The sequence below is a fragment of the Poecile atricapillus genome, chromosome 8 (assembly GCF_030490865.1).
Source record: "Poecile atricapillus isolate bPoeAtr1 chromosome 8, bPoeAtr1.hap1, whole genome shotgun sequence".
In the NCBI taxonomy this organism is placed as follows: domain Eukaryota; kingdom Metazoa; phylum Chordata; class Aves; order Passeriformes; family Paridae; genus Poecile; species Poecile atricapillus.
Genome location: NC_081256.1, coordinates 20,205,454 through 20,449,246, shown reverse-complemented (window position 1 = coordinate 20,449,246; position 243,793 = coordinate 20,205,454). Strand labels below are relative to the sequence as shown.

At 39.8% G+C, this 243,793-nt stretch overlaps 5 protein-coding genes across 5 annotated transcripts; 3 read left to right on the top strand and 2 right to left on the bottom strand.

The window, feature by feature from the left end:
• The first annotated feature begins 3,652 nt into the window (after positions 1–3,652).
• On the top strand, positions 3,653–13,310 carry ACTL6A (actin like 6A). Its single transcript, XM_058844363.1, has 14 exons — positions 3,653–3,858; positions 4,632–4,708; positions 4,903–5,077; positions 5,442–5,542; positions 6,801–6,898; positions 7,582–7,676; positions 7,901–8,007; positions 8,093–8,182; positions 8,381–8,442; positions 8,768–8,882; positions 9,235–9,315; positions 10,252–10,347; positions 11,367–11,453; positions 12,024–13,310. Exons 1-14 carry the CDS (start codon positions 3,834–3,836, stop codon positions 12,102–12,104), a joined length of 1,290 nt encoding a protein of 429 aa, XP_058700346.1. The 5' UTR covers positions 3,653–3,833; the 3' UTR covers positions 12,105–13,310.
• A 1,162-nt stretch (positions 13,311–14,472) lies between these two features.
• On the bottom strand, positions 14,473–18,946 carry MRPL47 (mitochondrial ribosomal protein L47). Its single transcript, XM_058843611.1, has 7 exons — positions 18,460–18,946; positions 17,614–17,759; positions 16,993–17,053; positions 16,228–16,324; positions 15,528–15,658; positions 15,174–15,269; positions 14,473–14,762 (listed from the first exon to the last, which is right to left on the bottom strand). The coding sequence occupies exons 1-7, from the start codon at positions 18,939–18,941 to the stop codon at positions 14,645–14,647; spliced, it is 1,131 nt and encodes a 376-aa protein (XP_058699594.1). The 5' UTR covers positions 18,942–18,946; the 3' UTR covers positions 14,473–14,644.
• Positions 18,947–19,461: 515 nt separating this feature from the next.
• Positions 19,462–23,096, top strand: NDUFB5 (NADH:ubiquinone oxidoreductase subunit B5). The gene is made up of 5 exons (XM_058843432.1): positions 19,462–19,515; positions 20,422–20,488; positions 21,270–21,331; positions 22,324–22,430; positions 22,976–23,096. The coding sequence occupies exons 1-5, from the start codon at positions 19,462–19,464 to the stop codon at positions 23,094–23,096; spliced, it is 411 nt and encodes a 136-aa protein (XP_058699415.1).
• Positions 23,097–25,419: 2,323 nt separating this feature from the next.
• On the top strand, positions 25,420–74,150 carry USP13 (ubiquitin specific peptidase 13). The gene is made up of 21 exons (XM_058843610.1): positions 25,420–25,647; positions 34,140–34,265; positions 38,233–38,293; positions 47,378–47,499; positions 47,899–48,041; positions 48,233–48,417; positions 52,889–52,983; positions 54,575–54,762; positions 56,260–56,331; positions 56,594–56,687; positions 59,887–60,012; positions 61,266–61,419; positions 62,714–62,888; positions 63,254–63,342; positions 63,697–63,819; positions 65,207–65,233; positions 65,940–66,083; positions 67,054–67,220; positions 67,726–67,888; positions 69,459–69,543; positions 70,158–74,150. The coding sequence occupies exons 1-21, from the start codon at positions 25,495–25,497 to the stop codon at positions 70,249–70,251; spliced, it is 2,586 nt and encodes an 861-aa protein (XP_058699593.1). The 5' UTR covers positions 25,420–25,494; the 3' UTR covers positions 70,252–74,150.
• Positions 74,151–82,509: 8,359 nt separating this feature from the next.
• PEX5L (peroxisomal biogenesis factor 5 like) lies at positions 82,510–182,597 on the bottom strand. Its single transcript, XM_058844005.1, has 15 exons — positions 182,531–182,597; positions 118,616–118,681; positions 116,733–116,837; positions 104,693–104,804; positions 102,713–102,922; positions 101,512–101,638; positions 100,908–101,004; positions 94,749–94,844; positions 88,279–88,395; positions 87,218–87,361; positions 86,320–86,390; positions 85,370–85,567; positions 83,859–84,024; positions 83,333–83,490; positions 82,510–82,714 (listed from the first exon to the last, which is right to left on the bottom strand). The coding sequence occupies exons 1-15, from the start codon at positions 182,549–182,551 to the stop codon at positions 82,510–82,512; spliced, it is 1,893 nt and encodes a 630-aa protein (XP_058699988.1). The 5' UTR covers positions 182,552–182,597.
• Between the last annotated feature and the right edge of the window lie 61,196 nt (positions 182,598–243,793).

Genomic DNA, 243,793 nt, shown 5'->3' with positions numbered 1-243,793 from the left:
CAGCTCAAAAGCAACAGGCCATCAGCCACCCCACGGGGAAGTGCAGCTTGTTGAGAAACAAAAAATCATTCTGTTCAGTTTTGGCTTGACATGTACATTACTTTCTACATTGCTTTATGTTACCACAAAGGTGAATGCAATTGCTTGAAAGAATGAAGTCTTAAAAATCTCAAAGCAATAATTAAGAAACTTCTGTTTCTTCAGATTACCAGTGATGGAATTAACCTTTGCTTATGAGCTAGCATCATCATTTGATGTCTTGGTCCATGCCTCACTTTTAAATGAGCCTTCTCTTTATTCCCATGGACAATTTATGCCAGTGTCTTGCTCAAGAGTTACTATATAGTGTCACATACAGTAAATCAGTATGTGATATTCCCATGAAAAGCACGTGGTTTGTACCACAAATTCCTGCCAAGATATTATGGTCATTTGTACCAATATGGGAACCTAGATAAAATACAGTTATTGTTTCTATCCGCCTTGATTTCATAATCCTTGTTTCTGATGAAATTAAGCAAAAATTATTAAAACACCTCCAAATATTTGGGTTCATTATGGAAAGTGATAGCAAAATCACAGATTTCATCTGCTCTTATGCAAACATAGGATGATGTGCAGGAGTTCACTGAAATAATCTGAAATTTGCAACTCTGTAAGTCAGGCTGGACTCTGATGAAAGCAGATGCTTCAAGTCTACTTCTCTTGTGCATGGAACAGTGTAGGGTTATCCACCTGCTGCAAAGCAAAGTCGCTGCAAAACCTTGTCAAACCACAGCAATGATGCTCTACACACTTTCCACTGATGGAAACACCTGGAACAGTACAAGGAAGACAAAAGTAGGACCTAGAGAGTTGTCAGTCTATATTTGCTTCCCCTTATACTCCAGACTTCTTGTGAATTGCATGGATTTGGGTTTGTTCCTTATGGCTATCAAATCCTGAGGCTTCTAGATACCAACATGATTTCAAGGGCATGTTCTTGTGTTGAAGAAATATTGAACAAGACTAAATCAGCAGAATGCTGTGTTGGTTTCTGGCTTTCAGATCAGTCACAAGCAGCTGTTATGCAGACAGCAGGATCTGCCTTAAAGGGTCACTTATCACATGAATATAAGGAATCATCACTGCAAAATAAAGTACAAGAAGGAGCTAAGCTCTGGCATGGTAATTCCAATTCCAATTTCTGAACTGCTTTTCCCATCTGCAATTAATTCCTCCTCCTCCTCAAAGAACTCTGCCTTGAGTATTAGTGCCACATACTGGAAATCATGATAATATACTGACCTGAAAATATTTCGTAACACAAAATGAAGGTGCACTGGCTTTATGATGTATAGTTAACAGCAGGATTTATCTTTCTAATGCTAGTGTCTATATGTTGTAGTTGTATTGTACTAAAAATTATAAAAGAATTTCTTAATTGCGTGATAAAATTATGATGTTTGCTCCTTAAAGAGACAGAGACTCAAACTGTGTGTCAAATTATGTTCCTTGCTCTTGAGAGTTAGTAAATCAAACAATCTCCTTGTACTGTCATAATTGTGCTTAAAAAACCCAACTCAAGTGGTTGCCCCTTGGAAATGTTGGATTTTAGTACTTTTCCTATGTTTTGACACCCTCCTCTTTAAAGGGGGATAGCTGTTCACCAGCCCACTGTTAACTGCAGCATCTTGGGAGCTGCAGTACAAACACACACATTGAGGCTGCTTTTCCACTTCACCAGCATGAAGTTCACTGAGATTTGCAGTGATTTGTTTGATTCTCAACAGCTTTACCAAGCTTATTTATTCAGCTTCCAGAATAAAACTACTGGGTACACCAAATGTCAGTTTTATCTCTCTTCTTACCTCCCTGATTAAATTCAGTGTAAGTAGGGAGGTAGAACAGAAACTTAAGTCACGAGTTAGGAAAAAACCTCAAAGTTTTGTTGGAAGTCCTGAACTCCCTATCCAAGTAATATAAAGTGAGCTCACACCATTAATTTTTGTTTTATGCTGAAAATACAAGAAACATTTCTTTTTATCATTCATAGTCCAATAATTAGGTGCTATTAAGATTGCTCATTATGCTATCCAAAACTTTATAGTCAAATATAAATGCAATAAGTAAAATATTTTATTATGCAGGATGAATTTAATCACTTGAAGATCCTTGCTACAGTATTACAAAAATAAGCTACATATCTTATGTAAAGTTTAAAAGAACACACAACTTCTCATCCCCTCAAAAAAAACCCACCCCACATAAAAATACAAGGTGCACATCAGGAACACTTGCTCTTTAAGCCAATTCCCCTGTTCTCCAGTTAAAAGTTTAGTCTTCTCTAATGCTACCTGCTGGTTAAGCTTGAGGTCTTTTGTTTTCTTTAATTCCTGCAGCTTTATAGTTACCCATCTCTGGCTGCTCTCGCTGAACACCAGGTTTGGCTGAGCGCTCCAATACCAAACAAGGCGATGTGAAATCCTAACTAGAAGTTCAGCTGTGTAAGTGGCAGCTGAACTGCCAGCTCTGCAGACACACCAGCCTCAGGGACCAAAGGCTCTGCCCCAAGCACGAAAGGAACCACGTGAGGCGGGGCTATCAAGATGGCCTTCAAATGCTTTTTATTCTCAGTGGCAGAGCCCAACAGAGCAGTGACAGCAGTGGGGGAATCACAGAATCAGTTAGGTTGGAAAAGATACCTAAGATCATCGAGTCCAACCTGTGCCTGGCACAGTTTGAGGTTATATCCTCTTGTCCTGTCGCTGGTTGCCCCGGAGAAGGGCCTGATCCCACCTGGTTACAGCCTCCTGTCAGGTAGGACTTGGGGAGGGCCCAGGAGCAGCGGCTCCTTTCCACAGTCCCGACGCCTGGGAGTCATCCCACTCCTCATGTGGCAGCAAGCTCACCCTGCGAGCCCTCAGGATTCACAAGCCACTTCCCACTGCAGCTAGCCCAGCAGCCTTCCCCCAAGTCCAGTTCTGGACTCAATACAGGAGGACATGGAGCTCTTGGAGCCGGTCCAGCGGTGGGCAACGAGGATGATTAAGGGTCTGGAGTGCTTCATGAAGAAAAGCTGAGAGAGCAGAGCTTCATCAGCCTCGGGAAGAGCTGGCCTCAACAATGTCTGCAGGGAAGTGTCAGAGAATGGATCAGGCCCTTCTTGAAGGTGCTGAGCAATAGAACAAGAGACAACGGGCAGAAACTGATGTACAGGAAGTTCCACCTGAACATGAGAAAGAACTTTCCTGGGCAACGAACCTTCACTATAACGGATTGTCCATAGAAGATGGGGAGTCGCCCTTAGTGGACATACCCCAGAACCCCCTGGACTTAATTCTGTGCCACGTGCTCTGGGACGACCCTGCTGGTACTGGAAAGTGCGACCAGAGGATCCACTGTGGTCCCTTCCCGCCTGAACCATTCTGTGATTCCCCTCACGGTCCCCACCTCACCTGCCCCTCTCCTCTCATCCCCCGCGTCCTCTGCCCTCGCCCCGTCCCCTCCCGCCGCCGCTCCCCTCACACCGCCCCCCCGCCCTGCACCCCCTCGCCTGCCCGCCCTCCGCGTCCCGCTTCAGGATTGGCTGTCCGCGGAAAGGCCCCGCCTTCCGCCAGCCGCGATTGGCCGCCTCTGCCCGCGCGGCGCTGCCATTGGCGGGCGGGCGACGGTGCTGCGGGTCGGGCCGTGCCGCGGGCGGGGAGCGTGGCCGGGGCGCTTTTGTTGCTGGGTCGGCGGCCAGAGGAGCGGGCGGGGAGCGCGGGGCCCGCAGACACCGGGGCCGGCGGGGAGCGGGGCCGGGCCCAGCGGCGCGGGCACGGCGGACGGCAGGGCCGGGCCCAGTGGCAGCCATGAGCGGCGGCGTGTACGGGGGAGGTGAGTCCGGCGCCGCCCTCCCCTCCCCCGCCCCGCGAGGCGGCGCGTGCAGCCCCGGCGGGCGCTTCCCGCCTCCCTCGGCCCGGCCCGGCGCTGCCGCGGCCCCTCCGTGTCCCACGCGTGAGGAGGAAGAGGCGGCGGGCCTTGTTTATGTCCTTCGCGGCCCCGAGGTGCCTCCTCCGGGGACCGCTCGCACCGCGGCCTTGGGCAGGATCAGCAATACCGGGGTCCGAAGAAGGTCCCCGCACTTTGGGAGCCGGGTGTGGTTCCCCCGAGCCCCTTTGCACACTCCCCGTGACCAGCGTTCGTTTCCGATAGGTTTCATTTAGGATGTGCATAGATCAGCGAGGATTGGGCCCGTAGGGATGGGTGCTTCGTGCTCTGACCCCTTCCCTCACACAGTCGGTGTTTTGAGTCCCACCTTCCTCATTCTCATCACTCCCGGGGCCTCTGGGCTCGCCTGGCTTCGTGTGACTGCGAAATTAGAACTTTTTGAAAGCTTTATCTTACCATCCGTTTAGCTGCGACTACATTTTTACTCTTCTGGTAAAATTCTCTTCCTTATACCAAACGGAGGGATTGCCCCAGTTAAAGCCTGTCTGCAGTTTTCCAATAGCTTTCTGAAAGTGGCAGTTCTGAATAGAGAAGTGTCTCTTTGCTTTTTAAAAGATCCCTTGATTTGCTTGTCTTCCTTTGCCAGTAAAGCAGGGAAAGCTCAGGGTTGCAGAAGAGCATAATAATCGTTCTTTTATCTTTATTAACAATCGTTTCAGATGAAGTTGGGGCTCTGGTTTTTGACATTGGCTCGTACACAGTGAGAGCAGGCTATGCAGGCGAGGACTGCCCAAAGGTGAGAGAATCTGTGCCTCGATGGAAATTCAACATGTATTTATGCCTTAGGTCTTCTTTGTGAGTTACAACCCTTCCGAATACATTGGGGTTTGCTCTGACTGTATTGTATAAAGAAACTTCTGAATTTATGAGAAAAACACCATCTTCCAAAACATTACTAATCTTGTGTACTACTTGCCTCTTGCCTTGCAGGTTGATTTTCCAACAGCCATTGGTGTGGTGCTAGAAAGGGACAATGGCAGCACTCTGATGGAGATAGATGGTGACAAAGGCAAACAAGGGGGCCCGACTTACTACATAGACACTAACGCCCTGAGAGTTCCAAGGGAGCATATGGAAGCCATTTCACCTTTAAAAAATGGAATGAGTATGGTGCTCTGTCTTTTTCTACCTGATTTTAAAATAGCATTGCCAGGCTGCAGGAAGTCATAGTTGTGTTGACAGATGCTATGTACAGCAACAGAGGCCGTAAGAACAGATTCCTGGTTTACAAATGGCATTGGGATGTGATTGGTTTTCACTGTTAGTGGACTTTCAGCATAATTGTTGAAGTCACGGTGATTGTGGAGGAGGAGAATTCTGCAGAGCTGTTAGAGCAGGTGTGTGTCTGCTGAAGACAGCTTTTGACTGAAAAGCTCTGTGCAAAAAAATAAATTGGAAAGCCTTTATATGTTTATGAAATGAAACAAAACTTAGGAGTAACTAATCTGTTTGTCTCAATGTTGTTACAGTTGAAGACTGGGATAGTTTCCAGGCAATTTTGGATCACACTTACAAGATGCATATTAAATCTGAAGCAAGTTTGCATCCTGTCCTTATGTCTGAAGCACCAGTGAGTAAAAGCAGCTGTGCATTTTGATAAGTTTTATTGCTTACTCTGTAAGCATTAGTCCTGGATAAGTCTGATAATGGCTTGTAGGTGACAAGTGCTTAAACTTAGCTACAGAAATGACAATTCTAAAATACTTGGACAGGTTCTGGAAAATGTCTAAAGAACCCTCAATTTGAAATTGTTCATATGAGTTGCATTAGAAAGTATTTACAATATGCTATTGTCTTTCACTTACTGAAAAGAAGCCAAAAGTTAAAAAAAGAAATTTTACCGCCTAGAAAAAAAGGAAAAAGATGTTTGGATGTCTTATATATTAAGTTACACTTAATAAAATGCCATCAAAAATCTTCATTCAGCCTTACAAGTAACATTGTGTGACACAGAATAATATTTATAATGGAGAAGTTTTAATTTTTTTGTCTTTGTTTCTGTAAGTGGTCCTGTAAGGCAGCTGAAGTGGATGAATAAAAATTTCTGGGAAAATCTGGACAAGGTTTCTGTCATTTTAAATGCTCAGCATTTGAAGGGCAGATCTTGAAGTCAGAGTAGAAAAGGTAGACGTGCCATACACAAGTGATGCCTTTCTTTAATAAAACCTTATGAAAAGGATTTTCTTGAATTCCATTATTCCCTTGTGTTGAATCACAGCTTGTGGAGTGTGGATGAATTTGCAACGGCTGTTTGATGTTTGATGGCTCAGTGGGTGTCTGAATAGAGACATTCCCATTGACATTCTCCTTACAAACCTTATCTTACTCTGTTGTTTTGGCTTGGAAAAACCTTCACGTTTCCAGTAATGTGTTGAATATTTGAGATATATCCTGGTTTAATCACAACTACAATAGAACTGTAGAAAGATACTTTGGGAACTGGAAAGTCTGGATTTATTTTTCTTCCCACTGGGCAAGTTCCTTCATGTATCTTTCCCCTTGTAAAAGGCAGGGTGCTTGCTCTAGAGAGTTCTTTGGGAACCCGACACTGGAAGAGCTGTAGAAGTGTAAAGAAATTTATTGTAACACGAAAGGTGTGTAGCACTTTTGGGTGATAGATAAGCATTGATGTATTGTAGTATAAATAGAATTTAAAACGCTCTAAAGAAGTAAATTACTAGAAATCCATTTCTGTAGAATTTTGATATGATTTGAAACTGTGGCTGCAATTTTTCTAACCACTTCTTTATTGTGTTAGCAGTCTATTAGTGTGCAAACACAGCTTCCTTTTGGTCACTTACTTGTGGTTTGGATTTATTATTTTTTAGTGGAATACCAGGGCAAAGCGTGAAAAACTGACTGAATTGATGTTTGAACACTACAACATCCCAGCTTTTTTCTTGTGTAAAACTGCCGTTCTGACAGCGTATCCTTCAAAATGTTTCACTGCATGGCTTTATTTTCCTTCCCCCAGGAAATTATGGTAAACTTCTCCAGGAAATTCCAAGTATACCAGCATCCCTAACTTTCTTAATTTTTTTTCCCCATAAACATCCAGGGAGGAAGTAAACAAATACAGTTTCTGAACTTGAAGGTATTAGAGTTCATTTTTGAAGTTCTTCCAATCTGATTCTGTCCTTGGGGACCAAGTAATTTTTTAATTATGGGTTTTTTTTCCCAGTGTATACTATGGATAAGAATATTACAGACCTGAAACAGTGGTGTCCACACTACTAAATATAGTAATGAGAGCTTGAAGCTTCCATAGCCTTAAGAAGAATATTTGTAATTATTTTAAACTAATAATATGTTTCCAGCTTCGAGTTTAAATGAGTTGGATGTACTTAGAGCTTGCTGCATAGTAATGGCACGAAGTCTCACCCTTGTACATCCAAAGCTTGAGTTAGTTCACAGATGGAAGTTAAATGCTGCTCTCTCTATGAGATTGTGAACTTCACAGAAAGGTGGTAGACACTGGAAAATGACAAATCCCTTGGTAGAGGCAAGGAATAACATGTAGGATACTCATTCCTAGTTATGATCTAATCGTATGGCAGCACTTTTTTCCTAAAGTGAAAATTGCAATGTTTTCCTTAATCATTTGACTAGTTTTGCTAATGGGAGATCTACAGGTCTCATCTTGGATAGTGGAGCAACACACACCACTGCTATTCCAGTGCATGATGGATATGTTCTTCAGCAAGGTATAAACTTTCATGGATAACAGCATTGCAAGATCAAGGTCAAGTTAGCGTGACTTCTGCTTGTACAGTTTTGTTACTGCTTTTACATCTGTGTGCCCCCTTAAAAAGGAAAAAAACCCTAATAGTGTTCACTGACAAATAGTTGGGAGAGTCTAATCATGATCTGGATGCTTTCCAGGTTACATGTTTTGGTTTTTATTTTGGATGCCCTCTTTGCCTTCTAGGTATTGTAAAATCACCACTTGCAGGAGACTTTATCACTATGCAGTGCCGGGAATTGTTTCAGGAAATGAACATAGAGATAATTCCTCCATATATGATTGCTTCAAAGGTGGGAAAGTGGCTTTATTTAGTAACTGTTGTCTTGGGGAGAAGCTTAAATGTTTACCTGATGACTTTGTACCCTATGGCCTCAGGAGGCAGTTCGTGAGGGGTCACCAGCAAATTGGAAGAGAAAAGAGAAGTTGCCCCAGGTCACCAGGTCTTGGCACAACTACATGTGTAATGTAAGTAGGTCATTCCTCCTGCTCTCACCTTTCCTGAGTGTTCCATAAATAAGTTTTGTTTGTATATCAGTATATCAGCGTTTTATCTGTTTCCTCTTGAAGAAAGAGAAATCTTGGAAAAGTTAGTACCAATTCTATCAATTCTATAAAATTGAGGACTAAAATTAATATAAATTCATGTTATTTTTAACTCTACAGTGTGTCATTCAGGACTTCCAGGCTTCTGTTCTCCAAGTATCAGATTCAACCTATGATGAACAGTATGTTACTTTTGCTTTCTTGTAAAATCAGTTACCAGTTATGCATGCGTGGTGCTCAGCCTGTTTGTTGCTGTTGGTTGGTTTTGTTACAGAAGAAGGTTTTCTCTAAAAAGTGATGATTTATGAAAGTAGGAGTACTGCATGTACCCAGACAATAGTTTTTTGTTCAATATTCCAAGATGAGATCATAATAAATATTATTGGAAGTGTAAGTCTTATGAATCACAGTATTCCCATTGGAGCTGTAGTTTATAACACTGCCTAGATAACTTGACATCCTGTTTAGAGAGCACTTTAATGTGTTGCTTTCTGTCTGATGCTCCAGGGTGGCAGCACAGATGCCAACAGTTCATTACGAGTTCCCCAATGGCTACAACTGTGACTTCGGTGCTGAGCGTCTGAAAATTCCTGAGGGATTGTTTGACCCTTCCAATGTAAAGGTAAAACCACTGTGATATCTGTGGTTGGAAGGCTCTGCATGACTAGGCTACCACATGGCTTTCTTTTGCATAACGTTTTCAGTTTTGTGATTTGGATGTATTTGCACTGTGGGGTTCTCTTGGGGGTAGAATTTTCCTGTCTTGAATTATGGCTGGGGAAGGGAAGGAAAGGATGAAACGTTCAAACTGGGTGGTGATGAGCTGACTGGAAAAATAGGGGTCTTTTGTTCCTTCCCTTACAAAATGCTTAGCTCCCTCTCCAGTAATACTTGTAAAATTCAGCTCATTCAGGACTTTTCTATGCCTTGCTCTCTTGAAGCAATGATGTGTAAATTCCTAATTTTCCCTGCAGGGTTTATCTGGTAACACGATGTTGGGTGTGAGCCATGTTGTCACAACAAGCGTTGGAATGTGTGATATAGATATCAGGCCGGTAAGTGTTTTACACATCCAGGCAGGCAGTATTTTAAGGCATAGATATTTTTGTGCTGACACATGTCTTTGGGACTAGAACAGCAACAGTGAAGAAATTTCCTAGGATTTCCTAGGATGATGATAAATATGTTAGAATAATTCTGTAAGTATTGTGTATTTGTATATAGGGATATGTACAATTAGCGTTTTGTCTTGCAAAATGCGAAATCTTAGTGTTTCTACCCATATTGAAAGATCTGAAGTACAGATTTTGTGGCTGGCACTGCATAATTTGGATTGGACTGGCTTCAGATAAGCATTTATATTTGTAACTTTGAGTATTATCTTCAGATTTTTAGGCATCGTTATGTTTAGAACGTACACAGAACTTATAAAGAGTGGAAGGGAGAGAAGAAGTTCTAAAGCAAAACATTATTTTTAAAATTAATGTGATATCTTTCTCAGGTGTCAATTTGATACAGATTGCATGGAAATTCTTTTCAGAAAATTGTTTTTTTGTTAACCAGTGTGTGTGAGGAGGGCTTAGTGGGCTGGGCCATGGTGTGTGTTCACCAACTGCAGCAATACTGAGATAGAAAACTGCTGCAGGGTTTTCTTTTGAGGTTGCATTCAGATGTAAAAAACCCAACAATTTGGGTACAGGGGAGATATGCAGGTTGAGGGTTCTCCATAGTAGAAACTTTCATGAAATCATATGGAACATATGGCTTCAGCCTTCCTTTTGTAATTTAATATTAAGCTGCCTTGCAATATTTGAAAGTGATTAAATAATTAATTGAATTGGGAGAGGTAATACTGTTGGCCTTAAGGGATGTGTTATTGCTGTTGATTATTCATACTCATGCCACCCCTCTCTATTGTGAGAAAGAGCTGTTTTCAGAATGATTTCTGAGGTAAAGCTCCAGGTTTTTGTTTGTTTGTTTTCTATTTTTAGGGTCTCTATGGCAGTGTGATTGTAGCAGGAGGAAACACTCTAATACAGAGTTTCACAGACAGATTGAACAGGGAGCTGTCTCAGAAAACCCCACCGGTAAAACAACTCTTTCCATTACTGCATTGAGTACTTAACATTTTGTTTTTCTGCCACATATGTACACAAGGATATCATGGCTTTGACTTTCTTAGGAGCCTGACAGCTGAATAGATTTCTGCAGGGTTAAGAAGCCTCCCTCCTAAAGAAAAGAAAGAATTCTTGAAGAGTTTTATACAGAACAAATTCCAATATTCCTTGAGTATTTTACTGCTCCGCTCTTGCTTTCAGATTGTGATCCTAACTTCTGTAATTGTCCCCAAGAAACAGCCAGTATTTCTCTTTAAAGATCTCTCTTTAGAAGTGTTGCTGACTAACTTGAGGCACATTCAGACATTCTGCCTGAGGTCACTTCATTGTGGCAATTGTTTTTCCTTAATTCTGCAGACAACCTAAATGACCAGGTTTTGTCTATGAGTAATATATTACATATCTTTTAATCACTTGATGTCAAAGAAAGTATTGACACCTTGCATTTGAGAGTTGATATAAATCATGGTATTTCTTGAATTTTCATATTCAAGCAAAAATGTTCTGCTTGTGACAACTCCAAAATGATGAATGTTAGGAGAAACTGAGAAATGTATTCACTGCTTATAAAGCTGAGGAGGAGCCCATTGAAATTCAAAGATTTTATTGCTGTAAGGCATTTTGAAAGCAAAAGGAATGAATGGGTCCCAAAAAGACTAGATGACTTAAGTCTAGCAGCATAAGTCATTTTAGTCCCAGGGCAGTGCTGGAGATGACACTATACACTGTGATATTATTGCTCTCCACCTGCCCCATTCCTTCCCTTAAGCATTTGCTGCTGGAAGACAAGGTAAAAACCACATTTCCTGTTCCACTGTGGTTGTTTTGAATTGTAAATGCAGGGCAGGTGAGCAGTGTTGCAGATGTACTGAAATGGACCTTCTTCAGCTGCATATTGGTATAGACACCAGGTTCCTTGTGCTGCTTGTCCCTAAGGGTACCAGCTTGCAGTTTGTGTGACGTTTGGTTTTGGTTCCTTTTCTGTGCAGAGCATGCGCCTGAAGTTGATAGCTAACAACACGACTGTGGAGCGGAGGTTCAGCTCGTGGATTGGGGGCTCCATTTTGGCTTCTTTGGTTAGTAAACCTGCCTTACTGTGTAGCACTGCTACCCAGAAATCTGATTCTCCAGAGTGTGCACTGCAGAATCTGTGCTACATAATCATAATCTTAGCTGTCTTCATGGAAAGGGGAGGAGAATCCGTTTTAAAAAGGGGTGTGAGCATTTTCGGTGACAACATATCCTGCCGTGTTCTCCCATTTTTAATGGCAAGATGCAGCCTTGAAATACATGCACTTTCTCTAGACTGTATCTAGAAGACCATGAAAGTAGCAAACCTGTTTCTGCATCATGTTCCTGAGGTTAATTCTACAAGCACTGACATGGTTTGTGGGGATTAGTTTATCATCATGGGAAAGGGAGATTGGAATCAGCATTTGGTGCTGCACTTCCTGTCTTGAGTTTAGTCCCTTAGCAATAAAACTCAAGGAAGAGACAGTTAAGCAGGTCAAGTCATAATACTTCATGTAATGTGAGGACGTGCTTGTTTTCCCTCCTAGGAAGAGCTAAACGTGTTTCAAGTAACCATCATTTGTGTTCTGATATTTTTTTCATTGTGTGTTGCTTTTGTTTGTTTATTTTTGTAGGGTACTTTCCAGCAGATGTGGATTTCTAAACAAGAATATGAAGAAGGAGGGAAACAGTGTGTAGAAAGAAAATGTCCTTAGACCTCTTTACTGTGAAAACTGCTGCCTGCTCGGTGCTCCTTCTGTTTTATAGCTTTAGCATACTCAGGAATGGGATGGACTTTTTTGTAGAAAGTTTATACTGGGTTTTTTGCATAATTCAAGTTCCATTTTAACAAACCTTAGAAATTTTGAGAGACCTAATTGGTACTATAATAGAAAAAGGATGTTTACATCCCTTGTAAAGCAATAATTCATGTAACAAGCATTTTATAATTTTGTATAAATGTCTATTTTCTCTAGTATCTTTTCCTGGGAACAGCTTTACAGGTTAGCTAATAGATAGAGGCATAACCTTGCAAATGCCTGTGCTTATTTATTAATTATTTCTTGTCTAATTTCTTGTCTGCTTTCACATACTAGTCTTCCTTGCTGGTACTTTGGCCTTAAATTGCTCTTATTTTTCTCTTAAAAAATAAAATTTGGTCTTTTATATTTGAGCAAGCTTGTGAGTACTTGCAGAGAAAGTTACTCTGCTGTTTAAAGAGTTGAAAGTTTGTATTCAATGATCTATTTTAGTGTAAACTTTTACTGTCTCACAGAAGTGTTACATTCCATGGAGTGAATGTTATAATAAGCACTGGTTTGCTAATTTTTTTTTATTACGGAGCAGTTTCATTTCAGTAAGCAAGCAATGCTTTCCACCTGATGTCTAAGAATGTATTTAATGCCTTTGTGCTGTTGGTGAGAAGCAAAACCTGTTCAAGACAGGGAAATTGAGACAAAGAATTGCCTCTCCAAGACTGGGAGCAGAGTCAGAAGCTTTCAGTGCGTGGCTCGACCCTGCTGCAGGGAGCTGTAAGTGCTGTGAGCTCATGGCTGGTGTGGCTCCCCCTGTGCCTCCCAGCAGGGTCTGTAAGTGCCTGTGTCTGCAGGGGGAAGGTGCACTCAGGGTCACAGGATCGGGGATGACTTCTTTTTCAGCAGGAATTGGCTGTCAAGACGCAGCTCGATGTTGCTTTTAAGCTTAATTTGCAATGGTGTGATGGTCTGTTTTGGGACACAATGAAGTTTTGCTCCTTATCTCAAAAGCTGTCGAAAACCAAATAGCATTTAACTGATCTAAAAAATATAAACAATACTGCTACATTTTTGTATCCTAAAAGATCTTGTGGGAAAATAATTATGAGGCCTCTATTTGAAAAGTTTCACATTACCTCCAAATAATAAAGTAATTTATCAAACCAATCTGCTTTTGTCTTATCATGAGAATCTTGAGTTGCTTGATCAGATTTTTCAAAGCTACTGACAAACCATAGTTCTTTTGCAAAATGAGGGAAACTGCAAAGCTGTAACAAGTGATCCAAGTCACCAGCTCTTGTCATTGTGGAAGAAAGACTCAGTCCAGTTTCCGTTCAAGTGGAGCACAACTGAACTGCTACCTCAGAATGTACTTGCACTGTGTGGTGGTTTTAAGCTTTCCTTCTCTGGCATGCTTAGATTTTGTTATGCCAAATCAGCTTTTCTCTTCTGTTTCTCGTAAAAGAATTGCAGTACAGTAGTAATATCTTAATATTCCAGCAGCACAGAGAGAGCAAAACACTGCTGGAGGTTTTCTCACCACTGCAAACATTCTGAGTTGTAACAGTGAGAATTTTGTGTGACACAGGAGTAAGTGAAGGGTCCAAATGATGGAGACAGATACAGGAACAGTATGGTCCCTTGCTGGTCCCTTGCAGTGTTTCACCATATTATGCTGCTGAGCACATTTCCTTCCTGAAAGTCTGGTATTTGTGACTTTAATCTAGATTTCTAGACCACATGTGGAGGTTACAAGCTTACATGAAGTGAAAGGTGAAAGTGTTTCCATTAACTGAGCAACAGAAGTACCTACTTCAATTTCATAGAAGACTATTGCAGTCTTCTTTCAAATACTTTGTACTCTGCAAAAAAACGTTGTACAAGTGTTTGAATTTGTCATAGAAATCAAGGTGGGACAACTGTATTAGAAGTATCCATGCTGAGTATTTCATACTTTCTAAGAAGCCAGACTTAAAGCAGTGGAAAAAATTCCTCATAGCAGACTGAAGAGCCCATTTTCTGCATTTATGCAGAAAGCAAATACACCTTGCATAGCTTACCTGTAACTCAAGGATAATATTCAGAAAAATGTATCTGAAAAATAGCAGGAAAAATACTATCAGGGAAAAGGCTCATATGTGAGCTTCAGATGCTTTCACGTTTTTGTCTGGTTTTAATGCACATTTGTTAAACTAAACCAGGTAAATATTACCCCTACACTTACTACTGTCAGCTGGCACTCTGTGGCTGCTCTTCACTGTTCTTAATGTATGTCTCAATCCTGTAACAGTTGGCTCTTCCTGGAAACATGAGCAATGATTTGATTTGAGTTAGGCACCAAAGCTGTTTTTTAATTCCAGATCACAAGTTTAATTAAAGTCAAATGTGGTATTAAAAACAAAAAACGATGGAGACTCTCTGGAATGCTCAGTGGAGTTTGTGGTTCCAGAACATGATTCATGTCCACAGACACTTGACCAACTGCTTGCTCTTGCAGCATGTTACTGGCTCTGGGATTTCACAGCAATGTCAGGGAACTTCTTTTCCAAGATCTTCCGTCTTGTCCTCTCCATGTTCTGCTGCCTTGCCCTTTTCCGTAAGGCTTTTTCAAGTCTGAGTCTGAAACAGAGAAGTTGGTGTGGTTCGTTTCCAGCCAGCTTGTGACCACTTTAATGAGCTCCCCCCACAATCAGATAGAGCCTCTCAGTGATTAACAACTTCAGTATTAATTTGCTTTTGACAAGTAAAAAAGCATGCAAAGTTTTACTTTGCTTGTGAATTCTACAGAGGTTCAGCCTCTGGGAGGATTTTTGATAGGCTGCATTTGAAGTTACTTCTACAGTGCCACTGCATAATCATGTACCTTAGTAACTAAGGTGGGAACAGAAAAAAAGCAAGCTGTAATTTAAAAAAGCCTAATTTTTCAGTCTAGTAGCTGAAAAACAAAAGATTACAGCTATTTTTCCTTTTAAAGTGGAATAGGGCACAAAGAGATCAGAAGATAACTTTCAATGTCAGAATAATCTTTACCTGATGAAGTGATTCACGTGAGGTAAGTAATAAAATCTCTTCTTTTTGTGTTTTTTGTTCAAGTGCCATGGTATTGGCCATTCCTTGTAACTATACCTGTTGGAGACAGATAAAAATTATTACAGAATGTACACACTGTCTTAATTCTAGGATTTTACCAATTTATCTTGTTTTCAAGTACAGTGATAAAGTGGTCTGGGAGATCGCAGCAGACTTTGTATGTGGGTATTTATTTCCAGCTCTTGCTGGCTTGGTTTGTAACTCTTTTGTGCATCCTTCCTTGATTAAACAAGGATTTTCTGGGAGAGAGACACACCACTAGAAAAATTCACAAAAAACATAAGGTTTTCATACCAGAATGTGCGTCCCAAGAAGTCGTGTCTCCACTCGCCAGGGACTGGCTTTTCATGGCCTGTTTGTAAAAGCCTCAAAGCAATTTCTCTTTCCCTGACAACCAGGTCTATATTTTTCATAGACGTTTCTACCTGCAAATGGCAAAAAGTTTCAGGATGCACCAACAAAAAACAATGCTGAAAATGTAAAAGATCTCAAAGACTTAAGACAAAATTTAAAGGGAAAACAAAGGTAAAACATGCTGGAGTTTGATCATGAGTTCTCTATCAGCAGGCCCTGTGTACCAATAAGTAAAGAATGGGTGCTCCAAAAACCTAATTTGAGAGCAGGACAGATATGAAATAACTGACAGTCTGATATTTGATTCAAGACCAGTTGGGTAATGACAGATCCAATGCTGATGCAGAAGTATAGGAAGCTCTAAGGCAGAAGGAAGCAGGAGAAGCAAACAGAAGATTTGCTTATGGTTTGTAGTGGCTGTTGGTTATTTTAGTTTTCACTGGAGTCTGGTCTCAGCCCTAATAATGCTCACTGGACAATGAGAAAGCTGCCTTGACCAAATTGTAACTTGAGCAGTTAGTGTATACACTAAAATCAGGGAAATAATTTTAACAAATGGTCTTTAACCAGTCTACAAACACTTGATCTTTCAGCAATTTTACTTCAGAGTTATAGTTTTTATGTAGTAAGAACAAGTCACCTTTTCTAATCGTTCTGGACTTGGCATAGGCTTGCGCTGTCGTTTGGACTCTTGCTCTAAAGTTAAAAGCATGTTCTTTTCTTTCAGCAGGACATACCTAAAGCAGAAAGCACGGTAATTCAAAAATAACTTCTGGATAGCTAAGCAGTTATTCACTTACTAGCTGTAATCCCAAATCCTGTACCTGCTGGCTCCACATAAAGAATCAAAAGAGGAGACTGAGGGAGATTTAGTCTGGAATAAAGAGGGCTTAAGAGGGAAGAGTTTAATACTAAGCTGTCTTCCCCTACCAGGACAGAGCCAGATTCTTCTTACATGTACACAGGAAAAGGACAAGTCAAAGCAGGGAAAAAGCTGTTCACAGCAGTGATTTAAGTTCAGCCTGAAGTGGCAATGCAACCTTCAGCTTTAGAAACTTCCAAAATCAGAATAAATGAAGACTTGAGCACTCTGATGGAATTAAGTGCCCACCCCACTAGTAAGCACTGACAACCAAGTCTGTCCAACTCAAACAAGCCCCAGAGGGACTGTACCAAACCTGAGCACTCTGAACTAGAAACAACTGTTCCACAGCCACCTGCAGTGCAGCTTCTGTGTCCTGAACAGGGCCAGGACCGAGGCTGTTCCAAGCCCAAAGCTGGCTGGACCCTGCAGAGCTCTGTGGCAGACTAAAGTCACTGGATCATAAATTCACCAGCCATATTTTATTAGAAAGTGCAGAGCTGCTCTGAAAGAAGAGAAGCTTCTTCACTAAAACTTATTTACCAAAGTTTGTGCAAGTCTTCACTACTCTTGCCCCTTAGCTGCTTTATATTCCATGAATCCCCTGTAAAAGATGAAAAAACACCATTAATTTAATGGAGCAAATTCTCCTATTCTGGAGAAAAAAAATGTGCTTCTATTAGGCTGAGCTGATACAACAGTATAAAGACTACTTTTAAAATACTACTGCTTGGACAGCCATCCTTGAGGATATTCAGCTTTGCTTTTAAAAGACAATACAGAAAGGCAATTACACATAGTGTTTATTTGTGTTTGTAAAAGGCTGGGAATATGGGAAGCTGTCATATGAATCTTTACACTGAACTAGTTTTCTTCCACACTACGTATGAAATGTGTATGAATATGTCTTCTGTGATACATGCTCACTTGAGAGCAAGGCAGAGGATTTACAGCAAAACATTTTGCTGCACAATTGCTATTTGCTTTCATAAACACTGAATATACACAGCAAAAATTAACAGGCATAAAGACAGACAAATGAATGTATGTACATACACACAGTAAAATAAGTTTTATGTAGCTATGAAGGCTGCCTATGATGTAAAAAAAACAGGTCAGATTTCAGCTCAAAGATCACTATCAGAAATGCTAAATATAACTCACCAGACTTTACACTTTTTTCCCCCCAGTTTCCTGGATCATCAAAAAACTCCTCCAGACCTCTCCGAGACACAGTTGTGTGCAGAAACTTCACTTGATGGAGGGTCTCAATTTTCGGTAGGTTCTTGTGGTACAGATTCAGTGCTGTCCTGAATAAAAGTTAGAAGGAAAACTATGTATGATAAGAAAAATAATATTCTGCTAAATGAGAATGTTTGTTTCATTAAAAAAGGCACAGGTCCTAGAGACCACAGCCTGCAGGGAAGCAGGGGTTTGGTTAGTCACAAAAATGTCACCTTGGTATTTTCTCCTCCCCCTCATCTCATCTAATTATCAATTTTCTATACTTTGAGATAAATAACAACTAAAAATTAAGGAATAAATTTGAGCTATGCTGTACAAGAATACATCATAGAATCACAAAACTTTTAGCATTGGAAAGGACCTCTGGAGATCATCCTGTCCAACAACCCTAGCAAAGCAGGGTCACCTGGAGAAGGTGACATAGGAACGGAACCAGGTGGGTTTGGGGTGTCTCCAGAGGGAGAATCCTCCACCGTGGCATTAATGGCAAAAGCTGTGGATACGCGGGAAAGCACAAACCCCACCCACGCTGGAAGCACCAGCACAATGACTGCAGGATTCTACAGGCACAGGGAAACGCTTCGCGCTGCCCTTACACGATGCCTGCAGCCACGCACCACCCTGCAGCCCTCAGGCTGGCGGAGCCAGGACTCACGGACACCGGGACACACGGACACCCGCCTCCCGCCAAAGGCTCTCCTTCCGCCCGGGAACCGCGCCCGCCCCTCCATGTCGGAGCCCGCGTCCCCCCGGCGCAGCGCATACCCGGGGAGTCCCGGCCGAGCCCGGGGCAGCCGCAGCGCGGCCGTGAGGCTCCGGCCCAGCGCGGCCATGGCCGCGGCCGCCGCCATCGCGCCGCGCCCTCCCACAGCGCCGGGGGCACGGGGCGGGCGCTGCCCTTCCCCAAGATGGCGCCTGCCCGGCCTCACCCCGGGCTCTCCCGCCGTACATGGAGCGCAGGGAAGGCTCTGCCCTTTTCCAAGATGGTGCCTGCGCGGCTTCACCTCCACTGCGCCGGGGGCACTGGGAAGGCTTTGCCCTTTCCCAAGATGGCGGCTGCCGGCTTCACCCTGCGGCGGGAAGCGGCGCCACCGGCCCCGCCCCGTGCCAGGCCCAGCCATGGCGGCTATGAGCCGGGTGCTGCGGGCGGCCGCGGCCTGGGCGGCGCGGCGGGCGAGCTGCGCCGGCACCACCGGGATCACCGGCACCACCGGGATCACCGGGATCGCCCCCCGCCTCCCCGGCATCCTCGGTACGGCCCCGGCGGGGAGCGGCGGGGCGGGGGCGGTGGGGGCGAGGTGACCTTGCGGAGCGGGACAGAGGTGCTCTCCCGGAGGCCGCGGGAGGACCGGGGACTGAACAGGTGGAGTGTTGTGTCCCCGTTCCTATGAAAAACTACCGGGTTTGGGTAAAAAATGGATGGAAACGGGCGGGAGGCCGACCCTCCTGGCATTCTAATTGTCCCTTTACTTGGCCCTGTATGGTGACATTCACTGTTTCACGTGTTGGTGCTTACAGGTAGACATAGATCTCTGCCTATAGTTAGAAGAAAAACAGCTTCATGCTAACAAAATGCGAAATAACTTCAGGCGAACTGCAGAAAACTTAGTCGCTGTTTTACACTCTGGTTTTTTTGTTTTTTGTTTTCTTCCTTTCCCCACGTATGTTTGACCTTGTCCTGGCATAAGACCCAATGCAGTACAAACCCATAATACTCTGGTTCAATTTTCAGTTCCTGTACGACACAGTGGTGACCATGGGAAGAGAATGTTTATCATCAAGGCAACAAGTTTTTATGATTCTCGATTTCTGCGCTTGTTGGTGAGTTAAAAATCAAATGTATTGCATTCAGTGTAACACATTACTTGCAAATGGTGTAAGAGTGTCTAAAACACAATTTCCTCTGTTTATGCGATAGCGTCTAAAATGTGGCTGGCACTATTTACACAAAAAATAATTTCAGGTCCTTTTTAGGAATTTTTTGGTCATATGCTGTAAAATCAGGGGCAGATGAAGTTCAAAGACTGGCTATACAGCAAAGGCTGTGATAGGTTCTTAAATTACTGCTGTAGTAGCATTCTTAAATTACATGTCTGTGTTTATATATGCATGGCCCACAAATGCTTTCTACTTCATCCTCCTTTTTGAAACATCAGTTACTCTTCTGTAGGGTTTGCCTTCACTTATCTATACCACTAACAACATAGGTGAGATTTAGGAAGCCTGACCTGAGTTTGACCCCTCCAAAGTCAGGTTTTGGAAAAATCCTATTATAAGCAGCAATTTGATACAACTCCCTTCATGTGATAAGGACTCCTTTTATCTGCCTTCCACAGCTACAGAGCCCACAATGGTTGCATTGGTGTTGGATTATTGCTTTGCTCTCAGTGCCTGAGTGCAGCTGAGTGCTGGAGCCAGTCACGCCAAGATGCTGAGGCAGATTTCAGGGAGGTGTTGCTGTTTGCTGCTGCACAGACTGGCCTTGCTGGGAGATGAGAACTGACCTGAACAGGCTCATGGGCTGACACAGCATCACTTCTGTGTGTTCTGGTTCATTAATTAACTCATTACAATCAGCACTGTTTACATACAACTTCCCTCTCCAACCTAGGAACGCAAATCTTAAAGTTATTTGCTGCTGCACCATTTGCAGACATTTTCAGCTCTCATGTAAATTTTATCAGGGTTCTGAGTTTCCCACACTGACTGTTTTTATCCCCTCTACAGAGATTCTATATACTCCTGACGGGAATACCAGTGGCTGTGCTCTTAACATATATCAATGTCTTTATTGGTGAGTGCTTTGTCAGGGCTGAGCAAAGTACAGTCCAAGTTATTAAATGGGAATGAAGCATGCAGGATAGGGAAAAAGGACTCTTTTAGGTCTCTCTCTTTGGAAGACCATGGAGTAGGCCTAACAAATACATGTGATATTGTATAAGTACATAGGAAATGTTCCCAGTATATTTGCTTTAGTTGTTGCTTTTTTTAAAAAAGTTTCTCACGTTTAAAAAAAAATACATTCCCTCTTTTGGCAGTCTTTCAAACATCAGTGAAATTTAGTAACTTGCTTTAACAAGACTGCAACTCTGGCTTTTTATCTAGCAAAGATGCCAGAATTCTGCTTGGCAACACGTGTGTTAAATCTACTGCTGTAATGATATGTAATTAATTTAATAGAGAAATCAAGAAAAGTCCATGCTTTTGCCTCCTGTACGTCAAAGGGCATTTCTGTGGACTTGATCCAAGTTGTTTCTTCTGTATAGCTGCTAATTTTACCCTTTTGGTGTGACACTTAAAATCTGTGAATAGATACTTTGCAGTGTGATGTGTCCTGCAAAAATTGCAAATTCCGTTTTTCTGAGTAGAGCTCGCACTGAAGGGTTTAGTGCTCTCTGTGTGGAATATTGATCTTATCTGAAAGGATATATAAGGTAAAATAAAGGAAAATAATAATAATAATAATAATAATAATAATAATAATAATGGATATATAAGGTAAAATAAAGGAAATATAAGGTAGCTTTGGAAAATAATCAGAGAATTGAATATTTCTCCCCTCCTTTCTTTGTCAGGTGAAGCTGAACTTGCAGAGATTCCTGAAGGTTATGTTCCAGAGCACTGGGAATACTACAAAGTGAGTGTAACATGTAAAAGGGTGGGCGTGTTATGGACAGCCTTTCTCTTGATGATACTTTTGGGAGTAAAACGTATGGAGTATGGTGATGTCTGTCATTGTAGTAAAACTCAAACAGTGCAGTTCTGATTTTGGTAAACTTTTTTGCAGCTTTATGGAGCTTGTAGAAGGCTGTAGGAAATGTTTATTGACATGAGCAGATGCAAATGCTCTGTATGCAGTAAACTGCTGAAGCTGTATGCCAAGAATTTTTCTATAATATTCCTAAATAGTAAGAAAAGTCCAATGCATTTATAGCATGCAGGTTTTGTCTTAATTTTTTTTCTACAATGCCTCAAGAAACTGTAGTTTAAAGTGACGTTTCTTTCTTTTGTGTTGTTTGCCACTATTGTTTTAAAGTCCAATATCACACACACTTTTGGATCTAGAATTGGAGATTTTTATAGTGAAAAAGTCAAGGTTGTATGGTATCAATTTAAATGTATTTTCTTAAAATTAGTCCCCAGCTTCTTGCTGCAAGCAAGCAGGGTTTGTTTCTGATAGGAAGTAATTGAATTCAGCAATATTATTGTGACTGTTTCAACTCATTTAGACTTCTGTTCCTAGTGAAATGCCCTCTATGTGGAAGCAAAATTTTGAAGTGTTGCTGCTTACAGTAAGGTCTGGGGTCCACTTCTGTGATTATTGTGGTAATTTAAGGAACTTTAACAAAAAGAAAATAAATTATATCTTCTGTTAAATTTTAATTTTTCTTCAGAACAGTCATCTGCAGGTTATCTTGGCATTAAGAATTGCAAAAGACATATGACTTTTTAGGGTTTGGATCTTGCAAGTAGTTGTGCATGTTTGTAATTTTACTGTTATGATTTGAATGGCAGCACTCACGGTGTCCATGACATCTTTTCAGGACAGTGGATATACAAAGTGATTCAGTTATGATGACATTTCTACTTGGAAATTGCATAAATAATCTCTGCTGTTATGTTTTGCAGCACCCCATAAGCCGCTGGATAGCTCGGTACATACTTGACCCCCCTGAGAAAAACTATGAGAAGGACATGGCCCTGCTTGATGTGGAAGCAAGGAAAACTGAACTGAGGTATGTTCTCTAGTTGGGGGGTGGGTTAAAAGCCTGATCCATACTGTAGCTGACTCTTTGATTTTGCATGATATACTGAGCTGGATGCTGACATTAAGTGCTTTCATGTATCCCCTGAGTGCTGCCTGCACTGGCTGCTGCCAGAGTGGGCGTCACAGTATCTGTTGTCACTGCCCTCTCAGGATTCAGGTTACCAGAACAATCCAAGGGCAGGGGGTCTTCAAAACACTTGGTATTTATAAAGGTGTAGCTCTGTCTTCCTGAGTCAGCAAATTAAGCTCTTTTTGCCTCTACTAATGCTCACAGCTTAGAGAAGAACCCGTGATAAAACTGCCAGTGTTTTTATTACTCTTTTGTGGAATGAGTTGCAATAAAAAAAAACAAAATAGAAAGATTTAGTAGCTCATGTCGTAGTTGAACCCTTCATATTGTGGTCCTATGTTTTAGCAGTGTTTATAAACGATTAATGCTAAAGTCATTGCTTTGTCAGTTATGCTCAACATCAACCATCTTCATGTTGAGGGTGTCTATTGCCTTTTTTTTAGGATTCTGGAGTTGGAGGCACGCAGACTGATGAGACACCGGGGAGATGGACCTTGGTACCATTATGAAACGCCTGACAAAAATCTTGTTGACAATTCTAATAAATCCACACCTGACAATTAAACAATTTTAGAGCAGTGTGCAAGGTCTCAAATGCATACTGACAAATTGTGACTGCACTATGGAAGAGACATCCTGCTGTTTGCTGATGAAAATGAATAAACAGTTTGTGTTGATTCCAGTATCTTGAAAGAAACTGTGTGGCAGTTAAGCTCACACAGCTATTAAAGTTAATAAGTGAAAATGCTTTATGTCAATTGTCAACAGTCACTCCTTTCCTTCAGAACATATGTACATGAAACAAGTTGGTAATATTAGTTTTCATGTTGTGATTCCTAGGATTTATAGTATTAAGTGAAAGATACAAGAAGCTAAGGGGTTTTTTCATTCTCAGTGCTTTGTGTCAGGTAATTGGTGGGAGATAAACTAAATAAGTACCTTCACACATACCTGCCATGCATTTTCAGAACTGTACAGCTGTTTTACACCACTTTTGGTAACTCTTCAGGGAATACAGAGTTCTCTTATCACCTGGCAGGTTTTTGCCACTAGAGGGATGTGTTTCCTCAGGTTCTAGAGGCCATGGTACTCTTTCTAAATTTCTCAAGAGTGATGGAAAGTGCTTCTTACAATTTGTGGCTGAATTATCTGTCCATATTCAAAATCCTAACTTTTTAAAGGAAAAAAGCCCAAACCCTTTACTAAACTCATATCAACTAGTGATTTGAAACTTGAAACTCTGTTTTTTGGGTTTTTTTTTTACATTAGGCAACACTGCATAGACTATTTTAAGCAAAAACTGCCTTGTTTGTTCTTTCCTGGCATTGCCAAACATTAGAAAGACATTGATTTTCTATCAGTGCTTTGCTCATCCTTTTTGTTAGAATCAATCTTTCAGGTTAGATGGCTTGTATGTCTTATTATGGCTCTCATTGTTTATAAATGCTGAGTTATTCATAAGAGAAGCCATTAAAAAAGCACAAAGTCTCCTCAGGTAAGATAAATCTGTCTGACCCTGTATTAGTGTTTTTTATCCAGCATCCAGTGATGCTCACAAGTCTGATGTAATGTCTGTTTTTCAGTAAGTCTAAAACCACTCCATGGACATCACATTCTGCCCTCAGTGTTTCACATTGTTCCCAACACATCATTTTTCAGTAGTAAAAATTGCTGAGAACAGACTGTGCGACTCTGCTCACCCTCACAGCCTGCTCATAGCTGGGTACAAACATTTTTCAGTTCTTTTGAAATTTTCCCAGAAGCACCTTTTGAAACTTAATTTTGGGGGAAAAGCTAGTTCTAGCAAAGGTCACATCATTTCCTTGGAAGTGATCAGTGGGTCTTTGGATATATTGTGGATGATGGGTGTAAGGCAATTCATCATTTTAAATGGACTGGTAATTTCTTTAACCCTCTTGCTGCCAGGCATATGTAGTAGTTACTAGATAATGCTTGAAAACAATAGCAATATTTTTTTTCTTACAAAGTTCACTCTTATTTCTCATTTCTCTGACATTCTTTCAATGTGAAGAGCAGAGAGAAACACAGCAAAGGTCCAAAAAAGGCATTTTAAGGTAAAGGTAGTGTCCCTGAAGACATGAAATTGGGGGTTGGCTGCTGGCACTGCCACAGGCTTCTCAGACATCCCAGGCTGGGCATTCCCGCCCTGTATCCCCCTACATGGAGCAGCTTCTCTTGGCAGTGGGGACATCCCACCTGTCAGCAGGACCCGGTGGGACTGTGCAGAGCCATGTGAGACATCTGTACCGCCACAATGAGGGGCTGAGAATGAAAATACACAGATTTTTTCACTGTATTTTATACGAACATATATACATATAAAAATATATATACACATATATATACTTATACATTTGTACTTACATACATTTATATGTATATATACATATATACACACACGCATATATATACATACATATATGTGTATATATACATATGCATACATACATGCACACACATATATATGTATACACACATATATATATATATGTATACACACACATATATATGTGTAGTCTTTAGAAGCTTAAAAATAAATAACAGAGCGTACAAAAGAGTATTACCGGTCAGAGGGAAACCTGCCCCGGGCTACCCGGGAGACCGGGGGTGAAGTCTCCGCGCTGCCCCGCGGGGAGCGAAGCTTTGCGGGTGGAACGCGGGGCCTCGGCGGGAATCCCGCCCCGCTGCCCTGCCCCTCGCCCGCCCCCGCCGGGACCCCCGAGTGCCGCCGCCGCAGCTGGTGCCGCTGCCGCTGCCATTGGATTAAAAATAGCATCTTCCCTCCCCCTGCCCTCCCTCGGGCCCGGCTCCCGCCGCCGCCCTGCCCCGGGCCCGGCTGCCCGCCGCCTCCATCGCCCGCGCAGAGCGGCTCGGCAGGGAGGGCGGGCGGCCGGGAGCAGGGAGGGAGGGAGGGCAGCAGGGAGGGAGCGAGGCGAGGAGGATGCAGCGGGCCGCGCTCTTCCGCGGCGGCGATGCGCAGATGGCCGCCGGGGACCTGGGCGAGCTGCTCGTCCCCTACATGCCCACGATCCGGGTGCCCAAGTCAGGGGACCGGGTCTACAAGACGGAATGTGCCTTCTCCTACGACTCGCCCGTGAGTGCAGCGATCCACCCCCGGCTGCCTCCGCGTCCCCGCCCGCCGCGGCCCCTTCCCCTCCCCGCCGCAGCCCCTCGCACCCTCCCCGGGCCGCTGCCTCCCCCTCAGGCTTCAGAGCGCCCCCGATCCCCTCCTGCACCTGCCGCGGCCCCCTCGCCCTCCCGCTGCTCCCCACGGCCGGGGTCGCTCCCCTCACATCGCTGCGGCTCCTCCGCGCCAGCGCCGCTCCTTCCTGCGCTTGTTTGTTTATTTTCCTCCTTCAAGGCGCTCTGAAGTGGTTGCTTGGACACGGGGATTTTGTGGTTTTGGGGAAACTTCCCCTGCTTGCTCTGGTTGTCGGGGTCTGTCTGCTCCACCCGGAGCCCCGCTTTTGCTTTCACACGAAGGTAGTAAAAAAGGGAGAGTAATGGCCTTCTCGCTGGTGTATTTTTGGCGAGCAGATGTCAATTAATTTGCTTTCCTATTGCCTCGGTGCTCATTCTATTCAAAATCTTCAGAGAAAGCTTCCGAGGTAAAGGCTCATCCTGAAAATTAGTGTGAAAGTTCCCCTGAAACACTTTCTCCCCCAGGGTTTCAGTTACATCACTGAACTTCAATGAACTTGTAGTATTTCCCCACTAGCTTGGTTCGTTTGCTGTTAGATGAGTATTTCATGTGCAGTAAACTTTCTGTGCTGTTATTTCTATGGTGTCTTACAAAATATCCCAGCTCCACAGATTGCACGTGTTCCATGGCGGCTTTGGGGCCTGACTCAATTTTTAACTCCACTGCTAATACTGGAAGCCTTCATAAATGGGCAGTGCTTCGTAAGGAACAGGTGCTTAGAAATTAGACTTTTTCAAAAGAGGTTGAAAATTTGATTAAAATTTGCTTCTCAACGGGAAACTGAGGTTTCCCAAAGGTGATTGAGCGCTATATGTTGATGTTAACGTCAGTGGCAGCAATCAGAAGGAAGCTCATTACATTACAGAATATTCATTGAAAGATACATTTCAGACACATTTTTGGAATCCTTTATCCCCTTCTATTTGATAATTCCCCCTCTTTTTGATAATTCTTTTTAATACAGAATATCAGACTTGATTTTAAAGGTGACTCAGCTGTCTGGTGTTCATCATGTCTTGTTGAACAGGGGTTATTTTTACCCACACTCTTCAGATCTCAAGTGTCACCCAGCAGCCCTGACTGTACTGGGAGCTGGGCTGATTAGAACTGCCAAATCGGACTCCACCACAGAGGCGATAATTGCATTACATACTTAAGAAGGTTTTGGCGGGGGAAAATCAATATACCACATTCTTTCCTTCAGATTTCTGCTTGGGTGAACACATGCTTGATGTTTTTAGTAAGACTTTCAGTCTTCTTCAATATTATGGTTTATAAAAAGTTTCTGTTAACAAGTAGGAAGGGATATAAAATACTGCTACAGATTAAAAAACAATCAATCATCACCCCCTGCAACAAGCCTCAGTTGAACACAGCAAAAGCTGTGTTTAGCTAAACAATATGTTTGAAGAAAACATGAAACATTTGAGCCAAACTTAACAGAAACTGTGGATAAAAGTAGCAAAAGGAGTGGGAAGCAGCATGTATGATTTTTTTTTTTTTTTTAACTGAAATTTTTTTCATCCTTTTGACATTATCGGGAAGAGATTTCAGATTTAAGAAAGTGTTGCTCTCCAGTGTAAAAGCTTCTTGTTTAATTGTGTTATGGGCATTCACTGGGCAAAAGGTTTGGCTGAACTTGTGCAGTACTAGTGAAAATAAAAGCAGTCTCAGTTTCTAATGTTTCCCCCAGCTTTTCAGCCCATATCACTCCTCTGCTTAGCTGGGTGAAATATTTGCCTCAGATTTTATTTAAAATTCCCATATAATCTAATAGATACTTGGATATTGTTTGTAGTATAGAGATTCTAAGAGGCATATGTAATGTGTGCTTTCTAGGGTAAAACACTGTCATTTACAAACTGAAAACAGCAAAGCTGTGTTTTTGCAGTTTTTCATTCAGAAGGAAAGTGAAAGTGTCTGATACAGACAGGTTGTTTCTTGGCTAAGAGGAGATGTTTATGTTTTGTAGTAGGTTGATTTTGTGACTTATTTTCTTAGGCTATCGATGTATTACCTAAGGGAGCCTTTTCCTCTTGAGGCACCTGCCCCTTTGTGAAAGAAGATACACTGTTGGCCCTGTTGTAATGTTCAACAATTTTAAAAAACACACTCTTGGTTTTGTTAGCCATGCTAAAATTTCAGATAGCTTTTTTGCTGGAGGAGGTTTTTCCCTTGTAAGAATATTTCCTCACCATCTCATTTTGCCATTTTAAAATATGCTCCTTGTTACAGTTTAACTCCAGCATGTCATGTCATGCCTGGTCATGCAGCAGCTCTACAGTCAAGTGTCTTTAGCTATATTAATTGTTTTCTTTAGCTATATTAATGCTTTTCCTGTAAGGATGTGTTGTGATCTTTAAAATAAACTGAAAACCATCAGACCTGTGAATGTTACAGGGTACAGAGTAATGTTATTATTGTAGAGAAAGATGCTGCAGGAAATTTGCAAGGGCCAAGCTGAGTGGAATGGTCAAAATCAGAGCTTTTCCTGTCAGGGGGTGCCAAAGAAAATGAGGTACTGCGAATGAGTAGTTCCCTCTTCTTCCAGCTGTGCAAAGCTTAACGTGGCAGCGAGACGTGGCTTTTGCAGCCCTGTTGGTCACTCTGTCAGTTGTGACATCTTGTCTGGGTTGGAGTAGTGCATGTTCCAGTAGACACAGGCAGCTTCACTGATTGTTCCCAAAGCTGGTTGAGGTTCCTTTTCCATGAGCTTTAAATCTTCCTTGGATGAAGATGTGAGAACAATGTCACCTTTGTGCTACAGTGAGAGTCATTAGCTGAGAGACTTCAGAAGTGAGAGCTAGAAGTACAAGTGGCTATTTAATGTATTTTTTCCACGTGGATTAACTGTATCATGGTGATCTTGTCAGAAAGGTGGTATTGTTAGAAATATAAACAGATGAGAAATTCATGTCCTTAGATTTGGCCTGCTTCCAATGGAACATACTGGGGTTGGTCCCTGGAAAGCTGGCAGGAACAGGAGGAAAATTTCTTTGCACTTAAGAGACCTAATGACACTTTTTAGTTTTCTTGGCTCATAAGATGAGAAAATATGCCATTTATTATTTACATTTTAATTACTTTTTTGAGATTTTTTGATGTCTTCTTGAAAAACGGTGTTTCTCTGATGAGGGCTGCTACTCCAGTTAGCCATTCCTTTGTACCGGAATTGAGGAGGGAAGGCAGGCTGCCTACAAAACACAAGCCTGGCCTAGTGTTGGGTATTGCTTCCTCCAGGGACTGACCCAGCAGCTATGGGAGCCAACCACTTCCCTGAAACTTGACTGACAAAGTCCTGCACCTCTCATTATTCAGATCTGAGATGCAGTCATGCCTCCTGATGACTTTTTCCACATCTCCAACACTGTGCTGTAGGTTTCTTCTCTCCTATTTTATCCACTGTGACTTCTCTTCCTCTTTTGGTGAATGAGCCTGACTTTGTGTTCAGTAGAATGCAGAAGATACGAAGGTTGTATTAATTAATCTTTTGTTGTACTATTATTTTTTTAGAAGGATAATACTCAGCTTTGGAAATTCCACCTTTTAATGTGATACTGGTCTCAAAAACCTCTGATCATTTATCACAGAATTGCAGAGTCATGGAATGCGCTGAGTTGGGAGAGCCCCACGAGGATCATTGTGTCAACTCCTGGCCTTGCACAGGACACCCCAACAATCCCACCCTGTGCCTGAGAGTATTGTCTAAACACTGCTTCAGTTCTGTCAGGCTTGGTGCTGTGACCACTGCCCTGGGGAGCACTGTGCCAGTGCCCAACCATCCTCTGGGTGAAAAACCTTTCCTTAATATCCAGCCTAAACCTCCCCTGACACAGCTCCATGCCTCAGGTCCTGTTCCCTCAGGTCCTGTCACTAGTTGTGAGAGTGACACATCTGGGGGAGAGACAACAGCTGGAAAAGGGATACAAACTGGAGTATAAAAAGGGCTTATATGTGAGCTATGGATGCTGCACATGGATGTGCTCTGAAACCTTCCCCACGAAGGGCATTGGTGACAGCCCCAGCACAGCTCATGAGCCTGACACGGTGACAGACCAAGCAGGCTGGCTCTGTAGAGTGCAGGACTGTGTTTGTTTGAGCAGCTGAAAGTTTGGCTTTGCCCTGCTGGAAAGAAAACCTTGCTGCTGACAACAGCTTCCTTTGTGAATCGTGCTGACTTCATTTTTGTGGCTCGGGAACTCTGTGATGGTTATGTTGGGACAATTCCCAAAGTCTGAGCTGAGCAGATGCTCTGCTGTTTGTTGTGCAGTTGAGACTGAAATCCTTGAGAGTCTGGAGTGTGTAATGGATATAGGTGATTGTGTTGCATAAAACATTCTAGAAATAAGCACCTCCTGTCTAGTGGTTCCTTTGGTCAATATTCCTTGAGGAAAATCAGAAAGTCACTGAGGCCTGTGTCTATGAGGAGTAGGCTTGGATCTTGTTTCTATTGATGGAATGAGAGCAGCAGAGAAGAAACAAGAGGACTGAACACACCAAGGTGAAGGGAATACTCCAGATGAGGATTCTGGCCTAGCTGCAAAATGACCTCCAGCTAGTGTGGTAGTAAATTGCTTGGTGGTGGGTGATCACCTGAAAAGTCAGAGCAGTGTGGTACTGTTGCTTGATAGGGACCCACCAAACCTGTCACAGGGGCAGGTGATTTGCTGGCTGGAAGTGCACCAGGACATTCAACTGTTTCACATCAGTTAACTCACTGGTCTAGTGAAGTTGGAGAATGGTAACATCAGCAGAAGTTGTGCCTGCAGTGGTTGACACATGAGAAATAACTATGGTGCTTGCGAGAACAACCAGTGTCTGTGTGCATTGTGCATTTCTTTGGGGTGGATTTAAATTTGGATCTTACTAGCCTTTTCCTCGTCATGTGTCACTGACTATCCAGTTATCCAGAGTGGTGATGGACTGGAATATTTTGGGTAGCAGAGAGACCTGAATTCTGAGGTACCCAGAGTGTCAGAGGATAAATGCAGAGATGCAGAATGGACAATGCTGGAATTGTGTTCCAAATGCTGTGGAACCATATAAGTTTTCCTCTCAAGTCTTCCCCCACAGCTTTTCTCTTCTGGAAGCATAGCACTGTTTTTGTGATCAACAGAGCTGTACAGCCAGGGCTCTGCACAAAGCAAAATCCCCACATCTCAGGGGCTGTGGAAGCAGTGCAGGTGGCACTGCTGGGGCTGCAGTACTGGGCTGGAGCTCGGCCGTCAGCCCTGGTGGATCTCAGACACCTCTGCCAGTGGCTCTGCACCTGGATAAACTGACCCCAAACAGTGGTGATGGATGGGTGGAAATTCTCTATTCCTGCTTGCAGGTTAGAAGTACTCCTGACCCAGCCTTAGTTTTGCCATTGTATTTGCTCACTAACTGTGAAGCCTTGATCCTGCCTGTGCGTGTGACTTGTCCAAGACACTGCTTTGGAATTCATATGTGCTGCTCTGGAGTCCACCTGTGATTTATAGGTGGGAGTGAGCAGTAAATCCACCTTGTGGAGTGGAGGTTTGGTTTTTTAGTAGCTGACTGGCCCACACTGCTTTTTTCTTCCCAGGAAACCGTGACAGAATGTACAAAGATAGCACCATAACTGGCACATTTTACTTTATATATGACAGGATGGATGAGCTTTTCATTCTTCATGTTTGGGTGTGCAGTCTTGTGGAGACTCAAGGTGCCATTTTACCCTCTTCTGTGATAACTGTCTTAGCAAAATTTGCCACTGTTCCAGGCGATCTAAAGCAAACACCTGTGCATGAGACACTGTCCCTGAGTCTGCAGCTGTTTGCCATGCCAGGAGATCACCACAGCCCTCGTGTTTGTACAAAGTCACTGTTGTCTGAGCCACCTCAGGAGCTGAAATTGCTAAACCCTAAATTTCCCAGAGGGATCTAAATGGTTCGTGAGGGTTGATAATGGGTTGGGGGTCATCAGTTCAAATCCTGATCAGGTTAGTGGTGTTTGAAAGCTGTTGGTGTCTGGTGCCGCAAACAGTGTGAAATGAAGGGGTGATCTCACACTCTCTGTCCTCACGGGCAGGTGCTTGTGTTTGCTGCTCACCCACCAGCTTCCTTGCTCTGTTTTTGAGTCTGAGAGGGAGCAAGTGGTGCATTTTACCTTTTCTGCCTCCTTCCTTCCTCCAAGCATGAATTGGTGACTAAATAATAAAGAGCAGGTATTTTTCCTTCTTTTAAATACTTTTCTCCCTGGTATGGGCTGTATGTTTCCCTCTCTGAATAAAGCACCTGGCATACCATGACCACCTTAGCAGCAAAGAACAGGAAGAAATACAATGAGGAGCAATCCCATTTCCTTCTGCCTAGAAGGTGAGAAGACTAATCTTCTCTGGAGTGGCCTTCTGGGCAGTGATGAGCAGTGAGCCTGAGCACGTACAAGCTTCTGCTCCAACAGTGCCTTTAGATAGATAAGGGAAGAGAATGTTTATACGTTACTTTTATTTTTACGTTACTTTTTCCTAAACTTCACACTACATGTCTGCTGCATCCTCAAGCAAGAATGAGGGGGAAAAATACCCAGCTAAAGTTCCTGGTTTTGTCTGTCAGGACAAGTTATGCTTTTCTGGTGTAGAATAGCGTCTCCAGTTCTTTAGATAAGCTGCCTTCCTCCAGCATAAACTTTCACACATATCTAAAATGAATGTCAAATACAAAGATTTACATGCCCCAGACAATGTAAAATATCATTCCTTCCAGAACTGTTTGTATGCTCAGCGGGGTTAAATTAACCAGCACAGAGTTTGTCTCAGATCACAGTCAAGTGTTTTTTGTGCACCAGTCAGGGGCCTAATCCTTTACTCAGCCATCTACAAAGGTGTCTGTTTCACACAGGCTTCTGTTTTACTTTGACCTTTGGGCTTTTGAACAGTCTGTCCACTTCTTTCCAAGCTGTGGGAGAGAACATTCTGCCTGTGTTCTCTTGGAGAAACTGTTTTGTTAGTAACCACAACCAACTTACTCAGACTCTACATTTAGCTCCTACACTGAAAGTGTCAGATTGTTGTCATAGGCTGCCTCAGAAACGGTTCAGTGGTCTCTTGGATTCCCTCCAGAAAAAGAGAGAATGATCTCCAAGAAAACAAAACTTCAAACAAAGTTCCTGAGACCCTAGAGTGACAACACTATTTTTTATTTAGTCTGGGTAGCTCTAGGATCCTCTTGTAGAGGACACATCCATGACTTTCTCACAGAAAGAGGTAATGCAGAAGGATTTGGAATGCAGGATAGAAAAGCAGGCAGCAATGTATGTGTCTAGTATGACTTGTTTCTGGAGATAATGATCCTTACTTTCATATATATATTTACATTTTACTTCTGAGGCTCCTGTGAATGAGTGCAGTTCATGTTGTTCTTTGGGGAATTTAACACAAGATGTTCTGTGCTATCCAATAGCACAAACACGCTCACAATAGAAGGAAGGTCACAGAGCTTCTGATAGACTCAATCTTTGCTACGCACCACCTACTCAAAACAATACATGTTAGAGGGCTTGAAAAAATTGATCCAACACCAATGAGCAGATGACCGAAAGTCCTTCTGGCAGTTTAATGTAGGAGAGATCTTAGAGTGGTGCTAAAATTGAACAAGATTCTGGTAGCAGCCAGCATCATCACCCAGTTTTAGGGAGAGCAAAAAGTGATGGCAGGTTATGTTACTGAAATGTCAGCATTTGTGATCAGCACCAGGAGTATATACCTTTATATTCCCTTTGTAATGCCTGTGTCTCCAAGTTCTGTAGTTGCATGAATGGAGAAGATCCCTGATAGATACTGAAGGATGCACACAAAACACTTGCCAAGTTTTTGTTAGCCAGTTTTAAGGGCTGTGAGGTCAGTTGAGATCTTTTATTCTCAGATAAGATTGTGATCAATTGTAGAAGTTGTGACAGAGTCCCTGGACCATCAACTCTGCTGTACTTCTCGTTTGGAATGATGTTCTTGCAATCAAATGCCCACAAGAAATTCTGGTATTTCAAATAAATGCTCATGCTTATTTCTATGCTTTACAAATTTCTGTGCCTGTGAACCTCTGTGGGCTCAGTGCTCAAGTGGAATTTTTCGAGACTAACTTCTAAATTTCCAATTTGGACACTCACTAATGTGGAGTTGCAGGGTAACTCATTTCAAAGAGTTTCTGTAGGCTGTGGGATGATGTGTTATGATATGTGATATGATGGGGAAGTTTCTTAGAGGACTGATAGTGTAAGCACCGTAATATGCTGTGAAAACCATATTTTTAGTGTGTGCCTGATAACAGAAAGGGTCTGCAATTCTTAGGTTTTTTTTCTGTGTGCTGGGTCCTTCCTGTCCTGTTCAGTTCTTTCCCTGCTGTAACTGTTTGTGTCATTCCTTGTAGGACTCAGAAGGAGGTCTCTATGTGTGCATGAACACGTTTCTGGGATTTGGAAGGGAACACATCGAAAGGCATTACCGGAAAACAGGACAGTGTGTCTATCTGCACCTGAAACGACACGTGATAGAGGTGAGACTTGTGGCTTCCCAAGGAACTACCCCAGCAGTTCTCGTATCTCTTGTGCTCATTTGGGTAATGCATTTCTGACACAGACCAAGTTCTGAGTGACTGAAATGCACACGTTCAGATTTGGGGCTGGATATCAAATCCAGGTGCTTGGATCCCAACCAATCCTATAGCTTCAGTTCTGAGATGAATCAAAAGCCCTAAAGACTCAGATCTTAAAGGCAGTTCCTTCCTGACTTCCACAGGTGATTTTCACTTCTCATTTCTATGTATCACATACATATTGTCTGCATGTTAAGTGCACACTGTACATAGCTAAATACTTTTCTGAAACCTGCCTTTCAAGTGTGCAGTTACTGAGTTTGGCTCAGATTTGGCTGGAAGCTACTGAGATCTATTTTTCATATGAGGTTCCATCTCAGGGTGACATGACTACTTTTCATCCTAAGATGCCTGTACAGTTAAACTCTGTCCTGGCCTGGGATCTTAAGCTTAGTTTAAATTCTGTATTCTAGAGACACACACTGCCCCCACTTAGCCTTTCCCACACATGGGTGTGCATATAGAGCCTTGTGTTCACTGCTCTTCCACACAATCACTGCATATCAGCTGTCACAACCTGTGCTTTATAACCTCTGTCTGTGGTTTGTCTGGCGTCTTTAAGACTCTTAATTACTTCTGACCTGAGCTATATGGAAGGCACTGGGTTTGCTTACAGCTCACTCTTCCATAAGCTCTGTCTCTGTTGGCAAGTTAGAGGGCTTAAAATAGCTACATTTGAGTGGGTTAGAATCCTTGTTTCTCATTCTACAGCAGTGCTTCCCCTGGGTGATGAAGGGCTTGAGTTATGTAAAGTGCCCTTACCACTTATCTTATTTCCAGTAGAGGAGTGTTCATATTTTATCAGAATTACAGTGAGGTGGATTGCATGTCTTCCAGGATGAGATGGTAAATGTTGTTTTTTATACTTTAGAGTTGCCTTTCCTTCTAAGGGCAATACCAACATTTTCCTTCACTCTGTTAACTGAGTTTTAGGAATGGTTCTTCTGACTGAATTTTACACTCCTGAAAGATGCTATCTAGAGACAGGTGGGCAGAAATCCTGTCATCTTTCCCTGTGTATAACTTTCTTCCAGTAAGTAAAGGCAAACCGAGGTTAAAATGGGGTCTCAAAAATTCCTTTCCTGATGAAGATTAGGCTGAAGAACTCCGAAATGGAGAAACAAATATCCCAACTGTTGTTTGGTGTTGCAAACCCTTTTGATTGAAGAAGTTCAGTGGTTCCTGTTTTTCTCTGGGTGAATCATGATGTAGCAGAGGGGCTGGCTCTGTGCTAGAAGGTGGAAACACACTGGTTCTCTGGGTCATGTGGTAGGAAACAGGGTTTGACTACACAGGGCAGGTGAATATTGCATCACCTATAAGGCTCATAGCCAGGATTCCTCATACATTAGCTGTGGATTTCTTTTTTTTTTTTTTTTTTTGCCATGACTATTTGCTTCTTAAGTCCTATCCATGTTTTCCTTTGAGCAATGTGAAACATCAAGTGTTTTATGAAGTGCCTGGCACATGCTGCGTTGTGGTTTAGGTTTTAGAAGCCAAGCTTTTGATGGTGTAGGATACAGTAAAGCCAAAGGCATTGGGTATGCTATCTTAAGATTCATATAGTGAGGCTGCTATTCCTGCCCGTGGTTCCCTTGGCATCATCCTTGCAGAATGCACTGCATTGCTGTAGAAATCCGGGGTTGCTTCATAAGATGTTTGGAATAAATGTCAGTTGTGTGTGTTGTCACAATTCAATTAGAAAATAAGGGTCACATCTTCAGCCTGCTGGCTCAAGTAGAGCTGGAGCATCTGCCTGTGGCAGCTCAGCACCAGAGGCATCTGCTGAATCATCAGTGATGGGCACAAGTGCAAGATGTGGAACCACCTCTGGCAAAATTCTTAGCTAAATAAAGGAAATTGATTTTTATTTTTCCTTTTCCACAGAGTCACATTCTTCAGAATATTTAAATCAGCCTCTTTCCTGTAGTGCGGGGCTTTCATACAATTGCCTGGGTGCTATTCATTTCCAGGCAGAGCTTTAGCTTGGTGCTGTAGTGATCCCTTAGTCCTGTTAAAAACACTGGGCAGAGAAGCACTAAGATTTCCTACAGGGATAGGTTTCTGGATGTTATCCAGGGATGGTGGCATAAAAAGTGAGAGACAGCAGAACAAACTGCACTGTCACCTTGTCCGAGGAGCATCACAAATGGAATTTAATGCCGCTGCTGATGCCTTGTGTCACTCCGGTTTGTTGGGTGTGTCACATCTGTTAGAAACAAAAATGGGTTTGTGAATGGAGAATGTTTTCAGTGATTTCTGACAAGGTAAAAAAATACTGACAGGTTATGGGTATTTCAGGAGTATTAAGCATCTTCAATTCTGATGTATTTGTATTTGGAAAAATCAAACTGAAATCACTGTCAGCCTGAGTTAAATATAAACACTCCATGTGATTTCTTTCTCTTTGAAATCTCTAGTCAAGTATCACACTTGGTGATATCAGAATTCAACTGGAACTTCCTAGTATTGGAAAATATTTTGTTTTACTTCTGGAAATATAGTCCTTGGAGAAGGTGTAATTTATTCATAATGTATTTGCAATTGGTTTATGTTGTTTCTTGCTACTGCTTTTAAGAAGATTTAAAATACATTTAAAATAGATTCCTAACTACTTCCTTCCCACTTGTTAAATTCCAGAAGCATTAAAGAAAGAAATGTTCTGCATGTTATTTTCAGTTCATTGAGGAATTTTTATTTTTATTTTAACTGCTGGAGTTGCAACCCTGACTTTTCCCTAGGGCTTTTCTATGTGGATAATGGATTCTGTTCTTGAATGCAGCCAAGGGGGTGTTTGTCAGCATCTGCTCTTTCTAAGAATGGAAAATTTTCCTATGATGTGTAAGACCTCACTGATGATTAAAGCAGTTTGCTTAGGCCAAAGCTTTATTTACATGGTGAAGGGAACCACCCAAAATATGTGACCCTTTTGCCTGGAAGGGGCAGAGGCGAACATGAACTTTCCCTGTAGGCTGACGGGTTCTTGGCTGGTTTCTCTCCACCTGTTGTTTCCCAATATTATTATTTAAAAAAAAAAAAAAAAAAAAAAAGAAGAAAAAGATGCCTAACAACCTTGCCAGTTACACTAACATTGCACACTACATCATGCATCATGTTGGCACCAAATAGCCACAGAGGCTTTTTTGATTTAATTTGATTTAATAGTGCCGCTTAATCAACAGCTTAAGGAGTAAGTGCACTGACCTCAACATTTCCTCAGTTAGTTGTTTTCCCTTGTAGTCTGAGGTATTCTGAACTGGAAGAGTAGTGAAACTTAATCTCATTTGGAAGTTACTCTTTTCTGCTGTGGTGCTTAAATTAAAAAGTACAATCAAATCCCCCGCCAAACAATTGCTTGAGTGTTGTTGAGTTTCTCCCACAATTTCTAATATTTAGAAACCATGGTGGTAATTTGGATTAATGGAAGCAGGGCATTTTTTTCTGGATAGAAGAAAATGAACCGGACTAACAGATCAAAGTGAAGTGGTCCTACTGGAATTAGTTATGAAGGGTTGAATCCTTTATGCAGATAATAGCCTTTTCTTCTCTCTAATTCAGCTTTAGTCATTGAGAAATACTGTTGGGGATCTAGTGAGAAGTGCTGGGTGTCCCTGTCTTGGTGCAGACCAGCTGTTACCTGTGGTGGCTGTGAGACACCCTCTGATGAACAAGCCAAGAGTGAAGGACTCAGGTGGAGGCTCCCTCACTCCCTGGGGATGGTGGGCAGTGCAGAGTCCCAGTGCCAGAGGTGAGCAAAGAGCATTTACGTTCTTGCTCATCAAGGACTGTGATTTGATAGCAGGGGTTAATGCAGATTTGCTGTTGTCTCCCTTGATGGATTTTTAATTGTTTCTTTCTCTCTTTCCAGAAGGTACCAGGAGCATCTGGTGGAGCTTTACCAAAAAGGAGGAATGCTAAGCTATTTTTAGGTATTGTGAGCACCTGCTTTCATGCAGTCCTTTTCTGACCCTATCTGCATGTGGACTTGGGTTCTGCCCACCATTGTGTCTGGCTTTGGGGCTCCTTTTGGGTTTTCCTTTCCTGCTGTTTGTATTGGTTTTCTTTTTAACTTTTGGTTCTAGATTTTGAAGTTTTTTAAGGCAAATAAGTAATTCTGAACAATTTTGCTGCATATTGAGAGATGTGTGTATATGTACATGAAACCTTTTAATGTAAAATAGATCCTCAACTACTCTGAAACAGCCTAGACTTTGAAAGGCACTTCTTTGCTAATTCTGTCCATTCTTTCTCTGTAATTTCCACCAAGCACTCTTTTATTAAAATGTTGACCCGTATTTAATGTTTAGATATATTAGGGCCTCAGTGTGGCTCTGTTCTGCTCAGCAGCTGGTCATAGGAAGGGTTGTTACCATTTTTAAGTTGCTGTACAGGTAAATGATCTTCAGTAATGTTGTGGTCTCTCCAGTAATGAATGCAGCTGCACCTACATCATGAGCATCTCTAATTCTGTTATGTCCACAGTTCTATTCCCTTGCTTCATGGAAAGCAGTTTTCTTACCATGCCTGTATCATCCAAAATCCATTTATTCAGATTACTCAGAAAACCTGAGGGACTCATAAATATGGATGAGGAGAATGTGATGAAAAGCCTGTATTTTCTCTTCTCCCACAGCTTGTGGTATTTCTCCAATTCATCTATTATTTATTGTCTCTGTATTAATAGTGAATAGTGAATTTTTCTTCAGGTAATGAAAAGGTGAAATGTTTTCTTTACAATTGCTAGCTCTTATGGCTAACGAGAAACAATAGAATTAGCTTCTGTTGGAATTGCTTTGATCTGTGGAATGTATCCCTAAGAGGCCTTTGCAGATTGTGATTTATTAAATTGTTGTTGTTAATGTAAGTAAGTCTTGCAAGGAGGGCTGAGAAAGAAAAAAGACTGAAAATGAGCCATAAAAAAGTTAAACTTGTAGGAAGAGACTGTTACATTGCAGATGCTGCCCTAAATGCCATTTACGGCCAGTTTACATTGAAAATCATGATTGTCACTGGATGTTTATAAAATAATTGTTTCAGAAACAAAGCTGGGCAAACCAAACAGTGCAGCAGTGGTTGTCCAGTGTTAGCAAAGCGAGTGTACATATGAAGTACAAAAGCACATTCAAATTTTGTTCTTGCTGGTCTTCTGCATACACCTGAAGGCTCTTGTCACTGAAGTATGCCAGCATGCAGGGTACTGGCAGAGTGTCTCTGATGTGAAATCTCTGTTGAAATCCTCAAATTACACCCCTGTGCATGAGCATTTTGTTCCCTCTGAGTAGGTCTTGAGCAGAAGTTCCAAGGGAGCTCCTGAGGACAGTGCAGTTTTGCTGGGGTGGGTTTAGGACGTGGATCTATCACCATTTAATCCAGCACTTCTGGAATGTAATGCACCTTTGAAAGTGTTTCTCACCTGGTCTGTTGCTCTACTGCAGTCTTTAATGCAGCCCCCGCTGTCTGGGAGTAAACTGGTGTCAGCTCTGCTCTCTTCCTGGAGGTAGTACTTCAATGCTTCCAAATGCTTTGTGTCCACTTCTTGGATCAGCAGATGTTACTGGTTTTGGCCATGCATAAAGCAAAGAACAAAGAATTATTCCTGTCCTTGTTCATAGCTGAGGAAATGAAAGCACAGAGAGGTATTTGATCATTTTGCATGTGGCAGCAGCAAAATTTGGTGTCTTATCTCTTAATGCAACATATTTTTCATTGGTTTAGAGCTGCTGATCTCATCTAAACATGTTGTTTTAATTCTGTCTTTCTCATTGTGACCTTGGGCACCTATCACAGAATGGTTGAGGTTGGGAGGGACCTCTGGAGATCATCAAGTCCAATCCCCTGCTGGAGCAGGTTCATGTAGAACAGGCTGCACACGATCCTACCCAGGCATATTTTTAATATCTCCAGAGAAGGAGACTCCACAAGGTCTCCCAGCAGCCTGTTCCAGTGCTCTGTCACCCTCAAAGAAAGGAAGCTTTTACTCATATTTAGATGTAACTTCCTGCATTTCAGTTTGTGCCTGTTGTGCCTTGTCCTGTCACTGGGCAGTGCTGGGAAGAATCTGGCCCCATCCTCTTGACACCTGCCCTTAAGATATTTGTGTGCACTGAGAAGATCTCCTCTCAGTCTCTTTTCCAGGCTGAACAGGCCCAGCTCATCCCAATAAGAGAGATGCTTCAGTCCCCTAATTATCTTTGTAGCCCTCCAGTGCACCCTCTCCATCAGTTCCTTGTCTTTCTTGGGCTGGGAAGCCCAGAACTGGATGCAATACTCCAGGTGCAGCCCCACCAGGGCAGAGTGGAGGAGGAGGAGGATGATCTCCCTTGATCTGCTGGCCACACTGTTCCTAATGCCCCCAGGACACTGCTGGCCTTCTTAGAGGACACAAGGGCACATTGCTGGCTCATTATCCTGGCTGATACAGCCCAGGTATGTGACCTGCCAACTAGGGTTTGCCCTGGCAGACAAAACCAGACAAGGATCAGTGGCTAACTCCAGCATTCCTGTGTTTCTATGTGTCTGTCTATAATTCCCTGAAGGCCCAGAGATTTAAGCTTTGTGTACAAAGTCAATCCAGTTTGGGCATTTGTTACATTGCTTGTTATAATCCTCTTTGATGTAAAACTATTAAAGATACTAAACCCTTTTCAATCTCCTTAGTATTAGGAAAACATCTTTTGGATGCTCACTGATTACTTTCTAGCACTGCTGCTATCTAGTAAATGCAATAGAAACACAGGCTGCTTGGGCCAGTCACCTGCAATATTTATCTTTCCCTAAACATGGAAAGGTTCACAGCAAGGTGTGTGTGCATGTGCACATGTGCATTAGGTTGTGAGCATGTTTTGGTCTGGTTTTCTTTGGAGAAGGCTGGGGGAGTGTTGGCTGTGAGTGTTCTGTGTAATCAGGAAGCATAACAGCATTGTTGATTGAAATGTATGAACTGCCTTTAATCTGTCTGGTTTAGGTGTTGCTAGACAGTGTAGACATGACAGCTTCAGCTCAGGCTGTGCAATGTTTCAGGGAATTTGAGGTGATATTTAAAGCAGACTGTCTGTCTTACTCAGTGACTTACGTGTGAATAAGAAAAACTCGGTTAATGGGGTGTACTGGGATCATCGTTATGAGCTTCTGGTCAAAAGTGGCAGCAGAATTAGGGGAAAGATTCTTGTGCTGAAGGGATTGGAGGTCCAGTTTTTACCATAGCTACCAGCAGAGTCCTCCTGAACATGTTATACCAGGAGTTATCAGGAGAGTCTTTTCAGCATGTTCTAATTGTGAAGAATTAATGCATTGTAAGTGGTCTGGAAAGGGATTGAAAACTGAAGAAACGGAGTTTGCTGGTTAATTTAAAATTACGTAAGAGATTAAATCTGAAAGTGATTTTTAAGGTGTTGTTGAGAAACTAAATAATAGATGAAGTAGTTGAAAGATGCAAAGAATACAAGAGAGGTGCTTGGACTGTGTGTGCACAGGGATGTGGTCCAAGTTACCTGTTGCTTCTCAGACAGGCGGTTCTGGGAGAGAGATGAGGCAAATGATTCTCTGAAATGTCAGTTCAGTTGTCAGCAGCAGTGGGAGGTTTAAGTGGAAAACCAATAAAGCAACACTTTGTATTTTGTTCTCTATCATTTTGCTTTATAAATAGGAAGTGAACCTCTCTTTTGAATAGTGAAGCTGCATCTCCAGTATCTCCCTCTATTTTTGCCTCCAAAACTAAGTAGCAAACACCATTACCCCTCATCCCCAGCAGACAAAACCCCTTAGGTGGATATTTGAGCTTCTGCATTGAGGGAGGAATCACCCCAGTTTTGCCTGGTTCTGGTGCCCTCTTCCTGAGCATCTGTTGGTCCATGCCAGAGCCTAGACTTTGCTACACAGAGCTGGCAGAGTGACTGCATTAAAACTTGTCCCTAGACAGATGTCCTGTCTCAGATTGGTTACCAGAGCATCATCTGCCAGTGCAGCAAGCTGTGGCAGCTCTGTTTTGAGCAAAGTCAGGGCTAACTCAGACCATCATTTAAAAGTGTTTCGAAGTCCTGACAAACAGCTCTGCCAGCAGATCTGTGATTGCTGCTGAGAAGAGTGTCTGTGACACACAGCACGTCTCAGGAGACCTCGGAAAGGAAAACTTCCACTTGGAGAGTCTGGGAGAACTTGTAAACTTGCTGAGCTTTTCTTGGATGGCACCTCCCTGCTGATGGCAGTGGATGGACTCATGGCTACTATTTCCAAGTGTAAAGACCACTCCTAAGAGTGCCTGTACCACATTTGACCACAGCTTCACTTTGTTCTCCCAGGTTTCATAGGCAGGAGCAGAACCCTGTTTGCAGTAAGGATGTTTTTGGAGGGCTTCTGAAGGGGGATTTTACCATGAGTGGTTAAAGTTTATGTGAGTAAGCAGAAACAGAGTATCCATATCTATAAATGAAAAGTTGTGACATAGGAGAATTTAATCACTTCCTGACATTGTTTTTGCAATTTAGCCCAGTAAAATAGTGCAAAATCCCCAGCAGGAGCAGTAGTACTGATTAGCTGTTGCTTTTTAGCTTTGCTGTGTATGCTTCAATTGAGTATAGGATGGTTAGCAGATACCTTACACTAATACAGTCTTAATAGTTTTCAGGTTTGGGTAGAACTGTGAAAATTAGACTAGGCTAACACAGATTAATTGTGCTGTCAAAACAGTTGTGAATTTGAATTTTCGTGGTTTGGTTTGCTTGCTTAACGTATGACTGTGCCAGAAATGCATGGGATGAGGTCTTACCTAGCAATAGGAACAACATAAAAATGCTTTGGAGATGTAGCAAACAATTTGAATGTTCTTTTACAAGTAGTGAATCAGCCAAATGATCCTTGTAGAAAGTTTTACTTTTCATTTTTCTGCGAAGGAAAACGTTATGACTGGAAAGTAATTAAAAAAAAAAAATTCTTCTGTTTCATAATTCATCTGATGAAGTTAATATTTTGAATGTGCCTGAAAACAAATTGACTGAGTAGCTTACAGTTTTCAAAGTGCTGGTGCTGCAATTCACTATTATTTAAAGGCTTCAGGAAGAAATAAATTGATTAAAGACCCAGGTCTCCACTTCCAAGTCAATACAAATTTGTCCATTGCTTTCAGTCAGAGCAGGATCAATCCCAGATTCTTAAGATGTCTTTCTAGGGTTTCAAAATGAGTTGTAGACTCGCTAGTCAACATCCTCATTCCATTTTCAGGTTTGTATTCCCTTTCACACGCACACAGACACACCCATGTGCGCAGGAAATCCTGCTTGGGGGTCCTGTCTGGAGTCTTTTCTGCCCCCTATTATTAGTGCAGTCAGTTGGTAACTTGTCTAAATCTGATCTGGACACATCCACTCCTTCTCTTCCCCTCTGCTGGGTTGGTTACATTACAGTAGTGTCTCTCCCAGCTGCTGTTTTCAGTCAGCCCAGCAGCAGCACATTCTCACCCTCGCTTGGTGATGCCTTGGGAGGTGCAGTAAATTTACTCTACTGACCACTCGCCCAAAATAACAGCGTCACTTGAGCCTCTGCTTTGAGGTGTCTGCTGCTTTGCTTTGCCTGTCCTCCTGGCCTCCCCAAACAACAACCTGTGGATACTTTGTTTTGGTGGCCGAAGAGCTGAGCTGGGGCTCTCAGGAAGCACCAGAAAGGTGTTACTCCACTGGAAGGGAAACAATGCCCTGTGGATGTTGACCATCAAGCTGTCACTCTGTGGCAGGATTACAGACTGGCTGGTTGTCTTGTGGTTCAGTCTAAGAACTAAGTAAAGCCTTTTATCCTGCCTTCTACTCACAGTGCATCTTGGAAGAACATCCTTGATCAAGAAGCAATTTTGGATGAAGTATAGTGCTTGAAAGTTCATACTTTTCAGTGTCCTTAGTGATAGGGTAATTTTTAATAAAATATTCTCCTTTTGCATGTAGATTTCACCCTATTCCTCTTTCCTGTAGTTACTCTTAATCCTTCCTACAGTTCTGCACTAGGAACTATCTGCAGACTGCACATGATTCCCAGTGGCTTCAGGGTTAAATTCTGTCCACATTTATTGTGGGCTCCATTACCTTCTAAAGTGACAGTCATCTGTTTTTATTATTTCTGCCCTCATGCCTCTGCAGCCTTGCACAGGCCCAGAAAATATAATGCAGGTACAATTTCTTACTAAACTTAACAGCTATGTCTGTCAGCACACACAAGATGTAAAATGAGTGGTTTTTACTAGATGTAAAAATGAGTGGTGATCTGGGTGTTTTCAACTGATATCATTAAGGCATCCCTCTGAGTGTCCCTAAAAGGGATTAGTTTATATGGTCACCTGCTCTGTATGGAGGGATTTCAGTCTGTGACCTTAGAAGTCCATTCCACTTTCATGTCTGGGTCTGGACCCTGAGAAACTGTCTCCAGAGTGATAAGGCAGTGCCTTTTAATTCCTGATCAGAGGGAGTAGGTGTTGGGTGGAAGTGTACCAGTTTTAGGTGGTCACCTTCAAAAGGGGAATTTTAAATCCTCGTGGTGTTTCCCAGGACTGTTAAGAAGCTTCGTGCATCCTTCTTTAAAAGAACAAGTGTGGTGCTGCCATATTGGTGTGTCAGGCAGAAAGAGTCCCATGCTGATGGGACACTGTTTTCTGCTGTTCTGCTGATACGGACGGCATGAAGCCTGAGGAGGTAAAAAGGGTTCCCTTCCCTTCCCTTCCCTGCCTATTGCACACAGGAGGCTGGTGTCCTTAGATGACAGCAGATGATTGCTAATAGGATACTCTGTCTTTCATCCCTGGATCACTGGTTCAGATGCAGGTCAGGGCAGCAGCACTGAAGTCTCTACCGTTTGGCTGCTGTCTGGCTTAGGAGATGAGCTGCAGTGTGTGGCTGAATTCTGAACTCAGGCTGCATATCACTGCTGTTTCTGTAAGGGGAATGCAGGTGCTTTAAGGTAATGTTCATGGCACAAGGCAGTGAGGATCAGCAGGTGTCACACACGTCCCCAGATCCTGCTGTGAGCTGGTGCCAGGTTCCCTCTGGTGGCTGAGGCACTGTGTGACCACAGCTCTGCAAGAGCCTTCACTGCCTCCAAACCTGGCTGAGCACACACTGAGCTTTCATCCTCTCTGAGGAGCCTCTCTCCTATTTAGGTGCTCAGGACTTTTGGCTTTGTTATGCTGGCCACCATCAAATTTCTAGCATTAAGTGAAAATTCCCTGTGATGCATTGCTGTATGCGCCATCAGCTTGGAGATTCAGTTTCCTTGTTCCACAGAGCAGAAGAGCTGTTAAAAACTGCATCTGTGGAGATTCACTCCTGTATCAAACACAGGACTGTGGCACAAACTGAGAAGGAAGCCTGGAGTAAAGTGAGGTCTCTGGTTATCTTTATTATGCAGCAATAAGGGAAGGGATCATTATGGAAATAGCGTGATTTGGGGAATTAATAATGAATTAATACGTTCTCTAAAAATGTCGTGCTTTCAGTATGAGAAAATGTTCTTGCTTTTGTGTCTACGTTGAGCTGATGAGAAAGGGTTTTTTTTGGTTGCTGGTGAGAGAGAGTTCATGTTGCTGGAAGTCACTGACAGTGGGTGTTGTCACCTCAGGGCTGGCTGGTGCAGCAGGTGAGCCAAGAGCTGATGTTCCTCTCAAGAGCTGTTCTTTCCAGGTCAAATTAAAATATATTTTGATACTTGTTTTATCATTTGGGTTGCTCAGTCTGTTACTGCTCACTGGATAAAAAGAGAGCTCAGTTTTCTGAATCTGGCTTCTGTCATCCTCACTTCTCTCCCAAACATAGATTTGAGATTTCAGGCATTCCCTGGGTGCAGTGGTTGCTGCCAATGCTCGTTTAGGATCGAGTGACTCATTAAGCATCTGCTTGTACTAGGGGGGAAATTAAGAGCCAGCTTTGACTACTGCTAACACATCTCTTTTTTTGGTTGAACCTTATTCTGCCAGTGAGTGGTACATCAGAATACAGTGGATCCCACATGTTTGGATGGGAGAAGGATCCAGAAAATCCCATCATTGTCTAGGCAATTCTTGCAGTCAAATCTTGTAAAATTTCTGACACGTGCATGTTTAGTCTTAACTTTTTCATTTGTCCTTGGAAGAGCAGAGCAATATTTTAACTCAGTCTTGTCACTGTGTAATAATTAATTGATAATTATATTTTTTCATGGAGCTGGAGACACAAACACTAGCCATTTAATTCCCAGTATAATCTCCTGCTTCTTTCTGGGTCCACATATTTCTGGTCAAACATTTTAGCTGATGGTGCTTGGTCAAGGCTCATATTTAAGAAAAGAAGTAGTTCGTACACTGGAAGAAAAATGTACACAAACACTGTGGAAGGCTTGATCTTAAAAGGAAAGCTTTAGTAGCTAATGAGTGCTTTTTAAATAGATAGTTGTCCTGGTGAAAGAGGGGAGTTAGTAAGAGAGGGATGTTGTTGGTGTTACTGTACTTGCTGTAGCTATTTAAGACTATGGATGAGACACAGGAATACTTCCAGCCATGGACATCTTTATGGGAGGAAAGGCCACAAGTTCAAGATGGATGGGAGCCACAGCACGTTTCAGCCAGGTCTGTGATCTGGGAGATATGGGGTGCTCTTTTTATTTGTCCTCTGCAAGCTGGGCATGTGCAGTGTGACCTGGTCTCCATGCTTTATAGCATTTCAAGATTGTGGGTAAAATGCACAGCAGTATTGCATCCTGATTTTGTCCAAAAGGAGCAGAATTTTGTTTGCTGCTTTGCAGAATGTGATGTCTGCACTGCTTGCAGAGAGGCCAAACCAACTGTATCTGTAATTGGGGATGGCATTAAGTGGAGATTTTGGTCCTCAGAACATTCTCTTGCAGGATGGTGAGATTTCAGTTTAGGTCAGGATTTCACAAATATTTCTATCCAGAGAAACCACTGGCTGATGCCAGGCAAGCATTGTTTATAGTGGCACCCCCATTACAGTTTTGGAACCTTGATCATGGGACAATCTGCTAACATTCCCCATCCTGTTTTCCAGATCTGGAGATAAGCAGTGATCTCAACAGTGATGACTTTGAATATGAGGATGAAGCAAAACTTGTTATCTTTCCTGATCACTATGAAATCTCATTACCCAACATAGAAGAGCTACCAGCGCTGGTCAGTGAGTGTGTGGGAGTGGTTGTAGGAATTGCCTGCTGTTTCTGTTTTTATCAAGATGGTGCCTTGTTTTATGTGCAGTGCTTGTTTGGACATCAAGATCTTTACCAGCTATAATAGAGTGTCAGTAATTTTTAAAAGTTTCTTAGATTTCCTTCCATCTCCTCTATTCTTTCCCTTATTATGGTGCCAGCTTGTCCGAGGAAAGTTCACATAGTACACATGCTTACTGTCCTGCTAAAATAATGACGACAGTCTAAAAGATTAGATGCATATTTGAGTATATAAATAGTCCTACTGATAAGCAGTTCTGTATGTGGTTAGCAATAGGCTGAATGCCAGGTTCTGTCCAGTCACTGAGTTGTGTGAGGCTTTGACTGACATCCATTTGTCTTCCAGGTGACGATAGCTTGTGATGCACTCCTCAGTGCAAAATCACCCTACAGGAAGCAGGAACCTGACTCCTGGGAAGAAGAGCTGCAGGCATCTAAACATGCTAAAACACTTGTGCAGTTAGACAATGGTGTTAGAATTCCCCCAAGGTGAGGGCAATAAGGTTTGTTCCTTGTAGGCTCTCTAATTCAGTCCAGGGTAACTCAGCTAAAGGCAGGGACTCAACTCATGATTCTGTTGTGTGTCTCTGGGCTGGGTGTGTGAGCTGGTTTGACCTGCCATAATGGGAAATACAGAACTGGCTCCTGCCTTACACATCCCTGCTGTTTCTCCCTCACAGTGGTTGGAAATGCTCCAAGTGTGACCTGCGGGAGAACCTGTGGCTGAACCTGACCGATGGTTCTGTGCTCTGTGGGAAGTGGTTCTTCGATGGCAGCGGGGGCAATGGACATGCCATGGAGCACTACAAGGAGACAGGTTATCCCCTGGCAGTGAAGCTGGGAACCATCACTCCTGATGGAGCAGGTCAGCCACGTGGCATGTTCTGACATGAGGTACCTTCTGTGCATGAGAATGAGAATATCTATTACCAACTGGATTTGTGCTTCTAGTGCAAATGTTTGAGAGTGTGAAAGGAAACTCTGTGAATCTGTGAATGTTGATCAGGGTTGAGGGGAACAATGAACACTCCATTCTGAGAAAGTCCATATCTGTTTTAGATTTTCTATATTTTTGGAGTGTTTGCATAATACTAAGCTTATAACTTAAGAATGGTGTTAGTCTGAAACAACAGAAGCTAGAGAAACAATATTTTTTAGTTCTGCTACATTTCCTAGGGCAAATGGTTCAACTTTCTGTAACAAAGAAACAACAACAGGGTAAATGAGCTTTTTAAATTTAAAAGTCTGTTTGTAACAGCATGTATGGGTTACTTAATCACAGTGGAAACTATTTTTCCTTGTTGAACAAAATGTTGCTGAAACAGTCTAATGAACACTCATCTTCATGGGGCTGCTGTGATGCTCATTTGTAAAATGTGTGATGATCTTGAGAGGGGAAAAAAAGCTGTAGCTGTATCCTTGTTTGCATATTCTCCAAGTGTGATGTTCTGCAGTGTTGCTACGGAGGGGATTATGGTGAGGATTAGATGGAATAAAAACATGAGGAGCTGAAAAAGTCATAAGCAAAGAGATCTTTTGTTGCAGCTGCATGGAGAAGTAAAAATGGAAGAACACATAGCATGATTATATTTTGGCTTTAGTGCTTATGACTACAGAGATGAAAAATTGCTGTTTAGAGCAGCCCCTTTTTTTTAACAAGCATCATTTGAGAGATTTTCTAAGTCCTATTCAGTGTTGAGGAAAGGCGACTGTAGTCAGATTCAACCAGCTGTGCCACAGAAACACTAAGCAAAGACAGTTTTTCTCCCAGATGGAATGTTATTTCCTTGCATGAGCCTGGTCTTGGATAATTTCTATCCAAATCCCTCAGTTTTTGAAGGTGTTTAGGATTTTTCCTGCTGTACGTTTCAACTGTATCTACAAAACAAACAGGATATTCTGTAGTGTTTTTTTTACAGATTTTTTTCTTTTCTTTCCCATCTTTAGCAGCAATACTTGTTTCCTTATGGCTTGTGTCCTTGTGCCTCCCACTGATCAGCTGCTTCCTCTCTTATGTGGCCTTTGGGATAACAAAGGACAGGCTGTCATCCTTCCCTCTGAATGAGAGGCACCAGCTGTTCTTCACAGACCTTTGTTCTTCTGGATGATGTTTACTTGGTTTCCCTATAGAAAAGTCTTCCCTCCCCCAACCTTCCTTGCTCCTTTTCAGCAATTATTTTGTCTCTGATCTATATTTCTGTAGTACTCATAACCCCTCAATGGGGCTAGATGGGTGATAGATGAGCTTCAGGAAAGAGGCTTTGTGGCTGATGGTGACACAAAATCTGTCCCTTTTCTGCTTCCCTAGGTTAAAGGTGAAGAGGTGATGGTACAGGAGTAATAAGAGCCAGTCCCTGTCCTGACATAATTTATTCCTTTTTCACACCATCAGGAAGAGGGAGGAGGTGGTGCCAGTATTCCACTGTACCCTACATGTACTCAGAGGACAGCTCTTTGTCTTGCCCTGAGAAATCTGTGCTGTGTACACTATGAAAGGTTCCTGAGGCATTAGCCCCATTTTGTAGCATTCTGTCAGCAGCCACATCTGGGATCAGGGCAGAAGTTGAACCACGCTTCTCTTCCACTCTTGTACCTGGAGCAGGATGCACCAGGGAGTCAGAAAAGTTCTTTTCCTCAGTAGGCTGAGAGCTGGGCAGACTGTGCTACCTGCTGCCTCTCTTGACAGTGCCACTAGATTTTATTTCCAGTCACTGTGAGGTTGCCTGTTTGGAAGAGATTGAGGCATGGAATTGGGCACTGGCAGTGGGAAACCCCTTGTGATCCATGCTTGAAGGAGCTGCTCTGTGGATGCTAATCTTAGCAGCTGTCAGACAGTTTTGAGGGGATCCTGAGCTACTTCTTTCTTTAGGAACAGTGTTACCATTGCCTGTTACCATCTAAATAGGAAGGAGAGATGTCTGCACAGTCAGAACAGGTGTAAATCTTGAGCTGTGGAAGAAAATGAAGTCAAGTAGCATTGACATTTTAATTTTCTTAAACTAATGTGAATCATAATGACAATTATCAGGAAAAAGTTTTCTACTCAGGAGATGGCTGGGCACTGGAAAAATATCCTCAGGGAAGTGGTCCCAGAACCAAGCCTGAGTTCAAAATGTATTTGGGCAACACTCTCAAGCCCATGGTGGGATTCCTTTTGCATCCTACACAGCGCCAGGAGTTGGACTGGGTGATACTGATGGCTCCCTTCTAACTCAACGTATTCTATGATTTTTTTTCTCTGTTTAATAATATTCAGTGTTGCCTGTCTCAGATATATCTTGTTAGGCTTTTTCCCCCCTTCCACTCTTCCCTTTTCCCCCTTTCTCACTCTAATGAGACCAATATCACATTTGCTGACTTGTCCACATTCCTCATCTACCAGCGGTCTGTATGATTGCACTGAAGACCTGTGTTTGGCAGATCTTCTGTCTTTGATTTTTTTGAAACAAGTGAATTCTGTCTTTTACCATGAACTTAAGCTACACAGCAGGAAGTACTGAAGGTATGGCATGAGCTGGGCTTGAGCAGAACATTGTCTTGTGTTCCACTTCTGCTCTGGGCCAGTAGTCCCAGATGATTTGCTCTCTGCAGTTGTCAGGGCAGAGGGAAAACAATATCAAAAGCTTTCACATTGAAAGCAGTCACCCAAGCTTAGTTGCTGTGTAATCTCACTCCATCAGGTGTTTGAACTTTTCAGGATCTTCTGGCTGTGCTGTGACCTCACCAGAATACTATGGGAATGTTGTGATGCCAAGTGTGTGGATGAACAGTCGTGTCTTCTGGGTGCATTTGCTACCACACAGTGGAATTCCAGCAGATGGGCAGCTACAGCCACGCACATGCCAGCAAGGTCATGGGCACCAATGCTAATGGGGCATCTGATGGCTGATCAGCAGCTGGCAGCACAGCTCAAAGCACAGCTCCCTGCTCAGAGAGGTCTTCCTTAGGGCTGCTTGATGTTAAAAGTCTTTGAGTTCTTGGCTAACCTTCAATCTATGATTTCGGTGCGGGTTTGGTACTAGCAGAGCTCAAGGAGAATTCCTTTTGTTAAAGGGGATGGGCTGAGTCTGAGCCAGGGTCTGCAGCTGCCAGGAGAGGCTGGGGTAAGAACCTTTCAGAAGTGATATTGGTGCTGTGAACAGCCTTTTCTGTGTTCTTGCTATCTCCTGAGTTTGTTTCTCTTCCTTTCTCCTGGCTAAGCTTTCTCTGCCAGCCTAGGTCTGGTCTTGTGGAGCAAGGTCACTGTGAGAAGCTGCTGGGTGTGAAGGAAACTTGCCTGAGGGAAATGCAGAGAGTCTGGCACAGGGGTTCTGGATTTTGGTATGAGGAGACACCAAAGCAGTCATTGACTACAGAGGTGGAGACCTGATCAGAGAAAAGATGGAAGGCCTGTTCAAGTCTCACAAGTGCATGTCTTATCACTTCTAGTCTTGTATGATGCCTGTAGCTTTATTGTTATTTGTTAAAGTAGGTGAAACCTGCTCTGAACTCTGTGTCATTATAGGACTTGTTAGGTAAACTCTACAAAAGAATGCTTTTATTCTTACTCTTTTTGTCCTTCTTTTGGATTTATTAAACTTGGTTTCATATTGAAAATATCATCATTAGACATACTGCTTCCCTTCACAGTCTGAACTGCCATGCCAGAACGTTTATGGGCTTTTACTTAAGGCTATAAAGGCCCATCTTAGAGAACTGAAATCTAAATCTCCCACACATTAAAGCAAGACACCTCCTTTCTCCCTAATCACAAGGTTAGATTAATCTTGGAAGTCCAATCCAGTGGTGTGTAACCAAAAACACCCTCTTTGTTCTAGTAAAGAATGTCTCTGTTCTTCCTGCATCTCTGTGTGAAAGTGGATTTCTTAAACTGTACTAAAAATTAAAATACTATTGTCCATAGAGAGTTGGTGTGATATACTCACAGCTTTAATGAGTCTGTCTGTATCTAGTAGCTCTACAAAAATTCATAATCTCTTGTAGTCATGCTCAAAAAGTGGGCTGGTTACATATCTGAGAACTTGCATGCCCTGTTCCTTGCTTTCCTTACAAATTTCAGGGAGAGGAAATACTATGATCCCTAGAAATGTTTTTAGGTTTTAATACAGTGGAGGCATATAATTTTTTTAGAGGAGAGTGCTTGAGGTGATTGTGTTAAGATATTTACTGAACTGTGAGTTTGTCTGTGCACTTCTCTGCTGGCCAGAGCCAAACTTGGAGAATATGAATGAGGCATTTTGTTTAGGCAGCCCTGTGCTGAGAATGCTATGTTTGTAAACAAAGAGAAAGGGTAACATTTGATACTGAGTCTCACTGGTTTCTCCCTGCTTTTGCAGATGTCTATTCCTTTGATGAAGAGGAGCCGGTTTTAGATCCACATATAGCAAAACATTTGGCACACTTTGGAATTGATATGCTGCAGATGCAAGTGGTAGGAAATCCATCTTTTATTTAGCTTGTTGTTCACTTGGGGGTGGGGGAGAAACAGGAGAAGAATGACACCTGTAGCTTATTTGTGATTCCTTCAGACAGTTATGACAGTATTCAGTTTTGTAAAGTTCAGCTAGCCAATTTGGGGGTTATTGTCTGAGTTCTGAGTAAATCTTTGCTCTCAAATCCAGAAGTTGCTTTCTGAAAGGGGTTTACATTTTTCACTTTCCCTGTGTGATGTACCATTTATCTTCAAGATGAAAAACCTCTTTCAATTAGAGGAGGATGTCTAGAATATTTCATTTCAGTGAGCGAAGGAAAGCCTATTGCACATGTAAACAGATACAATTCATAAGCAAAAAGAAGCTAAGCAATGGATAGGTTTAAAAGTGGCTGAAAGTTCTTTAGGTAAGTTTCAGTTTAGGTTTTGTCAATAAATACATTGGAAAATGAGAAAAATGCATCCTCTCATGTCTAGAAAACAGCATGGTCAAAGGTGTGACATGCTAGAAAGGGACTGGGGAGGAAAGGATTCTCTGTGTCTATATTAGTAAAGAAGTACTTGGAATAATTTGTGTCTTAGTGGATGTTGATTCCAGTTCTCTTTAAATGATGTAAGAAATCAGAATAGGATATGCTTATAAAGGCAGGTGTGGTTTTTGTGGTTGTGTTAGGTTTTTTTTTTTGTTTGTTTGTTTTGTCGGTTTTTGGTTTTATTTTTTTTAACCCAAGCGTATAACCTAGTATCACTAGATGAAGAACATAAAAATGTTAAAAAGGAACAAACCTTCTACTGGTTAAGTGTAGTTCATCGTACAAGTGGTGAGAAAATGATAATAAGTGAAATGATAGAAAAGAGTAAACTGAGTTTCCAAAAGTCTTCATGATACTAATAATACTTTTGGTATACTAATGTCCTTGCCAGGATCATGAATAAAACGTTTCTTTTATCCAAATCATTCTGGAAAGCCTGTTTTACTCAGAAGCCTTGAAAACCTAGTCTTAGCTGTTGCAAAGGTTTCATCCCTGGTCTTTGGTCTGTACAATTCTTTAAGAAGTGATAGAGTAGTGCCAGCAGTAAATGACACTGCAGTGACCTGCACCTACAGGTTGAAGCCTGAGTGTAAAGGGAAGAAACTTCAGTGTCACAAATTATTGGCTTTTCCCATTTAAAAGAAGAGTTCTTGGATGTGCAGCTTTTCATGTGGTTTGTTTGTTATGAGCAGCTTCTACAGCAGCAGCTATTCCTGGCCATTACAAACAGAATAGGAAAACTGAAAAAATGCAGTGTTTGATGCTGAGGCTTGAGGTCACAGGCCTGAGAGAAGTGAAGCTCCCAGCTGAGACTGAGATCACAACTGGGAGCACTTAAGAGCCAGTGGCTGTGCTAAAGAGCTGAGGGTGTATTGGAGGAACAAACTACTGCCCTTCTGACCTTCATCTTCCCCTACATGCAGGAATTACCTCCCCTTGCCCAATGATTTGGCTCTTCATTTCTTGGAGTATAACTCACAAAGTTGTTGGTGATGATGGCAGCAGCATAATTATGGCAGAAGTTAAAGAGACTAAGATGAAAATCTTGTTGCTTTCAGACAGAGAATGGGCTAAGGGATAATGACATAAAGCCAAGAGTCTCAGAATGGGAAGTGATTCAGGAAGCTGGTGTGAAACTCAAGCCCATGTATGGCCCAGGATACACTGGCATGAAGAACCTGGGAAATAGCTGCTACCTCAATGCTGTCATGCAAGCCATTTTCAGCATCCCAGAGTTCCAGCGAGCGTAAGTAGCTCCAAACTAGCTCTTGTAGCTCTTGTCACTAGCTTCTGAATTCACCAATTTGTTGTTTTTCTAAGAAAAATGTTATTTTAATTTTTGTCTCACCTGCAAACAGGTTTCTTTCAGTCAGCTCAGTGGCTGCTTGGAGGATTTAGTGATTGTTTTGGTCTGTTCTGGAAAAGGCTGGAACACAAAACACAATCTGTCATGGAAATAAAAACTTACTGTCTCAACTTCAGTGCTGAGGAATCATATGCCACCTTGTAAATTTGATGTCTCAGTCTCTGTTTTTTATATGCACATGCAGATATCTCTATTTGCCTGGTTATCATCAGTATCACATTAGGGGGCTTGTACTGGCCTGTGCAGTATCACTGCAGGAGTCATTCTGTGCTCCAGTGTGATTTCTGCCAAAAACTGGCACACACATATTGATATTGAGCCATGCTAGTGAAAAACACTGCACCTGCTGCATGTGGGTCTGGCTAAGGAGGGGAGCTACCAGAGGCACATTTTAATTAAAATTAAAAAAAAATAATGCCAAAAACGGTGTAAATGTATTCTTCCACTGAATAATGAAGAGAGTAAAAGGACAAAAGCACAACAGAAAAATATGAAATACTCCTGACTGATCAAAACTGAACACATCACTCCAAGGAGAGAAGCCTTTTTATAAAGGGCTGTGGTTTGAAATAAAATTCAGAGTGACCTTTCCGTCCGAAGCAGCAGTAGTGTGTGTGCTGGAAGTGAAGGTTTTAGATTTTGGAAAGCCTCCCAGGTTTTCATGTTAGAAATTACCTTCTGGAGAAGAAGAGGGAGAAAACTTGTGTTTATTTTCTTTGTTAGCCAGTACAGTCTGTAGATTCATTAAGTGCTAGCTCTTCTGCCTCCTATTGTTGAAAAATATCAAAATGTACTTTATTAGGGAAGATCCTTTTCCCCAGCATGGTGCTGTGAGTTACCTGGAGGACTCAGTGTCATCAAAATAGTGAATCTTTGATGGGAGAGGGACCAGCACCATGGCCCTACCTACCCAGCCTGTTTTTTCCTGTGCTCAAGGGCAGGAATACTCAAGAGAGTGCTGCTGAATGCTTCACTTTCCAACAGTCTGGCTAGAACAATGTTTTCCTCAGTGTTTTCAGAATTGCTTCTCTTGTGAAACTCAATAGAAACATTCTTTTTACATATTTTGGTCCTGATACAAACCTGAATTTACTTGTTTATGTTGGTTGGGAGTAGAGAGTACACTGGTTCTCAACTCAGCTCTGAGGTTTTGACCAACACTATCCTGCAGCTTTTGCAAGATTAAGGAAGAGAATGTAAATTCCAGATGAACAACACAGCCATATTCTTTATAGCTAGCAGCTTCCAAGTAAAACCTCAATGTCCATTTCTTAATTTCTTTATTATTATTTTTGCATGAAAGAAGCACTCATTGGGGATAGATTGAATCATTAAGCTGCACTATTTGAATGTTTCTGCTTTGTTCTTGCTGCCCAGGTATGTGGGAAACCTTCCACGAATATTTGATTATTCTCCTCTTGATCCAACACAAGATTTCAACACTCAGATGTAAGTGACATTTCTCAGTTATTGACTGGGTCAGGTTAAATAGAATCTAAATGATTTAATGGCAGAGCCAAGGAACACCTTTTCATGAGCTCAGAAGTGAGATATGGCACAGGGGGAATGGGAAGATTTGACCACTTAGATGCAGGTAATGATGATTCATCAAGGAGTCAAAAGCAGTAAACTTCATTTCTTTTGCTTGAAATTGCTTCTTTTCTGTTTTTCTCATGTGTTTGTTTCCACCCCACTACTTTCTTCCTTACAGGGCTAAACTGGGGCACGGCCTCCTTTCAGGCCAATACTCTAAGCCACCCATGAAATCTGAGCTCATTGAGCAGGTGATGAAAGAAGAACACAAGGTATTTGCCTGAGTTTGTACAGCCTGGTAACTAGGTAAAAGTGATATCCTGAGAAAAGGGAACAGGTGCTGGGCATTGAGGAACAGGTGTGGATCCAGCATGGATGGGATGTTTAGCAAGGTGGAATGTGCAGATTACTAAGTCAGGGATAAATTAGTCAGGCGCTATTTGTGCAGCGCATCAAAGCAGGCACTGGTTCTGCTGATGAAGGGCTCTGGTGCTCCAGTGATGTTCACAGAACAAATTTGTTCCAGCAAATGTTCACAGAACTTGCAACCAGTGTTTATCTTCTCTGAGGAACAACAACAACAAGAATGTTATGCAGAGAGTCCTGGAAGCAAACTTCTAAACCCTCTTTAAATTTCTGAAAGAAGTCTAAAGTGCTAAAAAATTGTTTCCAGGAAGTGTCTGACAATACTCCACTTGTTTTCAGGAGAAGCTGTCTAGGTAATGCAAGATTAGGTGGTGCTGGAGGCTTTCATGGAGATGGAGGGGCCATGCATAGCACAGGAATAATGCATGCTTCTGCCACAGAGGGATGGTGGTGGTTGCCATAGAAATAGATATTTTCTTCTACCTTCATCTGTCAGTTGTTGATGTAGGAATTTCTCCTGAAATCAGAATGCTGATAAGATTTTGGACAGACAGAGCGTCTGGTGCAGAGTAGTTTGCACGATCTGGAAGTCATGTGTCCCCCAAGTAATTGCTTTGTACAGTGGCAATTCATTGTTTTGGAACAGCAGATGAATCCTGCTTGATTCCCATGAAATAAAGTGCAAGACTAATCAGCACTCCACTGGGACAAAGGAAAAGTGGGACAGATTTCAGCAAACTCCATACATTGAATTGTGTGTACTGACTGGCTTGCCTTCCTAAACACATGCAGGATGTGACTAGAAAATATTGTGCTGGAAGTTCAAGGATCTGAATCCTTGGAATAAAGCTACACCTCCACGTTTAGCTCAGCAGCCACTATTAGATGAGATACTGAGAACTCTTTAATGACAGATGGTACAAAACTTGTCAGGTTGTAGTAGGCATCTACTGACATTTAGCAGTACTTGTGTGCTGTAGTTCAGTTTAATTAAGCTGAAGTTACATGCATAAAGTTACTTCCTTATCAAGCAATTCATAGCATATATTAGGATTTAAAACAGCTTTTACAGCTTTTGTTCCTTGTTGTATTGATGATTTATTTACAGAAAAAGTCAGATATAGATATTTTCTCTATTCCTTCAAGCATGGAATAAAAATCTATGTTTTTTTCAGGTTGAGGATGCCTTTTTTTTGTTGTTTGTGTAACATTTTAGGCCTTAAATGTTTTTAAGCACTTTGTGTCTATAATATCAATTATTCATTTTACTTTATTCCTTTACTTTTTTTTCCCTTTCTACATGCAAAGAAGTTCTCAGTCTTTCCGAGCCTTTGGAACTCATCCAAAGTTTTGGGGAGTTGTTGCCTGTAAAAGCATTCATATGAGATCTGCAGTGGTCCAGCACAATCTATGTTTAGCAAAACTGTTTTGCAACTGTTGATGGGGAAAGTATGCCAGGTATTCTGTAAATATTCGTGGTGGTGTGGAGTTGAAATTTTTCACCACAGAAATTTAGCCTGGAAATGGCAGCATTTTTCTTGGACCCACTTTAGGATTAAAAAGAGACTGAATGACTAAAGAGTCATCAGCCAGGGCTTGATTTTCTGTTTAGAGCTTTAACATTTCTTCTGGGGTTTTTTTTTGTTTCTTTGGAGGTTTTTTTTGTTTGGTTGTTTTTTTGTTTTTTTTTTTTCTTTCCCTTTTATTGTCCTTGAGGTGAGATTGCAAGATTCAATCCTTTTTTTGCAGACTGTCATGCATGGCATGTCTATCTTCTTCCTGCTCAAGTGGCTGAGTACAAAGTGTGTAGGAAGCAAGGCTTGATTCCAAACTCACTGCATTATACAGCAGGGCAAGTGTGCCACATTCTTGCTTCTGGCATAGGAAGAAGCCTGGGATGTTGTCATGTGAGCTGCTTCATGCAATTCTCTCCCCAGTCCTAGTTTTGATGAAAGGCAGTTGAGGATGCTGAAGCAACCCAGGATGCAGAAATCCCTAAAACATCTTGAGACTCTGTTATAAGGCTGAGGGGAGCCTTTAAGGATCATCTTGGCCTGAGGTGGTTGGTGGTGTACTGTCAAAAATTGAAAAAGCATTTAAAAATGAGAATCTGCTTCTGATTTCAGTGGGTCTGGGAATACTGCACCCTGGCAAAACAAAGAAAAAGATTTACTCTTCTAGTGTGCATTTTATATGACCTCCATTTCATGCTACTTTTTCTATTTTTATATTCATATGACAGTGCAAGTATAGTAAGGAGTGAGATTGACTTTTTAACAGCCTCTGAGAACTCCTAAAGGTTATACTTTTACTTGGATTGTCTAGAGAATTATTAAGTTTCATGTATGGTGAGGGAAAATCTGAGTAGTAGATTCTGACCCCTTCAAAAATGTTATTTAAAAGGCATAATAGCTAGTGTTGTATTGATCTGGAATGGTTGGAGAGGTTCTTAAAATGGTGTAAAGGATTAGAAAGTCAAAAACAGGACTATCTTGGAAGCCAGAGATTTTCTAATTTAGGGCAATTTCCTCCTGATGTAACTGAATGCCCAAAGGCAGTAAGTTAGGGTTTTCAACATGACCAACATCTCTGAAAGTTGCAAATTCATGTTTGCTCTTAACAACCCACCTGGGAATGCATGCTGCACACATTAGTTGTTCTCTGCTTGGTTCTGCACAGCTCTCTGGAAAGGTTTTGTCCTGAGGAAAGCTGCCAGCTGATCCACCAAAGTGCTTCAGTGCTCTGGCACAGGGTTCTGAAAGCAACATCAAATGTTATATAACAATGTAGGCTTTCAGCCTTTCTGAAAATGAAAAACCTTTAAAAACCTCCAGTAATCTCTTTAAAATGCCAATTGCCAAAGGACAGGTAGAGTGAGTGCTGTAGGAACTAAGCCATAAAATATATTCTGACTGCCCCACCCCCTACAATCTTGTTTCAGGACCTTTCCCATTTTTATTAAAATGGAAAAATAGGTGAAATGGAAACTATCATTCCTCCAGTGCCAGAAATGGGCTGTAGATAGATTTAGTGCAGTAACTTTGAGATATTTCATCCAGGTTTGAATAAAAATCCCTTTTTAAAATGTTTTTCTCTTTTATTTAGCCTCAACACAATGGGATATCTCCTCGAATGTTCAAGGCTTTTATAAGTAAAGGCCACCCAGAATTTTCCTCTAACAGACAACAAGATGCACAGGAATTTTTCCTACATCTTATAAATCTAGTAGAGGTGAGAAAATCTGAATGGCTTCTTATTTTTCTGGTTATATTAGGCAATGAAGACAAAACTGTTACATGAGTGGTTCATTTTTTAGTTATGTTATCTTTAGCGCTAGATACGTAGAAGGTGGGACTAATTAAAATGTATTTTGTTTTAGAAACATTTGCTTCCTTAATTCTTCCTCTTCTTTACTTCAGACACTTGCATGACCATGAACAGGGCCAGTGGTGCTGCTAACAAATATAAAGAGGTCAAGCATCACTGTACAGGCTATAAGGTTCATAAACATATGTGACCTTTTAAATTGCTGTTCCTGTTGACCATACCAAAGTTTGTAATGGAATATTAATGAATTGGGTATTATGATTATTATTGTAATTGTTCCAAATTCATATAATTGTTGGGAGCAAATTAATTACCCTGTCCAGCTGTTTTACAAATCCCAGCTGTATGTTGTTGAATCATGGGAGGAAGGATTCCCTCACTGGAAGCAGAGTGGCTGTTTGTCAGTTGAATATTTCTGTATAAAGCTTTAGTTCCACCAAGCTCCAGCTCAGTGCTATGTGTAAAGGAATCATACTGTGAATTTTAATGCTATCTTTCTGAAAAGGAATTTACAAATACATGCAGTTTTGATGTAAAGTATTTCTTGTCTCCCCTTCCTCCCTCGTTTTTCCATTTTCCCCAAGAATCGAGGCTATTTATTCATGTGTTCAGTCTCTAGATGAAGTTACATTTGTATGCATAGTATTCCACATCCCTAAATGCATGTACTGATTATAGGGTGGTTAGAAGAGACTTTTCTGTTTCTTGCCTGATAACAGACATTAACATGAACAACAAAGAGGAGGTATATTATTTGCATGACATTCCCATCTGGATAATGAACTACAAGTTGCTTGTTCTGTTTTAGTGCATATTTAGAGTGGTAGGAGCAATTCTGTTTGCTGAGAGGATGCTCCATGTTATTTATCTGAGCCTTCTTTGCTGTGAATTGCCACCTTCCTACCTTCTGACTCAGTCAGGTTCTTGGGGTACATACCCTGCAAGTTCCTGTGCGTAGACAGATGCTGCTGTGGGTGCAGAAATTGTGGGCTTGAGTGGTTTTCTGTGTATGTGCCAGAGCTCTGCACGCAATCCAGTGTGAGCTCATGTCCCAGATCAGCGTCTTGGTGCTTGCCTTAAAACAGCCAGCAGCTTTTGGGTTTTCTGGTCATTTTAATGATGGCCACAGAAGTGATTTGGTGTAATATTCCTTTCAGAGGAACCCTGTGGGTTCGGAAAACCCCAGCGATGTTTTCCGGTTCCTGGTGGAGGAGCGCACGCAGTGCTGCCAGTCCAGGAAGGTGCGCTACACGGAGAGGGTGGACTACATCATGCAGCTACCTGTGGCCATGGAGGCAGCAACAAACAAAGGTAAAGGAGAAAACTGCTTTGTTTGACCCAGGGGTGTGCCACATTGTGCCCAGAGATGCCCACCAGCACTGAATCTCTTTTGTCCTGGACAGTGAAACAGTTTGTGAAAACTTCATTACAAAAAAGGAACCGAACATACTGGTGAATATCTTTTAAAAACACACACAAAAAATCTCCAAACCCAAACAAACAAAAGCCAAAATCTGCTTTCTGTTTTTTAGCAGCAGATTATAAAGTCTGATATGGTAATAGAAAATAGGGGTGTAAGGTAGTTTGTCATCTATAAATCTGAAATACATAATTTGGACATTCTGCGCTTTAGGGGAGGAGGGAAGGAGAATGAAGTGTTGGATGTTAATTTAATAAGCAGGAGTGTTTTTTCTCATGCCTGTGGAAAGCACCCTTGTTTTTCAAGGAGAAAATGGCTGAGGAGGCTTGAAGACCCTCAGATCTTCCTGCTTCAGGAGCAGGAGGGAGGCACTGACAAGTTGTGGCTGCATCTGCAGTCAGTGGTGAAGAGCCTTGCAGAATAATATAATAGATGTGTGCTTGAGGTAGAAATGAAAGGGGCATCACAGGAACACAAAGGGAGATGTGCCTCTGATTTCCTCCATAATCTGAACATTTAAAATATTTTAAAACCAGAAGGTTCTATTTTGATTGTTTGATGAGATCCTATGAAATACCGCAAGGCAGAGAATTCTACCTACTTTTTATCTAACCTAAAACTACTTGCACTGGACAAGAAGTTTAGGAGAACTTTACATTCTTTGTTCATCAGTTTTAGTGATGACTCTGTTGCTTATAAAAGAACATGTTATTTCCAGGTAATGACTCAGGAGACAGATTAGTTTGTGAATTTACCATATGGCGCTTCTCAGCTTGCCAGTGTCAAGACTTTTTCTAGATCATACATAATCCTGGCCTGTCTAAAAAGTCAGATGACACAGATAGACAGCAATAACTTTCCAAGTCAGATTGAGCTTTGGTATAGTGGGTATGTGGCGTTACTGTTCACACAGGATTTTGGCTGTCATGGCAAAGTTTTCATTGCCTGTGTCGTGGTATTTCCAGTTCTATGTTTTCACCATGAACAGGAACCTTAGAGGTGTGGCTGTAAGTGTAGCTCCTGACTCCAGTGCAGACAAAGAGATTTGATGTCTAGTTAAAAGCATGTAAAAATTTTATTGCTAAGTAGGTTTTTGCATTTCTAAGACTTGCAAAAATAAGCCTGATGAGGAACACATAGCCATGACAATGTTCATTAGCTTCTAGTGTTGTGTGTGTTTCTCAGATGAGTTAATCGCCTATGAATTGAAGAGGCGAGAAGCAGAAGCTGCAAGGAGACCTCTGCCAGAGCTGGTCCGTGCCAAGATCCCATTTAGTGCATGTCTGCAGGCCTTTTCTGAACCAAGCAACGTAGAGGATTTCTGGAGCAGTGCCCTTCAAGCAAAATCTGCAGGAGTTAAGTAAGTGTGTGTCTGGCTGCCTGTTAAAAACAGTGGTCTGTGCTTATCTTGCTACCTGAACAGAGAGGAACACACAGTGAGCTCTGGCATCACACTGCTGTTGGGGCTCATCAGTGTGATGTGCAGATCAAGCCTTGCAAGAGAAGTAATGATGAGCTGGGCAGGAAATTAATTGCTCTCAGTGGTCAGACTCCAAGAAGTGATGCAGTCTGGTTGTTGAGAGCTTGAACTTTAAATGCTTGTAGGGTTGGATCCTTTGCATCAACCAGTGATAGCTCATCTCAGTGTGCATGAGGTACTGAGATCTGTGCTGCTGGGGATTCTGTTGCCTGATTTCAATGAATTGTGTTTCTTGTCCTTCCCAGGACTTCCCGTTTTGCTTCCTTTCCTGAGTACTTAGTGGTGCAGATAAAGAAATTCACCTTTGGCCTTGACTGGATACCCAAAAAGCTTGGTATGTGCTTGTTTTATTTACCTTTCTATCTGAGATAATTAATAAGATGTGCACACTACAATGAGAACCTGACTCAAGTCTTAAGTTTTTACTGTGAGGATCCTAATTGAATCTTCTTCCCTTTTACAAAAAAATTTAACCAAGCCGTCAGGTCTGTGGAGATAAAACACAATTTCATGTAATCTGAGCTAGTTAAATTGTGCTTTGGTGTTCCAAATTTCTTGAAGAACTCTTTTCAGAAGGAGAATCCTGTCTGTACCTTGAGTACCAGAGTCCCCTCTCTGAAGGGGTGGGATGCACCATAAGGTTGTTTTGCTGGCTGCAGAAGCTTAGCCTATTTCTCTGCTTTTGTAGATGTTTCTATAGACATGCCAGATTTCCTGGATATCAGTCACCTTCGGGCCAGGGGCCTCCAGCCAGGAGAAGAGGAACTCCCAGACATTGCTCCTCCCATTGTCATTCCTGATGACCCAAGAGGTATTTACTGACTTATTCTCCCCTTTCCTTATAGCACACAGGGATTCTCTTTAATCTGCACTATTTGGAACTATGAACAAAAACCAAGCTCTGTACTTCTGTAATTGAAGACTCTTATACGACCCCACAGCCTTTTTTCTTCCCTACTGGACAACCCTAGTTCTTCCAGATTTTCTGTTTTGGGCATTTATTGTAGAGTCACAGGGTGTTTAAGAGATCTTAAAGATCTAGTTCCAACCCCCTTGCATGGGTAGGGACAACTTTCCCTAGAAGGTTTGATAATTGATGTTGCTGTCCTTGACTCTCCCCAGAGAACCTTCAGTGCATATCCATGAGTCCCTTGGAGTAAAGTCACTGTGCTCTTCCCAGGTCCAGCACAGTACAACAATGCTGAATACACAAAGGACATAATACACAAAGAGAAAAGCTTTCCAGCGTAGACTAAGAATCTAAATTTTATTAATTTTAAAAATGAAAGAATTGTTAGGCCCTAGCAGCTGTGCCTTCATGCACAGTCCTCTTCTCTGGATGTACATGGGCTGCACAGCCCATTAAAAAAAGCTTTGTCTCAAGGAGAAGATGGCAAAGAGCTGGCTATAATGTTTGTGGAGCCAAAAGAAAGAGGAGTGATTAAAATGCTATGCTTTTTTTCTTTTTTTTTTTTAAATACTGTTTCTTTTATGATAAAGTTCAGAAACAAGAATATTAAATATCCTCCTTCTTTATTCCCTGGGCTTCCCTGGGGAATAAAATGGTTTATAGCAAGTAAAATCATGTTTTTACGGTGTGACCTTAGACCCAGGTGGTTGCACTTATTCCCAGATGACTGAAGTTTGAGTGCTTCATTATTTAATACAAAGCCAGTAATGCAACTGCTCTCATGACATGAGTGCCCCCATTTGCTTGGATATTTATAATAATGGTGACATAATACCATTCTGTATGCTTGTGAAAGAAAGCTAGTATCTGAAATTGTGTGCAGAAAAAGGATATGACAAACTTCAATTCTCTAAAGGTTTTAATTCCATTCCTTATCTACATAAGTTCCTCACAAAGGCCTGTACCTTCTTACCCTCTTGCTGAATAGACTGACCTAGTTTTAGTGTAAATGCATGCATGATGGTACTTTATTTTTAAGATTCTTGCTTTGGTCAGCCATCACTGGTTTATAGTGTCAGTGATACTTTGCTCTGAACAGAGTTAGAGAAATATCTCTGCTCTAATTCATGGCAAAAACATCAGGGAAGTAAGGATGAAACTGCCCTGTCTCCATGACATCAAATATTCCAATGAGTTTAAAAACATGGAATTTTTTTACCCATATGGATCTTATTAGCTTTCATATAAGTTCTTTTCCTTGTTTTTTTTTCCCATTGTTAATTTTCAGATCGCATGACGAACCATTTCGTGGAGTGTACGTATCTCATTTTTCTACTGCTTAAAAAATGGTTACGCTTTTGCTCAGCTAGTGGCTTCTCTCTCCTCACAGAGATACATGAAGCCTTGCCCTGCATGCTTCCAAGTAAAAGATGATTTCTGTGCTTGTTCAGTGTTGACTCTCTTTGGGAGTTAGTATAGCCAGAATATGTGCTGCTCCTCTGCCTGCTGCTCCTCTGCCTGCTGCTTCTCAGGAGGATCTTGCAGTTCTGGGGGGTCACAGCTGCTTGATCCTGGCTCCCTTTACCCTCTGGTCTCATATAAAGCTGTCTGACCCTGTCATCCAGAGGCTGTCAGATCTGGCAGCTCTTATTTCTCTAACCTGTAAGATCCTGCCTTTGAGAGGTGCTTGGTTTTGGCTGCCATCTCTATCTGAGCTCAGCACCTGACTTCCTCACCCCTTCAAATCCAGTGCTGAGGTATCTTAAAATAAAGTCCTGTAAGAATTCATCAATATTTAATGATCTGTGTGGGGATCTTTGTCTCTACTGAGACAAAAGTAAGTCCATAACAACTACTGTAATGCTTTGTACAAAGCTGTTTTCTGATGGCTGTGAGTTTATTGAAGTACTAAACCAAATCCAAGCAATATGTACTGTAATATATGGCACTGTGAGTAACAATAAAATATTATACAATGGATGAAATTAGACTTTTATATTTTAGAAGGTCTTTTCTTGTAGCCCTAGATATTGATGAGTCTTCAGTTATGCAGCTGGCAGAGATGGGCTTTCCTTTGGAAGCATGTCGGAAGGCTGTGTACTATACAGGCAACCTGGGTGCTGAAGTTGCTTTCAACTGGATCATTGCACACATGGAAGAACCAGGTCAGTGACTGGAGGGTGTAAGTTAAACTCAGCTCTTGGTTGTGGATTTTGGCAGTCAGCAGAAATTTTATAATGTGTGACAGAGAAACAACGGCCCCCCTTCCCCACCTGGGAAACCTGGAGGTGTGAGTGAATTTTCCCAAGCTGCTCCTGGGATGTGCAGATCTTGACCATTATGTGGTATCCTCTGCCTAGAAGAAGACAACAAACTAAGCTACACCAGAAGTCCTGTCCTCACCACTGGTGTGGGCCAGCTCTGTTTCCACCCTTTGGCTAGGTCCGTGCTGCTAAGGGGGAAGCTGACTTGTGACCAAGTGTAAGTACAAAGAATCCTGTGGTCTGGATGCTTTTCTTCCATATCAGCCTTCTCAAGCTCAGGCTGGAGCATTCATGCCATACTTGGGCTGTCTAGTGATGGACAGGGCTGCTAGATGTTCTTCTCTTCCTCTGTTTCATCCATGCAAAGTTTGCACTCATGATTCAGCACTGAGTGCATCTGAGTACTCCCTTGCCAGGAAGCTCCAGACTTGGTTGAGTTCACGCTTCACCATGAGCTTTTGTGTTGCTTGTGTAAATGGGGAATGAATTTCACTTGGGCTAAGCAGACATTTTCAGATATGGAATCAGTTCATTTTCATCTGTGCACTGGGTTGTCTATTACCCTGATGCCATCATTGCTTCCATACCAATCTTTGCTGCTTTCCTGCAGTTGTTTCACTTCTGCAATGTGAGTTATGCCAGTCTGCTCAGTATGAGCACATGCACCTAGATATTTTGTAATGTGCACATTCATTTTGTTGTTTTTAAGGCTTTCCACCTATCTAAGTCTGAATTTAGATGCCAGTGAAATGAACTTACATTGATTTCAGGACTGCTTTTGAGGTCCTTTGTGTTGTTTGTTTGTGTTTGTTGTTGACTTTCCAGTTAAGTGAGGCAAAAGAAGGAACTGATGAATGTTTGTTTTTTCCAGATTTCGCTGAGCCATTGGTCATACCTGCATTTGGAGAAGTTGCTTCCAGTGGAGCAGCTGCTTTAGGAGCTGTAGGGCTAGATAACCAGCCTCCTGAAGAGATGGTTGCAATTATCATTTCCATGGGATTCCAAAGGAATCTAGCCATTCAGGCACTGAAGGCAACAGTGAGTTTGTGGGTTATTGGTAGCACTGGGGTTTTGTTTCATGCTCTGTGCTTTGTGCATGCGTGTGCTCAGATGCCCTTGAAATGTGTACAGAAATCCAGTCAGTGGATGATGAGCCTGGAAATATCCTGACCAAGTGTGGCATGCCTGACTTCTCTGGAGTGGGGAAGGTACTTTGTGTTTCACTGGGATGGTAAAGTGTGGAAGGCAGTGAGGAAAACTTAGCTGCTTTTACTACCTGTTGAAAAATAACCTGGATGCCTGGAGGCCGTGTGTCTGCAAAATAAGAACCTGGGACAGTGGGTCTTAGCTGTGGGATTATTTCTTTTCCATATGTCAAGCTTTTGCAGAGTGCTTGCTGAATACTATTTTCCAGGGAGGTGGAGGTATCTTACGATTTTTAAGTGGTATAAACATGATCCCTACTCTGTTCAAAGGCTGGTGAGTGGCAGCATGATGTTAGAGAGTGTTTTAAGGGTTGCTCTTTTGATTGTTTGACTGGCAGAACAATAACCTGGAGCGTGCACTGGAGTGGATCTTCAGCCACCCTGACCCTGAGGAAGAAAGTGACCCTGCTTTGGACACAATGGATATGGAGAACAATGCTAATGCCAACATCCTTGCAGAGACAGGGTCTGAGGGACCCAGGATCAAAGATGGCCCTGGAAGTAAGTTCTGCTGCAGCTTAGACCTGGCTGTCATTCTGTTGCATCACACCCACCCCGTTCATAGAGCTCCCTCCTGTTTTGAAAATAGTTATTGTGGGGTTTTTTTGACACAATCCATACAATTTACTTCCAGTCTTGTTTCTGGGGCTGAATCCAGCTCTGTGGTTCACTGAGTTCTGTCGGCTGTGTTTGCTCAGAAAACTCTCCTAGGACTCACTGAATAACCTGAGCCCAAAGTTTCTTGCTACCAAAGCACACAAGTCTCTCCTGGCCTAGGTTTACATTTTGTTCTGTTGCTATGACATAAAAAGACAAAGAAAGGCTAGAATATTTAAATCTTCAAAGGCTGAGTATCCTAAAGACAGCACTGCTGTTACAGACAGAGTTTCTGTCCTCCTGTGGTCTGCTGGGTAATTTGATAATCCCTTCAACCAAGTTCCTTATTCTCAATACCACAGGTATAGTGGGTGTCCTGCATGTTTTGTTTTCTTTTGGTTGAGATTCTCTGTCATACTGCTGCTGAATAAACCACAAGATGGGGCTAATGTACAGCAGGCAAAGTTGAGAAGAACCTCCTGGAGGTGTCACAGCACTGGAGTACAAAAGCTCAGTGGTGGTGCTAAGGATGTCACTGAAAGTTTTTTGAAGGGTCTTTAGTGACCAGTTCTAATAACTGTAGTATGTTGTAAACTTCTACCTCTGATCCTGACTTTAAAGGTCTTAGGAAAAAAAAAATCCAGACAATTTGATTTTTTTTGTCTGTGGTTGCTACTGTTATATTAATATTATAAATATCAACCTTAAGTCTTTTGGAGGCATGGGAAACATTGATTATTGCTAGGTTAAAAAAACCACTGAAGTTGGAATAATTATTTTTTGTGGTACTTAGCCTTTATAGACTGAGTGCCTGAAATCCTGATAACCAACATGATTCTGTAAAATGGCACCAGAAAGCCCTCTACAGCAAAATCCAGGCCCATGTCCTTATGCAATATCCTGAAAGAAGGCACCCTTTTACTTTTAGTGGTAATTCAGGTGAATGGCATGTTTGAGTGGGGATCAAGAACCTATGTTGAGTTCTCCAGAGACTTGAAGCATAAAAATTGTCCTTGTGTTAGAGGAAGAGCTTTCTTTCCTGTCCTCTCTTCCATGGGCTGCTGAAATACAAACTTCTGTGTTTTTTGATTTATAGGAGATCTGTGATCAGATGTATAGACATAGCTAATTTGTGTGCAGAATGAACTCCCTGTTTAGCACCTTCTCTGGTGCTCTCTATGAACTGGGAATGAATCTGCTGTTTTCTTTCCTACTAGGGGCTGTGATCACAGCCCTGCTGCATGTGCACAGGTCTCTGTGGGTTTGATTTGGATTGATGTTTGACAGTGAATCTGAACCACTAGTTAAGCTGGGAACATGCTGCAGTGTTAACAGAAACTGAGTTTGGGAGTGCTGAGTCTGAGTTGGGAGTGCCTAGCTGATTCTCCAGTATTAGAAAGAACATTTCCCCTGGAGTCATATTGCAGTGGTAGCAGTAAAAGGCTTAGGGTGCCATTTATATTTCTTAAAACAGGGTATGAGCTGTTCGGGTTCATCAGCCACATGGGAACATCCACAATGAGTGGCCACTACGTTTGTCACCTCAGAAAGGAAGGAAGGTGAGTGCAGCTGGGAGAGACACATGGGGTGAGCAAATGTTTGATTTGAAGTGTCTGTACAGAGCAGGGCGTGCTCATGGCAGACAACACGGGCTGTTACCATCTGCAGGTTTCTCACCAAAAAAAGGGAAAAATTGTCTCAGATGTGATGAGTCAGTTCTGATCCCACTGAGGCCTGGTTCTCCTGTGCTTGCCATTCCAAATCTCTCTTCAGTTTGGGGCACTGCTTCTGGATCTGCTTTAGTTTATCTGAGCTGTCCCCAGCGTCCTTTTGTTGCCCAGCAATAGAAACCCATGGAGCTATGGGCTGATACTGGTGTTGCTGGTACTGTGGTGCTGATCCTGGCTGTGATTGATATGCTCCCGTTATCTGACATTGGGAATCCCTGATTTTCGTTCATTTGAGCTGTAACTACACGTGCCTCTGCACGTCCCTCCTCCTTTTCAATTCCTGACTCTACCAGCTGGTCTGACTGTTTCTCTAATCCTTTGTTCTGGTTGCAATGCCTAATTTTAGATTTTAAACTCTTTGAGGTTTGGATCCGAGAAGTCCCTGATAAACCTGTGGCATTTTTTATACCCATGGAATGTAATCAATCTTGTTTTCCTTTCAGATGGGTGATCTACAACGACCTTAGAGTCTGTGCCTCAGAACGACCTCCCAAAGACCTGGGCTACATTTATTTTTACCACAGGATACCGAGTTAGGCCTCAAATCTATCACCTGGCCTTAAGAAGCCATAAGCCTTTTTAACATGCCCAAAAAAAAGTGTACAATAAAAATCTAAAAACAACAAAAGACCCCTTAACCCTTGGACTGCCAAAAAGCAAAGGAAAACATGGGATGTTTATAGTGTATTTAAAAACAATCATTTGATGCCGCCTTAAGTGTTAGACGGAAGATTTCTCTTAGGTGCTGTACATGTTTTAAATTTATACACCTTACAGGCCATGTGGATTTCTGGTGGAGTTTGCAGCTAGTGTGTGGAGAATATGGAAGCTTCAGTGTTGAGCAAAAACAGTTCAGCCCAGCTCCTGCCTGTCCTGTCCGAGCATCCTTTGAAGACCACAAACAAATATTTGTGTCTGGTGACTGAGAGCCTGTGTTTTCATCCAGAGTCCAGATCATGCAGAGAAATCATTTGAAGGGAGGGGGTTTGTGGCTGTTCTTCAAAGCAGAATGTCTTATTTCAGAGATTATTTTCAGTGCAATGAGAAAAGTCAGCTGAAGTTATATCTGTTGGAATTCAGTGGTACAGTATTTTGATTTGACTTTTCCATGTCTAAGCCTAAGAGACTAATGGAGACAGGAGCAATCTCCTGTCAGTGCCCTGTACATTTTTTGCCAAAGAGAAAATTTTTATTTTTGCAGACATAGGTTTCTTCATCTTCATTTGAATGTTCATTTTGTAAGTTCTTCCAACAGATTCAAGATTACAGATGGCTAAAAACAGCAGACTTTCTGACTATGAAATTAAATGCACACCCTCAGGAAAGGCAAGGCTGTTATTTAAATTTTGTTTTCTTATGGAGGAGGTAAAGAAGGGTTTGATGTCCCATTATATTTATGTCAGGGAATAGACCACTCTATTCCATCTGAAATCAACTCCCTGGCAAAGTACTCACAGTGCAATCCTGCTTTCTGCTAAAGATTGCTTAAATATTGACTTTCATATCTGAGAGGGGGAAATTACTTACTAAGTTTGCTGATTTATAGATTTACTCCTCTCTCCCTCCCTTAAAAAGCCAAAACAACAAAAAACCAAAAAGAACAAAAAACAACAACAAAAAACGTCCTTGAATTGATATTTTTGCTTTCTTTACACTTGCAAATGCATCAATAATCTGATCTCTTCAACAGACACCTTCTAAAAGGGATTTGATAGCTCTGGCAGGGATGATGGGGTGGGTAGGCAGGGGCTGGCCTTTCTGTCTTTGTTTTTTTTTTTTTGTGTTACTTAAGTGTTTTTCACAGGTGAGAATACATATGTGGGTTTTAAAATTATATTTGAAAACACTCATTCTAGAAAAATTACAATGGTGAGTGCAAAACCTTTCATGATTCTGAAAAAAAAGAAGAAATCCAAAGGTTCAGAGTGTTGGACACTGCTTAGAGGCTGTTGCTGGGGTTGCCTTTTACAATGTTACCAAGCCCTCAAAATAAATTGCAGCAGTCAAAAAAAAAAATTTAAAAAAAGAATCCTTTTTTGCAGAGTACAAGAGAGCCAGAGAAGTGTCATTACATTTTCTCTGCAGTTAGTGCCTGCAAGTTTTAATAGCAAAATTCAGGCAGCTACACACTACAGAAGAGAACTCAAACGTCTGGTTATGAGAAGGGCATTTTAGTTTTTGCAGTGTCTGGGGAAAAATAATTCTCCCTCTGGTCATAAAACCTCACACAGAGCCAAAAAACACTGTTGGTATTTTAATCAGGTTTTGATCTTAAAAGATTATGAGAGAAATTCTGGTACAATAATTCTGTAGAGTGTAAAGGTGTCCAATTGCTGGGAAAGCTCTCTGCACTTAGAGCTCTTATGGACACATTAGTGCAGTGTCCTGGCACATTAATGAGTGGCCCCTGTGAGATTCAGCTGCCTTGTGCTTATTGAGCCACCAGTTCTGGATGAAATAAAAGCTGCCAGTAATTTCTTTCCTTCTTCCAGATTTTGGATATTTGAGGACTTCACCAGAAAGTGACAGGTTTGAAAATGGGATCAGTAAATTATGCAGTGATACATCTTCTATTTAAAGTGAAAGAGCAAAACTTCTGTATATCTGTGTTTTTTTTCATTCTGGCAGTAGAAAAAGGAGAAAAGGCCTTTTTTCCCCCCCTTCCTTTAATTTTTATTTAATTTTATTTTAATTCCCATGTATATTCCAAGAAAGTTCCACACAACAGCTTCCCTCTTGCCTCATGAACTTAAAGGGCTACTTGGAAACTCCCAAGATCTGGTGGCTGCTGCCTTTTTATTTAGAAATGAGTAAATAAAGGCCAGCTGAGTAACTCCCACGTTCATTACCCAACCAGAAGCGTGGCTGGTCTCGTAGGATCAAGGATGGAGCTGGAATCTTGCAAACTATTTGGTGCATCCCAGAACTGTGATATCTGTGGAGCTGCCTGGTCTCAGGAGACACACTTGGAAGGTGATAAACTGGAAATGGTGGTTGAAAGGGGAGGGCCCTTGGCTGGCTGTGGTGAGTGAATTGGAGCAGCTCAGTTTCTGGAGATCTTTTCAATTCAACACTTTCATGTTTTGCTTGCCGAAATGAAAGTTAGTCAGGAGTGCAGTGAGCAGTTTAGGGGAAAGTATTGCATGTTTTCTAAAATTTAGCAGTTAAAAATATGTTAGAAGTTCTTCACTCAAGTGCTTGAGGAATTACTTTCTTCTCTGCCAAAAGAGTGGACTCCCTCCTTTTCTCAAGTGGATGGTTAAGTCATCTCCCTTTTGTGATGGGTTTTGTGTGAAGAACATCATGAACCTGGAGGAGCAGGATGTAAACTCCTGATGACTCAGCCTGATGGGGGAGAGAGGAGTTTTGGTGGGTTTGGGGTTTTTTAAAACTCCATTAGTGCAGAAGCCCCCCTCAAACAGGCTGTACTGAAGGGATGGCTGATCTGCCAGGCTGTGCCTGCTGCAATCTGAACGTGCTGAATCGTGCCAGGGGCACAGCCTGGGCACACTCCTGGTGTCTCTGGGTGCTGGGGGAGCTGCTGGGGGCTTGGTGAGCTAGGAGCTTCTTGACCAAAAAAGAATGGAGAAAGAAATATCACTGTGAGCTGTTTGAGACAATCTAACCTGGGAATCATGGCAAGCCAAGACCTGGCAGTAAATAATGCTCCTGTTTCTCAGACTTAGTTTTACGTTTAGGTTAGGAGATAGGAAGGAAGAAAAACTCAGTAGCTTTTCCTTGATTTCCTCTTCTCTCATTCCTAGCAGCATGCTGGATCCAGTAGACTCTTCATTCTGAGTCACAATCTCCAGTCTCCAAAGTCATGTAGACACAAGCTCCTATTTCATCTTCTGATCTAAAATATAATTAGGATAAAAATTAATTTATTCAGAGCTGTGGTTTTAAAACAAGTGTAGGTGTTTCTGGACTGAAAGCACTTGTAACTCTACTGGGTTCAGTGCCATTACCTCTGACTGACTTAGGTGTAAGTGAAACCAGCATCAGCCCAGTTCTTTGATTCAGGCAGCCTCCTTCAGGTCACAGCACACATTCAAAATGTGGATGCATCCAGAACTCATTAGATTCCTTTAGAAACCTCTCCAACTGATTCCTTTTGTTCTCCATCCTGGCAGTAGCCATTTTTATCCTTTTTTGCTGTTTTCATGCATTGGAATTCTATGCAAAATATGTAACTGGACATTTTATTGTTTTCCCCGTCACCCTTCCTACCTTAATGGCTGAGATTGGTGTCTGATTCCTACTCACTCTTCAGTGGTTTTACTGTTGTATCCTGGAAGTGTCTGTCCTGGTTTACTTTGCACCACAGTTGTTTGCTTGAAGCACTGTTAACTTTCTGGAGAGTATTTGTCTGAGATGAGAAAGGCTGTGAATGACATTGTTGCAACTGTTTTAAATTAAAAAGAAATATTCTCACATCTGGTGTCTGTGTGGATTCTTCTTTGTTCCTGTCTGAAGGGGAATAGACAGAATGTGTTTTGATGCTGCCTCTCACTCTTTGTGGTCACGTTTGGTGTTTTAGTTAAAAAAAACCCTGCATAGAGAACAGAGTGGTTTGTGAGAGTCTTGATTTCCTGTGACTCCTGGCATTTCTGTGGATTTAAAAATAAAAAAAGTAAAATCCCCAAGCCCTGAGTGGATATACAACATGGCAAAAAAATAGAAAAGAGGTTTTAATTTAGATTGGTTTCTTTGTTTTTAACTTTTAGGCCTATTGCTGTTCTTTGATCATAAGAGTTGGCAATGTTTGTGTGAAATAGTGCTGTCCTTTCACCCCAAATTTCTGCTTTATCATGGTCTTTAATTCCTCATATTCAGAAATTTCTTCTGCTGCTCAGTAAAGAAGTCTGTTTTCCTCACATCAAAAGGATTTTACATAGAAATGTGACTTTTGGGACTCTGGTATATGCAATAGGCTGAAAAAGAAGACTGAGGGGTGACAACTTTTTATTAGAACACGGGATCAGCAGCTGGAGGAGAGGTAAGAGGTAAATCTCTACTCAGTGACACTTCTTGACATAGAAGTAGAGGACATGTGACATGTTGAGTGATAAGAAATGTAGAGATGGTTCAGCTTCTGAAATCTAATCTTAGTGGTCTGTTTTGGTTTCTCTTCTATCACAGATGTCCTTTGTGACCATGGCAACTCAAGCCACGCTGTTCACACCACTTGTGGCGACTGGAAGAGGTGGGAGAGTGGCTCCCTGTAGAAGCTAACGAGCTCTTTCAGAATTTCCAGGAATTTCCTGTATAGGATTTGTGCCTGCTAGCTTTTGCAGACTGTTTGTGGGAGGCAGTATTGGATAGCTGACAAGTTACCACCCTCTGCTTCTCCTCACTGAAGTGGGAGGTAGCCCCTTGGTGTCCCCCAGGTGTACTACAAGTTTAACCTGAACAAGGGCAGCTGTGGTGGAAGAGAAATGCTGTAAAATTATTGAAAACAGTTACTGCATGACTGAAAGCTGTTTGGAGAGGGTTATTACATTTTCAGATGTCTTTACCAGTGATTTTTGAGCAGTTTTGTATGTAGATTTGGTACTGATGCTTTTCTCTCACTGTCTTTGGCTCTAGACAACAGTGCTGTGTTCCTGATCTGGGTTCCCTGTGGAGCACATAACCAAAGGATTTTCCTGCTGCTGCTGCTTTGTCAGTGAATTTGAGTAAAAAAAACTAAACTGACCTTAACATTTTCCAGCAAACACACCAGTGTCAAGAGCCCACAGTTAATTTCATCCTAACCTAAGGGTTACTGTGGATTTTGTGTCTGTTCCTTTTTGTTCCTTGGTGGAAGGTTCTGATTAAAGCCATAGGTTTTAGCCATTTGGTTTTTCTGACTTTCTTCTGAGCTTTCCTTCTGCAGGCAAACCATGGCTGTGTCTGCTGTTTGTTTTTCTGGAGCAGCCCAGATGTCCTTGGAGAGAGCCCTGCTTTTCCTTAGCCCTGTGCTGTCACTGTCGCAGCCCTCGTTGCCTGTCAGCTTTTCTGTCCACAGCAGCACACAGGAATTTTTATCCCTCATGTCTGTGCTTATGTTGGTGTCTCACAGCAAAAACACAGAGCAGGAATGACATCATCCTTGTCAGCACTTTCACCTCATCCCATGAAAGACAGAACTGAAAATGCTGAGACCCAACTCTTGCAGCGAGTTACGGGAAATAGCTTGAGCAGTGATTTCAGTCACTGCATGTTTGCTTTGCTCTTCATAAAGGTTGGTTTGTGGTATTATTACTTCTGTTTTAATTATTGCATGGTCTTCAGGAAATATTCTTACCTACTTTTTTCCCATTTTCCTCATACGGGCTGTATGTGCAGAGCCCCCTGGGCCAGGCCTTAGCTGGCACAAATTTCAGTTGTAACTAAAATTGATCAACATGTCAAAATAAAAATCAATTCCTAAAATAGCTCTGACTCGGAGAAACAATTAATTTAGGAAAAATGAGAACATAAGCATTTTCTGGACTAAATTTTTATGCAGAGAAACATGTTCACTTGGTAAACAGTAGGATAGACCTCATTGAAAAAATCCTTTCAGTTGGAGACTTAGATCCCTCCCAGTTTAAGTAATTGAAGTCAAGGTCCTTTTCTAGTTGAAAAAAGATTTTGAAATATTTGAAGCCACGGACAAAGTTTATTTTTAAAACATATTTAAAAATTGCACAGTTATAAATACAGGTAAATAAATACAATTTAATATGTGGAAAAGAACCCAAGGAAGGCATGCTTCCATTACAGTACAAAAATACTACATTAAGTGTGGTGCTCTGCAAATAGTCATCTATGACCTTAATAAATTTAACACATCCAGTATGCACATCATTCGTTTTTGAGGAAATATAGATTATTTTAAACAGCAGTGCAGGGAAACACCAAATTAAAGCATCAGTAAACTATAGGTCTGTGTTTAATATTATACACAGCTGATAATGCACTAAGCATACAGAGGCAGAGTTACCTGTAGTAAGAAACTGACCTTTTACCCCGTATGTTCTTACATTCAGATTCTGAATCTGGGTCAGTAGGAGCCTTTGTGAGGGAATGTAAACATTCAGGTGTCGGGCAGCGCTGCCAAGCCCTGCCCCTGCACTTCCCCACGGGCACCAGGAGCTCTGGAAGAGTGTGCAGCAGCAGGGCTCTTCAGATGGCCCTGGTGAAAGGATCTGCCAACCCTGTAATCACTTCTTTCCTCTACGTTGGCTTAAAAATAAAGCCAAAAGAACTGATGCAAGATTGCAAAGGTTTTCAAACAGTTTACAGCATATAGAAGAAGCCACACAGAATGCCTCTCAAAACTATATCGTTTTATTTTACTCTAGATATGTTATACTCTGATATATAAAATATATTTATAAATTTTTTTTATTTTTCTGAATTTACAATAGCTTACTGATATTAAAAAGGCTATTTAAATTAAAGGTTTAGCCAATGTTGATGGCATTCTGTAAATGTAGAAGGGGAAAAGAGATCAAAGCACATCAAGTCTTGACCATGCAAGCTTGCTCAATGGGCTGTCACGTATTGCAAGCATTTGTAAAGTTACAGCATATTTTAGGAAAATTTAGATTCCTTCTGTCTCTTTACCTTGCCTAATGCCTGTTACTTTGTGGGCTGAGGCTCTGAAACTCCCCATGGATTCTATGACCTGCCTGTTTCTCGTTTTGCCTACGTTTGTTCAAAGTGTCAGTGATCTTTTCATGCATGGCACTCCTGTTTTCTGATTTATTTCACCAGTCCAAAAATTGGTAGAACCATAATGAAGGAATCTGATTCTAGCCTAGGTAAGATTTGAATAGTAGATAATACTGTATTGCATATCCACCATTTTTTTTTTTTTTTTCCACAACGTGCAGTGCATTTTGTCTTACCACTTTTGTGAATACTTGGTATATTATTAACATTTATTACATAAATTCACTGTACAGACTGCTAAGCTGACAACACTGGTGACCAGAAATCACATTTTTTTCAACTGTGCAGGTAATTCATGCGAAAATAACTAATATGTCTCATTGTGCAGATGCATGTTTGGGCAAAAGAGATCTACAACCAATTTATGCTGTGCTCCATTTCTCACTGGCTCCAACAGACAATGATTTAGGCCTCAGGCTTTGGCTGTGCCAGTAAGGACAGCAGTTGTTATTTCTGCCATGGAGGCCCGTGCTCTGTGGATGTTCCTAGGATACCTGGCTCTTCTGTGGTTGACACTAGAGATGGAGATGTGAAAATCCAAACAACCCAGATTCACTGTGAAAGCTGTGCAGATTTAGCTTTTTAATTCTTGAGAGGGTACTAAAACATGTCTGCAAAAGCTGTTATACAGATGTCTGTTATTAATTAAACACTTGGAGCAAACATGAAACCCACAATACAAAGTGAATTCTAAGGATGGGATTTTAAAAGGGCTCTGTGTTTGGTCTAGTCTGTTCCAGATAATATGAACAGCTCAGATTTGAGTCTGGCAGGTGCAAAGGACTCTCAAAGTGTTCCACAGATGATATGAGTCAATAGTTTAAAAATACCCTATGTGTGAGCCTTCTGCATGCATTCTCTAAACCCATGCTCAGGTAGCATTGCTGCATGCTCAGGGTTAACATTGCATAGTGGTTACTGGTTAATGTAGTTGCATGCAATATTGTCCTATGAGGTTTTGTGTCATTTGAACCTCCCCCTCGATATTTTTACAAGTGCTGTGATTTGTCAGATCATAAGAAAATACCACTAGATACAGATATGTTTATGTGTGTGCCTAAAAGTCAAATCAGTTCTTCAAGCTGACATAAACCAGTCTGTGGCCACAAGGCTCCTGTGGTCATTCCAGTTTAAAGAGGTCAGCCAGAAATGAGCCTTTTGCCTTCATGGCAAAGCCTCACTCCCTGAACAAGCCCTGTGATTCCAGTGCCTGTTCAGCACGTGCAGTGGCACCAGAGCCAGCCCTCTCCTGGTGACACCTGCATGTGAGCTGATCATGCAGAGTGCCGAGCACTCTTGTGCAGGCTCCAGGCTTACAGGGTTCAGCAGCTTGATGGATCAGGCTTCTAGGTCATAACTATTCCTAAAGCTTTGCAGAGGACAAGGACAGTCCCAAGCTGGAGTTAGGAAAACGTCTATTTTAATTGCATGAAATATAAAATTGAAAAAAAAAAATAATTCAAAAACTTGGAATCAGTTACCTGGCAGTGATAAATCACCTCTGGAAAAAGAGAGGAGTAACAAGAAAGGGAAACAGGGGTGGGACATGGTGATACACCATTGCAGCACTCTAACTGGGCCTCACCTCATGGATGCTCTACAGCATCCCGAAACATCTGAGTCTCTCCTCTGCTGAAAGCAGTAGTCTGTATGTGAAAATGCTTCCCTAGACCTGAGCAACTTTGTGTTTGTGATACCTTCCTACCCAGGGGAGTGGTGGCCTTGCCCCTGCAGTGTCAGACAGTGATACTCCCCTGGTAGTGCAAGGAATGCTGGTTCCCATCTTCCTTCCTTGCACACCTGGGCAGGGCAGGGATGGCAGAGGCTTTGACTTGGTCGAGCTCCCAGGGAGTGCTGAGAACAGGACCCAGATTTGCTGTCTCTCACTCTCAGGCTCAATCTGCTACTGTTCAGCACCCGCCTTATTTATCCCACCTCATGCTTGGTTAGAAGCACAAGTAGATGAATTTTCCATTCAGGTTGTTAATATGCTGCAGCCTCCTCACATATTTCCTCTTGCTGTTTCAGGCAAATATACAAACTTGTCCTGAATATTTAAGGAACGCCAAGAGGAGGTCAGCTCAAAGCTGTAGCTAATCCTGTCTGCTGCACTGACAGTGCTTGCAGAGGGGGCTAAAGGAGAATGATAAAGCCCAAAATCCTAGGGAAGTGCCCAGAAGCCCCAAGAGTTGCTGGGCCTGACCTATCAGCCAGTCCCCCACACTGACCTGTCCAGAAGTGTGTGAGATGTGCCACTGTCCCCTGTCATCTGCCCTGCTTCAGCCTTTCCCAGTGCCTCTGGCAGTGGCACATGGTTGACTGGCCACAGGCTACCTACAACAGGAGAGAGCAGCTGAGAGAGTCTCCAAGGCCACGCACATCTTTGGACAGGCTTTGTAGCCCATGTCCTGTGCAGCAGAGCTCAGGTGGGCTGGGACCGAGCCTCCCCTGGGAAGGGAGAGTTCAGCCCTGGTGAGTTGTCTCAAGGTTACACACAACTCATGGCAGTCCCATGGGTGTGGACACATCTCAGCAGATAAATGTAGTTTTGAGCAGTGCATCCCAGGATAAATTGAAAGCTACCTACTTAGTCTGTCCTTTCTGGACAGGCTTGGACTTGCATAAGGTTTTCCTAATAATTTCTGTGTTACTCATCCACAGGCAGGAAGAGATGTTTAGTGAACTGCCATGAGAATCAAATATCCCTTGTCATTCTGACTCTGAGAAGTACTTCTTTTTTGTTGTTAATTTCAAAGATATAAAAATAAAATCCCTGAACAGCTAATTCCTCTGGGTAAGCACTGATTATCCTACACCACAGCATAAAGGATATTCTAGAAGAACTTGTGTGATGGCAGGGCATCAAGCAAACTCTAAGCACATATGCCTTTGCTTTACAGCCTCTTCTCAAAGCTGCCTCCCTTCTCTCTTATCACTTCCCAGATTCAATTGCACTGCACCTTCTGCTCTGCCTTATCAATAAAGAGCTGTCATCACACATCGCTGTCAAAGCAAAAGAGCAAACTGTTGTCAGCAGATATGCATACAGCAGCCCACTTAGCTAAAGTGACATTCCCAGGCAGTCCCATCCGTAGAGAAAGCTGCAGGAATCAGTTATGAAACACCTGATAGATAAACAGGAATATATGTGTAAACAATGAATCAATAAAGAACTCTCAAAAAATTTTAGTAGTTTTTTGGCATTTCTCTTCAGTGGGAGAGTGAGGGGCAAGCCTTTTATTTTTCGAATGACAATTATTTTTATTTTACAACCTATAGATGGTGATTAGATGCAGTGATTACACTGTCTTAGATGGAATTTTCCTTTAAGTGGTGGCTCAAAATAACAGACAGCTGCAAGAAACTTTAGGTTTGTACTGGTGAAACTGTCCAACTCCCACAGAGCATCTTTCTCTGTGATCTGTGCAGTTGGATTTCTTTTTTTATCCCTCTGAGCTGGATTTTTCTTCTAATGTTGTTTATAGGAAATGCGCTATTTGTCCCACTTTAATGCATTCCAGTAGCTACTCTGCACATTGAATTCCTGACCACAGATCAACACATCTAATTGCACTTTTTATCTTCCACTATTCAGGAAAAATATTTAAAATACCAGCAACTCAAAATCACCTCCTAAAAATTTCTCTTCCTTCTTTGATTGACGCGTTCATCCTGAGCTAAATATGTTTGATTATAGCAGAATCAATCCATTCATCAGGGACTGGTACTGCCCCAAGCCTGCTCCCCATTCATCCAGCCAGGGAAAATGAAGATAGTGTGTTTATCTACACATTTGTAAGCAGCTACACATACTGGTGTTATCTAAGGATTTTCTCTGGTATCATGGAGGTTGTGGAGACTTTTGCTGCCGTTTGCCATGAAAGCAGGATCAAGTCTTGGGCTCAATCCTACAAGCATTATATAGACCAGTTTCTTTAGGGAAAGTTCTCCCTTGAGCATGGTCTGCAGGCAGTAACTCTGATGAATATTTTTTTTCATTTTCAATGAAGATCTGTAGCTTGTTATGTTCTGAAATGACATTTGCATACAACATGTATGTGCATGCACATGCATGTATATGTGTAGTACCTGATGGATGCATATAATAATCTTTCTAGCTAATGCGGTTTATACTCTATTTGCATTTTTAAACATAAGAATATTGAAAACCCTCTCATTACATTTCAGGAAATGATATTTGGTCCTCTCTGCCAACAAGGCTGTCCTGTACATTCCATTGTTGGTGACTAAAATAAAAGCATAGCACTATGTTACAGGAAGAAAGATTAAAGTGCATAAGTACACAGAAAAGTGCAGACCCTGCCACGAGCTCCATCAGGCTGTCCCAGATCAAGGACAGCTGGTTTCAACAGTAACAATTCCAGAGCAAATTGTCTTTTCTGCTGGCAACACTTGGCTTCCCCAAATGTACCTGGCCTCATCCCACAGCCCTCCACGGACTATGTTCCTCTTGACATTGCACATGGTTTATGAGCCTGCAGAACTGGGCCCAAATTAATCCAGGTACCTTTGGAAGCAAAAAATTGATTGCCAGCTAATAAATGTATTAAAAACAAAACACATCCTTTTTACATGCCTCTACCTTCAGAGCTGTGTTTGAAATGGACCTTGAGAAGATTTTTCATCAAAGAAACCAAAGGATAGGGAATCCCCACTGTGGGGCAAAGTGGTGTCAGCATAGTGCAATGAGCTATTAAGCAGGTTCCTTGGATGCACTGCTTGCCATTCTAATGTGCAATAACCATTATCTAGGTTTCTTCTTAAGATACTTTTCTTTTTACAGCTGTATGCATATAGAGAGATATCGCTTGCATGGGATGAAGATTCTTCAGAAACTGCTATTTCATCTAGTTCAGGGCTTTGTCCAATTAGCCACAGCTCATTTCAACCCTTTGAATTTATTTACACTGTTTTTGTGCTTTTGAACTTTTCCTTTATGAATAATGTCTGAAGGAATTCCCCTACTGATCTACAGTCATGATCTTTTGGAAAATGTGGTCATTTGGGGATGAGTAATAAAAAAGTTCTCTGTTTCCTAACACAATTCAATCAATTTTTGAATCCTTTTTATTACGGCTCTAGATTAAAAGCTCTTAAGAGAATGTCTAGATCACCCACGTTGGCAGCTTGAAATAGTTCTGGCTGGTCCATCATAGACAGAGCAATCCGAAGTGCTGCCCAAATATTGCCTGATAGAGCGGGGTGAGGAACCTGTTGTTGATTTCTGCTTTTCCTTTGCAAACTGAGAGCAGTGAGGAAATTGCTGACAGCCTCTCTGTAGGGAAGAGGAAGAAAAAAAAAAAGAGAAACAAGCAATGGAATTTGCTTAACAACTACAGGCAAATGTTCTAAAGTTCTGTGCCAGGCTTAAATACATAATTTTACTATGTTCATCAGTCCCTTTGTGTTGTTCTTGCTTGATTTTCATCAATCAGGAGGACATGGCTTGGGGTAACACAAAACTCAGTCTACCCAAACATTTGGGAATACTCCCTGTTGCAGCAAAGCTCCCCTTCATCTTCCCTGACTTAACCTGAGAGCTGGGACCCTGGAATATCACCTTTATTCCTGAAGGATGTTTTTGATGGCATGGATTACTTGAAGCAGTTTAACTCGTTTCCCTTTTAAAGACTGGCTCTTACATTTTCTTTTACAAAACTCTTAAGAGCAGGACTACTTTAAGTGCAAGAAGAATCCCACTGATTATAAGAGTACTTGCACTTAAAGCTACAAAAATGCTTTTTAGTCCTTTGCAAAAAGTTATGACAACATTTTGCAATAGCTGAGATTCTGTAGCTACATTCTGATTATTTTTTTCTTAGATACCCCCAGTTTGAAAATGAATTTCGGTAGTTGTGATGCCTGACTTTGTTGGCACATTTTTCATACTCACCTGTATGCCCCTAGGTTGATGCAGCTTATCCCCAGGTTGTATCTGGACCTGATGAAGCCAGGTTGTATTTCCAGAGCTCGTGTGTAGGCCTCCACAGCTTCTTCACTGCGATCCCCATTTGCCAAGGTTGCCCCAAGGCGGTTCCATAATGTATAGTCCTGGTGAGAAAATGAGTTTTCTACTGTAGGTGTCAAGAACCAGGCATAATACCTCATTTTGGCTTGCAAAGGAAAGAGGACTACAGAAAATAACAGTATTGTATCTTAATTGACAAGGAATGTGAGTTTCTGACTCATGATCAAAGGCAACTTTATATATCTAATACCATTAATCAGCTCACAGGTAGGAATTGGACATGCATAAATATCTTTCCAAAGAGGGATGTCTTGTAATTAACATTTCTATTTCGGGTCTTAAAATTTTAATGGCAGAAATGGCATGTCGTTAATAATAGCCTGATCCAGACAGGAAAAAGGAAATGGCCTGTAAAGCTAAATTTTTAAAAATGTAGAAGTATAAAATGTACCTCTGGTCGAACCGTTAAAGCAGCACTAAATGCATCTATTGCTCTGTTAAATTCTCCATTCAGGTGAAAAAGAACCCCAAGTCCTGTCTGCAGGTCAGGGTCTATCATATCACCATTCTGGTGAGCAGCCTCCAGGTACAAATCCTTTACTTCTTCAAGTAATGAGCTGGACAAGGGAAAAAAATAACTTAAAGATCCATCATATGGTCATTTACAAATATTTCAGTGTTGATTGCATAGCCTGAAATTTAAATCTTTGTAGTGGATTTATCAGAAATGTTATACTCCTAAAATTTGTGAATGAGCTTCTTCATCATGGCCAAGGTTTACTTCAGGGTGCTGTTGTAAACCCACGTCTGAAATAAAAAAAGTTCATCTGTGAAATGAGGTCAAAGAACAGCCATGAACCCAAGTGGAGTGACGCAAAGGTTTATTAAAAGTATTCAAATTAGCTAAGTTTCTCAGACATAAAACAGGACTTTACTGGCAAAAATAGTAGTATTTTTAAGAGGAATAGATAAAGGACCTGCCAAGACCCTTGAAGAAAGATGGCAAAACATGAGAAGACTTCTGTGCCCACTGTAGCTTCTAAAAGCCTTTGCACTGACAGCACCAGATGTCAGCAGGGTGAAGCCAAAGTGGAATAACACACTTAGCAATTAAGCAGAACTTGCATATTTTATTTTCGCTCATACGAAATTATCTTGTCAACCCAGGACTTGTAAGTGATGAGGGTAAAACATAAGGCCTGTCTTCAAAATGACAAGCAGTGAGATAGCCTGAGTGGTTTGGTTCTCTAAATCATGTTTATGCCTTTCATGACTTTATTATGCATCTCACAGTCCAGAGGTACTTGTTTAGTGTCCTCATGAAATCATGATGAAGGGCTGCCAAATGATGAATTTTTTGTATTTAAGATGACTGAAGATAAATCAAATGGCTGTGTTGTCTCTTGGTTAGAAGTAGAACAGGTTTTAAACAGGCAGGTTCCACCTCTCAATATTCTCAGTGAACTCAATTTGCACTGCAAAATTGTTCATTCCTGGATTCTACTGGGTTGGGATATGGGAAAACAGTAGGAACAATGAACAGCAGGAAAACCACACACATGTAGAGCTGGATAAAGGCTTGGAATGGATGTGGAAGCAGCTGAAGGATGAGTGTGCAGGATGTGGGAATGCAAAGGCAGGAGCCAGGGACAGAGGAAAGTGATGGGAGTTGAGGAGAAGTATCCTTTTTAGTTGTTTTTTTTTTTTTAGCTTTTTTGGGGTTTTTTTTGGGTTTCTTAACTTCCAGGGATGGTGTAAAAGATAAAGCCTTCAGTCATTAAATCAAATGTTCTCTGTTGGCTTTCCTCTCCTGCTATTAGAGAGACATTAGAGACATTAAAGACAAGTTCTTCCATCATAGGGAACAGGCTGGATTTCTACAGAACAAGGGGACACAGCAGGCACCATCAGTCCTAGGGATATCATTAGTATTTCCACCATGAGGTTTTCCACTGCATTTACCTTTCATCTGCTGTCTTAGACATCCTCCTGGTAAGTGCTGGGGACCCTTTTTTGCTTCTCACTATATACTTGTATTTTGGATTTTGCTTTATCCAGTTCCTCAGGGCTTGATAGGCTTCCTGTTGATGGCCAGTGTTGGTATAACTCACAGCCAGGGCCATCAGAGCTTTCAGGTTGTTTGGCTGCAGTTCCAAGCACCTAGGCAGAAAATAAAAGAATATATTAAGATATTTCTGCAGGCAAGCACAAAGCTTGAATTGTTCCAAAATAATTCATGTAAAGAAAACCACAATCATCGCTGTTGCTCTTCTTGAAAATGGGATGAGCAAGCTCCTAAATCAAGCACCCGCTAATAAGGGACATATAAACAAGATTGAGTATTCTTAGGTGAAACAACTTCATGGTTATCAGTGCTGATGCAACAGAATATTGCTTCAAATGGAAGCATAAAAACCCATTACAGAAAGATAATAATAATAATAATGCTGATATTTTGGAGCTCACATTTCATGTACAACAATTCTGTGATCTTCACATCTCCATCAACCTAAAAATGTTGGCAGTTTAGCATTCAGCAGCTGAAGGGAGCTCACTCCAATTAAGAAAACCTCTTCATTAAAGGACAGACTACAGAAAATATGCCAAGTGGCTGGAATGTAAAAGAGGCACTTCATTTGCATCATGCCTAACTCATATTTATCAGGCCATGTAACTTTTCTTTTGTGCATGCACTTAAATTACTCCATGAAATATTGCACTTATTTAATAAAACAGAAATATTAATTACTAGTCATCCCTCTGAAGTCACTGGGAGTTTCTGTATCTGTGTCAATGCTCTACTCTGCTAAATTAATGCTTCACATTCCAAGACAGGAATGACATTAAATATCCCCAGGTCCTCATTACCCAATGCTCATCAGACCCCAGATTTAGGACTCATCTCCCCCTACCTCTGGAGGGCCACGATGGCTGCCTGCTCATTCTCATTTTCTGCCTGTGTTATACCCAGGAACTGCCAGGCCTGCAAAAATAATAATCATTTAGTTTGTTAAATATATCCAACTGCAGAGTTACAACCATTATCACTGTTAAATGCAGGCGTGAGGAAAAGCAGCAGATATGTCCAGCACTAACCATAGATTTTTCTACAATGTGCACACCAACAGTTCCAATCAATGTAGTTCTGAATATCTTCGGGCCTAATAAATATTTACAGTCAATGAATGCATGGGTATTCTGTCAGTGTATATTTAAATGCTGATTTCTTAAATTTGAGTTACTGTACATTTTAAATTTTGCCACAATTTTATGGAAAATAGAGAAGAAGAAATATTTAGTTGTATATTATATATATTAGGGGTTTCTAGGGAGCTTCTGATTCTCAGCTGTTTTGAAATATGCTGTTTAATTTAATGTAGCAGTAGATTCAAAGAGCCCTAGATACAGTATAAATATTTTTAACATTTCACAGAAAACAGACTTTAAATATAAACTAGTTGAAAATAGCAACATTGAAGAAGTTTATATAACTTAAAAATTTTTTTCAACAATCTTGTTAAATCAGAAATGTTCATCTTTTTTATAGCAGTGTTTACCAGATAGTTTGAAAACATCAGGATATGAAGGGAAGGTTTGAAATATTTCAAACAACTGTGCTTCAAAACCAGTCTCATCCTACGAAGATCTCATTGTTATCTATTTTAAGGCACACATTTATTCACAGCCCTTAGAATCCAATGTTTCAGTCAGCCATGACTGGCAAAGGTTTGAGCCCAGAAATCATTCCATCATTCCATGCAGAAGGGAGTTCCCTTTCCCTTTGCCAGGAAAAGGCACAGCAGCGAATACCTCGGCATCGTTGGGCTCTTGGAGAATTGCAGCCTCCAGGTATAAGATTGTCACAGGCAGGTCACCTTCCTTCATTTTCTTCAGTCCTTCCTCAAAAGCACCAGGCCAGTCTTTGAAGGGATTGTCAGTGTGGAAATAATAACCCTGGAGAAGAGAGATAATGGACCCGTGATGAGTGACAAGTTGCAGGGAATGACAAGTCTAAAAAAATGCAATGACTCACTATTTTCCAGCTGGGTGTAAACAACCTTTGTTCCGTGGAAATGGCATGAGCTCCCCCGTGGAATTTCAATGACAAAAAGTGTAAAAAGTCACATCACTGGACATTTATATTTCTGCTCTATTTTGACTTTAGCTCCATTTTACTGACTGGTACTTGTGCTGGGCTCTCCACCAAAGATAATGTCAACAACCCAAGGTGCCTGAGGAAGAGCAGGACTGAACCTCTGAACCCAGAACACCCAAAGTGATGAGCACACACCAAGGAGCTGACTCCCTGCAGTGCTCATAACCTCATGGCTGCTCAGCTGAAATCCTGAAATCTTCAATTAACCTTCCAGAACAGCGCTGCAAGCACCTGAGTTTATTTTAGTATTCTTTTAAGTTTTGCCTTTTTCTCTTGTTAAGAGTAAACTCTTAAGTTTTTACACTGCAGTGTAAAGGGTGTGTGGTAATATCAGCTGCATAACAGAAATCCAATTAAAATATGGAGTAGAAGGAATGAAGAAAAGGGATGGAATCTCCCTAACTTCTATCCTCAATAGTGCTGGCCCAGGTATTTTTACTTGTTTTTCCTTCAGTGCCTGTCTTCAAAAGTGCCCATAAATCCAGAGCTGCTTTTTGATCTTTTCAGGTGATTTTAGGCTGTGTTCAAGTCTAAACATATTCTCACTGTTCAAGGTCTTCTAATCTGCCCCACCCGCAGGCAATCAAAGAGGATGAGCTCTTTGGGGTAAAATTAGCTTCCTTGTCCACAGAATTTCCTTGGGTTCCCAGGAAGAGCTGAGGCTCATCTCAAATTTCACAGGGGGGATGTACTGCAATAAAAAACTTGGTGTTACCTTCTCAATGGTTGAGATAGTGACTTGCCCTGGTGCTTCCTGGTTCTCTGAAATCCAGTTTCTGCGAGCCATTTCTTCCCATTCTGCTTGCATTTTATCCCAAAACTCTGTGTCAGACTAGAAGAAAAGGAGGAAAAGAGAAAATGAACAACAAAACTTTAAAATGAAGGGTTTTTTTTTTGAAAAAAACCTTTTGTATTTCTTTCTACCAGTGGTCTGAGTGTCACTTTTGTTGAGCAGTATTAGTTCTATTAATAATCACATGGACTGAAATACTACAGCTCCTGTTTAGAATTTCATATAATTAAATTTCATCTCTTATATTGGAAAGCATTTTGTCAACAGAAAACTCTTTATCTCAGAGGCAGCGTATGTCCTGTTTGAAGCAGGATTTGCAGCAGCTTACACTGCATCTTATTGATACTAACAGCCAATTGTTACATAAAATTTGAAGGCAATTAATGGTGCAAGTCCCTGGACAAAGAAAAGAAAGAAAAAAAAGGAAAAAAAAGAAAAAATCAACTAAGTGCATATGCAAAAGAATAACAATAGATAAAACAGTTTAAAGAGAGCAAGCATTGCTTACTTTGTATATTCAGCATAATTTTCAGCTAAGAGAAAGAGAAATGTCAAAGCTTAGAGAGGATGTTTGCATAAGGGATGTAATATAAATTGGACTTTTTGACATAGTGGACAAATCTTAATGCTGCATTGTATACTCTGCTGGTGAGAGGAATCTACAAGAGATTATAAAATCACGCAGTAAGATTAATATTCAGCTCAAAGATGAGGGAAAAATGCACATACAAGGGAAACAGAAATTATGAAAAACAGATGAGATTTAGGACAACGAATGAGATTAGCAACGACCAGAAGGAGAGAACAACTGTGGCTACTAGAAAATGATGCCAAGAAATAGAAATAGAATTAAGGAAGGGGAGAATCCAAATTGAGGTGCTACTTTTTCAGCCTCCACACACCAGTCATGGGACTCTGAAAAGGTGATCTATAGCAGAGTATTTGCAGAGAACTACAAGCCTTTCCAAAATTCTCCAGTTCCTACAAGGACATGGCCAGTGTTTCAGTGAGCTGACAGCACTGGGGGCACAGTTTCTCAGCTTATTTATATCAAAGACAGCAGCACAAATAAATCTATTGTGATTTAGACAGAACCATTTGAGAGCAAGGTGCTGATCAAAATTAATTGGAGGTTTTGTGAACTGGTCTGGATAGTTTTGTGGGAATCTTTGTTACAAGGCTGACAACTTTGGTACAGCTCCACAGCCAGAAGTGGCTGGAAAAATAGAGCTCAGATTGTGATTTCATGGTTTGCTGCAACCCTCCTTAGGTGCTGGGGAAAATGAAAGCATACCATCTTCCATCCAGGAAGAAATTCAGGATTGTTTGAATTCTGTCTTCAATACAGGATGGTCTGAATCGTGCAGATCTGTGAAGGTATCTGCTATTTTCCTCAGTGGAAAAGAAAATAAATTGGGAATCTTTCACCCTTGGAGAGGAGATTTCACTCCAGGTAATAGAAGTGAACTGCCCCTGACCAATCTGTTACACCGCTTCAGGATCTGCTCTCATATGCCAGACTTGAAGAAAATACATTCATATAAAGAGTTGTGAGATTGTACTGAAATGTCCATTTAGGGTTTGAAAAGGCTGGGATGAGTCAGATCACTCCTTCTTTAACTCCTAACTGCTGTGACCAGAGGCAATTGAATCCCTAAAAATATCCTGTTCAACAGATGCCTCCATCAATTGCTTCTCATTCAGCACAAATCTGCACTGCACTGAAATAAAAATTGTGTGAATGTGTTTTAACTAGCAGTAATTTTGAGATTCAGCATGAAATAAAAAAGTGGAAATTTCCCTTTCCTTCAGATTAAAATTAATAAAACTACCAAAAACGAATCAGTAATGGCCTTATTTAGCCAGATTAATTTATAGAAATAATTCTATATATATATGTATGATATTTATATTGGAATTTTTGCTTGCATTTTCCCCCCAAAAATTCCTTATGAATCAATGGTATGGAAACATCAAATCATATTTCTGCAGATAGTAAGCAAGCATATAAGTGGAATTAGATCTTAAATTCTACTGTTCAATTATATATTTATAATTCTCACAGAAATTCACTGTGTTTACACTCCATATAAAAAACCAGTGAATTACTGTGTCCCCAGCTAGCCCTCCTGAATGTCCACCTACAGGGAGTCAAAGGAGGAGGGAAAATTCAATGAGAAGACCAACTTTGTTATAATCTCTGAGTTTATCCTACCCTGCTTGGACCCAGGACCATTTTGCAATGCTAAGGAAAGATTTGCTTGTTTGGGCCAGGCTACAGCATCCTGGGGACATTCAGCACGAGGGGTTCTGGTACAGAAAAGCTGCACTGACAGCCTGGACCAGGCACTGACCCAGTGCTGCAGTACCAGTGTCAACAGCAGAGCAGTGCAAGCTCCTTGAGGAAGAGAATTGTAAATACTACACACATTTAAATATTGTAAATATTACACTCTTTGCTGAAGGCCTAAGTCTATTTCAGCTGCCATTAGTAGCAATTCTTTCATTGGTTTCAGTGGCAGGAGGGTTAAATGAATATTGAGCCTTTCTGAAAACCTGGCTTTGGATCAAGGCTGCTAGATCTATTTTTAACTCTATTTGCTACACCACTGCTGCCAATTAACCTCATTTCAATGTTTTTGCCACCTTAAGGCTGGTGAAGAACTTTGCATGAGCCAAAAGTTTTCAGACCAGTTGAAGACATTTAACACACTCTTAGATCATCTGCAGCAGTTAAGAGGAATGACAACCAGGAAAAATGTTGGTACCATCTGACTGCTTCCAAGCAGAAAATTCTGCATTTTTTCAAAGAGGCTATTTTTACTCTTCGTATTTAAAAATATACTGAAGCAGTTAAACAAATGGGAGGCAAAATATTTCCAGGCTCTCTATTTCCTATGATCCAATGAAAGGGGGCAGGGTATGTATTTATAAATTTACCTATTGTCATAACTTTTAGAATTTTGCCTGTCCTGTATTTCCAAAAATTACTTTACAGTATTCCTAATTGACCAATGCACAATAAAGGTTCTATCATTGTTTTCTGAGTTACTACATCACAATACTCTTTGATGTGAAAGACACAGTGAGTTAAACTTGTGTGCTTAACTAGGTAACATTTCTTTGATATTGTCTTGAAACAAAATCCAAAAAAAATTGCTACATATTAAAGATAAAAAATGTTTATCAAGGCAAAGATTCCCACTGTGTTTTGAAAGAGTATCAAATGAAATGTATCTGAATGACTCAGGCTCCTAGTTGCTAATTTAAAGTATGGTTTTCCCAGTTTTAGGCCCATCCAAGGAAATGTTGTAATAGTGAGACAGGAATATTGCAGGTACAGAAAGGACTCCAACCAGTACTCATGGGAACCATAAAGCTGATGGTCCTGGAATATGTTTTCCTAGGCTAGAACAAATTAATCCCATCTTTTTCCTCCTATTGTCACATAATTTAGCTGTAATGTGCTCTGATGCTTCAAAGCAGTACACTACACAGCAGATGGTTCATGTGACATTGTGTTGTAAATAAAATGATGCTGGGAAGGACAGCTCAAAAATTCTTATGCATAAGCTCACAAAACAGTGTGGCATCTGCAGTTTAATCAGAGAAATATGGGATAAGAAAATAACAAAACAGCTTTTTCCATCTCAGAGACACAAAGTTGGAAATTTTTGCGCCTCCTTGCTTTTATTTTTATTTATTCTTACCCATCACCAGGAGAATGGTGGTTGAGAAAACAATTGTTTTAATGGAATGTAAGTACAGGATGGATTGGAATTCCCATCCTGGCATTTTTTAAAAATTCAAAAGTACTGATTTTTGGTGAAATAGAGCTAATTATTAGAAAGATTGTGTTAAAAAATAGTTCTTACAGCACTTGGAAATTATTGAGACAAAAAATCATGAGGCAAAAATCAAGTACAATTTCCAGAATAACAGAAAAGGTAGTGAGGTCTACAAGTACCCAAACACTGCAGGGGAATCTGGACCCTCTTTAGTAAAAAAGCTATTTTACTCACCACTTTATTCTTAAAAGATTCCCCAATGGCATAGACATCTTTAAACCTTCTTAAGAAAGAATTACCTCACAAATCTTCATTAATCTCAAAGTTTGACATCTTAAAACCATTCCCAAAGCTCTGAAGTGAATACTGGGTGGAGGATAAAGTTTGGTGTCTTCATTTACTGAATTTTTAATTAATTCCTTTTGAACTAGGCCACAAAGAACCTGAGATTTACTTCTTTTTCTTGATCAGTTTTCTGGCTAATCTTTCCACTTGGAGCTTTCCCAGTCGAAGAATATTACAGAAACATCTAAAGCCTAAAAAATGAATTTTTGACCTGTATCTATTCTCTGCCTAACAAAGCACTAATCTTGCTGAGATGGGCCTCAATTTATTTCAATCACTCCAGCTTTCTTACCACTTCATTTTAGCTAGGATGAAAATTCAGCCCTTTTCATATGCAAATGGAAATAACTGCTCTATAAGGTCTTGAAGAATCCTTTCCTTTACATTTTAACTACCTGGCCCAAGGTTCTATTTTAAGCAGAAAGAATAACTTAAGGCTGCCAGCTACATTTGGGGAAACATTTAATTTGATTCTTTTTAATAGCCATTTTTGAGACTACTCTAAAGTATTTTAACAACCTGTCTCTGTTGCCTCAGATTGACCTTTTAGTCTGCAAGACTTTTTATTTTTTTTTACAATATATTCTCCTCCTTACTTTACTCTGCAAAGTAACTCAATAACGTCTTGTAATCTGTTGTTGGACTCAACTCATTTTTCTTTCTGCTGAGTGTCTGGAACTCCCCATCACAGAAGCTGCTGGCAGTTGCAGGAGTACTGACATCATCTGCACCGAGATGTTCAGCATCACGTTCCCTGTGCTGCCTGCACAGGTCACAGCACAGGATCAGCCTGCAGTGCAATTGGGAACATCTGAAGTATTTTAAGCAATGGCAATCTGAAAGCAAGTTCCCCCCTTTCCTGCCAGGAACAAATGTGTATGATGTGAGACATCAAAAACATCTCCTGTGCCTCACCAGCAGTTGCTTATGAAGAATTTATTTGATCTGGAAATAAAAAATGCCTTCCATGCTTAGTTTATGAAAGAGCTAATTTACTGATTGTGTCGATTTTAGCCTTGTGTGCTGAGACCAGATTTTTTCATGTGTGCAATAAAATCCCAAGAAAACATGCTAGAAACCCTGCATCTTACCATAGCATATCATGAAAAGAACCTACAAATCAGATTAGCTACTTCAACAAGAAATTCTCTTTCTAGCTAGAAGCCAGTTTCAGATTTAGGCATAGTTTTGTTTCTCATCAGCCAATATTAATCCAGAATAGTTTGATTGTCAACACTGGAATTAGAATAGCATAAAACTTGAATTACAATAGTATTAAAATACATGTCTAAAATTTAAATCTAAGCTCAAACATCCCTAAAGTGTTCTAGATGGTTTGGAGATTAATGAGCCTGCAGTCCATGCTAAAAATAACCAGTTTTGAGGAACTGGTTTCACAGCTTCATCCTCTGCACCCTAAGAACTCATTTTAGCAGCTGTTACATAATTTAGCCTGAAGCTCTGTCCTTGCTGGAATGGAGCTCTCTTGGCTCTTTGTGGCAATGGGATTTTGAAGGGTTGCCCATGGAACCCCTAAGAAGATAATAATGCTCCAGATCAATGCTTATATCTAATTTTCTGTTGAGTTCTGCTAAAAAACCTGCATTCTACTTTGTGTCTAGACAGGATCAATTTGCACTAGTAGCATAGGACAACACTCAGGAGAGGTTTTAGATGTTGGAAATGTAGAAGTTAGTGAAAAAGAAACCAGAATTGCAATAGGAGAACTATCCAAATGCCTTTATCTTTTCAAACCAAATAGATTTACCAAGAAACAGGAATACTCCTGTGCTCATCATTCTGCCACTAGTTGTAAAAATGTGAAAATGGTGCATTGTTGGTGCTTATGTACAGCTCTGCTTTACACCAGGCAGTTCATCAGTGATTCTGAGCTCTGGTTTCACAGTGGAGGCTTGGTTTGTGTCTGGGCTTAAAGAACTGATGGCACACAATTGCTGGGGACAAATGTTTCCTTCTTTTATTTGTGGTTTGGATTAGCTACATTTATGGGGCATTTACCCATTTGCTCTAGCAAATAAAAATCCAGCCTAAAAACTTGGTTCTAATGATTTTTTATAGCTAAGGGTTTTGGATTTCCTTTATTTTAAAGAGACAAGCTGTGATTTTAAATTAATAGCTCCATGAATTGCATCTTTTCTCTGCTTTAAATAATCCATAATCTCCTCTGCTTGTGCTGCAAGATGAAAAAGAAATCTGTAGAACATCAGCTAAAAATGAAAACAGTAAATGAAATAATACCTCAACAGCTGCCTTTGCTCTTTCAAATTCCTCCTCCAAGGAGTGATTTCTGGAGAGAAGAGGTGTTCCCCAACGCTGCTCCTTACTTGACCGTGCCTAAAAAATAAAAGAGTAAATTAGAAAGGGATGACAGACTCTCTGTCACACTTCTGAGTTATTTCCCTAATTGTCTAGAGCCCCAAATGGCTTTTTTCTTGGGGAAAACTACTTGGTTCCCTGCATGAATTTCTCTGAATTCTCTTACACTGTAGCAGAGACGACTTCTCATGGGAAGCAGAGTAATTTATCTTTTCCAGATTTTTCTTTTCACTCAAGATGTGTGAAAGATAAGAGACATCCGAGAAAAGGCAATGCAAGAGTTGGACTACAAAAGGAGAGAGCTGACTATTTTGGATGAGACTTTTACATTACTTGCTCCTTCTGCATTATGACTGTAGGAATGCATTCCACTGACTAAGATCCAGGAAGAAAACACTTTTTTCCTTGCACATTTTGTTGGTTTTCTTTCAGGTTTTCTTTTGGGATCACATTAGAGAGCCAGGTTTGTCCTGGATTTCACTGGAAGGGCAAATCCTTTTTACAATCAGCACCTCCCTTATGTAACATTGTTCAATCCCACTGGAAGCACATAACAACTTTTTCCCTGTTCTTTTTCTAAAAAAAATATTTTTTTTGTTTATTTTATTTTATTTTTACAAAAAGCACTGTAAAAAACCAAACAATATTTAAGGACGGCAGAAAAGGCACAAAGTGGCCTAATCTTACTAAACAAAGCTCTGACTGCTAATCCCTTCCCTAGTGTTTGTCAAGAGGTTAAACTCATTAGCCACTTGTGTGCCCGTGCTTCCAATTGCATTAATTTCCCTGATTATATTTCTGATGACTGTACTTGTAATATTCAATTTCTGTGAACCACACTGCTAAAAGACTAATTTTGATCATATCAGACTCCTTGGGCTGTCTCTGCAGATGCTGGAATGGGCAATGACATCAGACACGTTTCTGAGCTCTCACATGTCACATGTGACGTATGGACAAACATTTCTCCTGGTTGTACACACATGGCTTCTCTCCCAGGAAGGTGATATTCATTTGCCAAATGAGCTCTAGGCTTTCTGTGTTGTTCCTGAGGCTTTGGTCTCCCAGAGGGTGATGAGTGAAATGCACACTGAGTGGGTGAAACACACAGGCTAAGAAAACAGCGATACAACACAATTTCTGTGAGAAGCACGTGGTGGGCACTGCGCGGGTTCTGTGCTGGCCTCTGGACTTTGCTCTGACAGGAAACTCAGAGTGCGAGGGAATGTCTACCCTGAGGATCTATTGCTTCTGCTTTCACATCTTCTATCTCTAGCCCATGTTTGGAAAATGTTATTTTCCTTTGGTGAGGCCAGGAAAATATTTCAGGTTCTCATTGGAAACAAACCAAAACCCAGTCCTAGACATAAACCAGCTCTTTTCCAGATTAATAGAATTTAGGGCAGAAGAGATAAGTGATTCAGATAATTCATTTGTCTGTATATCACATGGTGGCATTTGTCACTCAACACCCATGGAACCAAAATGATGGTTTTCAGAGAATAAACTAAGGTTGTCTGGAGTAAATATCTTTGAGGAAGCTGCTTGGGTTTAATTTAAAGTTAGCAAGAGACCTTAATGTCATCACTTTGTTTGCAATTTGTTTAACTGCCCTCCTTGTTCCTCTAATTAATTTTAATTCCAGTTTCCCTCTATTACTTCTTACTTTTTCCCATACTTTTTAATACACTATATTTTCTCTGTAGAAAGGTACTGACAATTTTAATCAGGTTTTAGTGATATGAGGACATTTAATGATATAAAAGCATCGCAATATTAAATGTTCTCAATATGAAACATTCAGATTTTAACCTTTTTCTGTCACTTTTACTCTACCACTTAATTTTTTATAGCCATACAGACAAGCAAAGGGAGCACTTTATTCCAGTACCTGTCTTGCTGCTTCTCTGTGCAGAAATCAGGTGATCTCCTGTCTCCCACTAATTATGTTTGCTTCTACACACTGCTCTTCCCCCAGTTCTGCACAGGGAACACTCGTGTTGTTTCAAACTGCCTTCCAGCATAGTGTTGTAAGTGGAGCCTGCATTCTTGCTCTGAAATGTGTGATTTTCCAAGGGACAGTTTTGCAACACATATATTTATACATAATATATTTGTACAGATGCCCTGATCACCAGCTCCTTTTTACATATCCCTTATTTTAATTGTTTTGATTCCACTGTTGCATCATATGGAAATTTTCTGAGGAATTGGCTCGCATGTTTATTTTCAGATCAATAAAACTGAAGAACATTGTTCCTCTTTGGAATCCCAGAACAAATCCCTATGTGATTATAATTCCTAGTAAATAACTACTGCTCCTGAGGCAGGTTGGCCAGTTTTAACAACTGGCTTTATTCACATTGTGTGGTGCCAATTTTACAATCAGAGTATGACATGTTAATTCAAAACCCTTGTAGAATATCACAAATCAACATTTATCAACTCAACCTGTAATCTGATCAAAGAATTAAATTTGTTTTTCTTGACACAGAACTCTGTTGATAGGCTCTAATTGTGCTCCTGGCCTTTTCATTATTTATGATTGGCTCCAGCAAACCATTTGATTACTTCTGCTTTTTACCCTTTTGTTTCCAGTGACTGCCATTCCTTAGGTGAAGGACACTCCTGGAAATGAGGATGTTCAGACTGAGCTGTACTGCAGGAGGGCACAGTGAGCTTCCAGGGGCAGCACAGGGGAGAGGGGGAAGAGGACAAGAAGCACTGAGATCCCCTCCACATGTCAGAGCATACATTGTCCCCACATCATCCCCACAGAAACAGACTTTCTCCTCCACTATGTGAACAGCAGGAGGGGAAAAAAGGTCATTAACAAAAGCCACATAAGCTGCATTTGTGTGCAGACAATGCAGAGTGCTCCTGTGGGTTGTGACACCCAGAAGTGAAGAGCCCATGAGAGCCCCAAACTCGCTGCCTTTTGCCAGTCCAGGGCGAGGGGATGGGAGTGGAGTGGCAGCACAAGACCTGCAGAGCTGCAGCAGGTGTTGGGGTGGCACCCTGCCCTCCCCAGGGGAGCCCCACCGGGGTCAGCCTGTGCCCAAGGCTGGACACTGGGTGCTGTGGTTTGATATTCTCACCTCTCTGCAATGGAGGTGCTGTGGCTGATCATGGCTTCTGTGCTCAGGGACAAACCTTTCCATTCCAACCCCTTCCTGCACTTGTATTCTCCTCATGTGCTGTTGGACCTTAACTGTTGGTGAGAGGCTGAAACTGCAATCTTAACTTTTGATCAAGTCTTCAAATAATGAGCTAAATCTGTCCCCCGCAGCTCCTCATTTTTTTAGAGTAAGCGGCACATCCAAGCAAAGTTAGGGCCATTAGTCTTTCTGTAGCTATTTGGGAGAAGTGAGGAATTAATTTTGAGTTCTAAATATTGTTGTCTCAAACTGGAGATTTATGAGTTTTACAAGATTTTCACTATACCTTTGTCTAAGAGCATTGACATGTTAGAATTAGGTACAGATTTTTAGCATGACAGGGCTTTTGTACACTCTGTGTGAGAAATTAAATCTTTAAAATGCCCAGGAAAATATTTAAAGAGTTAAAACATGAGCAGACTTCATGCATAAACAATTAAACATATTATCTCTCCCTGCAGTTTATAATTTTAAGATTAAAAATAAACCTTCAGAATCCTCCCCTCCTCCCCAAACACTGTAGGATATCTCAATACCAATAAAAGCATAACAAGGAACTTTTCAGAATGGCAGATAAAACAAAGAACAAGGATACTTTGAGAAAATGTGGTTTAAGGGTTTATAATATGTAAAATATAATGTGAGTAAATGATGAGAAGCAAGACAGCCACATCCAGTGACAGCCACCAGTGACCTGACCATTACAGCCTTCAAACACATTTCTCCCTTCGTAGCTCAAAGCTTGTCTTTTGGATTTTGTATTGGCACAAGTGTTGGTAAACAAAGGATTTTGTTAAGAAGATTGTATAATTTTAATGAAAATATGACCTACTTAGCATTTCACTTTGAGGAGCTAAATGTAACGTGTCAAAGATGAGTGATGAGGTGACTGGGAAACTGCTGATGGAAAACTGCAGCAAGTTTGATAAGATGAAATCTTTAGGGTATGGCAGAATGTGTTGCATTTGCAAAGGTTACCCTTAAGTGAGATAGACAAGACCTATAGAGGACAAAGTATGGCAAACATATGCTCTGATAAAAGCCCTAACGTGATTTCTTTTGCAAGCAGATTAAGAACTCGCTCAAGACAGATGAGCCTGTGTGTTGGGAGCTGACAGCTTTGACAGTCCAAGTACGAGCAGGATGAAGCAGGCAGTGAACAAAAACACATTTCCGAGTAACCTACCTAGAACAGGAACACATTGTCACTTCAGGTCATTTCTCTGCATTAATAATTACCAGTTTAACATTTTATTGCTCAAATGGACCACAAGTTCAAGACGAGCAGGTTACGACAAACCAAAACAAAACATAAAATGTACCGAGACAACAGATAAGAGATTTAGTCTCTGCTTTTTTTTTCAAGTTGGCTTATTCAACTTCATGTTTTTTTATTTTGAAATATCAGTCATTTTACAAAACATTATGGAGCCTCGACTAACTGAACTTAGTAAACTGAGTGAAAAGTGTGGATTTTTGCTTCTGCAATTATTCTAGTAGAAGATAAAAGGGAAATGGATCATATAAAGTAGAGATACACTGCATTTGTATTTGCTTTTACAGAAAGCCACAGCATTTAAATCCTGTGACTGTCTACTTGACTTACACACATCTTGGTTGATGTCCTTGGCACAAATGTCCTAGAATTTAGATCTATTGGCTGAGGAGCAGCTTCCTAAAAAGGGTCAGAGGTGCTTCAATATGAGCTGGACAAAGCATGTGAGAACACACCATCCATTTCAAATGGATGCATTGTGTAATAGATCTTTTCCATTACTAAGATGTACTAATCTATTGTAGAGAAAGGGGAGATATCATGCATTACAACTGGTGTGAGGCTTCCAGAGGGGAAAAAATCACCCTGTTTGTAATGTAGAGATGGCAGGGAAGTAAAGGACATGTTTTTTCCTAAGAAAAACCCAAAAATTGATCTGATAACTGGGTTCTGTTTCTACTTTCTCAAAAAAAAAAAAAAAAAAAGGCGTATATTCTCAGGATACACATTTGGCAAGTAGTGTCTCATTTTTCTATTTTCAAATGAGACTATTATTTTTTCATTAATTTCCAGATTTTCTATCTGACAGAAAGTTTTTGAAGTCCAGGCCTAAAAATAGCTGTGGAAGGTGAGAAAATTTTCAACTAAAAGCTAATCCACCAGAAAACTCTCTCTTCCTCCTTCCATTGGCAATGGTTGAAGTGTTTCAGTTAAAAAGTAAGAAGTAGCCAAGAAGGTGTTTGATCTATCACTACAGGGACAAATATTTACATCTGCATTCTGATAGACCAACCTGATCTACTGGAATGCATACATAAACATTTGTACCTGTATGTGCATACATGCATGCAACCCTCAGTAATCATTTCCAACAAGACCTGTCCAAGACACAATACAACAGTGGAATTGGGCAAATCTACAAACCTTTAGCCCAGAGCCCTCCGTATTAGAGTTCCTTTTCCAGCAGGAAAAAGTCCTGTGACCACACTGCTCCCCCACCTGTGGAGATAAACTGCTAATGAACATTGGTGTAATGATGGCTTCACGTTTTCCTTAGCAATTTCCCAGTTCTGGGGATTCCTGCCTGACCAAGAGACCTAAAGGACAGATGTTTAACATGGGCAGGGAACCACCAGAAGCCTGAATTTCAGAACTGGAGGGAGGGGAAAAAAGATGGTGCTGTAAACTGTAGTTTGAAGTTTTTCCCTCTGTACAGGAAGGTCACAGTTCACTGCAGTATTAAATTCTGAATGTTTCAGATGCTGATAGCTAATTTCATAACCTATTCATTTCAGAGGTATGTGAAGATATTTTCCCTGATGATCCTGAAAATATCCCTTGAATAGTTCTCCCAGAGTGTCAGTGGTTTGCCAGTGGGAAGTTCCTCCTTGCCTTTCCATTGTTAATAAATCTACCAAATCCTCTTACCTGTATTGCAGGTGCAAGTTCTAATTCTGATGCTGAATCAGAGTCCAAGGCACTCTTGACATTAGTCAGCTCAGACTGTGATCTGTTTTCTGTGGACCTAGAAATAATGCATTTACACACTCAGCACTAGGACACACTGCCCTAGGTCTTTCAGGTTCACAAGCACACAATGATTAATTATATTATTTCTTTCAGCTGAATTGTTTAACTTGCAGTTATCAAAAGTGCCTGGACCCTTTGTGTTCTCACTCTTCTCTTTCATGGGCAGGGAAACTGAGGCTAGACAAAGACATGAGACTGTGCCTCAGTTGGTGTCTAGAAATCAATCACCACAATAAAGGATTTCACTGCATGTCTCTGCAGAATTCTCACTACATTTATTGTTAATTATTAACACCTGCTACTTTCCACAACATTAAAAATTGCTGACAAAATGGCATTTTATAATGCATTTGCTAACGATACATTGTCCAAAATATGTACTTGAACACATTTAATGCCATCATAACAGGTTTAATAATATGAATTGTTATTAAGCAAGAGTTTCTGTGAATTAAGAAAGCTGAGCTGAAAATAGTTTTTTAGGGAAAGCAAAAAGCTGTACCATAAAATCTCTTTTGATGGAGCTCTGGATGATGATGATGTTCGCTCTGCAGAAGGGTGGACCTTGCTACTCCTGTCTCCATGAAAACTGACATCATCCCATTTCTCTATCTGTGTCTGAATATCAACTGAAAAATAAAGAATAGAAAAATATGAACCTTTTAAAGAAACTACTGCTGAAAATTTTATCTCTTCTGCAGAATGTGTGTTATAAAGAAAATAATGCCATCAAAGCCTATATTTTAGTAAAGGTCCAACATACAGAAATATTGTGCAGCTTTCTAGTTGATATGGTGTGAAAATATTTGGAAATTCACAACATTTTGCTAAATCTGTTAGCATTCATTGTCAGAATGTCAGTGTAACTCTTGACTTAAAATCAGTGATTTGTATGTAATTTAGACAAATTGCAAAAATGAAGCTTCTTTTAGAGACTAAAGTGTAAAAATGACTATGTAGGCAACTGATATTATTCAGTCACATGTCTCACTCACTTTGCAAAGATCAGATGTTCCGTTCCTGTTTGAAGATAAAGGTCTCTAAAAGAATTTCTGTCCTGATGAATGGAAAATTTGCTGCTTTGGTATAAATTACATTTACCTTGCAAATTTCTCAGTTGCACTGCAAGTAATTTAGTTTGGATGGAACTAAATCAAATTCACCTTTTCCAAAGCTTGTCAATAGATCAGACTTGGCAGGATATTGAGCTGTTTTGGGGATTTTTTTTTTTCTGTCTGTATAAATATATCTCTCTTGTCAAGAATGGATTTTTTTCTCTCTTATGCACAGATAAAGCAGTATTTACAAATATAAATGTGCATTTATGACACCTGCAGTTCTGAAAAGAACATCAGTATGGGCTGCCTCTCATTTGTGTCCTTTACCAATTTCTCATCACACCCCTACAGATTTTTCTACCATTTTACACACCCTAAATTCCTTTTTCCAAAGAAATTTCAAAACTTTATTAGCAGACTTTGTGACAACTTAATAGGTATAATGGCAAAGGCAGAATGTAAAATGTGTTCAGAGTGTTTAAGGTTTAAAGTGCTTCAAGTAGTTTATAATGGGGAGCAAAGATTACACTGCTGAAATGTGGTGCAGCAAAAATTCTGGTGTTGTTCATTATTTTGTGATAGGAGCCAGGAGAAACTTGTGCTAAGCAGGGCTATGGAGCACTGATAAAATAGCTACACTCTTACCTAAATCTAGAGAAGACTTGTCTGCAACTCTGACAGCCTGGACTTTCTGCTCAGAATCCACACTGATCAGGTCAGGATTCTCTGTCTTCTTTCTGTGGGCTGAAGCTTTTAAGCCTTCACTTCTTGAAGGATTCTCTGATTTCTTTGCTTTATTTTGGGTTTGTAAGACAGGTTCACTGAGATCCAAGAGATCCAGACCTGTTGATAATACTTAGAGACAAAATGTTAAAATTCAATGTGGTTTTAATTGAAATAGCTCACTTTTTAAGATTTTTTTTTTTTTTTATTTGGGGAAAAAATTACTGATGTGCTTGCATTTGGCTAGAATAAATGTGTATTTCCTGGCTAGAGATGATGACCAGTATATTAAAATATGCCTGGGGATTTCAAGTGCTTAACTGAATGCAGTTTAGTGGATTTGCAAAAAAAGCCTTTCCCTCTGAAAATCTTAAAGATTTGAGGTCTTATGTCTGGGGCCTTCACAGGTGAAGCCCTCTTTTGTCAGGGTTCCCTGCTCAATTGAGCTTTTAATAAGATTTGGTTTAATCTTATGATTTGTTAAGTCCTGGTAGCAGCTGCTTAGGGCAGTGCTGGAGCAGACAGCTCCTGGGGGGACCTGAGTGATAAAGGAATGATGTTTGTTAATAGTTTCTGCTGTTGTTGTTTGTCCCTTTGGCCACAAATACAAAGTCTAATGACATTGCTATTAAGGATTGTATCAGTATGAAAGGAATGTTCAATTTCAGCTCTTCTTTTAAAATTTGCCTAAAGAGTAACATTCACAATTCTTTAGCATGTAAAAGGTAGAAAAACTCCTTCTTTGTCACTGTGTTACAGGGCAGGTGTTTTTGGCAAATGTATTTGTGTTATCTCTTGCAGTGCTTTATCTGTGTTCTTGGAAATCTGAATTTCATCAATCTCCATAAATATATTTTTATTTTATTATTAAATACATCTAATTAACCCCCACATCAATCTGATAGATATTCAAGGCAGGTGTAAAATGTACAGGTGCATTTTAAAACAAACACCATTCTTAAACAACCTGAAATAGTTCTATTCATCCCTGTAATATCTTCAGCTATCTTTTTTAAAGGGAGAAAATCTTACTTACAATATTCATCTAATTCAGTATTTCAGCTTTTGTTACTGGAACTTGCATGCTGCTTTAGACACATTAATTAGATGTCAAGATAATCACTCAGCTGTCAATTATTCATTTAATAATTTACATACATATAAATTTTAATTAAATGGCTTCTAACAAGCCAAGTCCTTTTATGAGGCAGCAAGAGACCACAGCAGAGCTGTGCTGATATTATTGTCTCTCAACTGATCTGCTCAACAGCATCGATTACCTTTGCACAGACACTGAGTAGGAGGGGGTAATTTCTAAAAATACTTCCAAAAGGACAATACACTTCAAACAGAATTCAGTATAATTCAAAAGGTTTTTGGGATTCACTCTTAGTTTTTATTACCTTCTGTACTTCCTCGCTGCAACACAAAGGAGGTAAGAAATATATAATCCTTTCACTAATAAAGTGTATGAACTCAGCCTGGATAAACTCCCCCTTTTTCTCTCTAACATCTCATCCAAGACTTCATTATAAAAACCTCTTTCTAGAATAATGAATATGTTTGATTGAAATGTGGGTTTTCCCACAGGTTAAAATTTTGCAAAACCAAATACAGAGAATTGATTCAAACTCACATGTGCATCCTCTGAGACTTAAACAAATTGCATTAATTTCAGCCCCAAAGATCTGCTAGAAGTGATGTGAATCACATCAGATTTTCCCAAAAATGTAATGAACAAAGTGTTTCTTCTAACAGGTCAGGCAATTATAATTCAATGCCAGCTTGTGATTTTGTGCACACAGTAACAAACCAAAAAATCACTTGACAAAAATGTGCCATAATTAAGCTAAAACTAAAACTATTTTTCTCTACTGAGGGATAGTAAAGAATGTTGTTTACCTGCAGTATTCGATGTTACAGGCCTTGCAACAGCTTCTGGCTTAGTTTCACAGAGAAAGTCATCAATGGAGGGGCTCAGGAGGGGTCTGCTCTCCTGTTGCTCATTCACCAGCTAGCAACAAAGAACCCCAGGTCACAGAGTGTTCTTGGGATGCAGAATTTACAGATAAACATATTCTCACAACATCATGTGCTTTATTTTTAATTGTGAGAGCAAGATATTGCAATTAGACAATGCACAAATAGCACTGGGATTAAAATAATAATAATAAAAAAAAGGTTTAGTTACTATTTTGGGGCAAAATGATATTCCAGTTTAACAAATCACACAAAAAATAAAGCAGCAAGATGATTTTTCCTTAGCAGTTATTGCATACTATTGCTTATAGGGCTAAAGTTACAGGGCCTGATGCAGCTCCCTTCAAATCCAAGGTGAAGTTGCCCTTCTCTATCACCAGGAGGCCAAGCAGGGCTTTGGGTTTTTTTGGAAGTGGCCTTTTTTTTTCCCCAGAGAACTTCCACAATAACATTTCATCTTGCAAATAAGCATTAGCCCATTAAACAATAACCTGCTGAGACAGGAAACACTTTTCTGCCGTACAACAACATGTGCATGACAGTGGATGGAGCCTGGCGAGTGTATGAACTTCCTGCATGAGTTCTGACTGTGGGAAGACTCATAAAACACTTTTTTATTTAGGAAAAGTTTTATGTTTTTAATTGGATGAATGCTTGTTTTTCTGCTACCTGACAGAAATCTCTGTGTTACAAGGAATTTAATGTATCAGGAATTAAAAAGATAAAACTGTACAAGTCTCAGAAATAAAAGTCTCCTCTTTACCTCTGTTTAGAGGATCAAGACCTAAGCTGAGCTGGAAGCATGTCTGATGGTGTGTCCTGCACTTACTTTAGCTTAGTATCTTAATTTCTTTATCTGAAAAAATGTTTTCCCATTGTTGCTTTTGTCTGGACCTCTCTCAGCTTTATTTTATCCTCTCCTTCTTTTTCTTGACCTTCTGTTCTAGCTCTTTTTCCATTGTTGAATTTTCAAAATTTTCTTCCAGATATGTTTGAATTTTTAAATTTAGGACGCTAACATAGACTAAAACTGGCCAAAAAGGGTATTTACTCATCCTCATATTTGTTAAATACTGGCCCTGAGCTACTCCAGCAGTAGGATTATCTCTAAAGTTATTACAGCAAACCAGATTAGACTCACTGCTGTTCTGAACTTGATTTCTGTGTTGCAAAGCTGCAGCAAAATGCTGGAGCTATTGAAATAACAAGCCCACTATTTCGATGGATCAAACCTTTAAGCTGATATCTAGCACTGACTTGATGTGTGTACACAAATGCATCTGCCCAGGTCCTCAGAGTTTTGCACTGAAACCTCAGGTTTTTGCACCAATTTCCATGAGCACCATGGAAGACAGATGAGTGTTTGCCTGCCCAGCTGAGTGCAGCACAACGTGCAAAGGTGGGATCTGAATTTGGAAATCTGGCAGTGATGCTGTCCCAAACTCCAAATATACATGTGCTAAACCAGACTGCAGATGCACCTCAGCAGGGAATTCACCATGAGGGGTTTAACTCTGGATTGCCTGTCCAGGTTGCTGTCTCATTCAATGCACAGAAGGCACCTTCTTCATTTGGTGAGTCTCAACACTTGATTGGAAATTGCCTTTATATCAACTGCACACCTTTGATTTTCATCATCCCCAGTTCTACAAATTTACCTAATGATGATATGTATGACTTAAGTAGATCTAATTTCTCTTTTTATGATTTGGTGACAGTCTTTACTCATGACTATACTGAAAAACATGTGGATGCCTTATGTTAAGAGTTCAGTCTTTTCCAAACTATTTTTAGTAATTTAAAAGTTTATCCCAATATCAGCAAAAATTGCTTGTATATATTTTTCTTTTTGCATTTACATCACATAAAGTCCTAGACCATTTGGAGAGGGACAGGAGGGAAGAAAGACGAGGTTCTGTAGGAATCAGTGTAAATATAAAAACTTCATAGGAAATGCTCTGTTTCTGTATCTATAAAATTATCAATAGGGTACATTATCACAAGATCACAAGATTCAAATGCTCTCATCAAGTTTCCCATTATATTCCATGGAAATTTTCTTCAATAGGAAAGAATGGGGGAAGGATGAAATGAAGATTATGAGAACCAAAGTACCCAAGATCACTCATTGCAGACAGTGAAGAATAGAAAATCTGAAGACCAAATGGAAAGGCAGTTTATTGCCCAAACCTGCTGCAGAGGTCAGAGGATAAACTCTGGGAAGACCAGAAATAATATTAAGAATCAAAGCCATGGAGGGGAAGGAGACAAGACTTAATAAAGATCTGAATTTTACCAAGATCTAACTGAAGTATGAGGTCTAGTATTTTTTTCCTTTTCAAAGATGGCTATCACATCAGAATTTTCTTTATTATGTTCAGTAGATTTATTACATTTTAAAGGAAGACTAAAAGAGTTTTACTTGCTTAGGCTAACAAAATGAAGATTGAGTAGGAATGTAGTTATTCTTCATCTACACATAAAGGAAGAGTCATCAGATGACACTGGAGGAGCAAAATTATTTCAGCTATAGAGAAATATTGGCCTGATAACAGAATGCCAAACTGGGCATGAGAACATCTGGTCTGTGAATTCAAAGAAGTGAGCTATCACAATAGTGAACTGTGTGAACAGTATTTTTTTTCCTTACTGTCGGGGACAAAATGCCCACCTGTTAAAAATGGCTTTTTCCAAGCCTTCTACACTGCTGTTTATGATGTGACTGTGACCCAGAGGATCCTCCCTAGTGCTGTGTCCTCTGCTCCCATGGCTAAGGACTAGAAGCTGTAGGAATGTCTTATTGAGAGGTTTGTTCCTGTGAAAAATAATCTGCTTTCAACTCAAACTTTTTTTGTCAAAACAGATTGCAAAAACATGACCACACCTCCTAATTCTCAATAAACGTAAACTACGTGTGAATAGCAATAGAAAATATTAGAAAAATACTATTTTGATGTGAAGCAGACATTTAATGATGAATTAAGACTTAACAAGTTAGAGTGCCATGAAATTATATTTTTTTCTGTACAGAAGTTGGCAGTGGGGTAGGTTTCTGACAGTACTCTGTAAGAAATGTCATTTTTTAAGCCCTTGGTCTCACACTTGGAATTTTATTTTGCTGCCTCATATACTTTACCAAATTTATCCCTCGCTTAATACTGCTCAAGTTATTAGAGTTATATCAGGCATGAATTTGGAGTAGTGCATAAAAGATTTATGAGATGAAAACTATGATCTATATTAAACCAATAATTTATGGTTCTCAAGCACCTTTCAGGTTGAAAATCACAGAATGTCTTAAAACATTCATGAATCAAGCCTGGCCCCACTGCAGAGCTGAGGAGTTTTATCTCTGTGTTGCAGATGAGGGAAGCAAAGTGAAATTAGGAAAGTCACCCAACATTCCTGGGGGCTGGAGAAGCAGCACTGGGGGCAGGAGCCAGGTGTCTGACCCCACACTGGATTTCTGTGCTCAATATCTGTACACAAGCCAAGTGGTGCAGACTCAGCCTGGGAGAACGGGGGTGTCTCAGTACTGATTTAGCCAGTGGGTGCCATAAATTCTCATAATGTCTCCAGGAACTTAAGTTCTCTCTATAAGATTCACTTTAATTAAAGAAGAAGCCCATGCACTCCTTTAATTGAGGGGTGTGTGAAATCTGTGGAGGCTGATGTTCCCTACTACCAACACATCTGAAGACGCTCATCCATAGGATAAGATATTCCTAAATTCAAATGAGTCTTCTGCGAACAGCACAGCAGAAAAAGGTGGTTTTCATACCCAGTACTGCTGGGTATGTAATTTTTCATTCCAAAAAGCATGTAAGTGGGGCTTTTGGGTGCTTTGGGAGAGGTACTGGGAGAGTCAAAAGTGTCTGGCATCAGCCCCACTGCTTCAAAATATGCAAAGCAAGGATCATTTAGCAGTAATTAAGGTATGGTCCTTCCATCCCATTTTATATCCTCTCTTACTGCATTCCTGATCTTGATCTGTTTGCAGTGCACAAAGCATGCAGGTTTGTTTCTTTGTAAAAGTTTTACTAGGGCATAACATAATGCTAGTCTTTAAGATAAATTATTTAGACTCTAAATTGGGAGGGTTTTCAGTCAGGCATGGGCAGCTAATTAGCACCTATGTTTTGAGCACAGAGTGAACTAGTTCTCTTAAATTAAGTGCCTAAATTCCCTCCATGTTCAATGGGGAGAGATAAATGCCTAGAAAAGCAACTCCAGAGGGAGATCGTTCCTGCCCAATTTAGGCTGTCCCTCAGGAGGCTCTCAAAGGCACCTAGCTTTCCCCCTGGCTATATATGGGATTTATTTTAGAAGGACTGGCTCAAAAGGCATCTAAAATTTAGATGTAGTTTGCTACTGAAGTGAGTTGGATTGAATTTTGGATTGGATCCATTTTGTTTCCTGAGCCTGATTGAATTACTCATGGCACTAATTTAGGAAACCCCAAACTACTACTGGGTAATTCCCTGTATAGTTCAGCAGCAAAGCTGCTCCTGGGCACCAAGAGCTTTTCCTGCACTGCCCACTCAGTGTGCTGAGAGGGTGGTTGGGCTCCACCTGTGACATGAGCTGCTCCAGACACCTCAGAGAGTGGTGATGAACATGTGGCCACAAGCATGGGAGAAGGCAGGAAACATTTAACTCAGGTTTTCTACTGGAAAAAGTTCATATTTGGACTTTGCTCTGAGAAACTTGTCTGCTCTTTGGGTGACACTGGAAAAACAGGTAGAAGAGGCAGATCAATTCCAGCAGCTTATAAGTGTTAGGCAGAGACACCAGCTAATTCCAATCACTAATAATTTTTAGGATATACAGCAATGGTTTCCTGACACACAAGTTCTCTGCACACACCTGGCACCTCATGACCTTTGGTGTCACTCACTGGGATAAGAGGAAACAAATAAATTGATTTCTACTATCTGGCTCTTTCTAAAAACTGATAAATGGGAACCCCAACTAAGAATGCAGGCTATTGTCTTCTAGAGCATAACTGGAAGTATTGGCCTGCCAGTCATGTATATGGATCATTATCTTGGCAGGATAAGAACTGGAAGACCTTTCCTGCTTGCAGAGGGGTGTTTGGAGAGGGAACTCCTGACAAACTCAGTAGTCTCATGATAAAAATTAAATTGCATGAGTTTTGTTTTTCTTCTTTTCTCACTTTTCTAGTATGTTTATAAAGATTTTACAATCAAAATTACTGCTTCACACACCTTATTTACTCTTGTGTAGTAAGTGTGATTACTTGGCTTTTTGCCCCATCTTTGTGCCAGAGTGATACATTAATTTTTCTCTGTCACTCTAATATGAATATATGCACTTTACTATGAATACATGTCCCAGTGAAGCTGAAATGAGAGCCAAATATCTGGTTTTCATCAGAAAAGAGAATCAACTCACATGGCACATGGTATAACTGACTTCCACCTCATGTGAATTGTGGGAAGCTCTAAAACTGAGATGAGTTCATTGTACCCTCTTGCAAAGAGCACCCTGGTGTTGCTGCCTCTCTGAAGACCAGCCCTGCTCACCAGGTGATAACCAATGCTCTGTTGATAGGCAGTAGGAAGTGTGTGGTGTGGCCTGTGAATCAGAGGTGCCAATTTCTTACCTGAAATCACACAAATCAAGTCACCCCCAGGGCTTCACACAATCAGCTGTCAGGGTTTGTGTGAAGTCAGAGAAGCTGTGGGAGGATCGCTGGAGACACTGCATTGGATATTTGAATTCATGTGCCAGCTGTGCTGTTCAAAACCTTTGCTTAAGTTGCATTTCCATAAAGAGCAGTTGCATTTCTGGGTGACAGCTCTGGTTGTGATCTCTGTGTCACAGCAACAGCCCGCCTGTGTTTCTGTGTGCTGCCCTGTATGAATTATGGTGTATTATTGCAAGGTAAAATTAAACATCTCACAGCTCAATATCTCCTTCCCCTTGTTCAACCAGGTCTGGCAAATGGAGGTTTAACATGAGAGCTGTGTCTGACTCCTGCATTTTGGCCTGGCTTGAGCCAAGCACTTAAACATGCTCTGCAAGACTCGAGGTTAAGCACGTGCTTAAGTGTCCGCTGGATCAGAGCCCTGGGGGAAGAGGAGGAAAGGTACTCCTGTCAGATTTTAACTGTGACTTACAGTTTGGTCTGTACCCATACAGAAATGTGATTTATTGTAAATCTGCCTCTTGCATTCATGCCAGCCCCATACACTTCTTTAAGTTAAAGGAAGCTGCTTTCAAAAATGAAGTGCCTCTCCCTCCTGGGTGTTAGAAGATATTATTTATCATTTGGCCATGAGTTTTCTTTGTGGAGTTACCTGGTGATCTCTGTTTGAGCCTCTCCCCTGCCCTATATCATTATCTAGGCTGAAGATTTACAGCAGTGATCAAAGATAATATTTTGTCATCACCATAGATAATTTGAGATCCCTGCTATATTTTTGCATATGGGCTGTAATTACTTGAAAACCACATGGATTTTTTTAATGTCTTCTCTGTGGATTTTTCTTCTCAAACAAAGTTCTGCAGCATATCTGTGAGTTTTGCCATGAATTTGGATGTGTTACTGTGTCTGGTCACAGGAACCAAATCATACGTTCTTGTTGTATGGCCTTTCCCTGTCATGGCATGTCTGGTTGCTTTGGGATGTTTTCAGCAGCTTGGAAAGCTTGGAACTCATAAGCTGTTGTGAATTGCAATTCAGTAGAACAGTTTCACTGGAAAAACAGCAAGTTCAGTGAATCTAGAACTGTAGCACATGGTTTGCAACTCGTTAACAGGACAGTATATTCACACTTGGAGTATTCATGAATGAAGAGCCAAGAAGTTTCTGAAAAATAACTCCTATTAATTAATATAAAAGACAGAGATAAACTTATATGTTATATTATTCACAAAAAAAGTTGTGTCCAATCTTTCTGTCCTTAAGGAATAGTAAGGAATTTCACAATGTATGAAACAATGTGGTTAATTTTTTTTACTTTATTAAAAAAAATTACACCATCAATTCCCACAGTAATGTTAAATTAAAATTGTAATTTTGTGAAAAATGTATTTAATTTATGTGACAGAGAGATCTATATAACTTTAGAAAAGCGGCCAATTTATGGCTTTTAAACATATTGTCAAGGCAATTTTATTGTACTCATGAGAATATTTCTGCTGAAATTATGCATATGGCCCTAAAAGCAATAAATGCTGAGCAATATTTGACTTGGAGGTAAAGAACCAATTATTATTTGTACTGCTAAGCATGCATTTATTCATTTTAGTATTTCTTTCTTTTGCTCTTCGAGTATTTACCCTGTCCTAATAATAGATGAAACAAAGATATCAGTAGGACTTAGGATGTGTCCCCTGATAAACTACTCAAAGCTTTTATAATAAATCAGATTTGAGATGTACAGAAAATACTGCTAATAAATTTATTATGAATTCTTTAAAAAGAATCCAAAAACCAGTATCTCAAGCCTAGTTATCCTAAGACCAGTGAAGAAATTGCCACTGTTCTCAGAAGGCAGATTGGAATGTACAATGAATTCTTGCACTCCACAATTTGATAATGACAATAATCAAAACTGGCATGATTTTTGTGTTTTTTACCTGAATGTATATCACTTAGTTAAAATGGAGTGAATTCTGGTTCAGGTTGGTGTAGAAGAGAAGCTAATTACATCCACTGGAACATCCCACCATTCTGTTATAATCTTATTGAGAAAACATTTATGGAGTGGGCTGGAAGTCAGTGCAAGCCTAATGCTAAGAAGCTTAGAATGAACATGATTGATTCAAATGGGACTGTTAAGTTTATATGGAAAACTGTGATTATGCAATCAAATTCATGTAGTGAGCCCTTGATACACACATCAGAAAATCTACTAACAACATTGGGAGCTGAATATTAGCTGTCTTTAATCTGTTTCCTCTACAAAATTGAATGAAAGCATTCAAAAATCTCCTGTTAGATTAAAAAATCCCCAAACAACCCACCCAAACCCACAGAAAAGCACCAGAGGAAAACAAATGTAAAAAAAAGTCTAACAAAGCAAGCAAGAAAAGAAAGCTAAACCTAAGCAAAAACATACCACCACCACCAAAATAAGTAAAAAAATACATACATAGGCACATAAAAACATACATAGAAGCAAATGAAAATCGAAACACCAAAACAATGGAATTTAGACAGTGGAAATGTTTGAGTATTTTATTCACAAGCCCTTAAGCAAATATAAATGTGCTTAGATCAACTAAGTATTGGCATGCAAATGAAGTTCACTTAAAAAAAATAATAGTTTCTACTCGGAATGCTAACTAGTACCTTATAGACCATAAAATAGCCTTAAGCATCTGGTGGAGTTAATTGGGGTGTAGTAATGAAACATATCTCTTTTTCTGACATGTGCCGTAGCCTGCATTTTTCACAGGGGAGGATGAATTTCAGCATGGTTCTTATAATATAATTCCAGCTTTTAAAATTTCTTATTTCCAATTCAAATTCTAAACCCTAAAGTGTTCTGTGGGTTAACTTTATAAATTATAACTGCTCAGGATCAAAACTCTGCTCTGAGCAGTGTCTGTGTGGGTCCCATAAATTTCAAGAGGCAGCTCCTATATTTTTCAGCTACAAACAGAAGTGGGGAATAGCTTTCAAGATATATTTTGCATTTCTTTTTCTTACTGGTGAAGTTTTCATGAATTCCCATTTCTGTTGTATGTAATTCCAGAGTATATTGGCCACAGTATATTGTCATCCCCTCCTGCAGGTCTTCTTTCTTTCTGTTGTCTTTATAGGGATCCTACCATGAGCAGCTTTCCAACCTGTGTATTCTAATAAGGAATCTAAATTAGAGCTGATGGATCTGTGACAAATAACTCCTGTGGCACTGTGAGATTTCTTTTGTTTTTGCTGGAAAAGTGTTTAAGCATGAACTTTTTTACTGCTCAATAAAGCAGTTAATCATATTTTAAAGTATAAGTCTGGGTCGAAGTATGTGGTTGAATCAGATCCTTTGAAGTTCATTGACCTGTAGTAAATTGGGAATTTCATAGCTGACTGCACAATTAAACTTTGACTTCAGGGCATATTTAGGTTTAAATTTCTCATTAGAAAGTAATTCTGAACCAAGATTTTTTTTTTCTCCTGACAATGCAAAGAAGCTGTGAAGAGGTTAAACAAGAATTTTATTTTGCAATTAAAACCAAATTTATGCGTGATTTTTCTCATTTATTTCTCAACTTCAGGTAGAAGTAATTGGCTCATAGCTTAATATCCAGATAATCTTTGAACCTTCAGCCAACTTTCTAACATGTTTTCTAGGTTCTATTAATATGTAAAAAAATACCTCTTTTTCATTTGTCCCAGTCTCTTATGAATTATCTTTTAAAAGATAAAGGGAGACAGCAACATGGATAGAGTTATAGTCCACAAAATCTCATTAGAACTGAAAGATCACCCTCTTGATGCTTAAAGTATTAAATTTGGCAACTACTGAATCCTTTTTCACACCAGTAAGTGTGAAGAAAGTGACTTTTATGGAAAGTAATTGAGACAGAAAGACAGCATTACAAAAAATAGATACTGAAAGGTCCATTCAATTACCAGGAATACCCCTCTGCTCACTGTAGTACACTCATTACTACTGGAATGGTGACTGAGATTCCCAGTTGCCAAATACTGCCACAGCCCCACAGGAGTCTGTGCTACTTTTTTTGGTTCTTGTTATTTGAAGATTTGCCTCCAGTTTTGATGATATAAAACCATATCTGATGGTATAAAATAATCCGTGAATTGGAAACAATTTAAATTTAATTCATAGTGTTTATTCAAAAAATAGATGTCATATTTTAAAAGCTGGGCTTTGCTAGCAGCATCACAATAAAATGGGACTGTTTATCTGTCTTGTTCTGTGCTGGATAGGTTTTTACCATTTTCCAGAGGAAGAGAGCAAAGAGACATATTTTAAATTACAAATTTAGGGGCCTATGTACATTATCACTATCAAAAAGCAGATTTAGAGACTCTTCTTTGTGTATCAGATTCGAATTATGCTTTCTGTGGAGTCTGTCTCCACAGTCAGACATAATTAATCCTCCATTCATCAAGGATTTTGGAAAAGGGGGATTTCACTTTTTTTTCCTCTCAGAAAAGCCAGTGCTCCTCTGTCTGGGCTTGATCCTTGCAATTCAGTTGCAGGTTTTTTTGCTTAGGTTGGAGCAGCATAGATACTAAATGCATTAAATTTCTCCCTAAGATGTGGACCTGCTCACACTGGGTTTGGTGGTGGTGAGAATTTTGGAAAGACCAGGCGTTATCCTCCTGACCCATCTGGCTTGGGAAATTTACAGTCAATTTGGAACTTGTTCCACCCCGTGAGCAGCAACCACATCCATCTGTTTCATCATGTAAAGAGCAGAGACAGACAGGATGGGGATGGTTGACACAGCAGAGCGTTTTCCTGCGTGGATGGTGGGATGAGGAGTTCACATGGACACACCACAGTGACAGCACCTCAAACCAACACTTCAGCCAGACAATTAGGGGACAAATGACATACACAATGTGGTCGTACAGCTGCACATCACACATACATGATGCAGAGATGGTTATGGAAAATACTCACTTTTTCACTTGATTCTGCTTCCTTTTGGCTTCTGCACCCCTTTGGTGCATAGCAGGGAAGTAGGTATTTGTGTTTAGTGGAAGAAATTACACTGACTAACAGATACAAGCATTTTACTCATAAATTTATCATAGACTATTGCTGAGGAGACTGACAGACAGCCACTACAAATGGTGTGTTAAACATTTAATGAACCCAGGCTGAACTCCTGGCCCTGTTGAAGCCAAGGGAAGTTTTGCATGTCAAGCTTTTTTGGGGTGCAGTGAAGGTTTAGAGGGGGCTGCATTTTATGTGGGTTTCTAATTGTTTGTTAATCGCTTAGTGGAAAATTAGAAATGATGCTTTAAACAGACCGTCTTTTTCCTTTGTGCAATTTCTTCATAGACGTTGGAATTCACCATGAACAAAACCTGGTGTTCAACAGGGGCTGAGGAGGAGGTGCCAGACCTGGTTTCCAAATTAGTAGATGGTATTTCTAGAATGTGTATTAGTGCAGCACATCTGTGATGCTCTGCCTGAGAAGTGTGTGCTGGTGTGTGTGGCTCTTAGAACTTTCTAAAGTACAGTAGCTGTTATCCTAAATCATGAGTGGAATAAAACAGGATTGTGGATTTCATTTAAGGCTCTCACATAAAAACAGCTCCCAGCAATTTCCATTCCTGATGAGCTGGAAGTATTTGTGTGCAGTAAATATCAGCAGTATACTAAATGCACTTGCCTGGGGAACAAATTCATGTATGTGAGCAAAATGAGGGAATCAAATCCGCTCTCGTACGAGAGTGCTGTGATTTACAGTAGGGTTCAGTCACTGTCTATAAGAAACTAATGGAACCACCAAATTCTTGGTGGCTACTCCAAAGTATGTGTAAGGTTTAGTGTGGGGACATATGTCCTTTCTTTGAGTGAAGGTGTAGAAATGAAAGCAATGAGATGTGCAAAGTCACATATTCTGATCCAGACCAGGAGCAGAACCCCAGTGAGAGTTTAGGAATGGGAGCTGAGACATTGGAAATGACGTTACTGTGAACTGGTAGTTTCTTATTTTACATATGCACGGAATGGGAATATTTTATATATGAATTGCAAATGAGTATTTATGGCATGACAATTGATGGCATGATTAGAACCAAGATTTTACGCTAGCTTTAAACAACTTTCACGTAACTGAACTGGGGGGAAAAATGCATTTTTGCTTAAATTTTCACGTCAAAACATCTAAACCCCCAATATTTACCCCAGGCTATTTTCCCCCCTCAGTGAAGCAGCGGGATGCCACTGGCGGGGCTGGGGACTCGCGCAGCGCCCGCGGCCCCCTCAGAGCCCCGCGCTCTGCCCACCTGGGATGCCACAGTGAGGAGGGGCTTTTCTTCTGCAGACTCCTCCCTCGGAATCTCCTTCATCACCATGGCCACAGCCTTATCGGCCGCCCTAGCGCCTTTGCCCTACAACAGCGAAACCAACAATGGCGCCAAGTCAGCAGCGGGCTCCGACCGCCTCCCGCGCGCGCGCTCCCGAGCCGGCCCGGCGGGACGCCGGCCGCGCCCGCGCCTGGAAGCGAAGCTGGGTTGGAAGCAGAACACGCACTGTTTAAAAATAGTAAAAATAATAATAATATAACAAATGGTCCGTCAACCCAATGGTTAAGGAGGCAGTTGGGGTCTAGCCGTGGTCTGGTGGCTCGTTAGAGTTGCCCCAATGAAGTCAACAGGAATCCGGCAGTTTCCTGCTGGGCCGAGGCCTGCTGGAAGTTCCCCTGTGCCAGCCTTCTGCAGGATGGGATCCCCAGAGCAGCAGGGGCTGGAGGATCACCCCGGTGATTTAATTTTAGTTGTCCAAATGTTTATACCCAAAATATCTCTTTGTGGGTTTTTGGATTTTGTTCTTAAAAATAGCACCAAGCGGAGTTTTCAAATAAAGCACAGCTCCTTGTTGTTCACTGAGGCAAACTCTCCCTGAAACTTGAATGTATAATCTGGACCCACAGAGTTTATAGCTCTAGTAACATTTTAAAAGGCAATTTACATCATATAAACAGTCTGGGTTTTTGCTAACAGAACATACGGAGCCAAATTCTGCCATCGTAGACATTGCTACAGCTCTCCCCAAAATTATCATTGTTGTAGAACTTACAGGAAGGATTTTTTTTTTTTTTTTTTTAAACTTCACTTTTCTTAAAATTCTCTTAATACATTCTAAATATTCTGGACAAAGTTAAGATATTTTGATATTATTTAATATACATTAGCCAAACAAAAAGTGTACCAACATTATGTGCCATGCTGTTTGATGCCATTCTTTTTATTTAATGAGGGTTTTTATCATCTTGAATTCATGTGGGTTTCTGTAGCTTGATCTTTGGTCTTATTTTGATCTCTGCCTCTTACAAGTGACAGAGAAGGTTGGAGCTTACACATAAAGCATCACAGCAGAGCTGTGTTATGCCAGTGACCCTGGGCAGGTCCTTATTATTATACTTTAAAAGCTCCCATTGATTTCCATGGAAGTTTTAGCTGTGCAAAGACTGCAGGATCTGGCTCCATAAAAGAAGTATTTTACAACTGGACTTAAATATATTTAAATCCTTAAAAGTCTATTAACAGAAGGGGTTCTTTGTTAAGACATCATATACAAGAATTATCTTCGCTAGCAGTGTCAAGAAAAGCCCCACTCTTGCTTATCCTGAACTGCAGACTGTTTCAGGAGCATTTCATCAATTGCAGGTAAAACCATTATGTACTATTACAGGTTCTAAACTGATTTTATTACTGATCAGGTCAATATTAGATTAGCTTGCTTGTGCAACACATCACAGATACCCTACAGAGAGTTCTTTGCATGCTGCAAGAAATTCTCAGAGCAGAAGTGTCATAAATGATAAGCATGCTGGATTTGTGATGCCTTTGATATCCAAAGAACTGCAAAGTCATTGTAAAATTAAATATATTAAATTCAATGAGAATTACTTTTAATTGGTAAGCATATCAAAGGTTCTGGGCCAATTATGTGTTTGTTCATGATTCATATGACATATTCCAGGTCTATGAAGCTTGTTTCCAGTATGACACATGAGCTATCATTAGCTAGCACTAATAGCATGCTATTGGTCTTTATAAAATGTAGTCCTTTTGTGCTGAGTGCTAGAACAAAATAGTTTATCAGCTAGGAAGGATGCATTGGAAAGCATGCAGTGCTTTTTATTTCTTGCAGAGTAAAAACCCACCAAAGCAAAGGTCAGGTCACTTTTTTGAAGACAGAGCCACTTTTTCTTCAAGGTTTCACCTACTGCCTGAAAAGAGTCATGATACTCGTATTAGTGCCTGCTGTTCATCCTCCACACACGTAACTGCAAAGCCCTGGGAGTGGCTGACACCAAATATAAAATGTCTCAGCAGTTTAAAGTGGCCATGCTACAATGGAGAAAAGCAACCCAAAGGATACCTCTGTGCTATTTTTTTATGAGCAAAACAAGTGGTTTAATGCTACTTTTTTTTAAAAGTTAGGTCTTAAACTTTCCTATGTGTAAGTCAGCTTGACACTTCTGGCTGCTCAGCCTATGATATGTGAAACATTTTGAAACTAGAAGCTGGGAGCAATTTCCTGGATACCAAAGAGAAAGCCAATGCAGTTCAATAGCTTAAATTTTCAGATTCTGACAGAGAAGTACACAGGGGAACAATTCACTGGAAAATACAGTTTTTTATTCTATTGACTAGAAATTAATATTGCTGTCCTATGTAAGGTAGGTAACCTTGAAAATTTTGCTCTCTCTTCCCTGTAGAGACCACTATGGAACCAATTCTTGCCTATGAAGCCATTAGGCTGAAGTATTGGAGATAAATAAAACCAGTTTTCCTATGGTCAGGGTAACCTTGTTACTGTTGTCAACTACAGCTGAAATTAAAATCTGCAGCACATTTATTACAATAACTGTTATAGAATTTTTATTTTTTAAGGTGCTATTTACTTAGCCTCCTTCAATACTAATTGTTGCTTCTTAGCAAGCCAAAGAGTTATATAAATTTACCTGGCACAGCATTTTATTGTTCAAACCCTGTAATTCTGTAACAGCTAATTTTACACTTGCCAGGACTTCAAAATGAACAGTTTGTTGGTAGTGGAGGTTTGCAAGGGAAGTTACTTGCTCATGTAAGCCACAGTTTAACAATTTGGTAAATGAATTTCATCATTCCCTATTGGTTTGCAATATAGAAATGGAAACAATTGTGATGTAGAACATGACAACCCATGTGCAAATCATGACAAATGTGAATTGATGAAGGAAAAAAATGCATGATTTGATTTAATGGAACATACTGCTTAAGAAAAACTGAGAAACGTGTCAGTATTTCAGTATTTGGTACATTAAAAAAATGCTACAGTTCCTTTAGGTAGTATCTCCACACCAAAATAAGGAGTAGAGCTCAGAGTACTCCCCTGATGCGAAATATTTCTAATAGCATTGGGTTCAAAACTTAATAACAATTTCTCCAAGTTTATCCTTTGGGATCAGGTAATGGATAGTAACAGAGATTTCCAGGTGAGTATGCTGATTTAGCAGGATTTTGTAGTGAAATATTTTTTTTCTGTTGCTGTTTCTGAATAGTTCCAAATTCAATTTTGTACAAGGCACACTATTTAGATGTGGTACTTTGTAATGAATATTTAATTAAACTACTGTAAGAGCATATTAATGTAAATTTCTTGGGCAGCATAAAGTTGATTTTTTTTTTTTTTTTTAAATAAGTGATGCTTATAGCTTTGTAACCTTGCTCATCTATGATAAAATCTTAAGTGCTTGGGACCAAGAGATCACCTTCAGCTCCAGATGGGTGGATCAGAATGGACACATGGTCACACTTGAAACATTACTATTTAGTGCAATACTCTATAATCCTGTAATTATTTTCTTCATTACAGTGATTTGCAAATTTGTTCTTGCATATGAAAAGCCAACAGGCAGTGCTTTGTAAATGTTTGACATTTTGACAACAGTATTTAAACTATAATGATTAATTGCAGAAATTCTTTGTTGTCATCTATGCAATAAAAGGATTTTATCTAAAACCATTTCATAATTATAAGTTTGCTTTTGACAAATATTTAAGGTACTTAAATTCACTTTTTAGGAATATTTATAGAATCTGTTCTTGTGAGAAAGTGAGCAGATAGAAATGATCAGATTTTCTTTTTTTTTTTAAATATGTATACATGAAGAAAGTATTCCTTCTTTACATAAACCTGTGAGTTCCATTTATTTTCCAAAGATCCTACAGAGCTGTTTCAGCTTTAATTGACACACTACAATGCATCCCTCTTCACAGAAATCATCTCAACATGGGCATGTTTAAATTTAAGCTTCTGTAAAATAGAAGTTTAAAGACAGTTTTCCTTAAAGGAATTTGATAGAATAAGAAAAAAATTATCTTCAGGGAGTGCAGGTACAGGTATGGCAGGATTTCTGGGCTCATGGGCATCTCCCTTTATAGCTGAGAAGAAACAGAATAACACCTTGCTGCATTTATGAATGTAATGCCAAAAAGTATGGCCAGATGTCCTGACCTTTCTCACTGGGCTATTGAATTGAAGTGTTTGAAAACAAAATAAAAACAAAACTCAGCAGCTCAGGACATCTTGAAGTACCTGTCTGCACTTTAAATATCTTTATTGGTTGGGAGAGCCTTTGTAAAGCAAACTTTATGAAAGGTGCATTAGTGAAAACTTTAAGTTTTAGCAGCTGTTGTCTTCCTGTGCTGCTGAACATGTTGGATTTGGAAGGCTTGGCTGCCCTCCAGATCCCCCAGCAGCTGATGTATTAGAGTACCAGCTAAGCAGCCTATTCCAAATGGCTTTATGCTCCACAAATCTTCCCATTTTGTGCAACTTGAAAATAAAAATGAAGGGAAAAACTTGGCTTTATTTTTTTTAAATTGTGCAGCGCTAAGATTTCTACTTCTCAAAATGAGCACACAGAGCTATACAATGGTACCATGGGAGTTCCAGTGTCCACAATACAACTGTGAGCTCTTGATTTACATACAATCTCTTTATGACTTCAATCTTTCCCCTTCTCAGGCTTTTATGTTCATGTTTTCTGCATATGTCTTTCTTCTCATCTATACTTTTCTGCTTTTTTTCTAGTGGTGTTATATCTTGCGCTTTATATACAATTAAAAATAATGAGGAAATGTATGGTGAGGCAGTTTTATGGACCAATACAAAATGGATATTTAAACAGAAAATTTTGTTTCATCAAAGCTGGTGGTAGTTTTTTATTGCAAGCCTAATGAAGTCAGGTATATATCTGAGATAAATGGGAACACAGTTCCTTTATGCAGTACTCGGTTGACTGTGGTGAGGAAATGTGAACAAGCTCTCAGTCCTGAACTGGAAGCAGCACTGTCAGGGTAGAGCAGCTTTCAGAACCTGAGCTACTACTTTGATACTGTATTTGTATTATTTGGAACCTCTTATCAAACTCTCTGTTAGTGATTATCCACTCTTTCTACCTGTGACCCTCAGTAGTTCATTCTTACAAGGTTATGATGAAATACAGACAGGGTTGGTCACAGACAAGGAAGCAGCTATGAGAAGACTTGCCCAAGAAGTAATTTACAGTAAAGCAGCTAAATCCATATTGGCTGAGTTCACAGTGTTCTACTCCTCTTTTATCCCTTTACCCATTTTTTCATTCTTATGTTGATGGAATAACAGATTTCAGTGTTATTACGGAAAGACTTGACTGCATTCGAGAAAAATGGCAAAGAAAGGGACAAAAGCAGATAAAAGACAATCAGCATAAATATTCACATTTCCCCTCACTGGGCTGTGTCTTATATCTATTTAAAAGTTGATAGGGTGGTTAAATTGCATTCCAGTTTGAGAAGCATTTGCATTGAAATGGCACTGTAAGGTTTTCTGTTTATTGACACATCACGTGTGCTCCCTTGAGAAGCTGTCTCAGTCTGAAGCCTATAGATTCATTCCCAAAGCCAAGTGGGACAATTTCCAAAACATCTCTGGGGGAAGCTCTGCAAGACCCATTTTGCTCTCAAGAACTTGTGCAAAGTTAGTGTACTTAACACACCAGAACACAAATTATGACTGGAAATTAATAAACAATTCTGTCAAACCTAACTCATTCTCTATAAGCTAGTATGATTCCTGCAGGCTGAGAGGAGGAGGAGGATGATGTGAAATAAGGATTTTTCTCACTTGAATCAAAGAGTTTTATTTGGAGTATAATAGGAAGTGCACAGTTTGAGATAACAAGAAGATAACAACACTGTAGTGTTGGAACAATAAAGATGATTTAACTGTAAACAGGAAATCCAGCCAGGAATACAGAGCAGGGCTGGTAAGAAGGAGGTCTGGGACAGAACTAACTACTTAGAGGTTGTTTAAGGTTCTGATCCTTTTACAAATGAGTTATATAATATATCTCCTTGTCATAGAAGGCTTGGATGAGATGCTTTGCAGTCTTTTCTTTCTTTGCAATTTTCATCTTTTAATAAGACCATTGTGAATATGTAGAAACTATTTTTTTAGCACTTATTTGATTGACTTCTTAATAATTTGGAATTGCATCACCAAAGGGATGAGTTCTTTGACTGCACAATGGCATATGACTTCAAAAATCTTAGGAAATAGCTGCAGGATTTCTTTCATCTCTGCTTAGTCTGTGTCAAGGAACTTTGTGAAATTGTTGAGTTTAGCAACTGGCACTTTAAAATTTGTTTGGTATCTTCAGCAGAGAATTAATACTGAAGCATTTTCTCTCCCATAATTTCAGTTCCTTTTTATGTTGACTTCAGTATCATGATCCCCATTGATAGCATACACATAGCAACAGAATTACTTGCTATTATTTGCTATATTGCCATAATGATGCATGTGCTGAATTAGAATAATTTACCTTTTCAAGTGAAATTCCAGGAGATCAGTTCATTTTCAAAATAAAAAATTGTGACTAAAGTGCTGTCTGTTGTTTAAATGTTTACTGCACACCTGATGGATTAAATGATGGATTTTGCTCCCTCATTTCCTCCCAGCACATGATGTATTGCTCTTTGAAGTGGTAGGGGCTCCTCACCTGCTGCTACACAATTTTTACGGTTTTGTTTCATGAAACATTCAGAGAACTCAGACTAGCTCTGCAGTCTGTTTAGGAAAAGCAATGGAACAAACTGAGAAGTGGTAGTATTTTATGTGGAAAAATCAGCAGCTTATCAGTAAGCACAAATATAGTCTTTGTAGGAAATGCAGAATATGAAACATTGCTCTGAGTTAACAGGAACAGGCAAGCTGTTACAAGGCAGCTGTTTCTGAGCTTGTCTTTTAGAAACTCTTTTATAGGTGTAGAAATAAGGTGACCCTCAGTGAAATTAACAGCTGTTCTTCTGTACCCTCAGATAATGGTTTGAGCTACAAAGCTTGAGACAAACATTTAACTTCTTGCATGCTTGTCACAAATGTTTATAGACGTTGAGAATCTTTCTTTTGACAGTTTTGCTTACATCTGCTTTGTCTTTAACTCTGCCACTGTGAGACAGGTTTCTGTACTCCCAGTTGTGCTGTCCTAAGATTCAAAGCACTAATTTATTGACATTAATTTAGCAAAGGCAATATTGACCAGAGCAAAATATGGAGTGAGTCATGGCATAGCTTAAAACTCCTATTTATTTAAAGAAAATAAACCCAGACAAATTCAGCTGTTTCCAGAAGCTGTTGTGCCTTAACTGTAGTATCTTGATATCACTAAATTTTCTCAATAATAAAATGCACATGGATATGGCAACATAGAAGTATTTTGGCCTCATGTGAAAGGTGATATTCAAGTATCTTGAAACAGTCTGCCTTCAATTTCGGAGAAAAAAGTGGGTATCTCTGGGATGAGTTCAGTCTGTGGGTTGGTTCTCTCTTTTATTACATCGTCACTTGGGACAAATGAAAAGGGTATGATGATACTTGATGTGTAAAAGACAATTGGAAATATAACTGTGTCTGGAATATGATGCAAGTTATTTTTAAAAGAATGTTATGCAGGTTCTGCTGTTTAAAAAGTATAATCTGTGCTCTGCCAGCCTGGAACATGGAAATATACATTTTTTTCCTGGTGTTTGCAGATTTTGTTGTTCTTGTTTCAGATATCATTATTAAATCCTGAACTTCACAGTTGTACACCTATGTAGCCAGAAAAGGAATTAGATCCCATTAGCCCCATACTTTTTAGTGCAGACTTTTTTCTAGATTGGGCAGACACTTATCAGACATTTAGAATGAGAAAAAGACAAGCAAAGGAATAAACACAATTTAAAAGATAAAGGAATCTCTGACAGCTAGAAGAAAATATTTGAATGCATAATAATATGATATCCTACAGATACAATTCTGTGAGAGTTTTAAGATCATTTTCAAGTCCTGAAACTGTGGGTTTCTGCACAGAAGGGAACTGGTACTCCTCTAAAGAATATAATGGAGATGTTTATCAAAACTGCTGGAGGGGCATAACAGTTGCCTGTTGTTTCCTTTTGTTTTACATCACCAGATTAAGAGTCCAAATTGATTATTTTCATACTCAAGGTTTTACTCTTTCTTTGGAAGTCCTCAAATAATTCAAATTATGTTGAATGAGGGTGACTGTTCAGATGCCCTGTTATTTTAGAATCAGATAAAATTCTGCATACTGTTTTGAAAAATGAGATACGTATTTAGATAAATGAATTGGTATATGTCTCTTACTCGGTACCTAATCTCAGAACCATTTAAAAATTGTATTAGTTCTTAAATTACTTATTTTGATTGTTCTGGTTTTGTTTATGAAGGATGACAGCTTGGGCACTGAAGATAGTTTGTAATGCATTGTCACCACTATTAACTCTTATTGAAGATTAGGATGAAAATCTCAGGATTTGAGTTCTATAAATATGGGGTAAATATTATGTGATCAAAATTCATGTCCTCAGTTTATTGTTTTCATACAGATTCTTTCATGGTTTGTGTATAACCATACCAGATTTAATTCTGTTTGGGATTTTTCTTTTTCTCTGGCTTGCTTGTTAAACACCTTGCTCAAACGCTATTAAAAAACAATGAAAGTTTTTATAAACATGAAATGCTAAAATATATTTTATCCCAACATAAAAATATATGTGATTCTACCATGTAAAAGGCTAGAAAGATGATTAGGCAGAGAATAAATGGAACAAAAAGGTAACAAAGGGTAGCTGGAAGTTTGTGATTTGGTTTGTTTTGAAGCAGATTGATGTTACTTCCTCATCATCTATGCTGAGACCTGTACATATTAAATAAGGAAAACTTATCATACTGGATGGCAGGTTTGAAAACAACAGATCAGGATAATTTATGATTGAAAAATACTTTTAAGACTTTTTTTCTTAACCTATATGAGTTCTTTCCAGCCGTGGTTCTACATGCTGCCAGGATAAATTTTGCCTTCCAAATACAAATATTTGATTCCCACCATAATATAAACTCTTGATACCCTTTAATTTATTACATGATTTTTTTGCTACAACCTTAAGATTTCAGTCCTTTCTACAGTGAATGGTGTCAAAGTAGAACTCTTTTAGCACTTTGGTCATAAACGGTCTTTATGCTGTATCCTTGACCCAAAATTCATTCTGAGTCTCTTGTGCTGTGTGCTCTTTGCAACAAAGGGTTCAGAATCTGGGTGTACTTACCTCCAGAATAAAACCCTATTTTTAACCTGTATAATAGAGTATATTTACTCCTTTATTTTTATTCCCTAAAAAGAGTAAATTGTCACTTACCAGACAATGGCGATAGTAAATGAGGAACTGGAATTACAGTGTTGCAGCAAAATAACTTCATGTCCCTGACCTAGACACGGCCTCTGCATGCACTTTCAGCTTTGGAATGATCTCATGAGAAGTACCAAAGGATGTTAATGCTGCAAAAGCAGCATTAACAGCATCATATAAAAGCAGCATTAGCAGCATCATATAAACCCATTTAGAGAGGATTATGCTACTGTCCCTTCATTTACACAGTTTGGAAACCTTCAGGGAGAAATTCTTAAAATTGAGGTATTATGATTGTGCTCTTAAAAGATGTTCCTAATTCTCTGACGTGTACTCTTAGTGTGGAGGATGGACTTTTCTACTCTAATATTGCAAATACATTATGAAAACGAAAAAAAAAAAAAAGTAGGTGCATTAGTAATTACTTCTAGACCTAATCATAAGTTCAGCTGTCTTGGAAAACTAAAAGTTCATTCTGAGCAAAGATTCATAGAATGATTTGATTTGGAAGGGGTCTTAAAGACAATTTAGTTCCAATTCCCTGCCCTGGGCAAGAGGCACCTTCTAGATCAGGGTGCTCAGAGTCCCATCTGTCCTGGTCCTCTATCTTTATTGTTTAAGATCATTTATTGGCATAATGGGACACATCAGTTGCATTTGTAATCTGCTCTTTGGTGTGTATTTGCAAGCATTCTATACTCTTTTTTGCTTTGGTGGATTTAATTTCATTTTCATATCAATGACAGTAATTAGAACCTGGCCTGTTCTACAAGGAGCTGAAAGCAACATCTCTATTTCTGATAACCAGCACATCACTGATATCAGATATTCTCCGTACTGTTCTGCTTGAATAAGCATTCACCCTCTCCTACAGATTTTTTTTTACCTATTTATTTTTGCATACTTATATAGTAAAAAGTATCCATTAAAAAAAAAAAGAAAATTATGCACTTATTCACTCACTTTATACACACCTTTTAAATGTGTGCTTTAAGAGTGTATAATGTTTATAAAGTGCAGTGTTTTGCAGTCCTCTTGTGCTTAGGTTGGCAAGTTCCTCATTAAGGAAGCAAGTTCTCTGTTTTTGTTTCTGTAATTCAACAGTATCACCAAATTCAGTTGTTAACTCTCAGTTTGAGGACGTCTGCAGTGTAATTAAAAAGGTGGTGAGTCCACACTTTTTTCAGCAGCTTAGTTTGGCTGGCAGTGTAGCAATTTTGTTTAATAAAAACTCTGTGGGTATCTACAACATGATTTCTGTGACCAAGTAGTAAAAGCAGCTGGTAACAGCAAATGGCTCTTATGGAGAAATTCTTAATTCTCCAAACATCTTAATTAAGATTTCATATGCAAAAAATTTGCTAAATAATCAGTTATATTTTCCAAGAAGCTTCCATTACGATTATTTTCTTGTAAATGATGTAAATGATGTTACTTGTATTTCAAAACTGGGTCCTGGCAGATACAAAACCCCTTGGAGGTACAGTTGCTCCAGTTAATGGATTGTGCCTCTTCAGCTGGGATGTCAAATCTTGCACCAGTCTGTCCTGTGTAGTTAAAGCTAAACTAAATCTCCCCTACACCCCAGGGCACAGTAACCTAGAGCTGGGGAGGTTAAGCAGCCTGACAGTAGCACAATAGCTATTGTCAGAAATACTTCTCCTCAGAGGTTCCATAAAAAAAATAAATCTATCTCAATTGTGCAGTGCAGTCCTATACTCTGCTGGTGTCTCCTTCCACAAGAGCACATTCATTTGCCACAGACCGTTCTTGAACATCAAAATCGATCTTGCTCAAGTGAAGGAGCAGGGATGAGGGACCATCTTCTGAATGGCTTGTAGGCAGCCTCAATAAATGTGCTTTTTATCAGAGAATGATCAGGCTCATAGCTGAGGGAACGGGGTTCAGCAGCTCACTCATGTCTCATTGTACCAAGGACTAGCCCAGGATGGGGCTGACAAACACCTGGAGAGGGGTTGGGTATTTCTGGCACCCCAGGGTGGGTGAGGTGGGTGCTAGCCTGGGTGTAGAGAGTAAATTGTGGAGTTTCAAACATACTTATTTGTATCAAATATGTTTATATATATCTATCTTTCCTTTCTACTCACTGAGCCAGCACAGGGAAAGAAAGAAAGGTCAATTTGTTGTTATAGTGCTGTAGCTAATTCACTATCCTGTTTCTTTTTGTATTTAGGAACAGAGAGTGGCCTTAGATAGCTTCTCTAATGACAGTGCTATGACTGACTGAAATCAGTCCATCAGTCAGCACTCTGGATTTTTTATTTACTGAAACACTCTGCTGCTTCATTTTGCTCTGAAAATCTTGTAAATAAGGAAGTTTTATCCCAAATTCACTCTTTCCCATTAAGCGTGAGACACTTCTTATTAATGAAACCACAGTGAAATAATATGAAAGATGGCATTGTCAAGTCAGATCGTTAAAAATTACTTGAATAAATACACAGGCATATGCTTAGACTGGCAAAGACTAGAAGATTTTTTTCAGCCCAGATAGCACAAGCATAATTGAGGAATAAAAGAAGCTGCCGCAGATGGTGATAGCAGTGAGAGGCCCAGTGACATGTGCTTCAACTCCAAGTTTGCTACAGGGGAGTTACTGAGGTAGGATAACACACCAGAGCTACTGCCAGAATCTCAGGCTCCAAGAAACTTGCTTATTAGCTAATTAGAGCTGCATATTCATAAAGAGAGTGAATTGAATCTGTCCTTCCTATGGGGAGGTGTTCACGGGGTGAAAAGCGAAGTGAGAAATGCGTGTCTGTCCCAAGAGATCAGTGCCAGAGAGGATTCAGCAAAGATGAGGGAAGGAGGATTTCCAAGAGTGAGGCAACCTGTGGTACTGGCACTGTGTAGGCACTGGCTGGTCAGGAGGAGGAAGAATTACCTATAATTATATCAACTGCCCAGTAGGATCGGAAAACACCGGTGCTTCCCTGGAAGGAAGGGAAGGAGGCTGCACCTGGGTCACAAGGCAGCCTTGTTTGAAACCCTACCAAGCTGTGCTTGGTCTCAAAGCTGAACTAAGAGTGTCCACAGCAAGACCAGGATTTTTTTTTCCTTTCCTGTTCACACCTTAACATAAAGTACCTGTGGAAACATTGGCAACTGAAAAAATTTCCAGCAGCTGATTCCTGGTCAAGGAAGTGCAAAGGATAGCTTGGAGTTTTCACACAGCACTGTCCACTCATCAAACTACACTTGAGTTTTTACACACAGTTTGCCTCATTTCATTAGTAGAGTAAGGGCTTTTTTGGTCAGTAACAGTGCCAATGATTGAAGAGATTTTGGCTACAGCAGACTGAGAACTTTTATCTTAATACATGAAAAACCATCTCCTTTCAAATGTTACCATGTTATCCTGAAAGTGTTGCAAAAACCTTTCTCTTTTTCATGCTTCTGTTCCCTGAGTAGTGGAATAGAGGAATTACACCTCATATACCTGCTGAGGCTATTTCTATTTTCTCCAATGATTTGTTTTTGGGTTTTTTGGGGTTTTTTTTGTGTTGGTGTTTTTGTTACATGCTGACCTTTTATTTCTCTATTGTCTGTGACAATATAGTTGAGCTGTGTATTATTTCCATATACAGGCTTGAAATATTTTTTTTTGCACTCTATAAATATCCTTACATTACCAAAGGCTGTGAGGTTTTAGGAACTCTCTTAAAGATCTGCTTGCAAATGTAAAAATATGCACGTTCTACGCACAAGGATAGCTGGAAATCGATTGTTAATTAAAACAAGGCATTGTCTTCTGTGCAAATGTGAGCTCTGAGAGTAAATGCAGACAAGAGACACACAATGAATGCATCAAGTGCTTGCATTTTGTGACTAAATTTGAAATTTCAGTCTGAATTTTCCTGGTTTATTTATGAACCAAAGGCTCTGTGCATGATTGGTTTTCTGTGCACAAGAGAATGATCAAGAACAAAAGATGGTCTGTTTTTCTTGTAGCTGCCTAATTTAGAGCTCCTATTACTGAGCATGACTTGTTTGTGACTATATCAAGTTATCCATTTAACTCTAATGAGGAGTATTACAGATATCACCAGATCAGCAAATTATAGATGACATTTTAAATTGTTACAAATACTGTGGGAACCACAAGAAGGAGAACTTTCATCCCAAGGTTTTTTTTTATCATTGAGAAAACGGCTTTGAGTTTCTGGGCTGTGTGATACCATGTGATATAGTAATTCTTAGTAATTCCTAGCTTTTGAGGTTATGGCATGCCTTGTGCTCACCTTAGCTGACCTGATATATAACAGATAGAAAAAGTCTTTGTTTTGTACATCACTTGAATCTTGCAGGGAATATCCTCTAAGACATACATATATATATATATATATATATATATATATAGTCAGAGGAGCATCTTTGCTGACTCTCTGACCTTTCAGCCTGGAGAAAACCAAGCTCAGATGGGGACATTGATTTGCTCCCTCCACCTTCCTCATGAGATACATCCCCAAAAACCATTCTGCTGTTCACATCAATGTGTCAGCACTTCAGTTCTCCACTGGAAGTAGATGATGCCGAATACTCCCCCGGGCAGGGGTTTCAGCAGCCTGGAGAAAGGATCTCAAATGATCTGGAGGGGAATGTTTTATTTTGGGAAACTGCTACCTTTCTTCTCTTGGGTTCACACTTCAGGGCAGGTGTGATGTGCTGAGAGCATTTCATGAATTTTCAGTTTGCATCTCCCTTCAGTGTCCTTAGGATTCTCTGCTGGATGTCCTCTTTAATTTTTGCTGCTACTTTTCTACTCTTTAAAGTGCAGCCCAAAAGGCAGCAGAGCACCTGCTATCACAGTAGTGTTCTATTGAATGTAGTAGTTGAACTCCAGATAATCACTTGCTGTCTGCTTCTAGTATGAGTTCTATAAATCCTCCTAGGAAATAATCTATGAAATAGCAATGAAGGTTAGTTTTTGATCCTTAATTTTATTTTTCAATAAGTCTAGCAACACTTGAAATTCATTGTCTGAGAATTCCATGTTCAGTGAATCAGAAATTCTGTTACAGAACTAAAATTAGATATTTCTCTTTCCTTTTGTGACTGCTAAGATGCTTGCCCTGATGTGTATTGCCCTCTACTCTGTTTCTTATACAGAATACCATACCTAAAAACAAGAGGTACTCATTCTATAGGGGGATGGGAAGTATTCTCTACTGAAACTGCTGATTTGGAGTTACACTGTGGACCAATAAATCTCAGCTGTGGCCTCTTAGGGACACAGATCCTGTTGCAGTAACTATCGTACAGTGTTGACATTTCTCCTTCCATGTTTATATGTTGATTTAATGTCGTTATTTAGAAAAATATATGAGAATGGTCTGGAATAATTATCACCTCACAAGATGTTCTGAATAAAGCAGTGTTGATACATAGATTTATCAGAAGAACTGCTGGAACTTCTGTTCATTTGGCACCAGCACCAGTGTAAATGCTATGACAATACCCTTGTAAATGTTCCTATCCAGACTGCATCTGCCTGTTCTGGCTTGTGAGTCTTTGGCTCACTGTCTGACTGGAAAAATCACAATGAAAAAATTGTTTCTTTGACCCAGAACTAAAGTGACTATCGATGCCATGCAAAATTATGAAAGTAGTTAGCTTTGAATCAAATGGGATTTTTTACTAAGTCCAAGTTATCCTGTTGCAGAGGTGACAGAAAAATATATAGCTCAGAAAGAAATCAGTAACTGAACATTTGTAACTGATATCTCAAAATATTTTCCAGAGAAGACTGTCTCCAAAAGCTGGAGATATTATAAACCTAATACGTGCTATATTTTTCCTGAAAAAACTATGTATATCTAATGTTTATTAAAATTGTATGCTGAGTCATGCTGAACAAGCCTTCTCAGTGAAAAAAAAATATGGACATTTAATACCAACTTATGTATACTCAACCAAAAGGAATTTCTTGATTTTTTGGCTTTTTTTTAAACAATGCTACATCAATGCTTGCTGCATTAGATGCATCTTTCTTCCTTTGCTTGGCTTGCTGCTTCTATGGATGAATTCCAAACAAAAATCTCCTTTCTCAGTTGTTCATTTTGTAAAAATGACCTAATGTTGGCAGCAAGTGGAATAAAACCAGCAGGACTAGAGGGATGTAAAGGAATTTCTGAATTTTATTGCAATGTTGGGAGTTCAATGGGAAATTTTTGCAATGCAGTTGTCATCTTTACAGTAGAACAGAACAACTTTTGAGAGCTTGATGTTTTTTGCCCTGGGGTCCTAATGGGGGATGGATGTAAGGAAACACATCTATAAAGGACTATTAACTTCTTGAAAGTTGTTCGGAGTTGTGAAGGCCAGAGCCAATACAGCAACATACTGGCTGAGAGGATTCCAGTGTAAAAGACAAATTGAAAGAAATCAGGGAATGTAGCACAAAGGGTAATGAATAAGCACAGCTTATGCATGTGCCTCACCACATTAAAGAGAAAATATTTTTCCATAGTCTTTTATTTTTTAAACTAATTTCAGCTATTAATGTGAAATCAAAGATTAGGCTGTCCTTTTTGCAATAACTGTGTCTGTAGTCTTCTACTTCTTTCACATATAAAATGATTGAAATAGGAGTCAAGAGCCACAAGCATCATAGAGATTCTTTGTCTCATGTAGGTTGGTGGGAAATTATGATATAAAATTAGCTATAGAAGAATAACAGCATTTTTGCTCAGAGAAATCCAGAACAGTAGCTGTTGTTCTCTAGCAGTTATCAACTAGCAATTATCAAAATGGCTAGAAGCCAGTTTAAAATACTACAGATTCTCCTGTTGTGAGGTTTTATACTGCTGCCTATCTACAGCTGGTACTGCTGTATTACAAGCCCCTGAGAGCATGAATGTGGTGTGCTCTGTAAGTATTTCCTAAGTCTGAGTAATGCAATTACAAAACCAGAAACTATACCCTGGATTGTGGTTGTAGTTACATGTGACTCTTGTGTAAAGATAAAAACTTGTCTAATATATAACAGCCTATTTTGATGTGTGTAAGGACTAAAAAACATACATTTAAAGCCTAAATATAACTCCCTGTCTGTTGTTAGGGATGGGACACAGGCCAGCCTTGTTATCTGCCCTCAGAGCATTAACCTGGAGGCATTTAGGCAGCGGCTGTGGCTTGACACTGTAAGACGTTAAATGCTCCCAATCCCATTGCCTCCTCCAGCTCTAAGGGGTGCTCAGTAAATCCCCTAAGCAGGAATTACATTTAGCAAAAATAAGTCCTCCTTCTCTTGTTTTAATCGGTTGAGTTCCTGAATTAGTGGAAGCATTCAGAATCCATTAAAAATGAACATTGAAAAGCAGCCCGAGTTTGTATTCAGTTAGCACAAACCCATTTGTGACTGGTATTTCCAACTTTAGGCTTTGCTTGATTCCCAGCGGCAAACAAAGCTCATAATTGTATTGTGAATGATGGGGAAATATGATAATGAAACATCTGGAATATTTAGGACTGTTAGAGCCTGGAGATAGCCCCAGTTGGTGTGCAAGTGTGCACAGCTGCAGCAAGCCAGAGATCCTGGGTGGTAAATACTCCTTATCAGTTCCTTGTACAGGTTTAAAAAAAAATAAAAAATAAAGAGCTGTTGATGAGGTTCACAATCCTATTACCAGTTCACCACACCTCCCTGTTCCAAATACCATAATGGATTGTGTATACTTACAGAGAAGTACTTGTCTCCTGGTTTCAGGAGAACAGAGACAGCTGTTGTGAAAAGTGCCGACATCAGACAGAGGAAGAGAGAACAGAGATAATAGAAAATGCCAGAAGTAAAGAGAAAGAGAAGACTGATGAGATCATGAGTCCTCATGAAGTATGTCATGTCAGAGGTGTTTGACATGAAGTGAGATAACAAGCACACACCACACACACTGGAAGCTTCTCTGCTCATATACTCACATATGTGCAGCACAATTTTACTATTTTTTTAAGCACTTTTCATAGAATGGTTGGGATTGGAAGGGACCTTGAGGATTATGAAATTCTAACCCCTCTGCCATGAGCCAGCATGCCACCCTCTAGCTCAGGTTACCCAGTCCAGTCTGGCCTTCACCAAGGATGGGGCATCCACAGCTTCTCTGGGCAGCCAGTGTCTCACCACCCTCTGAGAAAAGAATTTCCAGCACCTTCAAGTCCTTCTCTGCAGGGCTGTTCTCAGTGTTTGTCATCAAAGGCTCAGAGGGAAGAACCCCACTTTTCCCATGGACTTTGTCAGTCTAAACTTCCCAAAGGGTCTGCCACAGAACCTGTAGCATAGAGAGTTTGAAAGGCATTGGGAGCAATCAAGAACCTACAACAAGTGGAGGTCAGCAAATATAGCTGTATTATAAGGAACTCATCATGGCAGTGCACTTTTATTTGCAATGGAAATGCTTATTGTTACAGGAAATGATTAAAACCTGTGGATTTCAGAAGAATTCCACTCAAGTTAGGGCAGTCTCACAGCAGCTGTGGAATTGGAAAACCAGCATAGCACGTTGCTCTAACTTAGCACCTCCCACTTCCAACTTGTCCTATGTACTAACTTTGAGAGAAGATGAAACAGAGCTGACTGGCTTTGGAGTTGTTCTGTGTGTAGTTGCATCTGCCTCTGTTTCCCTGGTGTGATCTGTTTTGTAAGAACATATTTTCAGTAATATTATATTTCTTAATAATTCTATTGGAGTGGACAGGTAATTAACATATGCTTGTGCAATTTCTATTTTGTCTCCTAGTCCATGTGTTGTCTTTTTCAGTCTTTCTTATGTTATTTTTAATTGTATTTTTGTATTTTCAGGAAGGTAAATCTCCTATGTTTGGCATATGCCAGTGAGACGTGCAAGTATATGGAGTTGTGCTCCATCAGGATCTTGTCACAAGGGAGGAGGGATGATGTTTGTTTACAACCATGCAAGAATTATATTGGTTAAAGGTGCCTTTGCAAGTTCTCCTATCTGTTCATTCTCAATAGAAGCTTTGCTGTGATTTTCTAAAGCTCAAAAACATCCAGTGTCCAGTGCTTGGCATCTTCTTGACTACAAATGAACCTGAACTTCCACCTTGAGAAAGTTCAGATAGGTAGTAAACAGTGAAAATTGATTGTCCTAAACTCCAGAGCTACATGGCACAAATATGGCCTGCAGTAATCCTATAGCTCTGCATCTCCATGCACTGCACGTGGTAAGAAAATATTGTCTCCAGCTGCTGCCTGCAAAAGACTTTCTATTCTGAGGCATAACATTTCTCTGTAGGGATACATTAGCTGAATTCATATATATAGCCTGTCAGAAGTCATAATCTAGAGAATTAAGCTTTTAAACATTTGTGAACTACCTTGTATAATGAACTTCTTATCCTGCTGCTTAAATTATTGAAAAGACTCAGTGAAGTGAAACACTTAATTTTTGTAGAGTGAAATCTTTTTAAAAGACCAGTTAGGGAGAAAATTCAGCATCTGCAGAAACACAAATATCAGAGTTTCAAAGCTTCTAACTATTGCATGACTGTATTTCAACAACACGCAGATATTTGCAATAAATCACATTATCTGTCATGCTTTCCTAAAAGTACACAAGGATGTAAATAGGTATGAAAACTTCAACTGAAAAGTTCCCTTATTTGCAAAATTTTGCAGGATCTGTGCTGCCCTGTTATTTTACCCATTTCACGTGAAAATATCAAATAGAGACAAGTTGCTCAGGGCAACCTCTCTTCTTAAGACTAAATGTCTGCCATATAATCAAACACAGCAGTAAAAATTCCAATAAAAACTGGAATTGAATTATTAACCTCTAGAGTTCTATATCAGCCTTAAAAGTAGTCGGTGGAGGTTTAGACTCCACAATCCTCCTCTTACAGGAGATTTCCAGCTCTCAGCGTGCAGTCTGGCAGCAGTAAGTGCACTGTGGCTGGGAGCAGCTGTTCATGATGGTATCCAGCAGCTGAAAAAAAACCCCACTGAGAATGCCAAAAAACAAAGTTTTAAAATCTACTCTAGAAATGTCCCTCCACCCCCCTTCCCTTGAAAGACAATTTATTCACAAAAGTTGAAGTTAATTTTGGATGAAAAAAGCATAGATTAAAATGTAGAGAGTTTTCTGCTTGTTTTGGGGTTGGTTTCCCCATCTCCTCCCCCTTTTTTCTCCTATCTATATCTTTGCACCTTCTGAAACTAATCAGATGCCTTGGCACACCAGATTGTGTGGCTCCTCAGCCTTACATATGTTATAAATTCAGGATCCTCTTTCTGAAAGGCTGGGGTGTGATGGGATGTCTCCTGTGAGTCTGCCACACCTGGAAGGCCAGGTGCATCCTTCCTCCTAATTCTGTCTTGGTAATTTTTCAATATGCCTTTCCTGGAGCTGGCAGCTCTCGGGTGTCAGATATATCTTCGTCAGGAAAATGTACTTGTGCTTTTGTTGCGGTGTCTTTTAGACCACTTTGGAGTACTTGTGATTCTATATTCTCCTCTTGGAAAATGTAGGTGGACTTTGACATTCTTTTAGAAGCCAGAATTGTTGATGGATGGGTTGAAGTCAGAGCTTCTCGTGGGTGTTTGCAGCCCCTGTGTCCATGAGTGACACTGAAAGACAGCTGGGAGCTGTCCCCAAGCCCAGCCTCCCTTCCTGGGAGATGAGGTGGGAAACCTCCAGGTACAAGTGCAAGAAGAGCACAAATAATCTGTTTCTTTTTACTGTCTTCTGGTCTAAACCCATTTTATGTAACTCTTACCTGCCCACATTGAGGTCATGGAAGTAAGGGGCACTACAGCATGGGGCTGGAATTGAGTCACTGGAAGAGCCACTTATGAGACTATTGGCTCCTCTGACTTCCTCAAGAGCTTTATTCAAAGGAGTTACTAAATCTGCTTTGCCAGAGGGAGCGCTTTGGTGCCCAGATGCATGTAAAGAGTTTCATCTTAAAGTGTTGTGCTTGGTGTGGATCCCCAAGCAAAGCAGCTGAAGAGGTGGCCCAGAGAGCTCTGCCAGGGTGCAGCTTTCTACTGGCTTCCCTCTGAGAGTGTTTGTAACCAATTTTATGAATATTGCTGCTGGTGTAATAGCTATGGTTTGTAGGCACAAAAACTTCTTGTGGAAGCACTCAAGTGCTCTGATCCTAATCTCTCTCTAGTCTGGTTTAATTCATTTGCACTAGAAGTAAGAGATGACCTTTACCAGATCTGTACCTGACCATACCTGGCATTGGATCTTTGCATTTTGCTTATTGTTTTCATAGCATTTAATTAAAAATGGGTTAGGGTATGCTCTTAGCTATTGCAAAAATTGTTGCAGTAAATGATGGATATATGAATTTTTAAAAATCATCTTGTCCATTACTTCTTATTTTGACTTGGCTGTATTTCTGTCATAAAAATAATTTTTAAATTGTATTTTTTAATAGAGCACTAATGAAATCTGCAGTCTGCATCAGAAAGCCCGTTGATCTCTTGTCAGTGGGTCACACAATACTGGCTGATTATAATTTTCTTTTTATGTCAGAGAACGTATTTCAGTGGAAGCACTCCAAACTTAAACTAACTTGAGAGTTTTAATTAAATGTCATTTGCATTTGGCTGCTGGTGTCTGTGTGGGGAAGAGTGGGATGACACAGCTTCTTGGTTTCTGTAGCTGTGCTGTGGTGTTGCTGAATGAAGCTTCCTTTTTGCCTACTGTAGGAAGGAAGACAAAGCAAAATACTTGTTCTTTTATTGTAACTGTTCATTCCTGCTGTCAGTGGGATATGAGGGACTTGCATCACGTGAGAGGCAGGAAATCATTAGTATTTAGGAAGAATATTGTTAATACTTATCCCAGGAGCCTGACTGCATTTCCCAGCTAAAGCCTATGATTAGATCAGTCACTAGATATCAAAAATACAAAGGTTGTCAATGCTTTTTTGCACTTGTTATAAGTTCAGTTAATTTCTAGGTCCTAGAAGGGATATAATCATATGTGATTCTGTGTAAGACTATCTCCTGCAGATTTATAGATTCTTTGTATGACATAAATACAAATACTTTGCTGGGGCTAAGGGTTTTGCACTAGGTGATCTCCAGAGGCCTTTCCAAATGAAATTTTTCTATGATTCTATTCCCTTATCCTGAATTTAACCTTTGTTTCTGTTTAAGTGAAGAACTTTTATATTTTAATAGCGGGCCCAAGGTGAGGGAGCACAGCCACCCGAGGTGTGAGTCATTCAGAACCTGGGTGAGAACTGAGGGACAGCGTTTACCAAGTTGCCCGAGGTTCCTGTTCTGCAGATGCCATCTGGAAAATTACTTTCTTACAAATAGTGGGAGTCTTTAATCTCCGGTGTGTCACATAAAGTATGTACTGCGTGAGAATCCTGAAGACACTTGCTGCAGCACACGGGGTCCTGACTCAGGGAAAAGCAGCTGTGAAGGAATGTGAATGAGCTGGGAATTTGAAAGCACTCAAACTGATAGAGGGAGTAATTACGTGTCTGAAAGGGAAGGGTATGAAACCCCATCCCTGTTATGAACTTGGATGCAAAAACCCACTCTGTTCAGCACAGGGAGGTGCAAGACCCAGCAGGATGTCAGGGTTTCCCTTCTTCTTGCTCATCTTCCTGCTCTGGTCAGGGCCCTTTTAGTCCAGAGCAAGAAGAGGGTCCCCCAGGAACAGCCCCCCAGGAATATTCTAATTGCAGATGGCAACGGCACCGCTGGATCAGCTCCTCTTCCTGTCTCTGTCACTTTGATTAATTTTTGCAAGGATGTTCTCCAGCCTCAAAGCTGATGATTTAAGATTAGCCAGTGTCAAAGAAACAAAAGTCTCAGATACATTTCAAGACTGATGGATAGGAACAGTCCTCTGGTGCAGAGGATACGATGGCTCATTATGGCATTTCCAGAGGAAAAAATCGTTACATTCTGCATTTGTTATACAAGGCAATGATTTTTAAAATTATGAACTGTTTGTTTCAGTATGAAGAGGAAATGATTCTGTTTAATAATTGCTATCCACTGATATTAAAAGAGGGATAGCACCCTTTAACGGGTAAAAAATGTCAGAATAATGAGGAATGTGCTAAACAGACAACAGGAGTTTTTTGCTGGCAAGGTGCTAACTGGTGAAAATGTAAATGCCTGACCTTTAGATTTCTGTTGGGAGTTTTGAATGTGTGTCTTTGTTTTGGAAAGTGAAATTGTTACATGATTTTTGAATGGAATTGATGAACTGTAATGGCTGTAGAGACAAAAGCATGAAATCTGTGAAAAAAAGGTGAAAATTAAGCCACTGAAGAAATAAATTTGGTTTCTGTGTTTTGTCAGAAGACTATAAACAAGAAATAATCATAAATGGTATTGGTCCCACTCCAATAATTTCATTTTACTGATTTTTCAAAAGCTATATTAAAGCTTCAGCTGTTATCCACCCATCAGAAACATTTAAAAGTGCAGGTAAACTCTGAATTCTTCCCCTAAAATAACTGAACCCTACAGAATTGCTAACTACGTTCAGGACGATGATTCTACTGAAGATTATTGTCTCCTAGGAGATAATGATCATCTTCATTTTCACGCTTCTAGAAAATTCTCAATACCTTACAGAATCACTGAACTAAGAAATTAATTTCTATTGCTTGTATGAGAACAATAATGTCTCCAGACTCACTGTTTTAAAGTATCCCTTTGCGTACTGATATCTACATAAATTTGATTTTTTTCCCATGTAAAATTCTAACAGGAAAATGACCACATGCTTCCAGTTCTTGATTTTCATCTCTTCTTGTGTTGTAGTTGATTTAGATCATAAATTCTTCATGTTGGTGCACATCATTTGGTGTAAGTTATCCCAGAAATACTGTAATAGATCCATGCTCACCAAATTTTCCTGCTGTTACAAGAATCCACACAGTTCTTGTGTACCTGGAGCAGCCAGGCTGTGTCTCTTCTCCTAAACACCATGTTCTTTCCACTCATATTAACAGTGAAACAGGCACTGGTCCCTATTTGCATCCCAGCATGAAATCCATGATGAGGCATAACAGAAAACTAGCCAAATCTCAATGTTAGGCTGCAAATTTTGGATAATCTTTTGACTTAGTAGTGTGTTGCTCTCATAACCACTGAGGAAAAAGAAATCTTCAAATAAAGAAAGCATGCCTAAAAGGCTAACAACTTGGAGTGTAAACCTTTTCCTCCAGTGGGAATTTGACATAAATAATGAATCATAAACTACTTTATAAATGGCACTAGAGATGGGTTGAGTATTCAGTCTGTCCTTCTTGAGAAGTCACATGTGTACAGTCCTTCATTTTCAATTCCAGACTTTTTATTCAGAATTACTGAATGGATTCTCATGTAAACGTATTTCACTCTACTGAAGAATTACAAATGTGATTTCAATATTCAGCTCCTGTGTGATTTGTTACTTTCAGGATGTGGTTCTCTCTCTGTTTCATGACTGGATGAAAGCAGCTCTAGCAAAGTCTCGAGAAATATTATCAGAGCTAAACATTTTTTAAAAGCTGATAGAGGAAGGCTGGCTGAGTAAGGGATCTTTACATATTCTATTCTCGTTTTCCTAAGCTGAACTTTGCCAGAGGCATTGTTACAAGGAGAAAATATCCTGTATAATATTTAATGTGGTGAAATTTAAAGCATATGTATGCGTATGCATTTCTGTGTCAGGACTTAAGCCTCAGGCATTGAGGACACTTCTTCAAGCCCTTCTGCTAAATCCATTAAGCATTAGCCTCTGCAGTGCTCTGCTAATAATCACCAAGTTTTGTAAGCTAAATGTGGTAAAGCATGAAGGAGGAAAGAGTTTACCAAGCAAATAAATTGAACTCTGTGGACATAACTCACATTATCATGTCACAGATATTCGTGTTGTTCTGAAATTGTGCTGTCTATGCTCAGACACTTTGGGTATGAATATTACTTTGTTTTGTCTTGGGAAAAATATAGGGAGTAGGGAAATGATATTTAATAGGATAAAATATGGTTGATGATGTTGCCAAAAGCTGAAAGAAAGAGCTGTGCTAGGATGTACTTGGTGAAATGTATAATTTACAGCGAGAAACTAATTCTTCTTGCCTGTGTATACTATTAATCTCTTCTTGAATTTATCTCCTCAGAAAGTTTATGAAACTCTTTGTTTACTGATTTGCTTAATGTTAATTTCTACTGAGCTTTCAAGTTTTTTGTTTCCTAAATTGGTGTAGTACTTACAGGGTGAGTAAGGGTCAGGCTTGGTAAAACTGCATATGAACACATGGACTCTTTTAATTAAAAAAAAAGACCTTATTTTTTTTTTAATTTCCAATAATTTTTTTTTTTTTGGTCACCTGCTTAAAACATTTTTGAATATTTTCCACTGTCCAATCTGTAGAAGATTGAAATTTTGTTGAAACTGAATATTTTGGACATATGATCTTTCCTTGAAGGCTTTCAGGACTGCTATTGTACACACAGCCAGCTTGTGCAGAATTCTTCCAAAACCAGTTATACTGGATATCAAATATAGATTTTTTTTCCCCTTTGGAAGAAACTTACAAGAAAATAATACATGTTTCTTCAATTCTTCTTGCATTTTTCCTACCAAAGGTACTGAACTTTCATAAACTCATTGTGAGGGGATTGCTGTATTAATTACTGAAATTTAGCAGATTCTGAAATGTGTTGTAGGTCCTGAATTGCATTACAATACAAGTGTTACTAGGTGGATTGGCATTCAAACAATTTCTAGCCATTTACTAGAAAACTCAATCTTATTCCTTTGAAAGCTTTAAGTCAGGGAAGCTTTTGAGTTGCAGATGCCTTAAAATTTTGAGAATTTCGAGAAAAATATGCAGACAAGTGTTTCTGTTGGTTTAAATATGAGTGTTGATTGACTACATGTGCAGCTTTTAGGTGTGTGTTTCCATTTGCATGTGCAATGTCAAAAGCATTCATGCTTTGCTAGGGAAAATGAGATCCCCATGAAACCAGGCTGCACCATCCCCTTTGAGATGACAAAGTTATTTGCAGATGCTTCATGAAGCAGTGCATGGTTTATTACCTTCTACTTTTATAGACTTTTTATGTTCCCCCTGTTTTTCTGCTAAGAAAATAATGTTATTCCAAGACTTGTCATCTTCCTGAAGACTATTCAGCCTATATTATATGACTTGAAATAGAACTGGAAACTAATAGTGTTGCCCAAGATGCAGAAACCATTTTCTGAGAAATTTATCAGTGATGGGGCACACTGTATTCACAATAAACCTCAGGAAGGCTTCACTACAGAAAACCTGTATGGTTCTGCTTCAGAAATGTAGCCACCAAACAAAAGAGAAAGTTAAAGAAGGCCTAGACATAAAGCTGCTGAGTAAGTATGATTTATTACAGTGCTTTGTTTCTCAGATTTGAATGTTTTTAATTTTGTGTGTTATGTAATACCACTCACATATTTTTGTTTGAATAAATCAGGATAAACCCTTAGGAGATTTTTATTGCTTCTAAAGATGTTTTATGAGTGAGGTTATTCTTGTGATCACCTTTCTGTTACTTGTGGTTATCACTGCACTATGTGAATGCTTCACAAATATTTATCTTCGCATTCCCTTACCAGACCTGTCTGGGCCCTGAAAAGGACAGCATTAACCCTGCCTGTCTCTGCATATGAATGCTGGCCCTGGAAGTCATCCTACCTGGGCACTGGAAATCACACAGACTGAATGTTAATGCTCTGGCCTGCACCATCTAACACCTCTGAAATCCAGTGCTGCCTGTTCAAACACAGATTTCTGAATTCACAGCATAGGCAAGAGGCAGAGACACCCTGCACAAATATATTAAGATAAATATTTAAGTCTTAGCAGCCTGGAATGACTCAGTGAGTAGTTGCATTTTTGAAGCATCTGAGTTGACCAAAGCTGTCAGAATCCTCAGCATTTTGTGTGTTGCAAAACATTTTACCTCATGCTAAATCTTCTGCTGCTGTTTAATATATTTGTATGTTGTTTTTTACTTTTTGCACATGGTAGATGTATGTTTCATCTTGGGCATCTGGGAAAGAATCCTTGATTGTTACTGCCTGGAATAACTCCACTTGTAACATCTTGCAATTTATACCTCTTTTTAACTTGTATTTCCCTACTATTTCACCTACAGGTGAATACAAAAGATAGGGGAGTTCTTTTGACACTTTGGGCATCAACATTTCTGCTGGAGGAGGAAATACAGAGTATCCTACAATTGGCCATGCAGTACTGTTTAAATACTGGAGGCTTTGACAGTCTTTGAACTTATAAATAGTTATGGAAAGCATTTATTATCATACATTAGTATCTAGAAACAGTGAAGAGACAAGTCCCTATAGAAGCATTGTCTTCCTTGCAAGTGCAAAATGAAATTCTTTTATGCTGTGACTGAGCATATCCCAAATAATTTTAAGCTACTGATTGATTTTCTCTTCCTTCCTGTAGGCTCTTTGGTTTAATAAAGGGTTTGAGCAGTGGAATTCAGAGCGACTGATTTTATCTTGTGATTAATCTCATATATGACAGTTGAGGGATACTTCTGGCTTTTTTACCCCATATTTTTTCCACAAAAACCTTTCATTTATTCATAGCTGTCTCATAAATGACTGCACAGATGACTAGATGCTGTTTCTAATATTCCTTCTTCCACAGTGTGGCCAATAAATCCACTGGTAATTACAGGGAGCTTCCTTTATGAATGTTTCTAAAATAATTCAATCGACAGCTGTTCCTCCACCTAGTGAGGCCTATTGACAATAATCCATTTGAAGTGCACACCTTCAATGCCATTCACAAGCATCTGAAGAGACAGGGCAGTGCATGCCCTGTTCTGCAGCTAGAGGCTGAGGAACAGGATTGATTTTCCAAGGGTCAGGAAAGTGCAGGGCAAAGCAGAGGTTTGAATATTTTTCTCCATGAGCTCGCTTTCTAATCAATGAATTGTTGCTCTCCTGGGTGGGATATGTGGGCAAACATGTTTGTTAATAATGTTCACTTGTAGATATGTGTGTGTGTGTGTTTCTAGTGGTGGTTGAAAGTTTTGCAGAGGGAATTTAGGCCTTACAACTGTGACATTGCTTTTGTTAACTGCATTTCTAAGTCTCTCTAGATATCGTCCATGGATTTTCCTTCCTTGTGAATTTTCCCTCACTCTGAGCCACAGGTAGAAAACCAGTGGTGTGGACTAAGAAGTAAAGATGGTATTTTTGTCTCAGTTTTGTATTTTACTGCTGCTGCCTGGATGGCTCTGTAGTCTCTTGGACATTCTGGATCATTGCTCCTGGCTCATGTGTTCCTTGCAATAAACTGCTACTTAAACCTATACCTTTACTACCCTTATGGTAAAATTTAATTCCTTTATACAGTTTTTTTATCCAAATATGACCACCACTGCATGGCAAGGAATGAGATGAGGTCTTCTCCAGTAACTCGTCTATCTTTGGGAGTAACTATCTGCCATCTGATCAGAAACCACACTGCTTCCTGTAACTTCACACATACTCATCCTTGCAGAATCAACCCACTGAAAACTGACAGTAGAATTTTGGGTAATTGCTGATAGAAAAATCTATCTTAGTATCTACTAAAATTGCATAATCTGGAGGTGAGCAAGAGCCGCCTGTCTTGCACACATGAATTTCCTCCAGTTCACCTCTCTAAAGTCTGTCCTTCACTTGCCTTTTGCACTCTCAGAGGTCTTATTTGGGCTGAGCTTCCTATCTGGAAGCACATGAACTCAGCACCAAGCAAGTGAAAAACCACGTAAATGTCTCCTGCTTTTCTGCTCACCTTCCTCTGATTGCTCCTTCTGTCACTCTCCTACTCCAGGCAGTAGTAGACTTGTGAAGCAGACATGAGGCAGGAGGGCAGAGCTGGAGAAAATCAGCAGCAAGGAGATGTCCACAGATAAAGTACAAACATAATTTCAATCAAGCCCAAACTGTCTGTTACTTGTAACAAGAGGGGATAAATATAATCTGCATAACCTTCATATATCTTCAGTCATTTCCCCACAACTTAATTCTGAGAGGAACGATGCTTGAATCAATGTCATTAGGTTCAGCTCCTGGCTCTGCTACAGTCTTTTTGTGAAACTTTGCCAGGATTTTTACTGTTTCCATTTGTCACCACTAAACGGACAGTGGTAGCTATTTGCCCATTTACAAAGTAAGAATAAAAATTTCAAAAGTGGCAACTTTTTGGCAACAGATGTTTCATTTAAAACACAGTTCCTGTTAGATTTTTTTCCCCAATATTTTGGTTACCAAAAGATGCAGATAAGGGGTTTTTTGATATTTTTGAAGTTATTTACAAAGGTTATGTTACTGATCCTAAAGAAAGTTGGGAAGATAGTTGTTTGGTGATTCTGTGAATACTGCAAAGCCTCATCTTTAGGAACTTAATGAAGTGGGACTAAGGCTCAGACAAAAATAAATGGCTTGAGCTGTAAGAAAACACTCCATGTCTGCTCATCTACCCAGGGATCAATACTGGATGAACACTGTTAACCATCTCCATTAATGACCTGCTTGATGGGCCACAGTGAGCCCAGAAGGGTTGCAGACACTAAATTGGGAGTGGCTGAGTCACAAAATGGTTGTGCTGCTGTTTAGAGGGATCTCAAGAGGCTGGGAAAACAGGCTCAACAAAGCAGAGTCCTGGATGTGGTGAGGAATAACCCTCTGCACCAGTACAGACCATGGGGTGTCTGGCTAGAAAGGATCTTGGCAGAAAAGGGCCTGCAGGTTCCTGATGGGCACCAAATTGAGTCCAGCAAAGGGCAGTGAGGATGATGAAGAGAACTGGAGAATCTTATTTACGAGGAATGGTTGGAGAGAGCACCAGAACAGGTTGCCTAGAGAGGCTGTGGACTCTCTATCCTTGGAGATATTCAAAATCCCAATGGACACGGTCCTTGGAAACTTGCTTTAGTTAACTCTTCTCCTAGCAGAGATCTACATAATCTCTAGAGGTTTCTCCAACATCAACACTTACATGATCCTGTGGAACTGATGAAGAATGGCTGAAGTAACTGGGGCTGTTTTCTGTTTGGTGCAGTCTAGGAGAGCGAATCCTTGTAGCCTGGTGTGTTAACTCACTCATGACAATTTCATGTGTCTCAGCCCACAGTGTCCTTAATTATACAGTTAATTTTGACAAATTTATGTAAAGTCTTTGATGTGAGAAAGTTTTTCATTTGTGGGGAATATGGCTCTGATCCCTCCCTGAACCCTTCACTGACACTTCCTCACGAACTCTGAGGTCTTATTGTGACGAGCAGGTCCAAATCTTCATACGCTTTCACATTTATTTTGAAAATATGCATGTAGCTTTGACAAGCTTAAGCTTCTTTTTTTTTATGTACAGTGTTAGCATATTTGTGCATGAACAGTGGTAGACATGCAGAGCTCAATGTGTAAGTGTGACCTCTGGGGCGTTCTGCCTTGGCAGGATGCTTCTCCCTGCTGGAATAGTTAACCCAGCTATGTTGGCAAAGCCAGAGGAGAGGTTTGGAGGGAAAGCGAAACAAAGGTGCAAACTATTACAGTTACCTGATATTTACTCTCAAGCTGAAGGGCTCTGAACAGGAGAACCCAAGGGATCTTTTTTATGACAAAAGTAACATTTCATTCCAGGGTTTTCGCTAAGCTTACACATCTCATATCTGAGCACTTTGCGGGCCTTGCTGGTATAATTGCATCTGCAGGTGATGAAAAGAAACAACTTTTCCTGCTGAGAATATCACAAACAGATGCTGAATTCACAGTAGATTACAATACACTGAGCTTTTTCAGTATTTTACCAAAGAGGATGTGAAATTGTTGACTACACACTATTATGTTGGAGAAATCATAGCAAGACTACATATTTTCCACAGTTGTGGAGTTTATTGCTCTAAGCTTGTTGAAATCTACATACTGAAATATATCCACTCCGCTAAGAAAAAAAAATAGATATATATAATACACCAACCTTTCTAATTTACATTAATTTTCAGCCAATGATTGTTCATGGGAATTCTCCTAATGCATATAGTGCAAAGTTTGGTCATACAGGATTGTCCATGAGGATTTAGCTTGGAGGAGCTGAAACTGAGAGAACAGTTTGGCCACAAAAGAGAAAACTTTGTACTTCCAGTCCTAATGAAAGCTGCCTGTTGATGTCAGATTCAAATGCTGCTTTTTCGATTCACATTAAGGCTAGCTATTGATTTCAGCATAATGAAAGAAGAACAGCAAAGGCAGTATTAAAGGACATGTCTGCTGCACACGTGCATGTGTCTGGTTAGCACTTGAACAGTGTAGGGGCTGGAAACTTTGGATCTTGGAACCATGTCCAGGGTCAGAAAAGCATAGATTGGAGCTGAAAGTCAGTGGGTGATTATGATGAGACACTAACAGCTGAAAAATGTTTAAAGAGAAATATCCATAAGCCATACTAATTTATCTGTCCTCAGCCTGTATTAATAGAAACTGTTCTTCATATTACATACAAATCTCAACATTCATGCTTTCTGTATTACAATAAATCTGTATTTACTGAAATATTGAAATACAGCTTTTCACAGCATGGAAATTTGCATTTATTGGTATCCCTGTCCCCTTCAACAAAGGGTGCCTTGCTTTATGTACCCATCACAAGAAAGAGGTGAGAACTTAAAAGACTGTGCTAGATTAAAGCCCAGTATAAATTAACTTGCTCAAAGACACCACCAGTCACCTGCTTCTTGCAGCTTTCATTAAGAAGCAGATCCCTCTTTGGAATGCAGATTTGGTAACAGCTAATTAGTTTATGTAGCTAATCTTTTACACTGCCTTTCAGGTTATGAAGATAAACTAAACAGGAAGAATAGGAAAAAAACATCTACAGCTTGCTGATTATAATCAATCCCTAGATGTTTTCCCAGCTTAATGTATATTGAGACATCTTTCAAAGCCAAATACTGTTGGAACAGCTGAGAGAAGCTGCAGAAAAGTCTTGAACAGTGATTCACATCTGCCTACTTTGGACTTAAGTACAGAAGGGCTGCTTACTGTAAGATGCTTTTGAGCATTGGAATTGGGGGCTTGGAGAGATCAGCGGCAAAGAATGATCCAGGCAATTCTAGGGAGGGAAGAAGTCACCTGATTAATCTGTCCTGTTGTGTCATGGCAAGAATGAATGCTGTATTCACCTCTGTGAAGGCAATTTTCAGCTAAGTGAGATGTGGAGATGGAAAAGCCCATTTACAGCAAAAAATAGATGAGATTTTTTCAGCTTGCTGTTACTTAGACTTACGTGGCACCAGTCAGGTTTCAATGAACACTCTCACTATCAAAATATTTTGTTTCTTTAGTAACTCTCTCTTCAGTCACTAAGTTTAAAGGTACTTCCCTTCTTGATTTAAAAATAAAATAAGTTCTGTTTTTTCAGTATGCTTTATTTGTAGTTCCAAGTGAAGCAAAATCAAATCAGCTTAAACATGGCTCTTTTTTTTTAAACCTACGAGTAAACAAATAAATAATTCTTCTTTGTATGTGCTCAAGCACTCTAGGAGTATGTTTGTGGTTCCCTTTGCATACACAAATATTTTCAATCTGAGGAGTTTTATACTTTCAAATTCCTGAACTAGTCCTACTTGCAGGTCTGTATCTTCTGAAAATTTGCTCTCTGAAAAGAACATTTCAGATTTAGATTCAGTGTTGTCCTAATGTGGCACTGAAAGTCAAGAATTTCTGAATTCTTTAGGAATATGAACCAACTCATTAAAAATAATGAGACAGTAAAAATAAAACTGTCAATTATTCTGCTTACTTTGTGACTTGTTAAGTCTACATTTTAAGGTTCCTCTCCACAACCAAGAAAAGCTAAACACATTTTTCCAGAATCAAAAGACGTGCGACTCTAGAGGCTGGCTGTTTTAAAAAGAACAGAATGAGACCAAATAGCAAATTGATGAAAATGGAAAAGGATGCAAAAAACATTAAAAATGAAATTTATGGAAGAAAGCTCCTTTGTGTGGTACACAGTTGTGGATGGAAGTCAGCTGGCATTCACTGTATGTGGATATTTTGTTTATTTAGCCAGGAGCACGTGTACAGGAAGGGGACAACTGATGCAGATGAAGTGATATTTGTGTGTAAAAATGTGCATTCAATTTGTGTTTTATTGAATGCTGTCAGTAGATGTCTCAGTGAATGGTAGAGCATCTGTCTTTTTTAACATAATTAAATTCTCACTGATTTGCATCTCAGATTTGTTCTTTTGATAATAAGCTGTTCTGCGGATGTGACATCATCCATTGAAACTGCTCAGAACATCACACAATTATTAATATATTATCACTAAATTGATAGTGAATGGTTTTCCAAGTCATAAAATGAAGGACCAGATTATTTCACAATGAAAAGGATGTAAAATAGCTAATTACTTGGACTGAATTGCCTAAATGATTTTGTTCTGCACTTTGTGTGTTAAACACTGACAAATGAGGGCAATTAATACAGTGCTAAAGTCCAGAGTGTGAAACTTACAGCACATAGTGCTAATAAAAGTTACTTCTTCTCCTTGGTACAGCAGTTTTTCACAGTCAGTCTCAGGTATTAGGGCCCACCTGTTTGCATTTCAGCCAAGATTCCAACAATATATAAGTTATCATGATTTATTTTGTCAGTACTGGCCCACGTGTCTTGCATGTGTGGGACATCCATAAGTTGCTTGTGCTGCAAAGCTCATGAATGCTTGTGAGATCTTGTTTCATGGCTTTAGAGCGAGATAGTCCATATCCCTTAAACCTTACACAGTCTCCAAAAGAGGTTGGTTATCTTTCAGATGTAATATTAATTACATATTGTATACATGTCCTCTTCTATGCACCGTCTCTCTTTTTGATGAGGCAATTTCCTTTAGGTGGGCAGAATTTAGAAAGAAAATTTCTACTCTGGTCATGTAAGTTCTAATTTTAATTTCTGTAAACAAATGCTGTCTTGTCCAAACAGCTTCTAAATTAAGTAAAGGCTCTTTGTTTGTTTCAGAGGGTTTGGTTTTTTTGGTGGAGAAAGGACTTCCTGCACTAAAATTAATTATTTTGCAGTTTCTCAGTTACCTAGGTTTTACTTCTGGACAGTCCCATCTTGATAGGTCTCATTCTGCATCTCTAAAATTAACAAATAAACATTCTTGTGTCTCTTTTGTCTGCTTGGTTTAATCTGGGAGGCCTTTGGGGAGCATATTTTGTTCACACAGCATCCTTCTATTTCACCCAGGAGTGCCAGGGTTTGAATAATCATCCTGTACCCCATTCTTTCAATTTTCCAAAATTATTGGGTCTTTCTCACAGCATCAGTGTACTGACACACCAAACTCTAGGATACCCTGGTGTAGTAGAAGCCATTCTTACTACTTTTTTATTGAAGCAACTCTAATTTGTATGGAATAAATGATTTTTCATCCCTGTTTATGAATATAGAGAAAACCTAGTGGGAGAAAAACCAAGAAGAGAATACCCTGAGTTTCAGACCCTTGCTTTACTGATCACTTCATTTTTTATTTTCAAACAATCAACAAAAGAAAGACTAAAACTCAGGTGTTTTTCTTTCCAGCCTATCTACTTTGGCTGCTGGGTTATATCCAAGTTTGCTTTTATCCCTCTTCTGACTGGTGCTATGAATATTTAATCAACTCCATGCACAGTGGAGCAGATTCGGCAGGAAGGAATGAAAATTCCATTAATACAGCAGATTGTCCTACATCTGCTGGCTTGGGGACACCTTGAAGGTGGCAGATGTTGTTGTGGATTCCACAGACACCCTCGGGAAGAGGGTACCTCTCTTCTGGAGCCTGGAGAGCTGGAGAGGACACTGCTGCTCCTCTGTTCTCTGTAGCTGGGGAGGGGGACTTAGGGCACCTCAGTTTAACAGCAACATTCCAGGAAAGGGGGCTGAAGAAATCTCTCTTCTGTCTCAGTAAGAAGCCAAACCTGCCTTTTCTGAGCAGTGGATTTCCTGAGCAGCTCCAGCTCTGAATGACTGTGAATGGTGATTTCAGGCACGCATTCACCTCAGGTGTCTGGGGCACAGCTTGAGCTGAGGATTTCAGGAGACAATGCAACACTTCTGTGTTAGATGATGCCCTGTTCAGCACTACAGTGCCTCTGTGCTTTTCCTGCCCTGACCAGGTGCTTCATGGAAAGATTAGAATCCTAATGAGCAAGTGTTTTCCAAAGATTTCATCTCTTCCCTCTTTTTTTTTTTTTCTTCTTTTTTTCAGCTTAAAGCATTGCTTTGTCTACAACAATTTTCATAATATTCACAATAATAAAATAAAATGGTTGCTCAAATGATCAAAATCATTGCCATTAGTAAATGGAGCAAACAAGCTGTGCTTTTAATGACGCAATTTGAAAAGCACATGTCAAAACACAAATGAAAAGGCTTATTAAAGATCACACCCGTTAGGGTAGCAGAGCACAGAGCTGTTGGGTGAAAGGCTGTAAATAAAGAGCTCTGACTTCTGTCTTCCTTGTTAAGCAGCACTTCATGAGACCTTCTGCAGTACTTGAGCTGCACAGCAACACTTGCAGGTACAGTCAAGAACTATTTTGGTCCTGTTTTACAGCGGAGATAATTCAAAGCAAAGAGAAGTACAAAAGCAGAGGACATACAGAAATATCCTTTGTTTCTTTTAGCTCAGAGGCAAACTCTAAACCCAAACCATTGATCCCACTACGTGTATGGCAAGAAGGGCAGAGAAGAGCTGGGATGTGTGGCCTTTTATGATACAGTTTTCTAGTAAACCCAGATAGGACCAGACCTATCTGAGCTGAGTGAACCTGTCTCTGCTCCCATCTAGACTCAATGTTGTTCTCTTTCCTCAGGAGCCTCTAGAGGCACTTGAAATGCGCTGCCTTCTCCCTCAGTACTTCAGGCTGTATCTCGTTACAAGGTGACAAATAACTCGCCTGCGGTTTGTGCAGCTCGCTAATACCAGAGACAGAAATAAAACCAGCCAGAATTTTTCTCCCTATTCATTTCCAGCTTAATGAATAGTGAATGGAAATATTTTCTATTAATGAGCTGTGATGGAAGCTGAAGCCTGGACAGGACAGAAAGAAAATAGAGAGCAGTGTCACCATCTGTACACAGAGACACATTCCTCCCAGGTAGTCCTGTTTGTCAGCTTTGATGCTCCTTTGGATCCTTTCTTTCACCTGCATCACGTTCTTTTTCTGCACTCTTGTGTGCTCAGGATGATCTTTCTGAGACAGGTTGCAAAGCTTCTTGCCTTTCTCAGCCTAAATGCCACTTTCATGGTCCTGCTTTCAGGAAGGAGTTTTCTAGCAGCAGAGTCAGAAAGAATTAGAAGACAGCAAAGTCTTGTGCTTGATGAATAAAAACATTGCGCTGATGCAATAATCAGTGCTGCACTTAATCTGCTTACTGTAGTTTGTCTAATAAATACCTGGTTCTTCAACTCTCACATCTAGTTAGATGTAAATTAATTAGGATAATTTTGACTGACACTGCTGCTTTGTTTTTCTGCTGACTTATAAAAAATTGTTTCTTTTTGCTTAGATGTTCAGTTATCTTTTGCTGTGGAAAAATCTAATTGTCAGCTATTAGTGGCACTGCCAGGAACCACCATGGAGGCTGGTCTCCACTTATTAATGGGATTGCTATCTGGTATTTTCTCTAGTCTCATCATTTTTCTCTCCTCTCATCAATTTATAAGTCTTTCTTTACACCTCTTAGCTTTCAGGCAATCTGCCTTTATTCCTCTCCTGACCTTTCCCTACTGGCCTCAGCAGTTTCTCTCTATTCTTGCTTGGCTCCTTCTCCTTCTCTTCAAGTGCAGGTTCTCTGTCACTATTTGATCTCTCAATAGTGATGGCCTTTTATTCACTGCACTTTGTTTCTCAGTCTGGCACAGTCACACCAGCAATCCAGACTTGGGTATCTCCCACATGCTGTTCCCACAGTCTTTTTCTCTCAGGATCTGCGAGAGGAGCGAGACCTTGCAAAGCAATGGTATTCCACTGGTTATTTTATGTTTAGTAAAAACACACTGGCAACACAATCTTTGCTGTTGTATGGAAACTGTAGAGTAACTATTGCTTTTTTTGGGAATTACCATTTGCAGCAACAGCCACAGTCAGCTCTTTGAATAGAAGGGCATGGGAAGAGTTGGAACGAATCTCGTGCTTTTCCCCCCCTAATCTTAACCAAGGCATTTCATCTGGCTGTACATGGAAGTTCAAAATTTCAAAATAAATTAAAAAAATTTCAAAATGCCCCTCTTCTTACTCATTTCCACACTTATATTATAACAGCATTGTTATCAATGTAATAAGATTAAACTGAAATTGCCTGTATTGAATTAGATTTTGCTGAAGAAAGCAGCTTGTACCCAAAAGCATACTTGTTTTTTTAAGCTGTATCAGCTAATCTAATAAAAGATACCATTTTCACAAAACTATCTTTGCTTATGCCCATTCCTCATATCCTCCTAAATCAATAAATAAAGTTAAGGGTATCTAAAAATAAACCTGGCTTGTTTTGTGGCAGGTCCCCAGGCACACCATGCAAAATACCTTGAGAATCTGGCTATACATCTGCTCAGCACTATTTCATCTGGGAGACAACTGCTAGGAAGAAAACCAAGGCAGAGACAAGGACCTGAATTTATTTTTTTCAGAATGTAACTTTTCTCACTTTGCGTAAAAGACTTATTTCTGTATGGACAGTGAATCCTAGAGCCATGTAAAATGGCATGATAAATTGTTTACTGATTCCTTCCCTAAGAGCATAACTGTTCAGAGCAGTACAATTTCACACACCACCTGATACTGCAGATGTATTTCATTCTTGTGTGCTTGATTTGTACTGAACATTTCAGTATTGCTGTAAATAAATGAAATACATGGCAGGTAAAGAGATTACAAGCACATTTCAGTGTAAGCTGGAGGCTTTCAAGCAAATATCTCTTAATGATGTGGTGACTAATCCATAGTCCTGCAGTTAGTAAGGCACTATTCCCTTGAATTTCATACAATGTAATGAAAATATTCATACTTGTATCTAGCTTTTCACTCCTTATCTGAACACTTAGGATTCTGAGATGTGGTTATAACCTTACAAATGCTTATTCTATAATTATTTGTGTGGAAAAGAAATCACAAGTTCACAATATTTTACTTTTTTTTTTTTTTTTTTTTTTTTCCCTGATCCTCTTCCTCCTTCAGTTTCTTAAGTGGAACTTTCTAAGTGAATGTCAGAAAGTTTAGAAGTCCTCCAAATGGTTCATCCCCAACTGTTGATTTAGTGCCCATTATTTGAAATCAAAGAACTTCTAGGTTACCACAATAAACATGAGCCCAGCATGGTACTGGGGATGCTCTTAATCACCAGGAACTGCAAAGTGCTTCAGAAATCTGAAATTTTTTTGGGTCATATAATGACTGCCTTGTGGAGAAAGAGAAATACCCACCAAATGACAAGGACAGATATTTGGCACAATATATCTTAGAAGATATTATTTTATTGAATCTCCCTAGCATGTGTTGTCCTGTTCCAGAGATGTTGATTGAGATACACAGATGGAGTATTGTCCTTACATGTAGTGTTTGAGGTTCTGAAATCCTCAATTTCTTAATTTTTTCTAAGTTGCTACTTAGAACTCACAGTTGGAGTTATGATTTGTGTGCAATTAGTCAGAATTTAAACCAACAAACTTCATTTTGCATTGACCACTGGAGCCACTTGGTTGCTATGAATTAAGAGCAATCTACCTTTATCCTCAAAAAAGATACCAGAACATTGTTTCCCCTAACAACATTTCAACTAAAAGACAAAAAACCTTTTACAAAACAGTCTGCTTCTTGAAGTTGCTTGTGCTTTTTTTCCTTTGCACATGTTCTGAGATAATCAAACCCCTCTGAGAAGGCAGGTTATCAAATCCCCACATGAAGAGCAGTCTTATGGCTTTAATCCTTCTCGCCTATGTGAAAAGTAGGCAACCTGGAGGGAAAACAACATGCCTTTACTGGTGTCAGAACCAATCATTTACATTAGTCCTTGAAGACTGGTCTACATTTTCAGTTTTCTCCACCACCATTCAAACTTCTGTAAAGCAGAACGAGCTCAGCTGGGGAAAACATAAGTTTAGAGAGTGTCAACTGAAACTTTTTTTTTTAAATCTACCTAAGTGTACAGTAGGAGAAACTTTCCCCTAAAATAATAGAAAAAGAGTATTTACATAGATATTGTAATTAAAATCATAGCTCTTTCCCAATTTATCTGTGAGAAACTGTCTGGAACCCTCTTGAAAGTGTTTCCCTACATATAAAATATTAAACTGATGCAAATCAAGCTTACACTGCATTATATGAAGTGAGCATTTGATAACTCCTCTGTGACAGCTTTCAGCGCTATTGCTCTCAGATTGTGTTTAACTTTAATATAAATGATGGCAAAGTGCTGTTGTGGGTTTTACTCAGTGTCTTCAGAATCTAGGACATTACAATAAAAGAAATCTGTATAATCTGTTTTCTGTGTTAATAATAAGGCATATGAATCAACAGAATTGTTGAGAATTTTGACTGATTTGGGTCTGACCTACACCCAGCATCTGGACTGAGGTCACTGCACTTTTCCTGTTTTGTGTGATTTCTGCCAGACTAGGAAGCAAAAACCTCTAATTGCCTGGTTTTCCCTGCCATGTGACCTGGAAACCTGCTGTGCTGTAAAATATAATACAGGCACAGTCTGAGGAGGGGAAAGCCCAAACTACCAGTGCCTATACTCAGGTTTCCTCTCTGCTCCCTGTGGATCCAGCAGGCACAAGGCAAGAAGGAAAAAGCTGGATCATGGAGAGCCACAGCCAGGAGCAGACCTTGTGCTGTAAAGCACCAGGTCTCACTTCTCTCATTAGCAGCAGTGATCAGTGCTGGCATATCAGCATCCTCATTAATTCGCCCTCTGTCCGGCTCATTCCTCTGTGATTTGCACTCCTGAAGCAACTCACCAGCCCTTGCTGCACATTCAAAATATGATGTTCCCATTTAACCAGCAAAGCATATGGGGCTTTTTGCATAAACATTGTTAGGTGCTTGTACGCACTTACAAGGCAATAATCTGACTGCAGTTATTATCCAATTAAACTGACAGAACATGACAGGAATAATAATATCAGTGTAATAACTCCAAGGGAGAAGGTGTTAGTTAAACACTGTCTAGATCCCAAATACTTTTAAAACTTCAGGAGTTAAGGAGATTTTAATGTTATGCTTATTTTAGAAATCACTTGGTACAGTAAGGTGTAAGTCAGATATCACTGTTAGAGTTAGCAAACAGATGAAGTCTCGTAATCAAAATTATGCAAAATAAGTCCTGATCAAAGTGAATTCTTTTACTTTTATATTTTTTTGCTTTTGCAAAAGTGAGTTTTGATCAAAAAAAAAAAAAAGATCAAATAATACAGATTCTGATCTGCTCCTATGGCATGAGCTGATACTAATTATGGTATTTGTGACATTTATGTAAGAGTGGAGCTCACAGTTGTGTAAGGGCCGGGTTGATTGACAGTGTGGCATCTGAGATTTTTTTATTGCTGTGCTGAGCAGGCCAGTTTGAAAGGCAACTGAGTTTGTACTGGGCTTCCAGTTTAGAAATTGCACTGAAGAGGAAACTGCAATTGAGAAACCAGAGCTAGGTGACTGTTTGAGTGTGTTTGTTAAGGGGATTGGGAAGAATGTAAAGGGAAAAGATTTCCCTCTGATTCACTGGTCTTCCATAACACAGCACATCTGGTCCACGGGCTCTTGATCAGTGGAAAAATCCTGAGCTTAGCTGGGAGCTCCCACCTGCTTCACACGTGGTCTGTGCCTCTGGTGCTGCTGCACAGCCCTGCTCCCACAGTGAACCATCCAAATTCCTTCTGATCTACAAAGAATCATCTGGTTTTAGGGCTGCACAACTGCTTTTGTCCTTTTGTTGGACTCTCCTTCCTCAGGACCTCAAGCCCAGAACTGACTCTGAATCCTAGGATTTGAAGCACTATATGCCAGTCTAGACAGTAACAAGAGTGGTTCAGGATTTCCAAAATATCACTCATGGAGCTCTCAAAAGCAGCCATGCACTGAAGATGAACTAATGACTGAAGATACAAGTGTTCCTTTATGTATTTAGGACTTTTCTCATCCTCTTAGGTGAGATGCCTGTGCAGAGATTGTCTCTGATACATGGTCCAGTACAACGTCTTCAAGAATTTGCATAAATATTAAATAAGCAGCTCAATGATATGTAGTAAATGACTGTTTGAGGGAACAAAGCCTCAATGTGATGGATTTTCTGGCTTACAGTGACAGATCTGATGTCATGCTCTATGCTAGAGTAGTTACATTACTTCATGCTGCTGGCACTGAGAGACCCCAAGCACTTCCATCAGCAGGGAAGGCAGGAATAGCTTTGAGAGTGGTAATGTTCCCTACAATGTTAAATTAGATTGGACCCCTTGGACAGCCGTTTCTGTTGCTTTTTTGTTTTTAGGAGACAACTGGGTAGATCTTAGGATTATCTAATTATTAAGAGCGAGATTCAGTCTCGCAAGGAGGTAATCTTAAAAAAGTCTTGTTTGTTGCTAACAGGAGTTGGGCACAGAAAGCAGAAGCTGATGCTGACTAGTAGCAATAAGTGTCTTTAGCTGACTGGTATAACTTAAGCAGATATTTTGAGACACACAATCACTACATACATGGACTGTTACAGACACACTTTTTGTAAACATTCATGTCTTTAAATCTCCAATGTTCATATAGTATCAGTGTTTTCCAGATGAGTATATGTAGGGAATAGCTCCTTCCTGTGTCCTAGTCTGAGGTAAAGGTATGTCAAATAAATTCTTAGTGACAAATCTGCAACGAGCACTAGACTGCCTCTGATTTTTTCCAGACAGCATCACTTATTTTTCTGACAAAAGAAACTGCTGAGAATGGCTAAGACAGCAGAACTTACATATCACCCAGAGACATCAGCACAGTCTACCTGCCCTCTGCTGACTGCTTGTTTTCACATAATTCTGCATATTTTTGCATAGCGGGCATCCTATAATTTCTATGAGTACATTTTCAGTTTAGAGATTTTAAAGCAAAGTACCTTCTCTCTCTCTCAGCTATGGAAAGCTTCTTCCGAAGCTGTCATTACCATGAAGTTAGTGCTGGGTTATACAATTAGGAATAACTAATCAGACAAAGCAGGTAACAGTGCTCAAAACACCCCAACCATGTATGTTTGAAGTGAATGATCCATCCTGTTTAGCTGGGAATGCACTGAGGAAAGCAGCAGCCTGCCTAGCTCTTGTTTCTGTCAAGAGCACTTGGCTTTCTGAAAAATGTATTCTGAACAGTTTCTTGGGCTTCACTGAGGAACTGGAGTCTCATCCTTTGGTTTGTGCTCTGCCACTGGAAGTGGTCACTGTCCTCTGCCACCTTTTGAATCCTGCCTGGGAATTGTTTGGAAGACTGCAATCTAACCCAGGGTGAAAGCCTGTCAGGGACCATTACTGCAGCCTAACAGAGATTCTTACAGCCCAGGCCCTTTCCCTGACCTTTTACCAGCATAAATAAAACCTGTAGGGTAACAGCATTTAGCTTAATTTTTCAGACTTTGTGCTCAGGATTACTGCCTGGAGGTTGTTAGCCATGTATGAGTTATTATTCTAAAAAGAGGCAAGATTTTGAAAAATGAGGCTTGAAAGCTCTTTGAGGCTACTTTAATATAACTGCTTCCTAAACCTGAGAGGTGGGAAAATGCTGCACGTTATGCTGCTTTCTCTGCTCACAGCTCACGATTGCTCTCCATGACTTGGTGTTTTTGAACCACTTTTAGAGCAGACAGACAATGTGTTTCAGAAAGATTTATGGTACAACTGCAGTATACTGGAGCATCAGAATGAGGAGGCAGCAATGTTAAGGTTTTCAATGGAAGATGTAAATTGTGCATCTGATTAAATATCTGACCACAAACTGGTTTGTGTTCCAAAAGCATGAATTTGTCAGACAGTTTCCTCCTGGGGGACTGCAGGAGTTTTCTGTAGATCAGCCTCATTCACATATGGCATGGGCTTTCTGGAATTGCAAATGCCATGTTTCCTTCAGGCACTGGCTTTTGGAAGAGGGAAGGGAGTGACTGAAGAAAAAAGGCAGCATTATTGAGTGGGATTCTGGAGCCAGTGGAGGCTGTTTGTACAACCCAGCATCAGGCACTGCACGATGCAGCAAGGGGAATAGTCTGCATTTGCTCTCACAGGGAGCCTGCTGATTTCAGAGGGACCTAGGGAGCTAATTTGGGAACTGAAACTTAGGTACACAAGTTCTGATGCGTTTTACCTCTCAGTCTGCTGTGCAGAACTGAAAAGTGACTTCCTTCTGTAGCTTTTACCATTTACAAGCTGGAGATAAAACTACTGACCTGATTTCTGGTGACATCCCGGAAATAAGTGAGAATTGTTTAAGATACTCTACTGATAAAGCCTCACAGGTGTAAGAAAGGCAGCAGCTACAACACTTGTTTCTGCAGCACCTCTGGCCCTGGTGATTGCACACCAGCCTCTACCCACACCTGGGCTCCCCGCTCTGCCTCTCACTCCTTACTCCCAGCAGCATTTTAAGGCAGAACTCTGACCCCTGTCACACCTGCCCTTCTCTGCCTGTGTATGAATGAGAAGCTCTGTGCCTTTACTGAGTATTTGTCAATTTTTTTCTAAGTCATTATGGTGATACTGGTAAAAATGGGAGAATTAAAGGCACCAAAACCTTGTATTTATAACATACCCACAGATCAACAAAACTAGTGAGGGCTTTCTTCTCCTGATCCAAGGGCCTGTGTCCCAAAACAACTTGGAGAGACCACAGGGTAGTGTATAGGCCATCTGTCTACATATCTATCAGCTATGGTGAAATTTTGCAATAATTTTCCTATTAGGTACAATGTAGCTTTAGGCTCCCCATGTATTTTTCAAAAGACACTAAATGTGAGGTGATTTTAATTTTCATTGCATGTGTGTGTAGAAAACAAGCAAGGCTTTGAAGCTCCCTGGTGAGTGCCTGCAAACCTGGGAGTAATGGAGTTAAAGACATTCCCTCTGTAGCTTTCTCAAGATAATCTCACCCCAACTTTTATTTTGTTTTTCTCTCTCAGTATCTCTTTGCTCACTACTGCCAGCCAGAAAAACAGGCTGAAGCTCACTAAGATGAAGTAGCTGGGTCACACTGCAGAAAGTGCTGATGTGAGCTGTTTCTTAACAGGTTGAGCTGTTATTTTCCCACATACCCTCTGGATATGCTGAAACAATATATTTTATTTTTTTTTTTAGTGTGGGAATGTATATGCATCTTGGACTAAAGCTATGGGTGTATGGAATAATTTTTAATGGTGCAGGATCTAGTAATTACTGTCCTATGCCTTAAAACCTAAATAACTTGCTATATTGTAATAGCTAATAATTTCCACTATTTTGAGATAATATTTCAGGTTATATCAAAGGATCTAAGAGAAGAATTTGACAGGCATCAGTAAATTTAGCCACATGATTCATCTCTCTCAGATGGGTTGGTACTGTCCCTGAGGTGTTTTTATAAAGAGAGGAACTAAGGCATAGAGAACCTCAAAGAGGACCATATTTACAGGCACAGTGAACCTTGTGTCCAGTGAGACTCATTATTCAAACACCTTGGGATCCCAATAGAAGATCTTTGGTGTGTGCCAAGCTGACAACACACCAATAAATATTGGTATGAAATGTTGATTTGCTGTTTATTTGCTAACCCTGTGGTCTGTATGAAATAACTTCCAACAAGACACTAAAGCTTTGTGTTCAAGACAGAGGGGTTAATAAGAAAATACTGAAGTCCAAACATAGAGAAGAATTTTTAGAATTGTTTTGGAGATGATATTCTGGTGTTTGCTGGTAGTTTTGTATTGGTATCATAGATCTCCTTTAATTTGATTTTTCTGGTTATGTATATAAAAGTACATATATAAATAAAAGCTTGCTTTTCCAAAATGCACTTAGAATTTTAGCCTTAGTGATTACCTCTAGTGAAGATACAGCTATTGATTTTCTGGGGACAAGAGTACTCTTATTATGTAGAGGTGACAGTCCTACAGATTTTCATAACAACACAAAATTATTTTTCCATTATAGGTCTGGTAGGAAGGGAGAATGGAAATTTTTTGCAGTCTCTTTCTGTGACCTTCCAAATGATTCTGTTTAATCCCACATTTATCTGCCTGAAGCATTAGTCATACAAGTTGCCTATTTAGAAAAGTTCTTTACTTTCTCTATATACAAATGATCTAAACTTCATGTGAAAACAGATTTTGATTGATTTCTCTAGTTCATTCTTAAATCTACCATTGTAGATTAGTCACAAAGTTAAAGCCACATTTTCCAAGTAACTATGGCCATAGAGCTGAGTATGTTCAAAAGTACTCAGGTTGGAAAAGGTTCCTTACCCAAATAGTTTTATTTCCCACAAGGCTCACATTATCTTCCCAGTTCTATACGAAAACTTTATTCTTTAAATACATTTCATATTTTAGATAAAGCGAGAAATCCTTCAAGACACTTGCATTTCAGATTGCTGTACTGATAAAATATATAGGGATTTATTTTAAGAAGTTCCAGTCAGAATGGTGCATCCTCTGCAGTGTGAACTGCAGCAGTTGTGGCCTTGCCCACTCATTGCCACGAGCTCGAGGTGCAGATCGATGCCAACAACCAGAAAGTTCCCCCAGCTGCAGACTGGCAAAGAGAGTTCTCTGCTCAGTCTTGGCGTGTTTGAAAAGAGAGATGTCTTCCTTCTGGCATCTGCCCATTCTAATTTTTCCTTAGTGCTTACAGCACAATATATACAGATCCACGGCTTCAAGTGAAAAGATAAAAGGTCATGTTCATGGCAGGGTGCTCAAGTTATTCTGTTGGACCCATTGGAAATTTGTTATTTCTTTCCACTGTGTAGTCACTGTTTGATGTATTGGTGTCTCTCGCTCTGAATTAACTCCAGCTCACAGCCACTCCATACAGAAAGCACTTTAGACACTGTTTTTTGTGGGAGGTGATGGAGTGAAAGGGGAGTATAAGTATTTAAAAGAACATGTACTATTTCTCAGTAAAGTGATTTAACATATTCTGTATTTTGTTAACTCACACACAGCCATAAGCAGTTAGCTCTGAGTTACACGGAACAGCCTGGCAGAATCCAACAAGTCTGACACACTGGAAATCACAAATACCTCAAAGGCTGTCTGGGCTATTAACATATCCCATTCAGTTTCTGTGAAAACTCTTCAGCATAACCTGGTATGCTGAGCTGTCAAAATGTTATTTAAATAACACTGATGTAGGAGACAGGCCTCCCTTAAGCAAAACACCTGGCACACAGTAGCTATTGATAAAGCTTTTATTTTATCATCTAGCCATTCAATTTCCAGTATTTTTAACCGTAATTTCACCCCTAATTGTAACAAAGTAAGCTTCAAAAAGAGATTGTCTCTCCCTGGGAATTTCCAGGTAACAGCTGAGACTGCTCTCCATGCAGAACTGCTCCTGTGACCCCCGGCTGGAGCTGGTCACAGGGCAGGACACAGACTGTGCCCAGTGGGACACTCTGGGAAGAGCTGTGCTGCCAAAGCCAAGGGTCAAGCACTAAGGAACTCCTCCATCAGCTTCCAACAATGGCTCAACAGGCACACAAGGAACATTTCTGCCAAGTACTTAGGGGACCCAGGTGAGTCTTAAATCAGCTAAATGTGACATTAATGCCACATCCCAGTGGATCCAGTCTGCCCTGTCAGTGAACTGGCCAGAATTCTTGTTTGGGGCTTCACTGCTGGCATTCCCAGCTGAGGGGATCCGAGTGGATTTGCTCACACAGTGAGCAGAATGACGTGTCTTGATTAGGGCTCATTTGAATAGCTTTGTTTTGAGTAAATACAGCTGCAAGGGAAAGGTGCAGGCACACAATCTTGTCGGTGAATTATTAAGTATCAATTTTTGCTACTGGATAAATACAAATAAAGTACTTGGGAGAAAAAAAAGTTGTTGGTCAAAATGTTAGGAATTCAAGGTAAGGCACGGCTTGGGCTAAGTCAGGCTGACAGCATCCAGGCAGAGATTCATTGCACTAAGGTCTGCTGAATCTGCTCTAAATAAAACAAGTAGGCTTTGCTTCATAAACAAGTGGATTCATCTACTGAGTCCTTGAAGAGGGATTTTTTTTTGCCTTTGTATTGTCATGAAGATATATATAATAAAAACATCCCTTAAGTCCTAATCCAGTATTAAAAATATATGGTAGATGTATTTAGGTTTGAATTAATGACACTGAATAACTTCTATGAAGGGAAGTAAATATCATACTGTCTGAAATATATTAGCTTCTGAAATACAGTATTTCCTAGCTGATTAGTCCAAATAAATATTCAAGTATTTAGTAATGTACTTTTCAGGCAAGGTCAATCTATTTCTGTTTTATGTGTACACAAAACATTTCCAAATCAGTGCACTTTATTTTGGTATTAGTTTCACAAAAATGACTACTTTTTATGCCAAGAAATGAGAAGGGAATTAACCCAAGACATTGGTGCCTTCATGGAGTTAACAGGATAGAAATGAATCCAGAGAGCGCAACTGGAAAGCATGAAACATTGTTTTAAGTGCTGGGAGTATTGGCTTGGTCATCATAAATAAAGCAGGGGTGGTGGGTGATATTGTATGTAACTTCCACAGAAAACAGGGAAATGATAAGTTGGTAGTGGAGTCAATGCTTCTGCTATTCCAACCTGTTTATCATTACCTTGATTTACCAGCACAGCGCAATTTCCCCCTTTCAGCCTCCCTCTGGTCTTTTCTTGGCTTCTCTCCTGGAGAGAGGATTGTCTCTAACTGTAGTCTGTTCAGTGTCTTTAAATATTGATTATTCTTCTTCCCAAATCAGGACACATGCTAACCTATTTCTTTCACTGACAAGTACAAACTTCCTTGTCTTTGGCTTCCATTCTTAGTGTGGGTAAAAATGGTTCTCCCATGTTTTGCAACTGGTTGAATAACCTTATTACCTTTTCATGTATAAGAGAGGAGTTAATTATCTGTAGCCTTGTCCACATCACTGCTTGTGAGAATTGTTTCCAGGCTTAGAGACTGTCAGTCCCTGTTGTGTTAATTGGACTGTAAAAGCTCTCATTGCCAGGAACTTTCTGAGAAAATGCTAAAATAGATGAATCAAAACTACCTCAGAGGAGGTAAGACTACATTTTGCCTGCTGTAATATAGAGATACACACTCCTGATATACATGTGAATAGATTTTAAATTTTCTCTGCAGAGCAGCCCTCCTGTTAATGTGACCCAGCTGTTTTCTAAGAGTTGATCAGAATTCCCTCCCACAAGACTAGAGATGAAATCCTGGTTCCTCCAGAGGCAATGGACACTTTTACACTGTAAGATCATTTTGAGGCTGCTGATGCCTTGAGGGTTTTTCCTCCAGCTCCTCCAACTGCCACTTTTGTCCACTGTAAGTGAACTGGAAAACTGAGCTGGGAACAAGAAGGCACTTTTGACTGATTCTTTCGTGTGCTTAGTTACACAGTTCCTGAGTTAGCTGCACGCTTCATGGCTATAAATGTAATTTCAAGCCTTTCCATTACAATACAGCTTACCTGAGAATTGCAAAAATATTATTTGCTTTATTATATTACTCTAAGGTAGTTTCTAATTTGTATTTCTCATGTATTTTGTGCGTGTATGGAAGAAGTATTTTGTAGATGCTAAGAATACTTTGACCAGTCTGGAGAATTACTGCAGGAGTATTTGAGCAGGTGATTGTAGATTTCACATCACTTCAATCTTTAATCTTTTCAATTTTTTAATTGAAATTTTTTAATTTTTTAATATTTTCAATCTTTTTTTTTACTTTCCAGAGTATGTTCTGTTCAAATTCAAATGATGATCTTGAAGATCAATTGTGCCACGTGTGTGAAGTCCATCAGCCTGTATTATGTTACAGTTCATACAACAGGTCAAGAAATGGATCCTTCCAGCCTCAAAATCTGTCAAGGTGTTAGAAAACAATTTTTTTTATAACTTCAAGTGTAGTCCAAATGTCAAAAACATTTGCTAGTTTTGCTATGAGTTGTGCACCTCAGTATATGTTTATTTATAGCTTTTCATTTGGAACAATGTTGTAATTCAATAGGAGCTTCTGCCTTCTGCTGGAGTTTTGTCTCCAGCTGCCCACTATATATTTGTAGATAGGTGAAAAACCACTAAAAATTTCTGAATGATCAGCTTCATTTTTCATTTTTCCAGTAGGCTGAGGTTCTAGATTAGCTAATATGTCTTAATTTCCCTTACAGCTGTTAAATTAGATTAGAATTTAATGTGGAACTATTTTGTGTTTTCTCCTTTCTCCTTTGGGACCAACCATATGGAAAATCATAAAATAAAACACCTTGCATGCAGCAATGAAATAACTTTCAATAAAAAGGAAAGTATTGAAGCAACTTTACTAAGTGACTGGAATTGTTGAAATGAAATTTTAGAAGAGGCTGTCTAGACCTACTGGAAAAGAACATGTTAACTGAAGCTCTACGTCTCAGCAGAGTAGAGCAGAGTACCATTCTAATCAAAGAACAGTTAATTAATTCATTCTTCTACACGTCAAATGATTGACTAGAAAAGAAAACCCTCCATGAGGATGAATGGTATGAAAAGGAAAATACCAAGCAAGAATATCTTTTTTTTTTTTTTTTTAATGAGCAGAAATTTGCAGTGAGAGAAACTCTGATCTGCTCTAGCATAAACCACAAGTGAACAGGAAGTGGTGGCTGAGGGCTGGTTTATGGCACTCTTACTCCAAGAAAAATCTTACTCCATTAGCAGCACCACTAAATCCAGCAGTGCTACTCGTGCAAAAAGCTCGTTTTTGTTCTTTTGTCACAATCCGACGCTACAGGAATATAGTTTGTAAAGACAGCGATGAAATGTTTTTCCATTGCTGCTCATCTGCACATTCATAATACATCAGAAATACCTTTTTTTTTAGCTCTGTATCTATTCTTGGCTATGAGGTTTTGATACAGAATACACACAACATCCTGCATCCCTGATGTTTTGTTCCTACCCCAACTGTATCTGCCTGCATGTACCATTTTGTTATGTACATCTAAGCATTGACGTGGGCAAAAGGTTAATACGTTGCAGGGGAGGAGGAAAGGGTTCCCAAAAGGTTATGAGCCTCCCTAAGGACTTCACAGCAGCCATGATACCTATATTCCTTTTAGATGGTAATGTCTGGCAACACGCTCGCATGGTTAAATTATTATATATGCAATTTCTGTTCCCCTAGTTTGCTCTCAAAGCCTCGCTGTTCTGAAGCAATCTACTGCTCGGTGACAGAAGATCCAGATCTCGCTGCTCAGCCTCTGAGTGTTTGCAAATGACACTCTTTTTTTCAAAGGTGAGAAAACATTCTGATTCCTGTACCTTACAGTCTCTCCCGCAAGCTGCTCGTTTCTGACTCCCTTTTTTTGCATTTAGTCTCTTTACCACAAAATACAAAATCCTCTTAACAATTTTTTCCCCCCAAACTTACCTTGCAGTATTTTGGTAGCATATTAGCTTGCACTGGACTTTCTTCCCTGGAGCCTGGCATCAGAGTCCAAATGAGGTCATTAATCTAAAAAAGTGGAGTGGTCTCATCCTACTAGCCCTGGTTCCGGAGGGCGCCGCGCTCGGTCCCGTTCCAGTGAGCTCTGCAGCCTGTGCTGAGAGCCAGGCTCGGGGCTTCCACAGCAGGACTGCTAATGGTCAGGAGTGCACAGCTTGAGCACTGCTGTGTCAGTAGCAGGAAGCTTTTACTGTGCCTGGGTTCCTGTCAGTGCTACTAATTCAATCATACATATGCAATAAATTCACATGAAAAATTAACAAACACCTAGCCAGCAGCAGTGCCCTCTGTTCATTCTTTTTTTTTTCTACAAAAGAGATGCAGCTTTCTCTTAAAATGATTGGATTTAATGGTTTCTTTATTTCAGTATTTTGTGAAAAAAAAAATTCCTTTATTCCTAAATAGCTTCTCAATAATAATCCATGCTTTTATTCCTAGTATCTTCCATCAGATTCTCTTCTAATTACATCTCTATCATCCCATGAACTAAAAGGACTGTGCAGATGTCGGGGTGGGGTATAGCTCAGCAGCTTGCAGTGATCTGTTCCACTCAAGATCTATTTGATTTGATTCTATTTTCCATCTCTAAGATCCACTACAGATAATTTTTGGTATCATTAGTAGTAATAGCTCTAAAGGTAGTGCAGCCTAATGAGGTAAAAAGAACTTGGGACTTCTTTCTCTTCCTAAACAAGAATCCCTAGGGAATTGAGATCCAAGTATCACATCTTTCCTTATTACCTTTTTTGTGAGATTGGTGATGCTCCCTGGAGAATTGGTCTGGGATTCTACAAGCAGTAGCCTACAGCTGACACAGCCTAATGACAAAGAACTGTGTTCAGAACTGAGAACAACTCTAAAGCAAAAGCTCTGGTCCTTAACAGCAGGCTTTGTTGAAACTGTCATTCCTAACACAGCTTGAGAAAAGAGGGTGAAGTGAATGTACACATCCTCTGCCCATGGGGCAGGCTGAGATTTATAGCAGCTGTTAAAGCAGCTGGTGACCACAGTGATATGGAGGATGCCTTTGGCATATTCCTTCTCCCATAGAACCACTCCAGCCCTTGGGGCCATGTATGTCAACTGCCAGGCCCCTCTCACAGCTGCTTTTTGACACTGTAATAAACTAAAAATCACATGGGCAAGGATGTGTCCCAAGTCATACAAAGGAATTAATCTTAAATTCCAGTGTCCACCAAAGTGTTTCCTCTGAATGTAGTTATGGAGATTTAAGTATCTTAATTCTCTAGAAAATGCCTCCTCCTAAGGCCTTTAACTCTTTTGTCAGTCTTTGAGAAGGTTATCTCACTGTGTTCTTCAAAGTTTCCAGTTGATATGTGTGTTAATTACCATGCTAAGATCCCTTCCATGCTCCAAGTAGTGTACTCTGCTTTTTCTGACTGTCCCCCCATTTATGGCCTTTAACTTAGAGCTATTCAAACTGATTCTACTGCTTGGCATGAACTCTTCTGCTTCACAGCCTTTTCCAACTCTGTATCTTGAAAAGCCACTTTGAATATCTAGATCAATACAGCAGTTGTTTTTTTGCGATTGCTCAATACCAGTCTGTTCCTTTCCCTCTTATAATTATCATATTACATGTTATTAGACTTAGGAAAAAAACCATCTTATTTTAGAAAAAATGCTAGGGGCAATACATTGTAATTTTTTCTGCATTATATGAAAAACAGAGGAACATAATAATCTTTCACTGTAAGCAATAGCAAATCCAGCAAGGTCAGCTTGTTCCTGAAGACTCTGCTGGAGTGGCCCAGTGCAGTAAACTGATTTGTGGAAATCAAGAGTGGCCTCACAGTGCTTTTCCACTGAATCTATTTCTTTTGTTGTGGATTTGGAGCATACAACAATTATGAGGTAAAGCATTGAATGAACTGCACTACAGTTGATTAGCCAGACATAGATAGGATTAGACTGGGACATAGTGGTGCAAAAGAATTTGTTGTAGTTTCACAGAACCAATGGATAAAATCACAGGGGGGTCCTGTGCTATCTGCAGAAACACATGTTCAACCAGCTCCACTCCTAAAACTCTGACCCCTGGCTCAGAATGGGATTTTTCTCCTCCTCCTCCTCCTCCTCAGGCCCTGTGGCTGGGATTCAATTGTGCCATCCTGCCTCCCTTTCCAGCTGTGCTGTTACTGGGCAGGATGCTCCTGACTGGACATTCAGTTTTCCTTACCCATTCAGGGCTCTCCGTAACTGTGATACTGATCTGCTTCTCTTCCCTCCCATGAATTACTCTTCTGTCCATCTCCTATCAGCAATATCCCAGAAGGAAGAGCTATGTTTACTTGGCCAGGTTTCCATGTTTTGAAGAGAGCCCTCTTGAATTTGGGACTGCATTAATGGTATGTATTTTCCAACTCCCCTACTAACTCAGTTACATGGAGTGCACTGAATCCTGTACCACGCAGTTACACTCCAATCTCTGAGTGAAATGTGGCAAAAAATTTGGATTCAAATATAAAAGTTACTTTTAAGAAGACTTTTCATTTTTGTAAGAATAAAATAGTACCTTAGTAATTAAAAACAAAAGTGCTCTCCACAACTGGATGGTATCTTTTAGCATACATGCTGCCATGGTTCTCTGCCAGTACTAAGTATTAATAAGAAAATGACACAGGACAGAAATCTGCAATGGATTTCCTCTGGAAACTATGCTTCTCATATTTCAGAAATGATTTTGATGTCAATAAACACAAATTTTAGGGACTGCACAAAACTAAAGCTGCAGAGAAACAAATGGTAACCAGATACACTACATAATTGCTTCTCCTCTTGGATAGTGAGAACCTGTAAATATAAATCAGAGTACAATTAAATTTATGTCTGTAATATATTTTTTTTCCCTTATGAAAATGATTTGAAGAGAAAAAGAATCATAAGTGCAGTTGAACTGTTAAGCAGTGATTCTGTTCCTTTTCAAGAAGTCAGCTATTAAGACTCAAAAAAAAAAAAAAATTAAAATTGTCTTTAACTAGTAAACTTAAGAGTATTTTGTAAAGCATTTGCAGTTCTTTGATACGTGTATATTTAATTGTCAGCCGAAGTGGGAATGACAGTTCAGACATCATCTCTATGGTTTCAAAATAAAACATACACCAGAATGTGTTATATAAGTTTTTATCTGTAGATGAGTGTAAATGTTTCTATTGTACTCCTTGCTGTCCAAAAGAACGTGCAGTTGATAGCAACTACCTTCTTGTCTGAAATGCTAGATGGGATTTTAACTTTTAGAACTGTTGTTTTAGCAAGAAAGACCAGAAATCAAAGACAGCCTGTTGGCAGTGATATATTGAAAGCACCATGCAGACACCATAGTTGAAAAATAATGTTGGTTGTTTATTGTCTATTAGTGTAAGCCAAGAATTCTATTTCCTTGTGAACAGAGCTGTATAAAAGTCACTAAAAACCTTATTAGTTTTGTATTTGCAGATATGGGAACACTTTGTACATAGATTTCAGCCATTTGCTAAATTCAGGTTTAATATTTGTGGTCTCCCTAGTCTGTGTCTATCATGTCTGGTTGGCCACATCAGTAGCATCTACTCTCTAATTGTGCAAATGACTCACAGGATGAAACTCCAGCATGTTTGTGTGCATGAAGGAATAGTAAATACTTGCTTGTAAATTCACATAAAATTGCCTTATTTGATGCTTAACAAATACACAGAAACTATATGCAACAACCTGAATATAGTTTTTCTGTGATGATTAATGAATCTGGGTTCATAATTTGGAGTTATTCAACTTTTTATTTCTGGTATTTGTCAGTGACTACTTGAGAAAAAGGCAGTGGAATTTGCTTTGACAAATATAAAACACTTTGGAAATAGACATTCATTTTTTGTGTAATAGCAGGAAAAAATACTTATTCCCCTGCTTGGTAAATTTAGTGATATGCTTTTATATATCTTTTTGTAGCCAATATCCAGCGATCTCACCTATTTGGAAACTCTTTTGCTGGTGTGAATCTTGAAATTTTAAGGTCTAAGTAGCAAGTGCTCAGTACTCTACAGCACAGAACTGATAATGACTGAGAGCTGCAAGTCTGTAATGATATTATCAGATTGTGATGGAGTCCTCAGGGACATCTGTCTCCCTGATACATTGTGGGATGCAAATCACAGATATGAGATGGGACAGGAACTCCAGAAATCAGATCCTGAGGTACTTTTATGAGCCTGAATTAATCCAGAAATAATTTTCTGACTCAGTACAGGGACAGAGCACTGACTCTAAGATGTGATCCCTCCCAAAAGAACAGTCCAAAGTGAGTTCAGTAGTTTTTCCTGACTAGGACTGCAAAAATGAAAACTGAGTTCTCTTATTTAAGACCACATGCTCTAAATAATAATTAACAATAAACAATGCATTTGTTTCTGGAGCTCAGCAGAGAAAAGTGAGCTGGTGGTAGTACAGAAAAAGAGCTTAGTCCTGGCTCAGCCAATGTCAGGGAAAATATCCCTACTGGTTCTGATGGGTTCTAGTTTATATCCTCATGCACACAACATTTTATTAAAATACATTTAAGCTTCCTGTTAGACAATGTTGACACAGCTGGTGATTTCCAGCTCTCGATGCCCACTTGCAGGAACATGAATATGAGATGGTGAAAGGCTTCAGTGTCTCTAATGTGAACCAATGAGTTTAGCTGTATGGGGGAAATACATTTCCTCTGATTGTAAAGGTTTTAGATGAAGCAAAAACATGAGTTCAGCTGAGTGGGAGACTTGATAAGAAAGCTGGCAGAGAGAATATTCAAACTTTAGAGCTCAGCTCTACTCAAAATGATGTTTTGGACTTGGCAAAGTGGCACAAATTTGTCACTGCCTGTGTGGGCCTCTTAGCAGGAGGTTACTCAAGCTGTGAAGACAGTCAAGCCCTCTGCAGCTGTAACAGGAAAACTTTTGACTTCTTGAAGTTGAGTATTTTGGTCTTTCTGAACAAGAGTTGGAGTGTGTTTCTGCTGAAGTCACAGAAATTTGAGAAGGTAATTTCTGAAAGACTTCTGAAGACAACTTCAAAGGGGTGACTGAGAGGGGACCCTCGTTAATTTGTATAAATATCTAAAGGGAGGGGGTCAAGAGGACAGACCAGGCTCTTCTTGGTGGTGCCAAACAATAAAAAAGGAGGTAATGGGCAGAAACTGATGCACAGAAAGTTCCACCTGAACATGAGAAAGAACTTTCCTGTGCAGTGACTGCGCACTGGAACAGATTGCCTGGAGGGGATGTGGAGTCTCCCTCACTGGAGGCACCCCAGAACCATCTGGACACAATCCTACAGTGTGTGCTCTCAGATGACCCTGCAGAAGCAGGATGTTGGACCACATGATCCACTGTGGCTCACTCCCACCTGAACCATTCTGTGATTCTGTTAAGACAAGGAAGGTGTTGTTCCTGCACTGAGGTTCAGTCTTCTGTCTCAAAAGCAGCATGTCATACCAAATCTCTCAGCAACTGATTGTGCTTCATCTTAAAGTAATTAATTTTTTTGCTTCCACTATCCCAACTGGAAGGCTACTGGAAAGTCTTGATTGCTCTAATGATCAGAAACTTTCTTCTAATTTCCAAACTAAATTTATTCACAGCTGGTTAATATCCATTTGTTTCTGTGCCAGTTTTGTTCTTAGCTAATTTAGGTTTTTCCATATCTGGTGTTTATCTCCCTGATGCATTTACATGCTGTGATTATGGTCCTGCTGAGCTGTCATTCTGCTCAATGAAATAAGCCAAAATCTTTTGGTCTCTTGTAAGATAAAGTTTCCCTTCTCCTTGATCATCCTTCTTTGGACCTGTTTCCATGACTCTCTTCTGTACTTCTTTCTCAACTGAAAATCTGCTACTGGCATTGTCAGCTGGCACTGATATTTTCCTGACTATTCTGGAAAGAACTCTTCTAAAACTAGATCTGCATCTGTCTTTTTTATGGATGTATTTTATCGACAACTTACAGCCATTACGTATGTGCAAGTCGTTCTTCACAGTAATTTCTAAATCATAGTCCATGGCTTAGGGTAGGTTTTTTGTTATTGATGATCAGCACTGTTAAATGAAATTGTATTTTTATCGTTGAAGTACAGAGGGGTCGCTCTGTGTAGTGACTGAAGCTCAGCAGTAGCGAATGTTTCCCAATATTGACGATGTTTTCCAGCACTGAGTAATCAACAAATGCAGCAACCATCTTCCTGTTTCTGGTACATTTATGGATGAAACATCAGAAACAACCACTTCCAACAGTGATCCACAAAAACCTTCCCTATTAAACTTTCCTCAGTATGACAGTCCTTCCTTTAGTGCTCTATTTTTCATTTCCTCGTGAATGAGTTTCCTGCCTTCTTTACAGATTTACTGCTATTCTTTACTTTCTCCAGCTTCAATAATAATTTCTTTTGTAACACCATAACAAATGCTTACCAAAGATCGTATAGATCAAGTCAGTTATACCTCCCTTGCCTAAAACCCCAGTTACTATAACAGAAAACACTGTTGCATTAGTCCGACATTACGTTTTCCTGAAAAATTCAAATAGCATTTTTTCTTTTTTTTTTCTTTTTTTTTTTGGTCTAGTTTGCTTAGTTTTCCTTGAAGTCTGTTCCTGAAAACTTTGAGGATTACAGAGAGCCATATGGGTATCTGGGCTGTTAGTTGTCTTACCATTTTTCCCACCTTATCTTAAATCTGGTATATTTTCTGTTGTTCTGTTCACATTCATAACTAGACTATAACATATTTTCAACCAAGTCTCCAATTTAATATAACACATTTCTAGTAGCTGAAGAATTCATACCCTCTTGAACATTTTGGTTTTGCACTGTAAATTAGGTTATCCATAATACAGATGCCACTTTGAGTATGTTTTGCTTTTCCTCCCCCTTTTTCGTAACAAAAAAATTCCCAATGATTGTTTTAATATATTTTAATATATTTCTAAAATCAAAATAAGCTGTACTTTAGGCAACTTGTATTTTTCCTTCTGTCTATGAGGAACTATCTCCATTCCTTGTGTGTTCTCCCTACTCTGTGTTAAGGCATAACCTCAACAATTTAACAATTGAAAATATTAGTTGTGAAACTTCTGAAAAAAATTTTGCTCATTTTCTTTGGGTCCAGGCTCTTAATACAACCAACACCTTTTGTTTTCTGTCTTTCCTGAACAGCATGTAATCCTTTCTTGCGAGTGCTACAAGGATTATTGTTCTTTCACTATTCCCATGTACTATCTAGCTGTCTTCTAATAATTACAAATCCTTTTGTTTGCACAGGTTCAGGCAATCCTATGCATCCCTTCCAGCTGTATGTATCTTGCCACCTTGTGTAAATTACCTGGACTGGGTAGAGTGGTAATATCAACAATGTTTTCTACTGTTGAGAACCAAACCAGCACTCACTTCCTAGTTTCCATACTTTTGCATTTTTTTTCTCTGTTGTACATCTTAATTTCCCCCCTTTCTTTCATGTAACATTCTTTCTTGTATTCTCTTCTCAAAGCCTTCTTAAAATTGTCCTGGTTCTTAAAAGGAGTGTTAGACAACAAATAGCAAAAGATGAAAGATGTCATCTACATCTCAAGCCTGCAACTGGAAAACTATATTCCTTGTTAAACTTCCATGAATGACAGCAGAAATAATCTGTCACTTTGATGAGACACATGTCAAGCTGTATTTTTTATTTCATTAATCATTTCTGTCACATTTCTATCATAATTCCTATGACAATGGTGTCCAAGGCCATATTGAGGACTAAGGTCATCTCCTACCTAGCATAAATAATATGAATCTGTTCTTTTGTTTAAAATATGATATCTTTTTTCAGATTTTATGAACAGTAATCTGACAGATTACTAACAATTCAAAATGTGATGTTTACTCTCAGTTTTACATAATACTCAGAAATACTCAAAAAAGCTTCTATTTATTATATCTTTGTTTATTCCTACATTAATATTAGCAAAATTGACCACAGGAAATTCTGTGAGGCTAAACTCTAATATTCCGCATTGCTTATTAAGAACCATATTTCTGTATTTCAGGCTAGGCTTAAACGGGCAAGTATTTCCCCTCAACTGATTTTTAATTAACAGTGATTAAGAGTTCCTGGACCTTTTATCGATACACCTACTAGTCAGAACATGCTGGATTTGAAAACACATTTTGTGACAGCTTTCCTGCCCCTATCCAGGAAATGCTGTATTCACTCCTTGACACTCTATTGGAACCCCACTGGTGACATTGGGAAGACAGAAATGAATGTGAAAAAGGCTTGGAAGCAAATGACTCTGTTTTTTATAACACTGTAATTTCAAATTAGATTCACTAATATAAAGGTTAAGATTCAGCTGGCTCTAATGTTGGGGAGGCAAATTTTAAAGTTTGTTTCCTCAGCTTTAAAGTCTATAAAGCCAAATGACTGATAGTAAGTACATGTCAAAATAATTCTGAAGGTCTTATTTTTAAATGTCAGTGGACAAGAGCATCTGAATTTCTTTTATGCATCTCATAACAGCAAATGAAGTCATAATGTATTCAAGAAAGGTAATTTGTCTGAATTCATTGCACAGCATCTTCCTTATCACATATGCTCTTCTTGTTGTTCTAAATGCATAGATGTTATTTTGTTCTAAATGCATATTTTATTGAAAAATGCTGTCCAAAAGTGTTGGTAACTTGTATTCAACATCCATATTGGGATAAGAGGTGTAAAAAGGAAATGATATGAAAAGAACACGTTCCCAAAAGAGAGCAGACTGCTCTAAGAGAAGTGAACATGAAGCAGTAGAGTGTTCCACATTTTACAGAGAAACTCACAAAGACTATGGTTCTTTTCCTGTAGGGATTGCCAAAATAGAGAAGCATGTGAGAAAAGTGAATTTATGGGCACAGATCTACCCTGCAAATGTTGTAGATAATATTCAGGTGTTTTTTTTTAAAGTTGGCTACTTCCTTTCTCGTGACAGTCCCCTATTGCCTCCTAATCCCTATAGAGCTTGTGAAGAGGGAGCTCTGCTGGTGACCAAATTTTCCACCATCAATTCACCTCCTTCTACTCGTGGCAGTGAGTAGAACTTTGCTGTGGGACACTTTCTTTTTGTGGCCAAGTCCTGCAGAGAGGGGACTCAGCCCCTGCTGCACACAGCAGTCACAGCCTGGCTGAGCTGGCTGGAAGGAAAACACAGCACAAATGTGGCAGGAGGCAAAACATCTCATGAAAGCCTTCAAACCTGAGCAAGGAGCAGAAAATTAACCAACAGCACAGTGAGAGGAGCAACAGTGTACATATACATGTACAATAGCAACAACTATATGAGTGTCCTGATAGGCAGTGGAGAAGTAGAGGAAGAAAACTTAATGCTTCCATCTAATATGCCAACCTGGAGAACTTTGGTACGAAATGTTTTGTTTTGAGAGGAACTGCAGTAATGCTGACACATGACTAATTGTGCAGACTTTGGGAAAATCACATTCAGGGGCTAACATTAAACTTTGGGTTGTGATTTGTATTTCTGGGCATGGGTAAACTGATGAGACATGGATTTTTTTCTCCATTGCGTATAATGAGTTTCACTTACTTGGTATTTTAGAATTTACTTTATTTATATGCAAATAAACCACTGGAAGTAAAACTCATGTACCAATGACTCAGAACTTCAAAAGCCTGAGAGCAGAGCAATGAAATATTAGACTGTTTATAATAATTCTAACCTGGCAGAAAAATTTGCTGAATTTGGTCTTTATGATTCTTAGACATTTTATTAGAAATATTACTGGACAATGATGAAAATCCATAGCTACAGAAAGCCACCTCCTAGCTTACATGCCATGACACTGATTAGGAAGACAAATGCTTTTCCCAGTTTTGCAGCATCACCTATTTCTGAAAGACAGTATGCAAAATTAGATTCTGTGATACAAACAACTTCTATGTACTTTGTGTGCTGAGTAGATTAATTCTAAGTACTAATTCAATGCTTTTATCTTTTTTATTTTCAACATTTGCAAAAAGAGTAGTAAATTAAGCTGGATAGACAATTTTAAATGGATCTGCTTTGTACCTCAATGCCCTTTTTTAAAGCTTGCTTAGAAACAAGATTATTATAAATTACAAAATATTCTACACCTGAGTTATGAGACTGTATTTCCTAAAGTCTACATTTCTGTATTAATTATTTTTTCCATCCTTTCATGCCCCTTGTTCTATCAGGACAATTCATCCTGATACAGCCGGTGGACTTTATCCCAGCTTTTTATCCTCTTCCTTTGCTTAGTAAACTGTGACAACAGTGGTAGATTAAAGAAATAAAGTACAGCATGGTTCCTGAGTAAACAGTGCCTCTTTGGTGAAAGTTATATACTGGGTTTAGACTAACATTTATATTAATATATGACGGAGACTACGCTAGGGAATGTTGTTTTTCTATGTTTGGAATGAATTTAATTCCAGACTAGAGGGGTGGATCTTTAGTTAGTTAGTAAAAGTTCTTCCTAATTTACATCCAGTAAAAATACAGCATGAGCCAAGAATTTCTGAGCCTTTGCAAGATTTTTTACTAGGCTCTCGTAAAGCTGCTCAACAGCTTCAAGGGATGCTTTTCTTTACCAGCACTGCAAATGCTCACAATTTTTACAGTTTAGGTCTGTGCCTTCACCAAATGCAATTTATCATCTACTTTCTTTGAATGAACCTCATTCTATGAAAGTGAGCTCATTAGCTTTACCTTTTTTCAGTTTACAAGCAGTTCATGATCTGCTGTTCAAAACTTTGTAAGAACTGCTACTGAAATACTGGAAAATATCAAGGTAAAATGGAAAACATACCACCATAAAGACTACCCTAGTATTGTGAATACTTTTAGAAAAGAGTTGTAATAATAAAATATTATCAGTTTATCATAATGTAATTTTACCTAGGCTGGGAGTTATGATTCATAGATACCACTAGAGATCAGTTAGGATTCCAGCCATGTGCCCAGATTTTTAAAATTTTGTAGCTTAAAGTTATTATGTTGGTACTAACAGCTGAGCAGAGATTCAATTTAGTGTTGAATCAAATTTTGCATTGTGCATATTCTTTGTGGGTCATTTCATTAATGTAAAAATGCACATCACTTTTTTTTTTTTATTCATAGCTGTTTAATAGCTTGGGGTTTATTTATTTTAGGTAGCAGTGTAACCAACACTAATATTACAGTATTTTTAATAGGTTTTTAAGTAAACCAAAATGGGATTTGCTGTTGCAGTAAATACGGAGACTGTTCTGCTTCCCTTTCCTCAGTGAGTTAGCTGTGTCTTAAATGTTGAGAAATCAGTGCAAAAATGCCTTTTATAAAATATTTAGCTATGCTTTTCAGGCCCACTAAAACATGTGGAGCCCTTGAAGTGCCTTCTTGCAAGAATTTTCATGTACACATACTTATTTTTTTGTAGACCCACTACGATCATATAGGTGTGTGTTCAGCAACTGAAATCATAATGAAATGTGAATTATTAATATGGATCATTTAATGCAAATAGGAAATGCCAATGGTACAATGTTAAATATCACAACACAAGAATTAAACTGATTGCTTATGCAATTAAAAGTTTAGGAGACAAACTATCTGATCTGGAACTCGGCCAAGGCATTGTGACTAACAAGCCTGCTCCTGCAAAAAAGTGCCAGAGGATCTCTGATACCCCTGTGTGGTCAAGATTTCTGCTTTGTCTAAATTAAGCCATCTTGAAACATAACACTGCCATATATAAAATTCCATGCCAACATTTGGCAAAGCGCTTCTCCTGTTCAAGCATTTGTGCTGGGGAAGGCTGACTAAATACAGAATCAGGGCAAACAGTTTTGAAAGCATTTATTTTGAATTTCATAGGAAGCCAAATGCTGTGCAAATCCCATTCTGTGACTGAAATTTGCCCCCTGTTCATTTATAGAACTTTCATAAAAGTCAACAGGAAGACTGGTACCAGGTCCATAATATACTATAAAAACTTTAAAACATCTTATAGTTGGTTGTTAAAATGACAGCAATTTCAGAGCAGTGATTGGGGGTTGAACTCGGCTTATGTTCTGCTTCCATCTGGTCTGCTACTGTTTTGTTGAAGATGGAAAACAGCACACAAAGGATTGCACACATTATCCTAAGAGACAAATAGTCCCTTTCACCTGTACAGTTTAACATTTAGACTTGGCTCTTTTGCCTTATCTGTGAATCCCAGGGTGTGCTTCTGTATCCATCAGGTTCCACCCTGCCAGAGCCTACATCTACTGAATTAAACAGGACTTCTTACATAACTGAGGTTGTACATTTGCGGGCAAACAAGCCGTGCTGAAGTCCTGAGCTCCTCTTTCTCATGCAGAAGCCTCACCCCCAGCCCAGGAGGGGCAGCCGGTGCCTCAGGACCCACGGCAGTCCCTGCTCTGCTTCGCGCGGTCACTGCGCAAACCCAACCGCTCGCTAAACACGGAGAAATCAAATGCTTAAGCCCATTAGGATGGTGAAACAGCTTTGAAAGAGCTCCTGTGGCACTGGACTCCTCTGCATCCTAGTGCTGGTCATGGTGCTGGATCTGTGGAAAGCCACTTCTCCTGGTGTTTTACCTGAAAGCATGTGGAGCGCAAGTGGTGACAAAGCCAATCCTACAGAAAGGCACCTGGAAATGTGAAGGCAGGACGCACCTTCTTTTTAGATATTTTAAACTGCCTTTGGAGTTTTAGCTTAGGACCTCTCTAGTTGTTTCCGTGTTGTGAGGTTTCACTTAGAAACCAGTAAGAAATCTAAACTTAAAATCTAAAGAAAATCTAAATCTTAGAAAATCCAAACTTTGGAATAAACTGTCATTTTCTGGCTTTTGGGAAAAAAAACCCAACAAACCTAATCTGTACTATAAACAAAAATTTAATAGATACACACATTATGACCTGATGTGGTAAAATACTTTCGGTGCTGGACTTCAGCAGAGCTTAAATGCAAAGTACATTTCATCTACACTTGAACAAATTACTGAGCTTACTCAGAAATTCTATTTCCCACTGAAGCTGATAATGATTGATGCCTCTTCAAGATAGGTAACTTCCCAATCTCTGTAATTATGCTTATTACCTTGCCACCATTGTTAAGGTTCTTCCCTTTTAGAATTATTCCAAGAATTAGCTGAGTTACAGTAGATTATTAGTGAAACATGGGCTCTGCAAACATATTTTAAAATAAGTGGACTATGGAATGAATTCTGCAGATTTTACTTTTACATCTGAGAGAAGATAACAGTAGGGAAAAGGGAAATGATTACTGGAATTCTAAATCTGATCCTACATTTGATCCCTATAACTTCAGAAGAGCTATTGCTTTAAAGAGTGTAGGATCAAGCATTATATATTGGCCCATCATTTTGCATTTGGATGTACCCAGGTAGCGTAGTTTACCCAGCTAAACATCCCACCTTCTCTTCAAGAAGAGTAAGTTCTATTAAGGGCTCAGTGCTTTAAAAATGAGATTATTTTTGCTTAGAAGTTCAGAGTGCTGACTTATGTGTCTGACTTGATCCACCCAAATTGGGATGAGTTTATGGTTCACCTTATTTTAGATTAACAGGTAACTGCAAATCGTTCTTCGTAACTTTGTAGAAGTCTTAGAAGTCTTGGGTAGTAAGAAAGGACCTATAATGCTTAAAACGTGCTGACATTTTTCTTAGCGTGAGGTTTGACAATGTGTTTGTATGGTAACTTAGTTTATGTTCCAACATGGTTTAATCAACATTACAGTAGATCATTTCATTAGAAAGAAATTAGGTTTTTATTGTCTTTGCCTGACTCACTTAAAGGCTCTAATTAAGGAGATACTAAACAAGAAAATCTCTCCTAAGGCTTTAGGCTTTGTAGATGTTATCTGAAGCTCATTAATGCTTCCTGTTAGGACAAAAATATATTCAAAAGTTTGGATGATGAACTGAGGTGGGCTTTTGTTTTTAAAAATGACAAGTGTACTCATAAGTAATAGTATTTTTACTTCAGCAAACCTTTTAAGAGAATTTGATTAGAATTTAATTATATTTGAGCTAGCAAAATAGAAGTATTTTGAAAGAAAAAATTAAAGTACACCAGTCACAACATATTTGCGTGTTTTGACCTTATTTCCTACTCCCATATTTATTATCTCCTATATTCCTTAAATCAAACTATTGTGAGTTTGATTTGAATGTTTTAATGACTCAGAAAATTTACAGTGCTGTGAAACACCTTAAGATTCCATTAGATTTCCTTTTATAAACTGCTGTACATCTGTTGAAATCTTGCAAGATGTAACTCACAGCAAAGAACTTCTGCCTACTTCAGGATGTAAATACCTATTTGGCAATGTCCCATTCAGCAGCATTGTTTATAGGATTGGTTTTGTGTCTTAACCTTATTATCAGAAATAAACGATAATAAGCATACTCCCTCCATTGATTACATCTCTTGTTAGAACCTGTTTGCTCTCCTATTACAAGCAGGATTATGACACATTATTTATCACTGCTGCGACCAGATAACACAAACATGAAAGAGGAAGCGGTATCATTCAGTTCTGGAAGGCAGTGCTGAATCAGAGTCCTCTCCTAACTCATCTGTTCCGTGCACAGCCCCGGCTCTGGCCATTCAGGCAGTGTTTAAATGCTGTGCAGAGTCAGAGAACAGAAGTGGTCAGCTCGCACCTCCTGAGGCTGCAGTTCCTTCCTGAACAGCCTCAGTGCTAACACCACCACACCAAAGCTGGTGCTACTGGGCGTGATAACAGCATTTGAACATTCCTGCCAGTGAACACCGAGCCAGACTGAGTCCAAAAGCAAAGGAATTAATCTGGAAGATCAATGTAAACCTTCACTCCACTTTGTTACTTCCTCCTTCAAAACAGACTTGGCTTTCCAAGAGCCATGTGAAGGAGAGCGGGAGTCAAGGTTAAAGCCATCAGGTCCAAGGCAGTAGAATGTTTTTCTCAGGGATGGGTGTATTCTGCCAAGGCAACGTAGATCAGTAGGATCATGAGACAAGATTTCTGCCTAAAATCTTGAAGTCTCTTCGCCATGTGTTTGAATTCATTCTACAAAGTCATTCCGTGGCTTAGCAAAATCAATCCTCATCCCGTGTCGGGAGGGAAGAATAGAAATCCATCACCTTTAAACACAACACACTGAGCAAATCGACAGTTTTAGTGTGATGTGAAATCTTTGCAGATTTTACAAAGCAAGCGCTCTGTCTTTTCCCTTATTGTTTGCCCTTCACTTGACATACAGGAAGAGATGCATCAAGAGGATGGCAGGAGACATGTGTCACTTAAAGCATGCCGTAACAATGTTTGCCCTGGAATACTCCCTTGAATCTGTTTGAACAAGCAGGCATCATACGTGGAAAAATACACCGAGAACTTCACCTAGTTACAAAGTTGACAGAACCCCTTTGCCATCCTCCCCCCCGCGAGCAGCGCCAGCCCCGGGCACGCCGCTCCCTTTGGCCCCGGAGTGCCACGGTCACACCGCACCGGGTCACTTGTTGCACGGTGCCAGGGTGGCATCTCCCCTTTGGCTCAGCCCGCCGCAACTTGCCGGAGCCGCGTTTGAGCGGAGCCCGCTCGGAGCCGCCGGCGCGCCGCCCGCGTACCTGCATGTGTCCCTGGTACATCCTGCCGTGGCTGCTCCGCTGCCCCTCCGGCCGGCAGGGTGGCTGTGCGCTGTGCTCGGGCACTGCTCCCGGCCGCTCGACTACAAGAAAGAAAAAAAAAAAAAAAAAAAAAAAAAAGGAAGAAAGAAAAAAAAAAAAAAGCCTAACCCTGAACGAGCTATTTTTGGCTAAAGCTCCGTTTGTCCTGGCAGCTCCTGTACTGGTTTCAGTAACCCAGAGCTGTTTGCCGCCCTCCTCTCTCCTCGCTGCCTCTGTTTCCCCCCGCGAGGCGGTGCCGGCGCTGCCCAGGAGCCGCTGCTCGGGGGTGCTGGGCAGGCGGGCGGACCCGGGCAGGGCTGCGGGGCGGCCGGGCGGGGAGAGCCGCGGGGCGGAGCGGGGCCGCCGCTGCTGCCGGGCCTCGCCCGCCCGCCCGCGCCGCGCCTCGTCCCGCTGCAGCCGCCCCGGCCTGGCGGCCCCGGCCCCGGCCGCCCTCCCCCGCCTCCCGCCGGCAGCCCCGGCCTCCTTCCCGCCCCCCTTCCCTCCTCCTCCTTCCTTCTCTCCTCCCTTCTTCCCTCCCTCCCTCCGCAGGGGCAGCGCGCAGCATCCAGGGAACGCGCGGAGCCCCGCGGTCACCGGGCGGAGCCCCCGGGATCCCGCTGGAGCCGCGCTTCCCCAGCCCCACCGCCCCGCCAGGGCTGGCGGCTCCCACTGCAGACATTAAAGGAAAAAAAAAAATACAAAACAGCCCGAAAAAAAAAAAAAAACCCAAAACAATCCCTACTAAGCCTAACAGCAAAAATCGGAACGTCCCGGAGCCAGGACTCGGCAGAACCTGAATGTGGCCCACGGAGCCTCCGCGGGTCGCGAGTTTCGCCTCCCCGCGGGAGCGGAGCGCAGGGAGCGGCTCCGGCGCATCCCGGCCCTGGGCGCTGCTGCGGAGCGGGAGCGGCGGCGCTCCCGGCCGAGATTAACCGGGTTTCGGCAAAAGGATCGGGCCGGGCCCTACCTTGTGCTCTGCGTATGAAGAGCGAACGTGATCTGTTGTGATTCCCAGAAAATAGCAGGAGGCTCTCGTTCTGGCTTGGTAGTATCGCTTAGGAGCGTTTTTCAACGCTTGCCAAAGACGCTGTTATATAGGCAAAAATCTGGCACCGGCCCGTAAGTGCAAAATTCTGACCTTGTAAACTGGCACAACAGGCCTGGCTAAATCCTGCAGGAGACACCTGCATCATCTTGGATCCAGATTTTTTCTCTACTTCGCCACCTCAAACCTGAAACTCCCAATCTGCTAAAAGGAGCCGCAGCTTCAATTTCATCGTAAATTTCTGCCCTACCCAGTGTGTCTATATTCAGTAGCACACAAAACCTCCAGCGCCTAGAATTTGCTAGATTGTGTAATTTCTTGGCTCTGAGCTCTCAAGTTTCACTATTAAACTACACAAAACTTTATGATGCTTCTGATAGACCAGAGCAATCCAACCTGAAGAATGCTCCTGTACTAAAGCAATGCAAAATAGATTTCTTATCCCTGAAACCAGCACATTTGTATCATCATAGCTCTCATTTCAGCTGACTTAAAAAGCCTTTTTGAAGTGTTCCCACTCAGCTAAAAAAAAGGGTTTTTGCAGAACACGAGTTCGTAAAGTCTTCAGTGATGGCATAAGCAAAATCTATCCAATTATTTTTTTTTTCACTTAGGCTTAAGAGTTTTATCTTTTAGATAGATAGCAAAAGTGACAGTTCTCTTACATCCAGTGAATACGCATCCAGCTCCCTGAGATTTTCAGAGCAGCCGAGGAGTTTAGCCATGTATTGGTGATAAAAGGAAATAAGAAATGAATATTTTTTTTTTGTCTAAATCCCTTAAGCTGCTTTGAAAACCTCAATTAAGAGCTGATGAGCTTAAAATACATCTTTTTGGGGATTGGAATCTTTATGGGATTGTCCGTACATGTTAGACATATATTACTGTAAAACTTCACAAAGGGTGACTGCACTTAGGTGAAAATACCAGATTTGAATGACCATAGTTTCACTTAAAATACAAAATATGGAGAACATATTTTTCAGATGTGAATATTTGGCTGCCTTTGTGCTCAATTGATAACTTCAGGTCTAGGTGAAAAAAAAAACAAGACCTAGTTATACTTGGAGCCCTGATGTCTTTGCTGTTTGTTGAGATTTATTAGACTATTTAGCTTTTAGTAATCTTGAAGCTGCAATTTTTCACTCTGACTACAGTAGATCCAGAGTGTCCATTCTTGTGTCAGTGTGCAGGTTTTCTGTAGTAACAGAATGTTTCTAAAGCACTTGAAAATATCTTCTTCTTACTGTTTTTTATTGTTGTTGTTTTAAGTCTGAGGCTCATGTGTTTTTCTCAGGGGGAAAACGGGGGCATTTGTCAATGCCAGTGTGTAGCAATATCTCTTTTTACTAAATCTAAGTATATGCATTGTGATTTAATTTTTGCATTGTGATTTAATTTTTTCCTACAGGGTATGAAAGTCACACTTAACAGTAGAAGAGTTATTAATTTAGCAATGGTTATTCATGCTATGTTATTTGTGAGTGAGGGACAAACACTGGTAGAATTTGTCAGGATCCATATGCTAGAGATTAACAGTGTAGTGTGTTACAGGCATTTTTCCCAATGCATCTGAAGCAGGTGCATTCATTGCACAATTTGTTGGTGATGGCACATTGATGTCACACTTTGGCAGGATTTGAGTGATCCAGTAAAGCCAGACAGATCCAGCTTTTGCCTTTTTCCTTAGCAGGGGCTAACTCGTTTGTCAGTGGTTGGGAAGAAAGCTGGCAGAGCAGCAGAGCAGAGATGGGGGAGATGTGAGCAGGGACAGAGGGGCTGGCAGGGGCTCCTGCTTGGAGCTGTTCAGATATGGTCCAGCCCAAGCCACACTCCCTGCTCTGCTTCCATGGCTGCAAACTCTGCCTTGGCTCTTGCTCCTCACCAGAACAAGCTTCAGCGAGAGTGTTTCTCTCTCCATCTAACCTAATCTGGAATCAGTGCATGATCTTTATTACTCAGTTATACTGCAGCTTAAAAAATGCAGTTCTGGGTTGCACAGAAAGCATTAATGTGCAATTCTGTACCATACATATGAAGGCAAGTTCTTTACAGCTTAGAAACAGGTGAGTGCCAGGATTCATGGTCTTCTCTGACTCTGCTCTGTTTATGAATGTGAAAATCTGTTTTGGTACAGGGCATAGATAATTTCACAAGGTTCACTTGCTTAAAATGCTTTGAAAACATTTTTCTTTTGTGGCCCCTTTTGGTCTGTCTGTGTGGCTGCATTAATATTTGAACCAGTCATGTCTATGTGCTATGATCTCTCTAAGCTTAGTTGTTTGTTATGGCAAAAATGGAAAAAATCATGGTAGAAGATATGAAAGTCATAATGTTTGTTAAGAAAAAGAAAAGTCACCATATGGCTCAACAGATTTTAATTAATATTAAATTGCCAGGGGAAATTTTGAAGGAAGTCAAATAAAAATCCTTTATTTTACAAATAAATGCTCAGATTTTGTTTTTGAATACATTGCTGGGGCAACTGGGACTATTGGGAAGGCTGAAGACAGTAATCGGGGTGCAGGGGCATTCTCAGAAATACAAGGTGCACAGGGTGATTTTGGAGAAGATGGCAGCTACCTAGTTACTGTCAAAACCCTGACAGTTAAGTACCCTTGAGAGGTGGTAGATATTTCATTCCTTTAGACCTTACTGATATTTATGTCATCCTGTAAACTTTAAAAAATACTCTTAAATCACTGACTGTGAAACTGCACAAGCCCATTTATATAGATTCCAAGTTAACAACACTTATTCTAACATTCTTCATTAACAGGCAGGGTCTGTTATTTCCATGCCAAGAAACCACATGGCAAGGGTAAGTCACAATTTTTATTAGGAAAATCTTGTACTGATAAATAAGGCTGCACACTTCATGTAGAAAAAGGAAAATATCCTTGATGTGTTGTGTGCAACGAAGTGTTCAAAGGAAGAGTTTTAAATGCAAATTAAGGGGGATAAGTTTGTAGCATTGGAGACTTGGAGGGGCCACTTTGGGACACTTCTGCCTCTGGAACCTCAGTAGGTTTCTGTATCCATCACTCAAGGGTGCTGCTCTGATCTCTCTGAATCTCTGGGGGTTTCTCATGTGTGACAACAGATTGTGTTGCCAGCACCCAACAGTAGTACATGTTTGGTCATAAAGACACAGATTTGCTGCTTTGTTCAAGAATAGATTAATGTTTTGGTGCATATACGTTGTATAAAACATCAGTCTATTAGCTCATGTAACCATGGAGATAAGCAATTTGCATACATGGAAACTCTTTGGGTTCATTTATGCCTAGTGCCTATATTTTATTAAGAAATAGATCTTTACAAACATTATCATTAATAAATATTTTCATTAATGCTATTTTCTGCTAACTGAGAATAATTGGCCTAATTTGTGAAAACATGGAGCTGATTAAAAATTAACTACTGAATATAACCTAGCTTTTTCTTAGACTCATGTGAGGTTGCAGAAAACTGTCAAAATTAATATATTAATAGTGTTAAACTTTATCAATAACATACAATTAGGATTTGTAATATTGTTAGTTCTGACAGATTCTAATTACTCTTTATACTTTGTTTTCTAATGGCAGCTATAAGGTATGAAAGGTACAATCACACATTAGTGAAAGTGCTAATTATATTATGTGTATTTACACATTCCTTTCCTGTGCTAATGTGTTTACATATGTTTAGGGAATACATATAAAGAAGGTTTTTGAGATTCTTTACATGCTTCAATGAATAATAAATTTGAACAAGACACAATCCAAAATTAATTTTAAAAAGCTGAAAGTTTTGCTAATGGTGCATATACAACGTTTAATTAAAAAGACTCAATGTAGAAACCACCAGCCACAGTAACAAATGGCAATTAGACAGTAGCTATTGCAAGTAGAATACAAACAGTAACATTCTTCATTATGTTGGAGTCACAACAGTTTTATTCACCTGTAGCTCTGTATCTCTTAGTATATACCAACCTAGAACTTGTCAGCAGAATGAGGAATAATATCACATTATTACAGATTGTAACCAGCATAATTGCAAACTCCCGGTCCTGTTTCAGTTGGAATTCCTGTTGTTGTGGCCCTGTTTTATGTGTGGCCTGTCCCTTGTTGCCCCAGTGTGATGTGCAGGGTAAGTGCTGTGAGTGGCACTGGGGGAGCAGTGCAGCTCTGTCCTGGTCAGCTCTCGTTGTACGTGTTGGAGCAAGGCTGGAGCTTCACAGGATCACAGAATATTTCTGGTTGGAAAAGACCACTGGAGGTTATCCAGTCCAACCCCTCCCAAGGCATGGGCACCTGAAGCAGATGACACAAGAACATGTCCAGGTGGGTTTGGGAAGTCTCCAAAGAGGGAGACTCAGTGCAGCCTGTCCCAGTGCTCTGCATCCTCAGTGTGAAGTTCTTCCTCATGTGACAGTGAATGTTCTTATGGTTTAGTTTATACCTAGTCTGTACTCTCCTGCCCATGTCTGAAACAAGTACTGTGGAGAAATTGTGACTTCCTTGGGAAAGGTGAGCTCTGAGTGGGTTTGCATTGATCTCACTTTTCCCACTTGTAATGAGCTCAGCAGGAGCTGAGAGAGCATACGAGCCATGGTCATAGAGTAACACATCATCCACATCAAATCATCAAATCATCAGGACAGGAAATGGCCTCCCAGTAGGTCTGTCCTGCCTTTACCCTGCATGGTTGTGTTTCTTAGCACCATAGTTACTGTTTGTCCAGCCACACAGTCAGTTCCTAGTGCAGGAGGTTCTCTGTTTGCAGAGGAGCTGGTTTGGGTGTGTAATGATGCTGTTCACACAGAAATGCCTCATACAGAGAGGATCATCTGCCAGTGCAGAAAAAGAAAAGAGGAGAAACCATGTCTCTCCACTCTCACCAGGCACCTGATTTCAGATCCCAAGAAAGCTACATGTCAATAGCCAAGTGGCCACTGCTCTTAAGCTTTCCTGAATTTGGACCCTGGTGTGCATCTGCTGAAGTCAACACAAACCTTTCACTGACTCCACTGAAACAGGGTGAGTGCATGGACAGGGGCCTCATCTACACAACTGCTGCAAACTTGTAACCCAACCATTCCTCTTTTATGAAGGAGGAAAAGTTTCATGGAAGATTTGGAACCTCCAGGGTTACACTGGTGCTGCAGTTGCTGTGAATGCAATGTAGCAAAAATGTATTGGGATTGATTCTGCAACCACTGTTGAATGTCTTAAAATGTGAAAAGTCCTCAACCCCACAGATAATCACTTCCAGTTCTTAACTATCCTACTATTTGAGTTTTTACTATTGACCTTATTTAAACATGCATTGATGAAGTTTATACCCTTCGTTCTATTTGCTTTAGACAAAATTGATGTGAAGAGGGAGATATTCCATTTTCTTTTGTAGCTGCTCTGTACACATTTTAAGAAAATTATTGGATCTTCCTGTAATTTTCTCTTTTCTAAAAGAGTAAGCAATGCCAGTTCTTTAAACCTTGTGACACAGGTTAGGTTTTCTAGATCTTGGTCACCTTTTTTTGTTTCTTCTCTCAGACTGGTTTACTTTAGTAATGACCCAAACTGGACAAGTACCAGAAGAAATTCTTCATGTGTATTACACGCATTATTTCTGTTTCTACATCGCTCTGTGCAGTGTTGCAACACCAGGATACTGCTGAATAGTGTCAAGCTTGTGATCCTGTTACCTCTGGTGATATTACTGAATCATTTTCTTAGCCACTGTGTTTTTTGTGGTTGATTAGTCCTACCTAACTTTAGAATTTTGATGCTGCACTTAACCACTTGTATGCTGCTTCTTCAAAACCATTTCTCCCCTTTATCTAGATGTTTTTAAATTTTGAGCACATCCTTGTATTATTCTCATAAGATTTTTCTAGATTTATTTTCCCTGCAAATTTTGCTAATATGCCTTCTATTCCTTTAGCCAAGTCATTCATCAAAATACTGAATTACATGCTGGAATGCCACTCAGGAAAATCCTCTAGTTTGACAGTGAATCATCAGTAACTGTTTTCTGAATAAAGCTAAGCTATCATCCAAGTGAGATTTTTCTAGATTATATTTTTCCCCCAGCTCTTTATGACTAGATTGTAAAGTTCTTATTAAATATACCTACTGTGTTTAGCCTGCCTGTAATACCTGTGGCAGTGCTGTACAGAAAAATCAGTCTGAAATGCTGATTACTCCTCCCCTTATTTTCATCTAGGTATTAAAATAATGTCTTTGTTACAGTATTTTGCTGTAAATAGAAATAAGCTTCCTAGCTATTTTTGCCCTATTTTTAATGATAAGCACTGTGTTTGTATCTCTTTATAAGTTCTGTTAGATGCTTTTGAGATTGTTCCTATTTATTCTTAGAGTATCTGAAGACAGATTTGATCAGGTGGAGTATTCTGAAGACAACTAACTTGCCTAAACACTTTCAAGCCCATGTTTTCCCATCACTACTCTAAGGTCTGTTGTGCTTCCCATGACACCTGAAAATCTTAGGTAATTGAAATCTATCCTTTTTTCAGATACTAAATACCAGTAGTATTTTAGTTTCATAAAGCTCACTGGAAGTTCCAAAATGTGTTTTAGAAGCTGCATAAGTATGCAGGCGTTTATCTACTCCAGGCTCCTGATGTCTGTGCTGGATGGGTGAAAGTATCCAGCCTGGCTATGATTTACAGCTAGATTTGGTATATCTGCACTGCCATTACATCAGTGAGTGCAATGTAAACACATAAATTTGCCCTAAATTAGGAAAAATTGCTTAGATAGAAAACCTGCTTATAGAGCTCATGAAAGTCTGGCTTAGATGGTTGAGTATTGCTAAAAATGTTCCTGCTCTACTAGTACCTAAAACATGCTGGCCTGGAAAAGAAAGGAAGTTTTGAAAGAATTTTCTTCTGATCATTTTTTTTTCTTGAGCACAAAAATTCTCAAAGAATTTTTTTGAGATCTCAAAGTGAAAATTTGGCTCTTTAATTAGGTTTTATCCACTAGTGATTGCTGTTGATATAGAGGAGACACAATCCTCTTAGTATATTAACTGCTTTTCTTCTTGTTGTACTTAACAAACCTTCAGAAATTACTGGATTCAGCAGAGCATCCATTTAGAGCAACTCCACATGGTTACTGACATAAGGGACTTCCTGCCAGCAAAAGGTTTAATGTTGCCATGTAAATTCAGGGTAGGCAGCATGAAAAAGATATGAGGGTACTTTGTTCCTCAGATCCTGTTCAATATAAAAGAAAGAAATATTTTTATTGAAGTAGGAATATTCTTACTCACTGGAGAGGTACTGCAAAACAGAGGAGTTAGAAAACCCAAATACCTGGGTCTTAAGAATTGTCTTTAAGCTACAGATCTTGAGGCATTTTGGGAGTAAGTGCTGTTAGCAGCATTTTGTGCAGGTAGAGAAAGAGATTGGGAAATTCTGTCACTGTCTGTGGAGGTTGTTAAACAGCTCAAAAAGTTGAGACACTTTATGATCAGCAGTTCCAAAAACATTCATCAGGGAGTATTCAAGGAACTGCTTAAGAATGTCTCTGGACTGTTAATGTTGGTTTTTATTAATTGATACAGCCCTGGGAAGGCAAATACCGTGCCAGAATTTTAAATGGGATGGCTTCATAATTACAGGCCTTTCAGCCTGGTGCCAATCTCTGGCAAAATAATGGAAGACTGATATGGGATATGATTAGCAAAATAATCAGGAATAATATAATATATGGCAGTACTTACTGGTTTATGGAAAATACATCTTGTTGGACTAACTCAATAACTTTCTTCTGATATATGAGGTTTGGTTGATGAATGTTCTGGTGCTGATGTAATGGACTTTCTTGGGGCATTTGTCATGATACCACACAACCTTTGATTAAGGAATGAGAATAATGCCAATTCAACTGGGCAACATATTAAAAAGACCTAAAACTGCTTATCTGGTATTCTTATTATGCAAAGTGGGAATTATCTAATAGGCTCCCTTAGGGATTGTTGGGTCATGCTCTGTTTCCTATTTCTTTTAAAGACTCAGAAATTATTTTAAAAATAATTAATGTTAAATTTATGTCGATAGAGCAAGTTTTGGGCCTTTGGAAATAAATTTAGTGTATGAAGTGATTAATAAATCATACACACTTCAGTAAAACTGAAGGTAAACCCCTGTCTTTTGAAGGGCAAGGAATTGGACTTTGACGATCTTTATGGATCCCTTCCAAATCAGACTATTATATGGATCTATGATGCTAAATTATATTTGCAGGATGAGTGGCTGACCTGAGAAATAATAACTGAAAGGTATGTGGGGGATCATGATAGATAATTGGGGGAATGTAGGGTTTTACTGTCACACCAAAGGCCCAAGGGTGGCCTAAAAAGAACCTTCCAGCAGTGTCAGTAGTGATGTGATAACTTCACCAACAGATGAGTCCATGTGAAGATACAGACTCATGTGTCAGAAAGGAACAGAGAGCTGGTGAAGGCTTAGAGAATGATTAATGGACTGGACATTCTGTACAGCAAGATACTCAAGCACTTGCTTATTTAGTTTAAGCAGAGGCAATTTGTCCCAGCCTGTGTCTATATAAGGCATGGAGTATGAGGCTGGAAAACTTGGACATAGAATATAAGGAAATAAAATGGTGTAAAGTTGGAAGTTAGGCAAACGTAGACTCTAGGTACACATTTCTGTAATAATGGTAATAAACCATTGAAATTGTTTTTAAAGGATCATTGTGCGCTCTCTACCTGGAGTTTTTAAAGTCAAGATTCCTTGGGGTTTCTTTTTTCTGGAAAACATATTCTACTTCAAGTAGGAATTGTTTTAAACTGAATTTATAGTTGTGTTATTGTGTCCTGTTATTGATCATTGTGTTCTTGATCACTGTGTTACTGATCATTGTTAGAACTGTTTTTATCATTTCCAAACAGATTTACTCGAACTACTCAGTGGGATAGTGCCTGTTCCTGCTGATTCCCAGCCTAGGGGGTATCCTCTACACCACACAACTTCCTACTAATTAAGAGAAAGGTTGGAAATTCTTAAATATATATTTTTTTACACTTGCATGTAGATGTGAGAGTCCTGCTTCCCCACCCAGCGTGGGAGGTTAAAGGGAGCTCTTTCCCCATTGTGCACCTTGCCCAGGAGCAGCTCTCAAGCTGTACTTTGTGCTGGGGAGTGCAGCAGTGTGGAAACCCCAGCCAGGGCCAAGCTGAACCTCAGTCTGTGGCCTCTAGACAGCTGATGTCACTCTGGGAAGGCTCTTTTTGGAAGCCAGGGCTGATCTCCCAAATACACCCCATATCAGATGAAGAATGTGCTTTCCTCAGTTCCCTTGGAGCCATCAAAGCTTTTTTCATTACAATTTTTGGCTTTCCTCTGCTGCACCGGCTCCCAAGTCATTACTTTCCCCTGCTGAACAGGAAGTTTGTGTTTCAGATGCTCCTTTTTCATAATGCATGTTCAATTTCAACCCCTACCAGTATTTTTTATTAATGATATGTTATTTATTTATTTACTGAAATTCCTGTGTTGGTTAAATAGTTCCTATCACACAGATCAGGAATTGTTTGCTGACAGACACAAAAGGTGTACTGGCTAAAAGGGAGGATATAAGGAAATATTCTTCTGAGATCTGTTTTTCTGGGATCCTGAATGTCTGTCCCATCAGCTCAGAAGGCCAAATCCTTATGTCCTTGCTCAGATGCTTGAATTTGAGGAGTGCTCTGAAATTTTTGAGTCCAGCTGGGCCAGTTCCGGAGTGATTCAGTGTCACCCCTTAAGTCATTTGGTATTTTTTATGTTTGATGTGGTGTCATGTGGAGAGGCAGCACAAGGATCTCTGTATTTTACAGCATTTCACAGCAAGAGAGGCAGCCATGCAGAGAAATGTGTACATCACCTCACTGATAAGAGAACAGATCCTCATTTGATTCCAGCACAGGCTGGTGGAGGGAGCTGTGAGGGACACCTGCCAAGGGAAAAGCTGCTGGGTCACCAGTTATGGTAATACACCGGCTTCAGGTCATCTTCTGCTGTTACAAAAATGGCAAGACAGGATTAATAGCAAGGAAGTAACTTTTAAATAGCAGGAGTTTGTAAATGTCAGGCTCTGCGTGTCAGACTGGTCTGCCACAAACAAATCCTGCTGCATTTCTCTTTTTGAGTTTCCTGTCATTCACAAATAACCTGTGTTTCAGGCTCATTATTTAATGGTTCTAGGCATATTCATAACAGAGATACTCATTTTGACTACAGAGAGGGGAAAAAAGGCATCTTTTTTCAGTTGCTAACAAAATAGTTTCTTAACATATTGGAATGTGTAGATGGTAGCAGACAAAATTTGACTGGGGTTCTTTGACAAATGGAGAATGAAAAGCTCACTCTGGATTTTAAATTTCTTTAAAGAACATACATCAGCAACAATCAGGTCTAACAGGCTGAGATGGGGTGAGAATAATCATTTGCATCTTACACTTATGTGAGAAATATCTCTGTAAAGCAAGTGATTAAAGTGCACCATTGGGCTCTGAAGTCTGTCTTTTGAAAAACTGATTCTTTGAAAGCTGCTTTCTAGTTTGTCAGTGTCAGGGAAACCGGTTTTATTTTAGGAATACTTTCATGTCTATATGAAAATACAAGACTCCAGTACTGGGGAAATATTTTTGCTGTGGCTTTGGGCCAGTTTGACTACTTGTCCCAATTATGAAGAATAGAATAAAAACCCCACTGGACTAAGAAGAGGTTATTTTCAAAGCAAACATGACTGATACAATAACACAAGACTCAGAGAAAGACATGAGATTTGCATTTACAGATCTCTCAGTGCTTTTGTAAATCTAATCCCCCAAAATAAGCCCTTCTCATTACAAGCAGCTATGTAAGAGAGATTCTGCACAGCTGTGCAACCGAATAAAACATAAAGTTTTACAGGACAGTTGTTACAAGTTTTATTTGTTCACTTTTTGTGAACAAATATTTTTATACTTTTAAAGTGAATATTTGATTCTCAGTAACGATGAATTTTCATAATTTTCAAAAAGAAACACTCCCTCACTTTGTCAAGGATGTCACCTGGTCATGAAAACTGAGGGCTTAGACCAGGAATTTATCGAAACTTTGCTAGCACTGCCTCTCTTTAAACTTGTCACTAGTGCAGCCTCCCTAGGGCTGCCTTCTCAGCTGTGCTCTGGGGCAGAGGTGTGTGCATGTCATTAGCTGCACATGTCCCAGGGCCAGCAGAGAGTTATAAACTCTGACAAAAAGCTGTTACTGACAGCTCATCTTACTGGGGGATTTCAGATTCAGAAAGTAGCATGAGCAGATGTGATCAGGGAAAAAACCAAACCAACAAACAATGACTAACAGGTACAAAACCACAGAGCTATAACTATAAATTCAAACAAATCATTGTGTTGTGCTCTCTTTCACCATGACAGACATCCTTTCACTACAACAATACAGACACAGCAATAAAAGCTGGAAAATCCTGGAGCAGATCCTCAGCAGGGATAAATTCTCACAGCTCCATGACAACAGCATTGTGATAATTTATACCTGACAAAGGCCTGCTCTTTACGGAACAACTCCACCTCTTTTGGAGTGGAATTCATCTTTTTGCAGAGGTATTTACCTTCCCTGGTGTAGGCTTAGCAAGTAAATCCTGCATGAGGGGTTGGAAGGCAAATAGGTCTCGTGTTGCTTTACTGCATCAGAGCATTTCACCTGCTGTGTTGTGGCATTGTTCAGAGGAACGATTTGGCCTCCAAAGAATTCCTAATAGGAAAGGCTTTGCTAACTAATGTGAAAGTCAGCTGGTGTCCCTTGAGATGCTATAATTAAGATACAGCAGATGTTGAGACTTTTCTTCAGAAGGTACTAGTGATTAAGATATCATGTGTAGTAGACATATGCATTTGCTTAGATACAAGGGAGAAAATAAGGATTATGTGAGATCCCTGTTTCATGAGGCAAGGAGGAAAATGCAATGTGTGCTGGGAAATTTGTTTAGACAAGCACATGGCAAAGAATTAACTTGGGAAGTGTCTGGCTGATTAAGAGCAGAAATGTTGCTGACGTGTGGGAGCAGGAGGGCGTGTAGAAAATTTGTACTTTGGCAAAAGAACTACTTGATAGGTCCAAGGAGGAGACATCAGCCTAATTGTTTTTTTAATGCATTTCCCTTCACACACTTTATTTGGATTATTCCATATCATTCTGCTTTGCTCTGTAACCAAATGAATAGATGGAGGCACTTTGGAGAAAAGTTTGGGTCTTGTCTTTCTCTACTTTGGAAGCTCTCAAATCCCTTGTCCTCTGAAGAATGGAGCAATTTCATCTGAATTTTTGCTTTCTTTTCTGTATTACTGCTTGTCTGCAGTTTCCTTTTGCTAAAGATACCTTGCCTAGTGTGTATCTACTCCTTGTGACAGGGTGTTTCTTTCTGATGTGCTAAAAATCCTTCCAGCAGCTGATTCTGGAATACTGATGTTCCAGTCTCTGTGCCTCTTCATAAATCAGATCAAGGAAATTGCTGCTTAAGCACTGTTTATGCAAACTTTGGTTCAGAAACTGAGTGGTGTTTCTGTTAAGGATTCAGTAAATGCACTTAGACTGTATAATATTGAAGTCTTTGCTCCAATGATGGATAAAGAGACTTTAATATGTTCAATTAAAGCTTCACAATTCTTCTTGTGGTAACAGATTGTGCTATCACCCTATGAGAACCGTGAAGTGAGTTAGTAGTGATCAAAATATCTCCTGTACCTGCATCTCAGTTTTCTTACATTACTGGCATGTTGGCTCTACTGTATTGCTTAAATTCCAGCTAAAAAAATCATGTTCTGCCCACCTTAATTGTGACTCCTGAAGCACTCAGCACTCCTTCAGCTCCCCTGCTTATCCTTTATTGCTGCTCCAACCTGTTGAGAGTTACTGGGAGCTGTCAGGCTATGGAGTTCCAGTCATGATTCCTCCACACAATCCACAAGTTCATTTTCACAGCACTTTCTTAAAAAAAGACAACAACCAGATGTTTCAGAAAGAAGATCAATTCTTCCTCTAAAAAGAAGAGCACAATTACATCACATCTGAGAATAAATGTGGGAGGTTGGGAAATTTCCTTTCCCTCTTACTAGTAACACTTGCATGTTTTATAAACTTGAAACTCCCTTTCTCAGAGGGCCTTGGTGTGCCTTTAAATTCAATTTAAATAATAAATAATAATAATTTAAATAAACTCCTGTTTCAGACCTCAAGAAAAGTTGGCACACCTGAAAGCCACTCTAGTTTTGGCAGCTAATCTCCTTGGTCTGAGAAAAAGAGCCATTTCTATTTCTCATCTTAGATGATCGTGGCTGTAACAGCATTTTTTTTTAATGTTGAGAATTTCAAGTACATGGGTTTTCCACATGTAGAAGTTACAAAATTCAAGCTTACTGAAAACCTGAAGTGCTTAAACAAAGAACAAGATAGTTTAGAAATCTGGTAAAGGACATAAATTCTGTCGTCACAGGATGAGCTGTTCATGAACCAATGTAAAAAGAAAGGTAAAAAATCAATTCTGCATGTTCATGCAAATCTTCATCATGTTCATTGGCATATAAGGGACTTTAATGAGATGTCTCTGGCACTCAGATATGGATGGAATGAACAAGTTTAAGGAGCTATAAGTTATATTTATAGACCTATTGTTCACATAAGCCAGATATCCAGTGTGTGCTGGTTAGCTACACTAAAAAGACAAAGAAATTTGTTGTGATGCTCTGCAACGCAGCTTTGGGTCGTGGTCACTTTTCAAATCCTTTATTAATTCAGAATTCAGTGAACAGCTGAAAGGACAAATCAGCATCTAAACACACGTTAGAGATGGGTCCTGAACTGTGATGGAAACATCAGCTCTGCTGTGCTGAAAGAATGGAAATCATGGAGAGGAAATGGGTTAGGGCTTTATGGTAACACAAAAGGCCTGTGCTGTCATGGGCTTATTGACCAGCAGTGGGCTGGGATGGTCTGTTCATCTTTTCTGCTGCTTGTTCTGTGATGTAACATTCATGAACATTTCAAAGAATAAGAATCCACATCCTTTTGATCATAAATCCTGAGCTTTTCTGGGTAGAGACCTGGAACATTTGTTGTTTTGTGAAGAATGAGGAACACATGGTCCTTTGTAAATAATAAATGATAAAAATGAAGTGTGAGTAACCATGCTGTAAAAAGAGAGCAGCAAATGCATTGAGAAATATCAACTGCAGGACCAGGATTACCTAATGAGCTATAATTTATTTGCCATTCAACTTTATAGTTTTAACTCCTAAAGTTAACTACTTAATTGCTAAATGAAGTAAAAATTGGCTTTTAAAAAAATTAAAATATGGAACTTCAGGTTGGATTTGCCAAAAACTAGAACCAATTAGAAAGAGGGTAATGAGAAAAATACAAAAGGTGATAAATACAGTTTGAACAAAAGAATAAAGTTTGAGTTCTGTCTACTTACTTATCAGTAAAATTAATGAATTTTTGTGGGATGTGGAATGCTCAGATAATCTTCTGAATAATTCTGAATGTCTCTGTCATAGGACATGCATTTAATAAAAGTTTTCCACAGAGTAAAATTCTGGCTTTGGCTGTTGTTAGAGTTTGCCAAGGGTGGCATAGGGATGAGAATAGAATATGTTTAGTCAATATGTATTTCATAAATATTATTTTTATTTTTGTTTTATTTTTTAAATTAAGAAATTAACTTTATGAAGTATTGTCTGGCAGGTCAGACTTTCATGACAGCAGAATCATGAGAAATTTGTACATGTTAAGGATGTATTCCACTAGAAGTCATACAATTCAGGAATTGTAATGTTTAAAATTTTATCTCTAAAATAAAACTATTTTTGTATTTGAGGATTTTAATTTTTTTGCTTCTTTACAAAGAACAGAGTTCTCTGTAGAACTGGCATCTTTTACTGCATCCTCAAAATGAAATTCAGAGACTCCTCTCCTGTAAATATTTTATATAACCTAAGGACAGAACTGATCCTGCTCATGAGTACCAAACACACCCCTTCCTTCTTTCAGTAGTCACATTAACCATTTTTTCCTTCCCATGGTGACATGTAATATATATTTTCAGGATCATATTATAATAATGTCATGATAAAAAAAAAAATATTATTGATTTCTTAGACAATCTCTTTACTATAATAAATCTAGCTTGCTTCCCCAGGTCCAGCTCTTAGTTTCAGACTCTGAGTGATCCCAGGAGTCACAGAGCTCCAGAGACACTGCTGTGATAGACTTTCATGTGTCTCTTCAGTGTCTCCACTGTTTATTTCCCTGTATTTTAGAAAAACAGCACAGGAACTCAACAGTATGAATATGGCTTCCTGCTCTCTCAGTAACACCTGATCAATCTTATCTCAAATGAGCTCCACATGCATCCTTTTAGTATCATTTTCTTCATCAGAAAGAAAATTTAGCTTTATTATTCTGCTCCATCCTATTGGTACTTTATATATTTATCTTCAAAGTCTAGTGACACGTGAGTTCCATGTGCAGCAAGATGTCATCTCTGGCTGTAAATCTATCTATCTATCTATCTATCTATCTATCTATCTATCTATCTATCTATCTATCTATCTATCTATCATCTATCTATCTATCTATCTATCTATCTATCTATCTATCTATCTATCTATCTATCTATCTATCTATCTATTTTTCTATCCATGAAAAGAGGAGAGAATGGGTAAAGAAGAGAGTGATTGGCATTGAAAATAATTCTATTTGTTTGTGACAAACTTCAGCACATTATTCATAGGGAAATTTATCCCATTAAATCTTGACAGAGGGATTTGTCAGTGGAATTTCTGTAACTGATACTCACAAAGTGATCATACTGCAGGTACCCCATAGCACCTGATTACTTTGAAGGCAGGGAACAGCGCAGTGATGCTCTTTTTCCTGTAGAAGTTCTCTGTGCAAGTTTTGGAGCAACTTCTTTAAGAATATTGCCAGCAAATGCACTATATTTGTATGCTCATACAAGACCATACTAATGGGAGAGAACTGCTTTGTTCCATGAAAAGTACTTCCAGGTAATGGCTTTACTCACACTGACAGGCAGTTGTGATGATCCAGAAATAATTCTCAGGACTGTAATTTTTTTTTTTAACAATTAGCTGGAGTGTGCAGAATTCCTCACTGAGGGTTGGAACCAGAAAAAGCAGAGCTGACTAATGGAGCAGTGTGTGAGAAGTGATATAGAGGTCATCTACCCATAGAGAGCTAGAAAATGGTGTTCCACATTCCCTTAACAGCACAGCATTTTAGAGAGGAGTCGAGTATTTTTCCACCAGACTATATTTAATATTCCATAGCATGACTTTTTCTTCTGAGTTTGAAATGTCTGACTATGGGAGATATTTAGATATTTCACTGTCTCCCACCTACAACTGGGAACAATGAGAATGTGCAAACCCCTGTGCAGCTGCTGCCATCTGAGAGGAGGGTGCTTGACTTGAGTGTGTGATGGTCAGTGTTGGAGATGAGCAGTGTCAGACAGTGGAATGGGTCTGCAAAGGGATGGGGTTGATTTTCAGTCCAGTCCTTGCCTATAGCTGGGTTTTCTATTTTATTTCTATTTTATTTTAACCATGGATAGAGCCAGGGTATGGCTCTTCTCACTGTTGGGAAAAGTGGCAGGAGAGACCCTAAAAGCTTAAATAGAAGGTTGCCTTGGACTGTGGGAAAGCTTCAAGGATCTGTCTGGATGTGCTGGTGGGTTTTTGAAAGCTTAATGAGCAAGAATAACTATGACAGCTATTTCAGTCGTAGACAGGCTTGCTCTTTACACTTTACAGCCCCAGAGCTGTACCCAAAATAGCTATTTGCATGTTCCAGGCAGGAACACACTTGAGTTTGGTGATGAGGTGAAGGGCTGTGTTTTTTGTCTGTTTCTCTGATTTTCTTGCTGCAAAGAGATGCACATGGCTCTAGCAGTGTCCCAGTCCCCAGCTTGGTGATAATTGGTGGTAATTCCCATGCTAAGGAGATGAGTAATAAAAACAGGCTGAAAAAGGCAAATGAAATGAAAATTGTATCTTTGGGGCCGTTCTAGCCAAAAGACCAAAAAATTAAATATATGGGAGCTTATTAGGGAGGTAACTCATGTTACTCTCTTACAGTGCAGGGACACAGAAATCAGATATGAACTAGATGTTAAATTAATGACGGTTAAAGCCAACAGTTTTAGCTGATCTAATTTTCCATTGCATAATACAGAAAAATCTCTCTTTTGGGGGTTTCTTTTGACGGTGAGCAAGGGAAGTGGAATGAGATGTGTCCCTGAGGTTTCAGAAATGTCAGACCTTGAAGGCTTCATGTACATTCCTCTAAGAGGTGTAATGGTATAGAGGCTCTTTCTAATAGCAAATACCAGAAGATGTGAATGAAAAGTACAAAGTTTTGTTAAGCAACTAAAAGTTAAACAATTGTTCAAACCAAAACAAAGATAAAAATTGCAAAGGAGTGAGTGTAATTAATGGGAAGATCCTGCTCTGTGATATGACAAGTACAAAACCAAATCTAAGTGTTAGACCTGTTATTTCACGCAAACAGAACAATGAGAGATGAAAGAGTTCAACCATGAAAGTCAGGAAATAGAATTAGAGATGAGCCAGAGTGAATAACTGGAATGAAACACAATAGAGCACAAATGAAAAGTGATAATAAGCAAACACAATCAATAGTATAATGATTCTGAACTAAACAAAATCTGGAAGGAGACAGTCTGGAAATTGCAGTAGGTTTCATAGTCCTTTTCTCTGTGAAGGATGTGACTAATACACTAACAAAGATGTTACTTGAAATGATTAAGATTCTAAGGGCAAGTCTGTTTTCTAATCTGTCTCAGTGTTTAATTGTTTCTGCAGAAGCAGAAATTCCAAGCAGTACAAATTCCAACCAGCCTGTGCCATGAGCAGGAGACTCAAGCAAGTGCAGGTGTTGTTATCATTGTTAACCCAGCACTGGGGCTCTGAAAATGCAGTGCTGAGTTGCTTTAGCAAAGGGGGCAAGGAGCATTTCTGGGGATAATTCTGGAGTAACTTGATCAAGGCAAGCCCTCTCCTCATCAGCTCTGTTAGACTAAGGCCCTGCATTATATGGTTTTATAGAATTATCTTTTCAAGCCAAGAGGCATGAGGAACCAGACAACCTGTTTAACACATGCTAGAAAACCTCATTTAATAATTTCTGTATGCTGCCTACAATGATATAAGTATAAACATACATGATTAAAGCCTGAGAGTAGTTCTTTGAAAATAACAGGAGGAGGAAGAAGCCAACTGCAATGCTTGACTCACAAGACTGCTCTGAGCTATCAGTCTGGTACATCCATGAAACAAGGTAAAGAACAATTTGAGATGTATATCAGGAAAGAAATCTCCAGTAGAACTGAGACAGAAATGTCATTTTATAAGGCATTAGAGAGATTTGATTTGGAAAATTGAGAACGATTCTTATCACTCAGGTTAAAAAAATGACTTGCAGGCAATATAGACATCTTTGTTTTCAGAAGGAGGGCAAAAGAGTTGAGCTGCCAAAATGAAGATGAAGTGTTGCCATGGTTATAACTGAAGCTTCTCTGGACTGCTGTTCATCTTGGGGTTGCAGCATTAAAGCACCATGAAAGAACTCTCCTCTGCTAAACTCAGCAGCCAAACCAGAAAACACCATATACAGAGATGTGAGCTACATACAAATACACTTTGCTAATGGTTTTTTTGGGTTATAGTGGATATCTATATCACTGGCTGCAATTACTCTTCCCTCCTAAATCTCTGATTTACCTTCAACCACTTATTTGATGTAATCAGTCCTTAAATCAATGCAATTTGCTTCATTATTTTTTCATGCAACTGAATATGCACAAAATAGGTTCACACACAGACCAGAATATACAATAGCTCTGCATTAGGAGACTTGGCATTGGCAGAACTTTAAGACTGTTCAATACTCAGTATCTCCTTTTAGTGACAAAAAGAACATGGTATGAGGTTTGAAGACTTCTAAAAAGCTTACTTTTTTCTCAACACAGACACAATTTGAAAAACTACTGGAAGTCTCTTAAACTTTCCAGTTCTTAGTTTCCTTGTCACTTAAATGGAGTTACAATTTATGACAAATTTTCTGGCTCCAGTGGGTCTTCATTTATACTCAGAATTAAACAGGTTCTGAACAAGACCCAATGATTAATGTTTCAAGAAAAGAAATAATTGCCAAGTATTATTAATTTAATTTCTCTACAGTATTTATAGACATTTTTCATAATTCTGAATCAGAATCTCTTTTCATATAGAAAAGCTTTGCAGGAGACAGAGGTAATGACATACTTCACACACATACCTTCTTAATGTATGCAAATTATTGTGTTTTTAGAAATTATACACAGCCACTGCAATCTTACAAACCCCTGCAAATTAAAATGAAAGAAAATTACTTTAAAACAGCCTTGTTCACTGAGAATTTATCTTTCTACTAGACAAGAATATAAAGTAAAAAGAAACTCAGAAAAGCCAAAGGCATGAGCAGAACTTCTTATCACAACAAATGATCCAACTACTTATGAGATGCTAGTTCTGAAAATCAATGAATAGTGACAATATCTTTTAAGAAGATTGCAACACTTAATATTAAGTTTTCTTATCTTCCTAAGGACCAAATCCTGGCTCTTGGTAAAATCAGTGAGAGTTCTGCTAATGTCTCTAATGAGAGCACAAGCAAACCTCAAGAGCCTAATTTGAAAGCATATTAGTTTTCCTGAGCAGTACCATGAACAAGTTCAAATTAGTTGCATCACACCATGGAATAAAAATCTGTGCTTGCTTTTGTCTCTTTGTATCTGTGCATGCATGTATGAAGGAACACTCAGTTCTGTAAAATACAATATGTTTTTGGTGCTAAAAGCTGATGTTCTGAGCAGTGAGGGGAGCTGGCTCAGCAACCAGTTAAGCTCTCATTTGACATCTGATAGCTTTTTGTCAGTTCTAGCAGTTTAGCTGCAGTTTATTGTTTATTTTACACAAAATTATAATTTGTAGAAGCTTTGCTTTTGGTGTGGTGTGTCTGATTTTATGGGAGGAAGATGTGTGTCTGGATTCTATTCTTGTGAATTCTCTGTTTATGCATGGATAATATAATCTGAAATGCTACCAGATTCAAAGCATTAACTTTATATAGTTGTATACATATGGGACAATAAACTACTTGCTTTATTTTCAGAAGACTCTTTGAAAACTTTGAGAATTAATTGGAAAAAACTTTTCCAGCGAAGGCAGCATTGCTTGAAGCCATGGAGGAATCACAGAGATACTTTTTGGTATGAACTGCTGTAGAGTGAAAACCCTATTTTATGTGCCTGATGTTATATAAGTAAGATCTATTTTGGAAAGGCTACAATCTTTTAATATGCAGTACAACATATGAGAAATACAGAATGATTAAAGAGGGATCACTATTTTGTAAACAAGTTGTGAGTATCATTACAGCCTTTGCAGAAATTAAAAGGTTATATTGCTCTACTGAGTTTTAGGGAGGATCTTACATAACAGCTCAGTGCTTTAGCTCTGCTCGTCAGTCTGTGCATCTCACTGCATCTGCACAGAACTGATTGGAATATGAAGTGATTTTTTTATGCTTTCTCTCCTTTATAGCTATAAAAGGGTCTCTGTGGATGGGTGCATAGTGCATTTCAGGGGTCTGGGTAAAAGATTGCCCCTGGATAAGGACCATGAAATGGGCATGGATGTATGTAATTGGTTAGTTTGCATGCATAAAAATACAAGTCAGAAACTGCTCTGGCTTATGCATCATTCTTTGTCCTCAGAGAGGCTTTTTATCATTTGTAACTTCCTCCTGAGGAGTGCCCCACATCCATTTCTTAACCACATACCCTGAAGCAAAGAGAGGTGCCAAAGAAAGGATGGGAATGTAGAGAAATACTGAACAGCTCCAAGCTTTCCAGGAACTCTTTTTCTACATGGGGAAATCCTGCAGAATTTTAGGACTGTTTTCATTCACCAGAAGAATATCCACACCCTACAGTGCATTTCTGGAGCTGAATATCAGGATATCTAGGTGGGGCTGAGCTGCTGCAGACAGCAGATGTGTGTGTGAGGAGCACAGTGTGCTGTCACTGAAGGCAGGCTGCATTACAATCTGGCTGGTGACCCAGTGTACACAATAACTGTTTGCCATGTACAATATGCTTGCTTCTGAAAGCTTAGTAGCCAGCGGAAATCAGAGATCAGAAACTGTCATTTTGAAAGAGCAGAGAGTAATTGAAATCTACCTGAGGCTGGTTCACCTGAGGACTATGTGCTTCCACTCCTTCAGCAGTTTAATTCCCAGTGCACCAGGCTGAAATGCCACATTACTGCTCTTGTCAGTGGGAATTATGTGTGCAGCAATGAGAAGTCAGTGTTACAAACATGGCTTTTCAGTGTGGGCTTCTGGTTTTTGGCATTTTTAAACCAGCTTTTGTATCCAAGGACAAAGTTAAAATTTGTTCTGCATGAGTTTCAAAAGCAAGGAAGCAAAAGTATCATATGAAGAGCCAGGAAATTGCAGTTCCATCCTGGCTCTGTCACTGATTTTCTTCTGTGTGACTTTAGAGAAGACATCCAGCCTGAGATCCAAGAGAGTGCATTCACCTGAATCAGTGATCCTAACTCCCAGTACAGACTGAACTAGTACAGGCACTGGGTTTAAGGCATAATTAATTTCTCCCTAAAGCAGATATCTGAATCCTACTGATTTCTCACAGAAATAAAAGGGTGCTTTAGCATTAGTCTGAAAGTATTTAAAGCTATGTGAGAGAATCACATCTCAGCTCATACAAAGTATATGACATTCACACAACATGTATGATCAGTGAAGATCTGCTTGGTTAAATCAAAGGATTTTTTATGAGGAAAAAGAACACTACATTCTTGATTTTCCAGTGCTTGGCTGGTGCTGTAGCATATTTCTGTAATAAAAATGACTAACATTGCTGAAATAGTGATTCTTTTTTATTCAGAGGCAATCATTGGACACTTACATTCTTTATCATCAAGGGCCCTAAGTAGTCAATTTTATTAATGCACAATAGATGTAACCTGCCACCAAATTGGAATGGTTACATTTTGCACTCATTTTGTCCAGCTAAATAAGATTTATGGGAATAGAGAATCATGGATCAGATGTTTACATTATTGAATATGAAAACAATTTCCAAACTGATTAACAAATGAGTGCAATACAATGACTAATATTTTATGAGTGTCTGTGGTTTCAGAATGCAATTCTCAAATTCCTGCCATCCCCAGTTGTTCTGGAGAAAATTGCCTAAAAAAATAGGACCTATAAGTCAAGGCTCAGGTCTTGCAGAGATTCATCAGATTTCATGTCTTGTATTGCTGAAATCCACTGTGGCACAGCTTGTCCCATAAGGTTTGTGTAATGAAAATAAGAAAAGTTTCTACAACCTCATCATTTCCCAAATTTATAGGGACATTACCAGTTGTGTGGCATATGAATATTCAGGGATTTTCCCCAATGTGTTAGAATATGCCATGAATAATTTATAGCTGTAGGCTGAAGTCTTGTCCTTTCAGCTTTGGAAATGTATGCATCAACACAGACGTCTCCATTTCCTGCTATTGAAACTGTATCCTAAATATTCTTTGTTCTAAATTGCCAGCCTTGCTGAGGAGGACCAGGACATCAACATATACATGCACTTGGTGAGGTTATAATTGTGGTTGTCAAAAGGAAATTGAATGCCTCATGTAAATGGTTATCTGAAAAACCTGGATCCTTCCTATGCTTGGTCTCTTCAGCAGAGAGTAGCAAAGATTTTATTTATCCAACACACAGAAACCGGGCTCTAAAACACATTAAGCAACATGGCAAATATTGTTGCTCTCTAGATGTAGTCTCTACTTCATATTTGATGCTCTCCCATCACACATGGAGTGTTTTATTACATTCTTTTCTTCAGTTCTAGAAACATGTTTCTGTTTCATACATAGAAATTCCTGTCTCAAGACGGTATTTAAGTGGGAGGTATTTGTATGTGTGGAAATAGATTGGTGCCATGTTTTGCAATTGAGCTTTAATTGTAATAGGCAATTGTGACAGTAAAAATTCTAGTAAGATCCTACTGAGAATAGTCCTGGCTTTCCTGTTGCTCCTAGAGAATTATATGGGTTGTACCATATTTTATTCTGCATTTAATGTCGGTGTTAATGAAGTTTCCTTTAAAGAGAATTTGCCATGGACTTGTTTACAAAGGAAAATAGCTTTTAGGAGAGAACTGGAAGGATGACCCAGGAGTTTTCGTCCTTAAATAAATGTGGCATAAACATTGTTACAATAATTTCCAGTGTGCATAAACTACCTGAGGATTTGTGGACTATTTTCTTTTCTGGTTATCTAACCTGCATTTCCAGTTGCAATATTGTATTTAACAGGACAGTGGTTTATTTTCAATTCATGCAGAAACCTGGTAGGCATTGCTGTGATCACAGTTTTATTCTGATATTAGGAAAGAACAAAATCATCTCAACAGACTGGTAAATATTTGTTTAGTTGAAGACACAGATGCTGATTTCAGGTGATTTAAAACCAGTCTATTTTCATTTAAATTTACATAGGTTAAATGAGGATTAATGGTATTATTAAAATTACTGAGAGTGTGAATTCAGTCCAAGCTGAAGGCTCAGAACCCACAGGTTGGTTAAAATGATAACTGGAGGTTTTTCTGTTGGGATTTTGCTGCAGTGTGCACACACAGGCACTGACCCTGCCTGGGCCTGTGCCTGGCAGGAGGAGGCAGAGGAGCCATGGCCAAGCCAACCCAGCTGGATTTCAGGTGTGGAAATCAGTTTATTACTTCTCCAGGGAGTGGATTCAGTCCTGGGTCAAAGGAGAGAAAATTGCCCACAGTGAGGACACCCGAGGCTTGTTCTGGCAGGTTGTTCCCCTGGGTATTACCCAAACTGGGAGCGAGCAGGAGCAGCTGGAGCCCTCAGGGAGGGTTTCTGTGGACGTTGTTGGACTTTTCCCTCTCAGAGCAGGACAGCAAGGAGAAGTCCTGTATCCATCAGGCCAGGAGGAGCATCTCCAGCTGCCACAGGCTACTGTGCAAAGCAAGGCTTCAGCCTGAGCAAGTTCTCCTGCTTCCCTTCCCTTCTCCTCTAGGCCACTGAGCAGGCTGTTCCTGTGGAGAAGCCAGGAGGGGCAGGGGGGATGTGCCTCAGCCACACTTCTTGGCTTGTGCCAAAGAACAGAGGAAGTTGCTGGAGCAGGGAGATACATAACCTTGGAGGTTTGGGGACAATTTTGCCAGAATTGAGAAAGGAGAACAAGGCTTGTGTGGGAAAGCTCTGACACATATCCAATCTGAGATGTCTGGAGGATCACAGCAACTTCCTTTGGATTTACCCATGGAATCTGAAGATTGGCTTAGTGTTTTCTGCTACATACATGTGTCATTTTTATCTTTTTGCTCTCTGCTTAAGAACTTTTTTCTACCACATACTCCCTCTTCTCACTGTTTTTCCTCAGGTTTGGAGTTTTTCTGTTTTGAAGTGCTAAATAAGGACAAAACTGCTGCAGTATAATTTGTATTTATGAAACTGCTGTTCTATGAGGGGCTCAGCACAAGGATAAGTAACAAACAGTTTGGTGACGAGGAAGAAATCTGTGTTTAATCTTTGATGTAAGGAAACTAGTCCAGTCTGACATGTGTACTAGCTGATCTGAAGCTCTAGGAAAATATAAGGGAAATATAATATAAATGAAAATTCTGTACTTAATTAATTTAGTCACTCTTGCTTCCAAATTGATTATTGGCTGTCCAGTTGAAGTTGACTGTCGTTCAGTTGCTAGAGAAACATACATCTGACAAAGAAAGAAAATTGAAATAATAAACTTTGAGACCTGAGAAAACCTGCACAGATAGGTTTTCTTTATACTGGTACACAAAAATACCTTTCTGTGCTACCTGTAAGCTGATTGTGAAGAAGGTGTTACCTATCTACTAGAGTGAGGAGATAAAAAAGAAATACCACATGCCTAAATGTTCACTTTCCTTCTGTTTCATGCTTCAAATAGAGTAATTTAGGTTCGAAATTCTGTGTAAACAAGAGGCCATATCCAATCAGGAAAGGTTTCCCTGTGTGAGATTTTCTGTAGGCTGTGGATCAGTTTGCCAGTTCTCAGCTGGGTGTCTTTCAGCAGGATCAGAGCTGCCATCTTTTGCAGCCCATGACATTTGCAGTGCCTGTGCCGCTGTGGTTTGGGCTGTGGGAGGTTCCCCGTTGGCAGGGCTGGGAGCATCTGCGGGAGGGTGGTGAGCAACAGCCTGCTCCGAGTCAGCTCATCCCAACAGGGAAAGACTGCTCTGAGTCACATTCAAACCACAGGAGGCACTGCTCCCCTCCTTACCAGCCTACTTAGATGATGCTCAAATACACAACTTCTACCCTCAGACTGCCTCTCTTTCCAGAAAGGTATGTGCTTCTTTGATGTCTTGTTATCTAATACCCAACCTCATATTCTGGTCTCTGTAGTTAACAAAGCAATCACGTTTTAAGACAAAGTTGTTTACTTAAGTCTTTGTAATATTGACAGTGTCTGAATATATAATTTCTAAATAAGTTATGCCACTGCAGGATTTTAGTTTCAAATGCCAGTATCTTAGAGATACTGAGTTTTTATGAACCAATTGTATTTATGGTTTCATTAGAGAGTAGGTTCTCTGTGTGCTCTGAACCTCAGCCAGGACCCAGTAGATTCTGTTATGAAGAAAGATCTTTTTTCTTCCCTTGAGTCAAAGAATCAAATATATTTCTCATGTGATGGATCACTGTAGCATAATGGTTTCTATGTCTTTTTGCTTTAACTGCTGCAAGGCACATGTGAGAGAGGGCAGGGCAAGGAGAAAACCTTAAAAGTGGATGAATGTAGACTTGAAACTTCAACAAGGGTGTGGCCAGGCCAAAATCTGTTGAATGAAACACGTGGGTGCATAGACCTGCAACTGGAGCAAGTTGTCACAGGTCAATTTTCATTTCAGCATGTGACAAATTACTGCAGTGGAGGTGATAGGCCCAGAAACATCAGTCCCTTCAAGTTCCTATACCAACAGGTTTCTTTGCATTGGTTCTGTATGATCTGAAACTGGACAGAGCTGAAGTCTTTTATTTCTGTCATACGGAAGGAATGTTTATTTCCCTTCTGTCTGCCACAATTTTACATCTCACTAAGGACCTCTAGATTTGTCAGCACCCCATGAATAACATTTACCTTTTGTTGAATGTTGGCACAACTGAATGGAGCTTTTCAATGTTGTGCAGATGTAGCTGAAAGCAGGAGGTGTCCATTGGACTGCTTGGTCCCCCACAGGTGTGCAGGAAAAATCAAAATGGTGAAATGAAGGAAATAAGCCTGTCTGCCAAAGAAATGATGCATGCTATCCATGCTTGAGAACCAGACTTTAGGCTCTCATCCTCTTTGTTACTGATCTCTTAATTTATGATAGTTTGACAGATGGAAAGGTCACCGTGCAGGTTTTATTTAAGAGGTTCGTGCCATGGTAGCTTTTCTGCCAAGGGTAATAAGTTGCATTAAGGATTTTGCCAGAAAGAACAAATCTGTCTTATTTATAATTAGCTGAGTTCTAATTATTTCTGCTAAATGGGCAGTCAGATAATAAAGTGTAAACAGAAAGTAAGCTCAGAACTGCAATTACTACACAGTGGATATTTTCCTCTAAACTGTATAATACTTTCAGGCTTCACCATGGTACAGAGCAAAACCACTCAAATTGGGCAGACCACAAACCTGTCCAAATTTTAAATCATCCATTTTTCCCTGTCATGCAAAGACATGAAGGTTTCCTTTTCCACACTAATTTATCTCAAGCACTTTGTGTCATGGGAAATGGATCACCAGTGCACAGATCTGGGACTAATAACTGTGAAAAACCCCCTGAGTTTTATCTTCAGCTCTTAGTAGGTTTAATACACCCAAGCCCAAGCAAAACATAATAAATATCAGAAAATAGATTTCTGGTTAAAGAAAGCTGACTGAAACACCTCGTGCACTTAGTGAAGTTTTACCAAAAAAATATTACACTGGAAAATTGATGAATACCTGAAAAACTGATATCAGCTGTAATTGATTCCTCCTGAAACCTGGCCTCAGTGATTGCCAGTGTGACAGTCCATGATGCCAGCAGTGAGATGTCTTTGTGGGTTACTCATGCACTCTCTCCCTGCTGCTGGAAATGGACAAAGCTGTCTGTCTTTTCTGGATTTCACATGAACGGAATGCAAAGTTTGTCACTGACCTTTTGCAGGAGATTTTAGTGGTAGAAGATTAAATAAAAAGAGTTAAAAGCATCCTCGATGGGGCTGCCCAATGAAATTGTGCGTGGACACAGCAGAGGTACCTTGGACAGCAACTCTTTCTCTTCCCATGTGCGAGGGAGGCGGCAGCAACTGCGGAGGATCCAAGGTTGCACAGCGCCAGACGAATGGAGAGGATCACTGAGGGATCAAATGAAAGCTGCTCGTTGTGGAAGTTGTCTGAGAGCTGTTGTCTGCTCTTTCAGCAATTGCTTCCAGAGCCTCGGGTAGAAATATTCCCACAGAGGGAGCTGAGAAATCTTTTTTATTGTTCACCAGCTCTCAGGTGCTTCAGTGCAACCCTCACGTGCAGACTCACCAAAGAGACTTCTAAAGGCCTTCCCAGTGCAGTGAAATTTCCATTAGGGAGGTTCTTGACACTAACCTTCTTGGAACTAAGAAAAAGTGACAGCTGCATGCATTTAAATTCCTGTTATAGGGGGTGGAAAGTTTGCAAATGGTAAAACCTTTTTAATTTCAATACATTTATACTGTAATAATGACATAAATAAGCTTCTTCAAAGGATTTAGGGAAGGTAGCTGGAAAAACATTCTGTCATCTACCTTTGATGAGAGCTTCAAGGAAAATAATAAATGAGCAGATGAAACTGTCTGTGGAAAGTTGTGTTTTCAAACATGTCCAAATAACTTCTTCAGTTCCTGATAGCAGTGTGCTAAAAGGAAAAGCAAATCATTAAAAATAGAGAAGGTACTTCCAGATTAATAGGTCTGGCTACTCTAAAATTTCTCTCGAGAATTGACGATGGATATGGAAATGGTTCCATTTCCAGTGAATTACGATCAGACTTACTTCCCAAGCAGTGAAAATAAGAATAAAAAATAAAAAACAAAAAAAGAATGTAATTCCCCTTCCTCCCCTCCTCCCTTTCTCTCTTTCTCTCTCTCTTTCTCTCTTTTTCTCTCTCTTTCTCTCTTTTTCTCTCTCTTTCTCTCTTTCCTTCTCTATCATCAGGTGAGTTTGCAAATTCAGTATAATGATTGACTATTTAGAGGCACAAAAAAAGACAGCTAGAAAATTTAAGTAAGTGAAAGAAAAGAAATATATTGAATTTAATGAAGCCATGACTACACAAAAATTTCCATAGGATTTGAAAGAAATCCTGAGGAACACATGAAAGAGGTATGATATGAGGTGTGAGTTACAGAGAGGAGAAACAACCCTCTAGTCAATAACAGCCAGATTTTGGGATGATTTAAGATAAGATATCCCTACTGGGTGATGCAGAGTACAGTGCTGCAGTGATTCGAGCTGTGCTGTACAATCTTTACTGTACTGTAGCTTTAGGCAGACTCTCAGACATCCAAATAATAACAGCCAGAGGTTATCCAAGCCCAAGGATAGCTTTAAAACTCACCTTATTTCCTCCCTGAGAGTCAACACGTTTTTAATTCCTGAAACCTGGGGAAGGATTTGGGAAAGACCAGGCCAAGGAAATTTTTCATTAAGGGATATTTAATCTGTAGAGCTGTAGAGCTCTAACATATCACTTCTCAGAGGCATTTAATAAAAACAAGCAACCTAGTTAAGAATGTAGGAGATGCATTTATAAGAGATGAAAGGAAGTCATGGTTTGGGCCATTGCTGCTTTTTTAATGTATCACTTTCAGTTCAGCAGCCCATGAATGAATTACTCATGTAATGATGCTGTGCAAATGAGCAGGAACTTAATTATGGACAGTTAGTCAAATTCAAAAAGGTCAGAACTGGAAAATGCCCACATGGAAGTGCAAATCCATTTAGGTTGAAAAATCATCCAAGAAAATCAAATTATTCTTGAGACAATACTGTATTTTAAGAACTTTAGGAACTTGATTGCAAGGGACTTACCCCAACATGCAAAATCAGGTATGTGACTAAGTGTCTTCCTGATTCAGGTCATGTAGAAATGCAGTGCAGAAATATGATCAAAATATTTAAATTTCAGCTGGTAGAGAAAGAGCTGTTTAGTTCTATGAACTGTGCTGAAACAAGGTGAAAGGTTTTCAGGAGAGGAGTGCCAAAGAGCAGTAATTGTTGTCATTACAAAATTTAATCCTGAACCTTGTATTTGTATTCCATAAATCTTTCATTGGAGGAAAAGGGATGGGGCTGTTTTATAGAAGAGTAAAATCAAGCTTTTGATTTGAGCTGATTGTGAGAGAGACTGAGAGAAAATTTTTCCTGCATGACTTTTTAGCTCTGTCTCCAGTCAACAGATATTATTCTCCTGCTTTGGAAATTGTTATTATTAAATATAATAGAACATGTTCTTACCTTAATTCTGCCTCTGTGGTTTCAGATTTCTCCTGCTGGATTCACAGGAGTAAATTAGAACTGTATTTTCAACAGTATATTTTAAATCTGTATTCATAAAGTGAAATGCTGAGAAAAATCCTTGCTCAATTAAAACTGCAGAGACTTTTGCCAGTACTTTTAATTAATTGAGGATCCTGTCACCTGTTACCTCTATAGACTTGCACAGACTATCCAGATGATCCAAGTTCCTTTTCATTGTGGAATTGAAACCCAAACACTTCATCTATTTCAGGACTAGGAAAATGTGCTCTCCCTATTAAAGTGTGATTTCCCATTCTATAGATGGATCTATTTTAATACAGAGAGCTTTTTTTCATTCCATGATTGATATGGTTTTATTTGCAATTTGGGTTCACAGGGGGTTGCTCTAGGCCCCTGAACATCCCTGTGAATGATTGCATCCATTAGCAGAGAAGCTGTATATTCCTGGAAGAAACATTTGCAAGAAAGATTAACCAGTAAAAAGGAGTTTTGTTGTTTTTCCCCCTTTTATGAACCTTCATTTCCCACCTTTTATGAACAAGGCATTTAAACTTAGATATTGCTGAAAAATTACAATCTACTCCTTAAGATACCAAATGTCAATTAATTCAATTTAGTTAAAACACTGATTTATGTTCTGAAAATGATTCATTTTCCATTTAGCTACAGCGTATTTCATTTTCCACTTCAAAGAGAAGAAATAGTTCACAGTAAATATTATCCTCTCTTTAAATATTTTTACTCATAGCATGTCTTCAATACAAGGAGTGTGAAGTTATTTAATCCATTTTCTAAACTAGGTCTATCTTGTAGACATATCTGCACAATGTACATCATAAAAATATTAAACCCAGTGAAAGATTATACAGCATATAAAATAGAGTAGCCTTTTTATGGCTGACTTTGAATCTGCAATCAGCCAAAACATTGTTAGCTATCTCAAAGTCTTGGACATGTTGCTGATGAAAAGCTAAAGAAATGAACAAAATATGAAGAATTATTTGATTTTTCTTGTATCAGCTTTGATAGATTATTTTCCTGTAGAGTTTAAAATTTTGGGGGGGAAAATCTTATATCTGAGCTGTGAAACAGTATTTTCCTTGATTCTCTGACATTTTTTCTTACAATTAGTAAGACAGGCAAACAAACCCTCAGATTTTTAATTTTTATTTGTAGTCCAGTCATACCTTCCCTTCTTCTACCTCTAGCTATTTTCTCCCTCTCTTATGTTATTGTTTTGGGAGTTTGGTTTTGGCTTTTTTTTTGTCTTTGGTATGATTTCATTCTCCTCTTGTTTGCTTATTTAAATCCCTGCTTAAGGCAGGGAATACTGTTTAGCACTGAGTGCTGACCCAGCCTCCTCAGACCCTGACTGCTGCAGTCTCAGATGTTATGCAGGAGAGACTGAAATTACTACATTACAGAAGAGTGGATCATTTTGATCAGCTGCTTTTCCTTTCCCAGAGGTTCCTCTGATCTTTTTCCTTTGGGACATCTGTATCCCATTCTGTAGATTCTTTCCACACCCCTGCTGACATGAGGGATGCTGTCATTGCTCATGGAATGCAAACCCATCTGTTTATTCTGGGGAGAGAACACTTAACCAGGCACCCATTTTCTCCTACTTGTCTGGGTTTCTCTGTGCTGTGATTTACTGGTACTTGTACAAGAGCTCTGATCACTGGATTTGCTCATGGAGAAATATGCAGAGAGCTTGTGCTCTGATATTTTACAAGAGTCACCTACAAATATCAAAGAACCATAGAAAAGCTTGAGCTGGAAGGGACCCATAAAGATCAATTTATCACAAGGATATATTGTTATTGGTTATATAATAGATATATTGTTGTTGGTTTATTGCCTGAGTGTGCTTTCTTAACAATGCACTTAATTGTATGACTTAGAAATGTATTGAACATTCTTGATGGGAGAATGAACATTGTGAATACAAATCTCTAGATGGATTTAAAGCAATAGATGTATTTCTTATTTGAATTCAACCCAGGCAAAAAAAAAAAAAATCCATCAGAGTCCTTTCTAACATGAACTTTGGGAGTCTGGCTCAGCTCTCACAAGTGTCTCATTTGGAGAACCTCACTGGCCCAGATTCTCGTGCTCGCTGGCCCAGCAGGGAGGTCATGTGGGCACTCAAAACCTCTCACTTCATCTGCACTCAGACGTGACAAAGACAAGATACAAAGGAAACTGGCTGAGCTTGAACCTGCTGAACCCCAGCACCCTCTTCATTCTCTGTTTTCCTTTCTATTCTAAATCACTTTGGAGTTTGATTTGCATGCTGATGACTAACATAGCCGAAAAGTTCATTAACTTATAAGAACAGAAAATCACACCAGATTGTTTAACTCAATTAATCAGAAGTAACTCTCACAACAGATTGAAGAGCATTAGAACAAAAAAGGGTGTCCTCCCTGCATGGATCTCTCCTGCAGTGCAGCATGCAGATGGTCATCTTTAAATCTCAATTGTTCAGCTCTCAGAGAGTCCAAATGAAGACCCAGGCTTTGCAGTCCCTATGATCAGGGCCAAGGTGGAGCCCATGGTTACAGCAACTGTTCCCAAGCCCTGAAAGAGAGACCTAAGAACTGAGTGAGAACCATTCTCATATCTCTCTGGGAATCACAGCATTTGAAAAACAGTTGTTTCATGCAATAACTGAAGTTTTCTTCATTTCTGAAATAATGGATTTCACCCAGCTGAATTCTTGTGAATTTCTTTGACTCTCTTCCTTCCCTTCCCTCAGCTCCCTGAAAATTGGTTCCAAAGAGGGAAAGCAGACCTCTGCATGACATAGCTGGGTATTTTCCTTTTCTTTCAGATTTGCACTAAAATCTCATCATCCTTTATAAAAATTCCCCCTTTCTTTAGTCGTGGGCAGGTATCAAAGACCTTCACTCAGTTATTGTGGCCACCTGGTGGATTTTTTTCACATTCCAGCATGAGGAAGAGAAATGCTAAATGTTCTCCCCAGGCAGGTGAAGTCATTCTGTGCACTGGGAGCTCTTCTGTGCCTCTGAGGGTATTTCACAAGAGAGAGAGGGATACAGAGCAGGTAAGAGCCTTGTGCTGTTTAGCTGTGATACTCCACACACACCTGGTGAGATCCCATTTCTCCTCTTGCCTGGCATTTGTGGCAGCAGCTCTGAATGATAGTTCCTGCAGTTTGATGCAGAAACATTTTGCTGGGGAAATAGGTGCTGTAATCTCTGTTTAAATTTAGTATTATGGCTATATGCCCTTGGCTGCTCCTCTGGCAGCAGTTGAGGCTTGGCTGATTGATTTCTCAACTGGTGAGCAGGAGTCTGTAGAGAAGACATTGATTTTTGTAAAGCTGGCCATATTAAGTGTAGGATAATAAGCAGCTTAATTCAGGTTCTCAGAGGTATTTATGAATGAAGCTGGGGTCTGTGTCACCACAGCCCCCTGCTATCAGTTGTCTTGTACACAGGGCAAATTTCTCACCTCCATTATCCTCTTCAGTATTTTGACATATCTTGGAAAAACAGGCATTGTTATCTGGATTCAGGGAGAATTTTTATTCTTAGTTTAGCTTTCTATGCAGCCCCTCCTTTTTTCCTTCTCCCTGTCCCTCCTTCTTCCCTCTGTGCTGTTGGTGTGCCTGGATGTGAATGAGAGGGCACGACAGGGATGACAGATAATGAAGGAATTGCTGTTTTTCCCCTTCCCTCTTCTTTGTCCTCTCTTCTCCAAACATTTTCTAAATGTTTCTAACAAGTGGCAATGTGCATTTATTCTCTCATCCCGCCTGCTCAGTGAAGCCTTTGGGGTATGTTTAATTTCCTTGTTTTGAAGCACAGATTTTCTTGTGTTCTGTGTATTGCTGCTCCAGAAGGCAGCACTAGAGCAATTCCTGATTTCTCTGAGCAGAATGGAACAGAGTTGATCGGTGCCCTGACATTAATACACTTTGTTTTTAAGGGCAGACCTCACGAGTCCTTGTGTATATTAAAATAATTTGCCTTTAGAATAATTTCAAACTCAGCTTCTTTTTTATAACGTGTCTGGGATCAGTGACCAGAGTGGGGAAGAAATGGAAGAATGATGGAATGAAGTTGCATTTCCTTTGAATTTTTCACAGTGGATTACTTTCAAAAGAAAGCAAACACAAGGGAAATACAGCTGCAGATAACAACAAAGGAAATTACATTTGTTTAAACACAGCTGGAAACAGTGCTGGAGATGAAGACAGTGCTTTGAAATAATTTTTATGGTCAGTAGCTGCATAGGAACTTTCCAAACAAATTCAATTTTCTCTCAGGCTGAAATGCTTTGTGCAGTAACTTTTGGGAACATTTGCAATATGTCTGGAGACTGATGCATTTGTTAATAATACTGTTGCCTTCTGCTTCTTGTTTTATTAAAAAAAAAAAAAAAAGCAAGCATGTTGTTCTCATCATAGTCTGATAAAGTAAAGAGTATCCACTTGTCCTCAGAGTTTCTTTTCTGAACAATCATGTAAAATTCTTCTCTTTGGATTGATTTCTTTTTTTTCTTCATGGCTGTTCATATGCCTGATCTTATGATACCTATAAAAAAGTAACTGAAGCCTTCTCCCTTTACAGTGCAATGGAGAAAAATCCAGTCTTACACTGGCTGAAATTTTCTTTTGGTCAACCAAAATATTTTTTCCCTTATGTACCATGGTTTTGTCTTGGTGAAAAAAAGAGTTCAAATTTTGATAGCTTTTTATTTAAATTGCAACTACTGGCCATCAAGAATTTCAGGCAGCTTCATACCTGACTGGGAAATACAGCAAAAGCAAAGGTGGAATTGCATATTTTATTTTAAATCTCAGAACTTTTTAATTCCAAATAAGTTTCTCTGCTAGAAACATAAGGAGTTCTCAGCACATGCCTGGGTTGGAAGTATCTCATACCCACTGTGCTGTGTTTGCCTAAGGATTCCCAGGACTCAGTTACTGTTTTTTGGTCTTTTTGGTTTCGTGTTAGGGAATGGATCAGGAGTGGGTGTTGCCCAAGTAAATGGAGAAGGATCAGTGTGGCTGTGGTCATTTCTGTACCACACACTAAGGAGCTTATTCCTCACTGGCTAATCCTAGTGAGGAAGAGTGAAATTTTATTAAAGCTTTGAGTAAATCTCTGTGTAGAATCAACCTCTGATGTGCCATTTGGAGGGCAGTGGCAGGGATGTAGTCTGATGGAGTGGTGATGGGTTGGAATCTATGGATTCCTGATTTCTAGTGCCACCTGTGACACCAAGTGGAAACATAATCTTGGTCAGATATGTTGATTTTCTTCATCTCAATCTCCCAGTTTGCAGGTGAGAAAGTTTTCTCATTTCCCCTAATGGAGCCCTTGTACAGAGGGAAATAATTTGAGTGAAGAGGAGGAACAAAGCTCTGTTGCTTATTCTGAAATGTATTGCAGATGAGACCAGACAGCAATGTGTTATCTGAAAGGCTTTTATTCCTCGCTACCTCAGGGACAATTGAGCTTTAACACATGCATAGCTGATCTTGACAGCATGTCCCTTTATCTACTAAGAATCATTTACACTGCAGGCTGGCTGAGAACTGTATTCAGAGGAGTGCAATTTTATTGCCAGAGCATTGATCAAAAGGATTTTCTTTTAATGCAAACAGACAAGGTACAGACTATATATGCATGTAAAACAGAGTTCTAGAGCACTGAAGGACTTATTTTCTATTAGAAGATAGATTTGTTTCATTAATGAAGTGGTGAAGGATGTTTGAATTGTGCTTTACAACTTCCACCGAGGCAGGGCAGTAACCAGACACCTCTGTGTGTATGGAACCTGCCTGTGTCAGTGAATCATTAAAAAATCATAAGCATTTGACACTGAATTATTTGAATACAGTGACAAGTCATTAAACCCCAGTCCTGCAAATTATTGCTTTATTTTTTTTTTTCCTCCTAAAGATGTATGATGAGCCTTAGAGGGAAAAGATGTTTTTTTTGGTCCTGGTACTAGAGTTGGCTCTGGGGTGAGCTGAGCTTGGCTCCCGTTTCTGCCACAAACTATATATGATCTAAATATTCATTATTAAGTGAGAAGAATTGCATGGCCTTGTCCCCCTCTTCTGCATTTGGGGGAAGTGAATGTCATGTGTTTGCTCAGTGTCTGTCATAAAAGGGTCCCAGGTTTGGGGGGTGCTCACAGGCACCACAGTGAGAAAAATGGAGCAATAAAATGCAGATTTTCATGATTTGCACCGTGAATTTTCATAAAAATAAGAAAACATTATTTTGTCTGAGAAAGTCCTTTGCAACTGGGTGTAATTACCTGGAAGGACTAATTAACTCACATGCTTTCTTGACCAATAAAATCTGAACTGCTTTTTCTGCTCTTCAGTGTGAGAAAATATCAATGCTTTATTACCCATTATTAAGGATAATATCCCTTAGAGTACAGACTGTGGTCTGTGTTGCTGCTTGTAGTCATGAGATTGTTAATCAAGCTTACTAATTTGTTTTTATAAAAATATTAGTTTATGTTACTGCTAAACTTCCTTTCTTACTTAGTATAATAATAGGAAATATTGCCAGCTTGTGCCATTCATTAGGAAAAATGACTTCTATTCAGTGTAGTCCAGGGTGATACTTTCTCAAGACTCATGTTTTCATGTTAAAATTATGTTAAAAGCTGTGCTTTAAATGTGCTGGCAGAGATAGTCTTCACAATTGCAGCTGCATGGACACCTGGCAGTGCTTGAACCTGCCTGATCTCCTCGGGGCAGGGACAGCCAGCCAAGGGATCACTGTGCAAACTCAGCTGTCCTGCCTCCAGTGCCACAACAAACCAGTTCAGAGCTGCCTCCCATCACACAGTGAGGGCACAGAATCCTTCCATGTCATAAGTGATGTTCTCGCTATTCAGAGGTGTAAGCCATGGTCTCCAAAAGTTTCAAAAATCTGGGGGGGCTGGGTTTTGATAGGTAGAGATTTTTTCTGTCACTCCCATGGAAGGACAGGATGCTGTACTCCTCTCTGATGCTCATTCCTTGGTTGAGATTGCTGGATAGTGTCAGTGGGCAAGACAAGGATATCAGTTGTCTGAGAATTGTATGGAATTCACCAGCTCACATCAAACACACCTTTGGGTGGCTTTGAAATTTGGCAGCTTTGTCATGGCAGAGCTGATCTTGCACTCTTTACCACACTACAGTACTTAATTCCTGAGATGCTTAGGCTCAGTCAAAAGAATTCTCTGGGTAACTGCCTTTGTTCATTCTTTGATGCTGATCCTCTGTCTTGCCACTGATATTAAATCAATATTTTTTTGTACTTTATCATTATTTCAATTAATGTAATTTATAAGGCAATGCCAACTTCTTCTGTTTTCCAGACATCTTCCAAATAGTTGAGGGATGTTGCCTTCACATATACCTTCCTGGAATTCAGGGAAGATAAATTAGCTTTTCTATCTGAACTCTGAGTGGTAAGAGGCTTCACTTCTTTTGATGTTTTTGTTGTGCTGGGAAATCAAGTCCTGGAATCAGAACACCTCATTTATCTCACAAAATTAGATTGGTTTCGGCAGAACTCGGTGAAGAACATCTGTGGCTACACACAATATGCTATTACTGCATCAGCCAAATGAGAGGACTCTACATCCTATTTAATTTGAGAGATGCCTCTAGTGCAGTTGTAATAAAGTATGTGATAGTTTTGAGTACATGATGTACTTAACTCTTTTGCTGTAGCAACTGTAAAGCCCAAACAAGAAAAATTATTCTGTGAAGGTTGGAAAGCTTCTTCTATTTGTGTTACCTCTGCAGATCTGAGAACTTCTTCCTTTGGAATATTTGAATCTATTTTAAAAATAAAATTATTCTATTTGTTGTTGGTTCCAGCCCTTCACAAAGGCCCAGTGGTAGAACTGTTTTATGTCACTTCCTTCTGAAGTACAGATGATCTCACTTGAGGTGCAAGAAATTTCTTCTGTCTTTCTTTTGTCTGGTAAAACATAAAACAGGGGAGAGGATCATGGACTGATGGTGATTATTTATTCCTTTGCAGCAGTCTGTCAGAGTTAGGACTTTAAGAGAGTAATTTCTGAAGGGTATCATCAGAGAATGCTGTTCAATATTTCATGGTCAGGGAAATAATCTGAAACCCGGGAGACTCAGTCACTTGCACTGTTTAAAGTCCTTGGGCTTCTGTCACTGTTTTCAGAGGCAATTTAAGGACAGAAAGGAATACACAAAGGCTTCAGGCTTTTTGGGACCCAATAGCCAGTTAAAAGAAACATGGAATGAAGAGAAGAAGAAAATATGAAGAGTCATTTATTCATCACATGGTGGCTGTGTGGCTGTCTCACATAACTTGGTGGGATATTCACTTAGGAATACCTAAGTGAAGGTGAAAATAGTTGGTGTCATTAAAAATTACTGGAGGCAAATGGGAAAGATAGGACTATAGAGGAATGCTTTTAATTATGCTCACGTTAAACTATAGTAAAATTAAATTGACTGGGTTGAACTTTGGTGACAGTTTCTGGTAAAAGTACTGAAACAAGTTTATAAAAATAGAGGTCAAGGAGCTCTGGTTTCATCTTATGCAAGAGTGAATAGAAAATATGAACCTGTGACCTACTAAACCAAGTGCATTAGGTAATAAATATCTATATCTGGTAGCTTAATCAGTGGCTTGAAAAATATATATGGTATTTTTGTAAATTCAGTTTAAAGTGCACCTGGAATTAAAACTGAGCAGTAAAGTACAGAACAGGAAGGGATAATAATATTTTTAACTATGCTATTGAAAGTTCACTGTGATTTTTGGGAACTAGACCATAAAATGACTGAAAATAGGTACCATATTCTTTCAGCTTCAGATATCAGTATCTACTGAGCCCTCCCTAGGCAAAAAATGTTGTCAGGAATCGGTGATTAAAATCAATTCCTGCCTAGGCAGCTTACCATCTGGAGGAGGGAAAGCCTTTCATTCTCTTAACTTGTGCATCTCATTTTTGAGTTATGAAAAACTCAGGCAATCCACTGTGTTCAGTAACTCAGCTGCTTCCGTCCTGCTCTATATTCAAAGTAATTTTCAAAGATACATAGTCAAAGCTTTTTTCCCCATATTTTTCAGAGGTATTGTTAAATTGTCTTTGGTAGCCAGTTCCTTCTGCACTTTAAAAAAAAAAGATTTTTGATGAAGAATAGGTTTGATGATGAACAAATTTGCATTGATAATTTTGCCAAATCTGTGACCTAAAATGTCTGCTGCATTAGATTTTCTCTAGATCAATCTGTTGTCTTTCATGTTTAGAAGGTTTGGTTCAGGTGGAAGTGGAAAGGACATCCAGAACGTGTAAACCAAAATTGTATCACACATTTATGTCATCCTGATGAATTGCTTTGAAATAGTCCCCAATAAGATTTCAACAAAATGTATTTCCAGAAGTTTTTTTCTTTTAAATGTCACTATCTTCTCCAGTCTGGGAAGCTAACTGAATCATACCTGTTATTTATGGTCAATTTTCTCTTCCTGACTTCTTTCTGAATTGAATTCAGACAAACTAAATTAGCTTTTGGGATTTCAGGTGTTCATAACTGTTGTTGACCATGATGCTTGTTAATTGAATAATAAGTTAAATAGATTTTCTGAAATTGGAAAGCAACACTTCCTGCCATCCAAGTAGGTAGGCTGATAAATACCTATCTGTTTATAGAAATGCTGTATTTAAGTAATAATCCTAAATCCAAATCTCTAACAGGCTTTTCATATTAGAATTTCCTTGTGAATTATTATTAGGTGATAGTTGGTCTTCTCAGATGTTGTGTCTGTAGTGATGTTTAAATTATCCTACGTGGCACAGAATGATTGTTAGTTGACAGAACTATGAGTTGAAGATCCACCCCTTTGTTCTCAGCATTTCAAGTTAAAACTCTTTAAATACTTGCTAGTTCCTACCATTTTCATGTCTATTGGGGCTGAGACCTTGACATCAAGGCCAATAAAGTGCTTTCCAGAAGGATGAGAGTGAAGTAACTCACCTGTACTCTCATGGCTTTGTAAAGGCAGTGTCTCAACTGTCTGGGATGAAACCCTCAGGGATTTGTTTTTCTCCTTTCTTAAAAGCACCTGGGGCCTTGTGGCCACGTTCCTGAATAGAAAACAATAAAGGTTGTGCCTGAAGTTTGGCTTGAAGCCCATCTGTGCTGCTGTTTGGATTCCTGTGCTGCTAAGGGAGGATTGTCCCCATCTCCCAGGCAGTGTTCTGGAGCTCGGAGCTCCCTGGCAGGAGTTGGATCCATTGAGGTAGGTGAGAACAAGCAGGGCTGTGGGCAGAGCAGGAGGGAATGGCTGAAATGGGCAGGGGAAGGGCTCTGTGGTGTGAGAGCTGCTCCCAGCCACCAGCCTTTACCTCTCCCTCCCGTGTAAGAGCAGCAGGGAGCCCCATTCCTCTGCTGTGTGGGGACTACTTCAGCCTCATAAATGCACCAGTACCAGATTGCTGTTTCCTTGCAAGGGGTGGGCAAGCAAGCATCTGAAAAATACTGAGTTATTATTTCCTGATGTTATTTTCATCGTCCTTTGTAGATTTATTTGCCAATATTTCTGTATTTGCTTGTCTGAGCTGCAGCAAAAAGAAGAGCAAGCTGCCAGAACAACAGTCAAAACTTCTATCCAGTAAAATAGGGGATGACTGAGAAAGGTAATGAGAACGTATTTTGGCTCCTTATTTTCTTAAACCATATTACATCAACCTGTCAACATTCATTTTTGTTTACCTGTTAGTTAGTAAAAGGGCTGATGTATTAATCAGAGCAACTTTATGGACAGTACTTTCAGTCTGGAGTTTGAACAGCCAGCTGTGTTGAAAGTGCAGAGATTGCCTTGCAGCGATTGTTCGTGAAAAACATTTCCAGTTTTTGTTGCCAAGAGCAAACAAGCTTTGATGCACTAATGGTGTGAGATGAACTAGTCTGAGTTATGGGCACCTCTCAGGAAAAACACAAATCCTGATAGCACTATGCTTTAAGGAAGATGCTTTCCTTGCACTGTCAAAATTAATTCCCTCTAGTTTCATAATTTTATTGTACATTTCTTACCAGCTGAAAGACTATCAGTGTTCTTCCAAATTCAGCTTTAGCAAGGCCATTACTTCCAAACCTGTTATATCATATATTAATAAAAAAGAATGTGTACGTTGAATGAAGAAGCTATTTGTAAACCTCAGGAAATTTTTCAATTAAAACATTTCATCTTCAGAATGCATGAACAGCTATCTTTCTAAAGATATAGATATGAGAAACATGGGTTTAATATTTTAAAATTCCCATATCTTTTCTTGAGCAGTTACATGTCTTTTGTGGTTACAAAGGATTTCTATGAAAGAAAAAAATGGAGCTTTCTTTCTGTCAGCAAAAGATATTTACATTGTAAAAGACAGTAGTGAAATAAAAGGAAAGAAAAAGAAAACAAGATGAGTGTAGGGAGATATTGGCACTGTTTGAGTTGATACATCAGCTATTTGTGGCAGTTAATCAGATGTATTTACTTTATTGACCAAATGACACATTCCCACTTTGTTTGTGTGTGTGTATTATGGTATGATGCTGCAGGTGAATGAGCTGGGCTCTAGTCCGAATATGTAGTGTGGAACATGAAAAAATCCACCTGGATTATTAATACTTCATTTGAGCTTGCAGTGTAGGGGGTTAGATTTTAGTTTGCATGTTAATAGTAAATTCATTTCGCCTCTGAGGTACCATAAATGTACCACACTTCGAGGATGACCATGGTCTGTTGAAAGATCTTTGCCCAGCATTCATTGGAGATGAATTTGAGGTATTAAAGCTGAATAAAGCAGCTTGGTGTGACACATTCCAGGCGTGGAGCACTGCCACACCAAGGTGTCCAAGTCATCAAGATCAATTTTATCTGCTAAAGCAGCTGTGCTGCCACCAGGCTTGTTCTGGCTTGCACCAGATCCAAAACAGGAGCTCCTGTCACTGACTTTCCATCTGGGGGCTGATTTCGTGCACCTTTCCTTGCAGCATGTGTCACAAATGAGCAGGATTCTCAGATAGTTTGATTTAGTGTTGGCATTTTCATCAGGGTAACAAGGCTAACCAGCCTCTATTAGATTTATAGAACATTAAGTCACCCAGTGTGGCCAGGCTTCCCAAAGAAGATGTGGGTGCCCCAGACACTTCTGTAGGTTCTCAAATGACTGTTTCTGTCATTTTGTGTGCCTTTTTAGCTGCATCAGCTCCAGCTATTGCAATGTACAGAATGCCAAATCGAGGTGAAGTGTCAGTTTAGACACGGAGTGTTGGCTTGGTAACTTAATTTTAAAAAATAGAGGGATTTTTTTCAAGCTTTTTTTACAAAAGAAAATTGGGGTTTTAAATTAATTTTTCTTCTCTTCTGGGACCTTGAGGCTACAGTGGGTGACTTCTGTATTTAAACTGCCCTACTCAGCAAAGTCCCAGGTTCTGCCAATTGAAAACTGGTCAATTATCAGTTTCCCCAAGCAAGAAATACTCTATACCCAGCAAATCTGTCTGACCTGGTTAGGAAAGCTGGAGTGAGGGCATTCATCCTCTCTTTACCTGGGGCTAGGTGCTTCTAAAAATTCTGCTTGAAACATCTTTTACTTCAGCTTGCCTCTTTTTCCTCTTCCAATCAAACACTGCCACCCTCTCCCTTCTGCCTCCTCACAGGAAGTGCACATGAAGTGTGCACTGAGTATGCCAATTTTTTTTCAAAAATCCTCTCACGAAGGTTTTTCGAAGCCTATTTCTTAGGTAGGTTTTTGCATGTTTTTTTCCCTATTATGTACAGATTTTAGGGCCCAAATACTGTAACTGATTCTGTGCAAAAGTAAACCAGAGCACATTTGCAGCCCCAGTGATTCTAAAGGATTGGATGCCAGGGAAAGGCTGGGTGAAAGGGGTTTGAGTTAGTCACAGCCTTGAGATCATATAAAAAATATACAGGCTCCAAATTGCCCAAATATTATATTAGAAGATAATAAACCAGATATTAATTCTGTAAACATAGAGATTAAATATCCTGGGTGAGACAGATTTAATAATTAGTGTGAAAATTAATCAGACTCCCTGACCCCTGTCCATGGAGTCTTACTCTGAAGGTCAAAACCTGTCAGCAGCAGCAGTTAAAATCTGTGTTGGACCATCTTTGAGCACTCCAGAGTACATCCCACCTCCTGCGCTCCACTTCAGGGGTGCACCCTGCACAGACCCTTCCTCAGGGTCTCTGGGATTTAATCAGGTGCATGGATCAAACATTCATATCTGGGTTCTCATTTTGGAGATTTTCCTGGACACATTAACTCATCTGTTGTTCATGGAAGATGCTGAAAAACATTAAGAATCATGAAGATGCCAAGCATCTCTGTTTTTCAATTGCAAATCTGCTGAGAATTTGTCAATTTTAGTTTAGAAACTTGTTCCAGGTGTAGCCTAACATGCTGCAGGACGTCTCTCCTTTGAATTAGTTAAAATCTTTACTAATGCAGGAAAGTACTGCTTGTGTTAAGATGCCACATGGATAATATTTTTTCCTGATGTTCGGCTTAAATTTATTGGGTGAATATGAATCATTACAGTTTCAAACCCCTTAGTTTTGACAGCTAAAGCACTTTGGAACTACCTTAATGAACAACTGATAATATTTTAGTCATCAGACAACTCCAAGAAAACTGATGCTGAGTTTCCACATATGCAAATAACATAAATTGACTCGGGTTTTTTAAGACAAATGAAAAGCAAACAGTTGAAACAAAATTAAACTGCCACTCAGCCTGCATGCTCACAGTAACTTCTAGTGGTTGCAGTTAATGTGAATGTACTTTTTTTTTTTGTTTCAATCATTATTTTTAACAGTGAAGCCTATCTAATCATTAGCTGGATCGTGAAGTCAATTCCTTTAATGTATTTAGTAGCTCATCTTGCCTAAATTGTTTCGGTTCCTCAGAGATAGTTTTTGAATATGCATGGCATGTTTCAGCATAATAACTAGGAAGTCATTTTATGTTGCATCTCATTAGCAAAATAAGTATCAAAACAGGTTTCCCTTCCCTTAGAGGAAGCTCTTCAATTAGCTCCAGAGGACAATTCACCTTCAGCTCCCTCACACATGTTAATACCTATTCCAGAATATTTGATCTTAAATACTGCACTAGACTCACTTTAATTTCATTGCATATAACTCACTTTTTTTCTTCAAGGATCATAGAAGACCAGACCAATTTGGGAATGAGTTCTAAGTTGGGTATAAACCAAATTCTGAATCAAATAATTTGTTCTGTGCTTTTGCCTGATGTTTTTGGGATGGACTCCTCATCTCCTGCCTTCAGTATCATGGGTCAAGGCTTCTGAGAGCATCTGGCTGCTCAGATTGCTCCTTCCCAAATTCAGGATATAGAGGTATAATAGGTGCAGTGGAGAGCCCTCAGTCCAGTGCTGCTCCTCCAACTCTTGTAATAGAGAGAGCAGAACTTGCTCCATGATTGTTTTATGTACCACAACAATAGATAGCCCATAAAATAAATTGTATTTATGTGGCTCCAAAATGTTTTAAACAAGTAAATCCTTGCACCCCAACTGGGATAGGGGCATTCTCTGCTGCAGCATAACACAGAAATCTCTGAAATGTGGTTTGTGGTACCACACAACAGTTTAGGACAAGAAACAACTCAGCTGAGTGTTGGGAACTAGAGGGAAAGGCTGTGGAGTAGTTTGTGGGGCTGTAATCTGGACATACTTACTTAGTCTTTTGAGATCTTAGGGCTATAGTCCCAGGAGTAAATGACCATTAAAACTGTTGGTTTTATTTTGTTCCATTGGGTTTTTTTGATGTTTTCCCAGAAGTCTGTATTTTCATGTGGATGGAAATTCTCAGTGGAAACCCTGGCCCGGGGGATGTGTCCCAGGAAAAATGAAAGAGGAGCATGAGTATCTATCGGCTAGAGCCCAGCTCTTGTGTTCTGGTCTGTCTTTGAAGCACCCTCAGTAAATAATGATTTTCTATGCTGTTTACACTGTTTTTTTTTGTCATGGGGGTCATGAGAACCGTGAGTTTGAAGAAACCTCAGGATTTCTGTAGTAAACTCCCTTGCTTACCTTGAGGCAAATCAATCTGTATTTTAGAAATAGGGTGCATGTTGAATTGCTGGAAGAAAAGCAGTTGTTCTTTCACTCTAACCTGTAACAGGCATGAGGCAATCTTGCAGATACAGAAATCTGTTGTTTAGTAGATGTAATGATATTTGACAGTTTCCCTTCATTTGCCCTCATGTAATTTATTAGAAATGTTGATATTGAGAACAAAGCCTTCCTGCAAAAAGACTCTGATATATCTCAAGATATTCTGCTGTCTACAGGACACTCAGTCATCCAGGGGAAAAGGAGGATTATGTCTGGCTTAAAATTCTGACTTAACTTACAGTCAAAACTGCATATTTAAATCTTGCAGCTCTAAATACACCACATAAACATTTTTACTGTATTTTGTACGTGTTTTGTGAAGAACAGATGTGTAATTTACTGAGCCTTATGTACTGTGGGTTGTAATGAAAAGTCAGGAAAATACAGGATTCTGTAGGGAAAAGATGTGTGATGTAAATGGAAAAAGATTTCATCTCAATGGGACATGGCCTGGACAGAGCAATCATTCTTACTCCTGAAGTAATTTCTATTTCTCCAGGGAGCTGCCTTAAAATTAATGTTCTTTGTTTATGGTACACTTATGTCTTCAAGAAAAAAATAAAATACAGAAGTAGACGTGTCCTTCAACAAGTCTCTCAGCGTGCAGGCCAGCAATTATTCTTATATAACTTTTATTGTGTGTAGTATAAAGCTCCCATGCAGTGCTGAACACTGAAAGGCTGCTAATGCATTCACAGCACAAGTTAAGAGAAAATAATTCTGTTGAGTGGGGCTATGAAAAAAAATCCCTTTGACTCTCCAGCCCATCTGTCCCGATGAGTGGGCTTGAGGTTTGATGCTGTCATGCTTGCAGAAAGTGTAGCTGTAACAGGAAGGAGCTCTTCTCTCCATCCTTCCACCCCTGCACTGCTTGGGGAAAAGCTCAGGTGCCGTGCTGGAGGGCTGGAAGAGGTTCCTCTGAAGGTTTGGATCAATTCTCATCATTTTATGAGTAAACCTGTAGGAACTGCTTGGCTTCCAGGCTTTTTGGATCAAGCATCGCAGTTTGATTCCTGATCCCTTCTTTATTCAAACCCTATGGGTGTTGCATAGCACTAGCTCTGAGCTTAGCTCCTGTGAAAAGACATTTCTGTGATGCTACTCATGCTTTAAATACATCATCTGTGAATGCACAGTGAACTCACATCTGTTGAATGAAGCCATTTACAAGTTAGAAATATTTCCTCAGTGCATTAACTTGTTTAACATTTTAATTTTGATTAAAACTCCATAGTTTCAACAGCAGCTGTCACTTTTCCCACAAATTCATTTAAGGACTGTCTGACCTGGTTGACCCAGCTGCAGAGCACTTGATTACTTGATCAGAATTATTACTAAAGGAAGTTAAGCTCACCACCACTAAGATTTTCTGTAACCTAAAAAAGGAACTGATTTTAAGAAATAAAAGCTTCTAAGCCAAAATTTGATCAAAACACTTCATTATAGAGAAAATCTGGGTACCAGACAGACAGAAAATTTGATATGTGTGAGTAGTAGGTTAAGGTTACTTGATCATTCAGTGGAATGCCCCAAACATTGCATTTCACTTCCATCCCTCCCAGCAAGCAGGATTTCAGTTTTATCCAAATAGTAAGGAAAAAAATGGAAACTTTCTCAGAATTTCTGGGAAATTGAATTCTGGGATTTGAATTCCCCAGGTGCCAGGTTTGAACTGGCCATTCTCTGTCTTGTCTGTCTCCCATGGAACAGGTTCATCTAAACTGGCCCATAGCATCACCAGCTCTAGTGCTGGCCTGGCTCCTGACTTTAAGTATTTAAATTCTCAGAATTTAAATGTACTCAGAATTCTGAATGTATACAGAATTCTCTGTATCTCTGCTGTTATTTGGTAGTTTTATTCTAACCTTGGTTTTTGCAGTCCAGGGGTTCCCTGGCCAAGCCAGATTTTGCTCTATCACAGTTTGAAAAAGTGGCTGGTGTACATTGAAAATATCAGATGTGTACTAAAAAAAAGTAAATACGCTGTTTGTGGGGAAAAGATTCACATTTTTAAATAAATCTCATTTTTTTTTAAGGCCTGACTCACATTTTTAATACTAGTGTTGGCAATAATGATGCTTTGCTCCATATGGTTCCTTTTGAAAGCAAAAATATAACACTACCCAATGGGACACTTATCTTGAAATTCAAATAGCAATGGTAGATATGCACAAGAAAGAAGATGAAAAAGGAGAGAATGCAAAAATCAAAAAATCCCAGGACAGATGTTTAAAGCTGGATTATATCTTGTCTTCTCAGAGATGTTCAATAAAATTAAACCAAATGAATTTGGATTTGAAATGTATTAGTGAAACCATTATAAACCATTTTATGTACACGCAGTCAGAATTTAAATGGCCTCAATTTGCTTTAGTGTAATTCACTTTGAAATGAGTGAAACCAAGTTACACCATCTCTATTTCTGAAGGAAAATCCATCCTCTTAGCAGAGCTGATCTGTGCAATTTGCCTTAAATTGACACCTTTTTGGTTAATTCAGCTTCTTTTTCTGAGTGTCCTTGACATATCTGCGAGCTAACAAAGGGATGAATACTGCCAGATTCAGGAAGATTCTTCCTTCATTTTGCTTACCTCTCAATTTTGCTGACTCTTAGTATCCTCTGTGGAACACGTTGTCTTCCTCCCTTGATGAAGTCAGTGAAAAGTCAGCTGTGAGTGGTCAGAATTAGCTACACCAAGATGATGTGTTTGTGCTTCCTCAGGCAGATGTGCTCTGAGCCCCAGCTGAGCTGCTTGTGGAACTCCAGCTTGGGAGATTGGGCTTGTTGAAATGGAAAGCCTGGAAAATTTGTCTCTCTCTCTCTTTAAAATAGCATGTGGTTATGTGAGATTTGGATTTAATGACCCAGGATATCATCTTAATTCCTGCCCCACATTTTAGTTAAGGTTTGGGTTGATTTTATTTTTATCTTCTCTAAGCTGCATTCTTTCACTTTGTGCAATCAGATGAGGAATGTTTGAGTTATGGAATAGAAGATGCCGTCCATTATTCTAAGTACTTGCACTGAATTACTGTCTTCTTCAATTTTAAGAAGCACACATTTCATATCACTTGTATTATTTTCAAAATCAGTACCTAGCCTTTCAGTAATACAGGTCTTTAAAAGAGGACTTTGATTTGTATAAAATTTTATTAAAAGTAAGTCTATTTTTGTTTTGTTTTTTTGTTAAAAGCCTCTGTGGAGGCTTTGAACATCATGAGAATCACATGGCTCTCACTAGTATCTAACCCACCTTTAAATTCCACTGTAAGGGGACAGTAGATTTGGAGAAATTGCAGAAATCTAAACTGCTTTATAACAAGAGTAGATCCATCTATGTGTGTAATCAGACAACAAGGTAGATTAATTTAATTGTGATCCCCCAGGTAATATAAGAGATATTTCAAACCAGATGATTTTCCCAGCAAAACATTTTCTATCTTCCTTAGCATGTAACTGGAAAGGGGAAAGCTACATAGAGCCTTCAAATCTGGTTGTGGAGGGGTCTGAGGTTTAATACAGATTTATCCTTGGAATACAAGCCTTCCCATCCTTAATACCAAGGCAGATTTCCTTAAAGCTGCATTCTCATTGGCCACATACCACACCTAGAAGTGTGACAGGATCAAAAGCGTGACTTGATCCCCATTGGATAGTACTTAGGCAAAATGTATTATATTTAGAAAGCAACTGATATCACTTATCCACCTTTTGAAAGGATTCTTTGTGTATTTTCAGCGTAAGCTGTGTTTTGGACTAGCAGTTCTCACGATGTGTTCCTTTGCTCCCATTCACCAGGGAGAATATACAGAACACTCGAGCAGCTCCCAACAAGCCCAGATGAATAGCTGTGAGCTATCTATATTTTCGTGGGAGTGGGGTTGGGGTTATGGCATTTTCATTAGTGATTAAATGTCTTCCAAACCTATTCACGCTGCAGAGCTATAAATTATGGATTTTTCGCATTAATGAAAAGAGCCCTTGGAGCCCTCTGGAGTGCACAGTTCTATTTTTACATTTCACTATCGGAGAATGAGGAAAGATAGGCCAATGTGTTTCTTTTTTTAAAATGGCAGGAACAGAAATTCGGCCTGTTCTGGCCATATTTCCAGTGCCAACATCGTTACCCGTGGTGGGGGACACGCTCAGAGTTCATATTTGTTACATCATTTCATCAGGGGGATTTTTGTCACTCACTTTGAGCTCATTAGCAGACCTGACCTAAAAAAAAACCCCATACACAGGAAATCTGAAACTGCTCCACTATGAAAATGGTATATGATCTTAAAATGGGGTTATAATGTGGGAATCAGGCTTGAAAGTTCCCATGAAATGGTGCTGTAGCTTATCATGTTGCTATTTTTCTGTATTGTTGCCTATATCTTGGTTTTTGTGAGCACAGAAAGAGAAGAAGTTTTAATCCCCTGTGTTTGCTTTTCAAGGAAGGTTCTGTCATCCTCTGGATGTCCTGAGGAAAGAAAAAGGCTTTTCATGAAAGCAGAATGGAAAAGACCCTGCCATTCCTAAGGTGACTATGATGAAAAATAAATTAAGAGCAAAAGCCCCAAATCACAGGTCATCTCTACTGATCACCTGGCAATCAAAAGGGAAAACAGAATTTCATCTTCACATGATCTGTCTGTAAAAGTGTGTGTAGCTGTATTTGCATAAATTGTGCTCTCTCATCCAGAACTGATAAAAGTGAAAATAATGGATCCCAGAGAGAAAAACTGAAGTAATTTATTCTTTTAGCTTCATATCACAACAGGTTTTTTTTTTTTTTTTTTTGTTTTTTTTTTTTTTTTTGGTTTTTTTTTTTTTTTTTTAGTTTTTTTTTATTATTATTTTTGTGAATACCAAAGCTAGGTCTGCATGGAAGTAAAAGCCACTGAGACAGCTCTGACTTCCAGCAATTGGCATTTTGCATAAACAGTGTGAGAGGTCACCAAGTTTCAGCCCTCTGTAAACAGGAGGAAATTGTAATTGCAATCCTGAAAGGGTTTACTAATTCTCAGCTTCCTTGAGAAGACAGTGAGGCCTCTGAGTGAAAGTACCTGTGTGTTCCTGTAGGCTCAGAACCTCCCAGCCATCTCAGCATGAGGCTCCTTCTCAGAATACAATATTCAGTTGTTGTTGGACAGGTCATCCTAAAATGGTTTCAGACACGTAAAAATGAGTCAGGAGTGAACAACAGGAACAAGTAATTGCATGCAGGAAAGAGGCAGCCTTGAAGCTCTTGGGAATTGTTTAAAACATGCTGATTTCTTCAGTTTTCCCTGTTTTCTGGCTTTGGCGAGAAGATTTTAAAATGAGAAAGGAAAAAAACAACAAAGCAACAGCAACAAAAACCTGTGCAATAAATAAAAAACCCATGGAAAGAAATCAAGACATTAAAGTTGCAAAAAGTCTGTGCCCCAACACTATCAGAGTCTCATCCTCAGCAAGTGGCCAATCTCTTGGAAAGACCAGAGGTCAGGCTCTCTGGAGAAATCATTCTGTTAATCACCAATACGAGGCAGTTTCAGAAATGGAAGAGATTAATTTATAGATTTAATACATTGTCTGTAGTACCTTAAATCAGCCCTAGGCAAGAGCAGGCAGAATAGAGGACCAGAGCTGTTCCAAAGCAGTTCTCATCTTGATAAAGCTCATCATAGTTGCTTAAAAAATTACTCATCTTTGATGTTCTACAATGCCATAATTTGGGTAGGTGATAGACTGAACTGCAAACAGTGTTTTTGATAACTGCTAAATCTAAATTGCTATTTTAATCAACTGTAACACTTAGATTGTCAGCTGATAAAAAAATGTGTGCAGAAGACACATTGCTGGTGTAAGTGCAGTGGTATTTAAAGTCAATATAAACTGAGCAAAATTATGTTCCTCTTTGCTTTTCTTCTTAGGTTTCTATGGAAACCTTCTTGGAGGTGGTCTGAAGAAATGTTAAAATAGAACAATAAATTGTGTAATTTATACATGCAAAGTAAATATCCTTCCTGCATTTTTTATGGAGGTGAAAAAGTGATTTTTGTCATTTAATATTCTCCCTTGATATTATTAAATTAACTATGACCCGGTCTCCTTAGGGTTTACTTTTCTGCATTTGGCTAACATGTCTGAGAGAGGAAAAACAGACATCTTTTATGCTTAACATCTATTATTTATCTGTACTTTACTAAACTATCTTGATTTTTTAAAGCAGCAACCTTCACAACTTTTACCATGGAAAAAGTGTTAAAAAAGTTATTTTGAAAGTACAGTTCTGTCAACCTCTTCATGAACACGGTGTTCCTTCAGAGTTTTAGCCAGAAGAATATAAAATGCAAACCTATATTGACACATCACTATAAATAAACAGTAATAACAAGAGGCTAGGATATATTGTGTACATGTATTTTCTTAATGATTCACTGTTATGTGGGATGACTTTTCACTTATCCTAAAACAGCTACATATACCAGGGGTGGCCATTTTGATCTCCAGCACTGTTCTACTGCATTTAGTGGGTTTGTACCTTCATGTTTTGGTGTATAATTTTGTTGCTCTGGTCCCTGCCTTTGAAGGCTGGCTGTTAAATCTGTTGAAAACTCAGTCTAGTCTCCTCTGTAGACATGCAGTGACTGTCATGAGCAGTATCACTGTGAGAAAATGTTTGGGGTGGCTGCTGATCCCTCCTCTGGCTTGAACCCCCTGGTGGAAATGAGCTTTTCCAAGAAGGGTGTTCCTGTGAGCCACAGGCACTGCACACTCACTGTGTACACAGCTCTGCTTCGTTTCTCCTCCTCACAGCTCTGGAAAACCTCTCTTGGGCTCTGCTAATAGGGCTCTCCATTCATTATTAGATTATATTCCTTTTCTCTTGTGTTCTCCTGTCTGGGCCCATTAATAAACCTCTGTAAATCGGGGCAAGCTTTAATTCTCACACTGGTGGTTGTGTGTGCATTTTCTCAGGCTTTTCTTGGAGGTCCAGTGCAGAAAGTAATAGGGAGTCTCTTCTACATGGCTCTTTAGTGCACAGCAGAAATTCATAGGGGTTTTTATTCCTACAAATGTGAGAAACTGTTAAATCTTTGAGCTACACCTAATGAATCTCCTCGCTGAGTATTTGCTGGTATATAGCATTTCTTTGCATAAGAATTACAAGAACAGGTGACAGATGAAGTTGGATGCCATTAACCAAATCGTTTGCTCACCAAAATATGTATTTTTAGTTTAATTAAAGTTAGGATTTAATATAATTCCTGATAACAGAAAAAGAGGATTATTTTCTGGAGAATAATTTAATAGTTTTATTCTGCTATTTTCAAAATAGAATATTTCAGTTTCTTTCAAGTCTTTTTATTTGAAGCTTAGGTTGATTTTCTCTTCCAGGAAAGGCTGCTTACAGAGCACAGGAGACATTTAATGTGCAGGGCTGTAAGAGGGTGCACTGCCTGTTTTAACCCTGCATGCACTCAGCCCTGGCACAGCACAAAAACACGTGTGAGGGAGAGCAGAGAGCAATGCCCCTGAGCCCAGAGCAGTCCAGGCTCAGCTTTTCTCGGTTCTGCACCTCTGGGTACAAACATCTTCCTGCCAAATCTGCCTCTCATCTCCCTGCTCCCTACCCTGTTGTCCTCATCCATTCTGTGGGACAGGTGAAACACTGGTCCTGAGCTGGCTGCAAAGAGAGGAATGCAGCACCTGCATTCCCCAGACTCTGCTGTCCTCTTTCCTTTCTCTTTCCTTTGCCCCTGTTACCATCTCCTCACCTTCCCTCCTTTAAAGAAGATTTAAATTCAATCTTCTTGCTTCATCACTATCTGCAGTCCTTTTCCTTTAAAAAAAAACTTGTTAATGCTCTCTGTTCTTTACATAATCTTGTGGTTAATTTTTTCTCATGGAAAAGCAGTAAAATGGAGCTCTCCAATGCGCTGACTCTGGCCACGCTCAAGGCTGAGGCCAGTTTGAATTTGTGTTATTACAGCACTGGGCAGGTAAACAGAATCAAGCTGCTTCATTTCCATTTGCAAAACACTAATCCCTCAGAGCTGTGAGAACTGGTGACAGCAGAGACAAAAGCTTGAATGCTGCGTGTGCAAAACTCTCTGAGAGTGCCAGAGGCCTTTGTCAGTGAATGCCAGAGGGGCTGAGGCAGAAATTGGTCTCAAAATCATTGCTAATCATTTCCACAAACCATTTCTAAATGCAAACAGTGCAACCTTACCACTGACCATTGATTTTCTTGTACCAAGGGCCTAGAGCAGCATGGTGCTCCACTTTGGAATTTGTGTGAAGAAGGGATCAGCCTTCTCTCACCTGCAGTGGAAGAATTGTCCCTTGTCCCTCTGATTGCCATCTCCTGCAGCTCCCTCACTGACCCAGCTGGCATTGGCAGGCACGGGGAATGCTGGCACCTTTGAGACAGTCCAGGGGGTTTGGAGTTCAGTGGTTTGTATGATATTTCTGACACCCTAAGCATGAAGAAGCAGGGCTCTGCAGGGACACTCATATGAGTCTGTGCCATGGAAAGGTTTCTTTTGCAAGACAGCTCCTGGTGGAACTGCCAGAACACACAGTGATGTCCTACCCATGGCTGCCTGTGCATATCTACATCTGTTCAGGAGCTGAAAATTCTGTGATTGATAGGTTTGGATGCTCAGAAATAGGTTTTGATACTCAAAAATGTAGTCTAAAATAACTGAAGCACCAGCAAGTACTTTATTTTGAAGAAGCTGGAGGAAGCAGAGATCCTATCTGGACATGGGAAGTGGAGAATAAGGGGGTAAAGGTCCCTGAAAATGCTCTGTGAAGGAGCAAGGCAGTGGATGGAGCAGCCTGCTCTTGCACAGAGCCTGGAGTGAGGGTGAGGCAGGGTGGGGCAGCTCTGCCTCCTGAGAGCAGCACTTCTGTCTGCCCAGCCCAAGTGACAGAAATACCTGAAAGCTCCAAGAGCTGCAGCCCTCCTGGTTCCCCTGCTTTGAGTTATGATGGGAACTGGTAGGGGAGTGCACCATCAGCACTACCTCTCTGATGATCCCTAAACTAGAATGATTTATCTCTTCTCCACCCTATGATCTCATTTTCTCTCTGCTTATGTTGAAGTTGTTCAAATAATGGACTTCATCTTCACTCTCACCATGACTCCTCCATTTATACTTCTGATGGGGATTATTGCTCTGTCTTGAAGATTCCCCTTTCAATTTTCATGTAATTTTTTAATCATCATATAATGCAGCTGGAAGATTGCCTAAGGAATTTGTTCAGATACCAGCTAATCACATTGGAACTCAAAATGACTGATAAATGCTCTAAATGCAAAAAAGCTACCAAATATCCAAGGCTTTGCCAAGTTAGGATGCACTGGCAGTGAGTAATGGAAGCTGTTTGGAAATCCAGTGAGTGTATTTATTAGTGGTTTCAAAATGCTTGCCTCTTCACAATGATTAAAAAAGTTCATCATAATGATTCTTCAGCTGCTACTTGAAAGGTAATGGCTAAAATTCTTAGCCAAGGGTTTTTTTCCTTGGATGTCTTTCTGTACCCAGGTCTGCAGGTACAAGGATGATTTATTACAAAAGGTCTCCATTACACTGCTCAGAGTGTGGAACCAAAATCTTGAAGGTGTGCAAACCTTTTCTGATATCCACACCCAGAGCCTGTCTGCCTATAGGGTTATGAGGAGCAGAAATACCTGGTCAGCATGGAAGAGCCCAGGGTTTAAATTTAATGTCATTTATAGGTTTCCATTTGAAAATTTGAGTTTTTAAGATGAGTCAGAAGTTGAATGAAGACCTTTGGAAGCAGAAGCATGGTAGGAGACACTGTGTTTTGACCCTGGAAAGAGAATATAATTCTAGGTTGTCTCTTCTTTAGTGGCTCCTATGATACTGCTTATCAGAGCCATGGCAATAGATCTCTGTAGAGAGATGGCAGGGTTAGCTTTTTTACTTCAAAAAGGGGTTTGCTGTGAAAGGTGCATCACAGCAGGGTATAGAATATCTTTGTATTATTGTGTTAGTCTTATACTAGCACGAGAAAATTATAATTAAATAAATAAATAACAATAAATAATGAATTATTAATAATTAACAATTAATTGATAAATAATTTTCTACCATATTTTAAAATATATTTATGTAAAAATCATTTAAATGTTTTTAAAAGAGAGGCCTACACACGTTCAAGTCATTCAAGGAATAAATAAATAATGAGAGAGGCAAATGTAGCCACAAACAGCACTGACATCACATGCCCTGAAAGCTGAATCCAATATCCAGATCTAAATGAACCTCTGTTAGAGAGAATCTCCAAAAGGTGGATTCCTCTGCTAGACCCAAGGCACAAATAATCATTACAGAAATTGTGAGAAATGTTAAGCACTGACATAACACTTTCATCTCCACAGCACGGAGCAATCAATGAATTGTTGGCTCTTCAAACAGCCCCGCAAGATAAACCCTTGCTGTGCTCTGCCCTAGGGAAATCCTGCAAATGTCATGTGATGCCCTTTCAGACAAACCAGTCTGTGCTTCACAATGATTTCTGAGGCATGATAAAAGTCAGGTCTGTACAAAAAGATGACTCCCTCCAAGGGCAGGGCCATCAATCCGTGCTCCCAGCACCACAAACACTGACTTTTATGATATTGTGTGCATGTCCTCTTGTATCTTCTCTCCTTGAAAATCTGTGCTTTCTGAGAACCTTTGAACAATGCTGCACAATCAATAACTACACTGATTATATTCTAGGTTCCGCATAAAGAAATAACTTAGGGTACTCTCATATTTGTGCCATGTTAGTAAAATTTATTCTAAATTAAATGAAAAAAATGAAACTGCAACCATAAATATGAATGGGATGGTTAATCCACTTTTTCCAATACTGCTTATATTTCCTATACTCCATTTTCATAAATATTCTAAGAAATTATTTTCCCAATAGAAGCAGCAAGTATAAAACAAATATTGAAAGAGACTCTGGAGAATGTAAGTTTTAAATTGATGAAATTTAAAAATAGAACGAGATAAAAATCTAGTTTATAATTTTATTAATTAGCATACACACATCTATTTTGTATGACTGGAACTTCCAATCAATACACACCAGATTTTGAATATTAACCATGTCACAAAAAAGTGCAGTTGCAAATCAAGGATTGTAGTTCTATTTTAGCTGTAGACTGTCCATGAGAAGATTGCCAGGAAGGTCATTATAATGCATGGAAATGGTGGATGCACAGTGGCAAAAGTTGAAAACAGTCTCTTGTGTGCTTATCCACATGGGGCTGAACTGAGTTACAGCAGGGCCATGGCTGCAGTCATTTTTGACAGTGACAGGGGCTGTGGGATGCAACTGAAGAGACACAAAACCAGAGACATGAAAGCAATGGGGATTTCCCCCATGCCCATTTCTTTTCTAGGTCTTTTGACCAGCTGCAAAAATTTTGTTGGCTGTAAATGCAGCACTGAGCACCCAAACCCAGAGACACAAGTATTGTCTGGGTGAAGGAGGAAGCCTGATTTCATTCCTTTTGTTCCACTTTCAAGTCTACAGCTCCCTGACACTGACTAACCAATATATGATTGTCTGACACTAGGACATTGCAATATATCTAAAACTTGCATTTTGCTCCATGCATCAAGCAAGCCAAGCAATAATACAGTCAGAGAAATAAGGACTTTGCTGTGAATTATCTGTTGTTTCCTCATAAAATTTCTGGTCACAGCCAGCGGAATTATTAAAAATCATATTGAGCAAAGCTGAAAAGAGTTTCTCAGTCTACTATAAAACCATAGAAATATATTTTTACTCACTTTAAAAATAGTGGGACTATTGCAGCATGACATGGCTGACTCCTCTTTTAGCACAAAAAGGCAGTAATGGAAGAGTGCAGTGTTACTCTGACATGCCAGCTATCTCATTTCCTGAACAGTCCAAAGCTGGGATTGAAAGTAATTAGAATGAATATAGAGCCAAGATTTTAAGTGCTAAGTAGTACAGCATTTAAAATTCAAGTATCTTGCAGTATAGATAGAGAAAGACACCTGTAGGGATTGAGCAAATTCCTTCTCCTGTCAGCTCAGCTTTTTGTGTTTAGTTAGAAAAGTTTGAAATCAATAATATCAAAGAGATTATTAATTTTAACTGCCCATTTTTTATACTTTGTATTGTGTCTAAATGATAATTCTCTTTGCCACAAGAAGAAACAGTCAAGCAAAGCTGGTCATTCTTCCACTGTCACACTTTTCCTCATTTTTCCTTCCACTGGATTACTTTTCCTTCGGAATAGTACGTCTAGGTAATTTGCTGTCACTTTCAAAGTCAATTAAAATAAAAAGTTTAGCTTTGGCCAGACTGTAAACACTGTTTTCCAAGAGGGAAGTCATGGCAGACCATCTCTAGGTGATGCCCTGTTGGGTTTGCTTTGAAATCAGCTTCCTTTAACTGGAGAAGGACCCGGCCTGTGCGAGCTCAGCTGCTGCAATGTGCAGTGTTGCCAACATCAGATGTTGCAAATGTCTGCCAGCCAGTTGGAAACCCCCAAAACGGTGTAAGGATTACAAGATGTAAAAATAACAGCTTTGAGGTTTAGCCTTCTCTTTTTGGAGCTTTGGGCTGTTCAGTCAAATCATAAAAACTGGCAGCAGTGGGCATGGTGCTGGGAGAGGAGGGAGGAGTTTTTCCATGTACATTTTCAGACCTTCTCTGTGGATGGAACTTCAGCCATAATGTATAAAAGCAGGAGCTAGGAAGTACCTGATATACAATTAAAGATGTGGCAGGCAGATTTTCAGTTGGTAAGGGTTTAAAGGTAAAACCCCTCTGCTTTGAACAAGTAGAACAGGTTGGCGTGTATCTGGCTGCCCCTTGGGCACCCTCTGTGAACTGAAGTGGATGGTAAAATTCCCAGTTTCAACAGACTAATTCAGCTGTTGAAGTATGTGATGAGGTAAGATGTTTGCCAGCTTTATTTTGGCACATAGACTTGAGATTCAAACAGGCCACGCTGCCTTGGCCAAGGCTGGCCCAGGCCAGTGGCCACAGCCACACTTGGGCAGCACATTTTGCCTCTCTGCAAGCTCTGACATTGCTCCAGGCCCTGCAATGCAGGTTCCTTTCATCTCTGGCCAGGCAGCTGTCTCAGCAGTGGTGTGGAAGAGAAGGGGTCTGTGTTCACACAAACTCAGGGACACAAAGAGAGGAAATAAATGCTGAGCGAGAGGGAGAAAGCCCAAAGGACTGAGACAGATGTGCCATTCAGAGCTCAGAAGGGACTCTCTGCTCCTTGAATTATCTTTGCTATTTCAGACTTGGGATGCTGTGTGTGGGTGCCATCCAGCTTTTAGCTTTATTATCCACCAAGACACAAAAGCAAAAACTGAAAAGTGGTGGAAGAAAAGGTCTGTAAAAAACACCTTATTCACTATTGCTTTCCTTTTCCAGTTTCTCTTTATAATCTATTTTCAAACAAAGGCACAATGCTTTCTGTGCCCCACGAGGAAATATGGAATACTAATAAGCTGAAAATAGAGTAGGAAGGTTTTCAGGTTTTGCAAATAAAAACCACTGTGTGTTTTTTGGTGAGAGCCATTGGGTTGAATTCTTTGTTGCTCATTCATGGTTGGCCAAAAAGAGGGCATTCACTGACCATGCCTTCAGATACAGAATGTGTTTCTAGGCACCTATTTATCTTCACTGCATGCCAGACTGCCTTCTGTCTGTGCCACAGGTTGTTTTGTCTGTGAACAATAAATTCTAAGTGAGCCAGTAAGCTAATAAATGAGTTAGCAGCATGTAGATGGTAGTTTCTGATTTTCTTGTAACTTGTCCTGCACTGATTTTTTTTTTTTTTTTTTTTACAGTGGCTACTTTTATAAATTTTTAAAAGTTGGTTCAGTTTCCCTCCAGGATCACACAGAGCTGGAGGGTCTGCAGTGTTGGCTCAGGTCTGCCCATGGTGCTGGGAAGGTCAGGACTTCTGCTCTAGAGTGTGAAATACCTGCTGCAGCCTTGAATGGGACACATGAAAGGCACTTTTGCCTCAGTCTTCAGTTCAGTCTAGTGCTGGGATTGCTGCTCAGTGATTTCCTTCCTGTCTGTGCATCCTTACTGTCTTTCCAGGGCCACCTCCTTTCCTTCTCTCCCATTCTCTCCCCTGAGTTCACAGGCAATGGGGTTTTTTAGAGTCAGGGGACCATCAATTCAAACTTCCAGATTAAGGGACAAATTTTAATAATGGCCTGGAGGCACTGAGAAGCATTAATGTATTAAATGTTGGAAGATAACAGGAACAGGAAAATGCTTGATTCAGAGATAAAGTGACCTAATGCTAATTACATCTGTTAAGCAATCCAAAATCATGTCACAAATTGGAAAGGACCTTTCCCAATTAATAAAGACTTCATTAAAAAAAGACTAAAAGCTAGCAGGAGATAGAAAGAGCTTGAACCACAAATATATTTCAACTGGACTTAGAAATGTTCCTTGAATCTTAAGGTGATTGCTGATTCTAAAATCTTATGTGTCTAATTCTGAACAACTGAGATAAATATTAGAATCACAGAATATCCCGAGTTGGAAGGGATCCACAAGGATCAGAGTCCAACTCCTGGCCGTGCACAAGACACCCCAGCAATCCCACATGTGCCTGAGAGCTGTTTCCAAATTCAGACAGGCTTGAGTCTGTGACCCTGGGAGTCTGTTCCAGCACCCAGCCACCCTCTGGGTGAAGAACCTGCTCCTGAGCTACTGACAGCTGCAAGAATTGTGAACCTGTCTGTGGTTCTTTATCCATTTTCTATTCCTGACTAGGGATACCTTTATTTTCTTGAGGAAGGGCTACTTCCCAAGAAAGTTGTTTGAGGCTTAGAAGCATACATGGCTTAAGAAAAAGTGAATGGATGTGCCAATTATTGTTTCTAATAGAAAAACTTCTTTTTCAAAATTCTGTCCAAACCATGAATAAAAAGACAGAATGGGCCTGGGGAGTTTATATGTCTATTACAGAGGAAATATTTATAAGCACAGGGTGTAAACAACAAGTATTTTGTGAATCCCCTCTCGAGAAGTTTCCCCTTTGGAAATTTCATCCTGTCCAGCTGCTGAGAAAGCTTACACAAGGAGGGCTCAGGGGTTTGCAGGAATGTTTAGTTCATGAATCTTTATATAACTCTCCCCTCCTGTGTCTCTGACAAGTGTCTTTTTGTACTGTCCACTGAGTAACTTCAGCTGCTTTAGCA

Bases quoted from the DNA above. Each gene is read 5' to 3' on its own strand.
- ACTL6A (XM_058844363.1), top strand. From the start codon at position 3,834: ATGAGCGGCGGCGTGTACGGGGGAG. The intron at 7,677-7,900 runs GTATAAACTTTC...TTTGCCTTCTAG, and splicing joins TGGATATGTTCTTCAGCAAG to GTATTGTAAAATCACCACTT. The intron at 9,316-10,251 runs GTAAGTGTTTTA...TTCTATTTTTAG, and splicing joins GTGATATAGATATCAGGCCG to GGTCTCTATGGCAGTGTGAT.
- MRPL47 (XM_058843611.1), bottom strand. From the start codon at position 18,941: ATGCCGGGGAGGCGGGGGGCGATCCCGGTGATCCCGGTGGTGCCGGTG. The intron at 17,760-18,459 runs GTATGCGCTGCG...ACTTTTATTCAG, and splicing joins GCTCGGCCGGGACTCCCCGG to GACAGCACTGAATCTGTACC. The intron at 16,325-16,992 runs GTAAATAAGTTT...TTTCTGCTTTAG, and splicing joins GAAGACTTGCACAAACTTTG to GTATGTCCTGCTGAAAGAAA.
- NDUFB5 (XM_058843432.1), top strand. From the start codon at position 19,462: ATGTTTATCATCAAGGCAACAAGTTTTTATGATTCTCGATTTCTGCGC. The intron at 21,332-22,323 runs GTGAGTGTAACA...TATGTTTTGCAG, and splicing joins AGCACTGGGAATACTACAAA to CACCCCATAAGCCGCTGGAT. The intron at 22,431-22,975 runs GTATGTTCTCTA...CCTTTTTTTTAG, and splicing joins GCAAGGAAAACTGAACTGAG to GATTCTGGAGTTGGAGGCAC.
- USP13 (XM_058843610.1), top strand. From the start codon at position 25,495: ATGCAGCGGGCCGCGCTCTTCCGCGGCGGCGATGCGCAGATGGCCGCC. The intron at 48,418-52,888 runs GTCAGCCACGTG...CTGCTTTTGCAG, and splicing joins CATCACTCCTGATGGAGCAG to ATGTCTATTCCTTTGATGAA. The intron at 66,084-67,053 runs GTCAGTGACTGG...TGTTTTTTCCAG, and splicing joins TGCACACATGGAAGAACCAG to ATTTCGCTGAGCCATTGGTC.
- PEX5L (XM_058844005.1), bottom strand. From the start codon at position 182,551: ATGTACCAGGGACACATGCAG. The intron at 101,005-101,511 runs GTACAGCTTTTT...CATTATTTCTAG, and splicing joins CCATCAAAAGAGATTTTATG to GTCCACAGAAAACAGATCAC. The intron at 85,568-86,319 runs GTAGGGGGAGAT...TTTTCTGCCTAG, and splicing joins GCCATCGTGGCCCTCCAGAG to GTGCTTGGAACTGCAGCCAA.